Here is a 217,218-nt window from a genome sequence, read left to right as displayed (position 1 = left end):
TTTATAAAATACCTTTTGACAATAAACGTGGTTTCCGTATTATGCCCATAATTTGTCTTGAAAAATTTCCAACTTGATTTTTTGATCGATTCCCAACAATAGTTGCTAAGCCGAAAATCACGTCCAATGAAAGGTTAATCCATAGTATAGTAAATCTAATATCAACGTGAAAAATTAGTAAAAGCATGGATGCCACATATGTTTTCTAAAACGAAGTGTCTACTGGCACCCTCCACGGAAAAATCCGTGATTCTAATTCCGACCATAGAGACAAGGACATTTTTAACCCGGCGTTACATACGTGGAGTTTAATAAACGCCAGTTGCGGAAAACTTTTTGAAAATGAAACCAAATGTAAAGCTATTCACGTGTGCGTCCCTGTAGCTTCCCAAATATGTATCCGCAAGCTTTTTCTCTCGGTTGACACTGAATAAAAGCATACGCCGGTGAAACGTTTTGGGGTGTATTAAACCCCTTCTATGTATTCGTGTAACTGATGTTGTGAAGTATTATTTTGAGTTGTACGCAGCAAAGTAAAGTACCGATCATGTCTCACGAAGAGGATCAGAAAAGGCTCCTGGAGCTATGGGCCGAGAGAGAAACTGATGACGAAGTAGTGGTTCTAGGAAGCGAACATGACATTGATTTGGTTTCTGAAAGTGAACCCAACTGAGCAGGATATAACAATGGAAGATCAAACACCTAACAATGACCCGGATAAAGAAATATCAAAAGGTGAAACTGGAAGTGATTTGGAAAATACAAATGTAAGCCTCCTTCAAAGAAACAAAAATATTTATGTTGGAAAAGATGGAATTAAGTGGAATAAACAACCTGGGCGTGGACGTGTTCGAACAAGAGCAGAAAACATTATTACTCATTTGCCTGGTGTTGAACAAATTGCAAAAGATGCTAAAAAAGTGCTTTAGGATGTTGGAACTTATTTTTTGATAATGAGATAATAAAATGATAAAAGAAATAATCAGCTTCAATAATTTTACTAAAAGCGGAGTAGACGTCGTCGATGAACTATCGTCAACGTGCAATGTTTCAAGAAATTCACGTAGATGGCCAATTACAATTGTTTTCTCTTTACTGAATACAGGCTGCTATTAATGCTTAGGTGATATACAGAGAAAAAATCAAGATTTCAAACTTTTGAGGATTTTTATCAAAATGTTGGGCCTACAACTGATCCAAGGACAGATTAATGATAGGAAGAATAACCCGAGGATACCCCGAAATATTTGTCAGAAAATTGAAAATTTCGACAAAAATAACGTTGAAGTTCCTCCGGCTAAAGTTTCAAAGGTTTTAGGTGTTCCGTAGGCCCAAGAAGTCGAGATCTATGGATGGAATATGCAGTGCTGAGATGTGAAAATTTTGTTAATTCAGACAAGGACTAATGATTTATTGTAACTCTCAAATATATTTATGAATTTTCTTTTTGCTCCCTTGTTGTTAGACTTTGGTTTTTTAAGCGTTTTTTAGAGCTAGAATTTTTATTTTTGTTTAACTGATTTTTAGAAAATGTTGTTCAGCAGGCCAAAATACACATGGTTCTTTTATTTAGTTTTTTTCTCTAAATAAATTTTTGATAAAGTATTTTTTTGAGTTATTTTGATTTCTAGATGATTGCTTAAGTGTAAAATATTTGAAAATTTGAAGTCAAAGGAAATTTTAAAGTTTGGAAAATGGGTTTTCACAGACCCCAAATATGTACTGGTGTAAGAATTGTCCACCTATATAACACCGGGTTAAAATATCATCCACGAATAAATACCACCTACAAATGAAACCTGACATTCATTTAGAACTAATTATACAAAAAATTTATTAATAAATAATTTGATTGTAAGAATAGCCTAAGTAAGTCCGTGGCAATTGGATACGGATCATTAGATTAGGTTAGGTTGGTTTAGTTTTAAAATTTCCGTGTTACTAAGATTAAAATTAGACCACGGTTTTTTCTGTGTAGGGTGGTGATTTTGGATCATATGGTAAGATTTAGTGACACGGGAAAAAAACTTTATTCTGTTCTGTTTCTATAAAAATTTCCGGTTCTATAAGGTTAAAAAGGAAATCTCCGTGGTCATCATCAATAACAGCACCGTTTCTAAAATTGCACTATCCAATTGTTTTCCTTTATTTATCAAAATCTTAGTTCCGTGTCGTTCTTTTCAATTTTATTTCAACTAGAATTGTTTTAATCCTTTCACTCAATGAGGAGTAAGTTTTATAAAGGTAATTTGTTTTTTTTTAGTATCCGCTGAAAACAACTATTCGACATAAACATTTTCGGGAATCTTTTGATTTGGCCCCAAATTCCAACGAATTGACAATAGATGATGGGGTTTCATAGGGACGATAGTACCAACTTCAAAACTAATTAAATGAAGATAATTTCAAATACTTGGAAGCTCTTTGTGAAAAATAGAAAGGTACCGTGATCAAAAACTGTAATATATAATGTTATTAAATACTATTTGTTAAATTCGGCGTGTTTTAAAGGAAAGTAGGAAGTGGATCATTGTTTGTACCTAATTAATTGTATTGTCGACCAAAAAATTACAGAATTGGCTGTTGTTATACCTGGTAGGTAGGCCAAAGATTCTTAAAATTCCCGTTATTATTTTTTTTTCAAATCAGTTTCCTTCTGCCACCTCAACCACGCATTTTTTGTTCCTTAGCCATTTTCAAAGCCAACGGAAAAGAATATTTTGCGTTTGGATAATTTTAAGTCTAAGAAATATAGACGCAATTACAAAAAACACACAATTGGCTTATATTCTTTTTTTTAATGAGGCTTCTGAAGCAGGACACTAATTTACAGCTATTAACAAAAATTTAATTGAATAACATATATTAATTATTTGTTATTGCATAATTGAAGACATAGTTTGTTTCTCTTGTAAAATTTTAGCAGTTAAGCCTTTGTTTTACTTTAACACTAATTTTTGGTATTGAAACGGTGTGCCACTCGTGAACTAAAATTTTCAATAAACAATCGAAATTTTCACAAATTTTGACAATAAAAAAGAAACATTACAATAAATATGACAAAAAAGTTGTCTGAACTAATAAAATATGCAATTTTAGAAATAGCTCGTGCATGAATGACTAAAATTTTTTATAAACCATCAAAATATCAAAGTATGGAAATATTAAAAGTAAGTTTCAATAAAAATGATAAAAAAGTGTAACAAACTCTTTTCATGGAGTAGAAATGTTTAATAAATACTATAACAAAGTTAAAAAATAAAAAAAATTACGACAGGACCTTTGAATATGACAAAAAAGCTAATAGAAACCCTTAATATACATAATCATTGGGTACAGTTTAGAATAGATTAAGGTAGAACTAATTAGATAAAAAAACTTTGTTGATATATCCTGTTATTACAATAAATTAAATAGTTAAAATAAAAATTAACCAATTAGAATTGAATCTAAATATCACATAAAAAAAGTTATTGTAATCGTCTATGCTTTTCTATAAAACACTACGTTTCCAAAGAAGCGATTAAGTTGTGAAAAACATTACTTTGGTATTCACTAAACATCGACGCTTGTCCACAACTTAACGAATTATCGTTTTCGCTTGAATTCGAGTACCTTAAACGCGATTCCTGTGTATTGTTTTGTAAAACATTATTAAAATTGGCTACGGAACTATCACAACTATTTTTCTCAGAATCTGATTGCTCTGAATCGGGTTTAACCTTTTTAGGTGACGACGGTTCGTCGTCGACGACGTTGACATCTTCGTCGTCATCTATGCAGGTCAGCATCCTGGGAGTTGGCGGCATGTAGAATTGGGAAAGTACGTCTTGCACATCACAGTCCTCCATATCGTCGAATGAACGTTTCCTAGAAGATAATCTATCCCCGCAGGTGGTATTCTCCGTGGAAGTATCAGAATATTGATAACTCTCTGAACTATTTAAACCGTTCAAATTCTCTTCTACGATAGTCAGAACATCTTTGTTAACGGTGTCCAAATCGTTATCTATGGTATATGTTTCCGCAGGTATCAATTGATTCTCTTCATTTCTCTCATTCTTTAAACTCATGTAATTGTCAAAACAACGAGGATAATTGAAATATTTTTGACATTTTTCTTCCTTGATTTCCTGCTGTAAACGTTTCACTGTATTATTTATTAGTACCGAACGACATAAACTTCTCTCGGCATCTTCGATTTTCTTCAGTTTATTAAGACTAATTTTTAGTACTTTCCTTCGTTCTTCTTTAAGACGGTACTTGGGTGAGATCATAGAAGGGCGGTTCTTCGGGGGACAGTATCCACCAGGATAAGTACGGGGAGGGCCGAAAATATCATCGCAGTCATCGGTTTCTACGGACGGCGGAGGGGATTTCATTGCTGAAGACTCGAAAAAATCTGAAAAGGAAAACAAAACATCAAAATTCATATTCATAATAAATTTACGTTAGATGTTAGTTTGATATCGTTTCTTTTTAATTCCAATTCAAATATTGTACGAAAAATAATTTCGAAATAAAAAACAAAGTTATCCTTATTAAAATATAAATATTTTTCCAATGTCATTGAACGGAATATCTTATAGCAAATATGGGAATAATTTCTTCAAACAAATTAAAGCAAAATTCCATCTTTTTTTTCAACACACACGTTGATTATATTATATTCAAACTTATATTCTATACAATAAGGACTTAGTACCTAATTATTCGTTTTGAATTAAATCAATTTATTTCGCGTTTTTTTCCACCAAGTGACTGTGAACACCAATCATAGCACGCAAAAGCTGTTGACAAATATCAAAATATGCATTTGAATTTAATATTATCACTATTATCACTTACAACACATGTTTTCCTAAATTCTCGACCAACGGTCAATTTTAGAACCTAGGGTTAAAATGGAGTTTAAACTATGATTAGACATAAGTACGGAATTGTATAAAATCTTGTTTCCGAATAACCCTCGTAGAATTCGATTAATATTCTAATAATTGTACATAAAGATATTCTCTTCGATGAAATGTTAATAATGTCTTTCAACCAATCATCGCTGATGATATAACCCTTTAAATCCATTGTAAACATATATCAAATGCACCTACAGTGGTTACGTAAATTAATTTCAATCCAACGAACCGTTACTGGCTGACAATTTACTGAAATTCCCACCTTTCGTAGTCAGTAAATTGCACAATTTAATTGAAGTTTATGTTATAATAGACCAGCAATCAGAACAAATATTGAGTTTATACGAGACATAATTATATACATTTTCATATAATTCTTTCTAAAGATTTAACGTAAAGCTTTCATTTTTCAAATTGGTTGAAAAATTGAATCCAAAAAATCGCAAAGTATGGTTACGTAAATATGAATATGGCCGAATTCTTATCACATAAATCAAAATCATGTAATAATGTGATAAATTGTTTTCAGAGAGTGAACAAGAACGAATATGGATACATCCATTAGCGCCCTTGCATCAAGACATTCACCCCTTTCGAAGACTTATAATTATGGTCTGGACTGAATTGATTGTATTGGATGAAAACATGACAGGACAAAAATATAAGGATCAAGTGATGGTTAGTTACACGAGATAATAATAATAATACTTTACAACTAAGGAAAAAAAATATTAATATTTATAAACGTGATAATCATAATATTACGACAATTATTGAAAGGTGAATGGATTTTCTTTATCATAAGCACTACATCATGTATGCTACAATTTATTCTTGTTATTTACGTTCGCTTCCTCCTCATAACTCGTTATTTTATTGTCATCGATGTAAACTTCGGCAAGTTTAGTTGTTTTGTTCTTTGAGTTTGGAAACATACCAATTTGTTTGCTGATTGCATCCAACTTACGAGGTCTGACTATTAAATAACGAGACTGCGCGCCTAGACGGGTGAGGTAAAAAACAAGTAGTGCGTTGGGAAAAACGTATTAATCTCAAATTTCTCGTTAAGTTGAACAAAACTCGGACTGAGTGCTATAAATTGTTGCAAGAGACCTATAGGGCCAATTCTCTATCTCGTGCGCGTGTTTTTGAGTGGTGTAAGCGTTTTAGTGAAGGCCGAGAGAGCACTGAAAATGACCAGCGCCCAGGTCGCCCTGTGACTGTTTCAACTCCGGAAACAGTGACCAAAATCAACTAAATTATGCGTGCAGATCGTCGAATGAGCATCTGAATGATTGCAGAGGCTGTAAACGCCGATAAAGAAACGGTTAGAAACATTTTACACGAGGAATTACGCATGACAAAAGTCTGTGCCAAAAAATCTGACTCCTGACCAAAAGTTCTTGCGTCAACGGGTCTACTCAGATTTCCTTGAAAGTTTAGAAAAAGATCTGCTTTGAAAGGGACCCGAATTGAGGCGATGGAAGCGGTAAAGCAAAAAACCAGTCTCGTAATTTAATAGCCAGATCTCGTATTTACGCCAACTTTTTTATGGTGCATTTATCATTCTGGTAATTTCAAAACAATTTTTTTTTAAAATTTAGTTTTTGATGACTCACTTGGGTCAAACGAAATAAATGATCTGGTACTTCTTCAATACATTCATTCGATTCCTATGGTGTAAAATCTTCGTTATTCTTTGGTCGGATGTTTCAGAAACGCTGAAAGCTTTATATAATTTTCAGATGTTATAAAGGATACAGGACTTGTAATTGTTTAATTCAACGAATTACTGACTGACAATTCTTAACATTCTTCCATTGGGCATTATACTTTTGTAAGTAGCAGTTTTGTTGTTGCGTTTGTCTGTTGTCCAACTCCAACATGGTGGGAAGAGTACTAAAGATAGGAATTAACAAAATGGCACGATTCAAATAAAATGTGATTGAATAACTGAAAGTCTTAACGGGAACACCAAGCGGAACAAGATAAAACTGTAATGATTCGAGAAGTAACATTATGAGATTGTAATAAATATATTGTGATCATAAAATGAAATAAATTATCAAAGAAAATAATGGACAGAAGAAATGAAGGAATAAAGGGCAAAAAGAGAAAAAAATGCGGAGTTTTCTTCACTGGATAAGATAAAAAGGAACGAGGAGAATATTCCTCGATTGAAATATGGTGATGAAACGTATACAAAAATGAAAATGCATGACTAGTCTAATATTATAATTTACATATCATGTTCAATTCGATTAATAAAATTGTGCACGAAACATGGAATATTTCATTTCATATAATTTGTTCAACAACCGATTTTGTTATTGATTGTTATAAATTCGAAAATATTTTTGTATGTCAAAAACAAAAATAGTATTCGAAAGGTTAATATATTAATGGAATTGTTAATAATTTCTAAAAAAAGGTCGGCTATTTATACACTACAGTATAAATTAAAAATTATATAATTTAAAAAATGCTACTACGATTATTTAAAGTTCGATATGTAATCTAGAAATTCAATTTACAAATTTCAAATTGAATTTTCCCGCAGATCTTAATTGTAACTATCCATAGACTAATTTCAAAATGTATCTCCTAATTTCATCCCCTAAAAAATTGATCCCCCTTTCTATTTGTTCCATATACTACAACTGCTATTTTTTACTAATATTCAAGGTTCAATTTAAAAACCTGCCACCTTCTATATTTCGGTCCTTAAAGAAAATTCAATGATTATTTTTAAAGATACAAATTTCGGCATGGTTTGCAACTAAATTTTATCAACCCCTTCTGGCGGGCACGTATATATCTACTACAATCTTAAATGGGAAAGGGGGTTGACTCATTCTACAGATTTAACTTTTTTTACCAATGAAATATCGTGGAAACAAAAAAAACTGTTATTGAATTAAAATTAATGAAACTGAAGACGCCCAAGGTAAAGAATGAATAAAAATTCATAAATAAATAATAAAAAGAAAGAAAGAAGTTCAAATTTGACATGAAACGAGATCTCTTAGATCTGTCCACAAAATTCTTTAGTTTTGTATTGGAGGAAATAATAAAATTATCGAAAAATAATCATCAATTCCCAGTATTCGTAGACGACTTAAATCTGATAGTAAGAACATAACATATTTAATTCTTTAATCTCAACTCAACAAAATATGAAAATCAGCTTAATCTAACCAAATACAAACAAAACAGCCATAACAATGCTGGGGTCTTCGAGGCAACGTGACTTCTTGAGGAAAATTAATTGACATATTTATCACATTTTGCTGCAGTATTAGTGTTCAATTATACAACAAACATATCTCCAACTGCAGACGGAGTCGCTCCTAGCCGTTTTTGTTATAAATTATCATACACACAACTGATGAGGATTGAAATTTGGAAGAAATCCGAGTTCCTAAAGCAGAAGATAGGCCAGTGGTTGCTACTACACAATAGAGTTTCCCTTTTGACACTAAAAAATGCTGCAATTGCAAACTCTTCACCTTTCCACCCTGTGTGTCTTACAAAAAGTTGAAGTTCATATTTTCGAAATGATGAGCATCTTGTGCATGGTGAAAAAAAATTAAAGGGACCGTAAAGTCACCATCGGCCAACAAATGCTATAACATACATGAAATCTTATCAAAAGTAGCTAAGGCTGATGGAAAATATGGAATGTAGAGGAAGTTAATGAGTTCAGAGAAAGATAAACGTACGATTATATACTAGACTACAAAAATCAGAGCAACGGTGTCAATGATGGTGAAACTTGATATCACTACAATCGCCACAGATATCATCTCGACGATTCTCACTGGACTGATAATTTTTTGCCATTTTTACCAAAGACACGTGGTGAGAAGGTTTTCCTTCTCATAGCTTGAAGCGTTAAAAAGTTCTGACAGCAAAACTGAGTTTTAAAGAACTTATAATACCCATTCGCAATACAAGGTAAAGTATTCTTAGTAGCCTCAGTAAGAAGTCAAATTGTGCGCAAAAGTATTCGTGCACAACATCATACAATATTTTATCTACGACATTAAAAGATACTTTTATTGAAAACATAATTATAAACACATATTTGCGACAAAATTTTAGAAATATGCATTTTCCATGCAATTTTGGATCTTAGTGTTACACCAGGGATTTTCTGACTCCCGCCTTTTCGAGTACTGAAAGATTATAGAAAGTATTTACAATTCCTGGAAAAATACTTGGGTTCCATTGACATTTTCCTTCTAATTATAAAATTATTTTTGCCGAGAGGTTTGCGAAGGTTCTAAGGGCTAAAATATATATGAGAAAATAGGGAAGACAATCATCGATTTTCCGTGATATTCTGATTTCTGTCAACGACACCAATCAAACATATTTGGTTTGAAAAGATCAAAAAAGAATCTTGTCAGGAGACATGAAAGGCAGGAATCGGAAAATAACGGATTCAGAGTGAAAAATTTTTCGATTTCGAGTCCCGGGAACAGTTAAGAGTTACATTTTTTCTGATTATTTTGAATCAAATATGTTTGATTGGTTGGCAGGAATCAGAAAATGACGAAAAATCTATGATTTTCCTCGCAGTCTCATATATATATATATATATATATATATATATATATATATATATATATATATATATATATATATATATATATATATATATATATAATTCTAGTTGATACGAATAATTAACAAAATTTAGTTTCGTACCAATGACAACATATTTTCTGATTAAATCCGCAATGGAATTTTGTTTGTCATTAATTTTTTTACGTGCTCATAAAATCATTTCGTCGACATTTAATATACTTTTGCGTTTTATATATCACAAGTAAGACATTTTATAATATTTATAAGCTACAAAAAAATCAAGTTCTTTTAATTAACAGTTTAAGAAACTACATGCAATTTTAAAGTAATTTTTTGGCTGCTCTATAAACGAAACTATAACTAGTAATTGCTACATACTGTTCAAAGAAGAATCGTCTTGAAAAATATTTAGAAGATTTTCCTTATCATCGAAATCCGTATTAGTAATATGAGAAGAATCATTTTCCAAGGTTCTCCAAACACTTTCTATATCATTAAAATCAACACTGTCACAAAGCATGGTTATCATACTAAAACTACACAACACTAATAATATTGAGTTTAATTGTTGTCCGTAGTTGACCGATTGAAGATTGATAATAAACTAAAAATATTGTGTACTAAGACCTACGAGATTTTAAAAATATGACTAATTCAAATTCCTAAGTTTCTAATCATTAGGATATCATTAGGTAGCTTCATGATAAGCCGTTTAGAATTGTTTGCAATAAATGTACACACATCATTAACCATTTTAAATAATTTCGACAAAATATTATTTATTTACAGAAAGTTTATTATAATTGTTTTCAGTTCGGTATTTGAAATTTACCTCACGATCTTCTAATGACCCTACAGAAAATAAAACTTTACATTATAAAAAGTTTTTTTGACAACTTAAAATGAATTAACTTGATTCAGCGATTACTAGTTGAAAATAATTGATATTGTCCAGGATTTTCGTGCACTCTGTATATAGAATAAAATCCCATGAGTTATATGAAGGTGGTGGTATTCGAGTAGCGCACATTTAAAAACATTCCGTGCATCTAGCGCACACTAAATGTGTCGAATTCGCAAGATCGTTCAAAGAGCGCACAAGAAAATTTGGTTAGATTAGGTTAGGCGCACCAATAGTATGTTGACGATTTTACTGTTTACTTACAGGATGCTAAACAATAAATAAAATATTAAACATAAAACACCCCTCATGTTTTTCACGAAACCAGATGATTTTAATACCAACTTCTACGAATTATCCCTGCAGTTCTAAATCCCTAGAGTTACCTGTAGATTATGTCGAGTTTACCTAGTTAAGGGTATAAAATAAAATCCCCTTATAATCTGTTTGACTATGACTATAATCGCATTGAAGAGAAAGTATTAATTCGAACCTCGAACCACCGTGCGCTCGATGCACGCATTCAATGAAACGCTACGGATTGTTTTATATTTTCTTTCATAGTGATCATTTCTTCACTTTGTTTTGTTGTTTATTTGTTTCTGAGGGATTCCACTCGCGACACAATTTTAATTTGAATTTGATACCTAAACACCCCGAATTCTTAAAATACTTACAGTAGGATCCCGATTATGTGGGATTGACGGGACTGAGCTGTAGCCGGATAATCAAAAAAACGAACAATCCAAAGAACTCTTCTCTGTTTTTTAAATAATTTATTTGGACAATAGCATTTGTTAAAATAAGAAACAAAACAAGATACTGCATACATGTTAGAGAAACCGGTTTTCATATTTATACGTAATGTATGTAACAGTTTTTGCCCACTTCATAATCCTCTCATTAAATTTCAAAATAACACACAAATTTCTTTTTCGTATTGTCAATCGTGTCTTACAAACCAAAAATAATAGTATCTGTTATTTGTTCACTTTATACGAGTACATGTTTTTATTTTGCCAGTGAGTGTAACAAGTTAAAACATGTAAGTACCGGCTGATTTGTTTATGATTGAAGTTTAGTCCTAGTTTGAAGTATGAGATACAAGAACGTGCTGTGATTCATACTTTTTGGATCTAGACGTCTTTTTGTGAAGTTCCTGTACGAATTTTTTTCATTCTCGTAAATTCAGACTTGGTAAGTTTGAAATGGGTAAAACCAAGGTACTGTCGATTGAAACTCGTGCATTTTTCATAGCATACGAAAAAGTAACCGTACTATTGCCACTGAATTAAATACCTGGACGCACCGTCAACTATAACGTGTAAAATGCTTCCACCAGGAGTTTTGGCGATAGAAAACCTTCAGGACGGTCTCGAGAAACCCACCACCGCTGAAGATAAACGTATTATATTGATCAGTAAACATGATCGACGATTCACGAGTCCAGAGATACCAGCTCAGATCAATGAATCATTGAGGAATTCTTCAGTGTAAAGGTGATTGAGTGGAGCTGACCTTTTTAGAAGTGTGGCAGTGAAGAAACCGTACACAACGTAAAATTAAGAAGTTGCAGTGGGCTAAAAAACATAAAAATTGGACGCAAGTTTGAGGATTTTGGGTTTAAGAGGAGAGTGTTTGTACGCAGGTCAAAGGAAGAACTGATATTAGATCCATGTGTAAACCCAATTGTAAAACATATCGGAGGCTCGGTGATTGTTTGGAGATGTCTTGAAAGAAGGACGACTGCAGACCTGGTAAAAATTGAAGGATTTTGACGAAAGAAGGCTATAAATAAATATTAATGGAAAGTGTAGTGCGTTCTGATCAGCGCATAATCGGCAGTAAATTTATCTTCCGGCCTGAAAACGACCTCAAGCATTCCTCGAAACCGTGAAAAGAGTATTCGAAGGAATCGGAAAGGAAAAATGTACTGAAAGTAATGATTTGGCCGTCGCAGTCGCCTGACCTCAACCCGATTGAGTTGTGGAACTAATTGGACATGAAAATCAAAAAGCAGTGTCCTAATTGCACTTCACATCTTTGGAATATCCTGAAAAATGAATGAGACGACGATTATCTGTCGAAATTCTTACAGAGTGTGTCAAAACTATGCATCAAAACAATATGTATATTTTTATTAAAACTACAAACATCAAAATCGATCGTATTATTTTTATTTGTTATAAATCAAACTATAAGGTGAACATGAACTTTTTACCGGTAGTGTATAAACGTAAAGTACGCCTACATACTACTTGAACGAAATCACTAATTATTGTTTGCTTTTGTGCCTCGTACCTCCTATATAATCAATTTCCTTCATTCCAAGGGGAGGTTGTAAGGGTTGATACAACGATGTCTTCTTGCAAACCAATTATTTAATGTGGAGTGCTCCAAGGCTCAGTACTAGGCCCTATTTTGATTCCTCTGTTGATCAACGACATTTACCTATACAGCAATCAAGCGGTGAAATATGTTAGTGTTAGTTGTAGACAATTCTTTGAAATGCGGGTTTTATATCGCCGCTTTAAAAAAAAATAAGTTCTGCCTGTTTTGCGTTATGATAAGTTTCCAAGAAGTTACACTTATCAACTTTTATATCAGTTTATTATGCCCTTTTCGAGTCGCATCTCCGATATGTCGTTTCCCTTCTAGGGTACTTGTGGTGCGACTCAATTTGAGCTAATCTTCAAACTATAAAGGAGAGCTGTTGGTTATTTACTCAAATTAAACTGTAGGGGGTTCAATTCTTTAAAAGTTTCAAAATATTGAGTCTTCCTTCTTTATTCATATTTGAATCAGTTTGCCTAATTCGTAAACACGCAGAGCACGACCTCTATCTACCTACTCTACGTTCAGAATTGGTTAAAGGCTCTATATTGTACAATGCAAAAAAAAATGCACAATTATTTGCCATATGAAATGAAATCTATGACATTTTTTCCCTCATTTCGCAAGAATTTGATGGCGAATGTCTACGTTGTAAACGACTTGTATTCTAATACTTATATTTAATTCTAAAAATTTTACATACTGGTTTAATATGAATATTGATTTTTAATACAAACTTTTACGTATTTTAGGATTGCCTTATATTAATTTTTATTATCTGGTATGTTTACATTATTGAATTAGGTTTGTATGCATGGTATGTATGATTATTTTATATTTAGAATTTATTTCATTTATATATTCATTCAGTTATTTGTGTCTTTGTTCTATAGTTATTTACAAGCTTTTGTCTACAAATTGCGAACAATTTTTTGACAATAAAGTTAATGTATCAAATGTGAAAGATGTTAAGAAAAAAGTATTTTCAATTTTCAATACATTTTTTTTTGTTTTGAACAGTTTGTCTACTTCAAAAAACGTGTACCTGATATTTAAATTTATAGTTATTTGAACAAGCATTTGAAATATCATATTTACTATGAATATCAACCAATTTACTTACTTCAAGTGACGTGATTTGGGTTTCTCTAAGTTATTTACCATTCTACCAAAATGTACACATATTTGGCAACATTGTTAGCACCATGTTTATGTTTAACTTATTTTACAAAGAATTTGAAAGTGGTGATTAATGATTATCGTCGATACTACACAAACAATAATTATTTTTAAATTACAAACAAATTGTTCAAACTGAATTGTCCCCACTATACTTTTATATTTTAATGCTACATTTTTTTAATACATTTTAATACGTACTTGAAGTGGATGTATCGGCAACGAAAATACTCAAAAGATTTTCTGTATCATTTTCTGGAAAAGTTCTCAACAAACTTTCTATTTCATTTAAATCAACATTATTCCTCGTAGGACGATCTTCAGAAAAAAGAAGTTCCTCCACCTTATATGTATCGAAATTGCTACTTAGGGGTGAATCTTCTTTAGTAATTGAGGTATTTTTTAAATTATATGTAGATTTATCGCGAATTGAACACTCGTTCTCGAAAATCTTCAGAAGATCTTCGAGATCTTGAGCACTCGACATGTTCAACACTGAACCTCTCGGTATACTGATAGTACTAAACGTATTCGAGTCACCCGCTACCTAACATGGCCGATCAAAGATCAACTGCAAATATTTTGTAGTTAAGTAATTTCTCGGAAGACATACACTTACCGGGGATTGTGTGTCAAGGGTCAAAAATATATTTTCAGATTTTCGAAATTCAGATAAAAAAGTTTCATAACATTTTTTATGTTAGTATTTAAATGACTAATGATTAGTCTTTTTTTTTTTTAGAATACTAATAGAAGTTTTTGAATCTCATGTAGTATTATTTATTTTTCGTAATTGTGAAATATGAAGTAAGAAGTGATTGAATATCCTAATTCAAAAATAATGCATTGATTAACACAAAAATATAAAACAAAGTTACAGCTGCGCATTTATGACTATTCAACCTGTGAAAAATGGCGTTAACTAACTGAAATAAAAGAACCAAACTTCAAATTGATCTTCACCTTCATAGAAGATTCTTCCGATAAATTGGGCGAATTCGTGAGTCACGTCTGTCTGTCGAGTAGGTCCAGGATCATTTCAATATGTTAGCTTTTAAAAAAGCCTTTTACAACTATTAGGGGCAGTTGATCTACAAAAATGTAGCTCTTAAGCGAGGGTCGCCCTTTCCCCCAAAGTTATCATCTTCATTACATCGGTATGGTTTTACTATAGCTCTAGAAATAATTTTTTTAGCTAAGATAGCATTTAGTTACGTATATTAAGCTGTGGAGGTCATTTTGGACAATTTCGGACTCATAATTTGTTGATAACTTGTTACTTGATCGTTGATTTTATTGCTCCAGTAGCTCCAAAGAAATGTGTGTTCCCCTATCCTAATATCAACTTGGGTAGCTAAGCTAATGATTACGGAATTAGCAGATAGATTTGGTATCAGTTTTTCTCACAACCGTTGACCATAATTCCACCACAATTCCTTCATGAATTTCTATTCCTTAGTAAATGTTCATGAGAGCCAAACAATTAAGTCTGTTTTCACTTGTAGTCTTTCGTAAATAGTATTTCAGTCTCCTTAGGCTCGAGAAAAACCTTTCTGGGGTAGCAGTGGATACAGGAATGGTAGCCAAGATGTGTAAATATTAGGATAAAGGTTTTTATCGCACATATCTATGCATTCCAAACTAGATTTCGGGGTAGGCGAGATACTTGTCATCACTATTGTCCATACTTCAAGTTCTGCTTTAACCACTGATGTGTTGCTTTCGGGAAGCAGTGACGAGTACATGGAAATTGCTTCTTCAATTTCAAAACTGTCAGAAAAATTAGAATATAGCACACCAGATAACGCTGATTACGATGTTTGATAAACCTTTCAACCAATTGTTAAATTGTATGATCAAGAATTGGAATGAACAAATCAATTTTGTAATATACGTGCATACATCCAATGCAGGAAAGTTCGGTCTATTTAATTGTTTTCCGACGACGCGTGGCATTCGCAGTATACCACCATTCTCTTCCAGTAAAAACCTTAACGTCTTCTTAGAGATGAAGATATTCGACGTCAGCGTTGTTTCTCAGGAGTTGTAAGATATCAATAACATCATCTACATGTTTGAATACCGTGATGAGATCGATGTCAATTGTTTGTAATTGTTTTAGTAGCGACAATGTATAGCTCATAACTTTTTAAAGAATCACTAAACACATCACGCTTATTGCGATGTTTTCTTATTGTGATTAAATTCATAGAGACATAGTGCATGCTTGAAAACAAGCACAGCACCGCAAGAAGAAGAATACACTGACACTATACGAAGAGGTAGTACTGGAATAGCATTGCCATGGGTGGAGCTTTTGTTGTACTGATTTCTGCCGCTAGGACCTGCCTTGTCACCAGTTCACTGCCACGTTCTGTTCGTTACTAGTGACCGTTTTGGCTAGTGCTGTTTCACTGCTGCTTCGTTTTTTTATGATAGCAAATTTAAGTGAACAACGTGCCGCTGTGAAATTTTCTTTTCTACTCGGTAAAATGTTTTAATGTTGAAAACTGCTTACAAAGATAATACTATGAGGAAAACTCAAGTGTATGAGTGGTTTTCTAGATTTAAAAATGGCGACAGGTCAATTGATAACAAACCTCGCTCTGGACGTCCATCAACTACCCGAATCGATGAAAATGTTGAAAGAATTCGAGAGCTTGTGCACACAGAACGTCGACAGATAATTGATCAACTGTCTGAAATCAGTGGAATACCTTGGAGATCGGTTCAGCAAACAGGTGACTGGTTCTTCCACCATGACAACGCATCTGCACACTCAGCCATCACTGTTAGCCAGTTTTTGGTTAAAAATAACATGGTTCCGCCACACCTTACTCGCCTGACCTAGCTCCGTCCGACTATTTCTTGTTTCCACACATGAAAAGGGGCATGAAAGGACGGCGATTTGAAAACATTGAAGACATCAAGAAGCACCGCTGGGATAAATGTATTACTTGTAATGGAGAGTATTTTGAAGGGGATAAGGTTGTTTTGTAAATATATAGCATTTAACCTAAAGGGGATTGAATTCAGATGATGTGAAATTCTCATTTTGAACAGTTACTTTGTCCAAGGCAAATGCATTTGAAACGTTTTTTTAAATGCTACACCCCATATATTTCCTCATATTTGAATCATCGTTCTTGTATATTACTTTTGCTTGGTAAATTAACAAATATTATCCAGTTTTTAAACTAAAACTGACTACTATTTTCTTTAATTGAGAAGCAACCCTTTAATTAGGAGAATTGACAATCTTTTCGACACATAGGGTATTAATTTCACTACTGCTTCTTCTTATTGTGCTGTGTCAGTTCCCCTGACGTTGGTAATCACGGTGGCAATGAGAGTCAAAAAATATAATAAAATAAACATAAATATATAAATATTCTAAGGTTTAAGTGAAAATTGATCTGTTATTCATCTTGTTGAGACATAATACTCAAAATAAATGTTGATATAATCGACTAAAGAATATTTAAAGTATCATAAAAAAGAGGACAAAGCAATATAAGTCTCGAATATTTTTAAAGTACGACCCTGTTACTATTACCAAATTATTTTCAATTTAGTTTTCAGGGATTATTGACGGTGCTACAGTTAGTAATTGGAAACGAAATATCTTGAAACTAAACAAAGTTGAAATGAAACGGGGATCTAAACTTTAGTTAGTTAAACTTCTAAGATACTGTTTTCAGTTATGTCTTTTTTCGTAGAAAATAAAAAGAAAGTAAGGACTACATTTGTTTACTATTACAACAGGTAACAATGTATAAATTTATTGGAGAAAGTTGAGTTAATATTTTTTGAAAGAAAATAAATGCTACTCAATTTTATCTTACGATGTAATGAACCCTCAATCGAATGCAGGTAGCTAAGTTTTTTCTATTCTATTTATAGGGTGGCGCAATAGAACGTGAATTTATTGAGTATAGGCATCTAAATGACGGTCCTCTCGATGACGGGACTCCTCTAAACGTGAATGCAGATTTGTGAAAATTCTTGTCAATAAATCTGGGGTGATTGCTGTCATTTTCTAACGGATATTTTCCTTTAGCTGACAGATGTCCCTTGTAGATTTTATGTATGAGGTGTCCTCACAAAAAAAATCAAGAGACATTAAGTCAGGGCTACCTGGGGAGCCAAGGGATATCACCTCTTTTGGAAACAAGCGTGGATCCAGCGAAGAGGTCATGACCTCCCCCAAAAACCCTGATTAATTAACTTGGTGTATTGTTTCCTATAAAAGGGCGTAAGTAGTAATATATAAAAGTACGAATTATATGATTATACATGATTCAAACTTGATGAGGAATTGAGGTTTAAAGTAAAAATTGCGTAAAATTCGCCAAAAACAACGTAATTAACTTATATTTTGTGGGTAGAAGGTTTAAAATGCCATGTCTTTGGGGGAAGACTCGTCCTAATACTAATGACCCCACATTTGTCAAGATCCTGCATGCGCCCTTGTTTGGAAATTTGTCTTGCAGGAAACATCTGTCTCACAGCCGTCATAGAGTCATTTGATGTGTGAAACGTCGCTCCGTCTTGATGGAACCAATTTCTCTAATTTGCTATTCTTGATCTCGCAAGTTCTGGTGTCAAATATCCCTCTAGCATCGCGATGTAGCGGACGGTGTTAATGGTATTCCGACTAGGAATATTCATCGTATTTTTCAACAAACTGATTTTTACAAAATTTCAATTCAGATTACAGAAAAAAAATCCGTTAAAAACTTATACACCCGGTTATTAGAAGCAGTCCAGAAAGTACATATTAAAAAAACTCACTTTTAGAAACAAATTTATTGGTAATAAGTATAGCAAAGTCTTTTCAACATAGTCAACACCAGAATAAGATACTTGCCATATCATGGGGACAACTTTTATATCCCACATATGGCAGACAATTCTCATACGAACTTTTTGAGGTATAACAAAACGTAAAAATCACTGTGAGCAAGATCAGGTCTATAGATAGATGAAAAACTTAGCTCCCATCCAAAGAACCATAACACCTGCAGTAACATTCCTCAAATCACACGTAGCAATTTCCCTCGAAACAACTTCATCACCGGCCGAACCTCCACAACTTCGGTCATTGCGAATATGCTGCCAACCAAACAGTAACTGGAAAATTCTATTCGAATGCCCTTTGAGATATGCCTCAACATGTAGGCATACCTCAAAGGAACTCATCATTATGACGTAGAGGAAGCCAAAGAAGCTATAACCGTGGTTCTAAACGGGTTTATTTCAGACGATTACCAGGGTTGCTTTAAACCGTGGGAGCATCATTGGAATCGAGTTGTATAAATAAACTAAAGTGAAGGTCGATGATAAAATGTATCAATTGAACTGTATTAGCTTGTTTCATACTGATAAATTTGATTGCCACACCTTGTATTAAAAATATTATATCCTCATATCAATTATTAGACAGTGAATGATTTGAATCCTTAAAAGCGAAACATAAGAAGTACCGTTTGAGAAAATTGTGTGTGGCAGAGTGAGACATGTGGAACGTTATCAAGTAACGAAATTATGTGTATACATATCAGACAATTGACGGTAACTAGACAATTTCTATTCCTATTGTTCTTCGCATCGTGTTTACTACACACCATCTTTAACCAATCAATTTATGTATGTCGTTTCCGAAACAGTAAGTTGTTGGATTATAATATAAATTATTGGATTAAATGTGTATGGGTCTTTGTGTTGATAATCATAATTGAGCTCTCTCTCACCTATTTATACACCTTTAACATACATAAAATCAAGTTACTCTTAAACTTTCTTAGTATTTTCAAAACAACACACTATTGGAATAGCGTACAGTTAAACTATTAATATTCAATCTATTTTTACTAAAATAAAAGATAAAACACCAACCAATATAGAGCCTAGCATATAATATGAAATTCCTTGTTTAAATTGTGACAAGAAGTACATTGATCAGTCGAAGAGGTCACTCATTAATCGAATAACCTCTCCTAAAAGCGATACCAAATTACATCCTGTCAGGTCTTCATCAGTGACCATGAAAATGAACAATATGAATTATGAATCTTCCAAGCGTCTATTTTTAGATATTGCTCAATATGATCAATGCATTAATAACAAAACTATTTTTTAGATTTCGAAAAAACAAATTCTCTAAAAGAAATTTAACGCCATCGACAACCAACTAACCTCACCTGAACCATGAACTTCACTTATAACGACCTAACCTATAAAATTTAATAGAGAATTATTGAGAAAACAATAAAAATATGTAATACATAATAATTGGGTAGAATGATTCTCATAAATAAAGGTCCTTTTCAGACTATAAAATTAGATAAGATGAGCTAGGGCGTGAATCTTAACTCACTTTGACCTACAGATCTATTGTGTACCTTGGAGTGGTCAACAGTCACGTAGCAACAACGACTTTGAAAAGCTACTTGTTTGGAGACTATGCGGTTACTTCTTCTGGCTTTAAAAAGCTTAAATGTATGCACAACAGTCTTTATTTATGAGTTGCCGGTGGTTTCCTTTGGTTCCTAACACAAACGACAAGAGCTGTCGGGACTTTCTAAGATGTTCTTCAGATGGCAGTTCACCAAACGCTCCTTAACTCATCTTTGTTCAATGAAAGGGCCAGTTGGTGTAATAGGAGAGAAATATTTTCGTTTGTTTCAGACCTGGGGTCTCATTCTGTATTACTGACTTCTTCTCGTTTTCCCACTTTTTCATGATCATAACTGATGACTTTTTGGGAAACCTATGAAAGTTTGTAAGGAATTCTCTCTGACTCTGGTTGGGCCATGTACCCACGATAGAGTAACTTATTTGTTTGCTCCCAATTAATGATAAATTTTGGCTTCTGTCTTTATTTTTTTTATCAGATTTTCTTATCAAAGACCAACTAACATTTCCATCCCAAAATCCCTGTTAACGTTCTTAAGAAATCTTCAAATCTTGATGAAAACGCTTCCCATTCAGCACAAGAAAGAGTATTTTGAAATACACCTTGTAAACGCAAACAACACCTTTCCATATGTTTCGAGGTGTATGAGAAAAAAATGAATCGAAACGTGTCTTATCTGAGTAATATTTAACCATTTCCAATGCCCAAATTTTATTGTTCATTATCAGTTTTTATGGACTATTATTATAGAACCATTTATATATCCATGAATTTTAACTAAGCTAAAATCTACGAACACTTTCCACCAATAAGAATTTCAATTCCTTTCTAGGGAAGATAACGGTTACAGGAAATGATCTTTTATTGTGAATATTGTCTACATTTATATTTTCCTTTTTTTGTTTATTAAAATGCGAAGTAAAAAATTTGAAGATTTTATTTTGTAGCAAATGATTCTTAAACTGTGTGTTATCATCCATTTTAAATTAGATGATTCCAATGACGTGACAAAACCAAATTTGGAACTTGATTGATCATTGAAAGAAAATTTTCAAATTGGATTGAGAACGTTGAAAACTGTTTTTTGTTTTTCTCTAATATAATATTTATTTTCACAATAAAATGTTGATTAAAATAAAAACAATATTCTTTAGATTACCTAAAATGTTTTTGAGATTATAAGTGATAAACACTAAAAAACTACAAGGACGCAGCGAGGAAAACATCTCAGGTAATGTAAAGGAGAACTAGTAAACAGTGATTGCGGATCATATCGATCTACTAAGTAATGAATCAAGGTCGAACTAAGTAAAACTGTCTCTCAGTGTATGACCTTGTCTAACTTTTTGCCTAGGAAATTAACAGTTAGATAAATTGTTAATTCTACATTATAAAATTTGAAGCGTGACATAAAATAACCGTAAATCGTTATTATTTTGCAGAAACACTGTCCAACCAAAAGAATGTATATTTTTTCCACTCGACAAGTGATTTTAGTTTGAGACAAATGAACAGAGGAAAAAAGTTTTCTCATATAATAAAGTATAAGAAATCAAATATTAATTATTTAAAAAAATACATAACATGAAATCTAATTTACATCTTATCCGTAGCAGTCTTCTAGATCGTTGGGTTTTAGACTTCCTCTTGTGTCATTTGGAGCATTCCTACGATGTCTCCATAGAACCTCTAGCCAAGTCAATTCCGTAATTAGGAGGAAAAAATTCATATTTTAGTTTAGAAAAAGGCTTTTAGGGATATACAAGTGGATGGTGCTCCGCTTCTGATTCCTAAAACGCCTTTGCGACTTTCCCGAGCTTGCTTGGAGGCCGGAATCATTCACGAGTTGAAGAGTTTGAAAACCAACAACGATGCTTACTTTGATTTCATCTTCATTGAAATAGCAAATTTTTGTATCAAGTATTTAAAAGGTTAGTTCATGGTTTTGGCAAAATACAAGTTCCGCAAGCGACTTTGGTAATGACAGATTTCGTAATACATTCTGCTTGAATCAAATGTGAAGATTTCGTCTATGTATGGAAAATCTGAAATAATTTTGACTGTAATCTTGGTTCTAGAACCCCCGCTTTATTTTTCGAAAAATCAAGGCTTTCTGGTTTCATGAATTTAGGGTGGAAAACGAATTTTTCAATATGTGACAATGACAATCCTACTTTTATAGGCGCAGTTATGCGAAAATCGCCTACAAGTTTTTTTGTTAAATCATAGATATAGTATAGGGTGAACTGATTGATCTTGACAATTCACATTGACAATAATGACACGTTTTTAATACACTAGCGCCACGATTGGTAAGTGGCAGAACTAAATTTGTGTTGCTGAAATTTAGATGCAAGTTGACCTTCTTATTGGGTATGTTTTATGCGTAAAGGTTATAGCGATATCGGAATGTAGCCGATAAAAAATAAATTTAAAGTTGAAAACTTCATCATTGTTTGACGATGAAACTAATATTATACCATCTAATTAATGATAGTTTCTGTTACAGTATGTATGATTGATTGATATAATTCTCAATTCAGGTACATTATAGTACTAGCACTACATTTATTATGTATGCAATTACTCGGAAGGTGAAACCATACAGATTTTCCTGTCAAATGGTCATTAATCATGAATAATCTCGTGTTTATTACGCGGCAACGTATTCCAGAGATGTCGTTTTGCGTTCATTAAAAATTAATGAAGTAATGAATAAAGTTAATTCGAACGCCATTAAAACTGTACATACGCTATTTTTAATGTTTAATTATTCTTATTCTGATTCGTTTTTATAGCCGAATATTCTTAACGATAAGTTGTTGTAAAGTATAAAAAAGAATTGCACCAGAGCGGTTTGAAAGAAAAGAAACTATCCAGATATTGGTAAAGTTTTCCCTAGTGATTAAATTAATAGTTTTCGCCTGGTTCCTGATGTGGTTTGTCTAAATTTCACATAATTCTGGCTAGGACATAGTTTAAATACTCATATAAAGAAAACAGTTCTCCTTGTTTGGTAAATTTGAAGAACAAACAATAAATGTTAAACATGTTTTTGATCTTGGGTATATTGCTCGAGACCAAATGACTCGCGAATATTATTCGCACTTATCCAACGGAGCAAAATACGAAGACCGTTTTTTTTTCAACCTCCGATAGGCTATAAATAAAAGACAAGTTTATATAAAACAATAATTTTATTACCAAAAGATCACTGAAAAGATTGAGACATTTGTCATATCAATAGACAAGCTTTTCAATATCCTCTTCAAAGAAAGTTGCCGCCAAATAATTCAAGTAGAGTACAAAACAGACGTTAATAGTGAATCTGCTGTTTTCTTTAGCAATCTGTAATGACAGATTTGCGTCCTTGGCCCCCTTCCTCATGCAAACAACCCCATTACTTATGAAGTTTTCCCCATACACACGTCTCTTTCTCCGATGGTTTTCTGCAGCACTATGGCTTTCGGCTTGTAGAAAACGAATCATATTGACGCCTGAATATCAATAATGGCGGAGTATACAACTCATGTCCGCTTTCTTCTGCCCGCGGAGCGTTTGCACGGAGCGATCGGAGGTTGAAAAAAACGACCCTCGTAGATTTTGCGGTAGAAACGAAATATATAATTTGAGAATGATAGAAATTTTAGCTAAAAGCGATGCATTGGAACTTGAATCAATGGTAGATTCATCTAGCCAACCAGTTATTGTGTGACTATAGGGTATATAATTGATTTTTTAATATACAGAGATGCTACAACTGATTGCAAAAATTTTGCAGACAGTTATGATATTGGTCAAACGAAAAATGCCCTTGAGCGCTATGTAGAAAAGTAAAATATCTTATATGTAAATAATGAAAACCTGTGGAACTGATAAAACGATTAGTCGAAATGCCAAAAATGATTACCAAACTGCCAAGTGGTTAGTTTACCTGTCGGTGGTGCGAAAAACGTCTTGTTGGCTATACAAAAACAAACGCGAAATGAATATGTTATCTTCTATCCATATGCCAGATGTGAAATTTGTTGGCCAGAATCAAGAAATTTATGAGAACGCTAGGAAAATCGTGCACTGCAAGAACAACGGCTTTCCACCAATGCGCAGTAAAAGGGTTAACGAACGGGACTGTCATTTAGTGTGAGCATTCTATAAATGGTTAATAACTATAGAAACTAGACAAAAAAATAATGAAGCTTAACAAAAAGAGATAATTCCAACCCAAAACTAACCGCTCCAATCATACAAATACATAAATTACAGGTTCTTTTTTTAATTTATATCAGAAACTTTCAAACTTATTGGATGTTTAAGAATGATTATTTTATGAAAATATTGTCAGAAATTATATAGTCAATATCCATATTAAATTTCATTACGTTTTCTTTTGCTAGTAACCGAATATACAGATTTTTCTGATTTCCCATGTTGAAATTTTATGCTCTAAGTCAGCACTCAGTATATTTGGCGGTGTTTTTCCAAGTTAGAAAAGTGAAATACAAGACTTTTTGTGCGAACGTGACACATATTTCCCCGAAAGTTCTACTTCCAACAATTGTTAGAAACTGTAAAAAGTTATGAATTTTCAAAGGAATACGTTTGTGACAAAATTGCAAAGGAAGCAGGTCACGAAGTAATTCGGCTTCTACCATATTATTGCAGTTTATATGGCATAATTTAAAATCAAATCACGTGCTCACAATAATACACCTACTTTAAACAGTAGTGTGATGGAGTTGATAAAGACGGAAGTTGAAAAAGAAATCGCCAAAAACTGGAGAAACTGTATTCAACATGTGAGAACTCATATGGATGTATATACACAAATATAAATATCTTACAATCCGTAAAAACACTTATTATTGATTTGCAACATAGTAGCGATATCGAAATTGAACTAGATAATATCTAGTAATAAATAAAATGTAATAATTAAATTTATCTATTAATGTATTGTGTATCAATTAGTAGATGTCTGTATTATTTTTCTGAATATAAAAAAAAATAAATCAAAATATTTTTAGCGTCGATCTCACCTAAAGGGGGGAGACTAAACTGATCGAAAATTAGCTGGCGTAATTAGTGGATGCCCCCTAAGTTATAATTATAAGAATATCAACAACAGAAATTTCTTAAGGTAGCTTGACATAGTGCAAGAAATTGCATGCATTATTTCATAGATTTATTCCACGTAGTTGGCATTATGCATGTCTCTTGCCACTGTATCATGGCTGCTCCCAACAAAAATTTCATAAAAAAATGATAATTTAAAATAGCTAAGTAAAATGAACAAGAAAAAAGTGGTCAGTGAATAACAGGCAATAATTATATCCGCTGCTGCCTCGCTATAAAAACCTGATGGTTGGTTGTTAAACCAAAACTAACTAGACTTCTCCCTAGAATTGCAGCTTGCACGCAATGGAACCAAATCGATAATGTTGCAAGAAACAATATTGCGTCTTGCATTGCATCGCACGTTGAATTACATCATGTCAAGAAGCCTTTACAAATACAACAAGTTTCGGTTTTATGTCAATGTTGAAACAAAAGTTTACTGCTGAAAATATACTGGCAGAACAAGCTATTAATGATTATTATTAGATAGAAATTTTTGAAACAGCAATAGAGTAATTCAATTTTGCAATTATAACTATTGTTTTTGGTGAATATGTAGACTTACTCGTATTACTCACTTCTCGAACTCTAGCTAAAGAAACTTTTTTCTTCTTAAAGAAAAGCTCAATATCAATCGGAAATCTATTTATCAAAGAGTTTATATACTTTTGCAAGTCAAAATCATGTACTGTTTTTACAGTCCCATAATATTAGTATTATAATATAATAGTACGGTCCTGCACAAAGGCCTTCCAATAAATAGGCCATAAATTTAAGACTTTTGGGTCTTATCGAATTTTATATAGGTAGTAAAGGCACTTTTTTATATTGTGAAAAATACTAGACTACTAAAAATATGACGGATAATCCTCGCATAATGATATATTGTAATTTTTTCTGACAGTTGTAGTCGATGAATAATATTCTCTTACAAGCTATAGAATTTACAGAAAATTTCAATTCAACATTGTTAGTTAACCATTTTCACTTTCATTTCCCCTTATAGGTGAAGATAATCAATTTTAGAATGCGTTCAACATGGCGTTTCCACTTTTTGAAAGGATTAAATGCCCTACGAAATAAATCAATACATCTCTGCGAATTTCATTTAACCAGAAAGCCCTTTTCACTAGAATTTTAATGGAGTAACAGCAATGTAGGTTAATAGTTTCATTCCGAAGAGAATAATTAACATATCAAATGACTAGAGTAGGAAATTTAGTCTTGATTATATTAGAGCTTCCGACCGAAGAGACTAACATTGATACGTGGGAAATTTATATCTACTTTGCTAGTAGACCACAAAGATAATTAATAACGTTGCGTCAATGTTTCGAATCATTAGTTTAATGAAACTTGATCGTTTTGACTGTAGGAACATCTCATACGTTTTTTTACACGTGCGAAACTGAGAATTTTAAAGTTGTAAAACTCGATGAAGACTAAGAGTGCCCACAAGCTTAAAGCAAAACCTTTTTTTAATTTGCTACATGAATATAGAGAAGATTATTGTTTTATGAATGCCAAAAAAGTCTGTCATTATCCAAAATTCGGCATCAAGTGCATATAATTTTTTCTGGTTAGAAGAAACAGACAGACCAAAAAGCTCCAACGCGATCTAGTTCACAGACGGTAGTAGATTCTGAGGAGAGCATTGAAACATAACATTACAATCTGTGGAAAAACGCTTATCATTTCAGTCTTGATGTCGATAAACTAGTCACAAAGGAAGGAAAGGTAATCAGTGATTTATCTCCAGTTCTGTTACTAATCGGAATGGCGTCTTATGCGAATAAACTTTTTGTGTGTCTGCTATTTAGAAAGCCCCTTTTGGAGGACAATGTCGAAGTTTAGAGATAATGAAATCAGATCAAGAAAGGGAAAATGTAGTTTAGATTCTCTATTTATTGTTGCATTTTTTTCTCATACGTTAATGTGTTTATTTTAAAATATGCTATCTCCGTCTTTTATTGTAATCATTCACTCCTGGAATGAAACAGACAAACCAAAAAGCTCTATCAGTACTTTAGTTCACAAACTATACAACAGCAACTTAAATGGAAGAGATTGAGACATTTGTCATATCAGTGGACAAGCTTCTTAATACACTTTTTAAAGAAAGTTGCCGCCAAAGAATTCAAGTAGAGTACAAAACAGACTTTACAACCTCTGTACTTCATCATGCACATCATTTCGGCCATCTTTAAACTCTCAATACCATTCACGCACAACACCAGCATTCATTAGGTTTTCCCCATACACACGTTTCTTTCTCCGATGGATTTCTGCAGCACCATGGCCTTCAGTCTGTAGCACAACGCCGACTGACGCCTGAAGGTCAATAATAGCGGCCTATAATAATATGACAATGCATGAAAGATGGGAATTAATTTGGAGGTGAGTAAATGACGAATCCACTAGAACAGTGCCATTTCTAATTCTACCCAAGTAAAAACTTTCTAATGGAAAATATTTACTATGTAAAGAAGTTGTATTTTTGTCTGTACGTTAGTTTGTCTATTGTATAACTTTTAATGATAATTTACTGATCTGAATAGTGGCAGAAATCACTCATTACACGCTTACTGTTGCTTGACGTGTATATAAGTGTATCGGTCCTTGAAATTTCTACCAAACCTGTTCAATAAGCAATAACATTACGTCAAATTAGGTGCTACGAATTCGATATCCTTCTATCTTCATTTACTTAGTTCCAAGTTTACCCTCTCGAATGTTAGTAAATCTGCTACGAATCAATAACCATGATAGCGGGTTAGCAGTTAAGTTCATTATAATGAAGCGAACCCGTGAAACATCAATTAATAAAATATTAATTTCTCGCTACGGATAGGATCATCATTAATAACAAACAGAAGCGATTTCATTATAGACTTTAGACGGAATATAATGACATACGGAACAGTTTAATGAGTGAATGCAACTAAGCAAGGTAAATTATTTTGTTTGGAAAAGTCAATTTTAATTGATTACTTCCTAGTTCTTAACCACATGTTAATATAAATTTTACAATGTGAAAATCGATGCACGTCATAAGTCGCGTGTGAGGGCATATTTGTGCCAGATGTGTAATGCCGGTTACCAAATAGCAAAAGAGATAAGAGACGCCCCACTGCGAATGCTCGGTGGTTCGAGCGAACAGATTATGTAGAAGGGTGCATCGAGCGCACATTTGCAGGTTTAAAGATGGTATATTCAATCTCTATATTCAGCTTGTAACGTTTATTACCGTAAATAAAGAAGAACCTAACCTCAAATTAAAAGGCTTTTTTGTTGAAAATTCAAAATACGCAATCTTTTCATTATTTTGAACCTAATACCAAAAGTTCACTCATTCTTAGAAAAAATAATTTTTTGGTCAATATTTTAAATAACATTTGCTGATTTTGGAAAATCTTAAATGTTGCTGATGGTTTTTCGTTTTGTCTTAATGACAATAATTATTGAAAAGTTCGTTTGTTTGCCCATCTCTAGGACTCACTTCGGCAGATCAAATTTTCTTGTGCGTTCGTCGAAGGATCTTTTCTAAATGTATATGTGCGCTCCACCCTGCGAACTGGATAGTATATAACTTGTGCAAATTCGCATTACAATATTCAATTTTCAGAATCAGTGAATCATTTAAAAGTATAGATAAACACCAACATTACACAAAAATTGAACCATTGGGATAATACTGAGAAAATAAATAGGTATTATATATAAATAGAAATAATTTTTTTATAATCATCAGGTAGGTACTTTTAATAGGGTTTCCGGTACAAATGTGCGGAGTATTGAAGGTCAAATTATTAAATAGAAGATTTGCAAACAATAAAGTAAAGGAACGATCGTGGATATCTAAGTAACTTTGACGAGGATGTTGTCGAAGATCTACCACCAAAATTTGAGTAATACAGGGTGCGGCAGCATAACTTCCTTTTTTAAAAAGTTCGCCATTTAGTCGGTAGATGTCGTAACGGAGTGCTAGTGGTCTCGTTCGAGAGGGGGGACTACAAAGTTTTGTCCCGGCACAGTTCAGTCGCCATCATGCGTTGTAACAGTGAGGAGCGTGCGTTTGCCGTTGAGGTTTACTTTTCGAGCGGATGTTCTGTGATCGCAACCCAGCGCGCCTTTCGGAATCGCTTTAATTTAGCCCCCTTGGCCCCTGTCCCGGACCGGAAATCAATTGTTACGTGGGTCACTACGTTCAGACAAACTGCAAGTGTGACAAGACGAAGAACTGGAGTCCCTCGGCCCATTAGATCACCGGAGAACATTGAGTTAGTTAGAACTTCAGTGTTGCGATCACCACGGCGTTTTGCGCGCAAACATGCGTCTGCCCTTGGACTTTCCGATCGTTCTGTGAGGAGAATACTTCATGATGATCTTCATTTTCATCCATACAAGATGGCAATTGTGCAGGAACTTTCTGAACGTGACTTCAATTCTCGGAGGAACGCGTGTGAGGTTTTTCTGGAAGTCGTTCCTGAGGACGCTATTGTTTTTTTTAGTGATGAAGCCCATTTTCATTTGTGTGGATCCGTAAACAAACAAAACATGCGCTACTGGGCTGATACCAATCCTCGACAATTGCATCAACGGCCTTTGCATTCACCTAAAGTCACAGTGTGGTGTGCAATTTACTCACGTGGAATTATTGGTCCCTGGTTCTTTGAGGAAAATGAAGTCACAGTGACAGTGAATTCGCACCGGTATGTAAACATGTTACAGGAATTTTTTTTCCCACGGCTAGATGAGTTGGACTTAGGGGACACTTGGTTCCAACAAGACGGAGCAACGGCACACACTTCAAGAACATCGATGGCTGTTTTGAGGGAACACTTCCCAGAGCGCCTTATCTCAATTAGGGGCGATTTGGAGTGGCCAGCCCGCTCTCCCGATTTGACCTCTTGTGATTATTTCCTATGGGGTTTTTTGAAATCCCGTGTGTATGTGAACCGTCCAAGGACCCTACAAGATTTGAAGACGAACATCCAGGAAGAAATTGCCAACATAACGCCTGCTATGCTGGCAAGAGTCATGACAAACGCCAGAAATCGGTTTACTCAGTATATGGAGAATGGGGGACGTCACCTAACTGATTTGATCTTCAAAACTCAGTAAAACAAAACTTTATGTATGTGCCTGTATTATAAAAAACGAATAAAAATTTTCTGATTCATACAATAAGTTTTATTAACTTTTGAAAAAAGGAAGTTATGCTGCCGCACCCTGTACAATCGCGCAGGCCAGAAGTACTGTCAAACAACTCTTTTAATGTCAGAAGATTGTTCCTCATATCCGCGGTATATGTAAGAATCTCGCGGCTTGGTAACCTTGGTATCATAATCAATTCATTAGGTTCCTGTATCTACCTTTCATACAGGGTGTTTCTATATTCGACCGACAACGCTCTACCATTCAGAGATGTCAATAAATGATTCAATTTGATATAGAAAACACTAAAACTTACGGGGACCCAGTTGCTGAGGTATAGAGTGTTCAAAATTTTATATCAAAATCAAAAATTTTTGCCATAGATCAAGAACGCCTTCAAATTTTTTTTAAAATTTGGTGACCAATAATAGCTCCTTAATAAAGTAATATTTTGGGTGGCGCGCTGTTAGGGTTAATTGTCACTTTCATCCTCCTATTTTTTACGCCACTGGAGCAAATTCTTTTTTAAATTTTGTTTTAAATTGCCTTATTATTTTTAGTTAGAAAACTAAAAACCTTTTATGGAGCTTAAATAAACGTTGTTGTAGAAATTTGCACTAAACAAAAGTCTGCAAGCACGTAAATAATTTACAAATTAATTAAATATTCATTTAATTTCGAATAATGATTAAGCGTAGGTAGTTCAAAACAAAAATTATTCATAATCTCAATTTCAAACAAAAATGTAATAAAATAATAATAAAATTGGCAATGATAATAAAAATGATAATAGCACAAATTAAATTTAATCAACACTGTATTACAACAATAATAAAATTGGCAAAGTTACAGTAGTTGTTCAAATTGTTGGCCGTTTACTTCAATACACTTATCACACCGTTTTGTCATTGAAAAACGTGTCTTTGAGAATAAATCTGTATAGGAATGAATGATATCTGTCTTGAGCTTGAGTTCTAGCTATTAGATCTTGTTCAGATTCGATGATTGTTTCCTATACTAAGGACTTCATATAGCCCAAAATAAAAAAATCGATAGGATTTAAGACAGGTGATCTTGGAGGCCAACAATTGGATCCACTCCGATCAATCCATTTTTCTCTATAGCGTCTGCTTAAGAAATTTCTTGCCGCTGCAGCAAAATGAACAAATGTCTCATCTTGTTGAAGAGGAAAGATTAAATAATATTTTTGAAAGGCCATCTTTAAGTACTGGAACTGTAGGTCGCGCTTTAAGAGAGCATTCTACTGTATGGAAAGTTTTAAAATAACAAATGTTACATCCATTCAAATTGGCCAGTGTTCAAGCATTAGAACCTAGAAATTTTCAGGTGCGTGTAGAATTTTCAAACTGGTATTTCCAAAAGTGTCGCGAAAATCGAAATTGTCCAAAATATGTGTTGTATACCGACGAGGGTAAATTTACTAGGGGAGGAATTTTTAATTCTAGAAATAGTCACGTTTGAGATGAAAAAAATCCGCACTTTGTTCGAAATATTCGATTAATGTGTGAGTGGGTATGGTTGGAGATTGCTCAATCGGGCCTTACATTTTACCAAATACATTAAATGGAGCAATTTATACGAGTTTTCTGGAAGATATGTTGGATGAATTGTTGGAGAATGTACCGTTAAATATTAGACACACATGAGGTTTCAACACGATGAGGCATCTCTTCATTTTGCTGCAGCGGCAAAAAATTTCTTAAACAGACGTTTTAGAGAAAAATGGATTGGTCGGGATGGACCCAATTGTTGGCCTCCAAGATCAACTGTCTTAAATCCTATCGATTTTTTTATTTGGGGCTATATGAAGTCCTTAGTATAGGAAACAATCATCTAATCTAAACAAGATCTAATAGCTAGAACTCAAGCTGTGGCAGAAAATCATTCAATCCCATCAAGATTTATTCTCAAAGACATGTTTTTCAACGACAAAAACGGTATAATAAGTGTATTGAAGTAAACGGCCAACAATTTGAACAACTACTGTAACTTTGCCAATTTTATTATTGTTGTAATACAGTGTTGATTAAATTTAATTTGTGCTATTATCATTTTTATTATCATTGCCACTTTTGTTATTATTCTAATACATTTTTGTTTGAACAATTGAAATTATGAATAATTTGTATTTGTTTTGAACTACCTACGCTTAATCATTATTCGAAATTAAATGAATATTTAATTAATTTGTAAATTACTTACGCGCTTGCAGACTTTTGTTTACAACACCGTTCATTTTAGCTCCATAAAAGGTTATTAGTTTCTTAACTAAAAATAATAAGGCAATTTAAAACAAAATTTAAAAAAGAATTTGCTCCAGTGGCGTAAAAAATAGGGGGATAAATGTTAAATTTGTCCAAAGTTTGTTTATGCCAAAATATTACTTTATTAAGGAGCTTATTGGTCACCAAAGTTCTTGATTTATGGCAAATTTTTGATTTTGATATTAAATTTTGAACACTCTATATCTCAGCAACTAGGCCCCGTAAGTTTTAGTGTTCCTATATCAAAATGAATCATTTATTGAGATCTCTCTGTGGTAGATCGTTGTCGGTCGAATATACAAACACCCTGTATGATCTTCGCTTTATGGAGATGCGTGGTTATCCACCTGAACGTCTTGATTTAGAGGTGGATGTTATTGCAAAGAAGAAACCTCTGTATGTTAAGTTCAAAGTACATGTTTGACAACCAAGTGATAAATGTTAAAAGCTTGTTTCTACTTTATACTAACGTTTTTTTCAAACGTGGAAACAGTTGTTCCGTGTGTAGGGTTATAATAAAACTCATACAATCACTGAAGTATAATTCGTATAGAGCAGAAGTCGTAATTTTTTGTGAAAAATTATTTTTATGCCCACACCAATAATCAAACAATTATCATAATTTACCATTACGAAAATTGCGGTAAAAACTAATTATTCCGACATTATTAACCAAGGCGAAATTATTCGAGTATATCCAATATTCATTCGCATTTTCGATGTTTCGTTTTCATACAATAATAAATAGTTTCAGGTTTTTTCATCACCGTTATTATAATAATAGGATAGATGTGTTCAAGTTGAAATTGGACAGAAGTAAAAACTTTATTAAATGTTGAATAAGATTATAGTCACGAGATATTTTATGAGGCAGTAAAACCGTTGGGAACACTATCTATGTATATTTTATCGGGAACGTTTGTGTTGATAAAACATACAAGATAAAAAGGAAAACATTAAAGAGATTAAAAATCATTATCACATAAAAGTGAACATTGGTTATTCTTATTTTGAAACGCTGAAATAACAATTTGATTAATAAGAAACGCTATTTAGTAATAATAATAATAATAAAATAAAACCAATTCTCTTCTATTTAACACAAAGAAAAGTTTATGGTTATTGATAAAAATAAACGATCTAAACTGTAATAAACAATTGATACAAATAATACAAAATTCTTTGCTCAATTAAAAAGGGGACACAATAGGATCGGTAGAAAACTGAAAAATAATTGGATACATTGTGATGAAATTTGTAGCTGAAACATTGTATCTCAACACACAGTTTGTAAAGTAGTAAATAATAATTAAAAAAAAATACAATTCTAATGTACGTACATGTTAAAAATTTTTTATTAATTTTTTATTAATTAATTTTTACAATTGGATTTAAATGTAATTGAATCGTAAACATTTTCTTTGACTTTCGACGCGGCAATATCAACTTGTTCCGACTTTTGTTCATGGAGCAACATCTCGAGCTTGTTTCGCTGGTTTTCCGAATCTAATCATGATCGCATTTCCAGACAACATCGATGCTTTGCGTAAACTGATATTGTAAGATCGTCATGTGACTTACCATAAGATTGAGACATATTCGGGCATTAGTTCCACTCGCATACATTCAATTTTGCATAAGCATTTGACTATCAAGATGATTTGGATACCGAATAATTTGACAATCGCTCAAATAAAGCTCGTGTCGATTTGTGCAAAGAAATGCTGAAAAAAATCAATAGCAATTCAATTCAGTGAAGGATCTAACCCGAAACTAAATAACAATCGACGGTATGACAAGTGAAATCCAACAATTGTTCGTGCACGAAGCAAATGGTCGCTTGTTTTTTCGAAATAACTGGACATGTCGCAACCGTTCCATTAGACCAACGTAGAACGGTCAATTCTGAATGTTACACCAGCATTTATTGCCGGAAGTGTTCTAAATCTCTAGTACGACAATGCGAGCTCTTCAGTTCAAACAAAAACATTTTTGAACAGTCAAAACATCGAATTGATAGGTCATCCGTCGTAGTGTTCTTCTTTGGCACCCAATGATTTCTTCGTATTCCCGCAGATCAAATATAAATGACGCAGTCAACGTTTTTCTACACATGATGCGTTCAAATCACATGTTTTGAAAGTACAATTCTATTTAAACATTATGGACAGCTAAAATAGTTCTGAAGAAGGATAGTACACGCATTTCTGCCGTCTCCATTCTTTATCTGTACATCGCAGGAAGAAATTGAGAATTGCCATGTACAGTTTTCGCCATAATCACCAAGTTTATTTACCAATTTTGGTAGAAATAATGTCCTCATCGATTAAACCAGTTAGCAAAGTATATTTGACACCACTGTCTGAATAAAACCGTATAGTGAATAATGGTCTAAGAAATAGAGGCGAGTTTTGCACGTCATCGTCTCTCTTCCTCCGCGTCTATAATTATTCAATAGACAATTTTCCATCTAAATAGTCGCAACCACTTTATGTTCGAACACACATTTACTAATCATACACCGCCGGTCTACGCTGATGGACAGGCCAGGTTCTTGTACTATAATTTATCTTACGTTTGTTGTTTCCTCTCAAGCAAAATTTTATTTGTTTTTCATATTTCCTGTTCATGTTTATGCTTCATTTATTGTTTGGAGTACTATAATTATTTTGGTTGTTTCTCAATTATTTATAGTAGCTCTTCATCAATACTTAATCTGATTGATACAAAAACTGCACCATGTTTATATATTTTCATCACTTCTATTTTGGGATTGGTAACTATTGTTAATACAGGATTATCATGAAAACAACAACAAAACAATTCGGTAAAATGATCAATCAATTTGAAATATCCTGAAGTGCTTCTAAAATTTTATGATAAAACAATAACAACTCGTAGATACAATAAACAACTTATCACCACCGCACCTCACCTGTTTTAGTTTTTTTTCGTCACATCGCATTGTCTAATGTGCTACGACGTATTATCCGCTCTTCCTTTATTTGAGATCGTATTCATCTAATTACAGTATCGCTGTTGGAATATTCAGCAAGGAAGATTAATCATTTACTGGTATAGAACTATTCTAAATATGAATTTGCATGCAAATGCAATACACTCCGCATAAACTCCCGAAGGAAATAGCCAAATTAGCCACGGCATAATTATAAACTCAGATTATCTTTGAATATGTCATAATATAGTGTACTTGTATAAAATTTAACTGGTAGATATAATCTAGAAATAGCATTAGTTTTATTGTATTCAGTTCTTTGTATAATATGTTAAAAAAAATAATGAATTTCTCAACTTTTTCAAATTAATCACCTTTTACATTATTCCTTGAACATGACGCGAACCCCGCGACGGTAACTTAATCGTATACGTAGATTCCTCTCCCGTGCGGCGGTAACGTCCTCTAGGTATGAAACAAATAGACTAAACGTGAAAATTTTCGTTTACCGCGTGGCTTTTTTATTAATTTTTAATCCTACCGTAACTTCTGAGGTGAGCGTTCATATCCTAAGCATCGGATGCACTGCATCCATCGGATCATGTTTGGCAGTGATTATGTCACATGATTATGACGTGATAGATCGAAAGTTGACAGTTGGAAGTTAGTAAACATGGAGAATTACACTGTAGACCAACGCGTCCTGAACACAAGACACGAGGAGTTGTAGAGGGAGTTCAGAATTACGGCAGTTAGTGAGATTGTGACAGAAGGGTCAGAGACGTCAATTCATCATCGGGCACGAGAATTGGACTTTTTAACAGGCACTTTTCAGCGAATTTTCACTAAAGCTGCATGCCTACAAAATCCCACTAACTCAATAACTTCTGCTAGTAGACCACGAACCAATTGGTTCCTTGAGTAACCTGCTGATTTTGCAATCAAACCATTTTAAGAGATGAGGCCCATTTTCAGATCAATGGCTCCGTTATAAGCAATTTAGGGCTTATAAAATGAACGAATAATAAATCTGCAAGCAATACATCCACACAGTAGTCTGGAGGAATAATTCGAAGAAGATAATGCAGTGACGGTGAATGGCGAACGTTATCATGCTATGATAACACAGTTTCTTGTGCATCATTTGGAAGTTATTGATCTTTACAACATGTGGTGTCCGCAAGACTGTGCTACATGTATGAAACATACACGATCTTGCTCTTAGGGTGTGTCATTTTCCAATTTGGTGACCACAATTGACTTCCACGCTCTAGCGATTTAACGCCTTTAGACTACTGGCTGTGAGGTTATCTGAAGTCACATGATTATGCCAATAAGTTTGCGACTATCGAAGCATTGAAAGTCTAAAGTAGACGTATCAATGAAATACCACCACATGTATTCGATAATAACAAAATTTAGTTTACTATTTTTCTTCAATAAATAGCCTTCAGAACCGTTACTGTTTATATTGATTTTTTATAGCTAAAGTCTTTTCTCAATTGGAAGGAGATAAACTAGACAACAGTGTTGGGAAAGTTGGTGTAAAGATGTAAAGAATTTCACGTTATCATCGTACCCGATCGTTGAAATAGCCTAATAGAAACCTAGTAACAGCATAGTCACTTTATCCAACGCCGTGTGATTCCTATTTTTGTGACTTCATAAAAAATCGTTTGTGTGTGTGTGTGTGTCTTTTGAACCAACTGACGGAATTAAGAAGAAATTACAGGAAAGACAGTTGCTTGGTGAAAACGCAGCACAACGTATATAGAAATAAGTTTAAACCTCGATTTTTATTTTAAAACGCCTTGTATATCGTATGATCCAAAGTTTTCCAAGAATGTAATTATGTCAAACTAATCAAAAAGATCCAATTTCTCATAAAAACACTCTTAACAATGCACAAACTTACAATACACTGCTTATAAACACACATTTGGATCTCGCAATAGAAATTATCTCCAACCCTTTTAATGGAAATGGTTATGGTTCCGCCAAGATTATCTCACTTCAGGTATTGTGAGGGCGTCAATCTAAGTCAGTTTACGTGTTCAATTGACCAATAAGTAATTAATTAAAAAAAAAACGAGTTAACTATATATATTATTAGTACTAACTACTCGTTTTATTGAATATATGTTGAGTTATATATTTCATTGACTGTTAAATTGTTATACATATTTCAATTATAGTTACCTGCAATATCAGATGAATCTACATCAATGAGGACTTTCTCTATTTTGACTTTCACCCTTGAACGGCAGATTACAAAACATAAAGAGAACGTACGATGTACAATGTTACATTAATCGCGAATTCGGTCGTAGCCGAATTCTTCACCGAAAAGATTTTAGATTTGAACGCAATTCAAACCGTAGAGAAGAGAGATAGCGAAGAGCGAACGAGAGAGAAGGGATCAATTCTTGTGAATATAATTATCCGTTTCCCAGCACATTCACTGTCGAAAGTATCACAAGCCGCACAAATTAATTATTCGATTTAGTACATGATATTATGAACGTTTTTTCGCATAAAAAGCTGAATTTACAAATAATTGAAAGTTGCATTCGAGGCATGTAAAAGAAATTTAACTATAAATAATTAGGGATATAATTTATAATGTTTACTTCCATCATGAATTGAACCAGTTTTTTCGCGTCAGAAGAAGCAATAATATAAACATCATGTATTTACAATGAATATATAGTTTCTTTACTTAATATTTACAGTTTCTATTGCTGCGATCTAAGACGGTACACATAATATTTTAACACTTTGCACAGCTCAAACTACTAAAACAAATAAACAAACCACGTTAGCAAATCATGAGAAAAAGCGCGCTCATCGGGCGGGGATAAAGATCAATTAGGGGTAGGGTTTCGCCCTAATAGAAAGCGAGTTTCTTTTATATTCACGGTTAATATATTTCTTATTATACAGTACAGCAGTTAGCAATCGGAACTATATTTTCTAGAAGTCCAAAAGTTGAGAATTTCAAATCACTTATTTTGAAAAAATAACAAAGCAGCAATTTCTTACCAATGTTAAAAGTTGCTTTGGTAATCTCATGAAAATGTGTAGGAAGTTTTAACATAAACCAATTTCTTGAATTTACTAAATTATAAATAAATAAATCAAATCAGTTCAAAAAAATCACAAAACATTTTTGAAAACTTACTAATTTGATTAGTAATTTTACCATATAATTTTATAATATTATTCAAAGATTGATCACAACGACACGTGTTGTAATACATTATTAGTCCGGTCAAATTAGACCAAAAAATAAGAGTGAAGCTACATAAATTCCCACCAAGCTGAAATATTATTTAAAATACAATGAAAAATAAAATTTGAATGTTCCTCATCATTTCCGTGCATGTAAAAATTTTTATTCAAGGTCAAAGGTCAAAAAATGAGTTTTTCGCGATTTCCAGCAAAACGGTAAGTGCATGTAAACTGCGTTAATAGCGATGTATCGGTCAACAATTCATTAGAATCAGTGCAAAGTTTACTTCGTTTACCTGCGCCGGAGAAACTGCTAAACACGATTTTTTGCTACTGCAAGAAGGGATGCAGTGCTAAATGTGGTTGCAAAAAAGTCGGACTATTTTATTCCCTGGCATGTACACATTGTCAAAGCCGGCAGTACTCTAATATCGAATCACCAACAGTAGAGGATCCATCCAGAAGAAAAAGATGAATAAAAAGAAGAATTCGAAAGTTACGACTCGGACGATTAAATTCCAGTACTGTTTTTCAACTTAGATTGCTTTTAAACATTAACACGTTAAAAAAACGCGCTAAGTACACTCCCTCATAGGTGGAAACGAGTGCATATTGTGACGATTACAACTTTTACAACTTTTTTGAATCATTATATCTCAGAAACGATGGCTCGTAGGGAAAAAAGTATCGATACATTTTTTGTAGATACTTTTATGATCTACAATTTTTGTCTGAGGTATTTTTAAGATAAAACTTACCGTTTTGGCTAAAAATCACTAAAAACTCATTGAATAAAAATTTTTCCTTAATGATAGAAAACTTTCAAATTTTATTTTTCATTGTATTTTAAACAATCTTACCGATTTTCAGCTTGGTGGGTATTTATGTAGCTTGGAATGTCTAAATTGACCGGACTATATTTGGGAGGTCTTTCTTATAAATATCTAGCCATATCAAAGTAATTTATGTTTGCCTTTGTCTAAAAAATTAATAAACTCAGCTGAAGATTCCAATTGTTTACCTTCAGCTAAGATACAATAAGAAAGATATGCCGAGAACTCTTCTCTAACCTTCTCTGTAACTCCCGGAGTTATTTGTGTAACCTCGTATCTTTTCTTCCTCGACTTATTTACCGATTTGGAAAGACGTTGTTCAAGTAGTCGGGCACCAAGACAGCATGTTGTGGACGCGCACCATCTTACTGCAGCCATAAATCATTTCAGTTTGGAAACAACCGGTTCAATTCGGGAATCAAGAAGTTTTGAAGGAGATCGAAATATTGAGGACATGTCGGTATGGTCATATTTTCCATAGCCCAGTACCGATAAGTTTTGTCATTGTCATTGAACACAAAGAAAGGATATGTATCGAGATTGCAAGAATAACTGCGGAATTTATAAAGAAGGTTCGCGAAGAGTATTTCTCATTGAATTACAGCTGAAGGTTAACAATGAGCATTTGATTAGGGTTCCTTTAATTTTATTGTTTAGTTAATTTATTTATTTTATTAATTAAAATAAAAACATCAAACCCCAACATTCCATTTGGAAATTTTAGCCATAACGTCATTACAATCACATAGATGACGACAAAAATTAAAAGGTATCCTTACGAATCGCCTGTTTAAAAATAAAAATCGACGGATTTCAGTACTTTTCCTTAAAGTTGCCGATTTACGATATAATGAATTTTTTCTTTTCATTTGCACCATACTGTATATTGTTACTGTAAAACTCATAAAGGCCGTTTGACATGATGCAAGACAACGTGCAATGCAATGCAAGATGCAATATTTCTTGTTCAAATGCGCAAATGAGTTTCCTATCTGCTAATATTACGTTTTATATTCCTTGGGAGTTTTTCAAATGTTTCTTCATCCATTCTCAACTATTTTTTTTGTCTAATTCTCTAGCTACTCTGTCTATCATACTCCAAAATCAAGACAGAGGTAAATATCATTATTGCCAGTGATGCACTGGTCACTTTTTTCATGTTTACTTTAATTAACTTTGTTATTTTCAATTTCAAACTGCCCACAAAATATTAAATAATGTTTGAGGTTAGGAAACTGTTTATTTTACTTTTGGAATTTTGATTAGTGGCAACCAAGACGCAGTGGAAAGAAACCTGCATAATGTCAAACAACATGCAATATTCGTCTATGTAATATTTTGATCTTTCAAGGAATTGCATGCAATTTCTTGCACGTTGTCTTGCACCATGTCAAGCGTACATTTTCGATAGCAGAATTGAATTTTATGTTATTAGACTTTTATAACGAGAATCTGAAAGAATTTTATACTTTGTTGTTGAATACACAAGATTTATAAGTAAAAATATACCATCTAAAATTCGTTTTACAATTTTTAAAACTATTATTATAACCGTTATTAAAAGCCGCTTAGCACGATGCAAAAAATTGCATGCAATTCCTTGCAAGATCAAAATATTACATAGAGGAATATTGCACGTCCCTTGACATTATGCAAGTCACTAATCAATATTCTATGAGTAAAAATAAACAATTTCCCAACCTTAAACTTCATTTAATATAATAAAAATATGAAAATATAGCTAAGTAAAGTAAACAATATAAAAGTGATAATTATATCTGCTGTTGCCCCGGTTTTGGAGCTTTTAGCTGGAGAATTAGAAAAAAGAATGAATGAAGAAACATATGAAAAGGAAAATACAACGTAATATCGGCAGATTAAAAACTCATTTCTCCTTAAAATTGCAATTGCAATAAAATGGCACCGATAAAATCTGCGCATGCTTTTGATCAAGAAATTTTGCGTCTTTCATTGTATTGCACGTTGTCTTGCATCATGTGAAGCGGCCTTAAGTCACATTGAAATTATAATTTGTTCATATTAACTACCGAACAATTATATTAGATTAAATGTTGAAAAGTTTGCGTAATTTACCTAAATATGAAAGTTAATTTTGACATTTTGAGTGTTGCTACCTTGAGATAAAAAATAAAGACTATGTTAAACAAAACAAGTTCAGTGTTGGTATTTAATAATCTGCCTTCACATCGATTCAAATTTAAAGGTCACATTTTATGAAACACCAAAAATTTAACCTTCTTATCAATGTAGTAGTTTACGTGATACCAATGAACCTGAAAATAATTCATTAGTCAACGAAAAATATTTTTTTATATCGCAAATCTTTTCACGTGAATCGAGTTCTATGTGATAGAAATAACGTAGAGATCAAAATAAAACTTCTATCTATAAAATAAATATTTAGTTGTATATGTCGAAATCGAAACGTATCTACAAATAATCTAGATTCTATATATGAGCTCTTGAAAGTAAGAATAAATGTAAAAAAAAACAACAAAAGAGATGGCAACGAAAACTTCTAATAATGTAAGCGCGAAAATTCAAGACTAGAAACAACAAAATTAATTTTTCAACGAGGTGCACGAAGCTGTTGAGTATTTTTGACTTTTACTGTACATAACTGGTAAATACAAATTTCGAAGATAATCCGAATTTAGTTTGTATTATCTCAGGTAAGTATACCATAGCGAGAAGGGACTCCAAGGCTTTAACCATCATCTAAACGACAAATTATAGATGAAATTATAAAGGCCACTTGAAATGATGCAAGACAACGTGCAATGCAATGCAATACGCAATATTTATTGATCAAAAGCATACGCAGATTATTTCATGCAAGATCTTGCATTTGTGACATTTTTATTGCGTGTATTTCTAGAGAAAAATGAGTTTCTGATTTGCTACGTATCTCGCCAAGGATTTCTTAGTTATCTTATGTTTTATTTTCGTTAGGAGTTTTTCAAATTTGTCTTCATCTATTCTCAATTCATTTTTGTATGATTTTTAGTCTAATTCTAAACTAAACACATGTTTTCATTCGTTCTATATAGCCAGAACCTGGCCCACCATCGCCTGTCTCTCTGACTCCAAAGGTAAGCTAGCAGACAATATAATTATTGCTATTCATGCACTGACCACTTCTTTCATTTTTAAACCGCACACAAATATTAAATAAAATGCAAATATATTGACCTTGCAATAAATTGCATCAATTGTCTTGCATCAAAGTCAAGTGGCCTTAATGAGTATTCATATCTGATTCATGTAGAAACACTGAAGATGATGTTATACCATAAAAATTTGCAATAATAGATTATGATCTGTTATGATTTGTAGTTTAAAAAATTAGTTTTTTTGGAAATAGATTAAATTTTAAATAGTTTCGGATTACACCATATAAAAATCGTGTTTATAAACGACAAATGGTTTTAAGTTTGAAAAGGATTTGAGATGTTCAAGTCGCTCAAAATTAAAATCAAAATTATCTCGTTTACGTCAACCAGCTTCAGACTTTTGAATCTCTTAAGGAAAAAATTAGCTAAGGAAATGTGGGAAACTGTCATTCTAAGTTTTGGGAACAAGTGATAGATAATAACAAAAAAATAGCACTTCTGGTCATTAACTCCGTCCAATATCATTTTCTTAACTTGATAGGATGAATTCTAAATTGATTGAAAAACAAATTTCACAAGTAGAACCGAAGTTTTTACAAAAAAAAGTAAAGCAGAAGAGCTTTGGTTATCCAGTATCGAGAATCTCAAGGAGGGACAAAGTTTTAGTTAAAGTTAACACCATAAAAAGATTTATAGCAAGGAATCTATCAAATGGAATGGGCGACGAGGAGAAAGACTAAAAAATTATGCAGGAGTAGAAATTCTGAGAGAACGTGAACTTCATTAACATGAACCAAAGTTGAAGGTTGGAAATAAACGGAAAAGCGCTAAATTTCATTATGATGACAAACAACACTTTTTTTGAAAATAAAATATAAATGAACTGCTAAATGTTAAATATTTTTCTAATTTAATGAATTGGAACTTTTGTCAAACAACGAACTAAATGTTAATTCGTTTCATTTTTCAAGTCTGTCAATTACATAAAAAATACGCTGACCCTTGTTTAATCATGTCCATTAAATTCTCATTCACCTCGCGTGCTACCAACATATTCATTTAAACCGTTGGTGGAATTTAAAATTAAATAAAAAAAATAACCAATTAAACGACGAGAGTAGTAATAATGAAAGGAATATTAGAATGAACAAGCGTGTTTATAAAAAGAAAAAAAATGTGAACATACTGAAAATCGTTCACAATCCGACGCTTTCTAGGAAGGAACAGGCAGGGAGAAAGAGGAAGCTTTAAACAGGAGTGAATCTGCCCAAAAAAAGGGAAAATCTCAAATTGTTTATGTCGACAGGAAGGTCGTAATTTATTACTTATCCAAAAGTAAAAACAACAGTTTATTTTTGATAAATCGGAGGTGTTTTTAAAGATGAACACTTTTACTTATAAAAATAATGCATTCATGGAGTGTTAGTAGGACAACCACTTCATTTTAATGTAGTACCTCGTGACAATTATGCAAATGTTTCAGGAGTGGAAACCGAAACTTCCACGAATAGTATTGAAACAAAAAAAAATAACCTCGGTGAGAAAGTCTCTAGGTATTGCTATTTAGTTGTCTGCTCGTGCTTATTTTCGAGAAAATTCATGTAAAACTGAAACCAACATACTGTTGTTAACTTAGAAAAGGTTTAATTGAACATTAGAGATTCTTAATAATAAAGTCACTCGAAAGTACGTAGATTTGTTTCTAATTACATTGCACGGGCTAAAAGTTGAACCTCGGTCTTTCGCATTATGATGCCCGAGATGAAAAGCCGTGGTCATCATAATACGCAGAGCCGAAAATTCAACTTTCGGCCCTTGTAGTGTAATATACAAATCAACACATTTTATGACAGTCTTTGTTATTCTTGGAGGAGCTGCTTATCATATTTTTTTGTTGCCTAATTGCCACATTAGTATTAAATGTTTCTTCATCATATTATATTATTACCGATTTCATAGAATATTTTGAAAGGACTGACAGTAAATTTATTTGATTTTCGATTCTCTATTATATCCCAAATTCGTTTATGTTGTAACGTTTTTCGTATTTATTTACACTTCTATTCCTGGGGTAGATTAATAAACATTGTCTTTCACATTCTTAATTTATTTACACACTATACAATACACTTGACAATAATTTACTTACGAATATCACTTAAATAATTTCTGCGATTACTTTTAATAATTCATTCTTTTCACTATGACTATTTATTTAAAACTAAACTAATTCCGCTACATAAACTTATTTATATACCACAAATAGAATTCTACAAAGTTCTAGAACAAAAAGAAAAACAAGAAATAGATAAATAGACTTTCCTAGAAATTATTTCATAGAAATACTGTAATAAACCACCTGCTATAATAAAAAAATCATACAAGGCGCGCCCGACATTTATAAAAAACAGATGAAAAGCGTCGCCGAATTTTAAAACTCCATTTTAGCTGGACAGGGCCGGTCTAAGGGTTTTCAATAATTTTGGACTGAACGCCACAAACGAAATCGATTGAATAGCCAAACCGTTTGTTACAAGACGAGAACGACGCATAAATCTGACATGAATAACGAGAAATCTAGTGAATAAAAATGCCAAGGACCCATTTTCATGAACACGAGAAGAAAATCGTGGACACTGCGAGATAAATAAGAACAGTACTCTGCGGATTAAGCGGTGGAAGAAAATATTGAAATTAGATACTGGCCACATTTATAAAGAGAATTATAATACTGATGATCATGCGATATGAGCAGAAAGGAACTACAGGTCCAAGAAAAATCCCTATAAGATTCTTGTTCTTTCTGGTCCGCCGACTTTGATGATGGGACTTAGCGATTAGGAATTGGTTAGGTTACAAATAAATTAGATGCAGATATTGAACTTAACTATTGAATTTTCTGGGATTTTTTACATTCAAATCTTCACATCTTTGATTCTAAATGACATTTGTTTTGGTCCAAGTTTTGTTGCAAGAAACATTTTTTGAAAATATCAGGGTAAAAATTAAACGTGTTGAGTGACAGCACATCAAATGTTGTTTGAAAAGAAATCTTGTCAAGTGGAAATTCCTAATTTAGGTTATATTAAAATGTGTGTTTGGAGCAGCTCTTTGTTTCTTTATAATGATTATAGTACAAACATCCTTTTTCAGACTACTAAATACTTTTGACGACTCAGGCTCAGAATCCCGTATTTATGAATAGAGATATGAAATGACCTGTCGATAAATGATAATAACATAGTTCAAATATCGATTATACAAGACAGGAATTCAATCAGATTATCCAGATATCTTGTTTTCGTGAAAGATTATTAGAAAAAAAGAGATCTTCGTAATGTATTTATTGGCAATAACGGATATGTTCTGTCTGACTGATATCCTCTTAAAAGTTGCGTGAACGAATAGTTGGTGTTCCTAACAGAATTGATGACACATCTGTATTTTTTCCTTTTACCGAATTTCAAACGATTTTTAATACCTTTTTACCATCTTCGACTTGCGTTTCATTAGAGTCATTCCACTTTTTTTACAAAAACTCCACATGAATGCATCTTTCGCTTTATTCTCTATCGACGTAATCCCAGTCCTGCAGAGTAAAAGTTTTCCTATATCAGGGCCATTCCTGAAATCTCCATATCTTACATAAAAATGTCGGGTACTTATTCGTTACACCACCACCCCGGAAATTACGAAGTAGGAATAATAAAAGTGTCTGGATGGGGTGGAAGACTATTGTACATAAAAAAATGGCTAGGTTAGGTTAGGTTAGGTTGAGAGAGGCGAAGAGAGTGAAACAAATTTTTCATTTTTTTGGAAATTTTTTTATTGCACTAAGCGGCATTAGTCGGAAATTTTCGCGTGGGACTGTATTGTGTTTATTTACTGTTTGGGCGCTTATATTCGATCGATGATAATTGTTATTTGTTGATTGAATTTCAGTTTCGTTTCACAAGGTGCAGTAAAATTCTATCAAGACCGTGGTATAATAAAAAAAGTGCAGTAAGAAACATCCTATGACTGAGAAGGGACTAGGGATCGGTACATGGTTAGAGGGTACCAGACTATCATTAAAGACCGTCCCTCTTTTCACATATGCCTCGTCGCAGGAGTATTCCTCGTGCAAATTTTTAGAACGAGAGCTGGATATGAGTAGTACGGCTATGAGCGATTGGAGGAATTATTTAAGGGAAGTTTATGCGAACTCATTGCTCCGAAATAAAAGGAAGATCGGGGGACCCGGCATCACATGTGCAGGTCTAAGTAAATAAAAATTATTATGAAAATATAGGGATGGAAATATATTGATTGAATTTTTTTTTTATTTTTCCAGATATAAAAATGTCGAGCAGATTCCTAAAGATATTGCTGATTTCGATACAAAATTGTGAAAAATATTATATATATTTCTTTTTTGGGATTATGTATTTAGACTTTTTTGAAAATATAAATTTTTTTTGCGTATTTCGTACTGTATTTCATCGTTATTATTATTATTATTTTGGTGGTGGTGGTGGTATAACGAAGAAGACCCAAATTTCCATATTTCTTTCGAGCCTCTCTATTGAAATAAAGTGTTGTTGGAGTCAGTCGACAGATGTCTATCGTAAAATGAGTCCCTCTTAAAATAGAAAGGATTTAGTCAAAATCGAATGTTAAATATCAGGGTGGAATATTTTCTGTATAACCTTTATACATACGTTTAGTGTAAGAGTTTTCCAGTTTTATGATCATTAAATTCATACTTTCAAGAGCAAATCAGTTATCCTTTATCTAACTAAATACATCTCTGTTCTTTTCGTTTTATATTCCTCATCTTCATTCCATTAGGGGCGACCCTATTGCAGCTCGGCAACCCTCTTGATTTATATTTTTTATACTTATTAATGAAAGTCGTGACTTTTATCCCAAATAACGTTTTTATATGGAAATTTCTTTACCTTTTTTCAACTTGAAGAAATTGTTATTGAGACACGAAGTAATTAACTGTATCCTGTTTTGATTGTGAAATTGACGTCGAAGAAGAAGAAGAAGAAGAAGAAAAAAAAAAAGAAGAAGAAACATGCTTTATTGACAAAAAATTGTTCACAATTTGTAGACAAAAGCTTGTATCTACAAAACAAACACACAAATAAATAAATATATAATAAAATAAAATCCAATTATAAAGTGTAAGTACGAAAAAAAAAACGATATACGGCAATCCTAAAATATGTAATAATGTGTAATAAAAATTAGTGTATATAATGTTGAATATTAGTATTAGAATAAAAGTCGTTTATAGTTTAGAAGACACTTTACCACAAATGCTCCTTCAAACTCATTGATTTCAATTGACAAATGATTGTGCATTTTTTACCATTTTACAGTTTTGAGCTTTAACTAACACTCAACGTGGAATAGATAGATAAAGATCGTGCTTCGTTTTCCCAAGTGTATGTCTGTGCAATGATCTTTAATTTTAGAGAAGTTCGATTAGAATCGCAAATTGATTTAAAGGTGATTAATTCACCAGATATGGTTCTTTGGAATGCCGTGATATCAGAGAAATTAATAACAGAAAAAGATTGCAAGAAGACATTGTTGTATCAATCCTTAGAAACTGACTTCTGTTGGTAAGGACTAATAAACCATGCGAGAGATATTCCCCCAAAACCGTAGAACTGCAATTTGTTAATTGAAATACAATCAAAATCCTTAAGAAAAATCATAAAAAGTAAACATAGACAATTTCTAAAATAAAAAAGTTAACTAACTAGACACAAAGTGTTTATAATTCTGACTTTATTCATTTCAATAAATAATAAAACGTGTTATAGCTCCACGTAGATCTTTATATATATAAAAAGAACATAAAACTCGGTTTTAGTCGAGCATTTCGCAGTTTTCACTGTCATTTAATTAGTAATCATTATTTATATTAAATTACACTTTTATTTTGTTATATAAGGAATGTTCATAAAGTAAATGTTGTTTCGAAATAAAAAAGAATACATTATTTTTTTAAATAGCTTTCATAAATTTCGTGCACTCTTTTAGTTCGTCAACGCCGAGCACGTCGGATCGCAGATAAAAAACTTCAGATGCCGAAACAAATAAAGTCGTAAGAAACGAAGTTAGAACTGTACGAAGCGCCATTAAATCGCTCATCGCCGCGTCTCTGTACAAATTTTTCGATGAATTACATTTAGTTTAACATTTCTCGCATTTAGAAAACAAAATAATCGATCGCATTTCACAAGTGACGGGATATCTAATCAACTAAGTTACTTCAAACCAGCTCAACGATCTGCACACAACCCACAGCGAGCTCAAAATGGCAACATGTCTCTTTGCTCGATATAGAGTAAATTCCGCGGAGAATAAACTTACTTTACAAATCTACTTCGTCTATTCAAGGGGTGGAATGGATGGAATTATATATGAAACTGCGATATCAACGTTTGATTAAACGCCATAGGTGTATTTGAAAATGTCAAAAATAATTGTTGTGACGGGGGCTGGATGCTGGAAATTGTATTTACTACATTATTGTGTATCTACTTCATAATGCAATGAAAATATCGTAGAAATAAAAAATATGGGGTATAAGTGAGCTTATAGACGCGTGCAAGTGAAGCCTGTAGTGCGGTAAGGAATATCATCGCCTCACTTTTATCAAAGAAAGATTCGTACTAGTAAAATATAAAACCGTAATAGATTTATTTTAAACAAAAATCATATTGATCATTTAATACATTCATTTATACACTGAACTATTTTCAAGTAAAAAACTGAATGTTGAATATTTGTAACAAGTTAACAATAATTTAGGTTTCCCTCTAGGGTTCAAGTGCTTGTTCTTTTTTTTCATACTTCCACGATCATTCCGAATTTCGCAATTAGATCGTTCAGTCTTATAAAATCATTCCTATATTAATACACTTATTATTTTGAAACAACGTTGTATGTAGAAAACTCAAAAAGTCCAGGAAGTGATTTATTGTCTATAACTTAATTCGTGCGGTATTTTTTCCAAAATTTTAACGTTTATTTAAGAAAAACATGTACAATAGTATTATTCAAAGTATTGCCCATCTGAAGCTATGTCCTTTTCCCATCTTTCTGGTAATTTGTGGACCCCATTCCAAAAGAACTGATACAACTTGGCAGCCAAAAATGAATCAAACCAATTTTTCATATCTTGCTCTGATATAAACCGTTTTCCAGTGAGGGTGTTCTGCATCGACCAGAACAAATGGTAGTCAGAAGGGATAAGGTCTGGGCTATAAAGCGGACTAGGTAAAACTTCCCATCCACTGTTTTCCAAATACTTCGGAATAGCAATGTGGGGCCGAGCGTTGTCATGATGGAAAATTATTGCCTCGTGTTTGGTCGCATATTCCGGGCGTTTTTCGACTACTGCTCTCTTCAAATGGATTAATTGTGTTCGGTAGCGTTCTGCATTGATGGTTCCAACCGGATTTAGTAGCTCATAATACAGCTAACCCTTCACATCCCACCAAATAGAGAGAATTATCTTCGCGCCATGGAGATTCGGCTTTGCCATTGAATTGGTTGGTTGGCCGGATTTCACATATGCTTGGGGTTGTCGTAAGGAATCCATTTTTCATCACCAGTAACAATCCGATGCAAAAATGATTTCCTTCTGTGGCGTTCCAGCAGCATTTCGAACATGCAGAACCGCCTTTCGACGTCTGTCGACTTGAGTTCACCCAATTTCCTTGCTTTTGAACATATCCAGCTACTTTTAAACGTTTTGAAATGGCTGCTTGAGTGACACCCAAAGATTCTGCGAGCTCTTCTTGTGTTTGGCAACAATCTTCATCTGGATAATTGCCGAATTGACGATTTTTATAATAAAACCAGTCTCGTTATTTGATAGCCAGAACTCATATTTTCACCAATTTTTCTTTACAGACCATTGGAGGTTAAAAAAACAACCTTCGTATACCGCAGAAATCAAAATACAGTCGATAAAATGCATCTCATCAATGAAACGTGTTCACAAAGAACAAATAAGGTTATTGCCACATTGTTTTGGAAATCCAAAGGTGCAATCTTTATTTATTATTCAGATGGAGAGAATTAGCCGATATTAAGCTAATTTCCTGACACTTTTTGATATCAAATTTCAAAAAACATGACCGCATTTGTGCTGTTATCGCTAAAAATTATGATTTATTGCCCCATCCACGATATTCACTCAAATTCGGAGCCTCGATTACTTTCTGTTCCATAATTCAGAACAATTGTTGGTGGAAAGCGATTATTGATAAATAAAGAAATTAAAGGATAAAAATAAAAGTATATTTTGCAGAACTTCCACTCTATTAAATGTGTAGATTTATAAGAGGAAGTTTTGAAGGAAGATACCCCAAAAACTTTGTTTACATAATCAATTTATGTAAGGCAGTTTTGATCTATCTATTCTGTTGTGCACCATCAAAATACTCAAAACCTAATCAACTGTGACTCTTTAGCAAAGATAGCCATAAATCCGCAACACATGCGCCCGCAGTTTTTTGGATGCCTGAGCAAAACAAATGGGGGAACACTGACAACCGTTTGGAGAACGGTTAATTCGAATATAACTGATCGGAGGTAAACTCTTCTAGTATTAATGAAATGATACTTTTGCGATTATAACCATAAAAAAAATGCCAATACATCGTTTGTAATAAGTTTCTCAACGAACGATCGAGAATAGAAAGACAAAAAAAGACAAATTTGTATTACATTGTGCAAATGCAATTTATATCTTGATTACAAACCTATTTACGCTTGTGGTTTTCAATCTACTGGTTCACTTCCATAGAAATTGATTCAACATGGTGTTATTCGAGGTCTTAGCATTGATTCTATCGGTAGACCATATAAAACGTTTGAATTTTTGATTGTTCCAACGAAAAAGTTTCATTTAATACAAAGCCAAAGAGATTTCGTTAAAAACATACAGTGTATAAATACAGGATGGTTATTATAGTGTATGTAACCAATTCATAAATATGCAAATAAAAATTCATACCTTTTTTTGATAATGAAATATGATTACAATGACAAAACTCATTTAACATAGTCGGACAACTGGAAGTACATATCGTGAACATACAATAATACCTTTTAAATATTCCGCATTTCGATTATTCAAGACCTTCATACCCTTGTTCTAAATTAGGGTAGCAGTAAATTACGTAGGTATAATAGAAAGAACAGTTAAGCAAATAAAATTCATTATTCGAATAAACTATATGTAAAATTAATTTTATTTACTTTAAACTTTTCTTTCTATGTACCTACATAATTTAATGCAATCCTTTGAATATTATTAAACGGAGAGAGCTATGGAGAAATATTTCTTACATTTATTGATTTGATAATAGTCTTTGACATAAGGTGTGCCTTAGGCTAGTGTTGGAGTGCAAGAAACTCCTACAAAATCTCATGATATCCAGTTCGTTTGGGTGCCCGGTCACTAGTGCAGCAAAGGCAACGATGAGGCGGATTCATCCTCCGAGCTGGGATCGGCGAACTCGCCTATGGTCCCGAAACCCATCTTTGGTGTAGTTAGAAGCATTGCTATAGCATTTCTCAACTGTCTGCTTGCAAAGCAGGCTCGGCAGAGATGGTTAGACACACACCTGGCATGAGACAAACAAAGGCACACATAGATGGACCTTGTGCGTCTTACACCACCCAACTGCTCTAACTAAATAGGCGCAGAAACCGACTAGTGTCTTTTAACCGATCATCCAAGACGCCATCTTCATACCATGGGCATTACGGTCGATCCGGAGTGCCGCTGGTGCGTAGAGGGATATGAAACTGCAGACCACGTCATCTATCTGACCAGCACACACACGAGCGCTGTTTAAACGCTTAGGCAATCCTCACAGCTTGTATAATGACTTTAAAAGGTTCAAGCCAAAGCATCTGATAGGTTTCTCAAAGGACATCAACCTTTGGTAACGTCAAGTGGGACACGAACTATGTACAATATGTACTATGTACAATACGGAAGGAAATTTATTTATTGAGCAAAATTTGTGAAGTAAGGTCTCCAGTAGCTCAGTGCCTATACTTATTTAACTTTGACAAACAAAATCTTAAACTGATTAGACTTGATTTTTGTGAAACGTTACAAAAAACGAAAGTCGTCAGTCTCAAGTTTTTTAAATGTATCCGTTTTATCGATGGGGTCTTATTAACGCGAAAAAACGTTTTCAATTCACATAAAGCCCACTAATTAATAACTTTATCAATACTTTATACCAGCTTCAGATATTACTTCATAAGTTACAAATAAAAATACCCCGAAAACGGTGTACAGTGGCCAGTTTATCTTTTTGGTGTAAAATTAAAATAATACACATGAAATTTTGCTTAATAAATCTAATATTGAAAAAGTTATGGTTAATACTACTTGGTGCGAAGCGTATAACTAGCGTCCTCTATGGGAGTCAAACATAAAAACAAATTCATTGGATGTAACAACTTCCAAAACATATTCGTATAAAATTTCAATACAGTGTTGCCAGTAGTTGTGGCAAAATCGTAAAAAATGTGTATCTTCAACGCCCTTTACCTTGAATGGTGTTACAAAAAAATTTTGTTGAGCAAACCAAATCCCAAATACTTTTGAGTTTTCTATTTTCTTCTTCTAGGTTATAAAAGCAGGGCACATATAAAAGTATATAATGGGCAGATGTATAAAGCAAGAAAATATTCATGTTTGATGAAATAGAAGACGAACATTGCATAACTCCTGCGCCTCTCCGAATAGCTACGTTTACTCAATAAGCAATGAGACACCTTGTATATAGTAGATTGCTCATTCATGTTATTAACTGTTTCCAAAGGACACGACCTTACGGACAGAGAAGTTACTACGCGTAAAACTTCCGGGTTATATTTTTGAATGCAACGAATTTATTGTCTGTAGATTTTTATCTCTAATAACACGGATTTAAAATTGATTTACGTAGAAATTGACACACCCTATATTGCTTATATATGGTATATATGTTTTAATTGTGTAATTAGGACATGATCATATTTGAAGGTCGTTCGTACAGTACTCGGAATATTTTAAACTTTATCATATATCTTTTATCTACTTCACAAATTCCTTTCAAAGATTAGAGAACAAATATAAAAATATTTAATTATATGCTGATCCTTTTTTGTATAAGTAATAATTTCTAAAGGTGCGAAGTGATTCAAATTCGTTCAATTCGTTCATTACAGAATTTGGTATCGTAAAAATTTGGAAGGCAATCCTGAATTTATATTCAGTTAAACTTTAATGCTTGAAAATTCAAAAGATAACCACTGCATATACAGTATTGTCCGAAATAAACTGAAATATAGGTGTATAGACATGTTTAAGCAAACCTTACAATTAATTAGTAGAGTTTAATTGCTAAAAATGGTGTCGAGAACAGAGGAGAAAGAGTTTATAGTAGAGTACCATTTTCGTTCAAATGGAATTGGCCGACGTTATGGTGCAAGTCTGCGATACGTGTATGATCAATTCACATAACATTCTTGAAGTAATGATGTCTGGCTATTTCAAACAAGTTTTTAATTATAATACAACAGGCAGAAGGAAAAGAGGCAGACCTGTACAAACATGGAGCAGCACTATCGAAATCGAAGCTTAACATGGAAAGAATCTTCATAAATAGTAAAAAATTGGACGAAACCTTTTAACGACCAGAGCTGTTTTCTCCTTTGAAGAACGGCATATTGAATTTCGGAATTAGTTAAGAGATTAATAGTAGAAATATTTTATTATATATAATTACAAACAAAATTAGGCAAACAAGTTGAGGAATTTCAAGTTGCACGCATTTATTTGAAGGTAGCGTTCTTCATATACCATAGCAAGTTCCGCAGAGTTTAACAAGATATATAAAAATGATATGGTTTTCTCAATGATCAATTAGTTTCCACTTATAATAATCATCCTAATATCTATACTAAAAATATTGCTAGGTTTTTATTATTTATCTATATTTCTTTATTATTGTGTTTCAGGAAGATTCTCCCGAAATAAAAATACGTTGCTTTGCTGCATTTTTGATGTCTGTAATGCAAATATATTTTTTCTTCTATTTTGCAAACGAAATTCAAGTTGAGGTAAGTACAACTCATCTTACAGAACGAGAGGATTTGGACTAATGTTCATCTTCTATGTTCTGATTCCTTCCTTTTGGAATACTAAAAAAGGACACCTAGTACTTAGAATTCGTGGAAAGCTCTTTGAGATCCTATTGAGATTCTCCAAAAAAACGTTCTGCCGCGATTTTATGATTCCTGCTATGTATATAGAATGATAGTTTATCATCGATTTTATTATAAAACATTTCCATATATTTGATAGTCATAATTTTGCCGCGCATACCACAAAAAAAACCAAATTTATATTTACAAAAATGCCTAATAGATGGTGTGCTAACTCTCTATCACGGTCTTACATACAGGTCTGAAACCGAGGCTGGTTCATTTCACGAAAGTTGAATTATCTCTTTCTGTGGCCGCCAGGTCGGCGTCCTGATCGAGAGATGATGCCAATAATAATAGTTATTACTATTATTATTATACCGACAAGTGCCCTCTGCTTCACTGGAAGCTAAATGACGATGTTGTAATTTTTTATATTATCGAAAAGTTAAGAAATACGGGTAATGTATTGTACCAACGAAAAGGAAACTCGGAGCGTTCCAGGAAAGTTAACAACAATAATCATATTTCTCAACTTATATTGATGTGACATCTTCGGGTTGTAATTGGAAGCTTTTCATATATTCCCCGTAATGCGATAAAATAAACACATTTATAGTGATAAGTTATCACTAATAATAGGTCGGAATCGTTGAAAAAATTCTTAATATAGCACATATACAAATAAAATTTTATCAAAAATTTTTGCTAAAAGTATCCATTATTTAAAACTGTCACGCAAACCAACAAAATTCCGGCCGTCTATTACTAAATCAACCAACCTATCCGGACCAATATCAACGTAACGTCTAAAAACTAATAAATTATTTGTTTAATGGATATCAGACAATTGTCCAAAGACATTACAATCCGAGCATAAAAACAGAGTCTCAAATAGTTATTTTAGTTTTGTCAGTGTTGTGGTATTTTAAATTGTGTATGGTTTATTTAATTTAATTTTATTTAATGTCATGATCGAAAAATCTAGTTTTTGGTATCTCTATAATTGTATGACAAAAACTGGAATAGGACACGATTTTCAACGCCATCTCTGTTACTGGCTCACATCTAAAAGCTGACTTTTTGGTGTTTTATTTTAGAATTCTGTGATATTTTTAAAAGTTTTTCTGATAAAATCTTCGAAATATTGCCCCAGTTAATCAATTCGTTTGGCATAAAGAAACAAATATTTCATTTGGAAGATTTGACAGACATTTCCTCAATATTCATATATATTAGTTTTAACATATGCATCTTTCATTACATAGGTATTATTAATAAAATTTTGAAGGGCAAAGATCAACAATATAAAGACTATGATGTTGTGATGAATATGGCATACGTTAAATATAGAAAAAACTGCAAGAAAGACAACGGTAATCATTAATTAACCATGGTTATGAAATCAGTTTTTTATATACCATTGTATGTACCGTGTACAAACAGAAACATTTTTTAAACACGCCAACATCTTACTGTTGACAGTCCTAAACCTGCTAAAGTGTGAAGGAAAATTTTTTGTTTGTGGATATAGTTATAAAATGTCAAAAACAAAATTATAATAATCATCCCGTGTTTCAATATTCCATCTACGTATATCTTATATAAACCATTTAATTGTGAAATTTAGATGGTTGTCAAATAAATTGTAAATGAAACCAAAATATTTTACAAAATACTTCATTTATCAGCATTTTAATTTCAGGTATTTATATTTTCTTGTAAACAACAATATGTGAATTTGAAATGTTAACAAAATGAAAGTATTTTGCATAATAATTTTGTTTCATTCACAATTTGATGCGACAACTTACTTCGAGCATCTAAAATTACTCGAGTTATTTTCAAATTTCCTACAAAATTAGCATGGATATGAACCTTAGATCAAATCTTTGATTATAGAAATTTTTTTCTTGGTACGGAGCCAATTTATGGCAGATCTATCGAGTATATAATCTTTGCAAATGACATTTTAGAGTCATACTTCACTTGCTAGTGCACCTCGCCTAGTTCCAACTTACCATGATTCTCAGTTTTTGGCACGAGTTGAATGGCTCCACTACACTACACTACACTATTCGCTCCACCGCTTCAACAAAGTCCTCGAACTTCGATCAATTTCGCGAGTAGTGTACTGGATTCGAAGTGAATCGAAGTTTGAAAACAATGCGTTTCTAACGAAGTTGCAAGAGTGTATGGACAAAGAGTATACTAGCGGTAAGAAGAGGCTCACCTGACTCAGAATCAAGAAGGGGATGTTATTAGGGATACTCATATTTACGTGTTAGTTTTATTCTTCCTAGTTCCTTGGTTTCCATCTGCTTAATCCTCCGAAACGATTTGTTGTTGCGGCTAGAGAATATGATCACGTTTAATGTGTGAAAATTTTGTGAAAACCATGTTGAGAATTGAAAAGAAGTGGAACTGTAAATGTTAATATTGATACTCGTAGATACGTGAAATAGTTTCACTGTTTCTCTCTTAACGTAACAACTTTGATCACAATTTGTTCTAAATTAATTCTAATAATCTACTACACCTTCTTTCGTTAGTTTTATAAATTGAGATTCTATTGATTAATCGATTAGAACAGTAGTAGTGAAGATTAAATATGTTACGCGTATTTCTATAATATATTTTAAGATTAACAATTTCACAATTTGAAATCGATTCGATACAACTATTATTCTCATAGCATCATAATCATCCATTTTCAATAAACATTCTCAGTAGTATTAAACAGAGCAACCTGTTCTTATTTTCTCACTCAGATAATGCCATTTTGTATATTGAAGTTGAAGGTATTTACAGTAGGCTTGGTGATTGATTACTTTAATGGAAAAATATGGTTAATAACGTCATTAGACGGCAGGAATTTTGTTGGTTTGCGTGACAGTTTTAAATAATGGATAATTTTAGCAAAAATTTTTGATAAAATTTTATTTGTATATGTGCTATATTAAGAATTTTTTCAACGATTCCGACCTACTATTAGTAATAACTTCTCACTATAAATGTGTTTATTTTATTGCATTACGGGGGATATATGAAAAGCTTCCGATTACAACCCGAAGATGACACATAAGTTGAGAAATATGATTATTGTTGTTAACTTTCCTGGAACGCCCCGAGTTTCCTTTTCGTTAGTACAACACAGTACCCGTATTTCTTAACTTTTCGATAATATAAAAAATTACAACATTACTTAATCATCGTCATTTAGCTTCCAGTAGAGGGCCCTTGTCGGTGTTTCAGAAGCACTGGTCGTTAAAAGATTTCGTCCAATTTTGCTGACAAGAACTGCCCATTTTTTTCCAATTTATGAAAATTCTTTCAATGTTAAGTTTCGATTTCGATAGTGCTTCTCCTTGTTTGAACAGGTCTGCCTGTTGTATTATGATTAAAAACTTGTTTGAAATAGCCAAACATCATTACTTGAAGAACGTTTATTGAACCGTTGTGTGAATTGATTATGCACGTATCGCAGACTTGCACCATAACGTCGGCCGATTCCGTGTGAACTAAAATAGTGTTACCTTTCGAATTTTCAAGCATAAAAGTATAAATAAATATAAATTCAGGATTGCCTTCCAATTTTTTAGGTCACCAAATTCTGCAATGCACGAAATATAACTTTTGAATCACTTCGCACGTTTAGAAATTATTACTTATACAAAAAAGGATCACCATATTATTAACCATTTTATATAAAAAAGAGAGAAAACTTTAAAAAATATTTAAAGCGTTAAATTTCAAGATTCACAGTATAAGATAATGAACCAGAATAACAGAAGTAGCTGAAAGCGTCAAACGTTTATGAAAAGATGACAAATATACAACTAGATAAATATATGAACCAAACAACCAACGATTTTCTAACCTTGATTGTACAATTAAAAATTGAATCTTGACAATTAACCCTCGGCTGATATCAAGAAGTAAACAGATTCAGACCTAGGAATCGTATCCTTTACTACATAGCCGAAACGTCGAGAAATTAGAAATTCCCTATACTTGTACATTCTTTGAAAGTAGTTTTTAAAAAATGAAAAAAATTCGCGCGCTCGAATTTCCATTAAACAATCATCATAGAACAATCACGAGTGTGTGGTAAATTGCTAAATGGAACAACCACCACCCTCTGTCATTTTGACAGGACCTTGTGATTCGTGTTTCGCGTTCTTTTCTTTCCCCTAGATCTGTGGGTCTTATTCGTTTTTTCAAAGAGTAGCTCTGTTTTCTCTTTTGCGAGTTTTATGAAAACAAATATGGATTTAAATTTCATTACCTTGAGTTTTTTATTTCGAATTACAAGATAATTTATTATGTTAGTTTCGAGAAGAATCTCCTAATACTTCTCGTACGATGACTGACTGGAAAAACTAACCTAAGCTAATAATTTTAATAAAAATATGATTTGTGAGAATCTAGGAGAAATATTTATATGAAGCCACGAAAGTTATTTTTAGTTTGGTACGTATTTTATTATTGATTTTATACAATGAATTTACAGCATACCTATTGTCGGTTGTGGTTGAAATATTTAATTGAATCATACAAACGGGAATTAAATGCATCACTGATTATTAAATACTGTGTATTATTAGACAGCGGGACTGTAAACTGTAATCAGTTCTGAATACTTCATTTATATAATAAGAAAACAGTAATATCTAAAAATAGACACTTGAATAGTATCTGTATAAAATTTTATCGTATCTGTATATGTTAAAGAGTAATGAATTGAATAATTACACTCTGATTCTAATATCTCTTCTATCTATTCTATAATTTAATTTGAACGGAATAATTGTAATTAAATCATATGCTTACAAATATTTATGCCTGGCTAAAGATAGATCCGCGTACCTGAAAATGAAGAAAATAGTGATTAAAAACATGTTCAGAAATCAACATTTCGCAATTTATTTTTAAACCAGATCATCGTATTTCATTTTCTACACAAACAGGTTCAGTAAACTTTTACTTTGAGTTTTCTTGACCAATTTTATCGCAACAAACCCTATTAAACTAACCTCAAATGGTCGTCAAAATATGTTTAGATTGTCATTGTCATTTTGGTACTCGCAGTTGACTAGCTTCAAACTGAAAACTAAACTGAAAACTTTTAGAGCAGTATTGTAAGTAGCCAAACTTCTAAAACGTAATCCCATAATTCCTTAAATAATTAATAATTAACGACACGGATCCTCACGCTTAGCAGATGAATTGAATGAAACCAAATAATAGTTCTAGAATGGAGCTGGTATAGACAAGGATACGGTAGATGAATTGGAATATGCAGGGTTAAAAATCATTCTTGACTCTAGGAATTTATTATTGAAAATGTCAACGACTTGAGCTTAAAACCAATTTAGCCTGATACTAATGGCACTAATTTTATCTAACACACTTTGTCACACATACAAATGACTATCTTTACCTCTACTCTCTATAATTTAATTTCAAAGTGATTCTCTCAGTAGTGCTTTTTTTAAGCAGTGCTAACGTGCGCTTTTTGTCACGGCCTTGACCTCAAACGATAATACGGTCTTTGTATTCTCAATCATAACAAATTGTTTGCCATAATTTCCTACATTCTCGACATTCAACACTTTTTATAGTAATTTCTACAACATCGTTTGTAGTTTTTTTTATTGATTTGAGATGCGATCGTTTATATTACATCTTCTTCTAAATCTCTCCAGTTCTAGCTTCTTTTTGTATACACGTTAAATTAGTTCCTCTATTAATTGCATCGGATTTTACCCTTTTTTTTGTACTGATATTCTAATATGGATTTTTTAGTTCTATAATCTTTTAAAACTTGACCAGAATTTAAATTTTATTGGTTTATTTTGAATAAATAAAGTAAATTTAACTATTTGTACAAGAATTACATTCAAGTACAACGCTTAATCAATAAAAATATTCATATGAATCAAGTTCGAATGTAAATAGGTCGTCAGTATTCGCCAATATATAGCTACGTCACCAAAATTTGTAGATAAATTGTATACGGCAATATTATAAATTAAGGACGTAGTATTTTGAAAACGTCAATAAGTAATTTATGATAACAAACCTAGGAATTGTTAAATCGACTTCATATTACGATATACACGTGATATACACTTATCTACATGTGATATCTGCAAATTTACATATCTATCAATAAAAAACTAATTGAAAATCAGATATTCATATATTTAATCCAGCTTAAATAGAATTTGTACATATTTTTTATTTCTTGTTCTTTAGTTTGAAATAAAAAATAATTTGTAATAGGATCCATAAGATTGGTAGATAACAAAATCTATTAACAAGTCTCACAATTTAAATAGCCAAGTATAGATCTGACAAATTGCCACCACCAGTGGCGTAGGTAGACCGAGTGACGTCCCACCCGCATCGCAGTAAATCGCGACTTACTGTCTATTCAATTAACCTTATACTCCTCCTCCTCATCTTCTTCTTGGCGTGCCTTATCAAGTCTCCTTGACGTTGGCGATCAGCATGACAAAACTCTTTCTATCTTGAGCTAGTCTAAATAACTGTCCTGCTTCTTTTATCCCAGTCCATTCTCTAATATTCCTCAACCAAGAAGCTTGTTTCCATCCAATTCCTCTACGACCTTCAACTTTACTCATCATAATCAACTGGAGAATACTAAACCGGCTACCACGCATTATGTGTCCCAAATAAGCTATTTTCCTGCATTTAATGTTATCCACAAACTCACGACCAGTATTTTTACCAAAAATACGAAATAATGAAAAGACTAGAGAAAAAATGGAATTAACAAATAAAATTTTGCGAGCATTGAACGAACAGTTTTTTAGGGCCTCAGTACAATCAGAAGCATTATGCGACGAACCAGGAAATCTGCAACCTATTCAAGAAATATCGCAAACTATAAATCGCTCCCACTTCATTCTACAAATTGTTCAAACATTATCAAATAAAAAAATACCGAGGATATTGTTAATTCAAAAATATATAAATTCAAAAAACGTTTACTGCTTTCTAGGACTCGTGAAAAAAATATTCTCTATCTCAAGGATAAGCGGATTCATAATACATCATTGAAGTTAGTATAAGCAAAGTTTTCTCGTGCAGTTGTAGTAGAAATACCTCAAGAAGAAAACTACTAGCTTATAAAAAGTTTATAAGGAATAGCGGATTCATAATACATCATTGAAGTTAGTATAAGCAAAGTTTTCTCGTGCAGTTGTAGTAGAAATACCTCAAGAAGAAAACTACTAGCTTATAAAAAGTTTATAAGGAATAGCGGATTCATAATACATCATTGAAGTTAGTATAAGCAAAGTTTTCTCGTGCAGTTGTAGTAGAAATACCTCAAGAAGAAAACTACTAGCTTATAAAAAGTTTATAAGGAATAGCGGATTCATAATACATCATTGAAGTTAGTATAAGCAAAGTTTTCTCGTGCAGTTGTAGTAGAAATACCTCAAGAAGAAACTTACTAACTTATAAAAAGTTTATAAGGAATAGCGGATACATAATACATCTTTGCAGTTAGCATTAGCAAAGTTTTCTCGTGCAGTTGTGGTAGAAATACCTCAAGAAGAAACCTACTAGCTTATAAAAAGTTTATAAGGAATAGCGGATTCATTATACATCATTGAAGTTAGTATAAGCAAAGTTTTCTCGTGCAGTTGTAGTAGAAATACCTCAAGAAGAAACCTACTAGCTTATAAAAAGTTTATAAGGAATAGCGGATTCATAATACATCATTGAAGTTAGTATAAGCAAAGTTTTCTCGTGCAGTTGTAGTAGAAATACCTCAAGAAGAAAACTACTAGCTTATAAAAAGTTTATAAGGAATAGCGGATTCATAATACATCATTGAAGTTAATATAAGCAAAGTTTTCTCGTGCAGTTGTAGTAGAAATACCTCAAGAAGAAACTTACTAACTTATAAAAAGTTTATAAGGAATAGCGGATACATAATACATCTTTGCAGTTAGCATTAGCAAAGTTTTCTCGTGCAGTTGTGGTAGAAATACCTCAAGAAGAAACCTACTAGCTTATAAAAAGTTTATAAGGAATAGCGGATTCATAATACATCATTGAAGTTAGTATAAGCAAAGTTTTCTCGTGCAGTTGTAGTAGAAATACCTCAAGAAGAAACCTACTAACTTATAAAAAGTTTATAAGGAATAGCGGATACATAATACATCTTTGCAGTTAGCATTAGCAAAGTTTTCTCGTGCAGTTGTGGTAGAAATACCTCAAGAAGAAACCTACTAGCTTATAAAAAGTTTATAAGGAATAGCGGATTCATAATACATCATTGAAGTTAGTATAAGCAAAGTTTTCTCGTGCAGTTGTAATAGAAATACCTCAAGAAGAAACTTACTAACTTATAAAAAGTTTATAAGGAATAGCGGATACATAATACATCTTTGCAGTTAGCATTAGCAAAGTTTTCTCGTGCAGTTGTGGTAGAAATACCTCAAGAAGAAACCTACTAGCTTATAAAAAGTTTATAAGGAATAGCGGATTCATAATACATCATTGAAGTTAGTATAAGCAAAGTTTTCTCGTGCAGTTGTAGTAGAAATACCTCAAGAAGAAACCTACTAACTTATAAAAAGTTTATAAGGAATAGCGGATTCATAATACATCTTTGCAGTTAGCATTAGCAAAGTTTTCTCGTGCAGTTGTGGTAGAAATACCTCAAGAAGAAAACTACTAGCTTATAAAAAGTTTATAAGGAATAGCGGATTCATAATACATCATTGAAGTTAGTATAAGCAAAGTTTTCTCGTGCAGTTGGAGTAGAAATACCTCAAGAAGAAACCTACTAACTTATAAAAAGTTTATAAGGAATAGCGGATTCATAATACATCATTGAAGTTAGTATAAGCAAAGTTTTCTCGTGCAGTTGTAGTAGAAATACCTCAAGAAGAAACTTACTAACTTATAAAAAGTTTATAAGGAATAGCGGATACATAATACATCTTTGCAGTTAGCATTAGCAAAGTTTTCTCGTGCAGTTGTGGTAGAAATACCTCAAGAAGAAACCTACTAGCTTATAAAAAGTTTATAAGGAATAGCGGATTCATAATACATCATTGAAGTTAGTATAAGCAAAGTTTTCTCGTGCAGTTGTAGTAGAAATACCTCAAGAAGAAACCTACTAACTTATAAAAAGTTTATAAGGAATAGCGGATTCATAATACATCTTTGCAGTTAGCATTAGCAAAGTTTTCTCGTGCAGTTGTGGTAGAAATACCTCAAGAAGAAAACTACTAGCTTATAAAAAGTTTATAAGGAATAGCGGATTCATAATACATCATTGAAGTTAGTATAAGCAAAGTTTTCTCGTGCAGTTGGAGTAGAAATACCTCAAGAAGAAACCTACTAACTTATAAAAAGTTTATAAGGAATAGCGGATTCATAATACATCATTGAAGTTAGTATAAGCAAAGTTTTCTCGTGCAGTTGGAGTAGAAATACCTCAAGAAGAAACCTACTAACTTATAAAAAGTTTATAAGGAATAGCGGATTCATAATACATCATTGAAGTTAGTATAAGCAAAGTTTTCTCGTGCAGTTGTAGTAGAAATACCTCAAGAAGAAACCTACTAACTTATAAAAAGTTTATAAGGAATAGCGGATTCATAATACATCTTTGCAGTTAGCATTAGCAAAGTTTTCTGGTGCAGTTGTGGTTGAAATACCTCAAGAAAAAACCTACTAACTTATAAAAAGTTTATAAGGAATGGCGGATTCATAATACAACAGTGAAATTAGCATTAGCAACGTTTTCTCGTGCACTTGTAGTAGAAATACCTGAAGAAGAAACCTACTAATTTATAAAATGTGGAATAGCTACAATTATCGGAGCTAGGAATCTTCATTGTAGTTTTCAAATATCGTGTCCATCGAAGATCATCTTTTTTTATATGTAAGCTACAAATTATTTCGATAACAAAATCTTCGTTTTTTTAAAATTTTGTGCTTCATTCATGTTCTAAAATAAATCAACTATTTGAAGATTTATCTCAGCATCGCCTGATCGCAATTATAATATCACTGCACTCGAAAGTTTCGATTAGATCATGTAACCTCTTGACGGTGGGATATAGAAATGATTAAATATTTGTATTTGAAACAAAATACATAGGAAAAAATGATTTGTGGAGTACGCGTCCCTATTTTTTAGATATAATGAAAGATCGAGTCGAACAATCTATATTTAAGAATATTTTTGAACTATGTTGAATTGTTTGCAGCATTTATCAGTTTATCAATTGAGTTATTGTGACAAATAAATAAGGTTGCTTGCAATTAAGATCTATATTTTATTGCCTTTTCGAGATTATAGCTAAAATTATATTTGTGAAAATAGTAGTCTACTTCATAGGTAACTCTATATATTTTGAGATACAGGAAAGTCAAAAATCAAAATCGTAGAAAAGTTAAAGAAATGTTAACCGTTTCCTTTGATTGTGAAGATGTGCACTCGAATATGGTAAAAAATATCATACGATCTCTAAAGAATACTAAGTTGGAGAAAATATTGCGTAATACAGTCAAAAAAAGGCCGTTAGACTTGTTTTGTTGCTAAACAACGACAATGCGCCATCGAAAACATGTACAGCAGTTTTTAACAAAGTACTAGGTCGTACACCTTTACCAGCCTTTCTACAGTCACTTTTGGATCTTTTTCAGATTGAAAATACTGTTGTAGTTTCAGTTTCAGTAAGTTAAAACAGCGCTGGGATCATGTTACTAGTATTTTATCTAACGAAAACTACTTTGAAAACGTTACTCATGGGATAATAAAAAATTTAGAGGGTAGACAAGCAATTTTCAGGACAAACCTTGTATTATTGGCCGTTACGCGGAATACAAAACGACAAAATGTATAGAAGGTAATATTGCTTTAGACTTTTTATTTAACGGTCTGGCATGATGTGTAGCGAACCTAATATTTCAATTACTTTATTCCCTCTTATAGCGCATATTTCAACACGGACCCCCTTATTTTATAACGGTCGACCGGTTGGCTGTTGCTCTTAAGTAATTAAAACGGCTTATTCTATCAAAACGGTACGTTTAATCATTAACTAACTTTGCAGTTTGCGTCCCATATATATCTGTTCCGAACCTCATTTTCGTGAACATTGCCTCTTCGCTGTTCTACTTTAATATAAATTTCTGCGCTTCCGTTATTAGGATTCACGTTATCTTTATCATTCCATCACATGTTTGGATATTAAGTGTGACACCGGCCGTAAAGATTCAGCGACTCAACATAATGTAGTTGTTGCTTTTGGTATTTATTCAGATGAAAAACCGTTTTTTGCTTGTAACTAGCACGTTAACTGAGTCCCTTTTCTGCTCTGCAGCGTTAGTGTGCGTTTACATTGGCGACGTTCCAGCGGTGAACGTCGAGCGATGCCGCTTTTGGGATGTCATCGCGCGCGTTGTACTGTTCAAATTGGTTAAGCGTCGTTAACAATCGTCGTGGAAACAATCTAACTATGGGCACACCAGGATACTAAAGGAGATAGAGAATATGGCGGATACAGTAGAGAAAGGTGTGTTGAAACAACGCACCGACTACACTACCGCCAGACTGACTTTTGGTATAGACCTGAACCTCCTCATACCAACGAGAGAGGACTGGGAAGAGAACCCAGGAACAGTAAGTAACTTGATTTTCACGGACGGGTCCGTAAAGGACGAACCGACGGGAGCGGGAGTATACTCTGAAGTTCTGGGAATAAGGGAATCCTTGAGGCTTAGAAATGGCTGCAACATATTGCAGGCCGAGCTGCGGGCAAAAGAACGAGCCGCGAAACTAATCTGTCGCGAAGTCCTGTCATGGATTCGTGACCGAAAGATTAGACTCTGCTGGATACCTTGACACAGCAATGTAGAAGGGAATCAAATGGCAGACAAACTAGCCAAATAGGGAACGACCAGGAGCGGGACGAAGCAGTGGGCTTGCCAAGACCACTGATCAAATTGCTGAGAGACACGATAGATAGAAAATTAGAGGGAGAGCATGGCAAGAGATGGAGTAATAGAGATGACTGTGTCATCTCACGTTCCTTGTGGCCGGTGCTACAGAAGAGGAAGTCAACAGAACTGCTAGTCTATGGGAAAACCTCGATCCGAAGGGTCGTAGCAGTGATTACCGGTCACTGCACAGTAGGCTCTAGACTAGGAAAATGGGTATCAGAACAATACATGAGGAGTGAAGCATTGGAATGTGTGGAAGAAGCAGCAGAGCTGGGTGTTAAGGACCTGAATCACTTCATTGCAAACTGGAAAAGCTTGGGAAAGGGGCAAGGACCTGGCAACGGAAGAGATAGGGAAATGTTGCTGAGTGAAAAGTCAGCAAGGGCATCACAATGGGCCTAATGCCTCCGAGTGGATCTCTGCTGAAAAGTGGAGATCACCCTGTTAACCTAACCTAAACTAAAGTTTCAAAAACAAAAAGACTTAAATACAGAGTATTAATGTCCGATATTTTTCTTTACTATAAGTTTTCTTATCGGTTGCAAATATGTGTAAATTCCGTGCATTCGACACACGCGAACAAGGTACATATAATTGACTATGAGAGAATCTGGGCTTTTCCAAATGCACGCCAGCTACCTGTAACGCCTGCTTTACTTATAGTAAAAGTGAAGCTTGACTGAAAACCTGAACCCTTTTGAATTGGAATAGAAGGTCAGTGGGAATCATTGGAATGATAATGAATAGCATCTAACCACGAAAATGACACCTAACCTTGAAATAGTTTTATACTGTATATATAATGACAGAAAAAATAACAATGTAGAAAAGTTCCAGCTGAAACTATAGTCAATAGGATTGGATATTGACGTGAGCGTCGGTAATACAGTGCAACGGTATTACAGTACTCTGGGTTGGAACTTCATTACAGGAATGCTAGATGGCGATGAAGAAGCTAGATTTTGAAATTTTTTGACAAATATATTTTTATCTTCAGTTGAAAATAATTTTTTCTCCTATATTATTTCTAATACCTCCAAGAATATGTGTACAAAGTTTCATGATGATCTGTTAAGTAGTTTTCGCGTGAAAGCGTCGTGCTTATGAGTATTTCTTTATTGCTTGGGGTGATGATTAAAGGCTCTTTTTCAATTGCTTAGTTCTTTTTAACTCTAAAATCAGTTGATGCACTCAAACTCTAATCAACAAGATTGTCAAAATACGTGCACGTTGTTGGAACCTGAGTTTCAAGAAGGGTAATCAAAAGGTTCTTAGGATAAGAAAAAAGTAACCGACAGACATCATGCGCTGGGATTACTTGGATACTGGGATAGATGGTTGTATATCCAATAGACACGGTGCCCAGGTAGAATATTTTTTTACAATTTATAATGATAAGTACTGAGATCTATAGATTGATGTTAGAAACTTTTCAGATCACACTAGTATTAAAGTATCCACTGTTGTTTGACTTCCCCGATATCCTTTGGAAAATTAAAAACGCGTTAAAATGCGCACATTCTTTAAGTACCAGCAACAACCATCCCTTTCTACATAACGCACGCTACCGCCATGCTTTACAAGAGTCCATAATTATTCATATAGGGAAGTTTGTGGTCGAACAGGATCTCTTCAAGTCGTTGCATTAATCGCATCAATGCTTGTATAGATTGCATGATAAACGAATAAAATAATTAATTGTTAGTTAGATTCAGTATTCATGAGCTTTTTCTTTTTTTAACTTAATTATAATTTCTTTGAAAATGTAGTCAAATATTTACAAAATAACTTAATACAATTTGTGAGCAATTTGAACTGAAAACTGGACATTCTCCTTATCTTTTTATTTAGCTCTTGACGAATTCATTTGGGGAATTTAATTATCTGGCACTAGAAAACTATAATGACCAGAAATAAAGAAATAATCAAAATCTAAAGCCAGAAGTTTTTTTTCCTCGTGAACGGACATGATTCGGACATGAGTCAAAAGGTCTGAGGATGAAAATCAAGTGAATTTATAAGTAGATACGACTACAAATATAGGTACTATTTCTGATGGAATGCAATGAATAATTTTTGTGTTGTATGTAGATATTCGAATCCGTTTTCTCCCTGCCGCCTCCACTCACCAAGACACGTGTAGATAGCCTCTAGGAGGCGCCTCGCCAGTGTCTGGAGCGGACATTACATCGTAGCTAAGACACATACAAATCAGTCATTTGAGATAGTTCACCTAGGAAAATCGAGATATCCAGCTATAAAGTCGTTTTTAACTTGTTCAATTGACATTCTAAAACTCCTCCCAAAACTCGCATATAATTCGATGTGAACAACTTTGAAAATCGGGGGTGAAAAGTCGAAAAATCTATTTTTTACAAATAACTCGTTTCCTATGGGTTTTATGCTATTTGTAGCTATTATCGATATTGTAGAACATTAAATTCTCTACAGCTTTTGTTTCAAAATTTTTTTCATACGGTGAATCGTTTCTGAGATAGAGGGTAGAGCACCCGCGGTTAGAATCCCTTTGAAATCAACTAGTAGTCCCGATCTAAATAATAAAAATTTGGATGAACTTGCAGCAGCATTTGAAAAAGAAAACTGTCCAGTTCAGCAAGAAAAAGACGACGATGAAGAAGGAGAAAACTGAAGTTAGAACTCATTGTCCTCATAATTACTTTTTATTTGTTTTTTTTTTTAATTTTAACATCACAAATGTATCGAATTACATTTTTTAATAAACATTTCTCGTTATTAAATTTTTATTTCGGTAATTATACACTTTCACGGTCACCTGGTTTTTTGGCTCTAGAAAATCGAAAAATGGATGGATTTTAATGATCCTGGTCTCAAAATGTTCCATTTTACGGCGGATTTATAAAAAAAATACGAAAATTAAAAAAAATAAATATTTTTTACAGTTTCATGACTTTAAAAGCAAAAAAATGACTTTCTACATACAATCCTTCGTAACTGTTTCTGACGTCGTGGAATCAAGTTCGTATATTTTTTTTCGCAATTTACATAAAAAAATGAATATTTTGGAAAAAAACAGTTTTTCTACTATTTAAGGTTTAAAACTATTAAAAACCGCAAATTCAGCCACTACCCCCGTCTTTTTAATAAATTCGTCGTAAAATGGAACATTTTGAGACCAAAATTATGAAATTTATCTATTTTTCGATTTTTAATGGTCCAAAAACTATTAATATTGAAGAATATATTCACGAAAATTGATTGTTTTTCATCGATTTAATTTTAAGCTATAAAAACTGAAAAAATCATTCTTTTTGGATTTTTTTTTAAATTGTTTATTAATTTATGTAGAATACAAAAAAAATATAAGAACTTTATCTGATAATGAGATAATTTTTTGTAAAGGATTATTTTGCAAAACCGTTTTTTTTACGATTTAAAACAGTAAAAGTATGAGAAATTTTCATTCCAGCTATTTCTATTAATTTTTTTATAGATCCGCCGTAAAATGGAACATTTTGAAACCAAGATCATTAAAATCCATCCATTTTTCGAATTTCTAGAGCCAAAAAACCAGGTGATCGCGAAAGTGTATAATTACCTTTATTTCTTTCCTATTATTTAAAAATAAGTGCTATAAATAAAATTTTTCTTTCTACGAATTTGAAACTACACGGGCAGGTAAGTGCTATTAAATGAATTTATATTTGATTGGAGATAAATAATTAAGCAAAAAATATTTAAATATAAGGTAATTGTTGATAAATAATGAAATTTAGCAATAATTCATCAACTTTATAAGAGGGGGATTCTAGGCGCGCGCGCTATGTCTTATATCTCAGAAACGTTTCACCGTATGAAAAAATTTTTCAAATAAAAGTTGTAGAGAATTGAATGTTCTACCATAATGATAATAAATACAAATAACGTAAAACCCATAGGAAACGAGTTATTTGCAAAAAATGTGCAAAAAATCGATTTTTTATACTTTTCACCCCCGATTTTTAAAGTACTCATATCGAATTATATGTGAGTTTTGAGTGGATTTTTAGGATGTCAAATGAAAAAATTTAAACGACTTTATAGCTGGGTATCTCGATTTTCCGAAATTCTTGCCTAAATCTACCTAAAATGACTGGACTAAAAGCTGTAGATTCAAAAAAGAAGTGTGCTGCATAAATGAATTGCTCTGTATCACTTTTAACTATACAACAATTCATTAATTGAATCTTTATCTTGTAGTATGTACCTACTTAAAATCTTAAATAATTAACATTCAAACAATACCACGTAAAACCAGTTTTAAGAAGTAAAAGCTAAGTAGTAGTTAATTTTATTTTCAACTGATTATGTTCATATTGCATTGGTAGAGAAGATATTATAGGAGGAATATTCAAACTTACTTGACAATTCGACGTAATCCTTAAAAAGATTATTTCGCACTAATAACACATTACTTAACAATAATAATTTAAGAGAAAACGAGTTTTATCTAACTTTATTGTTACTACCGCTATCACAACATAATATATAAAAGGTACGTTTACTGATAAATAATAGTATGTACTTATTTTTTACACTTTACTTTTAAATGATAAACTCGCGATAAATAATTAGGAAATATGTAATTTTTTTATACGAGTTCTTGTTTTACGCTCCGCTAGATAAAAGTACTCACGACGTCAGTCACATTTCGACTGAATCTGCGCGCAAGGAAATTACTACGATAAAACGTGTAGTTACTGTTTACAACATACTTATTTACGATTAGAGAGACGGAGCGGTTTTAGATGATTTTAGAAATTGTTTACCGATACAGATAATGCGAATGTTCAAAGCATTTTTTTACTAAATTTTTAACATCATATAATCTAATACATCCTAAAAACAATCGCCACGTTTTTTAAATCATTATATGGGTATCCATGATTATATTTTATTGGCTGAATTAACAGGAAACTAAAGATTGCAGTTTTTTTACTTCTTGGTTTTTCAACATAAAATAGAAAAGCTTATTAGAATTAAAACTAAAAAACAAACATAAAAATAACTAAATAACGATACAAAAAAGAAACCCACAAACTTATACAGTGCTTTTCAGATAAAAGTATCCACCTTTAATAACTTTTGTAATACTGGTATTTAGAAAAAATCCAAAAACACGTCAATTTATGTTGGAAGGGGCAAGCATTATGGCTTATTTAAACTTACTGGAAATGCCACCCCCTCACCCCTAGCAGTATCCCCTTTATTTTTTTAAATTACTTGTCATATTTTTTATGTAAAATTTGGATACTCCTCTTTGAGCTGATTTCAAAAATGTATAATACTTGTAGGTTAAAGTGGTTAGTTTATGAGATAAACAATTTTTCTTTTAAGAGCACAAATTTTACTTATTATTTACTTTCACCTTATTTGCCTGTACTAAAATGGGTTGTACAACAGTTCAAACTCTTTAATCTTTTTTTTAACTGTGCTATTTATTATGAAGTTACAATAAGTGTTCAAAATGAGTACCATTCACTTCCATACAATGGTATAATCTATTTTGAAATGCCTCTCTGACATTGCTTAATACGGCTGGATTTAATTGTCGACATTCATTTTCTATCCTCTCTCGTAAATCATCCAGAGATTCTGGTTGGGTAGCATAAACTTTTGTTTTTAAATACCCCCATAAAAAGAAGTCTAGGGGTGTTAAATCCGGTGACCTAGGTGGCCACTCCATCATCTGCCCCCTTCTACCTATCCAACGAGCGGGGAATGTTTCGTTTAAAAATTGTCGGACAGGCATAGCATAGTGTGGGGGAGCTCCCTCCGTCTTGTTGAAATACCAGTAAATCTTCGGAAAGGTTATCATCATTTTCTATTATTGTTGTAATACGTGGGTCAACCCCTTCCCTGAGTAACTCAAGATATGATTCACCATTTAAATTTCCGTTGATGAAGAAAGGTCCGACAATGTGGTCACCTAGGATACCACACCAAACGTTTAACTTTTGGGGATGTTGTGTATGGAATTCACGCATAATATGTGGATCACTTTCAGCCCAATATCTACAATTATGCCTACTTACTAAGCCATTTAATGACCATGAGCATTCATCAGAAAAGCAAATATTGTTTAACAATTGTGGATTGTTATTGATAATTTGCGTCATTGATTCGCAAAACTCTAGACGACGATCAAAATCATCTTCATTCAACTCGTTCACCAACTTAACTTTGTATGGGTGGTACTTGAATTTATGTAGAACTCGGAAAACTGTAGAAGATGAAACACCGATCGCTCTACTTATTGTTGACAACGATTGGGGTTGTTGAGCCTCTAAGCTGACTTGCCCTAAAATTGCCACTTGGATTGCTTCGTTATTTACGAGTCCCTCTCGCTTATGCACTTTATTGCAAACAGACCCTGTTGTGGTAAATTTCTCCATCAGTTGAATTACATACTTATGAGTTGCATGTCTTCCGTCATGTAATTCGTTAAATATTCTAGCAGCAGCTCTTGCACAATTATTATTTTGGTAGTATAAACCTACAATTTCAATTCTTTCTTGCAAAGAGTAAACCATTTCAGAGAAACAAAATAAATAATGTATCAAATTACACTATCAATAGTGACTACAAATTCTAGTTGACAATGTCAAACTTTAATAAAAAGTAGAGTTTTTTGTTGTTTGGATTTTTTAAGTAGAATAAATAGCACAGTTAAAAAGATTAAAGAGTTTGAAATGTTGTACAACCCATTTTAGTACAGGCAAATAAGGTGAAAGTAAATAACAAGTAAAATTTGTGCTCTTAAAAGAAAAATTGTTTATCTCATAAACTAACCACTTTAACCTACAAGTATTATACATTTTTGAAATCAGCTCAAAGAGGAGTATCCAAATTTTACATAAAAAATATGACAAGTAATTTAAAAAAATAAAGGGGATGCTGCTAGGGGTGAGGGGGTGGCTTTTCCAGTAAGTTTAAATAAGCCATAATGCTTGCCCCTTCCAACATAAATTGACGTGTTTTTGGATTTTTTCTAAATACCAGTATTACAAAAGTTATTAAAGGTGGATACTTTTATCTGAAAAGCACTTTATATAAGGTAATAGTTATAGGTAATAATTAGTATAAAAGTCCATAGTAAAAATTAAACCAGTTTGCAGCATGTCTGGAATTAAATATTATTATTAGAATACAAAGTAGACGGTACTTTCTAGCAAATTTGCCCTCAAATTATTGCGAAATGCGGGAAAAGATGATAAGGATTTGATTTAAATTGGCAAGTGATTGTGCATTTTTTTGCATTGTAAATATTGAGCTCTTAACTAATTCTGAACGCGGAGTATGTAGGTAAAGGTCGTGCTCCGCGTTCTTAAGTGTATTTTTCTGAAATTGAAGAAGCGTGCTTACGAATTAGGCAAACTGATTCACAGATGAATAAGAAAGAAAGAATCAGAATTTTTAATCTTTTAAAGAGTGCAGTGAGCCCTGCTGTTTAGTCCGAGTAAATATCTAACAGCTTTCTTTTGTAGTTTGAAGATTCGCTCAAATTGAGTCGCACCACAAGTACCCTAGAAGGGAAACGAAACATCGGAGATACGACTCCAAAAGGGCATAATAAACTGTTGGAGGTGGATAAGTTTTTTTTGTTTTTTTGGAAACTGATCTCAGCGCAAAGCAGCGCGTTTTTTAGATAAGGAATTGTCCACAACAAGCACTAAGAATTTTACAGATTTAACGACGTAAATGATTGTGTTATTAAATAATGGGATTAAGTATAAATACAAACGAAATTTTATTAGTATTTCATCTTCCATAGTAACCGCTCATACTCCCCTCAATTTTAGAGTGGTTTCCTATGGTTTTGGATGCGTAGAATCGATTTTTAGAGAGTGCCGAGCCCAAATCTGGTCCAGTAATTTGTTATAAACAATTCAATTGTTCATACCAGTTTCAAATAAAAAAGATTTGTTTTAGAAAAGTCTACAAAGAAGCTTTCTACAGTTTTAGCAAATAAAATATTACTTGGTTCCTACATGACGTAAAAAGATTTAAACCAGCTCATTTTAAACGTTAAGGTTCAAGCTTCAAAATGAGATGTTGTAGACTTTTTAAATATTATCTGTTAATAAGTTACAGGAGTTTGAATGTAGAAATTTTCATGAAAACATTATCGTAATTTGTGTTTTGGGGATATATAACTTTTAAAAAAACGAGATGCACTTTATAGTTGCTTGAAGTAATAATCAATACGAACATTTTGACCACTTCCAATTATGTTTTCGACCCTTAATTGCAAAGTTTTGCAGGTTTTAAACTGCGCGATCTGAGGCGCGCCCGCGATTATTTCTTTACAGGAACTTAATTGAAATAAATTTTTTAAGTTCTCAAAAATATATTAATATTAGGTTATTTTCATATTTCATTGTTTTATTGCACCTTACCTTTTTTTAAATCTTAGTTCGAGGAAAATTGCGACAAACATTCAAGTACCAATATGTATTTTCAATCTATTTTCGTACCACATTCGTTTTTACAAGTTTAAAATGAGCTGCTTTGAATCCTTCCACGTCATGTAGAAACCGAGTAATGAGAAACAAATAATTTTGCATTATATTGACGATAAAATTTTAAATTATGATTTTTTGCAAAAAACTGTAGCGACCTTTTTAAAACAAATCTATTTTATTTCAAACTTTTTCTCATACCTCCCTTGATTTAAGATTTATAGCTTTCAAAATAATAAAATTGTTTATAACAAATTACTCGACCAGACTCTACGCACCAAAAAACTCTAAAACTGAGGGGTGTATGAAACGGCTACGGCAACACCCTAGCCGTCGTACTATAAAAGCGATGCATGATTATGATAATGGGGCAAACATGAAGGGAAAGCTTCAAAAACGCATTCATGATGCGAATACAAGAGCCCTTTTTGCACCTTGTGCAACTCATAATTTTAACTCAACAGTAAATGACTCTTTTAAGGTGTCAGATGCTACAATAAACTTTTTAAATCTTGTGCGAAAGTTATATAAATCGTTTCGTCATCCACAAAAAGGTGGAATGTTATTAGAAAAATAGAAAAAATTGATGCAATAAAGTCCCTTTAACATTATTTAATTAAGGTTTGTGACAGTCTTCTAGAAGTAGCTGAATATAGTTTCACATTGATGCAAAATATAAAGCGAGGTTCCTCTTAACGCCTGTGCAGAATTAATTTGTAGAATTGTTATTTGGCAAGTGGTATTTTTTCATATAAAGATTGTCAGCAAATAAAAAGTATGCCAAACGTCTTATGACATAATTGAGGATTTGTATCGAGCCGCTGTAGATGTTAGCCGCAAAGCTTCTTCTGCAGCTTGATCTAAAAGTTCATTCCCATGTATGTTAGTGTGAAACGGTACCCAGATTAAAGTAACGGTAACACCAGAGCTTGCAAGACTCTCAATGGAGTTATGAATGTTCTGAATGATAGTTTATTTGTCGTCATGGGATAGGGAGTTCAAGGCTTGGAGGATTGCATATAATTTTGCTATGCAGACGCTAACAAAAGATGGTAGACGTTATCATTTGATTATTTCACGTGAACTGGATACAACACAACCTACGCCGACACCAAATCCTCAGCATTAAGCATGCAAACACAAGATTCAAAGACCCCTAATGTCAAATGTGAACTTCCAGCTTTAACCACCCAGAAATTAGACACGATACCTACCGAATCTACAATTAACACATCCAGCACCCCAGTTGTTACTAAAATCGCTTCCTATCTCTGCTGAAGATCATCCACATTCACCAGTAATTTCTACAAATAAAAGATCCTTAGTAAGAACACTTCAAAATTCATCAATGTAAAAGCTAAAAAAGTATCGACAGTTGAAAATATGATTACTGAAAGCTCCAGGGCAAAAATATTTGCCCTGTGTAACCAATCTCCCGATTATAGCTTTCTTAGAAGAAAAATATGGATCCAAATATCAGAAACCAAAGAATTTACCAAAGACATCAAATCATTGCTGATATGCATACAATTTATCCTGCCTTTGTCGATAAATCCATCAAAAATCGATTCACAAGAATCACGAAAAAATAAAAAAAAATAGACAAAGACAAAAAGGTAAATTTTATTCCTGTGATTTAATTTGTTTTAGTTTTTAGATCAAGATACGAATACAATGCATCTTTTTTTAATAATTTTTTTATGATAAAATTTGATGTTTCGACTTTTCTTCAAGTCTTTTTTCCAAAAATTATTAGAAAAATTAATTTTAAAATAGAAGAAACCTAAAATCAGAACATTAAGATGCATTAATATATCAAAAGGTCTAAGAAATTAAAGAAATTGATACGAATACATATATCTATTTCATAATTTAGTAAGTGGCTTCTTATTCTCCGTAAATATTTGTATGTGGAGGAATGTCATTATTATTTTTCCATACCAATCTCGTTAAAGCAACCGTAAAAACCAACGGCCACTTAACTAAATTGAGGACAAAATAGTGGTAATACAGTTTCTACTCTTCTTTTTTCAAAATAGTTTCTATAAAATTACCAAAAAAATAAAAGCGCTTTATTGTTGTAATACTTTCAAGGTGTACGTTGTATTAATACAAATGACTGAATCATTATTTTTAGTTGCTTTAAGTGTGTTAACTCTTTCAACTAATAAATAATTCTCTCGTAAAATATCAAGTTCAGGATCAAATTAAAACTGAGACACAAGCCTGCGCTTACCTACAATACTAAATTTGTTACAAGGTTGTTTTTGTTTCTCTTGGAATCATTAAAAATATGAAACGTCATTCGTTGTTCACTTGATAAACAGAAATGGGAATTTATCACTTACGTTCAGATATACAGAAATGTAAGCACAACATTTTTATATACACAGAAACAACAGAAAGTATTTTAAAAATATGTAGTAACATATTATTTTTATTTATCATAGTACAGTCAAATGAGGTAAAAAACTGAGTATATAATCTCGTTGGGCAAGCGGGGTCAGATATAGAAGGTCAGAGGTTATGAAAATTATTTTTTTTCACTGAAATTTGCATAAATGGTATCAATTTGAAGCATTTCTGTCCCAAGAGAACATTCAAAAATATACAGCTACATCAACTACCGGTTTGTAGGATTGTTTGGAATTAAAATGAGACACAGATGTAACTCCTAAAAAGTTAAATAAAAAGTTCGTTAACTGATAACCCTTTTTAAGGTTAGGGAATTGAAAAAAGTATCAATCTATGTATTTTCCTAATATTCTTGAATATGATCAGGGAAATTTAAAAGTTTTAAGACCTGCAATGGTTCTTAGCATGTTTACAAACGTGTAATTCACTAAATCTACACTTGAATTAAAGACATAAAAGGAATTAAATTATTTTAAACGGCCATAAAAGTCCTAGGAGTAATTGTTGCATATATGTACTGCCTAAAAGTTGAGAGTAAAAGTGAAAAAGTAAAATATCATATTTTTGGTGTCTGAACATTGTGTGGATAGTTTTAAGGAGGTGCTCAGTTATGAAGAATATGTATAAATGGTTGCCTACTCAATGGATTATATTCCCAAGTAAGATTATAATATGAATAAAATTGTTTTAGGAGAAGAAGTTGAACGATAATCCCAGTTAATAATATATGGTTTTTAATTAAAGACCGACGGGATGATCAAAATTAAGGAAAATGGAACATTAAGAATATGGAAGTTCAAAACTGAGGATGCCCAATATAAACTAATTGCATTAAAATATTCAATTCGAAATGAGAAAAATCATTTATGAGTTGGTTGGACAGATCCCTAAGATTGACCAAAATATTTCACGTAGAAATACAAGACAAAAGTGTTCTAGATATACCTCAAACTAATTAGCAGGGATATCAAATTGCTATCGTTAACTAAGTTGACTACATTCTGCGAATGAGTCATCGCTATGAATGACTGAATTACATACCTTTTGTACTAAAAGAAAATACCCCCCTAATTTATCTCAAGCTCGTCCAAATCAGGATTTTTTGGCAAACTGAAAATGAGGAACAATTACGCCGTAGAATTTTTAGAAAAATACGCGAAATCGATTTTTAAGTCATCCAAGACCTAATTAGAGATATTGGCAAAAAATAAAGCCTAGTTGAGGAGCAAGGGCCCCTTCATTAGGTTTGAATTAACTTTGTTAGTTACTAAGCCGTTAATTATAGCAAATAAGAAGTTTCATTAAACATTATGTCAATCATTTCCATACGATTATCAAATTCGATCAGTTCCTAACTGCCTCAAAGGGGTAGGATTTAAACTCGCGCTGCCAAAAACTCTCGCCCAAGAACCAAAACAAAAGCGAAAGGCGATTTTTAAGGTTTTATTGTTCCCCCTGAAGCTGAATGAGTCACGTAATCATTAGAAATAAAACCTGAAGACCTGTAAACCAAGTCAGAAGTGGGTGAAAATGGGTGGGGAACATCCAACAAAAGATATAATGTTACGATTGAAGACAATGTTAATTCTTTTTTTCGATATCTAAAGTATCGTTTATCGAATACTGATTTTGCTCAAACAGTGACTGAAAAATTGCTGTTAGCATCCTGGAGCGACTGAATCTTGTACTACGATGGCACACTAGGTCATTCAAAAGTCAAAGTAAACTCTTTAAAACAATTTGTTAATTTTTATTTGGAAGAGGGGTTTACCATATTTTGGATAATAAAAAACATGAAACTAAAACTTGTTCAAAATTTGGTTTTCAATCAAAGATCTTTTATTTTGTCTAAAATGCATAAAAAACTTAAAATGGATGATTTTATCAGAGAAGATGACAAAAATTTTGCCATTTTCAAAATTTTTCAATTGATTTTTGTATTTACTTGTACCAAAAAAATACGATATTCTTCGAAAAAAAATTATGGTAGTAGTTTTCGAAGACAAAACAGGAAATTTATGGTTTTTGTATTGTTCGTAAATCAAAAAAGAATTGAAATTTTAGTTTTCATCTTGAATACACCAAAAAAATAACAAATTTAAAAAAATGTTATTAAAATTATCGATTTTTCGATTTTTTATGACCCAATATCTAACGATTTCTTTCAGATAATTGAAAAATATGAAAAAATATAAAGCATTAAACCTCACTTGGTCCCTAAAACTATTGTTAATTCATATAGGATGACGAAGATTGTGACACAAAATTAATTATCCGAATGACTTCTAATCGCTTTAAAAAAATTTAAACCATTTATCAGATAATTTAAAAAATAAACTTTTCGATTCATATACATAATTCGGGAGTATCTTGAATACATATTAAATTAAGCGTCGAAAAGTGCATCAGTCCATGTCGGAGTTCTAAATGTGGATGAACAGTTACATTCCCCCATGCTGTAGTATCTATTTCCATACGCACAATTATAATTAAAATAAGGTAACGTGTTAAAACGTTTAAGTAGACGTTTCAATTTATTTAGACCAGTCAACACAAATAATTTTTTTCTACATCCTTCACTTCACTATAAAGTGTAATTTTGAACCTTGAAAATAACACCATCAGTTTTATTATTTGTTTGCTTATACAGTCTATCAAAGTAATTTTAGTTTGACGTCAATTTTTTATCTTAGATCTGGCGACCTCACCTTCTGGGGACGGGACCCAACGGTCCAGGGAAGGCAATTCGAATCGGAATTATTCCGAATTATTGACGGACACCAACCACCTGCATACGACAGCATACCATCCTCAATCGAACGGGATGGTCGAGCGTTTCCACAGGAGATTCAATGCAAGAATACAGAGCCACCAAAATGACCAATGGACAAAGATCGCGCCATCGGTCGTCATGGGTATTCGCGCGACGAAATGCGAAGACATAGGCGCTTCATCATATGAAATGCTATCCAGGCAATCTTCGAATCGGCGAGCCCGGATAGTGAACCAGCGGAGCTCATCAAGGAACATTTTCGACCATCACCTATCAAGCGAACGGCACACGGACACCGTTCGTCTTTCAAGTTCTGGTCACAGCAAAACACGTGTAAAAAGCTCGTTGCGCAAGCCTTAGTAATGACCTTACGAAGTGATAAAACGATGCGGGTACACGCTGAACGTCACATCACCAGAGACGACGTAGGCGTGACTATCCACCTTCAAAGTCAACAGGCACCAGCAGCAGCCTAATATCCGGAACAACAGCCTGACGTCGCGTGTTTTTTGTTATTGAAATATATAGTACAAAAGAAAATATGTATGTTATTTAATACTTGTACTAAAATGTAAAAAAGTCTTACAAGAAGTGGTGAGTGTTGTCTATGATTTCCAGCTTTTTATAGTGCCTTGTCACAAGAGCAATGACGAGGTTGTGTTGCCAAATTGAGATCAGCAAATATTCTAATGTGCCCAAAACATCTCAGCAATCTGATCGCCAAACAGGTTTTGCGGAGTTGGATGGAAACACCTGACATGAAACAAGCTAGGGCACACATGGAAGGGCCTTCTACCTCTCCTACTAAACAACTGCTTCACAAGTGCGGAATTTGACTACAGGCCTTTGCTTAGTGACGTCAAAAGGTTCAAGTCAAAGTGCTTGATTAGCTTTGCGAAGAATATATAATTTGATAGTTTGAAGTAAGGTACGACGGATTTATTAGAAGAGCTATTTGCGGATAATTCTGGATATTGTTCAGAAAACGAATGACATGTAATAAGAGACGGTTTTACCACATTTTCTGGAAGGAAAGCTCTACTGGAGTTTCAAAAATATTAAATTCTCGAATTATATACGAAAAAGTATAAGGCGATCTAATTAATTGTAATAAAGAACCGCAAACTGTTGAAAAAATTTCAGCAGTTTGTACCTGGTCTATTATCTTTGTATATTTTAACACATGGTGGTGGTAGTCGTAAGCGAGGCATTGAAGCGTAGTGATATTTTTTTTATTCGGAATTATTACATGCGGGCAGTGGCTGGCGAACCATTTTCAATTATCGTACTAATACATACACAACGTTTTTACATCGATACTTGTTATATTTAGTCTTGTACAAAAATAACATATAAATTGTATTTGTTCGTGACTAGTATTTTTCAATAATTCATTTAGGTACTATGAAAAATTTGAAATTACTCAAATATAATAATGTCGGTTGCGTGTGGTGAGAGAGTTTCATTATTATCAAATGGAAGCATAGAAAAGTTTGGAGAGGGAACAAACAGCAGAAATGTCCAGACAATTGGAGAATTTCACAAAAATAAACGTTATAATAGTAAGTAACACCCTCTATTGGCAAAAAACATCGGTAAGTATACAAATTTGGCGATTAAAAGTAAGAAAAGATCTATCAATAATCGCTGCTCAGTTAAGAGGTACACTAGAAAAGACAAAACACTACTTTTTCTTTTCCAGAACTCTGTACACTATTTCGAGCATTAGAATAATGAGTTGTTAGTTTTTACTCTCCATTTACACATTTTTTATTCACTCTCTCCGTTCTCTTGCTAGTTTATTCAATTGTCGCTCTGTTTTCACTTTCTCCTTCTTGTGTAACTTGTTCTAACCAAGTTTTCCTTAATCTTCATTTTCTTATTTGTTTTTGCTTCTGTAACTTTTCTTATTAAGCTTTGTGGTCTTTATGGGCCTACCCAGCCCTACACATCTTGTTTCTCCAGTTATTTTCCTAGTTGTGTAAACTTCTGTGTCCTTTCATAATACGCTTTATCGCCCTTATGCGTCCTTTCATCATTAGATCCTCTTCCTGTTCCCTTTTTTTGTTTAGTAGCAGTTTAATAGCATCCTTTTCCATTTTTTGATCTTTAAATGCATTTCCAAATTTCCTACTAACTTTATCTATCTGTTTCACCGATTCTAAATTGCTGTAGCAAAATATTGTCTACTGTTTAAGGTTCTTCTCTTATCTTGTTGTATCTGTATCTTTTTAATCCTAACCATGATTTTACCACCACCACAACTTTCTCAAGCTTCTTCCGTCTATTTGAAACATCCCTCTTTCGTTTTTATATATCTGTTTTGCTATATCTATGATTTTTAGTCGGCTTAGTTGAGAGACACGATATAAGAACTGACAATGTTCTGGTAGAGGTTATTGTGATGAAGACAATAATACAATAAAAACAATTATGAAATTCCTAGCTATAAGAATCAATAAACAAAAAGCAAACAGATGATGATGATAAATAAGATATTTAGAGGAAAGTATTTTGGAATGAATTTAGAATAACTTTGGAGCATCAACTTCTTGCGGTACTGAAACTAGTCTGAATATCACAAGGAATGATTTCTCGAAGGTACAAATACTGGCTTGCATATGTACAACCGGAGCCATGAGATCATGCCCAACATAAGAAATGATTTCAAATATTACATCTCTCCATGTAGTATTGAAAATCGCGATGGAAAATCATCATTCGGAAAATTCACCTCAATACTAAGCTGTAGAAGCAATTAGAATCAAAACACCATGCGAGAAATTGAAACAAATGTCATCAAATGGTGTACGGATGACTCCAACAGCAGACAGAACTGGATTGGGACTGTACGAGACGAGAGCCAAAGCCAAAAACTCCGAAAGCCTGGTCAACACACAAATAATTTGCCAAGCAGAAATATATGCGAGTGGAAAATGTATCCAGTTCAATCTAGAAAGGAATCAATGCAAACAGAAGGTCCTGACCGATACCAAAGCAGCTAATAGAGCTCTAACTCCAGTTTCATTAAACCCAAACTGGTTTGGGAATGCCTGGATAAGCTAAACGAGCAAGGCATGAATATTAAAGTTACCTTGCAGTGGTTTCCATGATACATTGGAGAAGATCTCCTGAATGTATCAACATAGGCAAGAGCAACCTAAGTGTGAGACACTACGGAACTCCAGGGCACACCTGGGAGCGTATGAATTGGAAGAGGAACATCTGAAATTTCGAAGAGAGTGGGAATAATAGATCAGCTGTAAACACTGATAATTCCCAATATCACAGTAATGGGATCTATTGTCCCAACATATACCCTTGAACAAGGTTCATGACATTCCACAACTTCCTATCATTACAACTTCATAATAATTCGATTGTTTGCGCGTAGTCTCTTTCTTCTCCCAGTAGTGCTGTTACAGATTTTAGGAGACTTCTTGTTCTGGAAGGATTAGTTAGCTTGGATATTAAGTCTTTGTAATAAAAGTGTGTTTGTGTGCTTCGCTGCCTCGCTTAGAAACTTTATAACCTTCTTTAGTGAAAAAAAAGCACTAATCCGAGTGGTTTGTCACTGAAGCTGTCATCGATGTGGGTTCAACTGAAGGATTGCAGGTTTGCTCACTTTTATGCTACTATGATAATACCACGTGGCACCGATTGAAGGTATTTTGGATTATCGGTTGTTATATCTCCTATTCCTCTTAAGTTTGTGGCAATATGTACTAGTCACCTTGTATAATTATTAAAGACGAGTATTAATAGTTCGAATCTAATGGTATTTCACTTTTTTTTTAAACTTTATTCTAGTTTCCAATATAATTACTTGCGCAACCGAATGGATTATTTCTTTTTTAATTATCGAAGTATTGATTGCATTTACGATTCGAACCAGCAATAATTGCTCATTTCATTTAGTATCAAAATGTTCGCAATGGAGTGATTAAACATAGGTAATCATGTAGCATAGTGGGTGTTTTCGCACAGAGACCGAGTTTTCCATTTAATCCAAACTATATATTTTACGAGCTTTTAGTTACACAAGCCGAGACACTTGATTTATTAGCTGGTTCTCTAGACACATTGAAAATTGATAAACTTTACTCGATTTATATGGAGTAGCTTTTCGCATATACACACAAAACTTCTTGATTAATTTTTCTTGTTTACTGTCAATATGATAATCAATCTGGACAAATGAGAAGATGCTTTCTGCTACGCAAGATTTTATTCATAACATTTTTTTGGAAAGTCAATAAAGAGAAAGTTGTTTGTTTGTGCTATACAAAAATCGGAGAAGAAACTAATTTTTTTCAACTGAATGGATATATAGCGAGTGTCTCAATTGCCTCTTGGTCATATATTAGAAAAAACTTATTTTGTCTCCCATGCAAATGTTTTGCGTGGAGTTTTTCCCCGCCCAAGAACTTTTTTTTTACAAAACACTATGAGAATTATTTTAATGTATTTGGGGAGAGAAATTTGACAGTTAATGTTTTAAATTAATATACAAAAAGTGTACTTTTTCAATTTATTTTCAAAAGAAATGACGAGTAAGAGACTAGTGCTAAATCAAAATAAACAGCACGAGTGCTGCGACCTGTCGTACATCGAAGAAAGGAGTGCATGTCAGCCACTAACCCGTTTTATGAGAATATAGGTTCGTTCCAACCCATCCAAGAGCTGTTCTTGGTACAGTGACGATTTTGCGCAATAGAGATTACGTGTTCAGTCAGGAACGATTCTATTTTGTGTTCCAACAAACTTAGTCATCATTTGTGTACCGATTCTGAATGTCGATTTCATGTTTTTAGATTAGTTTGCTATGAAAGCGTGTTTTTAAACAATTATTTATATTAATCAAAATCGGTAACTTATGAGAGGATTGGATAAAGTGTGCTTCCTTTGATGAGAATAGTGGTTTTTGAATTCCCTTCGATTATGAATTTATAACTATTGTCATCGATTCATAATAATTGCGAAGCCTCAAATAAATCCAATGTTTTAAGTGTCCAAACTTCAACTAATAAAATCGAGTAAATAATTATAATTTTTCACTTTTCATCTAGAACCCAGCTCCAATCTCATGATTGTTATGAAGTGAAAGCAAAAGCGGATAGTGAGGTAAAATTCTATATCCAGAAGTACCATGTACCAAGTATAAACCGAAATTTTGATATAAAAGATTTTATTATTATTATTTTTCTTTTTAATAATAAGCGAAATCGCTCAAAAAGTAAACAAAGATGAAAAAAGAGCACACATAGACAACAGACTAAAACCAATATACATAAACGAACTAATGTATGCGGCCGATTTAAAAATAATCACAAATGAAGTGCTACAAAACAGAATACCGAAGTAGAATAATGAAATGAAGCAATACGCAGATGAAGATACAAAAGACAGAAATAAAGAAAATATCAAACAAACCAGAACAAATAATTTTGCAAATAAATCAACTGGACAATTGTAAGTCAAGAGACAAAACAGGCGAAGAGATATTTTCCAATAAAAAAGAGATAACAAAATGTACCAAAACGAGAATTTACCAATCAGTACTGCTACCAATGTTAATCTATGGTTACGAATCCTGGATTCTAACCAATAAATTGAAGCAGAAAATAAAAGAAATGATGATACCGGTGAAATAGCGGAGTGTGAAGATACTAGATAAAATAAGAAAAGCGACAAGTAGATACGAATGAATGCAGTGCAAACAACAGTTGAGATGGATTGGAGTGAGAATGAAGGAGGACAGAACATTGAAGATGATATGGGAAACCGAAAGAAACAAAAATAACAAAATAAACAGACCAAGAAGGAAATGGAAAACAGAAGTAGCAAGCAACCTGAAAAAAGAGGACTGAACAGGAGGCAGACTAAAAAGGAAGCCAAATGGAGATGAAATATCACGTCTACATCTAGTATAGAAGAAGTTGGGGATAATTGAATTAATGCCAGTGTGTGTCTTTATCAAACTTAGAAAAAAGTGTGTAGATTATGTAAATAGACATGGAAAGCAAATTATCTGATCTGACAACTAAAACGATTCGCATATTAGTCGATTTCGAGTTTTTCGATATTTTTGGAAAGCTTTTTGAACAAATATTTCTACATGAAATCACAACATTGACAATATAGATTAAACTACACTGTCTAAAAGATTATTGCTATGAAAGGGAAACGTCATGTGTGATCGCTTTGGGGTGCCTCTGGGGATGAGGCTTGACTATGAATAGAATTATTACTTTCGTGCACTTACGTCAGTCAATGAAATTTATTTCATAATTTCATCTTCCTATTTTCTGTGTAACGCTTGCAATATTCAGTTGTTAAAATATCGGTTATAAATTATTCAACGTTAACTACCCTTTTTCTCTTATTTTTTGCAGTTATGCAGAATTAAGTATACGAAAACCATCTAAGAAATATTTTAAGAAATCTTTATAGAGGGAATGTCGTAATAACTTTTTATTGCAATCCATTGTGCTAAATACTTACCCAATGACACTCCCTAAAGAATTTTATTATTACGTTACAATCCACGAGGATAATAGTGTTATTATTCAATTCTTATTAAAACAGTTGTTTAAAGTGATCAAACATACTTAAATGCAAATTAGATATATTAATCAACGCCACCTACACTAATTTACTTAGCAGCGTGGGGTTCATAATAGTTTCAACCATTTTTTATTTAAGAAATTTGTTAATAATAATAGCTGGATTCATAATAAATTCAAAGATTTCAACATCTTACGATGTTATATAACCTATCTTTGATATATCAAGACCACCCTCAAATATATTACACGAAACGATACGAAAAAATTATTTAGAAATTTTCCAGAACAAGGAATGAGAATAATTACAACTTCAACAGGATTTGATCTCTTTGATACGTTTTTCTATCAAGTATTTCGACAAATTTAAACAATTTCTGTTATTAACACTGAATACATCACTACATCAACACTCACGATTACACCGTTTGACGCACGTTTCGATAACCAAGTTATCGTCTTCAGAGAAGATAATTCAAGGTGGAACCTACATCTTGTTATTCTGATATTTATTCTAAATAGTTTGAGCAGCGTTATGAATACAAATTTCAATTTCTCTTAGATGAAAATTAAATGTCAGATATCTCTAACAACATCGAGATAATTAGTACCTCATCTTTTTGCTAAAGAAAATACTAAACGAACTAATTTATTATTTACGTATCCGTGCAAATCTGCATAAATAAATGCATTGGTAGAACAAAGCACAAAGTTCCAAATGCAATAATATTTCCTCCACTATCATTAATTAGCAAAAATGTTCAGTCCTTGATGACTTGAAGATAACTTAAATACACTTCTGCAAATTACATATTGCGTTTGATGCGCTTCAAATCTTGAGCAGTGGCTTCTTCATTATTCTTCAATTATTTTACACAATTTTGCGTCTGGATCCACCAATGTCGTCCGCGGCCTTTCGTTTATAGGAATGGAAAATTATTTTACGATTGACATTAGTATCATTTTCATACTGATGTGGTCCTTTTTGATTCTTAACGATTCACCAGTGCCAGTGGTATAAATTGATGCACTGCAATCTCTTTGTTTTACCGGGCTCACTAACAATTTATTTCAACTCCATCTCCATGATGTCAGCGGTGCGAAAATATTTCAAGAGCTGAGGCAACGAAATTGAATACACCCCAAAATGTTAAGAGCTCTAACGATGATCACGATTTGTCAAGAATTTCATTCTTATGTTCCTGACAAACTCAGGTTTTCCCAATGTTTCATAAATTAATTTGCACACCTCGTAGAACAAGTATTGAGTGAGTTTAAGAATAACAAGAATCAATAGCGTGAAACACAGTAATATTCAATCAATTAAAAGTAGCAAAACAAAACCATAAATCGTAATTAGTCATATTTCAAAATTTAGATAGATATATATTCAAACAGAATATTAATTTCTAATTATTAGCCATTGAAGAGTATCCTGATAATAATATATGATAGGTTATAGTTCAAAAAGCAATAAACCTTGAATTGTTACCGCAACTAAATTAATGTCAATGTAGCTGAAATATGAATAAATTTTTTACGTGTGCTAGAGGACCCACAATGAAAAATTTAAAAGCTTTTCATTCTGTAGACTTCATAAATTTATTCATGTAAAGTCCATTCATATGTAGAGTGAATCAATCAATTGTTAGGAAAGATCTTCTCAAGCTATGACATTGAAATATCACCGAACAGAACCGTAATTTAAATTTTTACTACCAATAAAATTAACGTTGTATTACACAATTATTTTCATTACATTGAATACAGAAACGTGTAAAACCACGACAGAACAATGAAATTTTCATTTTGATTAGCAAAAGTTTTATAGCCCACTGTTGGGTTTCATATTTTTATCACACGTTTTGGGAATTAATGAAACTTTTGTTCAAACGTATACTTAATTCGATACCAAAAAGTGTAGAAAAAAATAATACGAGAACATGAAAACATCGCTAGTTCTAGAGAGAATCTTAACTAAATAACGATGGTAGCTAGACTCAACATGAATCGTTAACAGTTCTGACGTTACCAAGAAACGGGAAGTTTTACTTCTAAACCTCAAACTGGAAGACCAACTGCAACTACCGACCAACACGATTCACGTTTGATGTTAAAAAATTTGAAAAATAGTCATATTCAATGCAGAAATAACGACAAAAGAAGGCTTCTGGAAAAAAAAGCATTAAGAACCACAGACCAAGTAAATGAGTTTACAGATGTGCTGGATAGTGCTTTGCATAATATTGTATAGAGGTTAACCCCTCGTCGAAAGAAAGGAAACGATTCAAATAGCACTTGTATGATAATACGTTTTGAGTACGTTCAAGCTTGAAAATGTCAAACTTTATGATGGTAATATTAGATGTGACGTATTCAGATCAGTGTTTCCATATACCAAAATTCAAATAGCAACCCTTGTCGCATTTAGTACTACCAAATACCCTATTACTTAAGCATCTGCCATAACCTCCAGATTGGATACCCAGCGATTCCCCGAGGTTTCCAAAACTTAAATGTCTTAAAAGTTACCATTGAATAATTCAATTTCAATATTTCATTATAATACTTCGACTAATATCAATCTAGATAATCCAGCCTACAAGTTAAATGTTAGTATTTGTAGAATAAATATCTGCAACTAAAAATAATTAAATCATAAAGAAAATAATTATATTGGATGAGAATTCCTCAGTAATATTACTGTCTGCGACGGTAAACATTATTCCACATCAACTTATTGCCGCTTTAGTAATTTCAAATTACAACTCCAATATCGTGATAGTGATGCAAACTCTTAAATATTCAGTTGAAAAGAAAAACACATGTGATGCACATGAGTCTCAATATTGATTCCACTAAAATCTTGGCCGTTTTCCAAACTGAATTCGTTTCGAAACTCTTTTTTTATTTGAGAGAAAGCAGCTTGAGGATTATTGATAGTCCATCGTTTATTATAAGTTCTTTGTTTCATTCTGTACGAGCCCATTCTAATTTCAACTGGTCCAACCATTGATTAGGAAATAATATAATTCTAATTATTATTATTTTCTCATACTAGAGCTGCCCGATCTATCCTATCTCATAGGCTACGACGATAATATATATATATATATATATATATATATATATATATATATATATATATATATATATATATAATCGTCATCACATAACCAATGCTATGCGGATTATGAGAAGATGGCTTGATGACCAAAAGGCAAAATTTGACAATATCCATACGACGAAAATCAAAGAACTCTTCATCGAGACGAGGGAATCCATAAAATAATTAGGATTAGACCTAAAAGCTTTTAGAAACACTTAAGATAAAACATCAATAGTCACACCATCGCTCAGTCGATCAATGAGAAATATCTAGAGCCTGCTACCAAGACGGCCCATAGGTATGGGAAGAGACTACTCAGAAATAGATCTACCGCTAGGGTGCAACGCAGAGTTACTGTTAGAATGTGCGGTGCCTACCGCTCAGAACCAGCAGTATTAGTCCTTGCGAGGATCATACCAATAGATGTGCTAGCACTCGAATGCAGCAGGATATACAAGAAAATAAGTAAGAAACCTGCCAGGGATCAGAAGTAAGATACGGATCAACAATGTAGGTGGCCTCTTACCAAATGCCTAACGCTGAATAGAGAGACTACCGTCAGGACGAGGGTATATTCGATCTTACCTAATTAAACGAGGACAAATATAGAACTTCAAACGTCTCGTTTGCAGGCCGAGCTACGGATATCGAAGAGCACATATCCAGAATAGAAACCTCGAAGAGGTTAAGAGATGAAGGGTTTTAGTGAATCACAGAGCCGATCGGTTTCATATGGCCACTATTGGTGCGTTTCCTGGGATAAAAAAGCTGTAAACATGTTATTAACTCAAGCAAAATTCTGATACGAACGAATTTCAAATATCTTAAAACTTTAACAAATAATTGTTTTTGCAGGATGCTACCGTTGTGTAACATACCAACATTTCCAATGATGATGAAACATCACTACTAGAAACTAGTGTTTTTCAGACATCCTGTTGCATTTTTTCGAAATACAAAATATGTCTTCGATATGAAACATAATTCCATAGTAGACAAAAGTTAGTCATACAAATTGTCTTAATACTCCTTTTAATGACATGCTACCCTAGACCATGAACGAAAATTATTTATTCACATCGTATCGTTGTTGGTTAAAATGCATTGTCTGTCAACATATGTATCTGTTATCTCGCCTACAGTCAATTCGGTTAATTATTCGGTTCTTAAATACAAGAAAATTCGTCCAGCTGAAAGTCACCGACAGCTTTTTGTTTATGTTTATGATGAAGGGCAAATGTTCATGATAAAGAATGGTCTGGACAGCCTAGTGTCACGACTAGACACAAGTTGATGATGAGTTTAATCTGTTACAAAAGTTTTTTGGTGGAAAATTATATCAAGTTAAAAGAAACTGTTACTAACTGGTTTAACGATCAGGCGGCAGTTTTTTAATGAATATAGAAGCTGGTACCACGATTTGACAGATGTTTAGATGTTAGTGATGTTAAAGAAATGTTCATATTTTAGTTTGTAATACAATTTTACTTGCAAAAATTAAATTTTCTCTTTGTACTGTTCAAAACGGTTCTTACTAGAAATAAAAATAACCATCGTATTATTTCATCGGCTGGTAGTTGTTTACTGATTGCGTTTATTCAGTTGATTTAAAAAACAGGTCTACACTGACAACTTTATCGTTTTATGCAACAATTTATATATAATCGAATTCATTGAAATATAGTATATACAGAATACTGTGTAATAGGCAGCTAATATTAAATTTTCACTGACTGATAATGCGCAAGCTCCTCTATATTTGGACTAGTTGCAACGACGGGTGGGCCCCCAACAGAAAACATAGACGGAGATCCGAAAGATTATCGGTGTTTTGGTTTTGTCTTTCCTATCAAAGCAATTGTAACCAATAGGTACTAATATTATGAACATGAAAAAATTTGATTGAATGCGATAATCTCAAAAACTACTGGTTTGAATATGAAAACTGTAGATTCGCCGAAGAAAAGTATAGGTATACTACGACGGATGTAGTTACAAGTTTCCTACCTAACAAGACATTCATTTTAATTTTTGAATATAATCTTTTTTTTCAACCCTCCCAAATACTTGTTGCAGTGTTTCTCCTCTAAAGACTCGTTTACGAACGCCATCAGTCTTACAAGTGAAGATTCAATGTAAAAAGGAAGAAATAAGTCTCCGAGGGGCCAGATTTGGTTAATACGGAGGGTGGTCAACCAATTTGAAGTGCATTTCGGGAACAATCCATGAAAATCGCCGAAGTGTAAAAAGGTACGTTGTCCTGGTCGAAAAGCACTTTCTTTTTTCTGCAACTTATCCCTGTATCTTATAAAGCAAAGGCAAGCAAGTGTGAGAAAATGCATTGTACTTCATGTTTATTAAAATGCAGTCACTTTTTTGTCTTGACTATCCTAAAACATGGTGTTCATCACATTTCCGGTCGATAAAACCGTCTTTGCTTTTTGTGTTGCAGCTGGCGGTCTGCAATCTATTGTCTTGACTGTTTTTTCGTTTAATGAGTGTAGTGGTGGATCCATGTTTCATCTACAGTTTATAATCGATGTGAAAAATCCGATTCGAGCATGGGAAATATTCATTGGAATGCGCTTTTAGCACCCAACGCGCATATAACATATGGAGGCATAATTCTTCAATTATGCTTTCTTTAGATATGTCGGTAGCCGCTTTTATCTCTCTAACCTCAATTTTACGGTCATAAATGAGGGCGGAGTGTCTCCGAACGTAGTGTCTAACTCCCCTCTTGTTTCCGTGGGCGTATTGCCTTTCAAACGGAGCGTTACGACCAACAGGAACAGAGCACCCATAAAAAGTGGATAACAATGGGAAAAAAGCTTTAGAGCTTCAATTACGTTACTGAGTAAATGGTTTAAGTTACGCAACCACCACGAATCTCAAGGTTGTTTTCATTTAATTTTTACCATTGCAAAAAAATTTTTTTTAATAACGTTATTTATACATTATAAATAGCTTTGTGTTATCGATTGCACTGTGCTATTATATCAAGTATCTGTTGTTTCAAAGTTCCTTCCGGAACTTTTGAAAATCTAAGACGGAGTTAGCACATGCTTTAAGATAGTATATTTCACTTAGTTGTTTTGTAATTTGTTGATTTTGACCATTGATATATTAAATTATCAGACGGAAAAGTGTCAGGAGAACAAGAGATCTACAATGAAGCTATTTCTTCAATATCGTTGTCTTTACAAACAGATTAACTTCACTTTTCAATGTTCAGCAATACATTTTTGTCAAATAACCTCTAATTTTAAATAAACCTATGAATGGTACTATTTCTATCTGAAGATATACAGGCCTGACGTCGCTGGAATTAGAAGCAGTTCATCATTCTGTATTACGTCTAATCCTAATGAGTTTAAATTGGATCCTTTTGCTGAACAGAATCATTCCTTCTCTACTATATTTTTGTCAGAATTTGCTATTTTCGGAATGTTATCGTTTCCTTTTATCACTCTCCGCTGTGTTATCATTTTCATTTCTAGTTATTAGTTTGTTTCTACATCCTAAGCATCTTCTAATACATTTTTTTTCATATTTTCCAAGGTCTTTCTATTATGTACGGCAAATCGGGATCCACTTTGTAAGTTTACCGATCATTTCAGATATCTTTCTCATTCACCTATTATAATCTTTGTTTTCTTAAGAAAAATAATTTTCTCTCACCATCTCACTCCATATTTCATTATTACTTTTGTGTCTTACTGCCCAACCTCTTGCAGTATTTGATCCGATAATTATTATTTTCCGCTTTTAAATTTTTAAATAATTTTCCGCTTTTATGTTATCATGCTCTAATACAATGTTTCAGAATAATTCATTTTTGCTTGTTTGTGAATATTTTACTTTTCAAATCACTCTATTGCAACCACATGCTTGATTTTGCTTTGATGCCCTGTCTTCTGTTCACTTCTTTCCATCTTATCCAATCATAAAATCTGAATAATTGAAGTAGATGATATATACGCTTCTCTGTTTGATGAAAGTTTTGTGCGTTATTGTCTTCTCTTTCTATAAATACATTTTTTTTTCGCATCCATTTATATACAAACCGAATATTTGAACTTTCCTCTGTAGCCTATCGAAAAATCTTTTATTTATTTTTTTTTTATATTTGCTGTCATATCTTCTGCATATACAATAAAAATTATGTCTTAAGATTTATAGTCCGGTCAATTTATACATTCGACGTTACATAAATTCCCATAATGTTGAAAATCAGTGAAATTGTTTAAAGAACAATTGAAAATAAAATTTGAATGTTCCTCATCATTTCCGTGCATGGAAAAAATTTTATTCAAGGTCAAAGGTAAAAAAAAATGAGTTTTTCGCAAGTTTCAGAAAAACGGTGAGTTTTATGATAAAAATACTTCAGACGAAAATTGTAGATCATATAATTACCTACAAAAAATGCATCAATATTTTTTTTCCTACAAGCCAAAGTTTCTGAGATATAATGAATCAAAAAGTTGTAAAAGTTGTCGTATTTAATGGTTTCATTTCATCAAATGGTTTCATAAGTTCAACAAATAAATTATCAATTGACGAAGATGTTGCTAAAGTTCGAGGATGTTGTCCTGCAGCTTTGGTATTTCTCGTGCAATCATTATAACCATTAAATACGACAGTAGCTTTTACAACTTTTTGAATCTTTATATTTCAGAAACGATGGCTCGTAGGAAAAGTATTAACACGTTTTTTGTTGATAATTTTATGATCTACAATTTTCGTCTAAAGTATTTTTATCATAATACTCACTGTTTTGCTGAAAATTGCGAAAAACTCTTTTTGACCTTGAATAAAATTTTTACTATACACGAAAATGATGGGGAACATACAAATCTTATTTTCAATTGTATTTTAAACAATTTTACTGCTTTCCAGCTTGATGGGAATTTATGCAGTTTCACTCTTATTTTGTGGTCTAATTTAACCGGACTATTACTTTATTAAATTCATGTTAATCAGATTCTCCAAAATTTATACTTCGTCTGCTTCGTGGTTTACTTTACACAAAATAAAAGCAAAAATATTCCATCTCACTAGTTATAATTTTTTGTTATTTGACGGAATCACTCGGATAAGTGATTTTGTATCCGCCGCTGACTCGAACGAACCGTCTCCTGAATGGACTTTATTGTAAACATTCCGCAAATTACTTGTATAGTGAGAATGTGTGTTATGATATAGCGATCGTTTCAACTAGGAAAAAGATTCCATCGTTGGTCTCGGTCGTTCACAAAATCACTTCCAAGTATGTTTACTGGAAATTTGGCAATTTGCTCGATTGGGTCATATCGGTCGATCGAATTTTCTTTGCTGATCGTAGATTGTTGTCTTTTCCACGTTGAATAGTTCCTTACCAAGATTGGATATCCTCGAATGTTACGTATCAACGTAAAACGATAACATTTTGTGTCTGTATAAAATATTCAATTATGTTTTGTAAAAGATAACGTTCTCGAGAATATTTTGGTATTTTCTTTGTCATCTCTTTGAAAGCTTCAGACGTTTCTGAAATTTAAGATATCGATTTTGTTGGGAGAATCAGATTGGGGTTGTTCACTGGAAAATTAGCAATTTCTACTATACCTTAGATTTCTTTTTTGTTCCATAATTGATTTCAGGTTACATTGCACATACAGGGTTTCAATAAAAGTCTCTAGGATACGTTTTGTTTTGTTTTTTGTTTCCTTAAAAAAATTTGTAACATTGAAAAATTTTTAGGCTTATGCCTAAAGTACTGACAACATTCTGAACACACTGTTTATATTACTACCCCACCAGTACTCACAATTACACTGACTGACGCGCGTTTCGATAACCAAGCCATCGTCTTCAGAGACTAAAGGTGAAATAAAACCTATTAACTTGACTTACCTAAATTTTTCTACCAACAAACGTTCTCCCGCGAAAATTAATTCCAGCGGGGAAATCTCCTTGGAGAAATCTTCACATTTTGTTTCTTGACTACTGAACTGTTACAACTTGTTGCAACTTTTTAATTAATAAATAGTAATATTAAATTAGTAATTACACTGTATAATTCGATGCGCTTTAAGGTTAGGGTAACGTTAAAAATTTGATTTTTTGAAAACATTCTGTTATTAAAAAGTTTGAGATTTGATGAATCTAGGAAGAATACATTTATTGACGATGTCTTGAAATGTTTGTCTTTACACCTCTGGTACCAACGAATGAAATGATAAACAAACGCTTACCATTTAGAAAATGTATGTTGTGTTATTTCGTAATTAGTAGGACTTTTTCTTATACCATGATGAATTTTACTTTTTCCTCAAACGTCAAAAAAATTATTAAAAAATATATTATGTAAAAACCAAGTTGAAATATTATTGTCGTTATTGCAATGTGCCACTCGAGTTCTCTGCCAATTTAAATAATCAAATAGGTTAATCAACTCGTTATGTACAATTGTTCCTAAATAAAAACCTCTTATTATTGCATGCTTTAATGTATTATATCATTTCAGTATAGTATTTCGTGTCTATTTTGGAATGATGTCATTATTTCATGGACATATGTTTCACTAATGTTAATGGATAGATATTAACTAATACAGGACCTATTTTTTATAATAGCGAAGCCAAAGTATATTGTTTTCTATACATAAACATCTTGACTGCAGTAAACGTAGTTTGGCATTTGGTTTTATTCAATGCTGTGGCCTATAAGGTACTTGTCTTAGCGGTATTCTAAGAGAATGTATATGCAGATCATACAATATGTTATTTCTACGATTCACTGATTGTTTCGAAATGTAATATTTCGAAAATAAAGGTTTTCAAAGAAGAAAAAATCCATCGACTTTTTGTCAATATTAGCATGATGATTATTTTGAGTCAGTCGTGTTCGATTGTTGTCCAAAAATCAAGATCAAAAAATGATTCCTCCTACTTCATTGTTATTAATTAATTTAGACAAAACTTCGGATAAAACAAATAATTTCAGAAAATTAAAAATTTAAGGTTATGCATAATCATCGAAATGAAACTGTCAACTGTCAACTGTTAAAGTTGTCTACTCCAGAGCGTCCCGAAAGTGTTTTGCAGTACAGAACTTTCACTTTCACTACATGGAACGCAACTTTCGATATGTAAATGAATACAGAACTAACAACTTTCAGATGGTGTCGTCTAAAAAGTCTTTTGTTGGCTTCCATCCATTTGCTCGTAAGAGATTTTGTATAGCTTCAAAAGCAATTAAATTCTAGCTATTCGTAACCACTATGTCATTTTTAGTTTTTCTGAGATGCAGATGTATATGAAGATCATATAATATGTTATTTCTACGATTCACTGATTGTTTCGAAATGTAATATTTCGAAAATAAAGTTTTTCAAAGAAGAAAAAAACTATTTCTAATACCGCGTCGCATATTGAATCATACCTCCTCCGAAGAATATGATATCCATCGACTTTTTGTCAATATTAGCATGATGATTATTTTGAGTCAGTGATGTTCGATTGTTGTCCAAAAATCAAGATCGATTCCTCCTACTTCATTGTTATTAATTAATTTAGACAAAACTTCGGATAAAACAAATAATTTCAGAAAATCAAAACTTTAAGGTTATGCACAATCATCGAAATGAAATTGTCAACTGTCATGATTGAAGTGGCTAGAGTCACATTTAAGGAAGTTAAAGTTGTCTACTCCAGAGCGTCCCGAAAGTGTTTTGCAGTACAAAACTGTCACTTTCACTACATGGAACGCAACTTTCGGTATGTAAATGAGTACAGAACGAACAGCTTTCAGATGGTGTCGTGTAAAAAGTCTTTTGTTGGCTTCATTCCATTTGCTCGTAAGAGATTTTGTATAGCTTCAAAAGCAATTAAATTCTATCTATTTGTAACCACTATGTCATTTTTAGTTGATGATATCCATCGACGTTTTGTCAATATTGGCATGATGATTATTTTGAGTCAGTGATGTTCGATTGTTGTCCAAAAATCAAGATCAAGAAATGATCAAAGAAAGATCAAGTATGATAATTTAGTCTGCAGAGAAATAAAGATACGTCGTATGAATTATAGTTATTTTTGTTTTTATGTTAAGTTTTGACAAACGTTTACGAAAAATACATATGAATCACAAAGTCTTTTGTTGGCTTCCATCAATTTGTTCATAAGAAATTGGAGATTTTGTACAGCTTCAAAAGCAATTAAATTCTATCTATTCGTAACCACTATGTCACTTTTAGTTTTTCTTCGTAAATATATAAAGTGGTGCTTCTAAATTGATGTAACTGAATATTCCATAATTATCACAATTTTATTATATAAAAAAATAGTTTTAAAATTACATTGAAATGGAGAAAGGAATATCAAGCCGACTATCATGTCATTGCAAAATGAAACCTGCTGCAACTTATTTGTTGATTTGACTTTTTGAAAGGTCATTTACGTATTTATTGAATTCACATGTTTTTAACTTGAAATTAGTATTTCGCTGATAGTCTCGTATGTGTTTTAACTACCAAAAATTATACAGTTTTTGGTAGTTTGGCAATGGACTTTAATTTTAAATCAGCATTACTCACTTACTTAATCTTGATGCTTTTTTACCTTTTTAGGTGTAAGGCTTGTTAGGGTTGAATCATTACGTGAGATCCTATTTTCAAAGACATCCAATTCTTTCCTATCCTGTGTCTTTTGTTTTATTTACAGCCATATTATTCCTCGTTTTTCCCCTACCTTCTTTATTTTTTCTGTCCAACTGCTCCTCGGTTTTCCTCCTTGTTTTGTAAGTTCATATATCTTTCTTAATAATCATTCTTCTCCTATTCGTATAACGTGGCCAAATCATCTTGATTGTTCTTCCTGGATTTGATTCTGAATTGGTTTCAGAGTTCAAATCTTTTAAATTGTTCTTCAAATTCTCCTATCTTGTTTTATTCTCTATTTTTCTCAGAAATCCCATTTCTGTACTCTATATTTTTATTTTTTATTACTTTTAGAAAGGAAGATACAAATTTACGTCATAATTATTTCAATTTTATTATGCGTTTTTATTAATATTTTAACAAGGATATTGGCGAGTAAATTATTTTACCCAGTGTAGATAAAATGAAAGAAATATAAAGACAAACAACTAAATCGTAAAAAACTTAAAGAAATATCCGTAGAACATGTTGATGTGTGAATTTGTGTAATTTTTTAACAAATAAATATTGAACCATAATATAAATTCATTTATTTTGAACAGAAAACGTTACGGAGAGTAAATTACCTTCTACCTTTTGTGTGAGATAGGTACACGAAATCTGCAGGTGTACACACAATAGTTTCAACGAACCATACAGTTGGGAGCTTCTTAGTTAAACACCGTTTGTAATTTGTTGACAGAATAATAATTCCTCAAGATGTATTGCTACTGTTTATATGAAAAACGATTTTTTAGCACACTTGTAGTACGAATATTACTTAAAAAGAATAAAGGCCGCTTGACATGATGCAAGACAACGCGGAATGCAATGCAAGACGCAATATTTCTTTATGAAAAGCACGCGAAAATAAAGTTTATCTGATTGTTTCATGTAAGATCTTGACATTAACAGATCAGCAGACTTTCGTAAAACTTAACTTTGTTATTTTCATTGTTAAAGTAGGTACAAAGTACTCGATAACATTTTAGGTTAGGAATTTGTTTACTTTTACTGTTTACAGAGACATGCAATTTCTTGCACGCTGTATTGCTTGATATCAAGCGGCCTTAAGGAGATATTACTTGCATCCAGATATTCCCACACAACTTTCAATTGTCCCAAAATAAGACAGTTTCAATAAGTAGACATACCTGCTTTCCCGTACATATAAATGCATGGTCCAATCAATTCGACTTGGACAAGTACATTTGATTTTGTATTAGGGCTAAGAAAAAAACTCGATCGCTAATATATGAGTGGCACAAAGCATTCAGTGGAGAGCGTGATGTCGTCGGAAATTTGCCTCACGCCGATAACATCAAAAAAGTTGAAGAAATGATGTCCAAAATGTACAATTTACATTCACGAATTATCAGGGTTCTTAATATCTTCTATGATTCGACTAAACCAAGTCAATGTTCGACTCGTGCCTATCAAAAGAAGAAGAAGAAGAAGAAGTATAAAGAGATATTTAACAATATAGCTGAGGAATCCATTCAACAAACTCTACTCTCTTCGCGATACATGGTTATTAGGCTTTAGTAGTGTTAATTGGAATTTGTAATTATGGAGACACAGATTTTTAGTGAGTATACGCTTCTTGAAATTTGCAATTCTTGTCCACGAAGCCGAATTGAGTTACAGACACCCTCACGCACTGTTTTTGGACGACTAGTCTGTTAGACATCTCCAACGGTCCTGTCGGCGAATTTTTAAATTAATCTCTTCGAAGTTGACGAGTTTAAAACACTATTCCCACCATATTGTGTACGAAATTTTCGAAATGCTTTTCATTATTTTTGAAATATATGTCAGTAATGAAACTGTCAGCTGTCGATTTTTTTTAGGGTTGTCAACACTTTACTGCATAAATGGCGGTAAATTCAAATCTTGGGTTAATTTTGGGACTCTCTCAGATCAATAATGAATTTCAAAATGAAAAAAGCTTATGGTTTAAATTATACTGTTTTAACTTCTGAACTATCCTCTGTAATATGAATCTAAGCTTTGTTTATTATGGTGATTACAATTTTTCACAACGAATTCTTGAGAACAGAATCAGTCAAATACTTATCATGTAGAACAATCAAATTTAATTGGTATCTTAACATGAATTAGTCTGTTGAAACAAATTATTTCTTTTTGTTCTTCTCATTCGCATATGCTAATAAGTAGAACTCGACTTCAACTTTAAGCGTAATCCTGTTATGTTCGAATGTATACACGCAACAATCACAGTTATGTATGCGTAGATTAATGTGCCACTTACCGGATTTATATTAATAAGTTGATCCATTTATGTTTCGTAGAAATCATAATTGTTTCCTAGTAAGTTTTAGGTTTTCATTAATAGCAATGGTAACAGTTAATTTGAGTTTTTCTGCCTGCCCTAGTAATTTAAATATTCCATTCGAAAAAATCTACTACGCAAGGCAAAATTAGTAAATAGACCTGATTAGCATGTTTTTAATCTAAAACTTATTTAAAGCTAACCAATTACAAACCGCAATTTTTGTAATCTACATATAGTGGAGAAGTGTTGTTGAGGAAGCGTAGTCAAAGCTCCCTGATGGTTCAAGACGTTTCAAATAGTAAAACGTTTAGAAAATTAGTGTCAAAGTGCGAGTGATTAGATTTTAATAGACAAAGAATATGTCGAATCGTGGAAGTTTATGGTTAAGAATCAACATGTAGCGAAATGGTGTAGCTCTTTTCAAGCAATTTCATCAGAGTTCCCATATAGTTAAAGCAAAGCAGGAATTCTTGCGATATTCGGATGGGAATCTGGAAGAATCTCCATACCGTCCAGATTCCCCGAAAGACAAGACAAATTGTTGTACAGCTGGTGTTCGAGTGCATACTGGAAGATCCTAGTTCAGCTCAAGAATTGATAGAAGACAACATGTAGCAAGATGGTGTCGCTTATTAGAAGCAGACTCATCAGATTTCTGCATACACATGCTAGACTCTACCACACATAAAGAAACGCAGTAATTTTTGCAATGATTCGGATGAAAACTCCGAAAGTGGAGACAGATTGTTATACAGATGTTGGTCGGGTGTATAATGGAAGTTTCTGAATGGTTCTGGTCGATTGAAAGTGCAAGACGCTTTGACAATTGGTGTGAAACTACCAGTCGTGACTCGATTGTTATGGAGAAAAAATAGGTTTGCAGCTGACATTCGTATTTAAATCGTGGAGGTTCATGGTGAAGTAGCAATCAGAAGATAACATATAGCGACATGGTGTCGCTCTTTTCAAGCAGTCTCATCAGATTTCTGCATACCCATGCTAGACCCTACGCACCTAAAGAAACGCAGGAATTCTTGCGATGGTTCGGATGAAAACTCCGAAAGTGAAGACAGATTATTGTACAGATGTTGGACGGGTATAATGGAAGTTTCTGCATGGTTCTGATCGCTTGAAAGGGCAAGACGCTTGGACAATAATTGGTGTGAAACTACCAGTCATGACTCGATTGTTATGGAGAAAGAATATGTTTGCATCTGACATTCGAATATAAATCGTGGAAGTTCATGGTGAAGAAGCAATCAGAAGATAACATGTAGCAAGATGGTGTCGTTCTTTAGAGGCAGATTCATCAGATTTCTGCATACCCATACTAAACAATGGCAAGATATATTGATTGAATTATTCTATATAACAATTCCGGCTAAAGCAAAGCAGTAATTTTGTAATAATTTTGGAAGATCTGGAGGAACCCCACATACTGCCCAGATTTGACACTTATTGTCTACATTCCTGTTTCTAAGGTAGAGGAGGACTTGTCCAGAGAGTGATCTGAAACTTCTGAGATTTGGTCCATTGGAAAGGGACCTAAGAGGTTGAACAAGTAGTTTTTTGATAAATGCTTCTTATTATAATTTTTTAATTTTTATCTTCTTGTTAATAAATATTTGGCCCCCATTTCATTCATATTCAACACAATAAATTTTTACTAATTGTTCCAAAATGGTACATCTATAGTTATATTCATAAAAGAGAAGAATTCTCTTTTTTTTTCGTAATTTTTTTGCATTTTATAATAACAAATTTTCGTAATCCACCGAATATTGATTATACAGATAGTAAATATTTGTTTCAAGGAGTAATTGAGAAAAATTCTACCATATTCCGAATAAACGTAGCATTTTTGCAATGGGATCTTGAATTAAATAGATTAGAATTTATAATGTAAATTCTGATCAGTTTTATTCATTGTATGATAATTCTAAATTCGATACACATTCATCAAAGTTAAAATGAATGATCCTAGGAATAAACTCATAAATATAAACTTTCTTTTGACTAACGTTCTCCCAAATCAAGTTTGGTGATAATGTGAGAGCAATTTAAATGTTTTGTGTTAATTGGATGACGAACTCGATTAACAATAAAACCCAATAAAGATCTAGATAGACTAGATCCGTATGTATATATTTAGAACCGGAAAAAAAACATAAACTACAAGTACTTAGAATGATTTAAAACGAAAGGTAAATATAATTTCAAATAGTGGAATTAAAAAAAAAAGGAAATGTCACAACAAAAGTTTCTCTGCTACTTTTTTAACAAACAACATATTTAATTTCTGAAACAACTCGTTTTTTATGTAAATTTTATGATGTTCCTAATCCTAATGTCTATTGAAATATTTTTTAAACAGACCCGCCTATGTGTTATTTTGAAAGGCATCGTATCCAAGATATGTAACTTGATGTTTTATACCTGTGATGGTTTGTCGCTACGTCCGCCTTTTAATTTCATTTACCATTCTACAGTGAAAGGCAGACGAATTTGGAGAGATTAAATAATGTCTGGTTTTGTCCAACAAATAAGTTTTTGTGGTTAGAATACACTCTATTGGTTTCTATATTTTATATAATTTTATTTAAGTATACATTATTTCATTTAAGTAACTCGTAATATGAAATTTTTACAAGGTGATAGGTCCTTACACGTCCTAACATCTTCGAAAGTAATAGGTTTAATTAATATTAGGGAAAGCATTGAGCTCCCAAAATATCGAAAGATTCAAACCAATTGATGATTCTGAGAAGTGTTTGAAGCTATTCAATCGCAATAAACCCGAATTTTTGCGTCAATATAGACCACGTCACACTGGAGTCCAATCGACGGTCAGTAGAGAGGACTGCACGTGATGAACCGAACCCCGAATATGTTAAAAAAGACAAACCATGAACAGCGACTATTGAGTAGCAGTATTGAAGCGTTCGAAAGAGGAAACCACGGAAAAACGTCCTCATTGGAAAATGAAGAAGGTGCTGTTTTCCAAATCTGCCCCTTAGGAACTTTTTTCTGTCCTCAGACCTCGCTGGACATAAATTTGTACTGATGAAGAGGCCAAAACTGAAATCTATTTTGAAGCTAAAGACACATTCTTATGGAAATGGTGTTGAAAAATTGTATTTATGTAATTATATTTCATTTAAAACTATGTGGTGAAAATTGGCTTTTATATCGATGTTAGTGGTAACGATATTTAATTTTAAGTTCACTCTAATTGTATCACAATTGCTTTGGATAATATTGGATTGAATCAATCTATACTAGATTATTCTGGATTATATTGGTTCGATATCTACGGAATTGGGTCATACGAAATATAAGCGAAGCTTCACAAGATTACTGCTGGAACCAACTGGTAAGTTTATTTTTGTCTCTTTGCCTACTTTCCTAGTTCTCAGAAAATTTAAATTTGTTAGTGAAGATTTTGTAAGCTAAAAATACTGAAGCCCCTATAAAATACTTATTTTAACATAACCTAGAAGCTAACAACCTTTGTTTAGGTTCGACACCACTCGTAATTAGCTAAGTAATTTCGTGTTCCCCGTCACTGAGGTGTACAATTATTGCTTTGATCACATTTTATGATGTTTTGTTTTCGAGATTTTTCAGGGCGCCCATACAGAAATCTAGCAAAAGTACAGATAATGAGGTACGAATATTTACTTATACTACTTATTACATATTTTCTACATATTTTATATGGAATATATTATTAGGCCCTCCGCACACGGGTCGACTCATTTGCAATTCAACGGGAGTCGCTCGCAACCTTGTTTATGTTTCACAGTGGGAGTCCTCACTGCCAGTCGTCAACTCAAATCCAGTTGACAACGTGAATCGCCTGAGTTGCACGCAACGCTGACTCCCGGTCGCCTGCAATCTCAGTCGCGTAGTTGCGTGCCGTACAATAGAAGACCACGGGTGCGGAGGGCCTTATATTATTTAAAATGTGATCAATATCAATCAATCAATATTTCTTTTGTTGAAGAGGTGGAGAAGCATGAAATGTTGTACAACTACCACCTTCCTGGTTATTTAAAAAAAGATGTATTCTGCCTCTCTGTATTGTAGGAGCAACCAAACTCACCAATTCTTCAAAGCTTTCTTTTGTCATCATATAGAATGCTACAAACTTTGCATCTGTTTCTTTCAGTTCTTCGGCAGCAACAAACAGCTGCGGCTTAAGTTTTTTTGAATATACGGATGACACCAATATTTCTTTCTTCCTCCCCTACGATACCGTCTGTACTGATAGTAATCTATCATTTCTTCCTCAGACTCACTACTTTTAGAATGCATTTTCAAAAATTAGCACTACATAAAGTAAAATTACAGAAATAGAAGTTGCATACATGGTCCTCCTGTGTGCGAACTACAGTTGCAAACAGGTTGCATGCACAACTCCGATTGCGCATTGCGCAGTCAAGTTGCAAATGAGTCGACCCGTGTGCGGAGGGCCTTAATTGTGAAGCTCAGTTTCATAAGAATTCTTATTGTTTGAACAATCTAATTTTTTTCGTTTTTAAAAATTTATAAGCAACATATAAAACGAATTTACAAAATCGATAAAAGAAGGGTTGTTTTATGTCGGTACATAAAAGCATGCAATTTGTCGTGTTAGTGTAATTGAGTATCTATAATAGAATCCTCATAATACATGAGAAATTGAATTAGTAACACATACGAATTCTTCTAAATTATGCTATTTACGCTTTTATCCAATTGATTTTCACTCATTTAAATGCTACGGCGGATAAAAGCGAAACCAAACCGTAAACTCGCACATTTCCCGTGGTTTTATATCTATAGAAAGGAATTAATTAGCAGCATAACCGTTTATTAAAAAGTTCAACGTTTGAAAAAGATTTTTTACATTTTTATTAAGGTGGATCGGGGTAAATGCAAACGATTATTATAAATTTAAAAAAAATATAGATTTGCAGATAAGAAATAGGGACTTTGACATTTCAATTTACCACGATCGTATGTCATAACTATTCATGTATGGTATTTGGTGTCGAGATTCGCGGATACGGATGTTATTTTCTTGAAATTATAGTTGACGTCACGTCCGCCGTAACGACAGGGGAAAGTTGCCATCCATTGTACACAAATTCATCTAGTTTATGTACCGAATAACGAAAATATTGTAGCTTGTTTAAAAAAAAACTATTATGCCAGTAGGTTAAATATTTTTCTACAAAATTTGTACCCTACGTTCAGGGCAGGTTCGTACAGTAGGTGGGGTACTTTCGTACACAGTGTAGGGTAGATTTATTCAGGGTAATCAAAGGCGTATTGAAGTCATTAAATTTTTATTATAAAAATATTTATTTATCAACGACCTAACTTAATAATATTTGACTTGACTCATGGTCGATAAATCTTTCTCTAGAAAAATAAAAAAAAGTAAATTGTCCATCCTAAGTTTACTTATATATAAATCCAAGTATTGCAATGTCTAAATGAGATTATTACAATAATTTTCTATGAGATACTGGTGATGTCTTTGGCAGTTATTGCAAATTACAATTATTTAAATTAACTGAAAAAGTGAAAAGTCCAGCCATTCTAGCTGAACTACCTCGTGGTTGAGGAGCAGGAAGGATCATGGTGACAGAGTATGTATGTCTTCTATATCAGGAAAAAAGAATGATGATTATGATCCTTGTTTCTTCCAAAGATATTTTCAGCTCTGTACCTGAATAATGTCTGAAAAATTTATGGCCAGCAGATGTTACATTTAAATTATTATTGATACTATGATCATCATCAGTTTTAATCAGTTTCGAAATCGATTCGAGATATTGAACTGTCTCGGAAGCTACCTTACGATCCTTCAGATTCATCTGAATCTTCATCACTTTTTATTTCATTAATTCTGTCTTTATTTTGTTTTAATTTGAGTTCCTTCAAACTACTTTCCACTGCTTTGGTTCTGGCTTTATATTGTTTTCATTTCTTTTTGTTTAAATCTCTCTTTTAGTGCAGGTTTTTCAGGTGTAGGATTCACCCTGTTTTTTTCTTTTATTGGTTTTTCTGTTTCTAATAGCTGTAGGATAAGGTCTTATGACTTCTGGTGTTATGTGAAGATAAGCACTCGCATCAGATTGAGTCTCAGCTTCAGTAGGAGAAAGTGGAAGATTTGCCAGTTCTGGTAAAAATATTTTGGGGATTTTGGACTAAAGATTGAAGTTCTGATGGTTGGTAAAATCTAAAGAGGCACATTCGTACGTGTACGATTTTGTCGTGTTTATGTGTAGTTTAGTTTTTTTATTTTATTAACTTAACGAATGTGCTCCCAATGCAAATGGTGACCACTTTCCTTTTACTAAATCAAGTGTGACCCTTGTATAAGTGTGAAAATAATGTCTGAAGTTAGAATTGATTCAAGATAATGTAACGTTTTTTTTTTATTTATATACACTCTTCCTATTCGTGGGGTGAATTAATAAACACTGTCTCTTACGTTCTTGATTTATTTACACACTATACAATACACTTAACTTGACAATAATTTACTTATAAAAATCTCTTAAACAATTTCGGTGATTACTAATTCGTTCTTTTCGCTACGACTATTTATTTGAAAGTGAACTTTCGGCAATACATAAACTTACTATACACCACAAATAGAAATTCTACAAAGTTCTAGAACAAAAAGAAATAATCTTTCTTAGAAATAATTTAAAAGAAATACTGTAAGGACACATCAAAGCCGCTTCCGCCATTTATAAAAAATGTTAAAGACGCCGCGCGAATTCGCCGAATTTTAACATTCCATTGTAGCTGGACAGGGCCGGCCTAAGGACCCATTTCGCGACCTTGTTCATAACAATAATAAATGATGAATGGGCGAAATGGAGAATTTGTGAGAAAGAAAATTCCGCAAAAAAGAGTACTGATGAAATATCATGACCAGGAAGATCTTCGCTAACGGTAAAAAGAAAATGTGAGCAAATTTAAATCAATTTATTGTTGGCCGACTTCGCTTATTTGATATCCACTCACATCACAATCAATTAAAATCTAATTGAAAATTTGTTAAGTTGATTTTATTATCAAATAATTAACCCTATCAAGCAATCGATGCATTTTTATCTCGAAAACTGTTAATTCGTCGTTGGAACTCAGTCACAACGTAAGTTTCCATAGATAGATCTAATCTTCACTTTTTTCGAGATTTGGTAATTGGTAGTAATGCAGCTGCAGAGGATCCACCGGATCCAGCTAAATTTTGAAAGTACGCCATAAAATAATGAGTTAGTCTGTAAGTTGCGCGAAATAAGGACTAAGTTGCAAAGTAAATCTTGCTAGTTCGGTATCTTTGTTGAAGCCTCGATCTACTAAAGATTATTTACCAAAATGCGCTGATCATAAATGTCAAAAGTTGAGTGCAGTATGAGAGCTCGTTTGACAGTACCTTCGTCAGCCAAGAAAATGAAGAGAAAACAGATGAAAGGGAAATAGTCTGATGCACTCAGTGTCGAAGTCTTTTATGTTTCTTCAAAAATTTATGAAATAATTGTAAATATTATATGTGCGTCTTCATTTTATTGGTTTTTTGTTTTCATTTTAAAAAAGAGACAAATACAATCAACAAAATTTCCAGTACAACTAGGATGGAACTAACTTGAAACAATTTTCGAAACTGTATCAAACTACGCTAACTTTCAAGAGGAAATCTACAATCGTGGTGTAACAGGGTAAGTTAAGCTCACAAAATATTTAATAGTATTAGAAAGCAGACTTCCCGGAATTGGAATTTCAAACGTATAGGTATGGAATTGTGGAAGTGGAAGAACACAGATAATGGGAGTAGTGTTTTAAGTAATGAAAAACTTTTATAGAACGAACAAAAACAAGCCGAGGGCGGAATAAATTCAGGTATTTTCTTCTATTTATTTCTTTCGCTAATCATTATTAAAACTGTATCTATACCCTGTTGTGTATAAATTCACATTACTTAATAACAGATAACAGAAATAATCTTCAATTTTCTACAGAAACTTTGACGTAATTCATTTGTTAATTTTATTCTAATTTTATAGCCAATCCGATTTTATCGAATGTTCTAGAGCACAGTTAGAACTACTATGACTACAATGACTATTCAAGTCACAAAAAGTTCATGAATCAATGTCGAGTATCAAGGTCAAAGTTTGTTGTCTTTATTGTGAGTTCCAAGTGGAACAATTTTAAACTTACTGGAACGATACCCGAAAAAAACAAAGATTTTTTTCTCTATTATAAGCACCGCACCACAATTTGGTGTTTTTTCCGAATTTTCATAATTTTCCTATTTTCCATATTACCCTAATTTTCGTACTTAATACCACAAGTCTTCTGGGTGCTGGAACAGAAACGTTCTGACTCCAATGTTAACGTTTTGCACGATAAGAAATTCTTCCAGTCATGGAGTCAATTTGTCACGAAATGCATTGCTAGGTAAATTTGTTATCTATTAACTTTGATTTTAATCAAATTTATCATCTTACACAGTATTTGCCAATTCCTAAAGTTGTTTGGAAATTCGATATTGTTTCGTGAAAGCACGCGGAAGGTCCAAGTGGATTTCAAGGGTAGTTAGCTATGGATTATCGTAACTCTCAAAACGTTCCAAACAATTTTCAATAGGTCCTTAAATTATAATCAACTTATCAAGTTACTGCGCTAATATTATTTGCAAAATCTCAAGTATAAAGAGATTGGGAGAAATCCAAAATTATCAGAAATTCTAATTGAGACCACAAAATATCAATAACAGTTTATATTTAAAAAGATTTTTTTTAATAGTAAATTGGGTTTGTTATGGTATCGAAAACCTCTAATCTGATTGAATTAACTTATTGAATGAATGAAGCAACACTGATGTAAAGTTGACTGAAAAGTCGGCAAGGGCATCTAAAACAATAATTTTGTTACCAAAAGATTGGTACAATTACATTTGTCATATGGACAAGCTTTTCAATACCCTCTTCGAAGAAAGTTGCCGCCAATGAACTCAAGTAGAGTATAGAATAGACCTTGAAACATCTGTAAATTTCGTAGACAAAGCAGTAATGGTGAATCTGCTGTTTTCTTTAGCCATTCTGCCAACTCGTTCGACCAGGTCATCTGAAACGATAGATTTGCGTCCTTTGCCCGCTTCATCATGCACATCATTACGGCCATCTTTAAACTTTCGACACATTCACGCACCATGCACACTATCACTCGCGCAGTCGTCTATAGCGCGTAGCGTCTGCACGGAGCGATCGGAGGTTGAAAAAAAACGGCCTTCGTATGTAGAGACACAGCTTGCAACTATGTTAACGGTAAAACGGTTACAAAATGCCCTGTATATTATACATTATATAAATATTTTAATTAATATGAAATATTGTCCCTATTAAGTATGCCACCCGATGTTCTTTGTTCACGACCCGTTCCCGAGATTACAATTTTGTCCGCCCACAAACCGTAGAAATGTTTTGTTGGAAATTGGTTTGTTGGGTCTTTTATTTTGTTGAGAAAGGAAGATGATTACAATTTTGAAAGCAAAAAATAGCATCCAGTGTTTTTTTTTCAAAAGGTCACAGAAACATGACACAAAAGAGAAATAACGTCCCGACGTTTATTTTTCACGAGGTATGAACTATTTGCTCTGCGAAAGCTGTGGAAATAAATGCCCACAGATTTCAGAAAATGTTAGAAATCATTCATGTATATACAGGTAGATATAGAAATAATGGGCCAAGCTGTAACTAATCGTTTACGAGGTAAATATTTGCCACATACTTTCTAATAAAGATAAAAAATTATATACTAATAATACTTTATTATCAGAAGAACTGTTTTCTGTTTATCGTCCTTAGAACCAAAACCAAATGATTTAAATCTGCGATCAATTCATTATCACTATAAATGCAGTTGGGTGATATTGAAGATGAACTGGCCTTACAAGTTTAAACAGGTGCAAAAGCAGTTTAATACATTTAAAATTATTCCATTTTCAGGTGAGCTGTTTGAAGTTTCACGAACCTAGAATCACTATTAACACCTAGCATTGATCACTCCTGGCACCAAAAGATTTCTGTTGCTTCTGCTTTGAACGCCTCAACCGCTTCCTCAAGTGTAGAAAAACGTTGACCTCACAAATTATTTTTGAAATCATTGATTGCCAAACAAGACTGTACAGAGGATGGCCCATGAATTTAATGTTTGTGTTTGAACTGATGTATGAAAACTTGCATTGTCGTTGTGTAGAATGATTCGTCTTCTGGCAAACAAATACTGAATTGAACGTTCTACGTTGCTCTAAGGGAAAAGTGGCGACATGTCCTGTTATTATGAAAAAATAGGAGAATATTTGCTTTGAAGTGCTTCGTAACTTCATATTGACACAATTAGATGGTATAATTTTGACCGGTTTTGTTTTTCCCTAGAGGGTGGAAACTCGGTGTCGTCGAAGCTTCTAAGTTTTGATATTTTTGTTCAATTGTTGCTTCTCAGCATATTTGTATATAGATTTTCTTGGTTTTTTATCTAAATTTTGTTTTGTTTGTTTGATCTACTTTAGAATGTTGCTCATATATTTCTTATCGATTCTGAATTTTCTGTACAATTGTCGCTAATTGACTCCCAACTATTTGTCAATTGAAATACCTGTCTCAACACCCCAACAGATCGTACATCTGGATATTCCTATTCTTACGAAGTGATTTACTGTAAAAGATTTCTTCAGATTTTCATTTTTTTCATAAAACTTGGCCATTATTCTACGTTGTTCGTTTTCTTTTAGATTGAAACAAAAGTAGAGACGTTATCTTTATATTTGGAAAATTCGACAATATCCAAATTACTTTACTTAGTAAGCCGTCTAGAAATGTACGGATTTTTTGTCCGCACATCCTTAAAATTACCTCAGGGTGTCTAAACTAAAGACCATTTATATAATTTGAACCTTATAGGGCATAAAATATCAACATCCCAAATTTACCTAATGAGGATTGATGTTGGGAGCAATAGTCATGTAATCGTAATAGTTAAGGTAGTTTTACGGTCCTTTTTGAGGCAAAATATATGTAATATCTTTCATAAAAGCTTCTAATCCTCTCCAAATGCCAGACTCTTCTATCCTTACTCGCATATCTAGAGCTCAGATCGCAAGCATATCAGAAGGATGCACGAATCAATGCTAAAAGGAGCAATTCGACTTATAGCTGATCCACAATTGACTAGAAACATGGACAGTTTAGAAAATAGAAGAAATATCGATGACTTGAGTCTGCTTAACCGATAATACCACGACAGATGCTCATCTAGAATAATATCACCTATAGTATTTGTAAGATCTACTAACGAGTTCTGCTGTAGGCGTCCAGAATGTCAATGTATCTGGATTCATTATTTTGGAGAAGTGGACAAACCTGAGGAATCAGTTAATTAAATTGCACAATAAACGCACTGCAGCGTACTGTTTTCGTGTTTAGTCGAATAGTGCGGATCCCGTGTAAAGCAACATGTCCGAACAAGATTTAGCTGCTGCTTTAGTTGTCTGGCTTGTGGCTAAACATAAACGTGAACGAACACGTCGGTGGTCGAAAGAATTGGTACAAGAAAAGGTAGAAATACACTCACGAAAATCTTTTAAAAGATTTTAAGATATCTGAGGAAGCAGACTACCTCAGTACGACTGAACTTGGAACAGTTTCAAAATCTACTAGAATTGGTCACGAAATACTCTGGAAGATTTGAAGTTTTCATAGTGCTATTTCCCCACAAAGTCTTTCTTTAATAATAATGGAAAGCTGTGAAGCAATAATACATGTTCTGAAGGAATTAATCAAGGTAAACAAATACTATAATCTTTTCATTTGTTTATTAAACTGTATATATTGAGATAATGAATGTTCGTTTGCCACTGAGTGATCAGCCTCATTTTCATGTTGAAAATTGTTCATGTTCTGGCGATTATTTTGTTGGAAGTACATGTTCTGCTGGTTATTTGGCAGCTGCTCAGGTGGAAATTCACAATTTTGTTCTTGAGAATATGGTGTGCTGCTGTAATTTACTGGAGTTGGCGTGGGTCTGGTATATGTCGGATATGGAATTACCGTAACTGTTGGAGTATTTATTTTCACCAAATTACGGTATAAAAGTCATAATTGTCCTTCTATGATAACGGCACCAATAGCATTTTTAGCAAAGATTTGTTGCATTGGTTTCATTTTTTTAAATTTGCATCACAAGACAAAGCACAGGTTTGATATTCATCTGGTTTCTCTTGATGACGGTTAGCTGCCAATTGCAAAAGTTCATCATCAAGTTTTCTGTTTAAATTCTTGTGTTTAGTCTTCGGAACTGCATAGGATGTATATGGTGTTTTATCCACTTCAACTTATGGTGCCATAAAAATTAAACTCAATCTTTTGTTCAATCATTGTGAAATTAACCCTAAACTGTCAATAAAATTGATTGTCTAGGGACCGCCTAAGTTATCAAACCTAATTAATATCAATAAAAACATATATTTTTATACTTAAATTTAACTACGCTTATTGTAGTCGAATATTAATATTTTGGAATATTTATTTTGTTCGAAACTGAAGGCAAAATATTTAGTACTTTCCGAATGAAATATAATATTTTATAAGTTTTATAAGCATAACTATAGATAAACAAATATAATGCCATCTGTTAGGAAGAATGAACATTATTTTTTCTCCGATCTATTAATTGAATATAAACATTCTGGAAGCTAAATATAAAGATCCCAAAAATACCAATAACCAATAGAATTAAAAACACACAAGAAAAGATTTCACCTTTATTTAAATGCGGAAGTTCTTTAGTTGCTAGACAACTATAAAAGTTGAGAATTTGATGGAAAAGAGATATTTGATCTCCGTGTGAAAACATTGCGCAGATGAATTTAGATGTGAACTAACAGGTGACTAAATAACTGTCCAGCTGTTTAAATTACTACTAGAGTCATTGCATTAATTAGAAATGAGTAAACTCACTAAAAACCAATTAGTTTCTAAGTTACTAGTTTTTTATTTTAAAAAATTCGAAAGTGTGACACTTTGTTTATAAAACAGATATTAATTTCTTCGCCCATTTCAATAATTGCAATGTTTACGTAATACCTAATTATAATTGTTCGATTCTATATTATACAGTTGTGTAGCTACGTTGTTTTTTTTATATTTAATTGAATATTTAACTATCACAGTCAATAATTATTTCGTTTCAAGTCATATATCCATTACAACTTACCCATTAGACACCAATTAAGTATTTCAAATAGAGTAAATGAGACTACCACATATAAATAACATTCAAGAAATTTCTTGTGATACATATATACCAACAATGAATAACTTCCGTAACTGAGTCCATAAATAAAATTTTTCTTGTTTCAAAAAACAGTAGTCAAATTATGAACTAATTACATCCAATCTCTATATCTATAAAAGAGGATGTCCTGACTGACTGACTGACCGATTCATTCACTCATTAACGCCCAGCCAAGGCTATTAGAGATAGAGACACAAATGTTTGTATCGGTGTTTAGAGGTGCGCCAAGAAAGGGCTAAATTTCGATTTTAAAGGAGTAAAACAAGGTATGTTTGCAAATTTGATTTTTTCGTCTTTCTCGGCCGCTAATTAAGATATCGACTTCGTTTTTGCACTAAAACATTCTCCGTACAAATACCTAAAAACCAATTTCTGGGATTTCCAAAATTCGACTTGAAAAGGGTTCAAAGAGTTGGACAAACATTTTTATTACGGCACCAATTATTCATGACGAAATGAGATATCAAAGCGATTCTTTTTGGAAATTTCTTTTTGATTTCTTTCTTCTTCTTTTAACGCTTATCCATTAATGGATGTTCGCGATCACATTTTTCATGGCTTCTCTATCTCTAGCGTTATGGATCAATGTCTGAATATCTTGTATACCCGTCCACTGCCTCACGTTCCGTAACCATGACATCCTCTTCCGTCCCAATCCTCTTTTACCTTCAATCTTGCCCTCGACTATCAGCTGAAGGAATTGATATTTATGGCCTCGCATTATATGGCCAAGATATGCAATCTTTCGTTTCTTCACGATGATAAAGAGTTCGGTCTTTATTGATACGCCTGAGAATAACCTCATTCCTCACTTTGCTACTCCATGGAATCTTCAGGATTCTACGATATACCCACATTTCGAATGCCTCTAATTTGTTGATTTTTTTTACTTTAAGGGTCCAAACCTCCATCCCGTAAAGAAGATTTCTTTAAAAAGCGTTAAATTCATTTGATGAAGAATGCATCGATCTATAGATTCTGTGTTACAAGTTGATAATGCTGTGCAATACCCATCAATACCCAATCCTCCAGGTTTCCCGGCACATAGACTTAATCTAAAGATTGGAACACCGATAATGTTGTTACGAAATCTCAATGCTTCTAAACTGTGCAACAGTACGAGACTACGTGTGAACGTTCTTTAGAAAAAGGTAATCGAGGCTACAATTTTAACCGAATGTGCCAGAGGGGAATAAGTCTTTATACCACGCATTCCCCTTATACCTTCAGACTACCCCTTTCAATTTAAAAGAATGCAATTCCCTATTGGAGTCTGTTTTGCTATGACAATCAATAAATCGATTTGATCTCTTCTTTATAACACTTCCAAATTGAATACATAGAATACATAAGTCATTTCTCATTAAATTATCTCTATATTACGCGAGGTTTATTAAAACGCGGGCGAAACCGCGACGGGTATTGCCAGTAGTTTATATGTTGGAATTAGAACGACAGTCTCTTGGTTATCTAAGTATTAATGAAAAGTTTCATGTGGTAAATATTTTTTTACTAGATCGGCAAAGGCTTGGCATGAAAACTGTTAATGTGGTCGTACCAGCACCAAGACAGTAAACGATTTGGACTGCGGAAGACCTAATTATACCAGGAAATATCCTGGTATAATGGTAAAAAAACCATAAAATGAAATTGGAACGTGTTGCTAGGGTGAATGAAAGTAATGAGAAGAGTCACGATTTTGGATATTCTACAGAATTGAGGAATCCTGGGCGTTACTGGCTTTGTAGTGAGAATTTTCCTATAGATCGAATCCTAGACTTTTTCTTCCTGTGTTAAGAGTTTCACAATTGCAGAAGATATAACCAAATCGGCGGCCCACAGTGGTGCCAGAGCGGGAAAAAATGCGATAATTTTCAATTATCTACTTTGTAATTCTCATAGCTACAGGATCTGAAAACAACATGATTGTTTCCCTGTTTCCCAGAGTTTTACACACTACTCTAAATGAGTGATATATAATTGTACCTACAATAAGGAGAAATACAATAATTTACGAGAATAAGCATCGAGAACACCTATGATTACCGGTTCCTCCAGATGTGGAAGGCCACTTTCCGAACTAGACGTGTTAAAGAACTAAACTGATTAGAACTAAAGTCATATGCTTTTATCTGCCTTACCGATTAGAATACCGCAAAGAAACGGAGGGATTTCCACCATACTGAAAGTTATAAATAGAAAAGCAATGATCGACCAAAAAAATAAAATGTTCGCCATATATTAAACCATAACATATAAAAAGTAAAGTAGTCTTATCATCACAAACTTTCTTGTACTCTTCACAAGAAGTTTATTCAAAACACTCTTTGGTTCATTACATTAAAAACTTTACAGATGCACACGTAATGCAACTGTAGCTGAAAGTTCCGTGTCAATTTCGAAAGTGGTTACTTCGGATCTTAAGTGTATTTTGAAAAAAAAATATTTTTACTATGAGCAATTTTAGTGGATGGGAAGTGAATCGAAATTACGTGAAATTAAACCTTTATGTTTATAAAAGTACGTTGCATTTTCCAATAATGGTACGATACAGACTTCCATAAAATTTTATAGAAATTTGTCTGTGCAAACAGGCAAATATCGGTGCGATCCGAAAGTCGTAATATGCATGTAAGTCGGCGTATTTATCGTAGCCAAGAAATTTAAATTGTATTTTCGAACGAAAAGTAATGAAAAGTCTGTACAGACATTCTATCCAAATTTTTTTACTCCGACTTCGTAGTCTGTGCAGATATTTGTACGAACAAAAGTCTGTATCGTGTGGACCCACCATAACAGACAACACCAAGTGATTATTGCATGTCTACGGTTAGGGCATACAAAATTCTTTTGCTATTTGAGATTCTTAGAACATTCATATTGGCCAAGGAATGGAAATAAATTGCGAATATTCTAGTGCGATGACTTTCGCACTCGTTTCGATTTTGGACATTAGTTCCATTCCCATACATTAAACATTGCATGAATATTTGTTCGCGTTGGATACCGCATACTTTGACAATCGCTCAAATAAAGCTCGTGTCGATTGGTGCAAATAAATGCTGAAAAAATTCCATCGCGGTGCTTCAAAAAACGTCTATAAGAAAGTGACAGGCGAATCATAGATGTATGCATATGAACACGAAACTAAACAAAAATCGAGTGAATGGCTCGAGCCAAATTCAACAAAATTTGTTCACGCACGAAGCAAATGGTCGCTTGTTTTTTATTCGACAAAATTAGGGAAACCAATCGCAGAAGACGATTCATTCTCCACCGCGTTAATGCGAGCACTCACACATCAGTTGAAACCAAAAAGGGTTTGAACAATCAAAATATCGAATTAGTGGGCCATCTACCGTAAAATTCTTGTTTGGCATCCAATGATTTATTTTCATTCCCGCAGATAAAAAATAAATTGCGATGTCTACATTTTTCTACACCTGAAGAAGCGGTTGATGGGTTCAAATCACATGTTTCAGACAATCAGAATGGGAAAAATGCTTTGAAAAACAATAAAACCGTGTCCCAATTATAAATATTTGTTTTTACTTGTCTATATCAAAATTAAGTACCAACCCTCGCATATATTCACGAACTATATCAAACAATATATTTATATATAGTCTATCCCAAAAATAGCAACCCTTATACGGTTTTTTATAAATAAAAAAAAATTGAAATTAATTATTCATTTGACTTAATGACGTTTCTTATTTGAGCACCAATTTATTCGCTTTATTTAAATGACGAACTAAACAAGTATTAGGGACAAACACGATAATAATCGTTTATATTTATGATTAGAATAACAGGTTTACTGCCGAAATATTTTACATTAATGCGACAATACAACAACGTACGATGCTATCTTATTCAAGATCGGAATATCAAAAAATACAGTAGTCAGTTTTGAGTTTATGTAGGTACCCAGAATCGAACCATTTCACAGTATCAAAAGTGGGCGGAATCGATGTTTAACAGAAGATTAATGTTAATTGATTATTTGATTAAATGTTCCGAAATTGTTTTAGATTATATAAATTCTTTATTATATAATAAGCAAAGTACATCGATATTTCCATGAGATCCAATGTATTATGATAATAAAATATGAGTATAAGTTGTACAAATAGTCCAAGCAAACTTTTTCAAAAGATGGAAAGAGTTGTTAAAAATAGCTTAAAAAGCCAAACAGTGCAGATGATATTTGAAAGTAAAAAAACTGGAGAAAATGCATATCACCATAGCCATAATGTAAAAAAAGGTTCGAACAACATCTACAGGGTGGCGCAATAAGAGGTAAACGGTGCGTTGACGGGGGGAGCCTAGCTTGGTTGTATAGTTGCACTTGTGGAGTTTTAGTAGCCATGAGTTACTTCGACAACATTCTTTTTTCAGATGAGATTCATTTTCACTTAAATTGTCGTTATTGGACCGAAAAAAATGCAAAAATGAAACGCTATGGACAGCAATCTCAAGCAAAGGAATTATTGGCTCTTTCTTCTTCGAAGATCCACAAAGACGAAATATCACCATTAACACCGATCGCTATGTTAGAGCGATATTTCACTACAGAACTAATTTCCAAAAAAGGTGATATCCCTTGGCCCCCACGTAGCCCTGGCTTAATGTCTCTTGATTTTTTTTGTGGGGACACCTCAAACATGAACAATCCGAGGTGCATTAGTCAGTTAAAGGAAAATATCCACCAGGAAACGACAGCTATCACCCCAGATTTATTGACAAGAGTTTTCACAAATCTGCGTTCGCGTTTAGAGGAGTGCCGCCGTCTTCGAGAGGGCCGTCATTTAGATGATGTTATTTTTAAAATACGGTGTGCCATTTCCCGATGAATTGGCACAACAAAATAATGAAATTGTACTTGGGCTGCCACTATATCATTGTGAATTGAACCCTATAGAATTAATTTTATTTGGAAACACAAACTATTACAGGAAATTCATATCAAAATTTATACTTGAATTTATTTCATTATGCTAAAAAATTCAAACTTGCAGTACGAATAAAACTAAAGGTATAATTCAAATAAAAATTTCTTTTTATGTTTGTAGCTCTCATTTAAAAACAGATTTACTCTAGTTTTTATGTCGGTTTTAAAGTGGTTAACTAAATGCGCAGAAATAATCGAACACGCTTTGCAATTAGTAGATATTATAGCTTTTAGGAAGAGTTGTAAAACGAGTCCCATTTATTTGTGTAACTTTATTTGATTCCGTATAATTTACTACCACGCCGTTAAAGTAACTTAACATTACCAGCGTCAGTTTATTATCTTAACGATAAATACGTTGTAAAATACATCGCGTTATTCTTGATTTTATAGAAATAATGCAACACAGTATGATAAAAAATTATCACTACTGATAAAATAAGAAAATAACTAGTGAAATAATCATCAGCTTTGTCAAAAAGTTGTTAATAATGTAAAGCACACGTTTTTTATAAAGTAATATGAAGAAGAACGAAAGACAATCTCTAATTGCATTTGTGGTGAGAATTGTATTTGGAATGAAAAAAAGACTAAATAGAATGTTGCGGAAGAATTCCACTTCCAAGAATAAGAATCCTGGTACATGCCACTGAATGGAATGGTGGAAAGGTATAGTTTTAGATAAAAATCAATCAGGAATAAAGAATTAGAATCAAGGATAAAACCAGCATTATGAGACAGGAGAAGAATAAGGAACTGAAATACGAATGCTTGGACCTGGAACAAAACACTCTGAAAGCTTAAGAAAAACCTTAAGCGCATTCAATTTATTAATTTACGCAATAGAAATATCCAATACAGTTTGATAAGAAATATGGAAGACAGAAAAAAATAATCATTTCGTATAATCTAGGAGCCATTAAAGAGTTGACTTCTTCTATAATCAGTTCTAAAATAGTTTACAAATGCTTAGGGATACTTAAGTAAAAAATAATATATATACCCCGTTGTGGACACTAATGTAATGTGCACGAGCACCCTAACAGGAACAAGAGCCCTTTCGTGCAGTTAGCTCCAATATAATAATGAAGAACTAATAAAACACTAGAGTACTCGGAGAATAAATTAGGACAAAGACAATTGAAGACATTACTGGTAAACCACGACCAGATAAAAACGAAAGAATGCATGCATGCAAATAAATCTCTTTCGTGGGGTGGTGGACGGATCATTTTTTACCAATGAACGAATAACCACTCTATCCCCCCTCTTCTCTTGATAATGACGCCAAAGTGGGAGCCGAAACGTCGAGAATTTTCAAAATTCCAACGCAGTTCAACCCGTGAATCTAGTTCTTTTGTTGTTAATTTCTCATTTCTTGGACCTTTTGATATGTTTATGCTTCGAAATGTTTTTGATTTCAGGTCTTATAAAAGAAAGTACGAGGTCTGGCTACGAAAATGGGTTTTTTGTTATAAAAATTATTCTACATTCGAATGCTGGCTATGAAAATGGGTTTTTTGTTATAAAAATTATTCTACATTCAAATGCTCCCCTGGCCACACACTTTTCCATACGTGTTTCCGTATTGATCGAAGCAGTGCTGGAAGTCTTCTTTGGTGAGTGCCTTTAGGAGCTCTGAGGTTTTTGCTTTCAGGCTTCCATCGACTCAAATCGGGTCCCTTTTAAAGCAGATTTTATCTTCGGAAACAAAAAAAGTCGCACGGTGCCAAATATGGTAAGTACGGCGGGTGTTCGAGCATTGGATTGCGCTTACTGGCCAAATACTGCTTTACAGATAGCGCGTTATGGACAGATGCGTTGTCTTGGTGCAAAATCGGGCCGTTTTTTACGAACTCGTTGTCACAGTGCTGCTAAAACTGACAAATAGTAAGTCTGTTTGATAGTCTGATCCTCTGATACCTATTCGGTCATCACGATACTGTTAATGTTGAAAAAAAAACAATCAACATTACCTTGAATTTTGATTTGCTCTCTCGGCCCTCAATAAAACACTTACACCACTCAAAAACACGCGCACGAAATAGAGAAATGTCCCCGTAGGCCTCTTGCAACAATTTATAGCACTCAGTTTGAGTTTTTTTCAATTTAACGAGAAATTTGAGATTGATACGTTGCTCCATGTCAACTTCTCCTCCTCGAACTAGTGAGGATGAATAAAAAATTTTTGTAAACATTGAACTACAAGTTACAAACTCAGTTCAGTGGTAAAATTAACTAATTGGTAGATAATTTTTACAAATCTTTGATCTTAATAATGTTGTTAAATAATGTTAAAACACTAAAATTAAATATGAACCATCAGCGGCACAATTTTGGAAGGAATGTGTTCTGATAATAATAATTCCTTTGATAGCGAACGACTTTAAAGTTATGTAACTCAATCCATTAAAATAATGACTAATATGTCACGAAATGCCAAAGAAAACAAATTGAACAACTAAAAAGCTATGAATAAATAGGCGCAACAATAGAAAGTAATGGCAGAATGGAACAGGAATGAAAGACAAACTTGGAAAAGTTGGTAAATTATTTAATACAATATTTCTTGGAAAACGAAGAAAATAGAAATTGTGAGAAAAATAGTGAAGCTGTTTTGCTGTATAACTGCGAGACATGGACATTGAATCAAAATCAAATAGCCCTTATAAATTCAACTAAAATATAACAAACAAAAAACAGAAATAGGCGAAGACTAACCTGCTCTTAGTCTTGCATTTAACCATCACTAAATATATTGAGACTCTAGTGTTCTAGAGTCACACTCTCGCATTCGCGTTCCCTCGTTTAGTGTGAATCGGGTATACAGCACCCTTGAAATGGTTTAGTCACATATATCGGAAGCCCGTGAACAGAATCCCCAAAAAGGGGTCCGATACCAAAAGAAGCAGGTGAAAATTATTGAGAAAGACCAAGAAAAACATTAATTGAAAATGAGTAATAAACAAATGGGTTAGAATGAGAAAGAATAAACGAAGAGTGGAGAAATGTATATGCCGTAATTCCTTTCTCATGGTAATCTGACTAAGTGAGTTAGGACAACGTCTCTGTGGTCTGGTAGATTATAAAAGAAAACAACGATTTCATTCAACTTCAAAGTCGTATAAAGCTCAAATTACGGGACTTGAATCGATTCATTTCGGTAGGCGTACGTAGAAACCTGTTACAAACTCCTGTATAAAACAGTCTAGATTAATACAATTTAAAATGTATGCGACTCAACGACGCCGTCCTAGTAGTAATAACGGTTTTTTCTATAAAATCTAGGCTTCCTTTCCACAATTTACTTAAATACTAGATTCTCTATATATCTCACTTAATAATTTTCTTCCACGTCACGATGTTACTGTATGTTGTGCAATAGGTAGAGCGGAAATAAAAAAAAATCAAGCGAACCGTCAAAGTAGGTCGGTTAACCTAGATACACTGGTGTATGCGAGAAAGTTACAAGAATTTCACAAAGTTTCAAATGAAGGTAACACAATGAAACGTACAAAATGTTAGCTAAGTAGACGGACGACCTTGAAACTAAAATCATTTTACTTTTTACCGTTTTGTATTTTATTCATCGGATTCTAGTTTCGATATAACTGTATAAACGTTAAGAATGTTTCTGTTAACTAGTTTTTGACTTTAAGTATTCAAATGTATGTCGAAAAGATGGTAACAACAGCATAGCAAATCGAATATACTTTGAGGATAAAGCAGATTCAATTAAAGCAAAACTGTTTAAAGGCACAAAAAAGGATAAATTGCAAAGGACGAACTTGCTCCGAGATCCGAATAATTTTAAGAATATAACTTTGTTCTATTCGGTTTTTAAACTTTTTACTAAGATATTGGCAAATAGAATAAGGAATAAGGTACCAACTTCTGAAGAACAACAAGGATTCAGGTCTAATAGATCAACAGTGGACGCAATATTTATAGTTCGTCAGTTGGTGAAAAAGTCGATAGAATTCAATAATTGTCTGTTTTGGTGACTTCACCAAAGAATACGCCTGGGTAACATAATTAGGAGTATTGAAAAAAACAACATAGACCATAAGTACCAACGAGTCATCAAAGAACTTTATACGGGAACCAGAACAAGAATTAAAACTAAGGTAGGACGCTCTGAAGAAGTTCAAATTAATAGTGGTTATCGGCAGCCCAACCCTATTCAACATCATAATGGATCAAATTATCGAGGATGTCAACAAAGTCAATGTAGGATACAGAATGGGTCACCGCTTCCTAAAGGTATTGTTTTATGCAGACGATGGCATTGCCGTAACAGAAAATGAAGTCGACTTAAAACGTGTCTACAATATAAGATGAAAATTTCTGCATCAAAAGCTATGAGCTCACAGAACAAGACCAGAATCTATAAAAAGTGTGTGAGACCTATTCTCACATATGCCTTAGAAACCAGAGCCGAGACATCAACAACAAAAAGAATAATGAGAACCACAGAGATGAAAATACTGCGAACCATCAAGGGAATCGCCCTCAGGGACCGATTAAGGAGTAATGACATAAGAGAGGAATTGGGCGTACAGGATGTGGTGAGATGAGTCAGGACACGAAAAAGATTCTGAAGGGATCACGTAGAAAGAATGCCAAAAGACAGATATCGAACACACGCAGACCTGTAGGCAGACCACCAAAGAGGTACGAGTTCAGCTTCTCAGGAAGATCCAAACGTACAGGACTGAACAGGACCTAGTCCTATTGAAAGAGGAAGAAGACGAAGAAGAACTTGCTCGGAAATAGTTGGTTTCATCGTCTACTTTGGGAAGAAAGACGGCAACTATTTCTTGGAGATGTAACGCCAGACTAAAAATGATTATTGAGAAAATGTCTAGTATCTTTCTTAGGACGGGAACTTCAGACATCCCTCTTATAAAGAAGATCAGTTTCTTCTAATATTGACGATAACGGTATCTGCACTCTTTCTGTTTAAGCAGACATTAATAGTTTTAGGGAGAGGGTATATTTATTTCAGGCAGTATAGGGGGTGAGTACAGAGAACGAAACCGATCCACATTCTCTCGAAATGTAAAATACTACAAACCACTACACTTAGGAGAGTATGAAATAGAACATGAACATTTCCGGTAACTACAGCCATCCCACATTCTAGACTTTTTAAAAGGATTGGGATTAACAGATCAGCTGTAAATCCAATATCGCAGCAACAAAGGAGAATAAAATAGATCCTTTGTATAAAATATAAACACTGAGATACTATTAGGAGAGTATCAGAACAATTTAAGAACAGATACTCGCAGCAAATACTCGAACATTGTTGCCTATCACATAGTTATGAATTCTAAGAAGTCTTTAACAACATACTTAGGTCAAAATTGTATAAAGCTGTCACAGACCTGGAAATAGCGACAAAACAATGTGTTGCTCTGGGAAGTGTGGCAAATGAATATAGGAAGCTCTATATGCTGATGATGTTGAAATCATATTACAAAATTCTTAAGACAAACTGAGTTTTAAGGTCAATAAAAATTAAACCAAAGTCATATAATAATTTTCGGCAAACAATAGAAGTAAAAACATTGGACAAAACATGGCAATGAACATCTATAAGCTCGAGGTGGTAAAGTTCTTTATATATCCTGGCTCATTTGTCAATACTAGCAATAATATTAACGAAGAAAGAGAATGGAGAATGTTATTGGCAATTATAATTCATTTTGGTATCACTAGACACTTTAAAAACGGGGAAATCCCACCTAGAACTAAGTTATTGGTTTAGAAAAAATATCTATATTTATGGAAAGGAAACGTAGACACTGAGCAAAGCTGATAAATTCTATGACTGACTGGCTGACTATGAACTGAAGCTTTTGCAATGAATATTTAGTACCAGTGGATTACGATATCGTAAATGTTGAAATATACCATCAAGTATCAATTAATAGAGATAATGTAACAACCAGTAAAGTAGAAAGCCTTGGATGGGCTGGTCACGTGAACAGGGCACATGAAAATTGTTTCCCAATGAAAATTTAATATCTGAATCAATACACAGCAGAAGCAGTAGCATGTAGAAACTAAGATGGATTGATGTGATTGTAAAAGATGATGAATGGTTGCAAACCTTGATTTCTGTCAATGCTAGGTATACTAGGTACTACTACAAGGTGGCAAATTTTGCTATGCAAAAGAAGTTATATTAAATTGAATTTCTGCGTGGACATGAAGATTCAAAAGTAACATTTTTTGAGGGAATCGAAGACTTACTGTCAAAAATGAATAAAAAAATCATGTATTTTTGAAAACAACCGATACATTTATTTGATTTTAATCACAAACATAAAATTTTTGATTGGGAGGAAACAGATTGTGAATTGAAAGCTGTCGATTTTTAAATATTAACCAAACCAAATAAAATCAAATTACCACTGCGCTATATCGAATTTTCTATAGTTTTTTCCAACTTTATACAATTAATATTTGCATTTCAGGTTTTACATTATTATATTATACAATGTTCGTCCCCTGAATACAGATACCAAAGTTTGAGTTTCATTTATTTGTGTGGTGCTTTATTGAAGAAATGATTACATTAAAATTCAATGCGAGGGGTCTGAATATAAAATAACAGGACTAGCGTTTCTAATAAAAAGTGCTTATACGTCACATACAAGCAACCGTTAACCTTCTCGTGGTTGTAAATAAATCAGTATTGCCGTGACATTCATTCACACAACAGAGTTTGTTTTAGTTTCGACGTTAAATAAAAGTAATTGTGGAGAAGCGAACTCAAAATTTCACGATAAAATAAAGAAAACCGCAACTGAAAAATTTTTTTATTGTTTACACGTGTTTTTGAGTGGTTGGAACGTTTTCAAAACGCCCTAGGAGACGTTCTCTAGATGATTCCTCTACGCCCGTCCATGTGAAAAACGGATAACAAAATAGAAAAAATCAACAATCGGATTCATAAATGAAAATTATATAAATTCATTTCAAATGATAGTAACATATCGCAAATTACGATTCAATCCATACAATAGAGGAGTCCAACTTCACTGAGAGCCAAAAAAGTTCTAACTAAAGTTTGGTAATGTATACTTTCACTGGGTTTCTACAGTATGAATTAATTAATCAACATAATTAACTTAACGTTCTCGTTGATTTCAGAACAAGTCATAAAGTCAATGCGCCGTCTCAGTACCTATTTTTAATCAATAGGTTTGTACTATCATCCACTTTATTGGCCGGATCTTGCGCTATGGGATTTCTGTTTTCTAATATACATTAGACGAATGGAGATTTGAGTTCGTTGCTATGAAAAAGAGTGTCACTTGATCTAAAAGAACTGAGAAAAGAAAACTTCCGACATTTTTTCAAATAATGGAAGGTCCGCATAGAGAATTGCAAGGATAGAGGAGGAGTATATAGTATATAGGAGTATAATAATGAAATTTAATACAGCGTCAGTATCGGTATTTAAAAGTCACACTCAAACGTAGATTCGACAAGAAAAGTTGAAGTCAAAAGAAATGTAACATGTGAATGCTTTGAAGAGAGAATTCTGAAAAAATATACATCCTATTGTTATATATTATTATTACAACATTCAATACGTCATTTAGTCATTATAATTATAATTATATAATTATATTTTTATGTCCGCTTTGTTGTAGACTGAAAACACAAATATTAATTTTCAAATGTTGAAGAGAAACCACAAACTTGCATTTATTTATTGATGGCTCGTTCTTTTTCTTGTAACTAGAGTAGTTTACGCAACAATGTTGTCAATTGGTGAACTTCTTTCGTTTTTTTTATACTTTCCATTTCTTATTTACGTAATAATTTCCATTGGGTATAATAAATTTTTAAAATACTATCTCTATAACCTATGGTACAAATGTAGAAAATGTCTTATACAGATAATTTAACACGAAGCTAAATTTATCCATTCTAAAATTTGAATTCACTTTATTATACAGGGTGAGTCAATTTCTACCATATGTAGAGTCCCTAACAGAGAATATCAACCAATAAAACGTGTCTACTCCTCTTCTTCTACACTATAGCAAAACCCTATAGGATATCTCTACAGACACCAAAATCCTAATCGAAATCCTGGCAAGTACCATCTTGAATGCCATCCCCACTTCTCGCGCGCTAGTAGCCAAAACGCTACAACGTCTCATTCCCCCCTTCTGCGGATACAACTGTACTGTTATTAGCGGTCATTTCGCATTTACTCAAAGCTCAAGCTCCCTCTTGGAATGCCCTTTTTTGGTCATACTAAACCCAAACTTGACGGCAGACCCCTCGACGGCTCTCCCTTATTCATCAGATAAAACCCGACCTATAACACCCGATCCACACACGTTTTCTGCGGTTTCCCACTAACCTGGTGAACCAGCCAAATGGTCGACGATAGGGAATAATACAGACGCAGCTGTACCCGCCTGTCCCCTTTTAAATTTAAAATAAAAAAAAGACAAAACATTCAAAAAATGAAAAAATAAAGAAAATCCCTCAAAAAAACCAGGGAACCAACTACCACAATCCCAGCCCTGCAGAGGAATTATTCCTATATCAGGGCCTACTCCACCAAACCCTCCTCCTTAAAAAAATCCTCTATATCCTACCAATTTACCTAAAACATAATTGAAGAGCTTTGTGGATGAAGATTTAATGAGACAACTAAGTGGATTCGAGATAATCAGCTTTAAAGTTTTTAACTTGCTCTTTTTCTCTACATAACACAATGCGCAGTTTTTTTGCATGTTGTTGTAGTTTGATTATTCAAAATATTTGTGCCTTATTGACTTAGTTGTAACTTTTCAAACAAAAAAGAATTTTCAAAATTTTTAGCACATGACATCTTCTTTCACCTTCATATTTCCAAGACATGAATACGTATTAGTTGAAAAACTTGTTATGTCCATGTTTAACATCAACATTAAACTAAATAATTTACATTTAAGGAATAGGAATAGATTTATTGAAATCAAACAAATATAAGAAAAATATTTATTGAACAGATCTGTAAAAACATGACAAAAAAATTAATGCAAAATTATAATCATGGTAAGAGATTTTTTTCATTTTCCTTATTGATCACCGATTCGTAAAAATATTTATATTCATTTTTGATGTAAGGAAGTTGCTGTTGTAAGTTTTGAATTTTTTCTGAAGTCAAACTAGCTCCGGTTTCAGTGGTCCTTTCCAGGTCAACTTCTTCAACTTGGACGGGTTTCGTCGCACAACGATTCCGTTTCGACAAGTTGACTTTCTTGAAAAGAGTATACGGATCATAGCAATCCTTGTATAGGTATGAGCCAAATTCTTCAACCCTTATCCATTTTACCTCATCTCTGAAAGCTACTTTTTCAGTGAGAATGTTCTTTTTTCGATTGATGAGCTTCAGTTTTTTCGGGAGGTCTTTAAAATTTCTGAAGTGAGAAGTCATATTAGTAACATGGTTGTTTCTTCCACTGTTCTGTATAATATCTAATACCCTCAAACAAACCGAAAAGCCGACAAGTGTTGTTGTCTGGAAGCTCCCCTATATTCTCAAAAGAAAACGTTGAAAAAGTACCTTCTACGTTATCTTGCGGGAATCCGATATTGGCAAAAGAACAATACCAAAGATTATTCTCTAAAAAATGTTTCTATCTAATTAAATAAGATAATCTTACACTATTTTAAGTAGTTGTTTTGTTAGAACTAAAACACTTTTCATAAAAACTTCATTTGTAAACTAATGTTATTTTAATTTACGTTACCGGTAATCCGACTGTAAACCGATTGATTGATATTACTAGTTAGGAAAAGCGAGGATGTACTCTATTATTAACTAATAAACACAAAGTATAACCTGTTGCATACAATTTCATATATTTAATTTTGTTTATCAAATTTAATTTGTTTGCACTTACCGCTTGAGTTCCTGTTGTCACAAGAATCACTTTTCAATCTTTTAAGAGCTTCTCTAACCATACGTTTTCCTCTTGATTCCATTGTAGTTATTAAAACTATTTTCTGAATATTATTTTTTGAGAAAGAAACTATCAAGAAACACGTTACACATTAGAGAAGATATTTATAAACTACCTAGAGGTTATCCATGCAACTAAGACCTCATGTTCGTTAGTGGAAGAACATGCCATGATACTCAAGGTCGTAACTTTTAAAGTGGAAGAAGATGTCTTGTACCCATAGCATGTTCTTTCATTATCAACTTGGCATCGACCTGTGCACATAACAACTTCATCCACTGAAAATAGCTTTAGTGGAAGGGTTAGCGAAAAGGGGAAACATGCTATGTTTAAAAGAGAGAATAACATGTTCATCCACATGAAAATCTCGATTTCCTCAAAAATGTCACTTAACATGTTCATCCACTAAGCTCTTCAATTATTGTACGAAAAATAGATAAAATCCAACTTCAAATTAAATCATTCACAACACCTCGGGTTCTAATTGATAATAAAAAAAAAGACATGCAATGTTTTGAAATAACAGTTTGAAACTAGATTTTCTCTCATTACAGGTAATGAGTCGGGTTACTACGGTTATGATTCTTAATATGTGGGCAAAAAAGTTTTAAAGTGCTAAAAAGCTTGTCAGAAATATATACTGTAAAAAATCTGTCGAGGAAGCGGGATATTTGAATGAAATAGTACGGTGTAATAGAAATTACACGCGGACACATTTCCATAAAGTCGAAGGGATTTAGGACAACATGGAAAACGTTAAAGAGGCAATTAAATGTTGTGAACAGTTGAAAGAAACATCCTATCGAAACTGGAAACCTAAGTGATATCAAATTAATTGAAACAACATCATATCATAAGATAATTTGGAAAAATCCTTTGGTACTTCAAACATTTTTTCATAATCCAATTATTTTGGAAATATTTCTAATTATTCTTGATTTGAGTGAAGCCTGCATCAATGGTATTAAATCCTTTTATCATCTTGTATTTTTTCAGTTCCACATTCAAGTTAAGGAAGTGAACAGTTGATTTGTTGTTTTAAATAATACAATCACTTTATATCGATAACTACATATCACATAACCACGTTTAATTGGAAGATTCTAATGCATTTTGCACAAAATATCATTTATAACTTGGAATCTTACGTACCTAAATTCTCTTTAAAATAAATATTGACCGTATTAATATTTACTCACGTATTATCCAATAGAATAGTAAGTATATGTACCTGAAAAGAAAAAAAAAATATCAATCAGTCTAATCGAAAAAATAATTTACCTTGTCAGAATAATATGTAAAATTAAACCACTAATTTTGGCAGTTTACAAATTACCCCGTATATGTTTACTTTCAGGTGTCATTTACACAATGAACTTCTGTTTTGTCATATGTCATATGGAAAATTATAAATCTTATCAGTTTAATAGATACTGTTATCTACGTTTTGTTTGATATAACTATTCAACGATTTTTGGCAACAGCGCAGTTATAATGTCACCGGCTAATATGCATGACCTTTGAATAAAAAACAGTAGGTATATTAGAATATGATGTAATTTATTTTTTCCTTATATATATAGTTTTCAAGATGATTTTTCTCTACAATTAGAATGCATATAACACTTCCATGTACAATAATTGCAGAAGTGTTAATAAAGAGAAATCAAAAACTAAGCTGGCTAACATAAAATATATACAGAATGGATAAAAAAATGTTTACTACTCGTATATTTTAAAATTAGGTTATATGGACTACAATTAATAAAATCTTAGGTGTTGAACTAACTAAAACGATGAATAAGATTAAATACAAATTATTGATGAAGCGGCGTATCAAACCTGAAGATTCATAAATCAACTATTATAATTGAAAGCTTCTAAAACCGAACCCAGTGGCGTGTGTTACGTGGCGTCTATTTGCAGAACGATACGTAGTTTAATTATGTTTGATCTTGCTGGAAAATATGAGCTTTTCCGAACATGGAAAAATACTAGCACAAAATACTAATAGGATTCCATTTCCGTGTGTAATCACGTTGATACGTTTCGAAAATTGAAAATTCCCGAATTGTACACAGGAAATTCGTTATATTGGCAAGGTAAATTGAATGAGGATATGAAACAAACATTATACTACTTTTAATTACAATAGGAAGGTTTGAAAAAGCTCTAGAGTACCATCGTATCACTTATTCCCTAGTATTAATTTAACAATAAACTCTTACAACGTCTATAAAATTTTGTCATTTAATAGTCGTTATATATTCTGTTAAATGAAGTGCTATTTTCGAAGAGTAAGTGCCAAAACATCAAAAAGGACTAACATCAACACGATTTTGCACGACGATGCCGTTGGCTACTTTTATTAACTCGGAAAAAATCGTAATTGATCGTTTTAGAAATCGATTATTAAGATGGTTGACTCAACAATTGCCTCCCTAACAAAAAAACCATAACTTATTGCATAATGATTCTTATTTTACGACAGTCTCTTTTCTACACTTAATCCAGTACTACTCCAGCCTTTTCAACCTTTCCAAATAATAGTTTTTCTCTTCAGAATGGGCATTTGTGTATGCGATACATCTAAAATTCTCGTTTTTAATAAAGCGAAACAAAAATCCCCACCTGTTGACGATTGCGGAAAGTGGGACAAGTAGCAGTCCTTATAACTGTATGGTCCAAGGGAAAGCTTCTCAACTTGTGGTCCGTGGACCTTTAAGGGATCCACTGGCTTTCTTTAGGAGGTCCTTGATTACCTTTCAACAACGGCGACGGTTTCCGTGTTGACCCAGGTAGTTCAGGACCGGTGGATGTGACCTTCTTGCTTGACTTTCTGTAAAATTCTGGGGGACGTATGCATGACGTGGCCATTAGCCTCGGAAATCGTGCGATCTCAGCCGATCAATCAGACAAACTGCCTCGTATGCTTTCCTCGCTTTGTGTACGGCGGACGGTCGCCCACTTTTTCTCGTTTTTATTCAATATTGAGCTTCCCTTGTCAATGCACCAATGCCTTTTTACTCAGTCCAATACTGTTACCATGGATCTATAGCTGAAGTCAGGAACTTGAATGAACTAGCAGTTTCTTCATGGTCTCCATAGCAAGGAGAGATCCCCCTTGAAATCAATGATGAAAGTAATCTTCCGGACCTCCATATTATAGAAATTGATTTTTTCAAAAAGGATAACACTACATGAAAACCGATGGGAAAACAATTGAGGGAAAACTGACTTAAAGGATCTTTCATTTTTTCTCCAATTAAATGAATCTTCTGACGTTGCGATTAAGTGATTTTAATGGCTTTTATTCATTATGCATACTTATGGTGTATCAAAAAAGATTGTGCAAACCCCTATATGCCCATACAACATGTGCGGAAATCTTCGCGTTTGTTGGACGAACTAAATTCTATGGTCTGATAGCATCGATGTGTGTTTCATTGAATCCTCAAGTACTTTAGAAGCTTGATCTCGTACTTGGAGCATTATTTCGCATCAGCTCAAGATGAGAAGGGATTGTCAATCCATTCGCTGTACCCTGAAATCCGAACATTCTATCGTGGAACGAATTTGAGTTGTGAATAGAAATTCCCATAGAGGCAAACTTGAAATCCACTTTTGATTGTAGTGGTTACCAACACTTTTGTAAAAATTTGGAAAACAAAAAGAAACTTTCGGATTCCCGATCTATGTCGCCAACAAAACTAAGTACTGAAGCTGTCTAGATGCTGAATTTGAGATCCAGTTTCTAGTCGTCAAGTATTTTACAAAATTGTGTCATCAGAAGCAACCACAACCTCAACTTTAGGAGTCCATTATAATCACTACAAACTCTAGTAAAGAAGTGAATGTTTGTAATAAGAATATGGTGTGGGAATTCAGACTAATGGAAACTTAGTAAAAAGTTGTTTCCATTCATTGCACTTGAATTATGGAGTTTTCAATTCCGATGGGCTTCGAATTTTATCAGTTATTGTGCTGAAAGTACACCAGCTAAAAAGGTTGGGAAGGTCTGGTCTAAGCCATGGCCTCTTTAAAACTGACAACATTTAAGCAAATCTAAATAATAACTATATCTGCCTTAATATAAATAAGTTAAATAATTATTGAATGTTTTTTATTCACTGAACTGAATAAGATGTTTGTAGATATTAAAATTAAAAGTCTATCAAGTCGAATAATAGTTAAACGAATATCCAGTTTAGTTAATCAAGGTAACAAAACAATGGTGTATTACAAACTTTGAATAATAATAGTAGCGAAAGACCGTGAAATCAATGAAACTAATTAAACGCTAGTTTGGATTTCCCAATCAATTCGTACATTGCAACCTATAGCAAATTAGATCAATGTTGAAATCCAGTGACAGTTTGAGTAATTAGAAAACGGGACAAAATTGGAAAGATACGAAACCAATCGCTAAATAAGTTCTAATAAAACAGGAGCAATTAGTAGAATGAGTACATTATAGGGTTGATATCGAAGAGAAAAAAAGACAAACAAGTACAAAATAGACTGGGTAATTAAGACTAATATAGACTACCGTTCAAAAGTTTTTGCCCACCCCATAATCCTTTCATTAAATTGCAAATTAATCGTATTGTGACGAGAACGTCAAAATGTTGTTTTATAAACCAAAAATAGTATTTTTCGTTATTTGTGAAATTATTTCTTCGGTGGTTATGATTGTAGTTTAGTCCCTGTTAGCTGTGTGTGACGCATGAACGTGCTGTGATTTATAGTTTTTGAACCAAGATATCTTTTTGTGAATTTGTATACGAATTGTTTCCATTTTCGCAAAATCAGACTAGTAAGTTTTAACATGGGTAAAACCAAACAACTCTCGTTGTCGTACTGTCGACTACAACGTGAAAGAATATGCAGCCACCAGGAACTGTGGTGATAGAAAACATTCAGAGCGGTCTCGAAAAACATCAATCATTTAAGAGATGATCAACGACTCACGGGCCCAGTCATAGCAGCTCAGATCAATGAATCTAACGATCTGATTTATAGTATTCTACAGAGAAAAGAAAATTGAGCTTTTAAGACGTCAAAATAAAATTGAAAGGTTGGTTATATTGGACAAAAGAACATATTTGAGTGGGAGAGAGTTTTATGAAGTGGTGGGTCTAACCGAATAGTGTTTGTTCGCAGGTCAAAATAACAACGGATGATAAATCCATGTGCAATGGAGGTTCGATGATGATTTGAGAATATTTATGGAGAAAGGGCGACTGGAGACCTAATAAAAATTGAGTTTGGAGAAGAAAAGCTATTACAAAGATCCAAATATTCCTCGAAGCTGTGAGTATTTAAGAGAATGTACTGAAACAATGATTTGGCCAACACAGTCGCCCGATCTTTACCCGATTGAGTTGTTGTGGGACAAATTGGGCAGAGAAGTCAAAAAGCAGTGTCCTACTTTCACTTCACACCTTTGGAATGTCATTGAAAACGAGTAGAACCGAATAGAAGATTTGAATTTGTTGAAACTGTTACCTACCTATGTACTCTCGTTGTTTTTGATGATTGACAGGATAGAAATATATGTATAAGAAAACATTTTCTTAGAAAGTCTTTTTTACTTATTTATGATGTTTTATTGGGGTCTTTTCATACATTTCAAACCTCTCTTCCTTTTGTGCTCCTTATGTTCTAAGTATACAAGGTGTCCTACGACGAGTTAAAACTATCCGTATATGGCAAAATACTTAAAGTAAAATCATGAAAATTTCTACTTTTGGGTTTTCGAATACGACCTTTTTAACTTTGTCTAAAAACTTTTTTCGATAAATGCATACTTTTTGAGTTATTAATTTTTTTGTAGAAAATATGACCGTTGCAGACCCCTATGAGTTATTTTTTTACGAGGATACCTTTAAAGATATGAAAATGGTTTCTGTTCGGTTGCTTTTAGCAAGGTTAGACATATTTGAATCTATGTTGAAATTTTTTTCATTTTATACAGGGTGTGTATAAAAAGTGTTCAAAGTTTAACATCATAAATATCAAATTTCTTTATTTTTTTAAATAGAACTACCCGTTTTTTTTATTTTGATCTTTGAAAATATTTTGGAAATTTTCATGATTTTACTATTTTTTTGCCATATACAGATAGTTTTAACTCGTCGTGGGACACCCTGTATTTAAATTCTAGTAGTACCTTTATTTACTTCGTACCATATACTTGTTTTCATCTAGAGGACAGAAAAGGTTGATTTCTTTTTTTTCTATCATTCCTTGTTGTTTCCATCGTATTTATTGTTTACATTATATTTTTTAAATTCTCCATCGATTTCTGTGATTTTTCCCAGTAAAAGCATCGTCCTAATATTCCATGTACTCACTTTTAGACCGTTTCTATTAGCTTTACTTTTTTAATTTCCCCACTTTACTCAATATTTTATTGTGGTGGAATTGAACATAATAAATTTAAAAGAAAAATATTTCCATAATTCTTTTTTCCTATCCTAACAGAAATGCTGTGTAATTATTTCTCATCGTTAAACTGAATGTTATTTTTCTAGGATGAGTCTAAAGCAAACAACTCGTTGAATAAACTTGTTCAGAGCCATAAATCGGAAATTTATTAAACCATGATTCAAGATAAAGTGAGTGCCACAAAGAAATCGTATTATTACCGAGACGGCTTCAAGCTTCTTTATAAAGTAGGGCTACCAACCCTACAATATGACAGTATAATCAATCTCACGAGTGATGCCCTTATCTGATCCAGTATGTTGCCAGGGGATTTAGTCTTGTATAAAACTGAATAATAAATCCATTATATACCTGAACTTTAAATGGGACGCCCTCAAATATTATAGAGAGCTACTATTGAGATTATGACTGTTACTAATTGTTGGAGTTGAGTTCTATCAACAATTTTAGTTATTTAGGACAATAATTGAAAATATGCAAATTATGTACATACAATTTAATTTTATTCGTATGTATTCCAACTAAAATATTTCTTTGCGTAATAATTGTTAGTTTTATAAGTTTTATAAGAATATTGATACCGAGTAATTTTATAAAAAACACAGATTTTGTGATATTAATAATCATCTGTTATCGCAAACATGCTCTGCGCGCTCCTCCGATAACCTACGTTATAGTCCCGGCGGTGTACAATTCAGCACACAACATTTAATATAGATAGATAACGAAAGCTTCATTTTGCGATTTTCATAACTGTCTAGCTCTTTACGAAGATTTTAACTAAACAACAATATACTATAATAGAGTGTGCGTGATTTTATGTAGTATGGAAATGTAAGTTGGGGAAAAAGATACGAAAACAAATTACTCAATATATTTATGGCAAAAGTGATTGAATTAGATGCAAATCTAAGCGAGTCCCTGAGCATACCATGGGTTGGTGAGTAATCTCAAAATACAGTTAATCTATCGTTTGGGACATTTTTAAAAATTGAAATATTGCCAATTTGCTTTAAATAAATTGAAAGTAAAACAGTAAATTTTAGTGCGTTATCTATGATCTAGCAATTGGACATAATAAAAATTCTAGAGAATCATCTTCGGTTTTCGAATGAACCTACGTTTATTTTAATACGTATATCGATTTTGGGTGATGAGAATTCAGGCAGGTCAATCCTTAATACCAAGAAAAATGAATTATAAAACAGTAATGGTAGGAAATGTTAAAAAACCAAATCGAAGTCCTCAAGTATATATTACATCTATACAAACAACAAATTACTTGGAGATGATTCCGATGGAAGATTGCATTGAACCTATTTTTAATCAGCTACATACAAAGAGCATTCTGTTTTCGAATAAAGTTTCAAGTTAAAAGGTGAGGTAATTTGAGACTTTACTCTGGACAAAGGAAGCCAATACGTAATGCAGAGAAAAAATTGAGGATTGCAGCAAATAAAGATATTGGACCAATAAAAAAAAGATTACTTGTCCTTTAGGATAACCAGACACAAAGAGTACAATTTCGAAAGAGTTTCCAACTTTGTGTATCTAGGAGTAGTAATAAAAGACAAGGGAGTAGAAGAATTAGAATTGAAAGCCAGCATAACTAAAGGAACGCAAAAATTCTGAAGTATTAGATCAGTGATGAAGTCAAAATACATGTCAAGAAAAACAAAAATAAGAATATATGAAACGGTAGTAAAATCCACCCCGCAACATGAATGTTAGACATAGATCTTTAAAAAGGCAGAGGAAGCCATGTTGGAAATATGGGAGAGGAAGATACTAGGAGGAATCTACGGAGGAGTACATACAGAAGAGTGCTGGAAGAGAAGAACTAATAAAGAATTGGAGAAACTGTATGGAGAAGCTACAATAAGCTCGTTTATTAAAGGATAAAGTGTGAGATGGTTGGGACATGTTGAGAGACTAGATAGAGAACGGATACCAAAATTAGTACTGCAAAGATGTCCAATGGGGAGAAAGAGAAAGGGGCGACCAAGGAAGAGATGGTATGACTGTGTATTGGAAGACCTAAAAAATAATAATGTTCATAATTGGAGAGAAAAAGGAAGGAATGGAGAAATATTGTGTGGAAAATGCAAAATAGAGGACTTTGATATATAGAAAATTATGTAATATTGCCATTATTGTTATATATGTTCGATACTCAATAAAGTATTCACTTATACGATTATAAAACAAAAAATAATCCTCCAATTTGACTGAAATTTTAGTGATAATCTCTTAACTCATGCGCAAATATATTTCCCAACTTATATTGAAGGGTGCTGCTCTAATAACGACAATTTTGTCGGTTTACGAACCCATTTAAATGAAAATGAGCCTCATCTGAAAAAAGGATGTTGTGAAAAGAGAAAATCGACTAAGAATTTCTTCAGCAAATGCCAACTTTGCTCCAAGTCGATATATTTTTATTCCTGTATTATTTGGAGCTTTAAGGATGCAGTTCAAGATCCAATTTCAAAATTTGCTGTAAACTTCGTCGCGTTTAAAACCGCCGATCGGTTCCGAGTAGACACATGCGGATTTTTTCGTAGTGACCCCTTCAGCCTAGCAATAAGGTCTGTGATCCTAGACGTTCTTCGACGACCTTTTGGTGATTTCGACGACCTTTTGGTGGTTTCGACGTGGAACCGATCTCTTCAAAACGCTTACATATTTTAATTGAATTCGAACTCGGAATTCTGAAGGATACAGTCGCCTTGTCAAGACGTTTGAACGACCGTTCTCGTAAAAACTCCACGAGTGCAACTATCCAATCACGCTAAGCTCGGCCCGGCCACGCACCCTGTATTTAGAGAAATGATTTTCGTTATTTTCAAAGAGAAAAAGATTTTGTACGCTACTGAAACTTTCCTTTTTAATTGAATTGAAACCAAAGTTTAGCTCAGTAAGTTTTATCCTAATTTTATATAGAGAGATCTAGTATAATCGATTAGTTCTCTGAATTTTATTACCCGATTTTAGTGAGAAATCAAATTAATCATGTAGGATGTCATAAACTTTCTTTCCAATTAGATCATTTTTATTAGGTTCACCAGGTCGAATTCGCTCTACATACTTTATTATTGTTAAGTACTTGCGGTCAAATGAATTGAGATTATCAGGGAAACCCCCCCTCCGCACACAAACACACAGGTGTTAACATAGAGATAAGATTTGTCCATTTCCTGTTTGTCACGATATTTTAAAATAAACTTATCCATAAACAGATAAATTGTGAGATATAATTCTCGAATGTAGCGGTTGAAAAGATTATGATTAAAATCCACACTGGCCAGCAATTATTCCGATTTATTTTTGGAAATTTATCTAAAAATGAAAATATTTGTTTGTTCTCCCATATGATCGAACGTAATAGGGAGACTGGTCAGCACATAACAGAACTTGGTAAAGGCAAATATACTATATCGCTGGCTCTCTCGATCGTTTTGCGTTCGAGTTCGCGTTGAAAGTTTTTTACACTTTATCGCTGGGAATTTAATTGACTGGTCCTATTTGGATCAATCAGAGATGTCATTTTCATGGTAGAAGATAAATCTGCTTTGTTTTTCGAGAGCAATCTAACAATGTCTTCCAACACAGACTGATCCGACATACCAATACCTTTCTAGTGATGACTAATATAATCTGAAAATAGAAATAACACCAAGGTACACCACACCAGAAAAATAAACAGGGAATGGTTGAATTTGGGTGGTCATATGACCTCGATATCTTTTTATTGAATGGTCGATGGAACGCGAACATAAACGGTCGAACATAAAAAATGGCGATCTGCCAGCAAGAACTCGGCGCGAATTTGAATGCGAGCGCGAGCGTGAGTATTTGTGTTTATAAATCATACTTCGTAATCTGTTTAATTTATGTTGAACGCCAACGAGGGCGTTACCACGGGCGCGAGCGTAAAAGTTTATAAATTGACTTTCTCAACAAAATGTCAGTTAGAATTTTTTGTAGTAGTAGTTTTCAAAGAAGGAAAGTGCACCAATACAAAGACTTATTCACGAACTTTCAGGGGATGAATTAGCAAAGTAATTTTTGACTTTTGACAAGCTTTTATAATCTACGTAAAATTCCACGTAACATATTTATTTTAAGAATGAAACGTCGCTGAAGTAATTTTTTGCTTTTTCAATTTGTTGTGATATCTACTACCTTTGTTGCCAGATATTTCTCATCGGGAGCTTCGTTTATGAAATTTTAAGTTTTTCCCTTTTAGCTACATATTCTTCGTATTGACTTTTCAGAAACACACATAATTTCAATTTATGTTGAGTGTACTTTATAGCATGGAGTAGAAAGTCGATGGAGACGATGCTTCATATTTAGTACTAGGGTTGTTAAAATATGCTAATTTCTGTAATCGATGACGTTCTTACTGCTACACCAATCGTGAAAAAAGTTTGTATACATCTTCTCAATTGTTTTAGGATTTGTAGGGTGATGAATTCTGTATGGTATCATTAGCTACTTGTCTTATTTTTGGAGGTGTACATAATAATTCAAATTCACTATCTGAATTCATCTCTACACCACTGAATTTGCAATAATTAGTATTCCCCTCAATAACAATAATGGAGTGATATCTTCCGTCCAATCAGCGTGTACAGAAGTACAGAGCCACTTTGATATACGGTTCGTGAATATTCAAAGGACATTACCAATATTATAGTGAATTATAGTAATAAGTCATTATTACTCAAATTGTTTGTTTATAGATACTATCAAGTGCTCAATAGCAGTTGAATAATTAATCTATTAATCGAGGAGAACGTAAAATATATAATAATATTATTCACAAAAAAAAACATTTTCATTTATCTACAATAGAGGAATCATTAAAACATTTAACTTTTCGGTTGTGTGTATTTTTAACTTAACCATGTTTAATCTATTTATATTATGCGTGTTTGGCTTTTGAGTTTAATTCCCGAAAGATAACATTTTCTCTTTAGTGTAAAGTATGTGGACGATTACCGTCAACATTTTTCAAGCACAATTACTTTTTTTATTTTTAAACCGCATACTCACTATATGTAGCCTCTGTTCACGATAGGCCAGTTAATATATATTCGAAAATATTTCCATGTATCATTGTCAATGCCAAATTGGTGAAAATCCAATCCAATTTCTAGTTGTTCAAATAGTTGTTTCGAGGATGGTGCCAGAAGTACCTGACATGAATTGAAGATTAATATTACTGTACACAATCCATCCAGCATATGTTTCAAGTTTGAACACGTCACGTTGTTCAGTATTCGTTTGGCAGCCATAAATAGTGAACGTTTCCAGTGAATTCGTAAGCTTGGAAAAAATTGGTCATCGTTATGTCATACAATACTTTCATTTGAACGGCGTTAGCCCAACTAATATGAAAGCTGAACTAGATGGTACTCTGAGGCCGTACGATATGCGAAGACCAGCATTGCAATGGTCGACCAAATGAGGTGACGACTCCAGAAATGTTGAAGAAACTCCACAAAGCGGTACTGGAAGATCGTCGACTGAAAGTGCGCGAGCTAGCAGAAATTATTATATTAATAATTTCTTTCCTCCATTCTTCAGCTCTTGTGTCTTGATCGATATTTGAATCGGATAAAAAATCATATTCTATGGATTTATATCGAATAAGATGGTTGCAAGTTCAGCTCAGTTATACCATCCATAATAACCAAAATGTTCGCCCATTTCGTTGCGAGAGGAAAGAGTTGTAGGGTCCATCACATTTTGGATATAACGTCAGAATGAACAGAGGGGTCCTACTCTATTCTAGGTTCACTACCTCAAATCTCTTATTCGATAATCATTACTCACTCAAACGATTCTTGTCTTTTGTGTGAAAATCCCAGTCAATTGAACCAGAGCCTGATTATTCTTGAGCTTGTGCTCGTTGTAGCTGAATGGTTCGGTGCGCTTTTAGAGGACTTGTGTACCTATAGAAATCTTGTTTCTCCTCACTACAGCACTGGTGTTAAGTGCTCTAAATGTTATAAATAAAATTCTACGAGCTAATTGAACGATGGATCGATTTTATCTTCCTTTCCTTTTTGTTACTTTCTGTTAAAGTATTCCTTTTGATTTCCTCTTATATTCCCATTATAAGAATATGTTTTATTTAACCAGTAACTGATCTATTTTTCAAGTATATCATTTTACGACACCATGTTCTTTGTCGACGAGATAGTTCTCAGCTTATTATTAAAAAGCATAATTTTGTCTACTTGTTTACATAGAGAAAAGAAAATAGGAGCAACTTTATATATATTTTCCTTTTGAGGTGCAGCTGCACTTATATACCATGTCAGATAAGAATATTTTATCTTCAGGTGCATCTTCAGACCATAATAAAATATAAATACGTCGTCTGGTGACAAGATCGGTTTGTTGTGAACTATGAATATCTATAGTGGTCAAGTGACATGTAAGTACATTTAAATATTTGTTATTCACACTAAATAGAAGGTCATTTAATTAATTTCATACGAAAAATTAGCCAAACTTATTTTTCTGGTATTGATTAGAATTTTAATCGAGAAATTTCGTGAGTTGTGATGAAAATTAAAATAATGAGTGTGGTTTCGAGTTTAAGTGCACATAAAAGTATGAAGAACGACTTATACAACTAGTAAGTGGAATATTTTTCAAAATATCAATTCCAACCGGTGAGCGTTAATTTAAAGATTTTATCAAAATGAATTCCGATTTATATCAGTTGTAAAGTAGGAAGATCTCTTGTTTCAATTTATTCAAAATAAGAACGATACTCTACCGGACTCACGGGAGGACCTTTAGAGTATGGCTAAGCAAGGACTAAAAGCATCGAAAATGTTAAGAGCGATAGATAAAAAAACAACATAGGAATGATACGGGATATAGGATGGGTATTGAAAGAGAAACTGGGAGAAAGGAAATTTGGAGAAAACAAATGGCAAGAATTAAATGATAACGCGAATAAGCGATTGATTAGGATCAACAAAATTGAGCTAGGAAAGTTACGAGAGAGACAATTTATATTAAAAAGAACGCGAAGGTAGGAAAGAACAAAATAAAATAAAACCCAAATAAGACAAGGAAAACGGTTGAAGACTAAATTTGGTGAATTGTAGATAGAAGAAAAATGGCTCCCTAGTGCCTAGAAATAAGAAAACATAAAACCAATACTGGCAAGAAAGGTGATGGTCAAATGGATAACGATTAGGCATTGGTAAAGGGTCAATAGATAATATCGCATATAAAAGAAATATGACGCTGGATTCACAAAAAGCAAGAAACAATTTGAAATAAAAAGAGAAAATTAATTGAAACTTCTGAAAATTGGGATGTGGTATGTAAGAGGAAATTATCAAAGGTAGAGTAGAAAACGTTAGTGGAGATTATGAGAATGGTCGTAATATAGTCCTTTTGAACCCTCGCCTTCCCTGAACGTGGTTTTCTAAATCTCTCATATTAATAAACAGTCTCACTTCAAATGGTATTTCAGCCACTCTTGCAAATTATTAATTATTGAGATATCTTTATGTAAATGGAACATTCTCGTTATGAGGACTTGTTTCGAATACGCTAACATCTTCCTTATCAAGCCACTCAATAGTCGGTTCATGAGAATCGAAAAACGACGCGAAAGTTCCTTCGAATTGCGCTCAAACAGCAAAGACGGCAGCCATCGGGCGGAAAGCTTTATCATGACCAAAATTTCATGCAGGATATAACCATCGCGATTTTTTGAAGTTCCTACTATCTCAGCTATCTAGCACATTTTCAATCGGCAGTCCGCCAATACGAAATCGTGGATTTCACACAACTAAATCAACTCCACCTTGAAATACAAAACAGTATGTTACCAGAAACAGAAAGGGAGTTGTTTGGAATTATGAAACAAGAAATGAATCTGTTTGAAGTAATTTCCACACGAAGCTATAATTTGAAGCAAACATATTTGTGCGATGAGCTGAGGAGTAAACTTGGAGACAAAACATTGGATGCATTATTATTCTAAGATTCTATGTTTATAATTCAAATGTGATGCCTGCTTATTCCCAGTTTGTAGCTAATTTTAATCGAAAAGACATTATACTTTCTTGTTAATTTCTTCAAAGATTCATATATTAGTTAATTCTAGTAGAGAGTAGAATCCTTTGTTTGTATTTTATAATTTTGTTTAATAAGTAATCTATTTTTGATTTATTTCGATATAGGAACTCAGTAAATGTTTTGTTTATTATAATTGATTTTGATTTATCTCACAAACATTCAATAATTTCGTAAAACTAAATGATTTTTATGTAAAACAATGATCTCTAATTCATGTTTGTAATCCTGAGAATGTTGGTATTCACCCGTAATCCTGGGACTAGGAAGAAAATCAGGGATTGAATCCTCCATCCAGTTAAATATATTGATTACGACAAGTACAAAACAATTCCATTCGAATCGTATAGATTTCTGTTCGATTCTGTAGATGCCATGAAACGCTTAGTATACTTGGTGTGCTAGACAAGCTATGCAACACCAACTGAAAGGTAGCCGGTACAACATCAGAAGAGGTCTGAATCAAGGGGCTGTTCTTATATTCAGTTCAACCTCACCTTGGAAAGAATATTTAGGAGGCTACAGACCGAACCCAGAAGGAAACATTCTGAACCGATTGAGGCAGAAGGTGGCCTATGCAGACGATGATGACCAGCTAAGCAAATTGGAAGTAGAGTTTAAAGAGGAATCCCGGTTACTCATTCAATAGAGCGGAGCTCAGTGTGAACGAAGAACAGACACGGCCGCGTTTCGTAGATAACGAAACCTTGGCTCTCTCATAAATGGAAACAACGAGACTGTACTGGAGATACAGGAGAGAGTGAAAGCTGGAAATAAGGCGTATTACAGTGCCCAGAAGATGCTGAAATCCCGCTTACTTAGCAGGCGTACAAAAGAAAGGATCGACCGTAAAATACCAAGGCCAGTTGTCATGTATGCATCTGAAAACTGGGCAATTACTGTTAGAGACGAACCTAAATTCAACAATGCATCTGAAGCCTGAGCAATTACATCTATGGCCCAATACAAGACCAAGGAGAATGGCGCATCCGTACTAACACCCATCCTGGTACCAAAGATCAAGAGTGAGACACTAAGATGGCTTGATTACGTCAAACGGATACCGGAGGGTCGAAGAGTCAAACTTGCATACCGGGAAAAACCGGAATCTGTAGAATACCAGGATGACCACGCATAAAATAGCAGGAAAACGTAGAACAGAGCCTAGAAGAGCTAGGCGACGGACCTGGGGGAGGACAACGTCGAGAAGAATGGAGGGTAGTTGTACTTCAAGGACTGTAGCGCCAATTGGTAAGGTAGGTAATGCATTATAGTAAACAAGTTGACGAGGAAACTTTTCTGTTTCGAATGTTTTCAATGGTATTCCTCATTTATTGCATCTTATACTTGAGGAATTTTCTCCGCTCAAATTACCTTATACAACATTAATCAATTCTATTTGTTACTTCTATAAAATCCCATTCGATAATATATTGATGACGTTGTTGATTCTGGCATACTAAATAACCTGGGTATTTTTGGCGCTGTTTATGAGTAACAATATATTATTCATATCTTTGTAAATACATTTGGTATAAATCATTTTTCTTGTCACTTAATTAAAATGAATTCATTGATATTATCATTATATTTATAGCGGACGAAATGATTGTTTTAAATGAACGATGACCTAGAAAACATTGTCCTCGTAACGCAATAAACCTTAAAATTCAGTTTTCGTACGGATATGGAGTGCTTGGAAAACAAAACACATCAAATTCAAAGTTCACTTGACGAAGCTGAAGTAAAATTTGGAATGATCGAACTTTCGTTCTTCACACATTTAGACATGTGTTTTACATCGTCATTTGCACCATAACTTTTACCTAAACATTTTTTTATTATATTGATTCCACAATTTATGACTATATTTTGAACTAAATCTAACAAAAATATACAGAAAATACTTTTTTAAAACACGCTATTTGGTTAAAAATAAAGTAATAGTATTCAAGCATGTCAAAACATCTGATTCAAGTCATCAGTTGGCTTGTCTATTAGAATTATTTTAGATTTTTCCCGGCAAAATTTACACTTGAGCTGATACTTTTGTCGGCTGATACGTAGTAATTTTTGGTTTCCAAATATGGAACGATCTAAACATCACTTCAATTTCAAAGTAACAACGGTTCAAACGAACAAAAAGGTCAGAGTTCTCCTATTACAGCAAAATTTTTATGGTTTAGATTGGAGCTATATTTGATTAGCAAGTCAAAAGTTTGTTATCAACTTCATAACTTATTTGTACTACTTTTTTATTAGACTTGGTTTCCTCTGCCTTCTTGCTGTTGTTGTTTATACGTGGAAAACGGTTTCCACCAAACTGAGAGGTAATACCGGAAGTCGAAGCGTATTATATTCGACAGTCCTCATATTTTCACTTCAGGGGTAGAATCGATAAATTAAAACATCAGAACACAAGTGCATTGAAGTTCAGAGAGAGTTTATTGAAAAATAAATCTCTTTCAAACTATATTATTACGTTTTTCTTATCAAAGGACGTAAATTAGGCGTGAAAGAAATAAAACTAGAAGATATAATGAACCAAATGTCATGTTACAACCACGTGTGTGAGTTTGGTATCGAAAAGGGGGACTCTCGTCATTTGGGATTACTTTAGGGTTCAATAATCCACCGAAGGGATTTCGACCATAACGTTAAGTTCTGGTTATAAGCAAGTTTTAGAGAAATATCACGTTTAATTGAAGAGCGAGGCAAGAGAGCGGGAATTCGATATGTTTATGTGCTTCGAAAGCACTTCATTCTGTTAATTGGAAAAGGAAGTTTGAAATGTGTTATAAGATTGCCGACTTGTAATGGCATATAACATTGTTTACAATTTGAAAGAGTAATTTATTGAATCAGAGTATAAGATTCAAGTTAAATATTTACTGGTTATTGATATCAGCAGCAAGAGGAATGTATTAAAATATTCAGATGAAAGTGTCTCATTTAAAATCAAAATACTTCCTTCCATATTGTCGTTATTTATTTATATTGGAAATATCTGTTGCAAAAAGCCTTTTATTTTAACTCCATTTACTAATTTGATGATAAAATTCACATTTTTTTATCTGTATACGAAATTATTTCAAGGTTTCCTTTTTAATTAGATTCCCTAAATACTATAATATAGTATACAGAACGACTTTTTAGGTAAAACAAGATTTTTTTGAATTAATTGCATATACTAGTTTCTGAATTGACTATTTAATTTTTTTTGGAATGAATTAACGATGTAATATAGACGTATAGCTAGGAAAAACAGCTCATTGCAATTGTAGCTTCACATTAATGGACAAACCATCTTTCCAAGCAATACCCTAAAGTACCAAGGGTATATTGTACAAGGGAATACAAATGCAATAGCTCTCATCGCGAAACAAGTACAAAAAGCTCAAATTGAAATTTAGAAAACATCCCTCCACACAAAACTACTATACAAACATATCATAAAACGTTCATGAACCTGCCAGTGTGCCAAAAGATCTTCTTGACAAACTCCAAGCCGGAAATTGCGCAGGAGATATCCACGGCAGTGGGTGTAGACTTCTGCATAATTTGCTAATCACATAGGTTTGTTTGACCTTTGTAAGTAGAAGAGAAACTATAACAATCACATTATTTCAAATTAGACACACCAAACATGCGGGGTAATTATTGTATGAACAATTGAACCAAAGAATGACTCCTCTCTAGGATATCATTTAATTTGTAGAAACTTTCTGATGATATGAATGCTCAATTGGCTCGAGGGACTCCATTTAGTTGAAACAAGGTTTCATTATTCATTCCGTGTTCGCGAGAACGAGGGATGAAGAATTTCCGAACGGCAACCAGCATTTTGCTCCCTTTTATTTTCAAAAAAGTCGTATAACTCCCGTTGAAGAGTGCTCATCAAATTGTTACTTTGGTCGAATGGTTTCATCTAAAAATTTATTGTTAATATAACCGGAGAGACGAAAATGTGCTTCGTCGCTAATCTAGAGTAAAATCGTCAATTATTTCCAAATACTTTTCCGTGTCGTCACACCGACCAACAGGAAAATTTTTTCATTTGGAATCTTAACGATTTGAATCTTATCTAACCTCAGCATCCTTCGAAAACTACTCAAGAGTACCTGGCCTGACCTAGAGATGATGGTAGTTGCTTGAAAAATAGCAATGTATCAGAAATTAGACAATCTATTCATCATATGTTTCGAGTTTGAAGACGCCACGTTGTTTAATATTTGTTTGGCCACCATCAATAGTGAATGTTTTCAATGAATTTGTGAATATGGAAAAAATTGGTAATCGTTATGTGATACAATACTTTGAAAGGTTTTATTCCAACTACTATAAAATATAGTTGGAGTTTAAAGTGGGTGGATATCTATGCACGCAAATATATTAAGCATATGAAAATAGATACAAACTTGAAGAATATGATGGGAGAAGAACTAAAGGAAAAGAAGGAGTTGTTAAAAGGGAGAAAACTGAAAACAATTTAAAGAAAAAAATGAATATAACTTAAAAAATAAATGAGATATCGGACAATAAACTATGATATTGAAAGGAAGGAAAAGAATTAGAATACATGCAATAAATGATGAAATTAAAATGCTGAGCAAAATGAAAGAAAATAAGAAATAACCAAAGAGAAGTTGAACATGCAATAAAAACTGGTAGGTAGGGGAAAGAGGTAGAGGTATGGGGAACACAGAAGATTGGAAAAAACGTTATGCTACCAATAAATAAAAAAGGACAAACGAAACTCTAAAATGCTAGACGTGGATAGGAAACAGAAGTCGAAATAATTTATGAAAGAAGGAAATACACAAGGAGACAGTTCAAGGCCGTGATTATTTTGATACCTGATAAGATGGGAAACCACAAATGATGGCTAGGAACATTTAGAGTCAGATAGACTCAGCAATTTGTTATGAAATGCAGAATTGGATTGATGGAAATGAAATACAATACTAACGAAAGTCATTACAATGAACGAAAGGAATAAAGATGACCAAAATGTAGATACAGGAAAAACTTTTCGAAAGGAACAGAGCTAATGAATCAACAATATTATATTATTCAATCTATTCTAGGTCACAGACAAATAGAAATTGAAATAAAAAAAGAAACAACGTAAAATCGAGAAAGTATGAGATTGAAACATTCGAGAAAAGATTAGAATCAGGACCAAAACATATAAGGAAAATCTTAGTGCAAACTGTTAAATTTTTAAGGTCAAATGATAGAAATGCGCCAGCAATGGAAGTAATAGCAAATCAAGAAAAATTAAAGATGACTATGGCTTGAACGAATAGAGAAAATGAGAGAAATGCAGTGAAAATTTCAACCGTTTTACTTGACGAATTTCTATTTAAAAATATATATATGTCAATGGTATTTGAAATATATTCCACCAACTCTTAACATTCATAGATTTTAAATAAGAAGCACAATCACATCAGAAAAAAAATTACTATCAACGTAATTGAAATCCTGTACATTGTATAATTCAGTTAATTTACCATAAAGCTCAAACTAGTACATATTATAAAACAAAGTTCAGATAGTTGTTTATGCGGTACAGCGATTCTGATGCATCTAATGCCCAATTAATAGACTCATGAATAATTTATTGTCTACAATGAGTTTTATATTCTTTGAAAAGTGTCAATGACTCCAAACTCATTGTAGATACTAAAAAACAATGATGATTTAAATCAAAGCTGAAATGTCGAAATAATCCATACAGTATGAGGAAGCTAAATTAAATAAATTCGTTGCCTATAACTGTACCGAGGTGCTCCTATTTTGAAAAGTAATTGTCGTTGGTGAAAACATTTATGACTGAATTGGTCAAGGGCGTATATTCGCATTTTTCTTCGATTGCTGTATTTCTGATCAAGGCTATTATCAAAAATGGAATCGTTAAAAATGATTTTTCTAAGTCTGACTAAAACGAATTTATTTAGATTGTTTGTATTACCGGTTGAGAGCAGTTTGTGACATAAATAAAACAGATTTGCCCAAAGAAACGATGTTACTTTTAGTACAACAAAAATAATAAGGGTTTAACACGCAAGACGAAATAGTAATTCGATATTTCTTTCCTAGTATAAAGTATTCGTGGTAAAACTGAAACTCACCTATATACTTGAATATTGCTTTCTTTTCGAATGAAATTTGAAATTTTGAAACCAAAATGTTCTTTGGCAAACGTAATAATGGACATTACAATGGTGGTGTTTAAAAATCTTTAATATTAAAATTACAGGAATATATAATAAAAAAAGAATGTTTTATTGCACTTTAGGGTATATTTCTAAGGTTATAGACAATTATATTTTGTTCAAGTATCGTATACCTTCAATCACTTACCTTTTAGAGATACATCAAAACTTATTTAACGAAAAATATTCGAATTTACGTCAGCTTTAAAATGTCGGTCATTTTAGAAACTGAAAAATAATTGCCAACATTTTTACCAAGACAATTACTTTATGTGATAGGACTGAGTGCACTCGTTAATTGGCCACCTGGTGCATAATTATAAAAAATACCGGAACACGTCAAATTCAAATTATCAAAGTGAAAATGTTCTACACCTTCAACCCTCTTCTCTTTATTCTCTATTCGAAAGTTTTATTGCAAACATTTATACAGAAAAGAATTAAAACTATCTAGGTTCGATTTTAAAAGTTGTTTTGTTATTTGAGGGTCTTCGTGCGAAGATAAAACAAGTCAGACGTGTAAAGTAGGTAAAAAAGAGGACCCAGTACACTTTCCTGTGGAACTCTTTTATGGGATGGAACTTGGAGTGTTCATGTTGGTATTTAACAAGGAATTTGCCGTCAGTTAAATGAGATTGAAGGATGAGGATGAGGTTAAAGGAAAAGAGCTTCTTAATGTTATTCAACAGTGTGCCAGACTTTGTCAAAAGCCTGGCTCACATCCAAGTACGCAGCAGAGCACTATTTTTCATCTTCTAGACATTGTATTATTTTGTTAGTGACCCGTTGTGTCTGGTCAATAGTTTAAGGGAAAAATGGATTTTTAATCTAAGATTTCTTCAATATTATAATTTACAAGTTTATTTGAAAAATTTACATTTTAAATAGTATTAGTGAGTTGCTACAATATACTTAAAAACCAAAATGTAATACTTAGCTCATTACGTCCTCATTGCAAAACAGTATCTGAATAATAAATTATGTTTTCTGGTAATTACAAAAATTTATTTTTCCATACAAAGCGTTATTGGTTGCAATAAGATTTTACGACAGTCATAAAATCTTTCAAGATACATTTGCACACAGACTAACAAAATAAATCCCAAACAAGTTGTTATAGTAAAATGAAAAATATGTTTTGAATTTACTTTAAGTTAACATCAATTCGCCTTCGGCTATTTTAAAATGAGTTTGGTATGAATTTACATATTTCGTTAAAACAGAAAGGTAAATCTTTTAAAAGTTGTTTTTCTTTGATGCAATTTTTAGCACAACATAAACTTAATTGCAAAATACACTGGTGACAGTTCAAACTATACATTAAAATATATTGATATCATCAAGCTAAACAGTTCCGTTACTTTGCTAATAAAGGAAATAACAATCGGAATATAATTAGCTTTCAGCAGTTAGAATACGTGCATTGAGATTTAAATCAAATTTCGTAGGAGGACTACAGACTAAATATTGAGCCGAAAGTTGTTGTTATTATTGCTGTTGTTATTGTTACCTTTTAACATAGTTCTTTATACGTTAAATGAGCAAAGACGAAGTACTTATATCTGCGAAGTTTATTTGTCAAAGGGTAAGTAGGTATTTACAGCAAAGATTCTGATAATAATAACTTGTCTCGATCAATTAAATTTCAAATGATTCAAGTTTGTTATAACAAAACATAGAGAAGTATTTTCCTTTACAACTTTTATAGACAAATTAACGACATATTGAGCCGCAGAACCTGTGGATTGCTCTATGTTGATCTGAAGTTCCAACTTACCACGCGCTGTCATTTTAGTGTGACTGAACTTGATCAGTCTATCAGTTGATATCTTCGATCTTATAGAAGCTAATTACTTCCAGATATTAGCAGAAAATAGGGAAAAAAGCACCAAAGATATTAAAATATCAGCGAAGAGTGAGAAATATTCAAAGATATATACCAATATATAGTAGATGACAAATCCTACAACGATCTTCTTAACAAAATTCATTGGTACGTTGAAAATGAAGGATACAATGAAGAAAAATATGACGTTTTAGAATTCAGGCAAGCTGAAAAGCATTAACTTCAAATTACTTTGGATAGATACATACAGCTTTCTCAAAGATCGATCCATCCAGGTCGCACTCGATGGACACATCCCAGAAAACTTTGAGGTCAACCTTGATGTTCCTCAGGGATGCATTTTATCACCTACTCTCTTTCTCCTGTACATTCTCGACAAAACTGCAAACTTAATCTACAGCTTCGCCGATAGTACACTGGTCATTCGAATCAAGCGCCCCAATAAACTCGGCCAGCACCCAAATCCGTTGGCAGCAACAGATACCCACCATCAATACCATGAAATGGGCTAGAAGCAACCTGAGACCCAGGTTGCTATATTTACAAAGAAGACTTGCACTGCAGTTTACGATTTAGCCAAGGCAGCTTCACAAAAACTTGAAGCTCTCTTTAAGACCAATAGCTATACACAGCTTCTAATCCTCTACAAGGCCCAAATTCGTCCAAATCTGGAATATTGCTAGCACATTTGGAGCTCGCCTCCCAAGCATACCCAGAAGATGCCCGACTCAAATGCTCTTCCTAGTTGCCCAATATCGCCTAAAGTAGTATTTGCAAAATCTACTCGAAAGACAGACCTGACTCATCAACACCGAGTTCGCCAGCAGACGCCCAGAAATGAGAAGTGCAAGCCCGGGGAATCAGTTACCATGGCATGTCTTTCAAGTTGCGTTCAAGATCAATGTTCACAGACATCTCCACACGGCAGGCACCACTCGAATTACTCGATTGTGTAAGGGTTTGCCCTCTTGTGCTTGCTTTTTACATAAAAAAATACCCAATATCCTTTCAAGTTCATTATACTACAAGACATTTCTTGGGTTCAAGATTACATTCTTCATATCGGTCTACAATCATGATAATTACTCAACAATTGCAAGCGCACTTGTGGGATATGCTGTGCTAAAATCAGGAGAGCGTTTATAATATATGGATGAGATGGCCTGCGTACTCTCGAAGGGAAAGGTGTCAAACATCGGATAAACACCTAGGGATGAAACAACTTGAACGATTAACGCACAGTTACACTTCTGGTGATTTCCAAAACAATAAATAGGATTAATAAATCTCATAGAAATGAAGAAGATTGTATAAAGTGTTTTCAGGAGAAGAGCATTCTCCATAACCTCCGAAAATACTTGAGTGGCCACGATATGATTTGTTCTAGACATGAGTGCTGTGAGTCCAAGTCAATTGGTATTGATATCTACTACGCAGTCCTATTCAAATTAGGAGGCCAAACACAACAGTAGAAATTGATGAAAGTTTATTTTCGTATCCTAAAAATAATGTTAAACGAGTACTGTCACAACAATCAGCTTTTGGAGGGGTCTATCGTAAAAGTTGTGACTGGTTTTTAGTAAACGTCGCAGAAGGTTCTACTGCTCAGGAATGCCAGTGAGTACAGAGATAGTAGTTTTCTCTTTTTGCTTTGCACCTACTATGTTGGGCTGAGACTGCCTGCTGTTTGAAGTTAAGCCTAGCGTCAATCATCACATCTAGGTAGCGAATATAAGGCTTAGATGTTATTTCATGCGCCCCGACTTGCAGTGTGATCGTTTCCAGCTGCTTTCTACTAGTAATGAACAAATGCTTCAGTTTTGTGTTCAGCCAATTTCAAGTCAACCGAGTCCATCCATTGGTTGATCTTCTCGAAGGCAATGTTAAATGTTAAGTTAATCTTTTCTAGATGTTTTGCTACTATTATAACGGCAACATCGTCGACTTACGCTACAAGCTTGTCATCTCTCGGCAATTCCAGCTTGAGTAGTCCGTCATACATGACGTTCCACAGTAGCGAACAGGGAACGGAGCCTTGAGGTACCTTTTCAGTAATCCTGTACTCTTGTGGACCGGTCTCGTGGTGGTATTTCAGGATCCTACCAGCGTCCTGAAGGAATTGAGAGAAGAAACGAAAGGATCTCCTGGGGGATTGAAGGGATTGAGGAAGGTATATTTTGAAAGAGATAACATGTTCAAGTGTATGAATAGTCGAATATTTCACAGCATTAGTTAGTTATTTAATAGATAAACCTCGTACGTTCTCGATAGAAGAAATCGATAGCGTCTTGTACACTAATTGCTTCACATCGATTATTCGATTGATATTTTTAGATTAAATCTGTATCGTATCTTCGTATTTTTCAGGAATTATAACAGAAGTGTTCCTATTTAATCCTCTTAATACTTTTAGAACTGGAGTTATAGCGGAAAATCAGTTTTACGGTGAAACTTCTTAATCTATTGTAGATTTTATCATCCGATCATTTTCATTCGTCACAATAATGAAAACTAATATGATTGTAAGAATACTTGTATCATTTTAAGATGTTGAACGATGGAAAAATGGGGCAAAACGAGTGGGAAAAAACTTGTAACTCGTAAAATTACAGTAATTAATCGGGTAATCGTGTAACACACCACTACCACTAATAACACAATGGCAACGTTACAATAAATATACTGTATTATTAAATGTATAGGAAGTGTAACAGTTGGCGTATTATCTTCCACTAAAGGATACGAGAAACCATAAAATTTAAAGCACTGAACTTTATATTTATGTTTCAGAGTTTTTTTAGTTTCCAACACGAAAGCCACTTGTCAGAAAAATATTTTTAAAATGAGTTAATTGCATTATTGCATTCACTCTAATAAAAAAGGTTCTTCTTATAAAATTTTTATATTAAACATTTATGAAATTTGAGATCAAGCGGATGGGTGTTTTGTTTATACAGAAAAAGTCAGTAATTTGGAATAAGTTAAATAGTTTAATCCAATCCAATTATTACTGATTGATATTTCATTAAAGCCATTATTGTGCTTAAATGGTGACATGTCTACGCCGACTTACAACACATCTAATATAACTTTAGTTGTTTAGATGACGAAGGAAGTTTTGGTGTTTCGTCTTACCAAAACTGTCCCCATTACGTAATCAAAGCAAAAAGAGGGTATTTCAAAAAAGTGGATGTTTGGTGTGTCGTGTTATACGAACTATGAATAATCGGATCTTTTTTTATTGAAAAAACGTTAAATCAGCATGCTTACTTATAAATTATTTAGATATTTATTGCCCAACTGCCTTTAAATATTCGACAAACTCATTTCATTCAAAATGACGGCTGAGCTGCTCATTCGATTACTGATTGGCTAAATAATAAGTTTGGTGAAAGATAATTTGGGAAATCAAGTTTGAAATGCTGACCTGCTAGATCGCCAGACCTTACGATTATGGATTTTTTTAAAAGCGCAAAAACATATTTCGAATGATAATAAGAGAATAACTCGCGCAGTTCGATCAATTACAAGAGAACAAGCTTCTTGGCAATACCGGAAACGCATTGAAAAATAAGGGGATATATTCGAAGAGGATTAGAACATCTTGACATACATTCCGAGATTTTCAACTTCCTTTTATTTAATGATCATTTATAAGTGTTAGGTTAGTAGTTATAAGCCTAGTGCCTATTTGTTTAGTATAATAAAAAGTATGTCTATACCTCACCAAATAATTTGTTCAATTTGAAAAAATACTGTTACTGTTATATCCAATTTTGGCATTTCTAACCACCCAACGTATAATTATCGCGTGTATCACACCGAATACTTTCATTTATATATACAGGGTTGTTAGTATAAAATCCCTTTATAATTGAATATAATAGAGAATTGAGAAGATTAAGTGACACTTTTTTCAAGCTAACCACAATCAGCAACAATTTGTGAGTACCCCTCGTATATTTTTTTATTATTAACTGATTTCTTAATTTGGTAGAAGAGGTGTTTATCCTGATCAAATTTTTCCAATAACTTTTTTAAAACTTGCCAAATGAAAGATGTTTTAGAAACAAAATATAAAATGGAATCGAGAATTTTGGATATCTGAAAAGAGTCGTTTCAACACATTGTAGATAGACCGTTCTTTACAATGTTTGAGAAATTATTTCATCAAATGTATAAAGGATTATAAATGTTTTTATGATTGCATCAATCCCGAGTTTCAATTTTCTAGACGTCTAATTAATTACCAAAGCTTTCAAACTGATTTAAATCAAGCTGAAATTTATGCAACCAATTTAAAATTCATATATCTTTTTTGTTCTGTTTGAATTCGAACTCGCTCCAACCAAAGTTTCCATTCGATACCGTTATATAATCTACTCCTTTGCATCTTTTGAAACGCAAAGCCGAATCCGAGCAAACTCAAACTCTATTTTGTAATGGAAAACATCAAAAGGCAGTAAAGTTCTCCCCTCTCTTCCCCGAAACTCACTCAATAATGGGACGGGTCTTTTCATTACGAATTGAAGAAAAGACTGTAATAAATATTTGCTTGAAATGACATCGGTTACGCGGTCTGCATAAACTTAAAACTCGTAAATGTGTAATGGGTTACGAATCCTTTTAATGATATTATCACGTTAGGCGTTATCTAATTATACTTGTGGAAATAATTTATACGGCGTGTACCGTGAATTTGCAATATGCCAATCGACATGTTACGTTTTCCGTCAAATATTTTTCCTATTTAATTTTATTGGCGCGTAGTCCCTTCTGTTTTATAACCGTTTTCACGATGTAAATGAAATTTATTTCTTGCCAACCTTCTACTCTATTCGAAAATAAAAAGCTTACACATCAAGTGTGTCCAAATACGACTTTCCAGAAGAGTCTCCAGGCATCTCAGACTTCTGAAAGCCATTGATTAGAACTGGAAATTATCTGAGGAAAGCCGAGCTGGTTGCAGCTCCAAACAATAGAGATCATGCTGTTGAATATGGTGTAGCTGTTGGTTGCTAAGTTTTGTCTTTCGGTACTCCAACACGTCTTTAAAATTGCTATAAAGATTCTATTAAAATTTTTGAATGGAGATCAAGTCATGTATTTAAATGATCCCGCTACAAATACGGCTGCCACGCTCTCTACCTATTTTTCGTCGTTACTATTACAAATAACAAGATAAGAATATTAGGAGGTAAAAAGGAAGGAAACATAAGAACAAAGGACAAACCAGGAAATGTACCTGTGTCATGAACACGAAATTAGCAGAATTAGAAGATGCAGAAGATTTGAATGGCTGGGATATTCAGAAAGAATGCCGTAATCAAGAATGATAACAAAATGACTCAAAAAGAGATGGTATGCGCAGGCACAAGGAGATCTAATGGAGAGAGAAAACTACTACCACGCTATGGGCCTGTGTATAGCACGATATATAAGATATATTTTTTGGGAAACAATATCAAGCATGTCCGTAATTTAAAGGTATTATAACGTATTTCACTAATAACTTAATACAATAGCGATCTGCAAATTGATTCGACTCGACCCACCCTGTAAGATTTAAGCGACAACTGTATTATATAAATTGTTTTGAAACTGAGATAAACAATGAATTTTTATTCTAAGTGAAAAAATTTAGAAAATGCAAATAATACGCAAAGTTTTTATATCAATATTTAAATCCGATAAAATAATTACCCAGCAACAAAATCAAACTGAAATATTCCAACAGATTCAATTTCAAGAAGCAAAAAAAAATAAAATTCGTTGAAAAGTGGTTAAACGCATAATTTAAAAGATGAACATGCCTCTCGACTAATCTGCTTTAGCTATTGTTTCAATTTCGTTTAGTTGGCACCACTCCAAGGCAATAATGTCAAGCAGAAGTTTGACTTTCATGCAGAACAAATTAGTGGGTTCTCGCTTTTCGTTCGAGCAGTTTAAATATTCAGAAACTTCCCAGAACCGGCAATAGCACCGAACGAGTTTTTTGTGATGATGTCCTTCTGTTAACTTCCAAAACTTTCTTGTGTTCGCACAATAAATCAGTACGTAGATGGATGGGATTTTAGTGTTGATATATCTCACGAAAAGTTTTTGCTGTAGATGTTATTGTTACTTACATCATTAAAGATAAACAATGATATACACAAACTTTATACATTCTCTTTCAAGTACTCGGATGACTGCAATAGTAGTAATTAAATCATGTATAGTTTTTGTATGCGCAAACTTTCTGATGTTAATTTTACTGGAATGAAATTCAACAATCTTATACTAATTCACCGACCATCCAATAGTCCAAAACATTCATGACATCTACCAAACTCTCATTGCTCTTGATGTAACAGGCTCATCTGGATTCCATCGCACACTGGAATTGCTAGAAACGAATGTGCAGATCGCCATGCCAAAAAATCATCCTGAAATCTCAGTTCAGTTTACCAATAATCTAAAGACTAACTTCCAAAAATCGATATATGAAGCCAGAGTACTACAGCATTACATAACATCTACCCATCTACTTCTCATATTTTCCTAAACTTTGTGACAATAAGAAGACTTCGCTTCAACCACACAAAACTTACTCACGGCTATTTAATGTCGTCAGAACTGCCAAAGTTGTCAAGTTCTTGGGTCTGTTAAGCATATCCTCACCAACTGCAGTTTGATATGAAAACCAACCTCGAGGAGACACTTAACCGCCCGACGGAAATGAGGAAAATCGTGGAGTCTCTTAAAGACACCAAGCTGTATGAGAAAATATAATTATATTTTGTATTGTAATAGATTGTATAGATTTTCTAACAGTCCTTTATTTAACTTATGTATCTTATGATTTTTTTGTGTGCCAATGACCAGCGCTGTCGAGACGCGTTAAACTGAAATAAAAAAAAAATCTTCAACACATCTATTAGCATCATCGTTGCAGTAGGAAGGATTCCTGGCCTTCAGCAACTGTATGTTTATGTTTGTATCGAGAGAGAGGTTCGTTGAGTTGTTTGTGAATGGAGAAAGAAACGTGGCTTTTGGAGTTGTTTCCTGGATGGTTTAGGCAGGCATTTCAATGGAAGTAAAAACTGGGTTGGTTGTAAAAACAATACAGTCCACCAACTAAATAACATCATCCACATTTATGGCACTAACTACACTACAACGACACTACACTTCATACTGAAAACACCACTTATCATCTTCATATAACGAAGAAAAGAATTCAAACGTGGCCGTATCAAGTTGATTGACGATGAGCGTTCGGAAAGGCCTAAAACACGCGATACAATTGATAAAGTTCAAACGGAGGTTGGGTCGAATTAAGGTTAGAGGATTATATACTGAATAGAGAATTATGAATGCGTGAACTATCCGGACGTTAGATGCCAAGTTGGCGCCCGCTTTGGCTCGAGTTATAACCTCCTCCACTACCCTCCTGAACGGTTCACTTGTAAGGCAATTAACGGGGATCGTTTTTTGAGATAATGTTCATCGACTATCTTCAAAGAATGACAGGAGAATATCACGGATTATCGCTTGATAGGGTGAAGGAAAAATTGCAAAGAAACTGAAGGAAACGAAAGTGCTTTTCAATCGGGACAATACACCTTTATTGTCATGGATAAAATTCACGAATTGGTTGACCAAACTGCCGTATCCACCCAGCGACTTTTTCCTGTTTCCTTACCTTAAAGGTAAACTTTCAAGAGAGATCAGACGACAAGTATTATTTGGAAAGCTTAAAAGGTTTAGAGCATCAATGAACTAATTGTTCTGGATTGAACAATAAAATGATTATGGAAACAAAATGTTTTTTTCTTTGTATAAACTATCTTTCTATCGTTTCCTTACCTTCTTGAGCTGCGCTAGACACTTCCACGAATTCTTTAGCAATCTATAAAACTGATACTTCCAACATCTTCTTGGCCGATTTTAGAACTCGTTTTATCAGAATTATCAGATTCGACTTAGTCAACTATATTATCGATGAGTTTAACAACATTCAAATTCACATTCACTCATTGAAACACCATTAGCCGATGGTCTAATAGGATAGACACCCATTCTCTGAAGACGATAACTTGGTTATTGAAACACGCGTCAGGCAATATAATTGTGAGTCTTAGTAGTGAATAGAATGTTCTGTTTAAATGATTTGCTATTAAAAAAATAAACTATATGACATTGGAATAATGTTTTTTCGGGTTTAGTCTTTGTTTGTTATGACGTCAAAATACAGGACATCTTAATGGAATAATAATTTTAGTGAATCACTGATCATTGTATTGACTATCGAAATTTATAAAGACATTATAGAAGTGATGTCGTCATGATATTAAATTCCTTTTAGTTCAAACTAATATCGATATAAATTTAAATGGAAAATCAAAACACTGGAATCCGAGTTCAATGTTAGTTCAACAAAACAACGGTTCATATATCAACGCAATCGAATGTGATTACTTACCAGAAATTATTTCCGTTTATAATTATAAACGTGTTAAATAGAATTTGACTCGGTTATAAAGTTGAACATTTTTTTTATATGTTTAGAAAATTATCATGGATTTTAAACAGAAAATAACTTTGTTGCCAAGGAGTTTCTTTTTTGGATATTTGAAATATTTTATTTAGTAAATTTATTTGTGGGTTTCTTTTGATTTTAGGTCAATTTCTTGTCTATGAAAATCAGTTTAAAATAATATATAAAAATATAGTAGGTCGAAGAAGTCAACGAAAAATCTACCGGCTTAAAGAAATTGAATCAAAATAGAATTCTTCATGAGGAGTAATGGAGCTGTATTAATGGGTTACGAAACTGATTCTCGAAGTGAATATTACGCTTTATCAGTTCTTTCCAATCTTATATTAGCGCCCATTGTTTTATCGTTCGATAAGTAAAACCCGATTTTATGGTTTCAACGAATGTTATTATTCAATATACTTCAACTTCAATGCAATAGTTCTAGTGAGTTTCTAATTTTTTTGTTTTTGAAATGAGAATCTGGAACACCTCCACTTCTGCTTTTACCTCTTTTTTAGATAGGAATCGTTTTATATTTATTAAGATATACGAAAAGCCCGAAGTTAGAGTCACGAATGTCTCGCGAATAGAGAATAGGGAACAGTTCATACTAATTTTCCTGATGGTTTTTTTAATTAGGATGCGTTACTTTCATTAAACATGGTTTTTTCTCTCACATAAATCGCAGCTTTCTTTAGAAATTTCCCTTGCACTCCAAAAATCGGATAATCACATCTTTTAAACCGATTTCTGTACGCTTTGGAGTCGAAGTATCGGATTCGCAATTCTTGTTTTGATTCTGAATCAATCAAATCTCATGGAAACGTACAAAATACTTTTTATTTTTTTTTTATTGCTCCAACCGTTGTTGATAGAGTCGCATAAGATTGTCTGTTTATCTTGATGTGGCACAAAATTTCCACAAAATTGATTGACCATAGTTAAATCATTGTTTCGAAAGTATTAATAATTTTAAAAAATAGAAAACTTTCCAACATAACTCTAGTTAGAAACAGTTACATTTTAGGTACATAAAACTTTCAAGTCAAGCGTCAGCAGCCGATGATCTGAGCTTTTCAAACTGAAAGTGGTCTCGAAAAAATAGAAATTTAAATTTGAGGATCATACCCTAGCATGCTGACATTCTCGAAATGTCTAGAACCTAATAGTTCAAGAAGGTTAAAATCTCCTTTTACCACCATAACATTTTCCTCAAAATAGTCATTAATTGCCGACATCACCTCTTTATTGTTGGAAAATCTTTAACCACCGAGCCATTTTTTCAACTCTGGGAAAAGAAAATAATCTAAGGGGGCTAAATCTGGAAAATAGATTGCATGAGGTAGCAATTCAAACTTTAATTCATATCAATATCAGATATGCGAGATGGTATATTGTATTGCATTGAAACCACAGTTTATTCTTAACCAAATGAGTAGTCTCGTTATTTAATAGCAAAACCTCGTATATTAGACTTATGTACTACATAAAATGCATTACAATTTACTACAGAAAGAAAACTACGAAATGTTCGCAATCAAAATGATAAAAACCTAATTAATTATACCCAATAATTTGTAGACGATTAAAATAAACTCTTCGGATGTGTGAGTTACTTGGCACCAGCTATGTTTGTGTAATGTAATGTAATCTTCCGTCTCCACTTCATTAAAGCCGCTTGTTTTATGAACAGCTGTTGCCCAAACGTTCGTCCATGCGACTAAACTTAGGTACTTAAATAGGAACAGTTTATTAGCACTATTTAAAAAATGGTTCAAGTCTTGACATTAAAATTCAGTGTACCTTCATACGAATAATTTTTTCGAGTAAAATATAACGTCGAAATATAAACTATAGTCCATTCGTTTACCGGACCAAGCAAATTACGTTTTTTATTCTGGTGGCTCCTCTCCAGGTTCCATATATTTAGTTATTCATTACAAAAGGTAAAGAAGTAGATATGAAGACTGAAAGCAGACATCTAGTAATTTTCCCCTGACTGGAAAACCGATGATTTAATATTGAAAAATTATATATATTTGTGATATGATTTAAAAATTGTGAACTTTGTGTGAATTACTTGGCACCTTAATGGTTGTTTAGAAGTTATTTTTGATAGTAAAAAATAAAGAATGTCTGATTCCGAGTTTTCTTTGTCCTCATCAGAATTAGTAGAAGTAGCCAAAGTAGCGTCACAAAAACTGTTGCCAGATAAATCGCGTTTTCAAGAAGCATGGAATGGAAGATTAAAGAAACGTGCAGGATTTTTTTCGGAGATGTCTTATTCTTCTAAATTGGAACAAGGAAGAAAACCATCCGACCCGATCCAATAATAATGTAGACATTCCAAAATATTTCAAACTAATTATATTTCTAACTCAAAATATTAAGAATGCCGAGATTTTTATTTGTACACAAATAAGTGATTTTTTAAATAATGAAGTTCATTTAATGGTCAATGTTGTTGTATTTTGGATTGCAGGAACTTGTCTAATTTGTGAACTCGGCGGAGTAATATTAGATGATATTGAAGATTCAAGAACGTTATTAATTGTGAAAATTAAGGAAACAAAGAATAATGTAAACAGGAGTCCTTCTTCCAACAGCAACAAAGGATCTCTGTCTGTTTTATGAATTAACACAATGGAAAATGAATCAATCAGATTGTAAATAAAAACCGGTTCCCGAAGCAGAGGATAATTTTTTTCAACTTGAAAATGCTAACTCACATGCGGGATATTTATTTCGAAGATCGTCCACTACACTTTTAGTTGAATCTGGGGGAGACTTGATGACACTAAAGAAACATAAAGGTTGGAAGTCATCAACGATAGATGAAGGTTATTTTGATGAATTGATAGCATACAGGATAGAAATATCTAATACAGTGTTTATAACGTGTTGAAGTACTATCAGATTTGCAACCAAGTACATCAGCAGGAGTTGTGAAGGCACTAAAAAACACGCATACGTAAAATGCTCGGAGACAAGAACATCCTACACGATTAGCATCAGTAAGTAAGACGTATCATGAACAATATATTGATTTTATACTATTACTACAAACCAGACCCTCAGATTAATACTATAATATAATTTAAAAGGGAACGATTGTGGTTAATACTGATTAACTTTATTTTTATTGCTTTCACTTAAGTAAAATTGTTTCGTACGCTGAACGAATGGACTAAGAAAGCTATTTATTCCTATAGATAAAAGAAGTAGTGTGCCTGTTAGTAATATAATTATTACCGGAAAAGATCCTTCACTGCTATACATAACCAGTTACATTCAAATTCTGAGAAGGAGCAAAAAGATTGGTGAACATTTTGCAAACACGATACACCACTTGAACCCTCTGTATTCTAAATTGCGTCTAAAAAACAATATTTCGTGAAATATTAAACAGCAACCAGCCATCTGTGAAGCAGAATTTATGAGAAAAACATGGCAACAAGAAGCAAAAAGAATTAAGACAAATAATCGACCGGATGATATAATAGTACGTTGATTAACATGATAAGTCATATAGAACGAATGAGCAATGGGGAAAACAAAAAAAAATAGATAGACCCCACGTGACTTGGAAGAACGAACGATGTAAATGAGTAAAAAATTAGAAACTGGAGAAACAAAATCAAAGATGGGAGGAAGAAAATATACAAGCTAATTTCATTATTGTAATAAAAGTACAGTCCGATCAAGGGTTTTACCTTTGAGAGAGAGAACATTATCTGAAAGTTCTTACGAGGGTTGCTACTTAAATTTTGAGATATGGCAACACTGATATAAATATGTCAAATCTGACATTGCCATCATGACATTTTCAATGGTGAACGTACTCAAAACATGTCATACAGGTGCTATTTGAATGAAAATAATAAAATATATTCCTCAATATCTTTTCATTGGTCTTTTATAATCTTAAGCTGTATAGAACAATAGAAAAAGAATTGGACTGGTCAAAATTGTGAATGCTTTCTCATTTTCTTACACTCTCATACATAAAAATGGACTGTAGTATGCTTTCAAAATTTCGAGATGTTTGGTTTGCTTAATAAATCTTGGTTTTAGTTATATTTCCAGATTTAATATCACTTTGTTGGTTTTTTTGTTTTTCAATTGATTAGGTCCAATCGCATACATTCAAAATCGATTGTATCGATGCAAATGAATGTTAAAAAGACGTTTATAAGATCGTGACATGCGACTATTCATGGATCTATGCATATAAATTCTAAACTAAACGACAATCGACTGTATGGATCTTTCAATATGAGCCAAAATTCGAAAGATTCACCAGCATTTTTTTCCCAGAAGTGTTTGAAAAAATCAGGAAATCCAATCGCAGAAGGGGAAATTATTCTCCACATCGACAATGCGAGCTCGGTTCATCCATAGTACAGACCTTGTTTGGCACTTAATGATTTTTCCGCCGTACATTCTAATGATTTCTTCTTATTCCAGCAGATCAAAAATTTTTTGCGAGTTCAACATTTTCCTACACCTGAAGAAGCGGTTGATTTGTTCAAATCACATGTTCGAAATGGAAAAACTGCCTCGACAATTAAATCACATACATGCGAGTGTATTGATCTTAATGAAGAATATTTCGAAGAACAATAAAGCCATATCCAATTAGAAATATTCGTTTTTATTTGTCTATCTCTAAACTTAAGTAGTATTACTCGTTTTAAAGATTGTTCCATAAATATCGAGTTAGCTTCTCAAGGTACTCATTCGAGATCAAACGTGTTTTTGCAGAAATCTCTTTCCCTATTTTTTTGGGTCAGAATTCGTGATTAATATCCAATGTATGCCAAAATGACCTTGAATGTTCTTCTCCCTTTCCCAACAATACCCTTGTGCGAAACAGAATTTTCAACCTATGCGTCTACGATAACAAAATACCGCAATAAACTGGACGCCGAACCTAACCTGAGACTTCACTATCTCCTATCAAACCTGACATCAATCAATTGATGGACAACAAGAAACAGTTTCATACCTCTCATGAGATCCTTCATCTTTTTTACATTATACCTATTCATATTATGGTTATTGATAAAGAATTCCGTGAAGTATTTCGCAAAAAGGTTCTGTTACCAAAAAAGTTTTAGAGCCGCTGCTACAGTCAATTGAGAAACAAAATAGAACCTGAATATCAAAATTTAGAACACCTTTCGTTACCTTATGTACAAATATTCTCCCAACAACTACCAAATTTGTTGAATTAATTTCAGTATTTAGAAAATATATTGAGAAGTCATCGATAAAAAAATGAAATTGAAGACCTGAATAATTTGTGTAAAATATATAATTCTATGTCATAAATTTTGATGCAACTGTGAATAATGCAATTGATGGCTGCAAAATATGATTTGACATTGTGAACATTAATCAATAGATCACTTACAACATGAATAGTCACCTGTTTTAAAATCTAATTTTCACATTTAAAATCAATACGATTTATCAACAAATTGTGTCAATTCAAAACATTATTATTTAATAGGCTGAGATTATCTCTTATTGCTAAATTTAATCCCCGAGGGGCAATATGTGCCTCCGGTTTTATTGTTAAGTTCCTTCCTTTCTAATGCTTCTTAAACATCCTCTCTCCACCATATTTATAAGAGGTGTGACTATTAAATAATTGGTGATATAAAACATTTTATTTTGATATTATGTATATTTATTTATTATCACCTTCAATAAATATCCCTCCTCTATGCGAATCTTCCAATGTCCAAAGTGCAGGAAGTCTTTTTCTGTCAGTTCCTTCAGGATATGCACAGCTTTTTCTTTCACAGCTTCAATTCACTAAAATCTTTCTCTTTTTAATCGAGATTTGATTCGTCACACGTTATTACATTTTATAATCAGTTTGAATCATTTTCAATCGTTTTCAAAGTATCAACACATATATTTTGGAGAGGTTTTTATTGTTCAAATATGAGAGTATTAGGCATCATTTTGCATACACTTTTCGCATGTTCAAATTTTTATGTAAAAATCGTACATATTATTTGTCAATTCCTTATAGATTCTGCATTCGCACGAATACTTAGCCGACGATCAGTTCGAACCAGATTACCGATATTTTCATCCGTAGAAGGGCGACCCGAACGGGAATCATGTTCAATACCTTTTCGGCTGTTTTAGAAATCACTCAAAAACCCTTGTTTCAATAATTTATAAATTTTAGTTGCAGTTTTTTCACTTTTAATGTGAAATTTCACAACCTTAACGACAAAACAAAAAAAACGGACCTTATACAAACGAAGGCAGCGGCTACACTGGTTAGTCTACAGACATCTAGATTTAGAAAACGTTTCTGAAGATATTGTTTCACTATAGAGAGAAATACTAGATTGTCAAAAAATTGTGACAATTTATAGACAAAAGCTTAAGAAAACTAAAAAACAACCATAAAAATAACTAAATAAAGATACAAATAAAATAAAACTTCAATATACATAAGAAAACCACAATGAGTAACAAAATTATAGGTAATAGTTTACAGAGTAGAAGGCCCTCAAATTATTGCGAAATGCGGGAAAAGATGATACCGATTTGATTTAAATTGGCAAGTGATTGTGCATTTTGTCGCATTGTAAAATATTGAGCCCTTAACTAATTCTGAACGTGGAGTAGATAGGTAAAGGTCGTGCTCCGCATTTCTAAGTGGATAGCCGTGTAACGATCTTTCTGAAATTGGAGAAGCGTGCTTACGAATTAGGCAAACGCAATCAAAGATTAATAAGGAAAGAAGATTCAGAATTTTTAATCTTGTCCGGCTGTCTTTTGTAGTTTGAAAATTCGCCCAAATTGAGTCGCACCAAACGTACCGCAGAAGGGAAGGGTATATGGGAGATGCGACTCAATAAGGGCGTAATAAACTGTTAAGGAGGTGGATAAGTTCAGTTCTTTGGAAACTAATCTCTCTAAAATTTAATTTTTTAGACAAGGCGATAATATGTAACCGCAATTTTACAGATTCAACGACGTCAATGGTAGTGTTATTTAATAAAAAAGACTGCAATGCATTTTCATATGATAAACCTTTGGATTTAAAAACGTTGAGACGTAGAAAGATTACACGCACCTTGATATCAAAAAATTCCATTTATTTGTACAAACAATTGTTTCCAAAAATTACCACCAATCAATTTATTTCCAATTATTCTATGTAGATAGCAATCAACACCATAAATTCTACCCGTGTCTCTTTTATATGTATGTCCTACTAAATATCAATTTGGTTCCTAATTATGAATTCATTACCGCAAAACTGATTATTATATACAATTATTGTGCACTGGAGATAAATTTTGCACTGGCAAATTACTTCATTATTAGATATTTATTTTTCTTTCTCTTTGATTTAAATAAAATTTAAGCCGAAAGGCGCCGCTAGGTTGATGCAAAAAAAAACGGTGCAGTAGATGATTACATATCGTATATTATAATGAGAGGTCATCAGTTCCTTTTGGTATCCATAATAATAGGTGTGTATATTTCACTTGTAATTTATTAATGGGCACTCTCCGTGGGTTGGTATTTCTTCGTTCTTTGCCGGTGTCTGTCGAAGCGTTTTACCTGTGATTTGAGAGGTTAGTTATCCGTATTGTTTGAGTCTTGTAGTCGAGAACAGTAGTTTTTTGTACCTTTATAGGTATAAATGTTTGTCAGGCCACCCGGCAAAATGTTTGTCTAAAAGATACAAACAGAATAAAAAAGCCAATTAGCACTTACGTAATCTCCAACATGTAGTTAGTAAATCGACATCGTGCGTAGTTTATGAAACCAATTAAACTGCTATTAGTAGGTAATTATTCATGATTAACGAATTAACAAGGCGAAAAAAGGTTAAAATTTTCACTTTTTGAACGTTTTACTTTATCTAGTTTACAATGTTTTAAATCAAAAAATTTTTCAACGTATTCAATTCAATTCAATTCAAAGTATGGGTCGGAAATTTTCTAAAAAATCTATTTTTCTGTCCAGTGAAATGTCTTTTATATATGGCAAAATTATTGGTAAAAGTTGTTAAATATCAAAATTTACACCATATACAAAATTTAGAAATCAGTTTTCAATTATATATTTTTTATTAGAATCAATTGTAATTTAATTTGGGATGATTAAATGAAGTGAATCAAAAACATTTTCAATGAAAATTGTAAACATCTAGAACTAGAAAATGATGAATATAATAGTCAAGGAGCTGTCAATTTAAAAAGTTCATGTAATTTTTTGTTATGAAAATTGGTAGTTCAAAACTAAAGAAATTGAAAACGCGAAGATTGCATGGATTCAACTCAAACAATGTTGGATGATGAATGATAGAACAATAGTAATTCCACAGAGAAACATTTATTCTAGATTATATTCATTGACTATAATTCTATTTATCAAAAATGAGTCAATGGATTTTAAGCTGGTTTAAAACCTGGACTTTAAAACGAACAAAATAAATAGTCTTCTAACCTAACCTAACCGTTCTTAAATTAAAAGACTTTTTTGTGGGAAATTTAAAATACGCTATTTTTAATTATTTTGTAGCTAATACCAAAAATGAACTCGTTCTTAGAAAAAATAATTTTTTCTATCAATTTTTGTTCAATATTTTATATAATATTGTACATTTGCTCATTTTGGAAAATATTAGATGCTGTTGATGGTTTTTCGTTTTGTCTTAATGAAAATAATTATTGAAAAGTTCGTATTTTTGCGCAACTCTAGGACTCACATCGATCTTCCGGATTCGACACAGATAGTGAGCGCTAGAACCACAAAATGTTTTCTAAATGTGCCTGTGCACCCGATCCTTTAAAAAAGGCTTGGCTGACTCTCCCGATCAAAAAAATTTGTTTACTTAAATATTTTTCTGAAAGGGAATAAAATTTTCTATCGAACACATTGTGCAAACCATTTTATACCGTGAGAGAGAAACATTTATCGATTTTTTTCATACTGAATTTGTTTAAACATTTTTCCAGCTTTGCAAATCCAAGCAAATCTTACGTTTTCAACTCACATAGTTTTGAACTATCAATTTTCGTAAAAAATAGTACATGTACGGTATGAGGGGACTTTTAGATTGACAGTTCCTATAAAATATCACATCAGAAATGTTTCAAAATTGACAGAAAAGGGGTTTACAAATTCTAGCATGCTACAGCGTATAAGGATGCAAGAAATATGTACCATGTAAAAACAGGCGACAAAAAAATTGCTACTGAACACACTGTTCACACTACCACTACACCAACACTCTCAATTACACTGTATTTTGCGCGTTTCGATAACCAAGTTACCGTCTTCAGAGAATGAAAGTAAACTGAAATCTAATAACTTGACTTACCTGTTTTATACTAAATTTTCTCACCAATAAGCCACCTCCCGCGAAAATTAATTCCAAAGGGAAAAAACTCCTTGGCGGGAATATTCTTGCTTATTCTTTGACTACTAAAATAAAGAGTGGGCTCTAAGGAATCGGCCCTTTGTCCCTATTTAAGCTACTCTTACATCTAGCAATTTCGATGCTTTCAAATACATTCAATAATTTATTATCGGATATATTTTTTAACAATTTTACATTATTAATATTTATGCAATGATTGTGACTGGCAGCGTGATCGGCAATACCTAATTTTCCAGTCCGTCCATATTTCAAATGAGCCATGTGTTCTTTAAACCGGACAATAACGGATCACTTAGTCTGCCCAACATACTTTCGGTCACAATCAACACAACTTATTTAACAATATCTTAGAACAGTTTATGTTTCGCAGGAGAAGGCTCATTGGTGGTAGAATTTAGTGTAAAATAAGTAGTTAATAGGTCTCATTTTATCTCCTGTCTCTGAAGATGATAATTTCGTTATCGAAACGTGCGTCACACAGTGTAATTGTGAGTGGGGCAATATTCATCTACTTGTTTACACAAATTTCGGGGAAATTATGTAGCGTGAAATACGTGAAATTTGGACTAGAATAAATAATGTTTTGATTATTAGGGAGAAAGTTTTAAAACGAAACTTTCTTTATGCGGCAAATACTTGTTTAATTTGCTTAATTTAATGCTATTTTATATTCTGTTTGAGTTCAAATAGACAATAGTATGTATGAATTCAAATTCAGTTTGTTGAAAAATAAACAGTTTTCTTGAAATGCAAAATTTCCAGCTTAATTTCATACAAATTATACTATGCTTTGGTCAATGGATTTATAAACAAGAAGTATCAAGAAAAACCAAAATGAAATTATTACGAACTATATTTAGGCCCATACTAACATACGGTTGCGAATCACGGGCACTAAATCAGCAATAAAAAAGTGAAAAGATACAGACATGAAATATTTGAGTAGACTAAAAAGGATAACAAGAAAAAATAGAAATTAAAATGAAACAATTCACCGAATTCATTGAGAGAAACCAGTAGAAACACGGGGCGAAAAATTACTTTGATGTGAATGATAAAAACGTAAAGTTTGACAACAAATTTGACCATGTACACGGCTTATTTCGCATATACCTGCAGGCAGTTCACTTCACCAAAGGTCACCACAAGTTATACTGCAACTCAACATCCGTCTTGTTTAAGATACTGAAATGTGAAATATAATGAAATCCCGTTGTAGATATTTATGGATTAAGAAATTTTCTTCTTCCAAGTGATTAATTCAAGTGAAACTATGACTACATCAACAAAACTAATAATCCTGATAAATGTTTTTCTTTCATGTTACCTTTAAAGAAAGTCCTTGAAGTCGACGTCTAAACAGAGTACCGGCTTACGTGATACCGATGACGTAACAAATAAAAGGTGATGAAGAAATCGAGAAACAAAGAAAATCGTGATAAAAATTCTGCTTCTAATGTGTGTTACTTACGAAATAATAATAGTAATTTATTTCAATTTTTATAAATTAACATAATTTAACATTCTAAATTATAATTAAAGATTTTTTGATTAAGTGAACGAAAATCTTTAGATTTGCTTATCTAGGTCATACTGTTAAAACTGCGGCTGGGTTCCAACAATATTACTAATAATTTTATCGTACACAATTAACACCTTCCAAATGTAATCAATCTTCTTTCTGTTCTTTATTAATAAATACACAATCTGCAACTGGCCAAGTATTTTTACAGTATTTTTACATTCCTCACATCTTATTACAGTGTAAACACCATTTAAAAAATAAAAATAAACGCACAACCTTAAAGTAATTCTACCATAAAGTTATTTGTGCGACAAAGAATTGTGACGAAAATTATAAAAGAATCTCAAAAATGTCATACCTGTGATTTTTTTTCTACGTTTTAACCTGTACGTGTACAAAAAGTAATAGATTTAATGCCTATCATACATTAGAATTATATATTTTATGCCCATAACTTTATTTTATTTCTCGTTCAACGTAGTTAAACGACCTTCAAAACATTTCGTGTCTGCCATCCCTAGAGGGTTGATTCAATTTAGTTAAAAACCAACCTTTAAACTGCCCTTCTTGAGAATAAATGTGACGTGGCATTGAGTTTTCTAAAAACGACTAAATATTGGAGGTAGTTCGTTTCCAAGTTACATCTCGTATTAATTCAAACACAAAATCAATTCAGAAAAGTACATGACTAGTGAACAATTTAGTATATTAAATTTTTAATCAGATGAATATCTACGAAATTGTATTAAATTCTAGGGTAGTGAAGGAGAAACTCATCCACAACAATTAAGATCATATCTTAGAGGGGCGATGATGCTACGCAAACCTAGCAAACACCTTGACCAAAATATCCATCGTGCCATCTGAAAGTATTGACCATTCGGGTCTCTATAAATACCTCCCTTAGAGCTACTTCCATTATTTGTTCAGGTTTTGAGAAACATTAGCCAAGATGTAGCAGCCTTTTCCTATGGACAATTTCAGAAATAAAAACTAGGTTTTTAAATTTCTTAGTGGCATCTTGGTAGAAGCAACGAAGACTACAATTCAAGTGTTCTAATTTGCTAGCTGATACAAGTTTTTTGATCCAGAACATCCAGTAGGATAGGATATGCGTTGAACTTTCACCAAGATATAATCTTTCTTTTTTTTTTCAGTTGGTAATGGTTACTTCACCTCTTGCCGGTTGATTTGCCAAGTCAATGCCTCTTACTCTAGAGTGACCAGGTACCCAGACAAGTTTGACCTGATTGTTTAGTCTGAGTGCGTTTCAAAGAAAACTTTTAACAACTTGCTGATAAATGTGATTATTTCGAGGTTGTGGACTGTTTTCAGATAACTATATATTTATCATCGATGAATTCTATAAAATATTAAATACCTTTGAATTCAATTTATATTTTTTCAATTCATTTGAATTCGGTTTATATGCATTCCATTTATGTAAATTAAACTCATATAAATCGGTTCACAGGTATTGATTAGGTCCATCTAGACTCTTTTATGATCCTATATCTTCCAGTATCTAGTAGTAGGTACTTCCCCACAGAAAGAAATCACATGGTGTCAAGTTATATGAACGTGCGGGTCACTCAACGAATCCTCGTTTGCCTATCCTTTCTCCAAAATTAACACTAAGATACTCCCGCACATATCACACGTTAAATCTTCTTCAATGAGTCGTTCCAGTAGCGTCCAAATTGAATTGTTTCCTCCGACCACAAAATGGAATGCTTGAAGTGCTAATCATCCTGATTTCAATCGAGGTACCACACGCAAAATTACAATGTGCGATCGAAATCATCCTCGTGAAGTGCGTGGATTAGATCAGATATTTGAAATACTCCCGAAAGCATCGATGCAGATTGATTCGGCTGCTCAAGTTGTTACAGATACGGTTTGTTCAGAAAGCGTTGCGTCGGCAACAGAGCTCGTTTTTAAGAATTTCTGGTACGTCTTCCACACTGTTGAACGATTCGGAAATTCGGAAATTTTAAACGTATTTCCGTAACATGCGTTCGTACGCAGATACGACGTAACAAAAAAAACTAATTCTTGAAGCGGATATTCATTTTGAAAATGTGTCTACTCGACAATCACTACGATGTATTTTGTAGTTTCTAAAATGTTGGGTGGTGTATAAGTGCCAACCAGTATTCCGCATCTTCCTTTAATAATTTCTATTGTTACTTCTTATTGGTAGGATCTTCTATAGATTTCTAATTCTAGTTCTTGTGGCTATTATTTCATCTTTTAATTCTGTTATTAATCTTTTAATTTCATGTTATGTAATAGTTGTTCATCTATGGTTGTGTGTTGCATCAAGTTTCCACGTCTTTATCTTTTCTTGTGTTATATGATATGTCTAACTATCTTTTCGTGTTAATGCTTTTGTTAATAGAATTATATTATTAATTATTTGTATGAACTGTTAATATTTGTTGAGTGCGATTAGATCTGTATTCGATTATTGTATGGTTGTGTATTAATCAGTTTCATTCACTTTTGAAACTTCTGACCAAATATTTTTCCACATTTACATGGTTTATTATTGTGTTTTTATAAAACGCCATGTATTTTCTGTATTTCCACGTTTCCAAATATGTTGTAGTTGAATAATTTTTTAGTATTATAATTATTAATAGTATTACTATGATTATTCGTTGGTAGAGTTTATTAAGACACCATTTATAAGTTTTTTCTTACAGTTTTTGTAGCTTATTGTGTTTATTTACGATTTATATCCGTTGTGTTTTGTCGTTTTTGGTAAATAAACCTATTTCATCATTATTATTTATATAAATCGATAAAAACTAACCAATACGATAATTTGTGCCCATTGGTTGAATTATCTTATCGAAAGGTTTCGGAGAAAATTATTATTTCACACACACACACACATACACCCACATCACAAATAACAATACTCAAACGAGGTGTTACGTGTTGAAAGCATCGCTTGCCTCGAGGTGTATTTTTGGTTCCGAGAACTTCGCAAAAAATGGGAAATCGATGTGATAGTTGACATTATTTTCCACGTCCACTGATCTACAATGTAATTGCAAAACATAAACAGTAACCTTATATTTATTGCTACATAAAAATGACAATGGAAAAATGATATAAGACGATATGTATATTAATTGTATTTTGATGGCAATTTGCACAATTTTCTACTAGTTTTAAATAGCCGCTACCAACTGGCAAATTCATTTCTAATATCTTTTTACAAGATCTTTTTTAATGAACACTTTAAGATATTGATTTCGGTTGTTGAAAGTTGTAAGTATATAATTAATTTAAGTTCATTTCTTTACTTTTACCCATTCCATTTCGACGACGTCACAGCAAAAGAGGAGAGGCGTCAAAACGTCCATAATGAAGTCCTCGTTGAAATTCGTGCGTTAGTCTTCATAGTCTAGGCAAAATAAAAAGTACCCTTGCTGCCGAATTAAAAATACCTCGACGTACCGTGCACTACAACGTAAAAAAATGGATCCACTGGGAGCTTTCCAGATTGAAAACGTTCAGAGCAGTCGCTAAAGATATTGATTACAGGTCAGAGCAAAGAATCTTTGAGTACTTGAGTGAAAAGGAGATTGAGAGAAGCTGACTTTTTTAGAATGGTAGCAGTGAAGAAGAACGGACGATAGTAAAACACGCGGAGGTTCTTTAATGGTTTGGGGATGTTTTGGAGAAAGGGAACCTGATGAAAATTGAAGGGATTTTGAAGAAAAAGGTTATAAAAATATTAACGGAAAATCTAGTACGTTCTAACCAACGTCTGATGGGCAGAAAATGTATCTTCCAGCATAACAACGATCCTAAGCATACTTCAAAACTGTGCATAGAGTATTTGGAAGAATTAGAAAGGAAGAATGTACTGAAAGTGATGATTTGACTGTCACAGTCGCCCGATTTCAACCCGATTGAGTTGTTGTGGGACATGGAACGATTATTTGTAGAGATTGTTACAGAGAATGCCACAATTGTGCAACGAAATAATAAAAGCAAAAGGGTGTTAAATCGGTGAGTCAAAAATTTCAATACGTAACAATTACAGACTGGAGTTTTATTATTACTTTATTCTTATCTATATTTGTTCTTTAAATCATAAATATTAAAATCGATGATATTGTTTTTATTTAGATATTCAATAGTCTTGAAGAAACGAGCAAAAATGTATTTCATTCAAGTATTTTGGTTTAAATCTTCATATAAAATATTTACACTGTACTACTCGAGTAAAATGGCAATAAATTTCTTCTACGGTCAATTACTAGAGCTTCTACCTTACCCTACAGAACTTTATATCGATACAAGTAACAAATTTAATTCTAAGAAACTTTAGCAAGGACAAACAACCTTCTCGACACCCTTATCTTCCGTTGTTGTCTACTTGTTACTGTAGCCATAAATATATTCGAAAGATACGGCAATCTCAACACCAAATAGAAACTTTAAAAACGTGTTAGACAGAACTATGTATTACTATCACCGGAAGCAAGGAAATCAACACAAATTTCTAAACCAACGATCAGATTGTGACTAATCAGTTGAAGTTTTGATTGGACGATACAAAAGTAATGTATGGTGTTTTTATGTTTGATAACAAGTGCAACGTCTACGGTTAAACTTATTCTTAAGTTTACAACTTGATTTTAATTCAGTTCCTCTCCACCCTTATAAAATATTTAGATTCAAATTTAATCAGAACGATTTGAATGAAATTTTAAACCTCTCGAAAGTGAAATATACCAATGTTTTGGTAAAGAATAAAGCCATATGGTTAACGATATATAACTAACTACATAGCCGTTCAGTATGATTGAAATATGACCAGTTGCGTATACTTATATCTACCGGAAGTTTAAAATTCTTCAGAAAATAACTAGTAGACGGCGTTTCATAACAAATAATTATGTCATCGCTTTCCATTTAGTGATTATGCCTTACTGTATACTTCTGGATTATAATAACATTGTTTATGTTCGATTTTTCATAAAATAAAGAATGGATACACGTCTGATGAGGTAATTACTAAACAGATCAATTTCCAGGAACTTTTTATATTCAATGAAACAATTTTCAAGGGCCCAATATCTGTTGTAAATACTTACAAAAACTAGGGAGAATTAAACATGGTTGGTATGTTAATATAATATATACAGGGTCTTTCAAAACGTTCGCATATCACTGCATTAAGCGAAAAAAATCGATTAAAAATCACCAATTACAATTCTGTGTTGCTTTTTAATTAGCATATTTCTTGAACATAAATTTAGAATTCAATTTTCCAAAAAATAAATAATGTATTGTGCTGTATATGAAAAGATCATTTAAAATTGAATATAATGATACAAATTTCATCCCTATAGGTCAATTACGAAAAAATCTATGATGTTTTTACTATGGTAAATGTTTTGAAAATATACTTAGTAATTTCATCACAGTTAGAGAAAGTTCTTTGTGTTCTTTTACAATTCGTATTAATAGAAACAATTGCTTTGTGCTTTATGTTTATGATGTTCCAAAAAAATCAAGATTATAGAATTGTTCCACTGTTTATATATTTTGTGTTTGAATTTCTCGATTGTGTTTTCGTTAATATCAATGACTTCAAAAGTTTCTTTCTATTCAGTTTTATATGTATAAGAAACTTTTGAAGTCATTGATATTAACGAAAACACAATCGAGAAATTCAAAAAATACTGTAAACAAAAAACGGAACGTAACTATTGGAAATAAATGCAAACACAAAATATATACACAGTGGAACACTCAGATGGAACAATTCTTTAATTTTGATTTTTTTTGAACATCATAAACATAAAGTACAAAGCAATTGTTTCTATTAAATTTCAAGTGAGAACCTTTATACGAGGTTGTATCATTATACTCAATTTTAAATGATATTTTGATGTATAGCACGATATATTATTTATTTTTTGAAAAATTTGATTATAAATTTAGAATCACAGAATTTGATACAACTAATAATTTTTGACCATGTGTGTTTAAAGCAATATAATTAATTTCTTGGTTACAACAATCATTTTTGGCATAAATTTTCGATCTAGCTTCTTCCTCTACTTACACCAGTTGTTTCTATAATATTTTCTTGTTATTTACTAAGTTAAAAACAACTTTCATACTGCAAAAAATCACATTAACTCTATTATATCATATTTCTATTCAGTTCTATACGTCCCAAAGGACGAGATAGTGTATTACGCGTTCCGTTAAACTAAATGCAGCTAATTTCTCCAGTTAATTCACGCCACGGTTTTACAACGCCGATATTATCACGGAAAAAATCGAAAGAGCGCGCAGAGCACGTCGTTCACATTTTACAATGTTTTGACAATCAAATTTTAGATAATATAACAAAATATTTGTTTCTCTCCCTCTCTTATAATAGCTCAAATACAACTTTGTGGTGATTGAAGTTTGTATATGAAGTTCATCCAATACATCTCATATTTTTTGAAGGGCTGTACTATGTTCAGCCAAGTTGACTTTTTCTAAATATTCATTGAAGATCCTAGCACGGAGGAAGCCCGTTATAGTACATAAAATTGTATTGGACTAAATGGATAGCGGAAAATGTATAACATACTCAACAAAAATGTTTATTATGTCATAGAACCTCTATTCATAAGATTAGTAGTGTCCTTGGTGCTTATACCAGCCAAAACCATAACTGAGACTCCTCGATAGCTTATTCTTTTTTAACCGCTTTGGAAAAATTGTTCTTTTTATTTTCTCTAATTCTTTCACGACCATCTCCTAAACCTATCCGAAAACTAAACTTTACTCGCGATGTTCCGAGGATTCCAGTTGACATAGGGCAGATCTCCTAAATGATAATTTAAATAAGAAGAGACCAAAAATCTTCTATGGATGATTCTGGCATTCTAATGTAGTTGCTGGTTTGACTAGACCGCTGAATGAATCTCGACTTTTGTATCAGCCACTATTGCAGCATACCTTTTGTTTATAAGGAATGGTACAGTGTTGTGAAAATAACGCAAAATGATAATTGTACAATAAACCTGGTTAAAAAGGATTTGAAAAAACCGTGATTTTTTCATTTCTCCAATAGAAGCTCCTCACTAATCTAAAAAAAATTGATTGTAGACAATATACGTTATTTCAAACTTATAATTATACAAATAAAGCAAACTTCTTTTGTTTTTGTAACTTAATATTCAGTGTAAGTTTCTTTAAATACCTAAATTTTGTCAGATATGGGTATACCAACAACTGCTGGTTAGTCAAAAAACTTGTGGAACGTCCCCAAAGCCATCAAAGCTTCTTTCTTGCTTTTTTGGAATCTTTTCGATGCCTCTATCAATAATTTGTAATCAGTTTCATCTTTACTCTAATTCTCGACAGTTCTACGATTGCTGGAATTACTTCAGTCATTTCATGAGCACATACTTCGCCGTTTCCTCATCACTAGGTCTAACTTCAACATTAACCTCACTGTCCCATGGCAGAATGTCTTGTATATAATTATACGAGGGTTCTCAGCTTTACAACTACAGTAAACTGGAAATCAGTGATGGATAGAACATTCACATGAACTCAACCTAATCAATTTTGAAAAGTTGTATTATTTTTATTATTACTCATTTAGTAAATATTTTTTTTCACTCGTTTTCAACGATATAGTTGAAACCATTCCAAATTATATAAACCATGAACTTAAATTGATAAAAAAATATTTTTAAGCAAACTCGTCTGTATAAAACTGTCTGGTATCAAGCGATAGGTCAACACGTACAGTTATTTACTTTTTACGTTGAATTTATAGGAATATTGTTTAATTTTATGCCCCATTAAGATAACAAAAACCAGTACTACGACCGTGAGATGGTTGATACTAGCAATTCTCGCGATATTCAATTTCGTTTAGCTGTTACTTTCATTAGACACGTATGAACTATTAAAAAAAGATGACTAAACTTTCAAGAGATAATAAATTCATTTAGCGATTAGCGATGGGAGCTTCCCAAGTATTTCAATAACGTTCTTTATACGCAAATAAAAAAATAAGGTTCTCGACTATCTACGCAGTTTTGGTGTCATCCAGAATTTCAATATCTTTAATCTCCTACTAAATGTGAGGAAAAACTTGATAGTACCTGTTCTCAAACTTATAATTCACGTTATTTGATGACTGTCATATTCTCTCACGATTCCGTGTTAATCTTTTTCAATTGATTAATGATACGTTTAATAGCAGTCTTAATAACGTTTTTTCAAATAATTTATAGAATTAATGGGCGAAAAACGTTTGCTACTTCAATTAATTTTTCGGTATCATAAAATCTAGAAAAGTTAAGGATATTTTTAATACTTAATTTTAATTTTTTGGGACAATCTGTATATGTATCAACTTAATAGATATTTCTGGTTTCTTATCATGGGCCAAAAAATTTCTTACAAATTTTTTTGTAAGCAAAAATGCTCGCGTAAATATTTACTGTCTTGGAGAATGCATTGCATTGAGATCGAGAACTTTGTAAGCAAATTTTGTTATTGTATACAGAAAATTTAAATTTATTTTGTTAATAATGGATGTGCCTCAACGTTTAACAACACATGTGACGAATGAAGAAGCCGCTAGAATCATCGCGCTCATATAAGATGGCCGCAGTCAAACATACGTCGCCGGGGTAATTGGAGATCAACAAAGCACCATATCCAGAGTTGTTATTCGCTATCAAGACACAGGGCAGCTAACCAGAAAACCCGGACAAGGTCGTGGAAGTGTAACTTCGGTAGTAGATGTTCGTTATTTGAGGTTAACGATGTTAAGAATTAGGCTGCAAACAGATCTGTTGGTTGCTCGTAATGTCGGAATAAGACTACAAACAGTTCGAAATAGGCTGAGAGAAGCAGGTGTACGAGCCAGAGTGCCAACTAGAGGTCCACGTCTTACCAGAGAACATCGTGTAGCAAGATTAGAATTTGCTCGAGAACACGCAAATTGGAATATTCAAGATTGGTCCAATATTTTAATCACGGATGAATCAAGATTTTGTCTGTATTCATCAGATAGGCGTATACCAGTTTATAGGCAAGATCAGGTTGATTTTTGTGAAACTGAAAGCTTCGGTGGTGGCTTTATCATGGTTTGAGGAGGATTTTGTTTCGAGGATCGCACGGAGTTATTACCAGTGTCACCAAGAAGACATTTGTGACGTTAAAATATTGGATTATGTGAAGTTAATGAAACCGTCTCATTTCTTGTGGAAGATATTGGGTACGGGTAATGAGGGGTATCTCATACAGAAGAAAAGTTGATGGAGTGTCCAGCTTTAAACGATAAATACATGTAAAAACATTCCAGAATTATGCCGAGTTTTAAAATTCAATTTCATGGAAATTTCAACAGCTTGCGCTGTACAAAATGGGTGTTAATAATCTTTTATACTGATGCTAATGTGGTGCCACCCTTATTCAACACAAATCGTCGGACACTTTTTCATTTACACCGATTATTGTCCATATTTCTCACTATTTGTCTAAATTATTGTTCTAATTATTAATTTCGTTAAATCGTTCTAGTTTTATTTGGTGGTTTCTCATTTTTTTTTAATTTATAAAAACAGTAATTTCTATTACTAAACAGATCTTCTGAACTCAACTTCTTATTCATTGGATTAATCGGCAAATTGAGCATTAAAATGACTGAAAAATTGACCAGTAATTGTCGAAAACATGGAATTTAGTATCCATTGTTTCCGTTACTACTGTAAGAGGTCTGGCTATTAAATAACGAGACTGTGACTATGCATGTCCCAAAACACGTTTCCGTCATTATTACAGTATTTGTGCAGTAGTTAAACTAAAAAAAAACTCCGACTGAGTGGTATAGATTGTAGCAAGGGGCCTAAGGGGAAAATTTTCTATCTCGTGCACGTGTTTTTGAATGGTGTAAGCGTTTTGGTGAAGGCCGAGAAAGCACTGAAGATGACCAGCGCCCAGGTAGCCCTGTGACTGTTTCAACTCCGGAAACAGTGACCAAAATCAACCAAATTTTTGGTGCAGATCGTCGAATGAGCAGAAAAATTTTACACCAGGAATTACATATGACTTGTGCGAGCTTAGTGCCAAAAAATTTGCCTCTTGACCAAAAGCTCTTGCGTCAACGATTCTGGTCATATTTCCTTGAAAAGTTAGAAAAAGATCTGCTTTGAAAGGGACCCGATTTGAGTCGATTGAAACGGTAAAGCAAAAAATGGTTGAGCTCTGAAAGGCACTCACCAAAGAAGACTTCCAGCACTGCTTCGATTAATGGAAAAAACGTAAGGAAAAGTGTGTGGCGAGGAGAGGGGAGTATATTGAAGGGGAACATTAGAATGTAGAATAATTTTTATAATAAAACCCTTTTTCGTAAACAGTATCGTTATTTAATAGCCAGACCTCGTATGTATATTCACCCCAATGTTAAAAATAAAAGTTATAATCGTAATAAAAGCTCAATTTAATGTTGGGTTAAGTTAATAAAGTGTTTATAGTAATTTGTATATATTTCAGATAGTTAAATATGCCTTGCAAGTTAGTATATTAGAACGGTAAATCGTAGCCGCCAAGCACAACAGAGGTGAAGTTCCTAGAAGCCCACCAAAGAAGCGACAACGTACAAAATCTATTGTTTAGATTGATGGCTTCTATCAAAAATGCTACTCGTTACGTTATTCACAAAATGTACGGGTACATATTTTTCAAAAACATTTAAATGAAAACTCCAAGAACGCGAGCTTTTTAATGATTGTATAGCATCATTATGGGAAGTATTGGAAGATAATATATTGTTAGAAAACATTGTATTAAAACGATTATGTTAAAATTAAAAGGGAGGTGGATATTTAAAAATGGTACAGTCGGACGCCCCGGTTAAAATTCTAACAGAAGTTGAAAAAAACCAAAGTTGATGGTGCAAGGTATACAAGCATCAATAAATTCTTATTTAGAATTCAATTAAAATCTTTTCAATTTATTGTGACTCGATCAAGTTTTATTTACTTTCACCATATTACACTTCACACATTATGTTACTTAATACCCTAAAAAATTTAGAAAACTGAAAGATTATTGAAAAATGGAACAGCTTAAGAAAGTTCATACACAAATTGAATAACAAGAAACTAAACTTTCTCCGAACATTGTTAATGTGTATGAAATATATATTGAAGTAATCTTAGAAGGTTAATTATTTTCGAAAATGAAAAAAAAATTATAAAGTATTTGAAACTGATATTTTAGCTGAAAAATATGAACAGAAAGTACTTCGGCTTCCCCATTATCATATCCGATTCTGCCTTAGTTTTACCCATTTTAAAACTCACAAATCTGAATTTGCGAGAACGAAAACAATGCGTATACCAATTTCACGGAAAAGATGTCTTGATCCACAACACGTTCTTGCATCTCACAAGGCTAACTGGGACTAAACAACAATCATAAATATCGAAGAAATAATTCACAGTTTAAGAAAACTTTTGACCGGTCGGGTACGTTGAAATGAACACTATAAACCAAAAGATATCTTGTGTGCCCTTCTTCTACTTAGTTGCTGATTATGTCTCAGTTTTCCAATACTATTTTCTGTAATTTTTTTCCAGTCCTTGTTAGTTAAAGGATACCCTAATCGAAACTTTCGATGGTATGTTATTCAACGACGAGACGTACTATTCGTCTAGAAAGGTTTTTGAATAAGTAAAATTACCGTTACTGATCTTCTGAAAACCGCAAAAAAAACACTCAAGGTCAATACAATCCACTAAAGTGATGTAAGAGCGGATCTTTTCCAAAATGCTAACGGTATCAATTAGGGAAGGTTAAAATCCACTTAGGGAGACTTACATTCAATTATGGAAGGGGGATAAAAAGAAAGAAAATAGGTGCACAAATAAACAAATAAAAAGGTCGACAACTGAGCGTTTAATTCTCAGTATGATAAATTTTAACCTCAAGAATTCAAAAAAAAAAACAGAAAAACGGTATCTCGATCAAAAAGTTATATAAACTAAACTAAATTTGAATAGGATGGATTTTAATTTCAAGAATAATTGAATTGTCACTTTGAAGGTTGTTTTTTAAACGTATTGATTTTAAAATTTCATGAAAAATGTATTTCATCGTAATTCTCGTTAAATTATAATAAGTAGTTTTTTAATTTTTTAATATCCGTATAAACGTATTAACAATTTGATATTTCGACCCTCATTTCAGTCCCTGACAATGAATATGTAGTTATTCGAAAGCTTGGAATACATATTAAAAAAGATGTTTGATAGCCACAGTCCCACCATAATTACGTTAATAAACAAGTTGGCTAGTTAAAATGTCATCAGTCACCAACTAACCTATAAAATTCAACTGCATACATAACGACCTAACCTAATCTAGCTTATTAATATTTTATATCATTCATAATCTAACCGATAAATATTCGACTCTTTTTATCAAGACCTAGCCTATGTTGAATTGAATAGCAATCATAATCAATAAACTTCAAATCTTTTTAATAGCTTTGTTCGCGGTAGTTGATTTGCACATATTCCGAATTTATTCTTCTGAAAGTTTCAAATGCGCATGCTTGGTTTAGATTATATTCTGAACATGCATAATTCCACGACGATTTATGAACGTCTATATAAACTTTTTCTGATATGTGGTATCGCAATACAATCTATTGTTGATAGTTTGCATTCATCTAAATCCTCGTCACTGGATTCAAAGTGATCGGAATCTAAAATTGATTTGTATTCAAAAACAAGCTAAGAGAATAAACTCTATATAATTACAAGTGTGTAGAAGACCATATTGTTTAGAGTGGTTAGTTAGTGGTAAATATCACACAAAAAGTAGGACGAATGCGCACTCGCCGGTTTAAAAATCCTTATCCAAGTCCGAGGATACGTTGGACGTATTCGGAACACGTTCGTTATTAGGAATCTGTGCTCCACGAACCCAGAATTTTAAATCCTGGACTTATTTTTTTAGCACCGATAACGCACAACTTTAAACTGCACATGAATTTGATGATATTACATGTTAAGGATCTGTACCGTTTTTCCAATTCCTGAAAATGCACTAATTTTTATTATAATCCGAAACTCCTGTTTTTTAAAATGTTATCGTTATTTTGCACCTAATTCTCCCTTTATCTTTATAATCATTCTAATTATCGTATTATGACAAACCAAGTGTGTCGATGGTGGAAAGAAAAATTTTCGCCGGATAACATATTTAAGTTGAGCTCGTCATAGAATAACACATTAACGATTAGTTTCTCAGGTAACAGCTACGAAAAACCGTCACATCTCTATGCATGATACAATGTATTTACATTGACTATTAACACAGACGGATATGCTATACTTTACAACATTAACTACTTTAAAGATCTTATGTTAAAGGTTTTATGAAATGCTGATGGAACTGATGGAAATCTGATATTAATAATAAATATCAATATTTTATAGATTCTGCTAACTTTATCGTGTTGACAGCAGAAGACAGTTAAGCGATGATCAATCAATATTACATAAATACGTACGGCACTCATACCAAATTAAGAAATGAAAAATAAAGTATAAAATTCGGATTTTTGCTTCGAAATTTCGTTTTCTAGAAAAAAAAAACGAATGGGGTACAAAAAGGGCGCAGTTCACGTCTGGTATCCTGTTTAAACCAAACTCCCATACATGTAGGTACATTTTACTCGTCTATTTACGTTTTATAATTTATAATTCAGTTGTAGCATGTTAACGAGGTATAATAATGAATAAACACTACTATCTTCATTCATTTGGCTCAGATATCATTTTTACTAAAAGCAGAATCAGTCACTTCATTTCTTCATCATTGTTCAACCATTCAGTAGTACTGCCAAACCATCAAAAGTAAGCTCTGTGAAAGCTTGTGCTAAGCGCACCATGCAACTCGAATTACACGGAATCTCGGATGATTAAGACTCTATTATATTGTCTTTACGATATTTCCACTGTATTCTTTAGACTTTTGTGTATCTATTTGAGTATCCGAAATTCGCAATCATAAATAACTGTTGATCTAATTACTCTACCAGACGAAAAATGAAACACTGGATAGCATCCTAGACTAGGATCAACCTATCTGAAAAGAGCTATATCCAATAAGGTTTTTTATGTAATGATAAATTGAATAGAGGAAATAAATTTTTAATGATATTAAGCAAACAAGCGACTTATAGCCATCTATATATCCTCGTATAGACAACGGCCTTTTCGTTTCTTTGACAAAAACGTTACAAACGGGTACCAGGATATTCTGACTATTGCTTTGTCTACCACAAATCGAGTTCTGAATCATTCAACTCTTTTTGAACCACATCAAAAGCGCCGGCGGTACTAGTAAGTCTGCATTATAAGGAGAAGGATTTATCACAGATTCCAAATTTGAATATTCGATCATACGTTTTGGAATAACCTTTAGTAATCATGAAAATGATTAGTGGGTTCTTGCCACACCATTGGAAAGGCCAAAATACATGGTTTTTCTCTTTCGTCCAGTGAACCAATGACACGCAGACATAGGGAGCCCGTTGTTTGTCTTAATCTATGATTGCACCAAAAAACATGATATACATTTACAGAAAATGGTCTGACTTGTGACTTCACAATGTTACAAATATTGTCAGGAGAAATTTTTGCAAACTGTGATGTATTTGACTTACCACTTCTGTGCTGCAAAAAAACTCTTCAACTAAAAGAACTTTTCATGTACAATACATAAGAGAATATTTAAATAGCCCTCACCAAAAACTCTACTTAAAAACAAAGACCAATTAAATAACCATCCAAAAAATTTACTACCTGCCAACAAAAATATTGAATTTATTAATGCTTTATGAATATTGTTTCTATTAGTTGGAAGGGTTAATATTAATCAATTTTCAAATGTTCGTACACACATACTTAATAAGGCGATGTTTTTGGAAAAATGTACCAAAATTGATTTTATCGTCTTGACAGTGAAGAACTAAATTAAAATTCGTCCTATTTTGCTTATGGTATGAGCTGTAACATTCAGATTCAATACCAACAGATACTTGCTATTTCAATACATTCCAACAAATCGTTTTGTTAATTTATTGTGTTCAAAAATATGAAGAAAATGCGAGTACCTTGAATTTAATTTTAAAATCAGGTCAAATGTCGCCATATTTCTATCACGTGTTACTAATTGAAATTTCAAAATTATTCTAAGAATTTTTTCATTGCTACATGCTGCAAGTTATGTTATCCACGATTATTTCTTCATTACGCATTGAAAACTATTCAGTTCAATAACACAATTTAAGAAGAATTAATTTCGGAGAAAATTGGAGAAGAAGGGCTTCTAGAAGCAAATACTATTTATAATACAAAAATGTGGAGAATTTGAGTTAAGCAAAACAACCCTTTCTGGTATAAATAAACACTTTATTATAAAGTACACAATCCATACAGCATACGTTTCGAGTTTGAAAACGCCACGTTGTTTAGTATTCGTTTGGCAGCCATCAATAGTGAACGTTTTTAGTGTATTTGTAAACATGGAAAGATTGGTCATCGTTATGTGATATAAGACTTTTATTTGACAAGTCTTTTCCGAACCAATATAGAAGCTGAACTAGATTATACTCTGGGTGAGTCTGCTCCTTCGTTATCAACTGTAAAAGATTGGGTAGCAGAGTTTAAACAAAGCAGTACGACTTGCGAAGACCTGCATCGCAGTGGTCAACCAAATGAGGTGTCAACTCCAGAAATGTTGAAGAAAACCCACAAAGCGGTGCTGGATGATCGTCAACTGAAAGTGCGCGAGCTAGCAGACATTGTAGGCATTTCAAAAAGTGCGATACATCGCATATTAACTGACAATTTGGTGATTCCATCGAGTTTTTGGCAATGTTTCGCAGAAATAAAATCGAACTTTTGTAACGTTTTATAACCATGGATGAAACGTGAGTCCATCGCTCCACACCCGAAGCAAAAACGGTCGCATTCGGCTAAAAAGAAAGTGTTGTTTCATCAAAACAATGCACCAGCTCACACATCCGTTATTGCAATAGTCAAAATCAAAGAATCAAAGTTTGATTTGCTATCTCATGCACCCTATTCGCCAGATTTAGCTCCTTCGGATTATTCTCTGTTCATATACTTGAAAAAATGTGATGGCTTTGGGGTGCTTGACGATTCTTATTATAAAAAAGGTGTTGAACTTATTGTACTTATCGCTGAGGAAAGTTATGGAACTAAAAGTAGATTTTTCCAAAATTTTTGTGTTTTCTTTGTTGGGCCAGATGCTCTTGGTATCATCCTCGTAAAATATTCACAACTGCGTCGAGTATTTTAAAAGAAAAATGGAATTTAATTAAAAAAAAAAAGAGTTTTTACATTTCAATATCTTCTTATGATTAATTAGAATATCGGAAAGCAGCAAATTTCATATAATTTATCTCCGTTATACATTTTCAAAAAAGTCTTCAAGTTCTTTGTTTTAATAACCGTTAGTTACGTGAAACGGTTGTTGCGTAAATATGTGGCAATTTACTGAGTAAACGACAGTAGAAAGAAGCCATTATCTAATTTGAATCGCCCACGAAGAATCAATTACTTAGAGAAATGATTTATAAAAACCAGATATTATAATCGATAAGTTGATGTTTACTTTTGTAATCCGCGACCTTTTAGAGCTTTATAAAGATGAGTTACTTCTAAATTTCCCATTTTTACCGATTGGTTAATTTGAATAGAAATTATTCAGTCGGCGACCATCTGTTATTCACCATAACAACGACCTTGCGTCGCATAACTAAAACTAAAAATTACCCATCAAGTTACAACCCTTTACCAACGTTTTATCACATATTACAGTAATTAATCAACCATAATAGTTTTGGAAACTGTATCCCAAAAGAATAAACTTTTTCATTAAAAAGAGAATGTTAAGTGACCTTGTTATCTTTATTGTAAAGCGAATCGAGTTTTACACAAAGAAAATTTGATTGCACAAACAATTGTGCAATTAGATTACTGCAAAGATTGATTAATATAAAAAAAATAATCGATTATATACATTTATGAAGTATCGTTATAAAATAATGATTCAAAAATGTATTACTAATATTCCTAAAACATAATTAAAAAATATATTTACCTTATTCTTTTTAAATATTAATCCAAACGTAATCCAATTATATCTTTGATAATGTATTAATTAGCACTCAAGTATTCGTTTAGCATCACACAAACTTTTTATTGTTGATAAAGTAATTAAAAGCACGGTCACTACAACTTTTTATATATCGAGAAGCAATAAAAATAAAAATAGTCAAAAAAGTGATATTAAATCGAGCACTACATGGAAATTTGTTGACGCTTCACTGTATAAATTTAAATTATCCCGATTTCACATTTAATTTAACGTATTTAGTCTGGCGCGTATTTCACATATAACACCACTTTCAATATCCTGAGTAGTACTGTTCTTGTTCTTCAGTCGCGAGTTGCGCGTGCTGTGGATCTCTACGCTGTTGCCATATTTGCAACTACACTAATATTACAAGGAAAAGTATGCAGGTGAACGTAAAATCGAAGTAGGATATATGTAATTGCTGATATCAATTCAGATACAACCGGTTATTTTGGTGAATGCTTTGATTTACTGAGATAGGCGCATTCTTCATACTTTTATTTAATTTATTTTGTTGTATCCTTCATCGACATTTAAATATTTCGAATTTTAGCTGAGTAAACATGATTTCTATTTCATTTTCTTATACAATAATAGAACGATCCGAATAGCAATTTCAAAATTTAAATTTTGTTCAAATTATCCCATCGAAAATGAGTCGAGGACGATTGGAATTCTGATATTCTCAAGATTTATCATTCATAGCCAGCATTTTAAATAATTATTTGTTAGCTTTCTCTTCCTTTGGCCCTCGTATAAACACCCATAGCAGTTTTTTTCTCATTTAGAAAGATAATGAAAATAATATTGCAACTGAAAGTGACACTAGATCAATAAAGTGAAAATGGAGAATTCGATTATAGTCGAGAAGAAGAACAAACAAAAAAGTTTCTGGAAAAGTGATATGAAAAAAATAGAAAAACCAAACTGCGAAAATCCTGGAGGAATGGGATGAAGAAAGCAGAAATAATGGATTGTGCAGAGGTCAAGGAAAAGGGACAATGCTAGAGAAATGATTCTATCATGGTTGAGTTGAAGGAACAAACTGAAAATTCCTGGAGGATGGATATTATAAAATTAGTAATAATGGATTCTGTTATGGTCGAGATAAAGGAACAAAACCAAAAATCCTGGAGAAGTGAGGATCAAGGAAAATAAGCAAATTGAAAAATTCTAGAAAAACAAAATGAAGAAATTAAAAACAATGGATTCTATTATAGACGAGGAAGAGAAAGAAACCAAAAAGGTCCTGAAGAAAGGAGATTATAAAAGTAGAACCACTGGATTCCATCTATTATGTTCGAAATGCAGGAACAAAATGAAAATTCCTGGAGAATGGAGATGAGGAAAGTAGTAACAATGAATTCTATTATGTTCGAAAAAAGACAAACTCAAAAGTCCTGAAGAATGAGGGATTAAGGAAAGGAAGTAAACCGAAAATTTCTAGAGGAACAAAATGAAGAAATTAAAAACAATGGATTCTATTATAGACGAGGAAGAGAAAGAATCCACAAAGGTCCTGAAGAAATGAGATTATAAAAGTAGAAACAGTGGATTCCATCTATTATAGTTGAAATGCAGGAACAAACTGAAAATTCCTGGAGAATGGAGATGAGGAAAGTAGTAACAATGAATTCTATTATGGTCGAGAAAAAGAAACAAACCCAAATGTCCTAAAGAATCAAGGATCAAGGAAAGGAAGCAAACTAGAAATTTCTAGAGAAACAGGATGAAGGAAGTAGAAACAATGGATTCCATCTATTATGGTTGAAATGCAGGAACAAACTGAAAATTCCTGGAGAATGGAGATGAGGAAAGTAGTAACAATGAATTCTATTATGGTCGAGAAAAAGAAACAAACCCAAAAGTCCTAAAGAATCAAGGATCAAGGAAAGGAAGCAAACTGGAAATTTCTAGAGAAAGAGGATGAAGGAAGTAGAAACAATGGATTCCATCTATTATGGTTGAAATGCAGGAACAAACTGAAAATTCCTGGAGAATGGAGATGAGAAAAGTAGTAACAATGGATTCTATTATGTTCGAAAAAAAACAAACTCAAAAGTCCTGAAAAATCAAGGATCGAGGAAAGGAAGCAAACTGGAAATTTCTAGAGGAACAAAATGAAGAAATTAAAAACAATGGATTCTATTATAGACGAGGAAGAGAAAGAATCCACAAAGGTCCTGAAGAAAGGAGATTATAAAAGTAGAAACAGTGGATTCCATCTATTATAGTTGAAATGCAGGAACAAACTGAAAATTCCTGGAGAATGGAGATGAGGAAAGTAGTAACAATGAATTCTATTATGGTCGAGAAAAAGAAACAAACCCAAATGTCCTAAAGAATCAAGGATCAAGGAAAGGAAGCAAACTGGAAATTTCTAGAGAAAGAGGATGAAGGAAGTAGAAACAATGGATTCCATCTATTATGGTTGAAATGCAGGAACAAACTGAAAATTCCTGGAGAATGGAGATGAGGAAAGTAGTAACAATGAATTCTATTATGGTCGAGAAAAAGAAACAAACCCAAATGTCCTAAAGAATCAAGGATCAAGGAAAGGAAGCAAACTAGAAATTTCTAGAGAAACAGGATGAAGGAAGTAGAAACAATGGATTCCATCTATTATGGTTGAAATGCAGGAACAAACTGAAAATTCCTGGAGAATGGAGATGAGGAAAGTAGTAACAATGAATTCTATTATGGTCGAGAAAAAGAAACAAACCCAAAAGTCCTAAAGAATCAAGGATCAAGGAAAGGAAGCAAACTGGAAATTTCTAGAGAAAGAGGATGAAGGAAGTAGAAACAATGGATTCCATCTATTATGGTTGAAATGCAGGAACAAACTGAAAATTCCTGGAGAATGGAGATGAGGAAAGTAGTAACAATGAATTCTATTATGGTCGAGAAAAAGAAACAAACCCAAAAGTCCTAAAGAATCAAGGATCAAGGAAAGGAAGCAAACTGGAAATTTCTAGAGAAAGAGGATGAAGGAAGTAGAAACAATGGATTCCATCTATTATGGTTGAAATGCAGGAACAAACTGAAAATTCCTGGAGAATGGAGATGAGGAAAGTAGTAACAATGAATTCTATTATGGTCGAGAAAAAGAAACAAACCCAAAAGTCCTAAAGAATCAAGGATCAAGGAAAGGAAGCAAACTGGAAATTTCTAGAGAAAGAGGATGAAAGAAGTAGAAACAATGGATTCCATCTATTATGGTTGCAATGCAGGAACAAACTGAAAATTCCTGGAGAATGGAGATGAGGAAAGTAGTAACAATGAATTCTATTATGGTCGAGAAAAAGAAACAAACCCAAAAGTCCTAAAGAATCAAGGATCAAGGAAAGGAAGCAAACTGGAAATTTCTAGAGAAAGAGGATGAAGGAAGTAGAAACAATGGATTCCATCTATTATGGTTGAAATGCAGGAACAAACTGAAAATTTCTGGAGAATGGAGATGAGGAAAGTAGTAACAATGAATTCTATTATAGTCGAGAAAAAGAAACAAACCCAAAAGTCCTAAAGAATCAAGGATCAAGGAAAGGAAGCAAACTGGAAATTTCTAGAGAAAGAGGATGAAGGAAGTAGAAACAATGGATTCCATCTATTATGGTTGAAATGCAGGAACAAACTGAAAATTCCTGGAGAATGGAGATGAGGAAAGTAGTAACAATGAATTCTATTATGGTCGAGAAAAAGAAACAAACCCAAAAGTCCTAAAGAATCAAGGATCAAGGAAAGGAAGCAAACTGGAAATTTCTAGAGAAAGAGGATGAAGGAAGTAGAAACAATGGATTCCATCTATTATGGTTGAAATGCAGGAACAAACTGAAAATTCCTGGAGAATGGAGATGAGGAAAGTAGTAACAATGAATTCTATTATGGTCGAGAAAAAGAAACAAACCCAAAAGTCCTAAAGAATCAAGGATCAAGGAAAGGAAGCAAACTGGAAATTTCTAGAGAAAGAGGATGAAGGAAGTAGAAACAATGGATTCCATCTATTATGGTTGAAATGCAGGAACAAACTGAAAATTCCTGGAGAATGGAGATGAGAAAAGTAGTAACAATGGATTCTATTATGTTCGAAAAAAAACAAACTCAAAAGTCCTGAAGAATCAAGGATCGAGGAAAGGAAGCAAACTGGAAATTTCTAGAGAAAGAGGATGAAGGAAGTAGAAACAATGGATTCCATCTATTATGGTTGAAATGCAGGAACAAACTGAAAATTCCTGGAGAATGGAGATGAGGAAAGTAGTAACAATGAATTCTATTATGGTCGAGAAAAAGAAACAAACCCAAAAGTCCTAAAGAATCAAGGATCAAGGAAAGGAAGCAAACTGGAAATTTCTAGAGAAAGAGGATGAAGGAAGTAGAAACAATGGATTCCATCTATTATGGTTGAAATGCAGGAACAAACTGAAAATTCCTGGAGAATGGAGATGAGAAAAGTAGTAACAATGGATTCTATTATGGTCGAGAAAAAGAAACAAACCCAAAAGTCCTAAAGAATCAAGGATCAAGGAAAGGAAGCAAACTGGAAATTTCTAGAGAAAGAGGATGAAGGAAGTAGAAACAATGGATTCCATCTATTATGGTTGAAATGCAGGAACAAACTGAAAATTCCTGGAGAATGGAGATGAGGAAAGTAGTAACAATGAATTCTATTATGGTCGAGAAAAAAAAACAAACTCAAAAGTCCTGAAGAATCAAGGATCGAGGAAAGGAAGCAAACTGGAAATTTCTAGAGAAAGAGGATGAAGGAAGTAGAAACAATGGATTCCATCTATTATGGTTGAAATGCAGGAACAAACTGAAAATTCCTGGAGAATGGAGATGAGGAAAGTAGTAACAATGAATTCTATTATGGTCGAGAAAAAGAAACAAACCCAAAAGTCCTAAAGAATCAAGGATCAAGGAAAGGAAGCAAACTGGAAATTTCTAGAGAAAGAGGATGAAGGAAGTAGAAACAATGGATTCCATCTATTATGGTTGAAATGCAGGAACAAACTGAAAATTCCTGGAGAATGGAGATGAGGAAAGTAGTAACAATGAATTCTATTATGGTCGAGAAAAAGAAACAAACCCAAAAGTCCTAAAGAATCAAGGATCAAGGAAAGGAAGCAAACTGGAAATTTCTAGAGAAAGAGGATGAAGGAAGTAGAAACAATGGATTCCATCTATTATGGTTGAAATGCAGGAACAAACTGAAAATTCCTGGAGAATGGAGATGAGGAAAGTAGTAACAATGAATTCTATTATGGTCGAGAAAAAGAAACAAACCCAAAAGTCCTAAAGAATCAAGGATCAAGGAAAGGAAGCAAACTGGAAATTTCTAGAGAAAGAGGATGAAGGAAGTAGAAACAATGGATTCCATCTATTATGGTTGAAATGCAGGAACAAACTGAAAATTCCTGGAGAATGGAGATGAGGAAAGTAGTAACAATGAATTCTATTATGGTCGAGAAAAAGAAACAAACCCAAAAGTCCTAAAGAATCAAGGATCAAGGAAAGGAAGCAAACTGGAAATTTCTAGAGAAAGAGGATGAAGGAAGTAGAAACAATGGATTCCATCTATTATGGTTGAAATGCAGGAACAAACTGAAAATTCCTGGAGAATGGAGATGAGAAAAGTAGTAACAATGGATTCTATTATGGTCGAGAAAAAGAAACAAACCCAAAAGTCCTAAAGAATCAAGGATCAAGGAAAGGAAGCAAACTGGAAATTTCTAGAGAAAGAGGATGAAGGAAGTAGAAACAATGGATTCCATCTATTATGGTTGAAATGCAGGAACAAACTGAAAATTCCTGGAGAATGGAGATGAGAAAAGTAGTAACAATGGATTCTATTATGTTCGAAAAAAAACAAACTCAAAAGTCCTGAAGAATCAAGGATCGAGGAAAGGAAGCAAACTGGAAATTTCTAGAGAAAGAGGATGAAGGAAGTAGAAACAATGGATTCCATCTATTATGGTTGAAATGCAGGAACAAACTGAAAATTCCTGGAGAATGGAGATGAGAAAAGTAGTAACAATGGATTCTATTATGTTCGAAAAAAAACAAACTCAAAAGTCCTGAAGAATCAAGGATCGAGGAAAGGAAGCAAACTGGAAATTTCTAGAGAAAGAGGATGAAGGAAGTAGAAACAATGGATTCCATCTATTATGGTTGAAATGCAGGAACAAACTGAAAATTCCTGGAGAATGGAGATGAGAAAAGTAGTAACAATGGATTCTATTATGTTCGAAAAAAAACAAACTCAAAAGTCCTGAAGAATCAAGGATCGAGGAAAGGAAGCAAACTGGAAATTTCTAGAGAAAGAGGATGAAGGAAGTAGAAACAATGGATTCCATCTATTATGGTTGAAATGCAGGAACAAACTGAAAATTCCTGGAGAATGGAGATGAGAAAAGTAGTAACAATGGATTCTATTATGTTCGAAAAAAAACAAACTCAAAAGTCCTGAAGAATCAAGGATCGAGGAAAGGAAGCAAACTGGAAATTTCTAGAAAAACGGGATGAAGAAAGTAGAAACAATGGATTCTATTATAGTCAAGGAAGAGAAACAAACCAAAAAGGTCCTGAAGAAAGGAGATTAAGAAAGTAGAAACAATCTATACTATTACAGTTGAGAAAAAAAACGAACCAAAAAGGTCCTGGAGGAAGGAAATGGAGAAGAGTAGAAAAAATAAATTCTAATATAGTCAAAACAAAAGGAGGAACGAGATATAGAACCATATGTCTTACATGGAAATGGTTGAATATAAAATGTCGAAGAAGAAATTTACAAACAATAAGTTAAAATAACAGGAAAAGTTGATTTAAGTACGCTTCGGAGCGTTATCTAATTATAAGAAATTTGTTGACAAAAATAATTTCTGATTCTAATGCCTAAGGACCCTGAATGCTTATCTGCAAGTCAAAACGGGAAAATATTATTGTTTTTACGATTTGAAAAACTATAATTTTCAAAGTATATAAGTAACAACAACCATCTCTATACATGGTTACCTCGGAGTAAATATCGTATTGCAAAACCCAGCGAGTACAAAGACAAACAATACTGATTATCCTTTACACTATACCAGAGTAAGAAATACTCAGTCATTGTGTTTCGTATCGGCAGACAATGCAGAGATAATTGAGAAGAAGTGTCAGTACATTTAAAAGCTATAAATGGAAACTTAGTGGAGGCTGTCATACTAATTGTACCAGTCATAAATAAAAATTTAATACGTTCTTTGAGAGAAGAAGCATCCATAAATTGCTTCCATATATTTTATTATATATGGAGTCTTATTTATTTTTTTCGATTTTATTTCGATGATAATGGTATGAAAGGGTACAGTTATTCATAATATCATGTACGACAGCAGACGTTATCGAAAGAAAACATCGATAGAAAGACGTTACGGTATAAGGGAGGGTTTTATAAAATGTTCTAACTGTCTGCCTCTTATGTTTATCTTGATTTCAGCCCTCTTAGGGACTCGAAGATATCATTTGGCTGTCAACTCTATAACAATAGTTGAAATTTTTGTATTTATGAAAACAACTTCCATTTCCTCATCAGGTTCGAAATAAAATTTGTTAGTATCAGGCAAAGGTAGTCGGGCATTTTGGAATTATCGGAATGACGGTCATTTTATTGTTATTGCTTTTATTTTTAAGGTAATTAACTTAGCAACGAGAAAACAAAAATATTGATAGTAGTGATTTCGAAGAAGAGCAAAAAGAACTTTCGATGATGTTTGTAAAAAAAACGCAAACTACATTAGATCTTCTTGACAAAAAAGCAGACACTTAGAAACACAGAATATACCGAATGATTTGACTGACTTAAAATTTTAGTTTAATACGTAACCAATTTCCTATCCATCTTCCTCTAGCCCCATTATTTACATGTTAAAATAACCTCGTTTAGCGCTGTTCGCAATTAGGGGTGGGCAAAATAATCGATTAATCGAAGAATAATCAAATAATCGAAAAATATCGATTAATCGGAAAATATCGCCGAGACCGCTTGCGGCCGAGGCAAGATAATCTTGAGGTCGTTAAAAAATTTCGCGGCTATGGCATACACACTATTTTTCGTACAATCGTTAAAATAATCAAATAATATAATAATCAATTTAACGATTAAAAAATTTATTTTCTGAATAATTATTTCAACATTATTCAATATCTTCTGTAGGTTCATTATTTGGTTTGTTTTTATTGGGAGTCAAACCATAATGTCTTCTGTATGTTTCTAGTAGTTTACTCGCCCTTTATTTTGTTTTTTTTTTGTGGAAATCAAACCACAATCGTTCTTTTGAAGCTTTATTTCCAATTTTCGAATAATCGAAAATTGATTATTTTATATAATCGATAATCGATTATATTTTTTGATAATTGCCCAGCCCTATTCACAATACGCTCTACTTTGTCTAGTCTTACTGTACTAAAAAATATGAACACATTGCTTTAAATAACAATCCAGGAACTACTTCTGTACGACAATATCAAACGAATTAAGTTTGATGAATTTCTAATTGAAAATTACAATAAATGTGAGGTTAAAAATAATTTGGATAGTGAATACATTTATCTCAAATGATTTTTTGGTGATTATTTAAAAAAACGTTTATAAGCATGACTTTGAAAAAATAAAAAATCTCGAGGAATTAAAAGAAACATGATCCATCTTGTGATATAATTATAGATGAGAGATATGAAACTATCTTTGTATATAGATTTGAATATATGAAAGTTCTTATTATGATAAAATTTTGTTCATGTTTTTTTTTCTACTCTATTCTTATTTTTTAACTGTATCTTTGTTTTTTTTTATATATTGTAGAACTAATTTTATTTTCAAGCCATTATAGTATGAAAAGCCAACAATTTTTAATTATCGTTTAAAAATGATCATTTTTAAGTCTTTGACATACATCATCTACTCGTTCTTGTTTTGATCATAGAAAATTAGAGTAGTCAAAAACGGAGTTAGTATCAGCCAGAGGAAGTCGGGCATTTTGGACTTATTAGGGAGTTATCGGAATGACGGCCATTTTATTGTTATTCCTTTTATTTTTAAGAAAATCGAGTTTAAAATTAGAGTTATCGGAACATGGTTGCATTCGATACATAGCTGGTATGTCTAACCTAAAATTTTGTCTGTTTTAGAAAGTGGTTAGATACTATTTTCTTTAAACGAAAACGAAATCTTTTGGATTTGGACCTCATATACAAATAAAAAATAAAACTAAATTATACAGTAAACACCGGAAATTTGGGTCTGTATTAGAGCCAATATTCATTTCTAAAAACACATGAGTAATATAGGCAGCAATCGAGTAAAAAGACGGTACTAACATTATTAAAAGCTTTTTATCAATGGAGCCTTGTGCGCGTGAGTACCTGTCAAATTATTATGTTAATCATGTTAATAATGTATCATCCTTAGTTATTTGGTATGGTGAACAAAGCATATACGTAATGTGGTTCTTAGCCTCACAGAAAAGTCATAAATAAAAAACAACTGTAATCATTTTTCTATCTATTCTATCTTTGCTTCCACAGAACATTTGACTAAAGCTTATATTATCTCTTTACATGATTTATCTTTAGAGTCAAAATGTTCGAACACAATGATTGAAAATTTGAACTGTTCAATTAACAATTGGATACGATTAAAAATTGCGGCTATCTGCAGAAAACCACAGATAATATCTTCAATAGTACAAATGTTTGACTGAGTCCTTCTTTCACGAGCGCTGTTCTTTTGAACTACACAATTATTGGTTAGAATATTAGGCAAACGATGCAATCTACTTAAAAAATATGCGTTTTTACCTTCATGTTCAGAAGCCCTGGTAAAATAACAATAAAACATAATAATATTCGTCGTTGAACAGAACTTTCTAGCACCTCGAAACAATGATTAATTGTAAAGCAAGCGCACACCGATGTTATTGGTTTTAGGTGTTTTGAGTGGGTAAACTATTTAGTTGAATCGCTTAAGCATGGGGCTACTTAGCCTACTTGTTTCCGTACAAATAGTTTTATAAAACTGGATTTTGGTCAACTAGATCTGTCAAATACTTCTATGTCCGTCATAGGACTTGTTGATTTGAGGTTTTCCTATGGTCCGGGTGCATAAACCACAAACTCCAATGATCATCAAAACCATCATAATCCATACTATCAAATTCAGCCTGATCTATGTACATGATATACTGGACATTTTAAATGCATCTCATCCAGCTGTGGAATTTTGAACGGCGTAATATTCAGTATGTAACCGCAACAATATTTTGTTTTAAATATATCAGTAAGCTCTTGAAGACCTTAATTAAATCATTCATTGGGCTTAGATGCAAATAATTGTCGCGCTGGTGCCCTTTCAACGTTACCTTCGGACTAAAATGCTGAATGTGGAATATCACAAGGTCAAAGATCTGCTTCCGCGTAATTTTCACAGTATGTGGTTTAGCATTGTCTTAATCCAAGATAACCTTTTTTTTTGTTAATTAAATCTGAATATTTCTCCGAAAAACCATCAGCTGTACATTATATACTGCCGCATTGATAACTGGACCATCTGAAGTGATATCGAAAAATAATAAACCTTCATAATTACACCAGATACACAACAAGACTTTCCGCTGGAATCGACCTCCCTTTTCCTTTGTCTAATCACTGATTTTCCATGTTCGGGTTGTTCACATACATTTTTCCTCTGAAGTAACAATGCATCTAACAAATCGATCATGTTCGGCAGGGCAAGGAACTGTTTACACACTCACTCGGTAGATTTGGATCGGCGACCTCACCGATGTTGTTATCGCGTCTCTCAACGGTCTATTCACAAGTCGAGCACGGCCTAGCGTAAGACAAGCAAAGCCACATATAGTTTATAGATAGACTTTGTAAGTTTCACACCAAACAATTGCTTCAAATTAACCTGACCGAACTTCTAACAAGGCACTGCCATCTAAGACCTCTCTATGGGCATCACGGACGTTCCGGAATGCCGTTGGTGCATGGAGTAGGACGAAACCGCAGACAAGTCATCTATGGGTGCCCTGCACTCATAAGAGCGCAGTTTAAACATTGGGCAAGCCTTACACCTTTTAGATTAGAAGAGTCACCGCACTCGTTTATTTAAAAAAGTCGAAAATATAAAAAAAATTACAAACAGATCATATCATATAATGTAATTTGAAATATATTTTGTAAATAAACTAGCAGTTTTATAGAATGTTGAAAGATATCAACAAAATATTTCTATTATTAAGCTGACGTACGTACCGTTGTAATTACATAATGTCGAGTATTGTAAATTATAACTATTAGAATCCTTTCCCACTACTGTCTTACGGTACAATTTTTTTGTTTTTTCTCATAGAATATATGATATTGAGTACGCCTTCCCTTATTGAATCCACCCTGCGCTTCAGTTAGTATATTTTCTACGAGCCATTACAGTCTTATATTCAAGATTGAGCACCTGGTAAAATACCTGAAAACCCTCTTTGTATATAAGCTTTCCGCACTCAGATGTCGAACGTTAAATTTGATGTCGGTACACCCCATCCGCCACCGATCTTTCGGAATCGTACACAAACATTATTCCTACAATATACAAAAAACGTTTGGCAACACCGACAGAAACTTTTCAGCTTATGCGGAGCTCACTTTTGATATGAACGATATGTTGAAGTGCTTCAGCTCGCTTTACAAATCTCCGGTGTTATCAAAACTACACTCAACAGAGCATGCTGTGTAGGAAAGTAATTTTGAGTGGAGGACTGATAAAATGTGGAATTTGCCACTTGCTTTTCTCGGTCGCAACTCAATCCTTGTGTTCCTTTCAACAGTATTAAGCGGAAAAGACAGATTTTTGTACAGATTATGTGTGTTTGACGGTATATTTTGTTTGTTCTAATAAGCTGAGAGCGTGTCGAGTAACTCCGTCCTTTTTTATACGGATATTGAATGTATGGTTTAGTATTAAAGAGTTTAATTCTTTCGATTATAAGCCTGCAGGTATTATAATTGAAAGTAAAATGTAATCGCTAGAAGCGTCAGGAAAATTGATTGTTTGTTATCACGTTATTAGCGTTGAAGTGCGTTTATATAATTTTTTATAGAGGTTTTTGAGTAGGATAATCTATTCCACATGTAATTTATTAATGTATATTTTTTTTGTTTCAAATTGATGTACCGACTTGATACTATATAATCGAAGCCGATTTAGAAATGATTAGCAAATTACTGGTTATAAGATTCGTTCACAGCAGGTAGATAGGTGTCTAGTCTACTGAAGTAAATCAATGGGTTGAAACAGTTGGACGTATTAGGAGAATGTAGGTATATTCTAAGAAATGAAAAATTGGTCTACAAGTATAGAGATAATTGCTATACATTCACAATGTAATACGTTAAAATATATATGAAACTAAGTCGGGTTTGTTTGTATACTTATAACTCAAGAACGGCTGTTTTTAGTGCAAATCTAAAAGTACTCCATCTACGTAATATATCTCACAAAGTTCCCTTGTAAATATATTGAAAACTGTTTAGTGTATATGGTGACAATGATAAGCCAAACGTCGTTGGTTTATTTCCATACAATTCGACAACAGTTGTGCACTTTTTCTATTTAAAATTATATTATATCGAGGCTAGAGCCATTTTGCAACTACGAGGCATATTTTTTAAGTAAGTACCGTTTTGCGATTCCGCCGCCGCAACCCTAAGGTCGTCGTTCCGCACATGCGCGCTTGTCTACGCACTGACGCCATTACAGTCTGATTCTTCATTGTGTACGTTGTTTACTGAGTGTTTAAGATGCCTCCGACAATCGTGAGTCCCGCCGATTGTGAAGTACGGGCGTAAAACCGATCGATTTCATCGTGAGATCTGTCAAGTTTACGGACAAAAAATTATGAGTAATGGAATGGTAAGGAAATGGGTGAGAGCAGGATATTGTTTTGCTGCCCGTCCACATGTGGCTAATCGGACCAAAGGTCTCATCAAATCTTTTCAATTGGAAACTCTAGATCATCCTCCCTACAGCCCTGATCTGGCACCCAGCGACCTGTACTTGAAGAAACACCTGGGCGGTCATCGTCTTCAAGACGATAATGAAGTCAAAACAGTTGTGATACAGTGGTTAACAAGTCAGGCGGCAGAATTTTATGAGGAGGGTATTCAAAAACTGGTGCCACGCTATGACAAGTGCCTCAATTATGTAGAAAAGTAGATTAAGGTACAGGCTTTCATGTAAAAATAAAATTATTGCGATATCTTCGCACTTCTTTTTTTAATTCCAAAACGGTACTTACTTGAAAAATATGCCTCGTATTTCCCCTATAATCACCTTCCCACAGGTAATTCTGGTAATTATTGTTATCGTAATTATTATTCCAGCCTTTTTTAGATCATGTATATTTTAAAACAGAATTTTATTTTACATCGTTAACTTCCTACAATTAAATATTAAATTATAAAACGTGAAGAGACGAGTAAAATGTACCTGTCTGTGAGGGAGTTCGGTTTAAACACGGTACCAGACGTGAACTGAGTCCGTTTTGTACACCATATGGACGCAAATAATCTTTATCACAATCGAACTTTCACAATTCGGTAATTGTCATCCGATTATTCAGTTTTTTGTGTTTAAAACCACATACTGACACAACTTGAAGCAATGTTTCTAAACTGGTATAATTTTATTCGGGTTAATTTGCTATATTTTGCTGTATTACTTCTTAAATCTCAACCATGTTCTTATATAAACTATAAATTGTCCTACGTATAAAATCTGAGTAGCTTTGTCAATTGATTTCAATTTTTCTTTACATGTTTTTCGGTTCTGTTAATGATCCACCCCTTTCGTGACTACTCGATAAATGGAAAATTTATTTACCCTAGTTAATTCAGCAATTGTTATTATGATTGCATTATCAGATTGCTGAATATTTTTCTCATTTAAACATTCGAATATATTTAAAATAACTTGCTGTGTTTATATATCTAAATTTTTATAATTAAGCACTACACTGTGCAATTCCATTGTCTTCATTCGTCAATGGTCTATTTATTTAAAGAAATTTATGAATTAAATAAATCTCACCAAGCCAAGCCACTGCTTATCGTAGACTGTCTAGCTGAAATATTGCAAAGAAATTGTGTACGTACGCTTTCTGATAGCTTCGGTCAATAGAAATGCATTTATGTTTATGATTTGATGTTTTCATTGGAGATGATGAGTCCACGTGGACTGGAATTTCATACGAGGAGTGAACATTATTTTTCTTTTCCTGTTTTTTGTCGTTCCTCGCATATACTTTCTATATTTCAATATATTCTCTTATATTCACAATCTCTTTGGGGAAAATAAAATTTTGACTAATTTCATCAACAAGCAACTCGTAGATTCTGCTCTTCATCAACAGATAGGAACCTAATCTAATTCATTATTCATGAAAAGTATACATAAAATTAGTAGTTAGTATCTCAAGTTGTAACTGAACATCTGACAAATATTTTCAACAAGAATAATGGACCCAATTGTAATCAATTAGAGGCTGACAGTAATATGCTGCACTAAAAATAAGATTGACGGTAAAATCGGAAGCAACTATTCAAACATCCGCTTTACGGATGTCAACACATAACGATAAATGAGAAAGAAAGAACAATAGTTTTGTCGTTGATGTTTCGCTTCGAAATTGATCTTGTGTCACTTCTTATTAAAGAAAAACTAAAATACAGTTAAAAGCTGTTTAGGACATTTAAATTAATTAATCAAAATACTATTTTTTACCTGTTTAATTTATGATTTATTATTTGCAGTTAATTATCACCCTAACAGAACCAAGAAACAAGAACACAAAAAGATTAATTGTAAGTATAGTAGGATACCGACAGGGAAAGGAATGTTACATATTATGTTTTTCTGTTATAAACATTACGAAAAAGTATGAAGCTCAAAAAACCTTGTACATGTGTGTGTGTGTGTGAAAGAAAATGGCTTGGAAGCAAGTCCATCTTTGCTTAAAAGTTGTGTGAGGTTTAGAGGTAGGGAGTAGTTTTGTTTAACAAGTAATTGCGACAAATGGTTTGTTTTATGAATATGATTGCTACAACCGAAAAAAATGTGATTGAGATCAGCACAGACTGATGATTGTATAATACCCAGCCTGGCAAGGTGGGCGGGATAAGTCCCATGGCCAGTCTTCATTCTAAGTATACATGCTGAGTAAAATTTCGAAGTTGTGTATTTGAAAATATAGTTCGGGGGTGAGGGTAAAGTAGGATAAATTTGAAAATAGGTGTTATTTGAGGATCGTGAGGCAGTATCCCAGTTCTTCTGCCAGGATACGTACATTTTAACTTTTATTGAATTGATTGCAACTCTTTTTGTATGTAAATTACAAAAAACTCCATTTAGTATTGAATCTTTTCCTAATCGATCAGCTGTTTCAATGAGTGTCAAACTCAAATTTAATAATATAGTTTTGATGTTACATAAAATAGGACATTTCATTCTATCAAGATGAGTTTTTTACGGCACTCAGTAGTGATCTAGGGTCAGATAAAATCACACCCCTATGTTTTATATTTAACTTTAACCAGGAAAGATCCTGTAAGATAGCATACAGCTCCGCAGTATATATGCTAGAAATATCGGGTAATTTCGGAATGTATACTGCACATCCAACTCCAACCCACGTCTTAGATCCATCAGTATATATTATGGTCATGTCAGCAAACTCTGCTAGATTCCGTGTAATTAGGGATTATGACTTTGCGGAATATTATACATCGGTAAAGTTCTGTTGGTTTTGTAAATATTATTGAATTCGTTGGTTAGAACTAAGGCTTCTGCAATCAGAGGCGTGTTTTTAATCCTCCAATATCGATTTGTCAGGTTTTCTTTGGATATACTACATAAATTGTTTATCTTGTTGCCCTGAGGGTTTTAAGTTTAATTACATATTTCTGAGACAATAATTGCCGCCGAGAGGAGGTTTGTTACATTCTGCCAATAAAACATTCACTGGTGTTGATCTCATTGCACCGAGACAAATTCTAAGGAACCTTGTGCGGAATTTTGAGTAACCATCTGAAAAGTCAGAAATTGGTCATAAAAGGTCCACTGGTTAGTTTTAGAAAATTTTTTATTAACGGTCTAAAATTTCAAAGGCTATGATATAAATATTTGATCAGTTATATTTAATATTGAAAAAAATTGAATAAGTCGTCATTGTCGTAACGCGTAAGCTTTGGACCGGTTCATTGTATCAGGACAGTGAAGTCTTAGCATGAAATACAAAATCTCTCTGGAAAAAATCAACATGATTCGGATACTTCACTTTCATGATCTGAAAACAACAAGCACTCAAATACACCAATTGAACCTGTTAAATATTACCAAATATTCAAATTTTATTATAAATAGAAAGAAAGGTGTTAATAATTACGGTTGTCGAAAAAATAGTGTACTTAACACGATCGAAAACTGTTTTTTCGTACTCGTCTATATCCACAACTACGGATTCGGTGGTAATTTCTATTCTTCTCTAACTACATTTCCATACATTTTATCCACGTTTGTGAGTGTTGACGGTACTACTAAGCAGATTTCTTACGTACTTCATTTTTTATTTGAGTACAGATAAATTCCATTTGGTTAAACTCACAGTGGTAGAGTTTCATACTTTCATACATCCTGGTTTAATGTTTAAGAAGTGTATATCCTTTTTTAATAATATTCTACATCCATTTCCTCATGAAAATATCCAGTCTTTTCAAAGACACATGCGTTTAAACCTTCCTGACTCACTTTCAATATAGGTAACATAAGGCGTTTTCTCCAGATGGAGTTTCTGTACTTAAACTATCTTCTAAAGCTAGAGATTCATTTTTACAATTGAATTCTGGCGAATTCTGTATAATGTACCTTATACTCTCTCCTCAAACTTACAAAAGACATCTTGATATTTTTTGGAGATTTCCATTAGATTGAAGAGAGACAAAAAATTTTTATTTACAGTTGGTAATTCATTTTCATTAAAAAAATATATATACTGCGACGAAAACTTTTTTGTTCAGGAGAACGTTTAATTTTCTGGACTATAAAATCAACTATAAATATTTCTTGAGGTTAATTATGTGTGCTTCTAAACTGAAATTACTCTCAATTATTAGCTTGAGTATATTATTTATTAGAAGGAAAAAGTTTGTAGAAAAACGTTTCTACTCCTTGAAAAGAAAGCAAATGAATACATACTACGTATAAATGAACTAAAAACTAAATATATGGAGATGAGATCTGAATAACCAACCAATCAATTGGAAATGAAGACAAAGTAAATATTTGATAAAGTCTAGGAGCTCGAATATGAAACCAGGAAAATTGACAAAAGACTGGCGAGAGAAAACAAAACGTTTGGAGCACTAACAGCACTATTAAGACAAAAAGATATTTCAAGAGTCACCAAGTTACGCATGAAATCAGTTCACCAAAAAATTCACTTGTGGTATATAAAATCATCTACATCATTTGAAACATCCTCAGTATCTTCCAAATATATTTTTTAACATAATAGTCACAGGAAACTAAATTATTTTACTTGTACCAAATATGTACCGCACTACCATCTTTGGGTATTTGCTTTACGAAGTCCCAAAAGTATTTGGCGTAGAGATGGTGGTAGTTGCTTGTAAAATACCATTGAGGTGCCACACCGTGATCAATAGTCAAGGTTTTTAGTGAATCGTTATGTGATACAATACTTTTATTTGAAAGGCCTCAGCCCAACCAATATAAAATAGAACTAGATTCTACTCTGGGTGAGACTATGAAAGGCGTAGACCAGCTTCGCAGTGGTCGACCAAAAGAGGTGACGACTCCAGAAATGTTAAAGAAAATCCACAAAGCGGTACTGGATGATCGTCAACTGACACTGTAGGCATTTTAAAAAGTGCGGTACATCATATATTAACTAAACATTTGGACATGAGAAAGCCGTACGTAAGATGGGTGCCTAGTTTGCTTACAATGGAAGAAAAACAACGTTATGAAGATGTTTCCATCGAGTGCAATGTTTCACAAAAATAAAGCCGAATTTTTGCGCCGTTCCATATCCATGGATTAAGCTGGGTCCATCATTTCACACCCGAAACAAAAGAAGAATCAAAACAATTTCAAACAAGACAGAAACCGTTCCATCTGAAGGCAAAGTTATGGCGTCGGTTTTTTTAGGAAAAACTAACAACTTCGAGTGTTATACGAACCTATTGCAACGTTTGAGCGAAGAAATCAAGCAAAAACATCGACATTGGATTAACTTGATTTTAGTTTCCCAGATTTGAAAAATTAGCTCGGTGGCCAAAGACTTTCCAACAATGAAGAGGTGATATGGGCAGTTAATGGCTATTTTGAGAAGGAATTAGTATAAAAAAAGGTATAGAACTTATTGAATATATTTTTTTCGAAAATGTTTGTGTTTTCTTTGTTGGGCCAGGTACTTCTGGATCCATCCTCGTAGTATAAGCGTTCCTATTTAAGCTGCTATAAGTTCACTTCATTTCAATGTAAAATCGGATCGATACTGCTTGGATATTTAATTCCAATCCAGATTTTTCAACATATTTATCCAGTGACACGAATGAAGCAATAAATTTCTAGATTGTTCTTTGAATTAAAAACAAAGTAATTAAAATGAACCTGAATTCAAACTAAAGGAAAAAGGGTATATTATCAAATAATTAACTTCCCTAACAGGAGGCATTAGGAATTAGAACAGCGTGATTTAATTAAAGTTTATTATTAAGCTTTATACTCCGGCATCTGTTTTGAGCATCCTTTAAGCCATATATATAATATAAATGAAACATCGTTACCAACAGTGGCGGACAGGTGTAATATGATTAGCTCTTTCTGATTGATATTAAGTACAATTTTTCATCGTTAAACTACAACTTTTTTTGTACAACCACTTGCTACTAAGCTTTCAATAGCATATTCAGTAGTTCCATTTCAAAAAATGTTAAAACTGTACTTATGAGGACGTACTATATGCAGAGTAACGTAATTGATGGGCTCCAATGCAAATTATTTGGTATTCAATCAATTATAACTGTGAATCCTGAGGTTAAACGCAGTATATTGGTCGAGTAAATAATCAAGACTGAAGAGTGAAAAATCAGTTTTTCATCGTTGAAAAATCCTAGTGCGGCAGATAAAAATATTATATTTTGTTTAGATCTGCTGTATTTTGTTTTTTTGACTATAGGTAAATAGAATTACAAAAAATTGTGATGGAATTGACCAGACTAGAAAAGAAATAATGCAGATTAGAAATGAGGTTCGTAAATTAGTAATGAAACTCCACATATAACTCTACTCGATAAGTCATATAACTAAATAAAAAAACAACTTTTTTTACTGCCAAAAATCGATAAAATATCTTCGATACAATCATTCCAACGCTTCTCTAAATCCTCGATGACGTGCCTGTAAAGTGATTTGTCTTTTGCTTGAAGATAGGCTTCAGTTTAAGGAATTGCTTCTTCATTTAAAATGAATTTTTCACCGGTAGTTATTTTTTTGGGATCAGCGAATAACCAGTAGCCACTGGGGGCGAGATCTGGACTATACGGTGCATGATGAAGCAATTCGAATTGTAATTCGTTGTAATTGTGAATCGGTGCATTGTCTTGGCGAAACAGTGGTTTTTTCTTCGGCGTTGTGCCTTTGGACGCTTCGGACGTGGTTCACCGGCAGCAGTCCACTCAGATGATGATCGTTTTGATTCCGTGAAGTGATGGATCCATGTTTCATCTATTGTAACATATCGACACAAAACATATGATTGATTACAACATGGCCAAACACTGCCCTGAAGAATCATCAACACGTTATTGTTTTTGATCGACTGTTAGTAAACGTGGCATCTACTTCTCATATTTTTACGGCATTAGCTCTATCAAGCAATTTCAATTCAAGATTAGATATAATTAATTTGTGGATTTTTTTGATGTTTTGTGGAGTAACCACCTCATTTGGGCGACCAGAACGTTCACTATCTTCGTTTTCTGTACGACCACGTTTAAATTAAGTAAACCAAGTGGTTCTTTTCAATGAAGCAAAGTCCGGATAACACTTTTGAAGGTATAGCTCAGCTTGTACAGTATTATTCTCTTCTTCTGGCTATGTTTAAAGCTTTCGAGTGAGTTTCATTGGTCGCTAACTCTTTGCCGGCTCTACTATCTACAAAGTACCTATTTATGACAAAATCATCGCAACTTTGATAGATTTGAAGAAATGATCGTCAGAGAAGAGGTTTTTACTTTTTGGTTGACACTTAACAGTGACAGGTCGTCATTACCATTGGAGTTTAGTACTATATCCGTTTGTGTATCGTATTTGAATATGATATAAGTGGAAAATGGAAAAATATTTGTTTTAAAAATTTCACAATAAACCTCTTCTTACTTTTTGTAAATAGTTCATTTGTCTAATTGAAACGTGGGTTCTCTTTAGTAGTATTACTCCAAGTGTTATCTCCACATACATTTTTCCATCTACTTCTTGTCATATACTTAAAGGTTCCTCTATTTCTCGAAGGTTCTAATTCTAATTCAGTATTCTTATTCATCATTCTTTATATGTACCAGCACTATTCAAAGTGCATCCGACTTATTTTCCTTACGGATCTGCTATTAGTTACATCCAAATTTCTGGTTTCTCTGTTATTCTGAAATATTTCTATGTTTTGGTTCATATACTGAAATGTTTACAAGAGATAAATTGACTTATCCAATCAAAATTTGTATTCAAAATTATTGTGGAATTGTTAAACTATCTTTTTCTATAAAAACATCATATTATTTAATTTTTCTATTAACTTACTAGTTAATCTCAATTGGATATTTGATACGGCGACCGCGTTTACGAATTTGTGACAATATTATTCCATATAAACCACACCCTTTTGATAATAATATATCCTCGAACCATCCGGTCGGCTCATTGAATACCTCTAACAAATTTAACTTTCCTTACAACTTTACAACAGAGAGCCGGATCGAAAATAGGGTTGCTCACCCCTCTGCGAAACAACTTGGACAGGGCTCGATATATAATACTCGAGACTGAAATGGCTTTTGAACCTATAAATCGTATTTGTGCTGCTTACATCACTTGAAAATTCCAATTTAATTGTTTCTTATAATATAATTGTTGAATCTTTTAAACAAAAGTTGTCGGCTGGGCACAATTCGTGAAGTTTGTTAATTAATTAATAACTTGATTAAAAAAGATTACTTATGAACTGCTTTAGGAAAATAAAATATAAATTAGAAGCCGTCGTTGCTACTGGAGGTTTGAGATAGAAAAATAAAATATTTAGAATTGGATATTGCTTTATTGTTTATCTTCATTAATATCAACACACTTTTGCATGCTTCTTCTTCCTGCTGTGTATAGGCATCATTGCCTGTTTTTCTTCACGTCATTGCCTCTACTCAGTCACCTGGGAGATTGTCACTCCATCTTTTCCTAGGTCTTCCAATGCTTCTTTGTCCTGCTGGTGATTTGTCCCTTGATATTTTCACAATTCGTTCTTCCGTCATGCGGTCAATGTACTCATTCCATTTTATCTTTCTATTCAGTACCCAGTCATTGATATTATCTATCCCGCATGTTCGTCTTATGTTTTCACTCCTTTCTCTATCCAGTAGTGTTCTTCCCGCTATTCTTCGAACTATTTTCATTTCTGTAGTCTCCAGTTTCGTTTTAGAGGTCTCAGGTCGGGTCTCTGTTGCATAGGATAATATAGGTCTGATTGCGGTCTTGTAAATGCGGCTTCAGTTCGAATGTATTTATTTCGCCAGATTGTGTCATTTAGGTATGCTGCTGCTCTTGAGGCCCTTGTGCTTGGTTTCTTACTTCCGTCTCCACGTCCCCGTGTCCAGATATTTCGCATGCATCTGAGCTAATTGTCGAAGCATTTTTCCCATTCTAATTGTCTGGAACATGTTATTTGAACGCATCAACCATTCCTTCAGGTGTAGAAAAACTTCGACCTTGCAATTTTTTTTGATCCGCTGGAATAAGAAGAAATCATTGTGTGCCAAACACAGACTGTACGGCGGATCAATTTGATGCTTTGACTGTTTGAACTGGTGCTAGAGAATGATTCGTTTGGATTTTCTGATCTTTTAGAACACTTCTGACAAAGAAAATTCTTGATTAGATTAGGGTTCACAAGCATAGATCGATAATTAATCGCATCTCACGATCTAATAGATATCTTTCGACGAGCCGCGTTTGAAGTTTTTCAGTATTTCTTTGCACCAATCGTCACGAGATTTGTTTGAGCGATTGTCAAATTATGCGGTATCTAAATCATCTTGACAGCCAAATGTTCATGCAAAATTGAATGTAGGCGAGTGAAACTAATGCCCAAATATGTCGGAATCTCATAGTAAGTCACATGACCATCTTTCAATATCAGTTTACGCAAAGCATCGATGTTTTCTGGCCAAACGGCCGATTTTGTACGACCTTCACGAAATTTCTTCTGTAGCGAAGTGCACCTTGATTGAATTTCGAAAACCAGTAGATCGAGATGATGCTTAATCACCAAAACTCGAAGCGATTTGATTGGCATACAACTGTTGGTTTAATCCACGTCGAAAGTCATAGAAAATTCACGCACGTAAATGTTTAAAGATGTGTAAGTAAATGAAATACCACTCGTTTTGTGTAAGCTCACTATAGTATAAATTATTCACAAAAACTGGTTCATTTTTTCACAAAAATAGAGTGGTATAACAATATTACTCCTTTTTTGTTTTTTTTTTCTATTACTATTAGATCAGATAGATCATAACATTCAACTTTCCTATTCAGATTGTTTCCTCTTAGACAATCACTTAGATTTCATGAAAATATTAACATTTTCTACAAATATTTCGTTCTAATTCTGCATAATCTCCGCGGCCCTCTTATTTATCTCTTCGTTATTTAGTGTTTTGAATAACCAATATTAGTTTTGTAAATTAAGTGATTTGATTTATAAGTTTTATTCAAGTAAAGTTATGGATGTCTTCTCATTCAAAATAATTCCCCTGGAATTACAAGCTTCCTTGGAGACAGTTCTTCTACACCTCATATCAGTGCTTGAGCTCGGATATTGATCAGTTACAATCATTTCAGTGATTCAGTATCCCAAAATGACGACTCTTTATATGAGTTTTTTAATTTAAAGAACAGTAATGAGCAATGAGTACTTATTTCAGGCGAATAAGGGAGTTGAGAAGCCAGAAGACCCATTTTTATTAGCCAGAAACAGTATTTGCGATATGAGTAGTAGAACGGAATGTTTTTTCTATAATAGATGCTTTAATTCCAATTATTAATTTGTTATACATCCATATCCAGTCATTCATACAATTTAAATCTTGTGAATTTCATTCTAATAAACCATAATGAACAATTTCTTGTAGACTTTATCTTCAAATTGATTTGGCTAATAATCGATATCTTCCTCAGAACATTTGTTAAGTTATTAAAAATATAGTAAATTTATCTTTGTGCTTGATATTTAGATTACTGGTTTTTCATAGAATTGTAATGACATTTTCTAATTTGATTTTTCTTGCAATTGGCAAGGAATGAAAATTTAATATTTGGCAGTTACTATTTTATGTATAAAATTTCGATGGAAAATACTACGTGTTGAGTGTAAGGTTTCTTTTTAAATATTGTATTTAATCTATTGAATTTATTCCAAATTACAGACTCTTACATCGATATAAATATCGGCAAGACTAAATCAACTACGAGTTTTTGTTCATAATGCCTATACAGCTTTTTTTATCGATCTAGTTAGTAATTATCAATACTTAATAGTATGTAATTATATATTAATAAATAGATAGACTTAACCTTTCAATAAACCAATTAAATCCTATCTGTTCTTTTATTCAGTGGAAACATTATTTAATTTGTATCTGCACTATGAGTAAATAGTAATTTGTTGTGATTATTTTGGTATGAAAAATATACGTTCATCATTTCCTAGAAATTAGGTATCTTTAGAAAAATAACAGAGATAACCAAAGGATTATGTGAAAACTTAAGAGTAAGAAGGCAATTATAGGCTACAAAATCCTAGAACCGGTAAAAATTAGTCTATGTAGACGATATAGTAATCGTAGCTGATACATTTAAGAAAATTGGAAAGAAAGAAACACCGCAAAAGTCTAATAGGAGAAGTAACAGAAGCAGAAAGATATAAGAGAAGACGGAAGAAGGAAGATTCGGGAAAACTTGGCTACTTCAAGTAGCAGAATAATAGGAAAGACAAGAGAAAACAATACATGAATGGTATAGAAGAGGATCGGACGTCACTGAATATCAAAGGACATGTTTGGGATGAGTGTCCGAAAGCTAATCCGCAACTAGAAACCAAATTTGTTAATAGAATCGCTTGTTTTATTCTTCTTTATTATTGAATTCTCCTCAGTATACTGAGAATATTATTCAATAAATTTCCTGTTTTAGTGTGTGTGATTGTTACAGATTAATCTATTGCTTTATAATATTAAATATACGACTTAAGGTATATAAAACAAATCACCAAACATATCGTAGTACTAAAATATTCATGCACTCTTCAATATTGTATATTCAAATAAGGTGTTTGTATTTTCGGATATATAAATTGAATCGTATCTTCCGTTCGATATATTTTTTGCATGTCATGAATGATTATATTTTATCGGATATTCCATACAAACACAAACTCTGCGAATAATGTTATTGCGGTTATAAAACCGATTCAAGAGTATACGTACATGGGAAATGTGGTAACGGTCATTTTTTACATTATTTGCATTCCACAGACGGGAATGTTATTCTCAATTATCAGTCCGTGTGTGAGCTTTTATAACATCTACCATATTGTTATGGTTTAATTCTTTCATATGCCCTTTTTTATCAAACAAAATCAACAATTAATATAAAAATTTTAGATTTAGCATTATTTTTTCCCACGTGTAATTATATATCTGTTATCAGTTTTGAAGATTTGTGAGCGAGGTTTGCAATCTAATTTGGTGGAATTTTACATATGAATTAGACTTGTGATATGTTGTATACTTGATGTTGTTTGAAATAACTCTCAATAATTATTTTCTTTACGCACTAGTGTGTGAAGAATGTTTTTACGCACTAGTCCGAAAAGTTTTACTCGCTCAAGTGTGTCGTAAAGTTTTAATTTACTCACTCGAAAATGTGTCTAAAGTACCTACTTTACGCACTAGTTCGTAAAGTTTTACTTTACATCCGAAAGTGTGTTTAAAGTACGTACTTTACGCACTAGTTCTTGAAGTTTTACTCACTTGAAAATGTGTCCAAAGTACGTATTTTACGCACTAGTTCTTGAAGTTTTACTCACTTGAAAATGTGTCCAAAGTACGTATTTTACGCACTAGTTCTTGAAGTTTTACTCACTTAAAAATGTGTCCAAAGTACGTACTTTACGCACTACTAGTTCGTAAAGTTTTACTCACTCGAAAATGTGTCTAAAGTACCTACTTTACGCATTAGTTCGTAAAGTTTTACGTTACTCACTCGAAAATGTGTCCAAAGTACGTATTTTACGCACTAGTTCTTGAAGTTTTACTCACTTGAAAATGTGTCCAAAGTACGTATTTTACGCACTAGTTCTTGAAGTTTTACTCACTTAAAAATGTGTCCAAAGTACGTACTTTACGCACTACTAGTTCGTAAAGTTTTACTCACTCGAAAATGTGTCTAAAGTACCTACTTTACGCATTAGTTCGTAAAGTTTTACGTTACTCACTCGAAAATGTGTCCAAAGTACGTATTTTACGCACTAGTTCTTGAAGTTTTACTCACTTGAAAATGTGTCCAAAGTACGTATTTTACGCACTAGTTCTTGAAGTTTTACTGACTTAAAAATGTGTCCAAAGTACGTACTTTACGCACTAGTTCTTGAAGTTTTACTCACTTGAAAATGTGTCCAAAGTACGTATTTTACGCACTAGTTCTTGAAGTTTTACTCACTTAAAAATGTGTCCAAAGTACGTACTTTACGCACTACTAGTTCGTAAAATTTTACTCACTCGAAAATGTGTCTAAAGTACCTACTTTACGCATTAGTTCGTTAAGTTTTACTTTACTCACTCGAAAGTGTGTCCAAAGTACGTATTTTACGCACTAGTTCTTGAAGTTTTACTCACTTGAAAATATGTCCAAAGTACGTACTTTACGCACTAGTTCTTAGAGTTTTACTCACTCGAAAGTGTGTCTAAATAAAGTACTGTACACTGAACACTTAATCAGCATTTAATGAGTTTTGTTAATTCGATCGCTGAAATTGACTTAATTCATTCAATAGTGTTTTAAAAATAGAAATAATTTTTTCCGGTTTGCATCTATGAATAAATCTGTTATTTAAATATGTTTAGATGAATCTTTCTATAAATAATAATATTCCACCAATGATTCACATTGAAACGTCTATGTTTATCTTTACTTATGAAGATCAAAGATATACAAATAAACTAAAATCGGTATTAAATCGTTCAATAACAGATTTTAGAACACAAATTTCAACATTCGAGATAAACTGGTTATGGAATTAAGTGCTTCTTGGTTATATTTATTCGATGAAACATGAATTTCGAATAATTATTTGAAACTTAGTCGACGTGAATAGCAGAAACTACATGCGCATTTTGATAGACCACCAAATGAATAGTTGAAAGAATTTTTATACAGTGAGGTTATAAAAGAATAGATAGAAAATTTAAATAACGAAATTACTTTTTGGAAACTGTGATCCTGGAGCTAATAGATCACCAATCAACTGATTCCAATCCTAACCCAGAACTAGTTTATTGTTTTGATTAATAATGCATATTTTATAGAATTACTGAGACCTTTAATCGGTTCGGTTGTATCCCAGATTACATACTACAGATGTTTTAGCGAGACGTAGACACGAAATTATGAGACAACATAGAGTAAATTAGAATTTTTGCATTTAAATCAATTTTGTCATATAAAAGTTAGTTTTCTTTCTTCCAGACTCCCTGACTATAACATAAAACAGTGACAATATCTTTTGAATGAGACGAGTTATGTTGTTTACGAAGAAAGATAAAGATAAAGAATATTATAACTCTCTTACAAACCACCAACCAACAGTTATAACCAGACTGAAATGTTGGAGTTGGTAGAGTTGTGCTCCAGTATATAATCAGACTGCACTCGTTTTTATCTCTCTCTTGTAAATTTATGACATGGAGGGTTTCGTTTGTTTTGTGATTCAAGTTTTGTTAGAAGATTTGCTGTAATTGTAACTTTTTTAACGAAGCTAAAGACATATTGTAAGAGTTTAATATCTCTTGTTGAAATTACAAATGGTACTTTCTGCTAGCTACTTGAAATATTGAAATACGATGAAGCGACAAGATGTATGGTTAGTAACAAAACATCAGAATAAAACGGTTGCTTCTCTGCAGCAGTGTACCCAACCCTCAAAAATTTATCCTCCTAAAGCGCTAATCAAAAACCCCTAAAATCCCTACAATTACTAGCGATTCCCCCTTAAAAAATTATTATTTGCAAAATAAATGATTAAATATTTATTAATTAATTAAATATTTCTCACAGATTTCTCCCTAAATTTGGGGGAAAACCCCTAAGATGGGAACTCTGCTGTGTAGAAAAGCTTGTTGATTGAAGCCGTAGTAAATATAGAAGGAATAATCAATTCATCTGAATTTAGCCAAAATCAAATTCGATTTTTGTGCACTAGATAGGCGCTATTAAATAAACCATCCAAAATACCGGATCTATTGTAGGTATACAAGGTATCATACAAGGAGCCTCGCTTAGTTCCATGGTATTCAACATAAAAAAAGATGAA

The 217,218-nt window shown here is 33.0% G+C and overlaps 1 protein-coding gene across 4 annotated transcripts; it reads right to left on the bottom strand.

Moving 5' to 3' along the window:
* Positions 1-1,499: 1,499 nt before the first annotated feature.
* LOC130448871 (uncharacterized) lies at positions 1,500-189,543 on the bottom strand. 4 transcript variants are annotated; one of them, XM_056786435.1, is made up of 3 exons: positions 71,657-71,960; positions 60,108-60,143; positions 1,500-4,402 (listed from the first exon to the last, which is right to left on the bottom strand). In XM_056786435.1, the coding sequence occupies exon 3, from the start codon at positions 4,380-4,382 to the stop codon at positions 3,504-3,506; it is 879 nt and encodes a 292-aa protein (XP_056642413.1). In that variant the 5' UTR covers positions 4,383-4,402; positions 60,108-60,143; positions 71,657-71,960; the 3' UTR covers positions 1,500-3,503. The 4 variants fall into 4 exon arrangements, with proteins under 4 accessions (XP_056642413.1, XP_056642412.1, XP_056642414.1 ...); XM_056786434.1 differs by lacking the exons at positions 60,108-60,143; positions 71,657-71,960 and adding an exon at positions 189,215-189,543; XM_056786436.1 differs by lacking the exons at positions 60,108-60,143; positions 71,657-71,960 and adding an exon at positions 131,180-131,271.
* Between the last annotated feature and the right edge of the window lie 27,675 nt (positions 189,544-217,218).

Source organism: Diorhabda sublineata, chromosome 9 (assembly GCF_026230105.1).
Source record: "Diorhabda sublineata isolate icDioSubl1.1 chromosome 9, icDioSubl1.1, whole genome shotgun sequence".
Lineage (NCBI taxonomy): Eukaryota > Metazoa > Arthropoda > Insecta > Coleoptera > Chrysomelidae > Diorhabda > Diorhabda sublineata.
Note: the sequence above shows the minus strand (reverse complement) of the source record. Positions and strands in the feature narration are given on the sequence as shown.

What these genes read in the sequence shown, in the direction of transcription:
- LOC130448871 (XM_056786434.1), bottom strand. Translation starts at nt 4,382, where the DNA reads ATGAAATCCCCTCCGCCGTCCGTAGAAACCGATGACTGCGATGATATT.